Genomic DNA, 288358 nt, shown 5'->3' with positions numbered 1-288358 from the left:
TAGGGTGATGTCAAAGCCAACTTAATACCCAATTGAGCAAAGAAGTTGTGTGCCTCATCGGCATCCAACTCTCCTCTATCTGTGATTACTTTGCCAACACTTCTTCAAGCAAAAAGTGACACACAGCTTGAGTGGTCTTGGTTGTTAAAGCTTTACTTTCAACTTGATTGGTTAGATCTTCTCTTGCAAGCACTAAATACTACACATTCCATATCCATGTAGGCATGGTTATAAGATCAATAACCCATCTATAATGTATAGACAAGGGATAAGTTGGTTGTAACCCATCTCAATGCTTAACCATAGAGTACATCTGACACACATAACAGGTTTCAAAAAAATGCTCTATGTCTTGATACATGTTCTACCACTAGTATTTTTCTTTGACATTAATAAAGGTTCCCCATATGCCTCTATGGCTAGGCCACAAACTTTCATGAAATTCCTTCATTACCTGTTGCTACAATCTTTTGCTACCTAAAACTTGGACATGCGCTCCTTTCTTGTCCTTTGTGTGCTTCCATAGATACCCATCTTTAAGAAAAAAACCATAAGATTTTCTCTTGATATGCTTGAATTCCTCATCAGCCCGGCCTCCTTTTTCTTCATTGTGCTCAAATATTGGCCAATCTTCAGCCAAACTTCTTCATAATCTTGTTCAAGGAAAGGAGCTAGAAATTGGATAATACAATGAGCATGCTCGCTTCTAGCTAACCACCCTTCTTTCATAGGAAAATCTTTAATATTTGTTGTTGTTACCTTCAATATCTTCTTGGCCAACAGCCCATCCTATCCCAATGGGGCTTGTACCCATTATCAGCAATCATGGAATGAGATTCAACAAGTATAGATTCTTCAACTTCATCTTCTTCCATCAACTCCTCTTCATTCTCATATATTGCGTGTGACAACATGTTAGCAACTGGATTCTCCTTTCCTACAATATGCTTCAATTTGGGGTTGAGAGATTTAATATATGCAATCCATCTTAGCATAGCAATGTGTCCGGTGTAGAGCAGTTGGCAATCATGCCCAAGAGTGAAAGATAATCAATTTCTACCACTATGGAAGCACCTATAAAGTATTCACAATTACACTTTAATGTTGTTACAACTCCCCCAAATTCCCTTTTTACTTGTGCATACCTTCTTTGTTGTTCATTAAGAACCTTTTCTCCAAAACGAATTTCATACCTATTACCTTTAAGATCTTCTTGGCTAATAGCCCAAATCCTTTCCCAATGGGACTTGTATCCACAGTAAGGATGATGGGTTGTCCATTTGAATAATCAACCCTTTTAAGAGTGGGGGATGAAAGTAACAGCTTCTTTAATTTGTGTATAGTGAGAGTATGCTATTTACCCCAAAATTAACTTCGGAATTTTCTTAGTAAATGATAAAGACTTTCAACTATATGATTAAAATGTGGTATCCATATGTGATAGAATACACAGGTGCCAATAAATCTTCTCACCTTTGAAATATTTGTACATTTTTCTTGTATTATTCTAATGGCATCTATCTTGATTAGTGAAGGTTTACGTCCGTAGGGGCCACACAGATGTCGACCACTAGGAGTTATTCAACTCCAAAAATCGATTTAGCTCAAGGAAGGATAAGATGAAGCTCTTCTAGCCTTGTTAAAATCCTATCACAATCATAAATATGGTTAACTACAAATTTCATGCAGCCATGTTTGTCAAGCTTCTCATTCCTTTCATAGACTTCACATCCCTTGATAGGTACATCATCAAGAAAAGGGAGAGTAAGTTGTGGAATGAAGTCCCTCAAGACTTTGTGCATGACATTCATCATATGTGCCATGGAATTTGTTGCACCTTGTGGTAGAGTACACATGCAGGCCAATCCAAGAAGTGTCTTAGTTGTGGTAATGTCTTGGCTCTCTAATGAAAGTTGAAATTTGTCATATCTTGAATATAGGTCTCCCATGGAATAAATTGCTCTACGTGCAAAAGCTTCAGTAAACTCGTCAAATATTGGACCCGAACCAAGATTTTGGATTGTGACTCGATTAACAGGCTATAGATCTTGAATGAATCATAAAGATCCAATTTTCTTAGGCATAGTAAACCATCGATTTGAGTAAGGTGTTGAAGAAGGTTCTAAAATCTTCATTTTGATCTTTTCATTCAGAAGTTCCAGTAATTTGGGCAAATGCGACCTTTGGAAGAGGAATAGGCTTGAGGTTCCAAGGCACATGTGGAACCGTAAAAATGACCATAGGAGCCACAATATTTGGATCCACACAGCATATTCACTTGGCTGAAATGCAAAATCTTTGCCATAATTCATTTGCATTTGTATAAAAGAGTGTTTTTAGCTAATAAAAGGAAATAATTATCACCTATTTTGAGTTCTTTTATAATTTCAAATGTAAACTTGTGACCAATGTTGGTAGGGTCACAAAGACTTGGCTAATTTGTTGCCCTATCAACCTGCCCTTCAATTTTAAGAGGTAGTGGGACTACCACATGCTTGACTTTCTTATCCACCATCTTGTATTTTGTTTCCACTTGCACTTCAGCCTTGTTGAGAAAACCAATATCTACCCGTTCGACAAATTCTTGAATTGCTTGATAAAAATCCAATGTACATACTTCTATGGACTGATTTTTAGCTTGATTTTCTACATGAACAACTGCATATATTTTACCCAATGTGCCAGTAGTAATTAACCCAAAACAAATGCCTGAAATATCTTCATTTTTAGCCACCTTGTCATAAGTTTTCAGCTCTCTTTTTACATGACATAAATATTTTCTTTCAACTTTAGTCATGGTTGAAAGAGACTTATAAAAACCCATACTATTGGTTGTACATACATGTAGATTTGCTAGAGGCATAGCTTTTGTAGCATGAGGGGGCACAATATTTTTAGATGAAGCACTACCATAGCCTCCTTTTACAATAGTGCAGCCCGAAAACCCTTGAATTCTCGAGCATTAGAAGATGCAAGATAATCTCGCAATGTTTCGATGATGGTTAACACACATAGTAAGAAATTGGACAGATCATGCATTATCCTTGCTTCAGATTCAAGCATAGGAAGAACCATCATAAAGAGATTTTGTTTCCAAGTGGGCTTTAGAAATGAAAGGTCGCCCAAGAATGATAGGGTAACTATAAGAGTCTTTAACAAAGAAGTGAAAATTATTTTTTATGTCTCCAAAAGTTACCTACACATTAGGACATGTAGCATATAACTCTCCAGAAGAATTGTTTGTGGCTCTCATTTGCCAGCATGGATCAACATCTATGGGCCATCCGCCACTTTCATAGAGACTCCTAGCCATGGCATTTATCTCAGAACCATGGTCTAGAGTGCAATACATGGTGTTTCTTTTTCTCCAATTTTTACAATTGTCTCTGTTGTTGCTCTAGCCCAATGCGTACGGGAGTAGTGACTGCTTGGAATGAGTCGAGCTTCTTCGTCATCATGCAGGGGTGGTGTAGACGACCTTTTTTTTTAGAGATAGGCTACCTAACTAGCTTGGACTAGCTGACCGTTATGTTTTTAGCCTTTACTTCTTCAATTTCTGCATCCATGCTTTCTTTATCTTCAGCTTCAATTGCTGCAATTAATTCTTTAACCACTTCAAGCTGAATCCCTTGTGCATTTAGCTTCTCTTCATACTACACAAATACTCAAAGAACTTGCAAAAAAGCATGTACTGTTTCTTCAGCATCATCACCAACATATTGTCTTTTTCTTTTGATTACATTAATAATTACATCATGAAATTCACGTTTGGCAATTCCAAGAATTTTTCCTAGGGTAGACTCAATTTTACTTCCGAGAATTTATTCTTCTAGGACTCGTTTGATATCCGTTTGCAGTTTCTATGTCAGACTGCAATTTGAAGCCTAGCTACTTGCCTTTTTGCTTTCTTTCATTCTTCTTAATTTCTGGCACATCATCTTCCATCTCTTGATCTGGGGTTGAATTTTTAGCAGGATTTGGTTGTTCAGGCATTCTTCTAGTTACCCATTTTGAAAGGCTAGAAGGGAAAGAATGAGGATCATCTTCTCTTCTTCTCTTTTCTTCAACCAATACTTCTTTATGATTGACTTTAGCCAAATGTGCAAAGGTGGGGAAAGAATCTATCAGTTGTTCCCAACCAGTTATTCCTCGAATGCACTAACTAAAATTAGTTAAATAATCTTTGGCTACTTTTCCATGTTCCATTTGATCTAATGCCTACATCCATACTTTAGATTGCATATCAGCTTTACATACTTTCAATTTAGATTTAGTTGGTTCAATTTGTAGCCCATATGTAGCTACATCAATTGATGTGTAGGCATTCCTTATAACTAAATATTCAAATCTTTTCTTCATTCAACCATTGCCAAAAAAATTTCATCTTTCCAAAATATGAGCTTTTATGTTTTAGTCTCATGGAAGGTAGTACACTTCCTCTTGTCATGTTGTTGGCTGTCATACCAAATACAACGCCTCTTATAGCCTTCTCTCATGGGTCTTTAAGTTGATGTTCATCCTCGGTCTTCAACTTTGACATTGAGCTTCTCTACTTTGAAACTAATTTTTGTAAGATTAAGATGAAGATCTCGCATGCTTTTAATGAGTTCATCCATGACATCATTTTTAAGAGGTGGAATAGAAAGAATAGAAGAAGAAAGAGTTGGTTGATATATTAGTCAAAGGGATAGGGGTTTTTGGAGGTGGAACAGGCTCCATCAATGGAGTTGTTGAAGTTGAAGGAGATCCCAATCTTAGTCGCATCCGCTCTCTTGGAGAAATCATGTTAACTGCATTAGTAACATCTGCCCATGCAGTTTCGACTCCTCTTTCGGAGGTAGCATCCTCTAGGCGATCAACAAGCTTCTCTTGTAGAATAGGATCTATAGCCTTAAGGAATAATTCAATCTTCTGACCTTCTATACTTTGTTGGTTTTCAACATCAAGTTGTCCAAATTTACTTTCAAATTCATGGTAAAGAGTTGTTAAGTTAAACCTTTGTTGGGTTTCTCCACCCAATTAGTGAAACTTTTCTTCGTCAAAAAGGCCAGGGTCTTCTAAGAAGAATTCTTCACGAAGGGATTTTTTGAATGTAGCCTAATCCGCATCTTGCTGAAAAATACCAAATATTCTCTCTTGAAGATCGTGCTTGGATAGTCTGGCAAAATATCGACTCCATGCATGTTGCGGTACACCAAAGAAGAGCATTTTTTCAACATATAAGTGAATGAAAATAGAGACATTTTGACCGTTAAATTTTTTTAATTATTGCCCGACTTCTTCTAGGGCCTTGAGATCTGTGGAATGAATCTTCTCTTTGTCTTGCCTTTTTTGTTGTTGTGGTTGTAACATTTGAATTAGTTGTTGCTCAGTTTGTTGCAGTATGTGCACCAACTGTTGTAGAGTATCTCCTAAAGAATCCCCCATCTTGGGGTTTTCTTGCAACTGACCTTCACGTCCAATTCACCAATGTCGGAGCATGTAGGTTTGAAGGTCATCACAGGGGTTTGGCAAGAAAATTGGACAAGGTAGATGGAGATGTGTCAAGAGATAAGTAGATTCCAATGAATGTTTAAAGGTTCAAGAGATACTTCATGATCAACCATAGGGGTTTAAGAGAGAGAAGAATGTATGAGGGTTCAAGGGCTTAGACTCCGGAGATGGTAGAAATAAGAGAAGGGTTGAAGGTTTCAAGCCAAGTTCTCAAAGATGGTAATCGAGATTCCAACTGCATGTTCTTAGCAAAGAACACAATAGTATTACCTTATATGATCTAACTCAAATCAAGCTTGTTTTATGGACTGTAAAAGCAATCACAAGGTATGTATTCAAGTACAATATGTTGTCATATATCATAAAAAACTCTGCATCCCATCAATCATACATGATGCCAAAACATGAATCAACTTTGCATGATTACATTTAATGTAGACTGATAGGAAAAAAATATTATGAGTCAAATACAAGCTTGTAGAGCAAAAGATACTTGCTTCAAGAAAGCTTCAAATATATTTCCTGATAAGAATAGGTTACTATAGCCAAGAAATAAAGAGAAAAAGCTCCCCTAAATCTAGCTCAAAGCATCTATCAATGATCTACAAATATTGCCCTGCCATAGAGGCAGATAAGACTTGCATTTTTTGTCAATAAGTCTTCTGTAGAGTAGGAAATGAATCAAAAGAACACTAATGTAGCTATATCTCTAATTATGGATGAAGATATCAGCCCATATATCTTTTGAGATTCACCTCTCATGATAGCACAATCTTCCCGTATCACGGAGTGCATAGATTAGCCAAATGCAGGTGTCTATCACACCATATGAAGTAATAGAGATGAAAAAGAACTTGTTTTCCACAAAATCACTGTGTGGGCTGCCTGTTTCAGCCCATTACATGGCATTAACCTTCCAAAATGACTCTTTGATAAAGTACAAAACAACCCCTATATTCAAGATCATGTAACAAGCAATAGGTAGCTTGCAATAAGCATGTAGAAACAGGATAGAAGAAGGAAATCCAGTTGCCCTTGTCTGCCCTATTATTGGCTACCTGTTTCAGCCCCAAGCATGTACATACAGAAATCAAGATGCTCTCTTGATACCCCTTCCACAATGCTTATGAAATGTCAACTTGCATCAAGCATATCAATGTCAAGTAAGCCAATGATTGATCATGAATCTTCAAGAGCAGAAGGATATGTGCTACTTCCCACACCACTTTGTTTGGGCTACCTATTTCAGCCTACTTTCATCACATAATTAAGTCAAGAAGGCTTCTTGATACTCCTCTCTTCAAGCTTCTACAATGGTAGCTTGCAATTAGCTTCCAATAGCAAGAAATGAACTTCTGAATGGGCGCTGCTACGCTCGTCTTTATAAATTTTTACCTTGTTTCTCATAGCCAAGATTGGCCTTCCATTTTCGTCAATGCATGGGAAGAGAGGTACTTCCATGTCAAGTAGATTCCTCTTAAATTGCTTGTGGTTGCATGGCTTGACCTCCTCCTTTGTGTGGTATCTTGGACTCCTCTCTCCCTTCTCCATCCACGGCACGATGAACTGCCTAAAATTTGTAGCAAAAAAAATGGGCTACTCCTAGTCTACCACAAGCTTAATGCACAAAGGTTTTGAAGTCTAATAAGTCATGCCAAGTCACTTTCTCAATGTCATGTGTACACTAGGTTGACCATATACATTTTGGAGAGTTATAAGAAGCTTAAGAGAGCATTTTTCCTATTCAATCATAGTGGCAAAGAAGCTTACAAGGTAGAATCAAGGGCTAGAGTTCCAACAACACACTCTTGCATCATGTTTAATGCTTGGTAATTTACACGACTTATATACAACTTGTGGTCAAAGAAGCAAAGTAGGGTGGGTTTTAACTTCAAGATAGTCATGACATTGTCTTTATTCAAGGTGGGAACATTTGACTTAAGGCACGAAACCAAAGGATGGAACATTATGTTGGAATGGAAATAGAAGTGAAGGACAAGAGTAACTGAAGTACGAAGAACAACTTATTTTGTGAACTCTCTAGAAAGATCATCCATCGGGGCAAACATTCCCATGACAACGATAACCACCACCTTCACCAATTAAGCAAGATATCCTTGAGCCTCCCTCTATGGGGCCAACCTAGAGTCTCAATTTTACCTAATAGAAATCGTGGCATGCTCTAAGCTTGTTGATCACCTAGAGGATGCTACCTCCGAAAGAGGAGTCGAAACTGCATGGGCAGATGTTAGTAATGCAGTTAACATGATTGCTCCAAGAGAGCGGATGCGACTAAGATTGGGATCTCCTTCAACTTCAACAACTCCATTGATGGATCCTGTTCCACCATTACAACAAAAGGCCTCATACACGCACATTTAGACGCGATTTTTGAATGTAGAGAAAAACTTACGGGCGCGTCTATCTACCCGTCTATTTGCGCGTCTATCATTCTGCGTCTATAATCACATGTATTGACGAATTTATATGCACAAATAGATGTGCAATAGACGCACATATACACGCACATATAGACACACTTTTAGACGCGCTTTTACAAGCACTGATAGACACGAACGAAAAACAAAAAATGTCATTTTAAAAAAAGATATTTCTTTTCTTTTTTTAATTTGAATTATGCAGCGGGTGTATGAGCGCGTGTAGTTTGCATTATAGACACGCGAATAAACGCGAATTACTTGCAATTTAGACGCGCTGATAGACGTGCAAAACAGAACTTGAAAAAAAAAACCAGAGAGCATGTATCAGATTGTGTATTTGGGAAAAAGACAATGTATTTTACGGGCACGAGAATTGAAAGTAAAAGTCCAGGTATTCATTATATATCAAAGCATTTACAAGGGAAGTTTTGAGTGCTTGCGACCTAAAGCGTGGCCACAAGCAGTAGGCTCAAAGAGATATCATACATATACAAGAAAATAAGGCCTCATGAGGAGGTATGGTGCTCCTCTACGAATCTGAAGAGGAAACATCCTCGCTAGTACCACCATGGCTACTAGCATTGCTATCCCCCTCCTCGCTGTGCTCCACATCCGGGTTCACCTACACACACAAAATATCAGGGTTGCTTACATAGACAAGGTGGAGAAAAAGTTATAATTAGTTATACTTTTAATAGGAAAGTAAGAAAAACATACCTCCTCTGGCTGTCGAATCCTCATGGCCCGGTTGTATTGGTCCTCAGTGATGAGACCCTCCTCATAAAAGTGAAGCCATGTCGCTGTGCGGTTATGGCCTCGATGGTAACCTACCTCTCTAGGGGTAGGTGTCCTACCAACGATGGTAGTCTGTAAAACATTTAGAGATATACAAACAATTAGACATCACAATATATTAGACTAAAATATATAAAGAATTTAAAGAAATATAAATTTAAAAAAACTAGAAATCAAAATATACTTACAAACTCTGCCTCCCACGACTCTTTGCCGCCCGATTCGTAATGCGACGATCCCATTGTTTCCATTTGGATCCGTCGGGCCTCTGCATGCTGGCGACTCTTTACTTTCTCAGCTGCTTTCTTCTTGGCTTTCTTTCACTCACTTTTGTTGTGAAGCATATCCCTCACTTTTGTACGTCCCTGGCCCATGTCATGAGGTGGGATCTTTTGTTGTGAAGCATATCCCTTACTTTTGTACGTCCCCAATCATTCGAGAATCGCTAACCCTCAGGATTTGGGTACCTCCTATGGACTGCCCTCAACACCTCCTGCCACAAGCCGCTTTTCTGATTTTTGAAGGCAATGAAACAATCTTTATACGTCGCATGCATGACGCTCCTCATGTACGCCATTACATCCCTTCCCTCATCATCATGAAAGATGCCACCGGCATCTGTAACTCTATAGTAATGGCGTACAACCTCCTCTACATGATCTACTGGTGAGGGTGATCGCTCGGCACCTCCTAGGCAACCCCCACACAACCCTCGTCCTCCCCCTCGACTCTCCCTCCTCCCTCTCTATCGACTGCCCTCTGCCTCGCTGGACGCACGAGCTTCTGCAGATGCACGTGCTTCTGCAAATGCTTGTGCTTCAATCGATGCACGTGGAGCACGTGGAGTACCTGCAAATGGAGTACCTACATATGGAGTACTTGCATATGGAGTACCTGCATATGGAGTACCTACATGTGGAATCTGGGAAGTAGTGCCAGGCAAAGACGCCAGAGGTGTCCCAGACATGACACTAAACACCTCGTCCGCTGTGGGAGAGCGGCCAAGGTGTCTGGTCATTTCTCCCATGAAGTCTTCCCTACTAGGAAAACCTCCAAAAAATGCATTGACCCCCCTGCCAAAGGAGGCCAATGTATCATTCATGCGATCCACATCTGGGTCATTGCTAGATGAACCAGGATACGACATCTGCAAAAAAAACACAGGAAAAAGATAAATTTATTTGCATACAAAAAATCATATATTACCTACATTTTCAAAGGGCTTTCTTTAGACATTGAGCAGAACACTTAAGTGCTAATGCTTCTCTTAAACAAGAAAACTGATAAACACTTAAGTGACTATCCATAGACTAGAGGGCACATTGAGGTCTATATGCCTAGGTGAGGGCTCTAATTCACAAGATCCACATGTAGAACACATAAGTTTCAATCTCACTTTATGTAAAGAATGTAATGTTTGTATAAATGTGTATAAAAATATGCCATTTCCTAATTTGTCACATTTAGATCTAACTAGACTTCTATTTAGGAGTTAATCAATACCACGTAACAAGATTCTGCTCTAGGTGATGTCACACAATAGGACCTTGCTCAAAAGTATTTATTATTGATTGTAGCCTTATAAACTTGAATATAGGAAAATTTATAAAAGACTATGACTAGGATGTCCTAAATTGTAGCATAGCTTTCCTATTGCATACAAAAACACTACATTGCAGTTTTTAATCCTTTGATATAACATTGCAGTTCATCTTCTGTCCAGCACGTCTATTTGCACATCTAACGTGCAGCACAGACGTGCTGCAAGACACGCTTCCCAGGTCAATGCACGTCTACAATCGTGTGTAGACTGCAGGTCAACCTTCTGTGTAGCTGTATCATCGCGTGTATATTGCAGAGTACACGCGCCAGCACACGCGCTCTCAAACGCTCTGAGAGGAGACATTTTTGCGCGTCTATGTTCGCATCTACACTGAGATGTAGACGCGCTAGCAGAAGCGCTAGGTCGGCCGATTTTAGGTCGACGATAGCCATTGACGATTTACATAATGCAATACATAATGGAATCACAAATAAATCCTAAATACACAGACAGAGCAGAGAGAGGAAGAGAGAAACAAAGAGAGAGAGAGAGAGAGAGAGAGACTCACCTTGGGTGTTTGGTGTGGCGGGTGGTGGCGCTTCTCCTTCTCCTTCTTCCTCTCCTTGGTAAGTTACCCTCCCTTGATGCTTGTTTGCTTGCTTGCTGCTTCTTCTTGTTCTCTCTTTCTTCCTCTCCTTGGCTTTCCTTTTTCCCTTCTTGTGTATTCGAAATGAAAGAAGAGGTGAGTCATGAGGAGGTGAGGCATGAAGAGACTAGGTGAGGCATGAAGAGACTGCATGTCGGCTTAACTCAAGCTTCAGAACTGCAAAAAACGCAGGAAAGGAAAGGCGCAGTTTGAAAAGAAATGATTTAAGTATGGTTTGAATTTTGACGTGTGCGTCTATTTTCGCGTGTATATGTGCATCTATTTTTCAGATAGACACGATTATAGACGCGAAAATAGACGCATAGGTAGATACGGATTTAGACGCGCATTTGGGATTTATCATAATTTTTTGTTTTTAAGATAAGTTTTGATAGTGATTTCTTCTTAAGTTTTGATAAGTTAAGATAAGTTTTAAGATGATGATTTTTGTGTATTTAAAATTAAGATCTTATGTAAACATATGAATGACAAATATTTTGATGTTGTCATGAATTAGGTTTAATCATGTCGACGTCGTCATCACCTAGTGCGGTGCAAGCTGGTGAGTCAATGAGCACATCCTCAAGTGAGGATGAAACATTACATCTTCATAATCGAGATGCATAGCTACAAAAAAAAATTAAATGCATGTGTGATCGTTGTCGAGGGTGTATTTTTTGAGCACGTCGAATTGCAATGTCACACCTCAGCTTGTATGGAGAATGGGACCAAGAAAAATCACTGGTATTCATTGTTTTTTTTACCACTAAGATTGCTAGTCCATGTTACGGGAATTATATATCAACGTACATGAAACTCCCTTTTGTGGTTGAGCAGGATGTAGTGCCACATCCTCAGATGCTCCCTCTCGGGCGTCGAGAGGCTGCAAAACGTCGACGCGAGGAGGCAGAGTCTTCAAGAAGAGTAGAGACTGACGACCATGATAGTAGCCCTCATGAAATGCCCCATCAAGTCGTAGAGGATGAGATTTTGGACAACATGGTACACCATCTATTTTCACAAACGGTTCAGGGAGAAGGTCACTCTACGAAGCCAGATGATCTACTATATGTAGCATCATCTACTCCATTGTATGAAGGTTGTACGTACTCCGTTCTTCGTGTGTCCCTCGAGATACTTAACTTGCAAACAATTTATGGATTGAGTAATGTCAGTTTGGATGCGTTATTGAAGTAGGTATCAATTCAGTTTGGCTTATATATGAATCATAATATTAACTATTAATTCTATTTTGAAATCAGACATAAATATATGTTGGTGGTTTTTTAACTCACTTTTAAAATATATGTAGGTTATTATCACAAATGCTTCCAAAAGGAAACAAATTGCCAACTAAGAGAGAGTAAGCAAGACATTACTTGACATCTCTGGGAGGCCTCAATTATGTCAAGATCCATGCATGTGTCAATGATTGTGTCTTATTTCGTGGGATTCATGAGTTCGCACGAGAGTGTCCTATTTGTGGCGAATCAAGATACGAAGTGGAGATGAAGTCAATGGATGTGCCTCGTAAGGTTTTGCGACATTTTTCGATTGTTCCATGTATAAAACTTATGTTCAAGTGTAAGCCTATTGGAAAGCTCATGTCATGGCATGCTAGTCATCGTTCAAGTGATGGAAAATGGAGGATCCCTGCAGACACACCGCCATGGCAACATATAGATAATTTGTGGCCCGTTTTCAAAGAAGAGCCAAGAAATTTGAGATTTGGTTTAGGTATGGATGGAATCAATCCATTTGGCATCAAAAGCACATCATACAGTGTATGGCCAGTGGTATTGGTGAACTATAATACTCCTCCATCCATGGCAATTAAAAAGGGACATGTGATGTTGTCCCTTCTGATTCCTGGAAAGCACAAGGTAAAAAACATGGACATTTACTTAGAGCCTTTGATTGCAGAGTTAGAAATGTTATGGGAAGGTATTGAGGTGCAAGATACAAGTGCATCTGCATCCTCTAGAGATTTCACATTGAAGGCCATGTTGTTGTGGACCATGCACGACTTTCCAAGATACGAAGAGTGTTCATGTACATGTATATAACTCTATATTTAAAATTAAATACTTGAATCGATTGCATTTTATTAATTCACTTATTTTTTAAGGTTTAACCACGTCAGGATATCATGCATGTCCTATTTGCGGTCCCTCTCTAGTTTCCTCTAGACCGGCACGTTTAAAGAAGGTTATCTACGACAATCATCATCGATTTCTTCCTATTGACAATCCCAAATATGTTCTCCCTACTAATGGAATGACTCCACAATCTCTAACCATTCGAGATTGGAAGGAGAGATGGATTAATGCCGACAACCACCCTTCACATGGCATGAGTCGATAAGAAGTGCATTTCTCTCGATTGACTTTAAAGTATTTAGCATGATGAAATGTTTACATAATATATTATTTGTTTGTTAGGTTCTCTATATTCTTTCGTCTTCCGTATTGGACTGAACTCAAGATCAATCACCTGTTGGACCCCATACACATATTCAAAAATGTTGTATCTACATTATGGGATCACTTGATAGGGGCTCGCGATTGAGTTAATGTAAGGGAGGATTTACGTAACATTGGTCGCATGAGATGAGCCTGGCCACGAATTGGACCCAGAGCAAAGATTGAGCTACCCCATGCACCTTGGATATTGTCAAAGAACGAGGAAAAAATAGTGAAGGAACAAATATATAGCTTTCGAACACCCACACGATGTATGAGATGTCTCAAGGGAGCCTTCATAAACAAAAAGAAAAGAGATGTGGAGCAACTATCTGGTTTGAAGTCCCACGATTGGCACAAAATGATTCAAGTAAGGGTATCTCTAACCATGAATATAGTAATTAGTGGCGTAACTATGTGTAAACTTTGGGGTATGATGACTTTTTCCTCAACTAATCATTTGCATCTATGAATATTGTTTACATTCAGTTCGTACTTCCTACTAGCATATCCCATTGTGCCTCCAAAGATGTACGTGATATCATTTACAAGATGGGAGAGCTTGTGAGGTGTGTATACATTGTATTTTTTCATTATATATCTTTGAATTTCTACAAAAAAATAAACAATTATCAAATACATCTTGACAGATATGTGAGCTCGAAGGAAATTGATCCAAACACATTGCAAGATGCTCGAGTATTATCTATTGAGGTGGTTTGTTTGGTGGAGGAAAGATTTCCTCGATCCATTTTGACTACTCAATTACATTTACTCGTACATTTGATTGATGAGATCGCGCTTTGTGGGGAAGCTCATGTAAGGTGGATGTTTTTTCTTGAGCGATTCATGAAAACCTTGAAACATTTTGTGAGGAAAAAAGCATGGCCTGAGGGAAGCATGGCTGAGGGTTGGTTAGTGCAATCATCCCTTGTTTATATCTATGAATATCTTGCTGAAGTGGATCCCTCTCAACCACGACTATGGAAAGATGATGAAGACTTTAGGATGACCTGTATAGTACCTCAAGGAAAAGGAATGAGTAAAGTGCTAATAAAAGAAGAACTTCGTAAGTTAAATAGTTTTTGTGTGCTCAATAGTGATGTTATGAGCAAATGGGTGACACTATATAATGAAGCAAGGGCAAGAAGAAAAAGTGAAAGACAAGAATTTCGCACTAGATATGGACGTAATGTCTCATTTCCAGATCATCTAAATGCGCTCCCACGTCATATTGACATAGATTGGTTACATGAGGAAATGGAGAGAATGGAAAAAGAGGAGGAAATTAATATATCTCAAGAAGAGTGGGAATACACACGAGGTTGCTTTTATCAAAGGTGAGACATACTAGCAATTAATTTGTTTCTATAAGTTTTATTTTATATAAATAATTGACATGTTTGATCTTTTATCTTTTACTACTAGTGCACATTATTCAATTCACTTTGGTGTGAGGGTAAACATCTTCGAACTCAACGTATAGATGAAAAGAGAAATACCCAAGATTGTGGTGTCCTTGCTCACTTCGAGGCTGCCAATGGTACCATGGAAGGTTATTGTGGCTTGATCCAAGATATTCTGAAGCTTGACTTCAGACAATTCTTTATATATGTACTGGATGTGAAGTGGTTTAAAGAAGTGGTAATAAATGGTGAGCATTGCACAATCAGACGTCATCCAAGTGGTTTTGTAATCATTGACTCTACAAAATTTCACCAAAACAAGAATGACACATTAGTACTACCTCAACAATGCGAGCAGGTCTATATGCAAAGGCTAAATTTTTTATATGTATACATGTGATATATATACACAATATAATAAGTACTTAAGTTTTTTACTTTTGTTTTTCAAATACAGGTTGTGTATCATCCAATGGTAAACAATAACCGATGGTGGTATGTCATCCCTATATCTAATCGTTCAAAACCAATATATGGTAATATTACGGACATGGAGATAGCAGATGACAATCCAACAAATAATGATGATGTGCATGATGACACCATAATGGATGATATGCCTGATATAGTACAAGATGAACCTTGCGATGATGTTCAAGGAAAAGCAGAAGAAGACAATAATGTGATTGTCGATGATATTGATGAAGTTATTGAGCAATATAGCAACACATCTGATAGTGGGATAGACTTATTTGTTTCGTTACCTCTTGGTAACATAGACCTAGAAGTAGATAGTTTAGCAAGGGCTGATCTCATTGAAGATGAGATGGATCATTCACTATAACATACTTAATTTGCTTATTGATTCAATATATGTGTATTCCTAATTCTATGCTTTTTATCATGCACACACGTGCATACTCAATAATCAATAGTCAATTTTAAAGCAAGCATTGAATTTTCCATAATAAAAAGGAAGTATCGATCTTTTATCATCTTCAAGTATATAGAGAAATTACGAGATACATATTGCAATGCTTGCTACTAATTGTAAGGTTTCTGTCGCTTGCCGCTAATTACTTATATCAAGCTTGTCAACTGGAGGAATTGCCATTCATTAGAGAGTAATGAAAAAGAAACTATTAACTCTATTTTTTTAATTCAATGATTCAATGTGTATTCTTAATTCTATGGTTTTTATCATGTGCACATGTGCATGCTCAAGAATCAATTTCAGGTGGTTAAATAATTATTAACTTTGGTTTTTCAATTATGTGAATTACTAATTTTAGGTGGTTAAATAATTGTGCATCTGATAGTGTGTCTATATTAGCGTCTATTTACGCGGATATATAGACGCAAATTCCCGTCTATTTACATGCACATTTACACGCATTTATAGACGCTCTGATAGACGCGCCTGACTTTGTGCATCTAACGTGCACATCTATGCCTCGTTTTTGTTGTAGTGCACCTCCAAAAACCCCTATCCCTTTGACTAATCAACCAACTCTTTCTTCTTCTGTTCTTTCTGTTCCACCTCTAAAAAATGATGTCATGGATAAACTCATTAAAAGCATGCAAGAACTTCATCTGAGTCTTACAAAAATTAGTTTCAAAGTAGAGAAGCTCGATGTCAAAGTTGAAGGACGAGGATGCACATCAACTTAAAGACCCATGAGAGAAGGCTATAAGAGGCGTTGTATTTGGTATGACAGCCAACAACATCACAAGAGGAAGTGTACTACCTTTCACGAGACTAAAACACAAAAGCTCATATTTTGGAAAGATGAAATTTTTTTGGTAATGGTTGAATGAAGAAAAGATTTGAAGATTTAGTTATAAGGAATGCCTATGCATAAATTGATGTAGCTACATATGGGCTACAAATTGAACCAACTAAATCTAATTTGAAAGTATGTAAAGCTGATATGCAATCTACAGTATGGATGTAGGCATTAGATTAAATGGAACGTGGAAAAGTAGCCAAAGATTATTTAACTAATTTCAGTCAGTGCATTCGAGGAATAACTGGTTGAGAACAACTGATAGATTCTTTCCCCGCCTTTGCACATTTGGCTAAAGTCAATCATAAAGAAGTATTTGTTGAAGAAAAGAGAAGAAGAGAATATTATCCTCATTCTTTCCCTTCTAACCCTTCAAAATGGGTAACTAGAAGAATGCCCGAACAACCAAATCCTGCTAAACATTCAACCCCAGATCAAGAGATGGAAGATGATGTGCCACAAATTAAGAAGAATGAAGGAAAGAAAAAAGGCAAGCAGCTAGGCTACAAATTGCAGGCTGACATAGAAACTACAAACCGATCTCAAATGAGTCCTAGAAAAACGAATTCTCGGAAGTAAAATTGAGTTTACCCTAGGAAAAATTCTTGGAATTGCCAAATGTGAATTTCATGATGTAATTATTAATGTAATCAAAAGAAAAAGACAATATGTTGGTGATGATGCTGAAGAAACAGTGCATGATTTTTTGCAAGTTCTTTGAGTATTTGTGTAGGATGAAGAGAAGCTAAATGCACAAGGGATTCAGCTTGAAGTGGTTAAAGAATTAATTGCTGGAATTGAAGCTGAAGATAAAGAAAGCATGGATGCAGAAATTAAAGAAGTAAAGGCTAAAAACATAATGGTCGGCTAGTCCAAGCCAGTTAGGCAGCCTATCTCTCAAAAAAAGGTGGTCTACACCACCCCTGCATGATGACGAAGAAGCTTGACTCATTCCAAGCAGTCGCTACTCCCGTACGCATTGGGCTAGAGCAACAACAGAGACAATTGTAAAAATTGGAGAAAAAGAAACACCATGTATTGCACTCTAGACCATGGTTTTGAGATAAATTCCATGGCTAGGAGTCTCTATGAAAGTGGCGGATGGTCCATAGATGTTGATCCATGCTGGCAAATGAGAGCCACAAACAATTCTTCTGGAGAGTTATATGCTACATGTCCTAATGTGTAGGTAACTTTTGGAGACATAAAAGACAATTTTCACTTCTTTGTTCAAGACTCTTATAGTTACCCTATCATTCTTGGGCGACCTTTCATTTCTAAAGCCTACTTGGAAACAAAATCTCTTTATGATGGTTCTTCCTATGCTTGAATCTGAAGCAAGGATAATGCATGATCTGTCCAATTTCTTACTGTGTGTGTTAACCATCATCGAAACAGAGATTGATTGCGAGATTATCTTGCGTCTTCTAATGCTCGAGAATTCAAGGGTTTTTGGGCTGCACTGTTGGTGCACAGATCAGATGCCGTAAGTGCGCGTAGTGAGAATCAGAAGGTCCCCAAGAACAAAAGAACTCTAGTTTTTGCACAAAAATCAATATAGAAAGCTTGCACGACATGAACAAGAGACCAATTGGGTGCAATTTCCCCCATGCCTTGTGTGTGCGCTCCACAAAGCATGTATTTCATATATTATTCATCTTCAAGCTCAAATAATAGCCCAAATTACAAAATAGCATGCTTTAGCTTTTGAGTTTGCTTTTGTGCCAATAAAGAATTAAATCTAATGGGCGCCCAAGAAGTCATGCGTATCCAAATATAATGTCCAATACAAATATGTAAATCCTGCGCCCATGCGCATACAAAAATAATAAATAAATATCAAGCGCTTTGATAAATAAGTGCGACAAAATATAGGCGCCATACCTAAGATACGCGCCCATCAAAATATTGACGATAATTTGAATATACGCTATCCTCCAATGCTTTCCACTCCCACCTCTGCTATCTCTACACATCAACTGAAGCATTCACAATTGTTAGTAAAATAATATAATTAAACCGACAAAAGTGAATACCGAGCAGTCTTCAGCTACATAAATAAATTGGTTAGAAATTGATCCTAACCTTAATTTATCACGAGTGCACACTCTAAACTCATAAATGTTTATTAGTTTAAATATGTATTTTGCGGAATCATCCGCTATCGAATCACCCATGCACACATAAAATTAACAAAATTCCCGAGAAGGATAGGCGTCCCCAGTGACTTCTCGCAAAAAGAATCCACTTTGTGTATGAGCCCCGGTAATAAAATCTTATGGAATCCATCATAAAACCTCATGGAATCCACCATGGCACGGAATCCACCGTTAAATATGCCTCATAGCATCATATCCTCGGGGTGGGATAGCAATTGTCCTCAATTGCTATTAGCTCAACGTGGAGCTAATAGAGTGGGAAAAGCATTTAAGTCTCTAGTGTGCATCCATTGGGCCTCTTCAACAGGATGGTTTTTAAACTTGACCAAATATCTAGAATATGTACGGCCAGTTCTAGTGGTCATAAAGTCAGTATCTATAATAGTTTCAGGCTCAAGGATTTCAGTTTCCTCATCTAGTAAAGGAGGGTTTTCATAGACAGGGTGCATAGGTAATTGGCCTCTAAAGGGTCGTAATAAACTAATATGGAAGGTGTTGTGGATTTTTCCAATGTTGTGGTAGTTCTAGTTTAAATGCATTGTCATTGATTTTGTGTATGATCTTGAACGGTTCATAGAATCTAGGTGCTAATTTCACAATTGGATGTTTATCTACACTTTGTAATCTTCGTTTTTCTATTCGTAACCAAACATAATCATCAACTTTAAAATTCATAGCCTGTCTTTTCTTATTTGCTTGTTTTGTATATGATTGTTGGGCTTTGGCAATCATATCTTTAACTTCATCAAAAATAGTAGCATGCATGTTAGCAATATCATCAGCAGTCTAAATTTTGTTTGATAATGTTGCAACGGGTGTAGGCAATCTATATCCATAAATAAATTCAAATGGTGCTTTCTTTGTAGCTGTATGTGGTGTATTATTATATGCAAACTGAAGTAAATGTAGATGTGTATTCCATGTGTGTGGTTTTGAAATGGTGTAAGCACGCAAAATATCTAAAATAGTACTATTAGTAGCTTCTATTTGACTGTTTGTTTCAGGATGAAATGCAGATGAAAAATCAATCTTTGTTCCTAAGTTAGCAAACAAAGTAATCCAAAAATTATTATAGATCTAAAATCATGATTAAAAATAATAACTTTTGGTAAACCATGGTTAGTAAAAACAGTTTTCAAAAACAATTGAGCAACTTGAGATGCAGTTAAAGTTTTCTTGCATGGAATAAAATATGCTTGTTTGCTAAACCTGTCTACAACAGTCCAAATCATATCATGGTTAGCTTTAGTGTTAGGTAAACCAATTATAAAATCCATTGAAATCTGTTCCCATGGTCATGATGGAATATGTAAGGGCATTAGTAAACCATATTGTTTACCATGGTGTCTTTTAACTCGTTGACAAACTAAATATTCAGATACAAAGTTAGATACATCAGTGTCCATATGTGGCCAATAAAAATCTTCAATCAATGTACGCAAAGTAGATATAATTCCTCTATGACCTTGATATGGAGGACAATGAATCTCATTCAAAACAAATGATATAAATGGAACTGTCACACATAATCTCTTTTCATAAAACATGAATCCATTATTGTAAGACAATGAATCAATAGGAATCCAATTATTTGCAACTTGTTTATTCCAATCAGCTTGAAAAGTAAGATCTTGATGATAAGTATCTTTCATAGGGATAAGGGAATCAAATGATATCACAGAAATATTATGAATTGTCAGTCTTCTACTCAAAGCATCAGCTACAACATTTTCTTTTCTTGGTTGATATTGTATAAGGGGATGAAAATTTTGAATGAAAGTGGCCCATTTAATGTGTCGGTCAGATATTTGTGGTTGACTAAGGAGATGTCTAATGCTTTGTTGGTCAGTTTTGATCATAAATTGAGATCCCATTAAATAATGTTTTCATTGACGTAAGGCTTATACTACGGCTAGCAATTCCTTATCATAGGTAGAATATTTAAGTTCAAATGGTTTCAGTTTACAGCTAGAATAGGCTATGGGATGATTATCTTGCATAAAGGTGGCTCCTATTTCAGATCCACTAGCGTCAGTAACTACTAAGAAGAATGGTCTATTGAAATCAGGTAGTTGTAATACAGGAGCATGTTTTAATGCATGTTTGAATAAATCAAAATATTTTTGTTGATTATCAAATCAGTTATAAACAATACCCTTCTTTAAAAGTTTTGTCAAAGGTAATGCAAGTAATGAGAAATTCCTTACAAACTTTCTGTAAAAGCTAGCAAGTCCTAGAAAAGAACGTAACTCATGCACATTTTTGGGTATGGGCCAATTTAAAATTGCTTCTATCTTTTTAGGGTCGACTTGAATACCTTCTGATGAAACAATATGTCCTAGATATTCAATTTCTATCTGGAAGAATTCACTCTTTTCTGGATTAGCATACAATTGATTGTCTTTTAACAACTTGAAAACTAAAGACAAATGTTCATAATGCTCATTCTCATTTTTACTGAATACTAATATATCATCAAAGATACAATGCTCATGATTCAAAAATATGCGATTCATCATTCGACTAAATGTAGCTGGTGCATTTGTCAAACCAAAAGGCATAACCAGAAATTCATAGTGTCCAAATTGTGTTCTAAATGCAGTTTTGAATATATCAGATTTATCCAATCTTACTTGATGATAACCAGATTTAAGATCTATCTTACTGAATATGGTAGATCCTTGTAGTTTATCCATAAGATCATCTACCCTAGGAATGGGATATCTATTCTTAACAGTAATTTTATTTAGGACACGATAATCAATGCACATGCGATAAGTATTATTATTTTTCTTTACTAATAAAACAGGTGCACCAAATGGAGAACTACTAGGTCTAATTAATCCTCTGTTAAGCAATTCTTCTATTTGATTTTGAATTTATTTCTGTTCAATTTGGTTATGTCTATATGGTGCTTTATATGGTGGTTGTGTACCAGGAATTAAATCTATTTTGTGATCTTCAGGACGTGAAGGTGGTAGTCCAGGTGGTAAATCATCAGCAAAACAATCTTGAAATTGGGCAAAAAATTGTGTATGTGTTACTGTGTTTTCCGCAGTTACCGTGTTTTCCACAGCATAGAGGAGCGGAAAACGGAAAAAAGGAAATAGCAAAAAAGGCACAGGATAAAATGCAAACAAGGCGCCTTGACCGGTAACCAGACCCTGAAAATTTTAAATGATTCGGGCACGACCCTCAAAAAGTCTTAGTGTCGCCCCGAGGCAACAAAAGAGTAAAAGGTGCACCATTAAATATGGAAGCACTCCCCAAATCCTTGTAAAAGAGTGCCAGGCTCGCTCCTCTGCAAAGTGTATGCATTAGTTGGGAATATGAAAATTAGAATGGTGAAAAAAGGGAAAAATGGCCTAGGCTACGGCCGGCCATGTAAAAAAGGGAAAAAGGGGATGACCGCCGAAAAGGGATTTAGGGTTTTGTATATAAAGTTGAAAAGTGAATGAGAAGATCATTCTTTGGTGTGTGGAAAAAAGAGTCTTCTTCTTCCTCTCTTCTTCTCTCCTTCTTGCTTGTATGTGCTCTTGAGAGAGGGAGTGTGAGAGTGTGAGGGAGTGAGTGCATGTAGGAGTGAGGAATCAAGAGGGTGAAGCTCTTCACCATCTCCTCTTCTCTTATTCTCTTCTCTTCTCTTGCGCGCGAGGCTATGGAGGATGGAGCTTGGAGATGGAGGAGGCTTGAGGATGCTTGAGCTAGCATCAAGAATCGTGGAGCTATCGGAGTGCAAGAGAGAGGAGGGTACTCGATCAAGCATCAAGGTAAGCTCACTACACTCGTAGGATCGACGGCACATCAGCTAGGTGAGAGATAGCCATTAGAGCTTACTTGGAACGCTTGAAACAATAAGCGGTCCGTGGGTCTTGGCGGTTGAGCAAAAGCTCCCACATTTTGGTTCCGTTGCCAGGACCAACGGATTCAAGCTTGAGCACTTGCGCGCCTCATATTGAGCATCAAAGTAGGGTATTCATCCCTAAAATGGAGCTTGAGATAGGTAGGAAGTTTGGGTGTTTTTAATCTTTAAAAAAAGTAAGTATTTTGGGATATTTTGGTTGTTTGATGATTGGAAATCATGGAGAATCTATTTCAATTTTTTGCCTTCGATCTTGGTTGCATTTGGCGTAGGTTAGAGTTAGGAAATCGAACCGGAAAAGGGTAGGGTTTACTATTTCAAAATAGGGCAAAACAGGGCAAAAATCGTGCAAAATGGGTAAAATGCTCACTAGTGATGCCTAAGATTGGCAAGTGAGTGATTGGGGGCATCAACGCCACATTTGGGAAGGCATATAAGAGCCAGGAGGCCAAGGGAGAGCTCATTTGTGCTATTTCAGTGAGAGAGAGAGAGAGAGAGAGATAGAGAGCACCAGCTTGTATCGATTTGATCGCATCACCGACGCACTTACCGGCCCGTTCAGATATATGAATCTCTCCCTCTACTTCCCTAGATAGGATCTGGAAGTGCATGACCATGGCACCGGCCTACATTTGGTGAAATGATCGAGATCGCGTTTGCGCGGGTTACGCATGCCGCGTTCGGCCCGTCCGAGTGGCCTCTCCTGGGCCGAGTCCCAGAATCGGCCCTCGGCCTTTGTCATTTGGTCCACTTGGCCAAACCCTAGTCAGCCCTTGGGCCCTCGGACCATCCGAGGCAATTGTTTGAGTTAACCCATTCGACCATTCGAGTCAAAGCCTTTTGCCACATGGCACATCCGACCTCGGCCCATCCGAGTGACCCGTCTGAGTGGCCCGTCTGAGTCTCAAATTCGGCCCTCGGCCAAGCGCTGTTCGGCTTGTCCGAATCACCCTGTCTGAATTTGCCATTCGGCCCATCCGAATCAACATTGTCCGAGGCAAACCCGAAAATTCGGCCCTCGACCCTGTACCTCGGCCCGTCCGAGTGACCTACTCGGACCCTGCGATTCAGACCAGTTGGTCCGAGTGCAACTTTTTGTCAAATTTTTTAGAAATTTGACCTGACCCGGCAAATACGCAGCAGCGCAAAGTGTCGAAAACCCTTCGGGTGCTCAGAACTTGATTCTGGCACACGAGATAAGAGAAATTGTAGTGTGCAGCCGCTTAGTGGCTAGAAGTGAACAGTTGCAAGACCCAAGGACTTAGACGCGAGCCGTGGAGCCGTAAAATCTGATCGACCAAAAACGAACAAGGCAACATACGAGAAAACCCTAAACCCTGACAAAACGGCCAAAAAATGGACCTACAAGCCTATCAGGCCCGAAACAAGCGAGAGTGTGTAAGACACTGAGGAATTGCTTACTGCACTCACATGGAATTTCCACACTTAAAGTATACTTAAGAAAGTTGAAAGACTGATTGGGCACAAGTGCACGAGAAACGACACACGCACCGAGTGACCATAAATTGAGGGTTGTACTCAATAACCAAAGGAACTCACTGAGATAAACCACTCAAGAAACCCATCGATAGGAGAGGACCCAAGATATAGAAAAACCATCAAAGCATAGAATAGGACCAAGCAGGGAGCGCCAACGACGAGGATCTGTCAAGTCCATTCAACCTGATTGACAGCGTAGTGAAGCTCGAGAACTCGAACATGACGGAAGAGATCTCAAACCATTGGTCTAATGAGGAGCTCGATTTGAACGTATTCCCAAATGCTATTTAGTAGTTGATGAGCAGTTACGATGCGCACGCCCGATATGAGCACCGCAATAGGACATCAGACGCAATCATTGCAGATCTAAAGGAGGAGAGAAGGCTGGCCCGCAAGGCATTGCAGGGCATAGGCGAGTACAATAGGGATCAGCAGGCTAGGAGCCAAAGGCAAAGCATGGAGCTGCACAAGGTGCAGCTAGTGCTGAACTTGGCTGGCCGAAACCGAACTGACCATGAGAGAGCACTAGAGGGAGACTTGAAGTTGAGCGAGCTGCTCATGAAACGACTGCTCGATAATACAACAGTAGAGCAGAGTGCCACCGCACTAGCGACATCATTGCTTGCAGGATTAGAGGCGAACCAACGCTCAAAAAGCCAGGCCAAAATACCCATTGTTGCCAAGCAACTCGATAAGTAGCAACCTCAGGACAACCCATACAGCTTTGTTGAGCACTTTGAGCAAGTATGCGAAGCCAACTACCTCAACGACCAAACTCAATGTTTGCAAGCATTCGGGCTTTGCCTAGGCGACAAGGGTAGGACGTGGTATACAAGCGTGGATGCTGTAGAGCGAGCCAACTTCAATAATCTCAAGGATCTCTTTGTTAAGAGATTCGCTGAGCCCGGATACTCCGATAACCTGCTTGTACGCTTGATGAACATCAAGCAGAAAGAGAAGGAGGACATTTGCGACTACATGACCCATGTGAGGAGTCTCTTTAAGAGAATTTCTCTAGGCGAGCGACTGACTGACAAAGCAGTTTCGACTGTATTCATCAGCAAAATTTGAGACGAGGAGTTATATAAGGCTTTGGCAGACAATTCAAGCTTGCAGCGGGACGTGGTGGCTAGAGTGTTTGAGGAAGCCATCAAAGTCGATGACCAGCTGAAAGAGCAGAGCTCTAGGAGCTCAAAGCTAGAAGAACCCAACTTGCAAAGCTTAGAGAGAACGTTAGCCTCTAGTGAGCAGTCAATCCCATCATCCCAAGATAAGGGGAAGGCAACCGAGACAGACCAAGGCTTGGCTGAGGTCAAGATGGAATTAGCCAAGTTACAAGACATGTTAAGATGACCAACGCGCCCGCACGTCCAATGCGTGTACTGTGGCGAAAACCACTTGCCGGCCGAGTGTCAAGACCCTAGGTCAAGACCTTGCGCTAACTACGATAGGTTCGGCCATGATGTCGCGCATAGTAGATTACCAAGAAGGCTTCCATACTCGCAACCCTACGGCCAGCCTTATTTGGCGAACAGGCTGCAGCCATTCTTCGAAAGGGGAGCCCCATTGGCTCTTCCCACGCCTAACAATATGAAACTAGCCGTCCCTAGAATGGACATAAATCCTACAGGCATTCCTAGACCGCCTGGTCCTTACGTGACCCACCCACCGAGCGATGCTCCAGTACACTACGTGGAGGAGCCGAATGCTGAAGAGACCTATATATACCCTTACGTCTCACACGACGACGAGGGCAATGCGGTCCTCATGGATTATCGATCCGTGCCGGTGATGGCATTGGGACGAGGATGAGGTAGAGGCCTAGGAGGGTAGCCTGCAGGATCCAGTCACTTGTTGGACTTGTGGTCACCCCGGTCATGTTTCATTGTGCTGCCCTGAAAGAGAGCAGCAAAACAAAGATAAGGCTGACCAAAGGTGCGTAGAGTGCGGAATCACCCATGTTTTTGTAGATTTCCTAAAGCGAAAGCCATCCTCTAGCTTAGTCAACTTGCCATCTGTCCCATTGGGGTTGTTTGGTGTCGAAAACCTCGATGGGGAGGCCACACCTATTCCATTGCGGGTCATGACCCGAGCCCAAACGAAGCAAACCCGCATCTCTCTACCAGGACCCAACAATCTTGATGCAACCTCCATAGGGAAGAAAAGCTGCAGGCAAAAAAAGAAGAGATCGAAAGTGCTAAGGTAGGGGAATACCCGCATCCGAAGGGACAATTAGAGGCCATAGAAAAGGGGAAGGAATGGGTGAAGGAGGCTCAAGAGCATCTCAAAGACACTGAACCCATCATAGAGGACGAGATTGATGACCTCTCTAGTGTAAGAACGCCGATATCACCACCTCAACTTAAGTTGCAGAAGAAACCGCGCCACAAGTAGTGCCGCTAAGACCAAGCCTAGACGCAATAGAGCCACAGATCAACCGCGGCCATTGGCCCAAAAAATCTAGGTTAGGGGAAGGATGAGTATCTAACGATCTCGTGACCACGCTAGTGACCACCCTTGTAACACTTAGCCTGGGAGATATGCTTAAGCAGCATCCTACCCTATGGCAAGATCTTAAGTAGTGGGTCGAAGGATCACAAGAGCAGGTCACGGCAGACCCTCAAGACCATGGTGTAGAAATGCAATTGCCAAGTTTGACGCTGCACTCCGTGCCTAAATCCTTGCATGTCAACGCCTTTTGGGAAGGCTCTGAGATGCACGCGGTCTTGTTGGTCCTAGCCCTGGGTGACACAACAAGAAAGAGAATCATAGACACGGGAGCTAGGGTTAGTGTGCTTAGCCACGCAGTGCTTCAGACTTGGGGAAACCCGCCTGTCGAAGATGCTAGGTTTAATGTCACGCTAGCAAATGGTATGAGAGTGAAGCCATTCAGGGTACTAAATAATTGGCCAATGAAGATCCAGGTGTCCAGTTCTTTGTCGACTTTATAGTCATGGTGCACATTAAATTAATCTAATGCCTAAAAAGGACAGCGTCCCCATTAACTTCTCGCACAAGGAATCCACCTTGTGTATGAGCCTCGGCAAAAACATATAGTTTTACGGAATCCACCGAAAAACCTCACAAAATCCACCGTGGAATATGACTCTAGCTTTATGGAATCCACAGAAAAACCTCACAAAATCCATCGCGGAATATGCCTCCTGGCATCATGGCTTAACCCAAGTGCCTATGGGTTGAGATAGGCCTCAATAGGAAAGCCTATTACTAAGGCCCACGGCCATAGATTCATGCATGCAAGGTACTCCTCTCAATACTTCACCTTTAAGTGTTCACACACACATACTCTCTCTCTCTATGTCTCTCTCTCTCTCTCTCTCTCTCAATAGCACTAGAGAAGTAAGGAATGAAGAAAGCTAGGATCTCATAAATTGGCATACATAAGGATGAGCTCTTCTATTCACTTTTTGGCTTTTAAATATTAGGATTAGAATTATGGTTTCTAGCAAAAGTTGGATACCCTATCTACTTTTTAAATATTTTGAACACTCCTTTTTAATAGTATATGTCTATTGCTAAGGTTTATTTTACCTAATCCTAAACTAGAGTGAATGGAGTTATCTAATTATCATCAAGGGGTAACGGCTTGATCTTCCTTGTCAATAGAACAGACGCCTTAAGAATAGAGATGGACATTTGGAAGACCTCACCAGTTGACCTAGACGCCATCTTTGCTATACTCAAGGGGAACACTCAGGTTAAGAAGCCCTATGGGTCCTTGACCAAGTATATCCCATGCCCAGAGGATGAGCGGGATTGGATGCACATTCTTGCTACAATCGACCTGCCATTCTTAGATCATGAGGCATATGAGCAGGCCATCAAAATGATCGGCAAGTCTAACGAAGCACTCTCTGCACTAGTTTGCATGATGGTAGGGAGCTGTTGGGGAAATCCTGAGCTTGTCACCTTCCAAGTGCCATCCAACAAAAGGGAACTCCAAGGGGTACTGGAATACCTAATGGACCAACTAGCTGGCAACCCAGCTGCAAATTTCAAACCACTCCAGAATCTCTTAGAGGATCCGAAGTGGCGATGGACGAGGGTGCACAATTTGAACCTCATGTATAATTGGGCCCTAGTTCCTGACTAACGACACGAGGCATACCAAGCCCTAGGAGACGACGAGCAGTCGGATGACAAAGATTATAGCGACAAATACGAAGATTGCCAATCCTTCAGTGATGAGAGCAAGGGTGAAGTAGATACCATAGAATACGACACTGAAGGATGAGAAATTGAGCAGATACGAGCAGATGCCAAGCCACAGAAAAGGCAGGCCCTTAGAGTAGAGCGAGGAGTCATGCGCATGGAGTGTGATCGAGCTTGGTTGGAATGCATAGGAGCCATAGACCTTGAGCAAGCAGACCTAGCCCAGCCAGGAACAATGTCAATACTTAGGACTGAATCACCATCTGAATTGCGGCCACCAGGGGAGACCACCTCTTCTAGCAAAGATGGAGGGTTTGACTCTGAATCGGAAGCTAGTTTGGATAGCGATCCAAAGATCCCTAGGCCACCCATGATCAGACGCACCAAGGGGGACCTACCCGTCCACCTGAGGCGCAGATGGTTAAGGCAAGAAAAGGCAAAGCAACCCAGGGATACACGATCAGAAGAACAACGAAAGCCGCAGGACCTTCCTATACGCTTCACAAAATTCAAAAAAGGGGATAGGGTAGTAGTTCTGCTAGGTGCCAAATGTCAAGGCCAGACGAGCGAACCAATCAAGGGACCAGCCAAAGTCAAGGAGGTAGACTTAGCCTAGGAAGGGGAAACACCCCGACCAGTGTTCATTGCCGACGACTTGACCAGTGAAGAAGAAATGAGTCTTGTCGCTCTCTTGCGAGAGTATGTAGACATGTTTGCCTGGTCCTTAGAGGAGCTACAGGGGGTAGATCTGAGTGTTGTGACTCACAACATACCCATGACATCGGACACCATGCCGATCAAGCAGCAACCGTACCATATGAATCCAAAACACGCTCATGTTGTCAAAGAGGAAATTGACAAGCTGATGAGAGGTGGATTCATTTACAAAATTGAGCACACAGACTAGTATCACCCATAGTCATTGTGATGAAGAAGAACGGAAAAATCTGAGTATGTGTGAATTACAAGAAAGTGAACGCTGCTACAAAGAGAGACAACTATCCATTGCTGTACACTGAGCACATGCTTGAGAGGGTGGCAGGCAAAGAAGCCTATAGTTTTCTGGATGGCTTCTCAGGGTACAACCAGGTGCAAGTGTATCCTGCAGACAGGCACAAGACCGCCTTTGCCACTGAGTGGGGCATCTTCACATACATAGTCATGCCCTTCGGGTTGACCAATGCCCTCGCCACTTTTCAACATCTCATGTGCACTATCTTTAAGGACATGCTTCGCAAGGAGTTAGAGGTCTTTGTCGACGACCTCTGTGTCCATTTGACCTGGATTGAACACTTAGACAAACTCCACGCAGTCTTTGAACGGTGTCGCTTATACCGCCTCTCCTTGAACCCCTTGAAGTGTCAGTTTTGGGTAAAGCACAGATGCATCTTAGGACACCTGGGGTCGAAGAACGACATTGCCACTGACTTCTCAAAGGTCATGGTTATTGTTGACCTTCCACGCCCAGTTAATTACAAGGGAGTTCAATGCTTCTTAGGCCATATAGGATACTATTGGAGGTTTGTACTAAAGTATGCGCTGATTTCCAGACCATTGTACAAGCTGCTGATTGTCTTCGAGTGAACCGAGGCATGCCAACGAGCATACGAAGAATTGAAAAGGGCTCTAACAATAGCACCAATTTTACGAGCCCCAGATTGGACCATTACCTTCCATGTGCACATCGATGCTTCTAAGTTTGCCGTGGGGGCAGTATTGTGCCAACCTGGTGAGCAAAACTTAGATTATCTAGTGAGCTTTGCTAGCAGAAAACCCACTGAGACGGAGATGAATTACTCGACAACAGAGAGGGAGGGGTTAGCCATGGTGTTCGCTGTGAAGAAATTCCAACATTATCTATTGGCCACGCCCTTCATCTTTTTCGTGGACCATCAAGCCTTGCTCTATTTAGTAAACAAACCTTCTGCTATAGGGCGCATAACTCAATGGCCCTCCTGCTCCTAGAGTTTGATTTCTCCGTGGTGGTACGAAAGGGAAAACAACATTACATGGCTGATCACATGTCACGCATGCCCACAGGAGAAGCTACTGGACAAGGCATCGTTGACGAATTACTTGATGCCCACTTATTCCACCTGTCCAGCGAGAGAGATTTATTTAAGGCTGACCTAACGCCATAGTGGGCGGACGACATAGTCCAAGTGCTCGAGCACGGACTACCTGAGCGACCAATAGAAAAAGCCCGACTTGGGAACTTGATCCTGAAAATCTAGCCCTACCAACTGATTGCAGGCCAACTCTATAGGCTAGGGCAAGACGAATTGCTGCGTAGGTGTGTGTGTGAGCATGAGATGCAGGATGTGCTCTCGGAGGTGTAGAGCGGCATTGCGGGAGGACACTTTAGTGGAGACACGACAGCACGGATTGTGTTGCAGTCTCAACTATGGTGGCCTACACTTTTCCACGATGCCAAGCGATTCGTCAAGCATTGTGACGAGTGCCAATGGACAAAAGTCCCGATTCATAAAGATCAAATAGAGTTGACCCCAATTATTGCTCGCCAACCCTTCGAAAAATGGGAAATTGACTTCATAGGACCCATCAATCGTGCGGCACAGTACTCACATGTTAAGTATATCGTGGTGGCCACAGATTACCTCACAAAATGGGTAGAGGCAAGAGCCACACGAAAAAAGGACGCTAGGACGACTTCCAAGTTCTTATGGGAGCAAGTGATCTCGCGCTTCGGTTGCCCCATCGAATTGGTTAGCGACTAAGGCATACACTTCATCAACGAAGTGATAGCACACCTCCTATCCACCTTTCTCATCATCCATCGCAAATCCTCACCATACTACCCTCAGGCTAATGGCCAGGAAGAATCAACTAACAAGATTCTTGTCAATGTCCTGACTAAAGTAGTCTCAGCCTCACGCAACGACTGGGACAACAAGCTGATGGCAGCCTTATGGGCCTATCGCATAGCTTATAAAACGACTGTCGGCCAAACCACCTTTAGGCTGACCTATGGAACTGAGGAAATTCTACCATTAGAATTCTTTGCTCCTAGCCTGAGAATAGCACTTCAAGAACGATGGGAAGGAAAGGAGGCATGGACACAATGCCTGGTCCAACTTGAACGCCTATCAGAGACTCCTCTTCTGGCCACCCACGCGCTTATCTGTGACAAAGCCCAACGCAGACAAAGAAGAAGGATGACGAAGGCAGAAAGAAGGAGAGAGAAGACTTGGAAAGGGCAAAGAAAGAGTCCCTAAAAGAGGCCAAGGAGAGAGAGAGGGCGAAGAGACAGGAGGAGGAGAAGGAAAAAGAAGAATTCCAAAAAGCAAAGAAGGCGTCGAAACAAGAAGGAGAGGAGAAGAAAAGGAAGGAAAAAGAAGAAAAAGGGAAGAAGAAGGAAGAGCAGAGAAAAGCGGAGGAGGAAAGGAAAAGAAAGGCGGATGAGGAAGAGGAAGAGCTATGAAGGAAGGAGGAGGAGGACCTGGCGGAAGCCACACGCCGGTCCATCGAGCAACATAGCTGAGCAAATGAACTGAGGAGCTTGAGCCCGCATAGAGAAGAGGGGCCAGGGTCTAGCACACAGATGCCGGAGTTTGTGCCACCTCCAGTCCCTGAGGGTAAGGGCAAGGCCCCGATTCATCCAATTCCTACCCTCCTAGTGCCTTCCACTCAACCCACCACCATCACCCCTAGCATCCCGACTAGTGCCGACATGTCAAACTTCGTGGCGTGGATGCATTACTTCATCAACAAAGAGATGGGCCACAGACAGAGCACAGAAACCACGGCCACAGGACAAAAGAGGCTAGCTACGGATGCGGAATCCAGGCAAGAGCCCAAAAGGCAGAAGGTAGAAGCCTCAGCCTCGCCCATCCACACAACGATGACATCATCGGCTAATTATGACGAATACGTCACCAAGCTGCTCTCCCAATTGGAGAAAGCTAAGGAGGAACACAAGATAGTCGTGGCTGAGTTGGCAGCCGAGAAGGAAGCAGTGGTCGCCTTCCAGTTGGATAAAACAAGAATGATAGCCATGCAGTAGAGGAAGATCGCAGATCTCAAACAAGAAATGAAGGCTAAGGATGAGAGAGAGGAGCACTGGAGACAATAGCTCGAAAATGAGACACAGGAGCTAGTAAAAATGCAAAGAGAGCACAAGCTCCTGATAGTGTAATACCAAGAGCTTGATGCGAAATCTGCTCAGGTTGATGCACTTGTGGCTGAGCTGAATGCCAGGGACAAAGAGAGAAAACAAGGCATAAAAGAATAGCAAGAGGAAATCAAGCGCCTGACAGATTAGCTAAACTCTAAAAAAGAAGAGCAAGAGAGGCTAGTCAGGGAGTTGGAAGACCACGAGCAGAAACTTATGATACTAACCCTAAAGCAAGGAGAGGGCTTGGAAGAAATGAACAAAAGAGTAGAGGAGTGGGTTGCGCACAATGAAAAGAGGGTGAAGACACTGGCGCGGAGCCTTGCTCTGGCAGAGAAGGAGAAAATCATCGCAAAGAGCAAGGCAGAAGCGGCCCAAGTGGCCTTCAACACTCAACAGAAGGCCTTCCTCAACACCATCCTCACACCACCCATGCAGCACAAGGAGAGTCATTGGAGGTGACATAGAGAAAGCTCAGCAAGGCGTGGAGAGCCCTACACACTGGATTGCAGATGCCACCCTTACCTGCGGAGGTTAGGTTGAGCTTGGATGAGCAACGAAAATACCTATTGCTGGCTGACCTAACCCCCCAGGAAATCGACGCCCTCGGATTCTAGGAAGAAGCAGCACATGTAGAACGGCAGGGGGAGGAAGCAGAACTGGAAATCAACATGAACCGATGCAAGGAGGATGTAGTTTCACAACCCCCCTCGCCGCAGACAGAGCCACCATAAGAGGACCCATCCGCGGAAAGAAAAGCCACCTTTAGGGAAAGACCTAAAAAGCTGGTAGAGGAAGCCAGGCAACAGCTGAGAGCCAAACCAGCAGTGCTACCTTCCGCACCTCTCCCACCGTGCCCTGATTATCTTCCCGCAGGATTCCACACAGAACTGGTATTGTGAGAGATACAAGAACAAGGAAAGGATCCATTCACCTTTAGTTTCCTCCTACCCAACAGTCTGCGGAGGGTCCTGCCGCTCAAGGTGATGGACGAGGTAATCGCGGTCGGTGGCCGGTTGGGGCAAAGATGGCTAGAAGAGCGAGAAAATACCCCGATCTCTTGGGGCACAGAAGCGGCTCACTACTGGCAGAATAAAGTTTTTGAAGTCCCACACACTGTACAGGGCTACAAAAGCCAACCCCTGTGGAGGAGGCAAGTATGCGACATCAGCATTCTCGCCTGGATGGAGTTTTGTAACACCCTGCCATTCGAGCGGAACAACCCTACCTACATGGCATGCCCTCGAAGGGTAGGGGTGGATTTTGATGCCACCCTCCACGGGCAATACGACTTCCCTATTATTTATAACTCCACTGTAGTATCCTTCGAGCATGCCCTTCTCTTTACCGCCGAAAGCCAAGGTGCGTCTGTGACGTGCTTTCTTGTGGATTTCTCCTCATGTTCTGACCCCTCTTTTGTAACAACTTGTAATTATCTTAGGTTACTTAGGCTACTCCTTAAGCAGGACCCAACTCCACAAGAGCACGGTCTACCTCCCCTATTCTTTGACCCTAACGCTATAGACAACTCCGCCATGGCTCGTCTTATGATGAGGGCTAGTCTCCTTCCCTCTTTTTGCCTAGCCCTCCTAGAAGATATGAATGATATCCAATTCACTAGGTGCAATCACCCTTTCCTCTCCACCACTTCTATCCATGTCCGCATGAATCTGAAAGATTACATGCAAAGTCGCCAGTTTTTGAGAAAATCTATCCAACCTCCCTCCCCTTCTCATTACGATGAAGACAATTAGGCTTGGTTATCATTTCAAAAAAGAAGAAGAAGAAGAAGAAGAAGAAGAAGAAGAAGAAGAAGAAGAAGAGAAAAAGAAAAAAAAAGAGAAATGCACCACAGTCACTACACCTAGGGTTTTCCCTAGCCCCCTCCCCACTTCACACTTAGGGCACATCAAGGGCAGGACTTTCATACCTATCACCCTAAGACTTGCACCGCACCTCAAACAACGCATGAACTGGGTCCTCAAGTGTGGGACATTACCAAGGGCTTGCCCAAGGTTAGACCCATCTCCCAGTTCCACTGCCACGGGCACCACACACTACACGGAGAGGCAGACACACCCCTTAGGGAGTGCACAACTTTTCTTGCAGGTTATGTTTGAGTTTCAAGAAATGGCTACTCCACTGAAGAGGATTACCCACGGAATCCTTTAATGACCAAAACTTTTTTCCATGTGCCGGTGCCTAGCTATCTGCCTGTTGATGGCTACCATGATTGAACTAAGTCAAGATAGATCTGCCATTGGCATAAATCTTGGCACCTCCTCTTCCAAAGATGCATGCCCAACACCTCAAGACCTATGGGTCACTTATTGATTCCACAACCTTGAAGAATTTCAATGCAGAGTTGAAGATCTTCAATGCAGTACTGAAGACCTTCAACTCAAAGACAAAGACCTTCAACTCAAAGACAAAGACCTTCAAATCAAAGACACGGATTTTCAATGCGAAGACAAACCATATCTTTGTCAAGACAGAGTTCGGGGGGGGGGGGGCTTCTCCAAAATAAATCCCTCCAATACCATCCTCCTAAGGGATTGCTTATTGCTTCAAGCGTTTCTGATGCTCAAGGGATGACCGGCTACATAACGGATGCCACAACTGTGTGAAAGATGCCGAGCATCTTCATGGAGCCTACAGCACACCGGAATCTCTCCTGGTCATCGTCACTAAACTCCATCAACTCTCATTCACACAACCACCTTGGAAGCGGTATCATCCACCCACCAGTTCCGCCTCGCAGTAGACCTAACTAGCCACTACTTCCCATCGCAGTGCCATGGGACTAGCACTTGGCTAGGAGGGGAGTAATGTTACCGTGTTTCCTGCACACAAAGGAGCGAAAAATGGGGAAAAAAAAAAGCAAAAAAGGCGCATGATAAAAGCAGAAAAAGGCGCCTTGACCGGTAACAAACCCTAAAAAATTTAAATGATTCGGGCACGACCCTCAGAAAGTCTCACTGTTGCCCCGAGGCAACAAAAGAGTAAAAGGCGCACCATTAAATATGGACGCGCTCCCGAATCCTTGTAAAAGAGCGCTAGGCTCGCTCCTGTGCAAAGTGTACGTATTAGTTGGGAATAGGATAAATTAGAATGGTGGAAAAAGGGAAAAAGAGCCTAGGCTACGGCCCGCCATGTAAAAAAGGGAAAAAGGGGATGACCGCCCAAAAGGAATTTAGGGTCTTGTATATAAAGTTGAAAAGTGAATGAGAAGCTCATTCTTTGGTGTGTGGCAAAAAGAGTCTTCTTCTTCCTCTCTTCTTTTCTCCTTCTTGCTTGTGTGTGCTCTTGAGAGAGGGAGTGTGAGAGTGTGAGGGAGTGAGTGTATGTAGGAGTGAGGGATCAAGAGGGTGAAGCTCTTCACCATCTTCTCTTCTCTTCTTCTCTTCTCTTCTCTTCTCTTCTCTTCTCTTCTCTTCTCTTGCGCATGAACCTATGGAGGATGGACCTTGGAGATGGAGTAGGCTTGAGGATGCTTGAGCTAGCATCAAGAATCATGGAGCTACCGGAGTGCAAGAGAGAGGAGGGTACTTGATCAAGCATCAAGGTAAGCTCACTATACTCGTAGGATTGACAGCGGATCGGCTAGGTGACAGATAGCCATTAGAGCTCGCTTGGAACGCTTGAAACAATAAGGGGTCCGTGGGTCTTGGTGGTTGAGCGAAAGCTCCCACAGTATGCCTAGGATGCATTTGTTTTTCTTTAGCTTGAAGTTCATTCACCCATATTAAATAAGATTTGCTACTTTTACGCAATGCACATTTAGCGTGAGTATGAGTAAGTAGTTGAGTAAGCAGTTGAAAATTATTAAAAGCGTACATACCATGCAATGTAATTGAATGTGTAGAATAATCTATGTCAGGATTATATTGATGATGCCAAGGCATTCCTAAGATAATGTCACTAGACTGCAAAGGTACAACTAAGAAATTTCTTCGTTCAGTATATTCACCAATTTTAATTTCTAAATTATGTACTTCTTGTGTTCCATTATATCTTGTTCCTAGGAATGCAGCTTTCATGCGATAATGTGTATAAACAGTTTGTAAATTAAATTCTTTAACTAACTTTGTAGAAATAAAGTCATGTGTGCTCCCATCATAATGTAAAATAGTCTTTTCTTTACCATGCACAAAACATTTCATTGTCAATAAAGAATGAGGAGTTGGCATACCTGGCAAAGTATCCGAAGTAGTACCAATGTCGTCATCATCTTCCATAAAATCAGGCATTTCTTCACGTTCCTCTTCTTTGATTGCTCCAAGATAATTGATATGGATAGGTGGCTTTTTAGATTGGCAATTGGCTGCTAGATGTCTAGGTTGATGGCATTTGTAGCAAACTATAGGTTTGGCTTTAGATACATTATTGGTAATGGCAGGAAGTTTAGGAATGTTGGGATTTGACTGTGAGGATGACTTAGGGTTTGGATTGGTATTTGATAGCAAAGCAGGTGGTCATGCCCAAGACTTACGGAATGAAGATGGAAGAAAACGACTTTGATTGAATATTCGAAAATTTGAATTGAATTGTTTGGAACCATAATTACCATTAGTTGGAAATTGTTGTGGTCGCTTGTTTCTTTCGCGAATCTTGTCTTTAGTGTCATGAGCCAAGGAAATTGCATCTTCAAGGGTTGTTGGCTTGAACATATTGACTTCTGCATAGTAATGTCCAAGTAGGTCGGACATAAACTTGCGTTTGTGAGTTGCTTCAGGTATATCTTCGAGCATGTGTAGTTGCAGTAGGGCATTCCAGAAACGTTCAGTGTATTGGGAAATAGGTCCACGTTCTCTTTGTTGTAGAAGATCCCATTGCTTGATGGCTTTTTCATGGAACTGAGGAGGAAGGAAATTCTGCAAAAATTTCTTTTGGAAAGTCTCTTAGGTAGTAGGGCAATCAGCGCTCTTGCGGACCACAGTCCACCATAAGGATGCTCGATCAACTAAATGGTTAGTGACACATTTAATTTTGTCTTTCTGAGCATATGTTTCTTCATGGAAGTAATCATTAAATTGTTTGATAAATGCAAGTACAGTCTTTCCATCTCGTGATCCATTGAAAGTACGAAATTTGAAGTTTCTTTTACTTATCTTTGTTTCTTTGCGGATGGATTGGGCTTCAAGCGTCGCATCGATGGTACGCTGTATAAGATCTTCGGGTTGCGATCCATCTTGGTCGGTGGTAGATCATTGCAAATTGGCCAATTGAACTTGTAAAGCTTGTCAGGCTCTTCGTTCTTCATTGAGCTACATCATAATCAAATCCAACTTTTGCTCCACCGTTGGTTCGGGTAAATCACCTTCAGCCATAAAATTGTCCATGTGTTGTTCAGCCATCGTGTAAAATACAAAAGACCTCACAGTCTCGAAATCTGATTAGCGGGATGAGCATAGCTCAAAGGCAGGTATACAAGGCTTGTATATTTTGTTTGGCTTTTGTAGTCTTTCTCTTTTGCGATTGTGGTATTCGTTGTCTTCGTAGAAATTGCGTATAATCTTCGTATGATCTGCATATGACCTTCTGCGTTTGCTGAAACAGGTATGAACAGAGTCTACCACAGATCAATAAACTGATTCTGTGCTTCTGCGTGTCAACTGTCTTTATGGGAGTTGTTGAATAAGTCTTTTATGGACCTCTGTGACTTAGGTGACTTGCAGGAATAAGGAGGCTTAGTGGACTTGGGGGAATTAAGAGCTTAAGGCTCTTATTAATCAAGCATGAATTTCGTGGACTTCAGGACGTCCTCAACAGATTCGGCGGCCGTCAGTTCATACTGACACCGCTGATGAAAAAAATTGTGGGGCTAAGCTTTTTGTTAAGCTTACTATTAAGATTTCTTAACCTTTGAGATAAAGCTTTTAAGCTTTTAAGGTATGGAGCTTACTGTTTACAGATGACTTGATGTAGGAGATATCCACGTGGTCCTCCGCCTATATAGGCTTGTCCTTCGCGATCAGAGAGTGCAGAAGGGGGTTCTTGATCGCCAAGAACACACTGGTATCGACCATTTGCGACGAAAATGACTATAGAGCTCGATCATTCCAGGAGCTCCACCTTCACGCAAGATGGTAAGCGATTGGAAGCTCTCGATCTCAGCTTCTGTGACATTCCCGATTTCTAAGCACGTGTTCTTCACATGAACCACCTCTTAATAGGAGGTCATGAGAACAATAAATTGAAAATAAGGGATTTTTTTAAATTTTCCCCCTTTTTCCCCCAGTGACTGTCGTGCTGGAGGGGAGGGGATTTAAACATAAAATCCTAAAGCTTAGTAGCATGAATCTTGTTTGCATGTTATAGGATGATCAATTGGAATTATGCTATAACTTAACCTATGCTTTGATCTTAACTCAAAAAGTTAGGGTTTGTAAATCAACTTATACGTAGGTAATGAATCATATGGTTACCGAAATGGTAGCGTAATTATCTTCAAGAATAGACAAGTTAAATTGGTTTAAACCTAAACACCTAAAAAACCGTGATAGACTCGTTTAGAAAGGGTTTATTCAATGCAACATATCCCAAAGAGCTAACTAGGATTTAACACGTTGTGAACGTGACCTAGTCGCTTGTATTGCCAAAGCTGAAGCTCCTATACCCTAAAGACTTGCCCACATTCACAGAATGTAGGGACAGTAGGACATACTTGCGAGAAATGATCTAGGGTTTTTACCCTAAGAATGTCTCGCTAAAAAGATGAAACTCGGTTTGAACTTGGAACCCTAGGACCGACAATGTCGGCCTAATGCAATCAGGAACGGATTATTATATCTAATCTTGATTTCGTGACTCCATTCGATGGGTAAATAGTCCTATAGTTGATGCGACACTTGTGCAACAAGTTTTAGAGTCGCACGATCTTGTGATTTGATCACAAGAAAATGGCCAATTCCTCAAAATGAGATTGGCAGATTCTTACGCAAGTTTATATTGCAAGAGGATGAATAATTGTCTTGATATAGTACCTTTCTTGGGTAAAGTAACCAAGATACGGGGATTAGATATTTGCTTGGAAGCAAAAGACCAATCAGTGAATTTAAATACCATATTCACTACTAATAGAACTTAAGATTTTGATTAAGTCGGGTTAATAGGGTACGGCCCTAACCTAAGGATATAGGGTTAATTAACAAACCATTGGAGATCTTGCCAAGTCGCAGTTGATCCCGGATCGAGTGTTGGATGCATTCGGAAAGAAGGATTCACTCCTTAGCAGTTGGCCAAATGACAACCAATGGAAATGATTGTGCTTGTAACAATTTTAAGAGCACTATTTTGCTTTTTTTTCTCAAAAAATTAAAGGATAAATGGATATCTAATGCTTCAGGTTGAAGGCCTAAAGGGAGAGGCAGTTTCAGTTACCCTCAACTGCCTGCCTGACCCTAACCAAGGGGGTTGTTAACCGCGTTGGGAAGGTGGACCAAACCTATCGCGAGAGGTCTCTCCGTTGAGTGCTACTTGGAGCAAGAGGAAGCTTGGGTGCTAGAGGGGGCTGTGGCCGTAAATCCCTCACCTTTCGGGCCCTGCACAAGAGGCCAACGTGACTCGAGATTGGATCTGGAGGCCCGCATACTAGTCTAGGGGTGAATTCTTGGATTAGTAATCCCTGTGGATTGTTGGATAGCCTTCGGTCAGATTATGGATAAGCCTACGGGCTGGACTTTGTATATTTCAAAGATAAATATGATAACCTTTTGAGAAGGAACTTGTTTGACATTGCTTTCTATGTCAAGTGCTATGAATATGTGAAGGAACCAGGGCCTAATGGGATAATTAAGGAAGCCGATTGATACATGTCCAACTAAATGTGTTAGGTAATTAAATAACTAAAACAACCTAAGGAAAGTGCAGAGGATATGGCCATAGGTCCGTCCTACGGAATGGTGGTCCCAGTTGGCCAGGAACTTTTCACAATCATGATGGACAACAAGAAGATTTTTTCAAGGACACAAACAACAAGGGCGTTGACTTAGAATCTAAGCTATAATAATCCCGGTTTACACTATTTTAGGGGAATGAAATGGGACTATGCCTTATGGTAGAGAAGTTAAGCCTTGCATCCCTCTCGTTTTCCATTCTCCTTGAACCAAGTGCAACGTGAATCCGCTTTGACCCTGGCGTTTCTACGTAAAGTAGTTCCCTTGGGGTTCGACGCTAGTTGCTGTTTAGGAAATGAGCATTAGAGAAGAACCCTAATTCAGGTTGGTCGTAAGTGGGAATGGCTAGAATACTTTCGCTACATGGCACATGTGGAAAGTCCTAGATCGCAAACTCTATCTGTGACATTCCATGGGAGTGCCGGGTGAACCTTTCTAGACATTGGACTGCTAAGACATGACTTGAAGATTACAAGTGGACACGTTACAGTTGGTATCAGAGCCAATCCAACAAAGGATTTGTTTTAAAAAAATATTAATAAGATGAAGTAAATGTTGTTGTTCGAAACATTTCCTTACTTTCGATGATGTCTTGCAAAAGTATGAAGCATGAAACAAGTTCTTAGTGTTCCGAGTCATATTTATGACTGCGATGCATTCCCCGAATTATCGACAAAGGGTTGAGATGATGAACATCCTAGAGCGTATCTATAATCCATCGCCTTTGTACATGGAATGAAGATGGATGGGTGCTTCATGAATCTACTATATAGCTACCCACCAGTTTGCATACCTTCAGACCAACCTAAAGAGGATCAAGTGGTTGGAGGACCTGAAAGTCGTGAAGCTAGTCATTTTTGTGGAGGCTCACGTAAACTCGACTTTACATATTGGAGGTCGGAGGGTTGAGTTGAACTCATATGTATGTGAGGAAGTGACCCGCGTAATTCCCGCCGACATGATTAAAGTGTTGGGGCATCATGAGAAGAATGGGTTCCAAAGAAAAGAATACCCTGATCTTCCAATGACTTACAGATTCTTGAAGATCCATGACCCGAAACCATACTATTATCTAGTCCTCATAGATAAATGTAATACAAAATTATTCTCCCCAAACTAAATGTAAACAACTGCCATATCATCCCAATAAATGTTGTATTCTGAAAGGGCTATGCCCATATAAATACAATAAGACTTCTTTTTATCAATGTCTGTTTGTGCATGAGAATTGATAAGAAGTTAAGTAGTTAGATTGCTTGGTTGATAGCTGAAATGAGGAGGAAATATAAATCATAACATTTAATGAGTAATAATGTTAAGAAACCTTTATCCAGGCACAACCCTAGGTACAAAATCCCAGTTCACCTCCTACATCAAGTACTGTTGTAATCCAAGAGAAAAAGTTCTTCTCAAAGCAGATTAAGCCGCCCGAATTTGATGGGAGAGGCAGATTCATCCAAGCAGATGCTAAAATTTGGATTGAATCCATGGAGGATTACTTTGAAGCAGCTGGTACTGCACCCGCCAACCAGTCTATGCTCGCCAAGCTAAAGCTCACTGGCGAAGCCAGGCTTTGGTGGAAGCAATGGTGCAGAGATCAAGGGATCGCGGAAGGATCCGTTACCTGGGAGAAGCTGAAGAAAGCCATGCAGGGAATATACTTACCACCTGCATATCGCACACAAAAAATGAATGAGTTCTATGAGCTAAAACAGCTGGGACTCACGCTTGATACATACTACTCTCAATTTGTCTCACTTTTTAAGTATGCGCCACAGATGGACATGACACAGCAGGTGTCAAAATTTTGTGCTGGTTTAAATCAACCAGTGAATACCCATCTTAAATCTATGCGCCCATCAGATCTTCGGGAGGCACTCATTCGAGTTGCCCCTATAATTCAAGAGGTGCAGGTTTGACCAAGAGGTAACAAAACTTGGTCTTATAATGACCTGAATAGAGGATCATTTAGGCCTCAAATGAAGAGAGTTCAAGGTCAGAATCAGGGACAAAGAAAGAAAGCAAAGACTAATAATGTCAACAACTTTGTCCCTACTCAAAGCAATGGCCAAAACCTCCATTGTTTCCACTGCAACGAGCCCGGTCATTTCAAGAGGCAATGTCCCAAGCTTGGATGAGGACATCACCAAGCACCTTTCCAAGGAATTGGCCATGGACAGGGAGTCGCTACTCGAGGCAGAGGGAAGAACCGCCTGTGTTTCCAATAGGGAAATGTGAGAAGAAGAAGAAGATCCGACCATGGAAGCAGAATTTGAAAGGGCGACAGTCGATGCCGCTCTTCACAAGAAAGGGCCAAATCACCAGTTCTCGGTGATTCAGACACTATCAAGGTAAAGGTTTCAAGACCTTGATTGATTGTGCCAGTACACATTCCTTTATCTCACCAGCTGGTGTAAAAAGATTAGGAATAGCCACAGTAGAAGCACCTATCTTGCTTGTGGAATTGGCAAATGGTCGTGAGGTTACTTTTACCAGGCAAACTGCTAAGGTGGAATTCTTTCTGGGAGGAAAGACGACTTTGGTCAAATTCAAAGTCATGAATTTAGGCATCCATGAGTGTCTACTCAGAATGGATTAGCTTAAACCTAATGATGGCCACATTCATTGTGGAAAGGGCCAAATTTCCTTTCGGAACTTTGAAGGGAATTTAGTCTTAACTCAAGGTGAGGCTGGAGTGCCAAAAATTCAATTGGCCAAGGCATCTCGAATTATAAAGGGAGTTAGAAAGGGGCTACCTGTCTACTTGATTAAGCTCAATAAGTTAGATCAGAAGTAGGAGTGTAGTGAAGGACCTTCTTGGCTAAAGGAATATGCAGACGTATTTCATGAAGAGTTAACAGAACTCCCGCCTCAAAGAGAAGTGGATCATGAGATCAAGCTAGTGCTAGGAGCTGTGCCAATTTTGAAGAGACCTTATAGAATGTCCATCCCATAAGCAATTGAGCTAAAGGAACAACTTAACAACTACTAGATCAGGGCTACATTCGTCCTAGCAGTTCACCATGGGGAGCTCCAGTACTGTTCCAGAAAAAGAAAGATGGAACACTTCGACTGTGTATTGATTACAAAGGGTTGAATCAATCAACTGTCAAGAACAAGTACCCTATTCCTAGAATAGATGAGCTTCTTGATCATCTTCAAGGTGTGAAGATCTTCTCCAAGATTGATCTCAGGTCTGGTTACTATCAGATAAGGATCAAGGAAGAAGATATCCCAAAGATGGCCTTTAACACAAGATATGGGCACTTTGAGTTTCTAATTATATCATTCGGGCTTAGGAATGCACCTGCCACCTTCAACAGGTTAATGCAGGATATTTTTAGGCCATATCTTGATGACTTCATACTCGTCTTCTTCAACGATACTTTAGTATATTCCAAACAGGAGGAAGATCATGAACCCCAACTTCGGATTGTCCTTGAGACAATGAGGTCACACAAGCTGTATGCTAAGATAAAGAAATGTGCATTCTTCAAGCATTAGATTGAATATCTGGGATTCATCTTATCAGTGGAATGAATCTCAGTGGACCCAGCCAAGGTCAGAGACGTGTTAGAATGGCCAATACCAACAATTGTCAAAGAAATATGTAGTTTTCTTGGATTGATAGGATGGTATAGGGTCTTCATAAAAAACTATGCTTTGATTGCAGCACCTCTGACGGACTTACTGAAGATGCAAACATCCATTGCATGGTCAACTATCAAACAATCTAGCTTTGATAGATTTAAGCAAAGTTTGGTATCAACACCTATCCTAAAACTTCCAAACCTCAGTAAGGAGTTCGAGGTAGTAATTGGTGCTAGCGCACTTGCCTTAGAATGTGTGCTCATGAAGGAAGGTCATCCTATAGTATACTCTTCAAGGAAACTGAAGAGTCATGAGAAGAATTATGCTACCCGTGATCTAGAATTGCTAGTTGTCATCCATGCTCTAAAGCTTTGGAGACACTACCTATTGGGTAACAAGTTTACTCTAGTGACTGATCATAAGAGTCTCAAGTGGATCTTTACCCAGAACAAACTCAACATGAGGCAACGTCGGTGGATTGAAGTGCTGGAAGAGTATGATTTTGAAATCAAATATTGAACAGGAAAAGAGAATGTAGTTGCCGATGCACTCAGTTGTCGCAAGGCATTCCTTAATTCTCTAATCTTGCAAAATCCATCAACGGCTAGATCTCTAGCTACAAAGGTGTCCATGCCAAACAACCCAATACTTGAGTTAGCTAGAGAGGAAGCATGTCATGATCCAACCTATCAAAATATGCTAAGGGAGATCTCTATCAAGGATCAGGACCAAAAGCTGCAAGCTAAGTATCATGAATTCTCTATCAATAGTGGACTCGTCTACTATAGAACGAGGCTATGTATGCCGCAAGCCAGTCACTTAAGCAGAAGATATTGTGGGAAGCTCATGATTGCCCTTTCTCAGGACATCGTGGCTATGCTAAGACTCTCAATGCAGTTAGGAAGAGCTACTATTAGGAAAGGCTTAAAGGTGACGTTCTTAAATATGTCACTGAATGTTTGTCTTGTCAACGTATCAAAGCCAAACATGTCAAGATGCCAGGGAAGTTACAACCACTTGACATTCCCCAAATGAAATGGAAATTCCTCAGTATGGACTTTGTTGTTGGCCTACCCCAAGTTCAGGGAGGATACAAATCCATCATGGTTGTGTTTGACATGCTGACTAAGGTTGCACACCTAATTCCAGTAAAGACAAAGTATAAAGCCTCAGACATTGCAAGATTGTTTATCAAGGAGATATTCAAGCTACATGGGCTACCCAAAAGAATCGTTAGTGATCATGATTCTCTCTTCACATCACACTTCTGGAGAGCCATCTTTGAAGCCATTGGGACTCAACTCTATTTTAGCACAACTTACCATCCCCAAACGGAATGCCAAACAAAGTGAGTCAATCAAGTCATCAAGGATATGCTTAGGGCACACTACTGTCGTGAGCCAAAAAGGTGGATTCAATACTTGCCTTTGGTTGAATTTGCCTACAATGCTTCTTACCAACAAAGCATTAAAATGACCCCTTTTCAAGCATTGTATGGTCATGATTGTCGAAGTCCTCAAAACTTCTTAGATCCAACTTTGAGGGTTGAAGCTTTAAGGCAGATGTTGGAAGAGATAGATGACCAAATAAAGTCAATAAGACAGGACATCCAAGCCGCCAAGGATAGACAGAAGGCATACGCGGATTTGAAGCAACAAGATAGAATCTTCGAGGAAGGAGATATAGTCTTCATTTGCGTATGCCCAAAGAAGAGTTCTCTATCCTTAGGGAATTGAAAAAAGCTAAGTCCAAGGTATTGTGGACCATACAAGATCATTAAGTGCCTAGGACCTAATGCTTATAGAATGCAACTCCCTGAGAACCTAAAGGTTCATAATGTATTCCATATCAGCATATTGAAGAAGTATGTACCTAATCCTAACCATGTACTTGATGACCAACAAGTTGTAATGCCTAGTCAAGGAGTCCTTGAACTACGGCCTGACAGGATTTTAGATGTTAGGGAGAGACAACTAAGATCCAGAACCTTGAGAGAATGCCTCGTCCAGTGGAAAGATGAAAGCACTCTCAACCATCAATATCCCTAGTTTATCTCAAGATGCCACTTGGGTAGATGAAAGCACTCTCAACCATCAATATCCCTAGTTTATCTCAAGATGAGGACATCTCGATTCCTCCAAGAGGGAGAGAATGTAACAATTCCGATCTCTAAACTGCACTCCTCATGAGAACCTCCTCTTATTAAAAATCCAAAAGAATAATTGTTAGAATTATGGTGTTTTTTTAAATTCCCCCTTTCGCCGAGCCGACTGTCATGCTAGAGGAGAGGGGAATAGCAAGGGTGAGCAAGCTCCTTGCTGGAGCTTGTGGGTTTAAAAGCCCATTTACTCCAAGAAATAATCCTTTTTTCCCTTAGGTTCCCCACAAGTTCCCATTAGCTGAGTTTAAGGAGGAAACCTATAAAGGCTTCTAAAGCCGACTCTGAAAGATGGTGCAAGCGGTCACAAAGGGAGTTTCGCATTTGAAGAAGATCGGCCAAGATCATAAATCTATGTCCAAGACGAAAATATCGAAGTCGCAATGGCTCCTAAGAAGGCACAAGGTCCAACTGCAGGAGGATCGTCTCCTCACATCCATGTGGACATTTCACCACAAGTCCAGGTCCTTCTTCCTAAATTTGATTAACGTCATAATATTTCAATTATGTATGGATCATTTGAGGAATGAGGATGCATGTTTTTGCGATTGAAAATACTTTGGCTAATAACTCACATTTGAGGGATTCGGTCATTAGTATTTTTCAATAAAACGAACAAAATAAAGTGAGCATAAGATTTCTATGCATTTCTAGTAAGTGGTTTTTATGAATTGCAAAGTAATGAAATTAGATTAATAAATGCCCATCTTTACAAAACACAATTATGATAGTACACTTCAATTAAGCATGGAAGGAATAAACCGCATATCGCATTATTGAACATTTTTTTCAAGATGATTCTTAGAGAAAGTTGCTAGCAACCGTAGGAAATTGCTAGGCCTGCATGAAGAAGATTTAACTCTAGGCAAGTGGCCTAGAAAACTCAAATCAACAAAAGGTTGTGTAAGTTGAGCATACAACAAATTCATTCGAAAATGAAAGTAGAAAAAGGCTACATGTTTAAATATAAAATCCTAACGCTTAGTAGCATGAAACTTGTTTTCATGTTATAGGATGATCAATTGGAATTATGCTATAACTTAACCTATGCTTTGTTCTTAACCCAAAAAGTTAGGGTTTTTAAATCAACTTATACGTAGGCAATGAATCATGTGGTTACAGAAATGGTAGCATAATTATCTTCAAGAATAGACAAGTTAAATTGGTTTAAACCTAAACACCTAAAAAAACCGCGAGGGACTCATTTAGAAAGGGTTAATTCCCAAAGAGCTAACTAGGATTTAACACATTGTGGATGTGACCTAGTCGCTCGTATTGCCAAAGGTGAAACTCCTATACCCTAAAGACTTGCCCACATTCACGAAATGTAGGGACAGTAGGACATACTTGTGAGAAATGATCTAGGGTTTTTACCCTAATAATCTCTCACTAAAAAGATGAAACTGGGTTTGAACTTGGAACCCTAGGACTGACAATGTCAGCCTAATGCAATCAGGAATGGATTGTTATATCTAATCATGATTTCATGACTCCATTCGATGGGTAAATAGTCCCATAGTTGATGCGATATTTGTGCAACAAGTTGTAGATTCGCACGATCTTGTGATTTGATCACAAGGGAATGGCCAATTCCTTGGAATGAGATTGGTAGATTCTTACACAAGTTTATCTTGCAAGAGGATGAATAATTGTCCTGATTTAGTACCTTTCTTGGGTAAAGTAACCAAGATATGGGGATTAGATATTTGCTTGGAAGCAAAAGATCAATCAGTGAATTGGAATACCATATTCACTGCTAATAGAACTTAAGATTTTGATTAAGTCGGGTTAATAGGGTACGGCCCTAACCCAAGGATATAGGGTTAACAAAAAAACCCTTGGGGATCTTGCCAAGTCCCAATTGATCTCAGATTGAGTGCTGGATGCATTCGGAAAGAAGGATTCACTCCTTACTAGTTCGCCAAATAATGACCAATGGAAATGATTGTGCTTGTAATAGTTTTAAGAGCACTATTTTGCTTTTTTTGCTCAAAGAATTAAAGGATAAATGGATATTTAATGCTTCAGGTTGAAGGCCTGAAGGGAGAGGCAATTTCATTTACCCCCGACTGCCTACCGGACCCTAACCAAGGGGGTTGTTAACTATGCCGGGAAGGTGGACCAAACCCGCTGCGAGAGGTATCTCCGTTGAGTGCTACTTGGAGCAGGAGGAGGCTTGGATGCCAGAGGGGGCTTTGGCCATAAATCCCTCACCTTTCGGGCCCTACACAAGAGGCCAACGTGACTCGGGATTGGATCTCGAGGCCCGCATACTAGTCTATGAGTGGAATATTGGATTAGTAATCCCTATGGATTGTTGGATAGCCTTCGGGTGGATTATGGATAAGCCTACAGGCTGGACTTTATGTATTTCAAAGATAAATATGATAACCTGTTGAAAATGAACTTGTTTGACATTGCTTTCTATGTCAAGTGCTATGATTATGTGAAGGAACCAGTGTCTAACAGGCTAATTAAGGAAGCTGATTGATACATGCCCAACTAAATGTCTTAGGTAATTAAATAACTAAAACAACTTGAGGAAAGTGTGGAGGATGTGGCCATAGGTCCGTCCTACGGATGGGTGGTCCCGGATGGCCGAGAACTTTTCTCAATCATGATGGACAGCAAGAAGATCGTTCAAAGGACACGAAAAACAAGGGCGTTGACCTAGAATCTAAGTCATAATAATCTCGGTTTACACTGTTTTAGGGGAACGGAATGGGACTATGCCTTATGGCAGAGAGGTCAAGCCTTGCATCCCTCTCATTTCCCAGTCTCTTTGAACCAAGTGCAGCGTGAATCTACTTCGACCCTGGCATTTCTGCGTATAGTTTGCTTGGGGTTCGACACTAGTTGCCATTTAGGAAATGACCATTAGAGAAGAACCCTGATTTAAGTCGGTCCTAAGTGGGAATGACCAGAATACTTCTGCTACATGGCAGAGGCGGAAAGTCCTAGATCGCAAACCCCATGACATTCCATGGGAGTGCCGGGCGAAGCTTTCTAGACATCCTTTTCCGATGGACTGCTAAGACGTGTCCTGAAGATTACAGGTGGAAACTTTACATATATTTTCATACATGTTGTCCTTACGAGAGCTTGGAATCACACTTAGATCAATATTGTGCAACCGTGGCACCTTCTGCCAGTATCAATATATCTCAACAAAATTTGCTTCATACATCCTCCCATGTCTTGGCCAATATGCAATCTTTCCAATTCAAATGTCATCCCGATTTGACAAATCACAATACATATTTTGCTACTTCATGGGTGTAGACACTCTTTTCCCACCCCCATGTACAAGCATGTATGTTTACATAAAAGGCATGCTTCACACCTTCTCTTTTTCTTCAAGTCATCAAGTCAAGCATAACAGCTATTTGCAAGAATGTGTGCATATAATCTTGTAACATGCTGATGCCAGGAGGCATATTCCACGGTGGATTCCGTGAGGTTTTACGGTGGATTCCGTAAACTTAGATGACCGGGGCTCATACGCAAAGAGGATTCTTTGTGCGAGAAGTTGATGGGGACGCCTGTCCTTTTCGGGCGTTTCATTAATTTAGTGTGTACATGGGTGATTCCATAGCGGGTGATTCCGCAAAATGCATATTAAATTAATAAACGTTTATGAGTTTAGAGTGCGCACTCGTAATAAATTAAGGTTAGGATTTATTTCTTTATGTAGCTGAAGACTGCTAGGTATTCACTTTTGTCGGTTTAATTGTGTTATTTTACTAACGATTGTGAATGCTTCAATTGATGTGTAGAGATAGCAGCAGTGGCGGAGGAAAGCATTGGAGTCTAGCGGGTTTTCGATCTTTGGACTATATTTTGATAGGCGCCACGCCTATATTTTGATTATGTCTATAGAGACATCAATTATTTATTATTATTTTGTATGCACTTATGCGCCTGGATATGTTATTTTTATTTGGACATTGAGATTGGGCGTGCCAGACTCTTTGGGCACCGTCCATTAGCTTTATTTTCCTATTTTTGGTAGAAAGCAAACTCAAAAGCTAAAAGCTTGTCATATTTTTGTAATTGGGCTATTTTTTAGCAAAAAGATTGGAAATATACATTAAATACATGCTTTGTGAAGCGTTCACACAAGGCATGGGGGAGATTCAACCCAATTTGTCTCTTGTCTCATGTCGTGCTTGCTTTTACATTGGTGTTTGTGCTAAAAAGTAGAGTACTTTGTTCTTGGGGACCTTTGGGAATTCACTACGTGAGCTACCTGCGTCCGATCTGCGCACCAGTGGTATCAGAGCGGAGCAGAGATCAAGAGCTTTCAATCGCTACCAATCTTGGGCGAAGGCGGAGCTCCACGAACAAACGGCCTCTACAGTCAATCTCGTCGCGAACCGTCGATACAGGCAGACTTCTGGCGATCAAGAACCCCTATTTCCACTGTCAGATCGCGAAGGACCACTCTCTGTCGGCGGAGGACCACTCATCAATTCTCTTCATCAAGTCGTGGGAAACAGAGATAAGATTTCTTCATAATCAAGTTTGTTATTATCTTAAAGCTTAGTCTTAAGCTTAAGAAGCTTTATAAGCTTCAAAACTTCGAAACGATTGGCAAGAAGATCATCCCGAAAATTCCGCGCTGTGAAAAAAATGGCCCCCCCCCTCACGATTAGAAAACGACGCCTTCTTTTTTTCTTCTTAAGCTTATTAAGCTTAAGCTTAACTAATTAAGCTTAAGTTACTTCAAACTCTGCAAGTCAGTGAAGGCAAACAAGTCTGCAAACTTCGGGTCCTGCGCACCAGAAGTCAAGTTTCGCAAGTCGACTCTAAACAAGTCCTGCTAGTTCTGCAAATCGGCTAAGTTCAACAAGTCAACAACCCTGCAAGTCTGTTAAGTCTGCAACTCTGCAAGTCAGACTAAATCAGAACTGACTAACGCTCGAAACTCATAGAAGACTTGTTCGTTTGCAAAAACTCAGAACTGGAAAGTTGTTCGCAGCAAGCTGTTTTACCTATCTACAAGTTTGTTGAAGTACTTTCAGCAAACCGAGACAGAAATATTTCAGAATTTTTGAAAATTGAAGAAGAAAATACCCAAAAATACATAGCCTTGTAACCCCAAATTTGAGCTACGCTCATCCCGCTAACTGATTTTGAGTGAGAAAGGTTTGTTGAGTTTTACAGGATGACTACCCCACATATGGATGATCCTATGGTTGAAGACGACCTACCCGAGCCTACCATGGAACAAAAGCTGGATCTTATCATGCTACAATTGGACGAAGAGCGAAGAGCTAGGCAAGCCTTGCAAGCGCAATTGACAAAGCTACAAGGAGCGTCCGCTGATAAAGAAGAACCCCAAGCTGAAGATCTGATTCGCCGTACCATCGACGCCACTCTTGAAGCACAAACCATTCGCAAGGAATCCAAGATAAGTAAACGAAGTTTCAAGTTTCGCACTTTCAATGGCATAAGAGAAGGAAAGACTGTTTTATCATTCATTAGCCAGTTTGATGACTATTTCCATGAGGAAACTTATCCTGAGAAAGATAAAATCAAGTGTGTTACTAATCATCTGATAGATAGAGCATCACTTTGGTGGACTGTCGTCCGCAAGAGTATAGAATGTCCTGCTACATGGGAAGATTTCAAGAAGAAGTTCATGCAAAATTTTCTACCACCGCAATTTCATGAGAAGGCAATCAAGCAATGGGATTTACTCCAACAGCGCGACCGTGAGCCTATACCACAGTATACAGAGCGTTTTTGGAATGCACTCTTACAGCTACGCATGCTTGAAGACGTACCAGAGACGACCCATAAGCGGAAGTACATGTTTGGACTTCTTGGACATTACTACGCTGAGGTGAATATGTTCAAGCCTGCTACCCTTGAAGACGCCATCTCCTTAGCTCACGACACTGAAGATAAGTTACGTGGAAGAGATCGACGACCACAGTCATTCCAAGCAAACGGTAATTATGGATCTAAACAATTCAATTCAAATTTCAGAAGGTTTAATCCAGGTCGTTTTTCATCACCATCTTTCCGCAAGAATTGGCCTAAACCACCTGCATTACCATCCACTATCAATCCAAATCCTAAGCCTATCCAACAAGCAAATCCAAATATACCCAGACTCCCAGCCATTGCAAATAATGTGACCAAAGCCAAGCCCATCGTATGCTACAAGTGTCACCAGCCAGGCCATCTCGCAGCAAATTGTCATTCAAAGAAGCCATCAGCACATATCAACTACCTTGGAGCTATGGACGAAGAAGAGCATGAGGATATGCCAGATTTCACTGAAGAAGAGGATGATATTACTACTACTTCCGACACTTTACCAGGTATGCCTACTTCACATTCATTGTTGACTATGAAATGTATGGTGCATGGAAAAGAAAGAACTATATTGCATGATGACGGTAGTACCCATGACTTTATTTCAGCAAAATTGGTAAAGGAATTGAAATTGCATACTGTACCTACGCATTATCGCATAAAAGCTGCATTTTTAGGTACTAGGTACAATGGCACACAAGAAGTACAAGATTTAGAAATTCAAATTGGTCCATACATTGAAAGAAGAAATTTCTTAGTTGTCCCATTACAGTCAAGTGACATTATTCTAGGAATGCCATGGAGACACCAACATAATCCCAATATAGATTATTCCACACACACAATGAATATTAATTTTCAAGGAAAATCTATTACATTATTTGGTATGCATGCATCTCATATGTTTCCACTGCTTTCGCATACTCAAGCAAAACGTGCACTACGTAAGAATACTAAATCATATCTCATTTGGGTGAATGAAGTGCATGCAAAGGAAAATAATATGCACCCTAGGCATAAGGAATTTCTTGCATATTTTAAGGATTGTTTTGCAAAAGACCTACCACCAGGTTTACCTCCATCACATCCAGAAGACCATAAGATTGACCTAATACCTGGCACACAACCACCTTGCAAAGCCCCATATAGGCACAATCAAATAGAGCAAAAAGAAATCCAAAGTCAAGTAGAAGAATTACTAAATAGAGGTTTAATTCGACCTAGCAGTTCCCCATTCGGTGCACCTGTGCTCCTAGTCAAGAAAAAGAATAATACTTATCGTATGTGTATTGACTACCAAGCATTAAATAAGATCACTGTAAAGAATAGGTATCCTATACCTAGAGTTGATGACCTTATGGACAAACTGCAAGGATCTTCTATATTTAGTAAAATTGACCTTAAGTCTGGATATCATCAGGTGAGGCTAGATAGATCCGACATATTTAAGACTGCATTCAGGACACAGTTTGGCCATTACGAATTCTTAGTTATGCCATTCGGATTAACTAATGCACCTGCTACTTTCAGTAGAATGATGAACCGTATTTTCCTAAAATATCAATATTGTGTGATTGTTTTCTTTGATGATATTTTAGTGTTCAGTCAAAGTGAAAAAGAGCATTATGAGCATTTATCATTAGTTTTTCAATTACTGAAAGAAAATCAATTGTTTGCAAATCCTGACAAGAGTGAATTCTTTAAGACAGAAATAGAATATCTAGGTCATATTGTATCAAAAGAAGGAATTAAAGTTGATCCTAAGAAAATTGATGCAATATTGCATTGGCCTGTTCCTAAAAATGTACATGAATTACGCTCATTCCTTGGTCTTGCTAGTTTCTATAGGAAGTTTGTACGTAATTTCTCATTACTTGCTTTACCATTAACAAAACTTCTTAAGAAAGGAATTGTTTATCAATGGACTGGAAATCAGCAGAAATCCTTTGATTTACTCAAACGTGCATTAACTAATGCCCCTGTTCTACAATTGCCTGACTTTAATAGACCATTCTTTCTAGTTGTGACCGATGCTAGCGGATCAGGAATAGGAGCCGTATTAATGCAAGACAACCATCCAATAGCATATTCTAGTTCTAAGCTGAAACCCTCTGAGCTCAAATATTCCACTTATGACAAGGAACTCTTAGCAGTTGTACAAGCATTAAAACAATGGAAGCATTATTTAATGGGTTCAGAATTCATGATTAAGACCGACCAGCAAAGCATTAGACATCTACTTAGCCAACCCCAAATTTCTGACCGCCATATCAAATGGGCTTCATTCATTCAAAGTTTCCATCCTATCATTCAATACCAACCTGGAAAAGAAAATGTAGTTGCCGATGCATTGAGTAGAAGACCTGCAATTCATAACATTTCTATCATATCTTTTGATTCTTTGATTGCTATGAAAGACACATATCACCAGGATATTACTTTTTATTCTGATTGGCAAAAATTAGTTCAAAATAATTTCATTCCTATTGATTCATTGTCATATAATGATGGATTCATGTTCTTTGAAAAGAGACTGTGTGTTACTATTCCATTCCGATCTTTTGTTTTGAATGAAATTCATTGTCCCCCATATCAAGGTCATAGAGGTATCATTTCTACATTACGCATGTTAACTGAAGATTTTTATTGGCCGCATATGGATGCAGATGTGTCTAATTTTGTTTCTGAATGTCTGATTTGTCAAAGAATAAAAAGACATCATGGTAAAAAATATGGATTATTAATGCCTTTATCTATTCCATCTAAACCTTGGGAACATATATCTATGGATTTCATTACTGGCTTACCAAATACTAAATCTAACCATGACATGATTTGGACAATTGTAGATAGATTTAGTAAGCAAGCATATTTCATTGCATGTAAGAAAACTTTAACAGCATCACAAGCAGCACAGTTATTTTTGAAAACTATTTTTACTAACCATGGATTGCCGAAAGTGATTATTTCAGATAGAGATTCTAGATTTTGTAATAATTTCTGGATTACAGTGTTTGCAAATCTAGGCACAAAGATTGATTTTTCATCTGCATTTCATCCAGAAACAAATGGACAAACAGAAGCCACAAATAGCACTATTTTAGATCTTTTACGTGCATACACTATCTCTAAACCTCAGACATGGGATACTCATTTACATTTATTACAGTTTGCATATAACAATACACCGCACACATCTACAAAGAAAGCACCTTTTGAAGTTATGTATGGATATAGATTATCTATACCTGTTGCATCTTTGTCTAATAGAATACAAAGTGCCGATGATATTGCTGTTATGCATAACACTATTTTTGATGAGGTCAAGGATATGATTGCTAAAGCCCAACAATCATATACCAAACAAGCCAACAAGAAAAGACAAGCCATGAATTTCAAAGTTGATGATTATGTTTGGCTTAGAATAGAAAAGCGTAGACTGCAAAGTGTAGATAGACATCCAGTTGTCAAATTAGCCCCTAGATTCTACGGACCATTTAGAATCATTCATAAGATTAATGACAATGCATTCAAGTTAGAACTGCCATCTCATTGGAAAATTCATAATACATTTCATATTAGTTTATTGAGACCATTTCGAGGACAATTACCTATCCACCCTGTCTATGAAAACCCACCTTTACTAGAAGAAGAGACTGAAATACTTGAACCAGAAGCCATTATAGACACTGACTACATGACCACTAGAACTGGCCGAAGGTATTCTAGATATCTAGTGAAATTTAAGAACCATCCTGTAGAGGAAGCACAATGGATGCACGCTAGAGACCTAAATGCTTTCCCCACTCTGTTAGCTCCACATTGAGCTAATAGCAATTGAGGTCAATTGCTATCCCACCCCGGGGGTATGATGCCAGGAGGCATATTCCACGGTGGATTCCGTGCCACGGTGGATTCCGTGAGGTTTTACGGTGGATTCCGTAAACTTAGATGACCGGGGCTCATACGCAAAGAGGATTCTTTGTGCGAGAAGTTGATGGGGACGCCTGTCCTTTTCGGGCGTTTCATTAATTTAGTGTGTACATGGGTGATTCCATAGCGGGTGATTCCGCAAAATGCATATTAAATTAATAAACGTTTATGAGTTTAGAGTGCGCACTCGTAATAAATTAAGGTTAGGATTTATTTCTAACCAGTTGATTTATTTATGTAGCTGAAGACTGCTAGGTATTCACTTTTGTCGGTTTAATTGTGTTATTTTACTAACGATTGTGAATGCTTCAGTTGATGTGTAGAGATAGCAGCAGTGGCGGAGGAAAGCATTGGAGTCTAGCGGGTTTTCGATCTTTGGACTATATTTTGATAGGCGCCACGCCTATATTTTGATTATGTCTATAGAGACATCGATTATTTATTATTATTTTGTATGCGCTTATGCGCCTGGATATGTTATTTTTATTTGGACATTGAGATTGGGCGTGCCAGACTCTTTGGGCACCGTCCATTAGCTTTATTTTCCTATTTTTGGTAGAAAGCAAACTCAAAAGCTAAAAGCTTGTCATATTTTTGTAATTGGGCTATTTTTGAGCAAAAAGATTGGAAATATACATTAAATACATGCTTTGTGAAGCGCTCACACAAGGCATGGGGGAGATTCAACCCAATTTGTCTCTTGTCTCATGTCGTGCTTGCTTTTACATTGGTGTTTGTGCTAAAAAGTAGAGTACTTTGTTCTTGGGGACCTTTGGGAATTCACTACATGAGCTACCTGCGTCCGATCTGCGCACCACATGCCTGTCAATTAGATGGTGCACTTTGAAGATATGGTAGACAAGGAGTTGTCTGGATCATCATTTAGGTGTTCAACACATTCTGCCTTGGCATGCTCTGATGCAAGGATCTCTATTAGGTAAAATTGAGACTCTAGGTTGACCCCACAGAGGGAGGCTCAAGGATATCTTGCTTAATTGGTGAAGGTGGTGGTTATCGTTTTCATGGGAATGTTTGTCCCGATGGATGACCTTTCTAGAGAGTTCACAAAATAAGTTGTTCTTCCTACTTCAATTACTCTTGTCCTTCACTTCTATTTCCATTCCAACATAATGTTCCATCCTTTGGTTTCCTACCTTAAGTCAAATGTTCCCACCTTGAATAAAGACAATGTCATGACTACCTTGAAGTTAAAACCCACCCTACTTTGCTTCTTTGACCACAAGTTGTATATAAGTCATGTAACTTACCAAGCATTAAACATGATGCAAGAGTGTGTTGTTGGAACTCTAGCCCTTGATTCTACCTTGTAAGCTTCTTTGCCACTATGATTGAATAGGAAAACTACTCTCTTAAGCTTCTTATAACTCTCCAAAATGTATATGGTCAACCTAGTGTACGCATGACATTGAGAAAGTGACTTGGCATGACTTATTAGATTTCAAAACCTTTGTGCATTAAGCTTGGGGTAGACTAGGATCAGCCCATTTTTTTCGCTGCAAATTTTAGGTAGTTCATGGTGCAATGGATGGAGAAGGGAGAGAGGATTCCAAGATACCACACAAAGGAGGAGGTCAAGCCATGCAACCACAAGAAATTGAAGAGGAATCTACTTGACATGTAAGTACCTCTCTTCCCATGCATTGATGATAATGGAAGGGCAATCTTGGCTATGAGAAATAGGGTAAAAATGTATAAAGATGAGGGCAGCAACACCCATTCAGAAGGGGCTCATTTCTTGCTATTGGAAGCTAATTGCAAGCTACCATTGTAGAAGCTTGAAGAGAGGAGTATCAAGAAGCCTTCTTGACTTAATTATGTGATGAAAGTAGGCTGAAATAGGCAGCCCAAACAAAGTGGTGTGGGAAGCAGCACATATCCTTCTGTTCTTGAAGATTCATGATCAATCATTGGCTTCCTTGACATTGATATGCTTGATGCAAGTTGGCATTGCATAAGCATTGTGGAAGGGGTATCAAGAGAGCATCTTGATTGCTCTATGTACATGCTTGGGGCTGAAACATGTAGCCAATAATAGGGCAGACAAGGGCAACAGGATTTCCTTCTTCTCTCCTATTTCTACATGCTTATTGCAAGCTACCTATTGCTTGTTACATGCTCTTGAATATAGGGGTTGTTTTGTACTTTATCAAAGAGTCAACTTGGAAGGTTAATGCCGTGTATATGAGCTGAAATAGGAAGCCCACACAATGATTTTGTGGATAACAAGTTCTTTTTCATCTCTATTGCTTCATATGGTGTGATAGACACCTGCATTTGGCTAATCTATGCACTCCGTGATACTGGAAGATTGTGCTATCATGAGAGGTGAATCTCAAAAGATATATGGGCTGATATCTTCATCCATAATTAGAGATATAGCTACATTAGTGTTCTTTTGATTCATTTCCTACTCTACAGAAGACATATTGACAAAATATGCAAGTCTTATGTGCCCCTATGGCAGGGCAATGTTTGTAGATCATTGATAGATGCTTTGAGCTAGATTGAGGGGAGCTTTTTCTCTTTATTTCTTGGTTATAGTAACCTATTCTTATCAGGAAATATATTTAAAGATTTCTTGAAGCAAGTCTCTTTTGCTCTACAAGCTTGTATTTGACTCATAATCTTTTATTTCTATCAGTCTACAATAAATGTAATCATGCAAAGTTTATTCATGTTTTGGCATCATGTATGATTGATGGGATGCAGAGTTTTCTATGATATATGACAGCATATTGTACTTGAATACATACCTTGTGATTGCTTTTACAGTCCATAAAACAAGCTTGATTTGAGTTAGATCATATAAGGTAATACTATTGTGTTCTTTGCTAAGAACATGCAGTTGGAATCTCGATTAACATCTTTGAGAACTTGGCTTGAAACCTTCAACCCTTCTCTTATTTCTACCATCTCCGGAGTCTAAGCCCTTGAACCCTCATACATTCTTCTCTCTCTTAAACCCCTGTGGTTGACCGTGAAGTACCTCTTGAACCTTTAAACATTCATTGGAATCTACTTATCTCTTGAAGACACATCTCCATCTACCTTGTCCAATTTTCTTGCCAAACCCCTGTGATGACCTTCAAACCTACATGCTCCAACATTGGTGAACTGGACGTGAAGGTCAGTTGCAAGAAAACTCAAAGATGGGGGATTCTTCAGGAGATACTATACAATAGTTAGTGCACATACTGCAGCAAACTAAGCAACAACTAATTCAAATGTTACAACCACAACAACAAAAAAGGCAAGACAAAGAGAAGATTCATTCCACAGATCTCAAGGCCCTAGAAGAAGTCGGGCAATATTTAAAAAAAATTAATGGTCAAAATGTCTCTATTTTCATTCACTTATATTTTGAAAAAATGCTCTTCTTTGGTGTACCACAACATGCATGGAGTCAATATTTTGCCAGACTATCCAAGCACAGTCTTCAAGAGAGAATATATGGTCTTTTTCAACAAGATGTGGATTGGGCTACATTCAAAAAATCCCTACGTGAAGAATTCTTCTTAGAAGACCCTAGCCTTATGACGAAGAAAAGTTTCACTAATTGGGTTGAGAAGCCCAACAAAGGTTTAGCTACAACAACTCTATACCATGAATTTGAAAGTAAATTTGGACAACTTGATGTTGAAAACCAACAAAGTATAGAAGGTCAGAAGATTGAATTATTCCTTAAGGCTATAGATCCTATTCTACAAGAGAAGCTTGTTGATCTCCTAGAGGATGCTACCTCTGAAAGAGGAGTCGAAACTGCATGGGCAGATGTTACTAATGCAGTTAACATGATTGCTCCAAGAGAGCGGATGTGACTAAGATTGGGATCTCCTTCAACTTCAACAACTCCATTGATGGAGCCTGTTCCACCTCCAAAAACCCCTATCTCTTTGACTAATCAACCAACTCTTTCTTCTTCTGTTCTTTCTGTTCCACCTCTTAAAAATGATGTCATGGATGAACTCATTAAAAGCATGCAAGATCTTCATCTGAATCTTACAAAAATTATTTTCAAAGTAGAGAAGCTCAATGTCAAAGTTGAAGAACGAGGATGCACATCAACTTAAAGGCCCATGAGAGAAGGCTATAAGAGGCGTTGTATTTGGTATGACAGCCAACAACATGACAAGAGGAAGTGTACTACATTCCGCGAGACTAAAACACAATTTTGGAAAGATGGAAAATTTTTGGCAATGGTTGAATGAAGAAAAGATTTGAAGATTTAGTTATAAGAAATGCCTATGCATCAATTGATGTAGCTACATATGGGCTACAAATTGAACCAACTAAATCTAATTTGAAAGTATGTAAAGCTTATATGCAATCTAAAGTATGGATGTAGGCATTACATCAAATGGAACGTGGAAAAGTAGCCAAAGATTATTTAGTTGATTTCAATCAGTGCATTCGAGGAATAACTGGTTGGGGACAACGGGTGGATTCTTTCCCTGCCTTTGCACATTTGGCTAAAGTCAATCATAAAGAAGTATTGGTTGAAGAAAAGAGAAGAAGAGAAGATGATCCTCATTCTTTCCCTTCTAGCCCTTCGAAAATGGGTAACTAGAAGAACACCTAAACAACCAAATCCTGCTAAAAATTCAACCCCAGATCAAGAGATGGAAGATGATGTGCCACAAATTAAGAAGAATGAAGGAAAGCAAAAAGGCAAGCAGCTAGGCTATAAATTGTAGTCTACCATAGAAACTACATACCGATCTCAAACGAGTCCTAGAAGAACGAATTCTCAAAAGTAAAATTGAGTTTACCCTAGGAAAATTTCTTGGAATTGCCAAACGTGAATTTCATGATGTAATTATTAATGTAATCAAAAGAAAAAGACAATATGTTGGTGATGATGTTGAAGAAATAGTGCATGCTTTTTTGCAAGTTCTTTGAGTATTTGTGTAGGATGAAGAAAAGCTGAATGCACAAGGGATTCAGCTTGAAGTGGTTAAAGAATTAATTGCAGCAATTGAAGCTGAAGATAAAGAAAGCATGGATGCAGAAATTGAAGAAGTAAAGGCTAAAAACATAATGGTCGGCTAGTCCAAGCTGGTTAGGCAGCCTATCTCTAAAAAAAAGGTCTTCTACACTACCCCTACATGATGACAAAGAAGCTCGACTCATTCCAAGCAGTCGCTACTCTCGTACGCATTGGGCTAGAGAAACAATGGAGACAATTGTAAAAATTGGAGAAAAAGAAACACCGTGTATTGCACTCTAGACCATGGTTCTGAGATAAATGGCAGGGCTAGGAGTCTCTATGAAAGTGGCGGATGGCCCATAGATGTTGATCTATGCTGGCAAATGAGAGCCACAAACAATTCTTCTAGAGAGTTATATGCTACATGTCCTAATGTGTATGTAACTTTTGGAGACATAAAATACAATTTCCACTTCTTTGTTCAAGACTCTTATAGTTACCCTATCATTCTTGGGCGACCTTTCATTTCTAAAGCCCACTTGGAAACAAAATCTCTTTATGATGGTTCTTCCTATGCTTGAATCAGAAACAAGGATAATGCATGATCTGTCCAATTTCTTACTGTGTGTGTTAACCATCATCGAAATAGAGATCAATTGTGAGATTATCTTGCATCTTCTAATGCTTGAGAATTAAAGGGTTTTTGGGCTACACTGTTGTAAAAGGAGGCTATTGTAGTGCTTCATGTAAAAATATTGTGCCTCCTCATGCTACAAAAGCTATATCTCTAGCATGTATGTACAACCAATAGTATGGGTTGTTATAAGTCTCTTTCAACCATGAATAAAGCTGAAAAAAAATATTTATTTCATGTAAAAAGAGAGCTAAAAACTTATGACAAGGTGGCTAAAAATGAAGATATTTCAGGCATCTATTTTGGGTTAATTAACACTGGCACATTGGGTGAAATATATGCAGTTGTTCATGTAGAAAATCAGGCTAAAAATTAGTCCATAGAAGTATGTACATTGGATTTTTATCAAGCAATTCAAGAATTTGTTGAATGGGTAGATATTGGTTTTCTCAGCAAGGCTGAAGTGCAAGTGGAAACAAAATACAAGATGGTGGATAAGAAAGTCAAGCGTGTGGTAGTCCCACTACCTCTTAAAATTGAAGGGATGGCTGATAGGGCAACAAATTAGCCAAGTCTTTGTGACCCTACCAACATTGGTCACAAGTTTACATTTGAAATTATAAAAGAACTCAAAATAGGTGATAATTATTTCCTTTTATTAGCTAAAAAACACTCTTTTATACAAATGCAAATGAATTATGGCAAAGATTTTGCATTTCAGCCAAGTGAATATGCTGTGTGGATCCAAATATTGTGGCTCCTATGGTCATTTTTACGGTTCCACATGTGCCTTGGAACCTCAAGCCCATTCCTCTTCCAAAGGTTGCATTTGCCCAAATTACTGGAACTTCTAAATGAAAAGATCAGAATGAAGATTTTAGAACCTTCTTCAGCACCTTACTCAAATCAATGGTTTACTATGCCTAAGAAAATTGGATCTTTATGATTCATTCAATATCTATAGCCTGTTAATTGAGTCACAATCCAGAATCTTGGTTCAGGTCCAATAGTTGACGAGTTTATTGAAGCTTTTGCACATAGAGCAATTTATTCCATGGGAGACCTATATTCAAGATATGACAAATTTTAGCTTTCATTAGAGAGCCAAGACATTACCACAACTAAGACACTTCTTGGATTGGTCCGCATGTGTACTCCACCACAAGGTGCAACAAATTCCATGGCACATATTATGAATGCCATGCAAAAAGTCTTGAGGGACTTCATTCCACAACTTACTCTCCCTTTTCTTGATGATGTACCTATCAAGGGATGTGAAGTCTATGAAAGGAATGAGAAGCTTGACGAACATGGCTGCATGACATTTGTAGTTAACAATATTTATGATTGTGACAGGATTTTAACAAGGCTAGAAGAGCTTCATCTTACCCTTCCTCGAGTTAAATCGATTTTTGGAGTTGAAGAACTCCTAGTGGTCAACATATGTGTGGCCCCTACTACGGACATAAACCTTCACTAATCAAGATAGATGCCATTAGAATAATACAAGAAAAATGTACAAATATTTCAAAGGTGAGAAGATTTCTTGGTGCTTGTGTATTCTATCACATATGGATACCACATTTTAATCATATAGTTGAAAATCTTTATCATTTACTAAGAAAATGTCAAAGTTAATTTTGGGGTAAAGAGCATACTCTCACTATACACAAATTAAAGAAGTTGTTACTTTCATCCCCCAATCTTAAAAGGGTTGATTATTCAAATGGACAACCCATCATCCTTACTGTGGATACAAGTCCCATTGGGAAATGATTTGGGCTATTAGGCAAGAAGATCTTAAAGGTAATAGGTATGAAATTCGTTTTGGAGCAAAGGTTCTCAATGAACAACAAAGAAGGTATGCACAAGTAAAAAGGGAATTGGGGGGAGTTGTAACAGCATTAAAGTGTGATTGTGAATACTTTATAGGTGCTTCCATAGTGGTAGAAATTGATTGTCTTTCACTCTTGGGCATGATTGCCAACTACTCTACACCCGACACATTGCTATGCTAAGATGGATTGCATATATTAAATCTCTCAACCACAAATTGAAGCATATTGTAGGAAAGGAGAATCCAGTTGTGCTGACATGTTGTCACACGCAAGATATGACAATGAAGAGGAGCTGATGGAAGAAGATGAAGTTGAAGAGTCTATACTTGTTGAATCTCATTCCATGACTACTGATAATGGGTGCAAGCCCCATTGGGATAAGATGGGCTGTTGGCCAAGAAGATCTTGAAGGTAACAACAACAAAGATTAAAGATTTTCCTATGAAAGAAGGGTGGTTAGCTAGAAGCGAGCATGCTCATTGTATTACCCAATTTCTAGCTCCTTTCCTTGAAGAAGATTATGAAGAAGATTGGCTAAAGATTGGCCAATATTTGAGCACAATAAAGAAAAAGGAGACTTGCGCTGATGAGGAATTCAAGCATATCAAGAGAAAATCTTATGGTTTTTTTCTTAAATATGGGTATCTATGGAAGCACACAAAGAAGAAGAAAGGAGTGCATGTCCAATTTTTAGGTAACAAAAGACTATAGCAACAGGTAATGAAGGAATTTCATGAAAGTTTGCCATAGAGGCATATGGGGAACCTTTATTAATGTCAAAGAAAAATACTGGTGGTAGAACATGTATCAAGACATAGAGCATTTTGTTGAAACCTATTATGTGCGTCAGATGTACTCTATGGTTAAGCATTGAGATGGGTTACAACCAACTTTTCCCTTGTCTATACATTATAGATGGGTTATTGATCTTGTAATCATGCCTACATGGATATGGAATGTGTAGTATTTAGTGCTTGCAAGAGAAGATCTAACCAATCAAGTTGAAGGTAAATCTTTAACAACCAAGTCCACTCAAGCTGTTTGTCACTTTTTGCTTGAAGAAGTGTTATGCAGTTATGGCAGTGTTGGCAAAGTAATTGCAAATAGAGGAGAGTTGGATGCTGATGAGGAACACAACTTCTTTGCTCAATTGGGTATTAAGTTGGCTTTGACATCACCCTACAATCCTGAAGGCAATGGGAAAAGTGAGAGAGGGCATGAACCTATTTGCAAAGCTCTAGCAAAGTCTTGTAGAGGAAAGATCAAAGAATGGCCTAAAATGTTGCCTTTCGCATTATGGGCTCATCGGACTACTCACAATATCATAACTCACTATATGCCAGATGAACCTTTGCATGGCCAACAACCAATTATGTCAATTGAAGAATCTATTCTCACATGGAGTTTTCTACCCTGGGAGGAAGATATCAGTAGAGAAGAGTTAATGACTTTGCACATATGGTAGCTAGAAAGAAGGCTTGAAGATGTTCAAGCAGCTGTTGAGAAGCTAAAAACAACAAGACTAGGAATAAAAAAAGATTTGATAGGCAACATCAACTTCGGCCAAGAGCTATTCAAGAAAATGACTAGGTGCTTGTCTATGAGAGAATCCTAGACAATCAATACAAAGCTTCTAGGAAGATGGTAAAGTGTTGGTTTGGCCCATATGTGGTAAAGGTCGTTCATGACAATGCCATATATTCATTGGCTGAGTTGGATGGGACAAGCATGAAGATACCCATAGCTGGAAAAAGAATCAAGCTCTTCAAATGAAGAGAAAGTTCAACATATGAGTTAGAAGAATTGGATATAATCCAAGAGCATGAAGACATAGAAGAAGAAGAAGGATTAGAAGATGAAGATGAAGACATGACAATTGAAGATCTCTCTTAATACTGCAAATCCAAAGAAGTGGCGCATGATGAAGGATGTGCAGATTTGGAGGGGGTGAATGTCATGGGAATGTTTGCCCATGGATGAAAAATAACACTTTCTGTTGTTTTTCAACTACTCTAAAACTTTCTAGAGAGTTCACAAAATAAGTTATTCTTCCTACTTCAATTACTCTTGTCCTTCACTTCTATTTCCATTCCAACATAATGTTCAATTCTTTGGTTTCTTGCCTTAAGTCAAATGTTTCCACCTTGAATAAAGACAATGTCATGACTACCTTGAAGTTAAAACCCACCCTACTTTGCTTCTTTGACCACAAGTTGTAATAAGTCATGTAAATCACCAAGCATTAAACATGATGTAAGACTAGGTTGTTGGAACTCTAGCCTTTGATTCTGCCTTGTAAGCTTATTTTCCATTATGCTTGAATAGGAAAACTACTCTCTTAAGCTTCTTATAACTCTCCAAAATGTATATGGTCAACCTAGTGTACACATGATCAGCCTGTTTTTTTTGCCACAAATTTTGGGCAATTCATGGCGCCATGGATGGAGAAGTGAGAGAGGAGTCCAAGCTACCACACAAAGGAGGAGGTCAAGCCATGCAACCACAAGCAATTTAAGAGGACTCTACTTGACAGGTAAGTACATCTCTTACCATGCATTGACAAAAATGGAAGGCCACTCTTGGTTGTGAGAAACAGGGTAAAAATGTACAAAGAGGAGGGCAGTAGCCTATTCATAAGGGGGTTCATTTCTTCCTCTTCGAAGCTAACTACAAGCTACCATTGTAGAAGCTCGAAGAGAGGAGTATCAAAAAGCCTCCTTGACTATGAAAGTAGATTGAAATAGGGAGCCCAAACAAAGTATTGTGGATAGCAGCATATATACTTCTCTTCTTTAAGATTCACGATTAATCATTGGTCTTACTTGACATTGATATGATTGATGCGAGTTGACATTGCATAAGCATTATGGAAGGGGTATCAAGAGAGCATTTTGATTTCTCTATGTACATGCTTCGGGCTGAAATAGGTAGTCAATAAAAGGGCAGACAAGGGTAGCACGATTTCCTTCTTCTCTCCTGCTTCTATATGCTTATTGGAAGCTACCTATTTCTTGTTACATTCTCTTGAATATAGGGACTGCTTTGTACTTTATCAAAGAGTCTTCTCGGAAGGTTAATGCCATGTATATGGTCTGAAATAGGCATCCATCTCTATTGCTTCATACGGTGTGATAGACACTTGCATTTGACTGATCTATGCACTCCATGAAAGGGGAAGATTATGCTATCATAAAAGGTGAATCCCGAAAGATATTTTAGCTAATTTGGGGCTGATATCTTCAGCCATAATCAGAGAATTAGCTACAACAGTGTTCTTTTGATTTATTTCTTGCTCTATAGAAGACATCTTGACAAAATATGCAAGTCTTATGTTCCCCTATGGCAAGGCAATGTTTTTAGATCATTGATAGATGCTTTGAGTTGGATTAAGAGGAGCTTTTTCTCTTTATTTCTTGGTTGTAGTAACCTATCCTTATCAGGAACTCTATTTGAAGCTTTCTTGAAGCCAGTCTCTTTTGCTCTACAAGCTTGTATTTGACTCATAATCTTTTATCCCTATCAGTCTACATTAAATGTAATCATGCAAAGCTTTGGCATCATGTATGATTGATGGGATGCAGAGGTGTTTATGATATATGGCAGCCTATTGTAATTGAATACATATCTTGTGATTGCTAATCAATATAACAAGCTTGATTTGAATTAGATCTTATGAGGTAATACTCTTGTGTTCTTTGCTAAGAACATGCAGTTGGAAGCTCTATTAACATCTTTGAGAACTTGACTTGAAACCTTCAACCCTTATCTTATCTCTACCATCTCCGGAGTCTAAGCTCTTGAACCCTCATACATTCTTCTCTCTCAAACCCCTTTGGTTGACCGTGAAGTACCTCTTGAACCTTTAAACATTCACTGGTATCTACTTATCTCTTGAAGAAACTTCTCCATCTATCTTGTCCATTTTCCTTGCCAAACCTCTATGGTGACCTTCAAACCTACGTGCTCCGACATCGTAGAATCTATTGATTCAAATGGAGTATTACTAGATGGCATTTAGAAAAATCTTGATGCATATGAGTAATGTTACATCAATTCCATCTTGGGTGTACTTGAACTTCCAAAATAAATTCCTTCTTCTTTTGCTAGTTGTTTGATGTTTTCCTTGGTTGATAGCACTTCCAACACTCAATCTCTCTTGGATGTTAGAAGCTAAAAATAGCATCTAGGAGGCCAAGTCAATAGAAAATGGCTCCAAGAACAAAGTTATGTTTTTAGATCTTGAATCCAAGTTCATTTTGGCCTTCGATTTTAGCCGCAAACACAAAGTAGATGAACTATGTATTTGGCTAATTAAGATTAACAAATATTACAACTTAAAAAATTCAACGAAGGAAAGGGGGTATAACGTGTCCACTTGTATTTTCAGGACACGTCTTACCAGTCCATCGAAAAGGATGTCTTGAAAGCTTTGCCCCACACTCCCATGGAATGTTACGGGGTTTGCGATCTAGGGCTTTCCGCGTCTGCCACGTAGTGGAAGTATTCCGGCCGTTCCCACTTAGGATCGACCTGAATTAGGGTTTTCCTGATTGGTCATTTCCTAACAACAACTAGCGTAAGACCCAAGTGAACTACTTTATGCACAAACGCCAGGTCCCAAGCTGATTCATGCTGCACTTCGTTCAAGGAGAATGGAAAACGAGAGGGATGCAAAGCTCAACCTCTCTGCCATAACGCATAGTCCCATTCTATTCCCCTAAAACAGTGTAAATCGGGTTCAATCATAACTCTAGGTCAATGCTTTTGTTGTTCGTGTTCTTTGACGATCTTCCTGCTATCCATCGATTTGAGAAAAGTTTCCGGCCAACCGGGACCACCCATCCGTAGGACGGACCTATGGCCCATCCTCGTACTTTCCTCGAGTTGTTTTAGTTATTTAATTACCTAACACATTAGTTGGACATGTAACAACCAGCTTCTTTAATTAACCCGTTACGCACTAGTTTATTCACATAATCTTATCACTTGACATAGAAAAACAATATCAAACAAGTTTCTTATTAACATGTTATCATATTTATCTTTGAAATACAAAGAGTCCAGCCTGTAGGCTTATCCACAATCCGCCCGAAGGCTATCCAGCAATCCACAGGGATCATTAATCCAAGTTTCCACCCATAGACTAGTATGCGGGCCTCGAGATCCAATCTCGAGTCACGTTAGCCTCTTGTGCAGGACCCGAAAGGCGAGGGATTTACGGCCAGAGCCCCCCCTGGCACCCAAGCGTCCTCCTACTCCAAGTAGTGCTCAACGGAGAGACCTCTTGCGGCAGGTTCGGTCCACTTTCCCAGCGCGGTCAACAACCCCCTTGGTTAGGGTTAGGCAGGCAGTCGGGGGTAACTAAAGCTGCCTCTCCCTTCAGGCCTTTAACTTGAAGTATAGATATTCATTTATCTTTTAATTCATTGGTCAAACAAAGCCAAATAGTGCTCTAAAATCTGTAGCAAGCACAAACATTTCCATTGATCATTTTTTGTTAGGAAACTACTAAGGAATGAATCCTTCTTTTCGAATGCGTCCAGCACTCGATCCGGGATAACTTAAAACTTGGCAAAATCCCCTATATCCTGGGTTAGGGCATACCCTATTAACCTGACTTGGTCAAACCTTAAGTTTATCGGTTGGTCTTTAGTTTCCAAACAATCTTCCTTACTCAAGAAGGATACTAAATTAGGATGATTATTCATCCTCTTGCAAGATAACTTGCGTAAGGACATGCCAACTTCATTGCAAGAACTTGGCCATTCCCTTGTGATCCAATCACAAGATCATATGACTCCACACTTGTTGTGCAAGTGCTGCATCAAACTATGAGACTATGGAGTCACGAAACAATCTGTTTTAGGTTCTTCAAGCCGACATCGTTAGACCTAGGGTTTCCAAGCTTCATGTTTATAAGATTCTCAGGGACAAACCCTAGTTCCTTTTATGATTACAATTCACTGTCCCTACATTCAGTGAATGTGGGCAAGTATTTAAGGTATAGGCATTTCTTGGAATTTAACTCATTCCCAACGAGTATTTCGCAGCTTAGGTGTTTTAAGTTTATGTCAATTTGGTTAACTCTAGAAGATAATTTTGAGATTACTTCCACATGATTCGTTGTCTATGCGTAAATTGATTTTTAAATCCTAAACTTTATCAATTTGAGGTTAGGTTAATTCCAAATAATCTTCCTACACTTTGCGAACAAAATTCATACTAAACAAGCAACCTTTTACTTGATAATTCATGATGTTGACAAATGATATCTTCCTAGAGTTTATGCATCGTAAGAATCATTTCATGCTTGCACTTTCCATGATGATTCATTGCAAAGAGGATATGGATTAATAGTATGAGATGCAGTTTATACTTCTAGGCTTAATCGAAGTATACTATTTCAATAGATAATAATCTAATCTTATAATTCATTTCAATGCATAAGCCATTTGCTAGAAATACTTTTATGCTTTCTTTATTTTGCATGTTTCATTAAAAGTATTAATGACTAAGTTCCTTCGTCGTGAGCATCTAGGACAAAAATATATCCTATTTCTAACAATTAACCTTGCAAGATTGAATTATAACAATATCAAATAATAATTAGGAAGGAAAACCTAGGCTTGGGGTGAGATATCCACGTGGATGTTGGGAGATGACCCTCCCACGGCTGTGCCTTGGACTTTCTTAGGAGGCATTTCCGCCGTGGAAGAAACTTAACAACTTTTTTTGATATTCCACCGTGGCTCTCTTTCGCAATAACTTGCACCATCCGTCGAAAGCAGTTTTAGAAGGCTTCCTCCTTGGAGTCAGGCATTCAAAAGGGGGTGTTTCAGAATCCTTCATGACTAAGACCCATTGAAGCCATGGGGAAGGCTTAATGACCTTTGAAATCTAGCACGAACGGGAAATAGAAAGGTGTGGGAAAGAAACAAGAGGCGGGAGAGTTCCAAGGGGTATTTTTGCACGGCCTTCAAAGCCCAAGGAAAGGGCTTAAGAGAGATTAAAAGCATGAGGGGAGAGTAATAATAGGACCTCTAAGCCCACTCTTATTGGGGGAAAAGGGGGCTTATAGATCTTTAAACACAAGGGGGGGTAATATTAGGCACAAGTAGGACCCTTGGAGGGTTTTACGATATGGAGGTGAAAGGGGTTTCAAGGGATAAAACAGGGGGGGCATGGTTCCAAGGGAAAGGGGCTTAAGGTTTTAGGCACGGCAGGGGAAAAGGGGCTTATAAAGCCCAAGACAAAGGCCTAATGAGTTTAACACTGGGGGCTAGGGGGGGGGGGGGATGGTGGTTTTGAGGCAAAGGAAATGGAGACTAAAAAGGCTCAAGCACGGGGGGGTAAATTCCAAGCCAAGGAAAAGGGGCTTAAGGGTTTTTAAAACACGGGGGTGTGTGCGGGGTATCAAGAGCACAAAAAGGGGGGCTTGGAAATCCCAACCTTGGAAGCTTCCAAGAAGCTTCCAAGGTCTCTTGAGCAGCACGTGGTAGGTGTGGAAGGCGTCGATGATGGCGTCAAACATCAAATGTGGCGTGCGGACTGACGGCAGAGGTGATGCCGTCCTGGCTCAGTGCCAATCAGCGCCTTAGCCCCTCCCTCTCATAGCATTGACTGCACAGAAAGGTGTTGGGGTGGCCCTCCTCAACTCCTAAGTGGCAGCAGCACAGGGTATTTGGTAGCCCTCATTCAACTCTCCCTCCACTTCACAGCAGCGCAAGTCGGTTAAATAGGGGGGAGGGGAGGGATCCTCCCTCACCTGCGTGGCCTCACCCATGAGCCCCCTCTCTCCAAAGCATCCAACAAGGATGATTAGTCATCCAGCATTCCCTCCCTCTCCCCTAACATGATAATCGGTTGGGGGAAGGAGGGAATAATAAATTTTTTTACATAATTTAAAAGAGAAAATAGTGTCCCTACTAAGAGGGTATTCATGCGAAATGTGTATTTCTACTACGGAGCTGTTACATTCTCTCCCTCTTAGAGGAATCAAGATGCCCTCATCTCAAGATAAACTGGGGATATTGATGGTTGAGAGTGCCTTCATCTATCCAAGTGGCATCCTCTTCGGAATAATCTTTCCACTGGACGAGGCATTCTCTCAAGGTTTTGGATCTTAATTGTCTCTCCCTAACATCTAAGATCCTATCAGGCCTTAGTTCAAGGACTCCTTGACTAGGCATTACAACTTGTTGGTCATCAAGTACATGGTTAGGATTAGGTACATATTTCTTCAATAGGCTGATATGAAATACATTGTGAACCTTTAGGTTCTCAGGGAGTTACACTCTGTAAGCATTGGGTCCTAGGCATTTGAGGATCTTGTATGGTCCGCAATACCTTGGACTTAGCTTCTTGTAATCTCCTAAGGATAGGGAACTCTTCTTTGGGCATACGCGAATGAAGACCATGTCTCCTTCTTCGAAGACTCTATCTTGACGCTTCAAATCCGTGTATGCCTTTTGTCTATCCTTGGCCGCTTGGATGTCCTGTCTTATTGACTTTATTTGGTCATCCATCTCTTCCAACATTTGCCTTGAAGCTTCGACCCTTAAAGTTGGGTCTGAGAAGTTTAGGGGACTTCGACAGTCATGACCATACAATGCTTGGAAAGGGGTCATCTGAATGCTTTGTTGGTAAGAAGCATTGTAGGCAAATTTGACCAAAGGCAAGTATTAAATCCACCTCTTCGGCTCATGACAGCAGTATGCCCTTAGCATGTCCTCCATGACTTGATTTACTCGCTTTGTTTGTACATCCGTTTGGGAATGGCAAGCGGTGCTAAAGCAGATTTGAGTCCCAACGGTTTCAAAGATAGCTCTCTAGAAGTGTGATGTGAAGAGAGAATCACGATCACTAATGATTCTTCTGGGTAACCCATGTAGCTTGAATATCTCCTTGATAAACAATCTTGCGATGTCCAAGGCTTTATAGTTTGTCTTTACTGGAATAAGGTGTGTAGCCTTAGTAAGCATGTCAACCACAACCATGATGGAGTTGTATCCTCCCTAGACTTGGGGTAGGCCTACAACAAAATCCATACTGATGAATTCCCATTTCATTTGGGGAATGTCAAGCGGTTGCAGTTTCCCTGGCATCATGACATGTTCGACTTTGATACGTTGGCAAGACAAACACTCGGTGACATATTTGAGAGCGTCGCCTTTGAGCCTCTCCCAATGGTAGCTCTTCTTGGCTGCATTAAGAGTCTTGGCATAGCTAGGATGTCCTGCGAAAGGGGAATCATGAGCTTCTCACAATATCTTCTGCTTAAGCGACTAGCTTGCTGGTATACACAGCCTTGTTCTATAGCAAACAAGTCCACTATTAATAGAGAATTCGTGATACTTTGCGTGTAACTTTTGGTTCTGATCCTTGATAGAGATCTCCCTTAGCATTGTTTGGTAGGTCGGATCATGGCATGCATCCTCTCTAGCTAACTCAAGTATTGGATTGTTTGGCATAGATACTTTTGTAGCTAGAGATCTAGCTATTGATGGATTCTGCAGGATTAGAGAATTAAGGAATGCCTTGCGACTGAGTGCATTGGCAACTACATTCTCTTTTCCTGGTCGTTGCTTGATTTCAAAGTCATGCTCCTCCAACACTTCAATCCATCGACGTTGCCTCATGTTGAGCTCATTCTGGGTAAAGATCCATTTGAGACTCTTATGGTCAATTACTAGAGTAAACTTGTTACCCAATAGGTAGTGTCTCCAAAGCTTTAGAGCATGGATGATAGCTAGCAATTCCAGATCATGTGTAGCACAATTCTTTTCATGACTCTTCAATTTCCTTGAAGAGTATGCTACTGGATGACCTTCTTGCATGAGTACACACCCCAAGGCAAGTATGCTAACATCAGTTACTACATCAAACTCTTTATTGAGGTTTGGAAGTTTTAGAATAAGTGTTGATACCAAACTTTGCTTCAAGTTGTCGAAGCTATTTTGTTCGGGAGTTGACCATGCAATGGAAGTTTGCTTCATTAGTAAGTCTGTTAGGGGTGTTGCAATCAAAGCATAGTTTTTTTATGAAGACCCTATACCATCCTCTCAATCCAAGAAAGTTGTGTATTTCCTTGACAGATGTTGGTATTGGCCATTCAAGCACATCTTTGACCTTGGCTAGGTCCACTGAGATTCCTTCCGCTGATACTATGAATCCCAGATATTCAACTTGGCGTTTGAAGAATGCACACTTCTTCATCTTAGCATACAACTTATGCGACCTCATTGTCTCAAGGACAATCCAAAGTTGGGGTTCATGAACTTCTTCCTGTTTGGAATAGATTAAAGTGTCGTCAAAGAAGACAAGCATGAAATCATCAAGATATGGCCTAAATATATCCTGCATTAACCTGTTGAAGGTGGCAGGTGCATTCATAAGCCCGAATGACATAACTAGCAACTCAAAGTGCCCATACCTTGTATTGAAGGCCGCCTTTGGGATATCTTCTTCCTTGGTCCTTATCTGATAGTAACCTGACCTAAGATCAATCTTGGAGAAGATCTTCACACCCTGAAGACGATCAAGAAGCTCATCTATTCTAGGAATAGGGTACTTGTCCTTGACCGTTGATTGATTCAACCCTCGATAATCAATACATAGTCGAAGTGTCCCATCTTTCTTTTTCTGGAATAGTACTGGATCTCCCTACGGTAAACTGTTAGGACGGATATAGCCTTGTTCTAGCAATTGCTTGAGTTGTTCCTTCAGCTCAATTGCTTCTGGTATGGACATTCTATACGGTCTCTTTGCAATTGGTGCAGCTCCTGGTACTGACTTAATCTCATGATCCACTTCTCTTTGAGGCAGAAGTTCTGTCAACTCTTCAGGGAATACATCCATGTATTCCTTTAGCCAAGAAGGTCCTTCATTAGACTCTTGCTTCTGATCTAACTTGTTGAGTTTGATCAAGTAGATAGGTAATCCTTTTCTGACTCCTTTTATGATTCGAGATACTTTGGCCAATTGGATTCTTGGCACTCCAGCCTCACCTTGAGTTGTGACTAATTCCCTTTCAGAGTTTTGAAAGGAAACTTGACCCTTCCCACAATGAATGTGGACATCATTCGGCTTAAGCCAATCCATTCCAACTAGACACTCATGGATACCTAAATTCATGACTCTGAATTTGACCGAAGTCTTCTTTCCTCCCAGAAAGAATTCCATATTAGCAGTTTTCGTGGTACAAGTAACCTCACAACCATTTGCCAATTCCACAAGCAGGGTAGGTGCTGCTACTGTGGCTATTCCTAATCTTTTTGCACAAGCTGGTGAGATAAAGGAATGTGTACTACCACAATCAATCAAGGTCTTGAAACTTTTACCTTGATAGTCCGACCATGTCTGAATCACCGAGAACTGGCGATTCGGCCCTTTCTTGTGTAGAGTGGTATGGACTGTTGCTCGTTCAAACTCTGCTTCCATGATTAGATATTCTTCTTCTTCATCTTCTTCGCACATTTGCCTATTGGTAACGCAGGAAGTTCTTCCTCTACCTAAAATAGCAGCTCCTTGACCACGGCCCCGTTCCTTGGAAAGGTACTTGGCGGTTTCCCCCACCAAGCTTGGGACACTGCCTCTTGAAGTGACCGGGTTCGTTGCAGTGGAAACAATGAAGGTTTCGGCCATTACTTTGAGTAGGAACAAAGTTGTTGATGTTGTTAGTCCTTACTTTCTTTCTTTGTCCTTGATTATGACCTTGAACTCTCTTTATCTGAGGTCCGAATGCTCCTCTGTTCAGATCATTATAAGACCAAGTTTTGTTACCCCTTGGTCTAGACTGTACTTCCTGAATTATAGGCGCAGCTCGAATGAGTGCGTCCTGAAGATCTGATGGATGCATAGATTCGAGACGGGTATTGACTGGTGGATTTCAACCCGCACAAAATTTGGACACTTGCTGTGTCATGTCCATTTGCGGTGTATACTTAAGAAGTGAGACAAATTGTGAATAGTATGCGTCAAGTGTGAGCCCTAGCTATTTTAGCTCGTAGAACTCATTCATTTTCTACGTGCGATATGCAGATGGCAAGTATCTTCCTTGCACGGCTTTCTTCAGGTTTTCCCAGGTAACGGATCCCTCTGCGATCCCTTGATCCATGCACCATTGCTTCCACCAAAGCCTGGCTTCGCCTATGAGCTTTAGCTTGGCGAGCATAGCCTAATTGGCGGGTGCAGTACCAGCTGCTTTGAAGTAATCCTCCATGGATTCGATCCAAATTTCAGCATCTACTTGGACGGACCTCCCTCTCCCGTCAAACTCGGGTGGCTTAATCTGCTTGATAAGGAACTTCTTCTCCCGAATTACAGCAGTACTTGATGTAGGAGGCGAACTAGGAACCTGTACCTGGGTTTGTGCCTGGATAAAGGTTTCTTAACGTTATTATACGATAATCATTATTGATTTATATTACATCTTCAATTCTGCTATCACGTAAGCAATGTAGCTACTTAACTTTTTATCAATTCTCATGCACAATCAGATATTGATAAAAAGAAGTCTTATTTGTATTTATATGGGCATAGCCCCTTCGAAATACAACATTTCTTGCGATGATAAGCCAACTGTTACATTTAGTTTGGGGAGAACAACGTTGTATTACATTTATCTACAGGAACTATATAATAGTATGGTTTCGGATCATGGATCTTTAGGAATCGGTAAGTCATTGGAAGTTTAGGATATCCTTTCTGTTGGAATCCATTCTTCTCATGGCGGCCCAACACTTTAATCCTGTTGGCGGGGATTACACAGGTTACTTCCTCATATACATATGAGTTCATCTCAACCCTCCGACCTCGAATATGTAAAGTTGAGTTTACATGAGCTTCCACAAAAATGAACAGCTTCATGACTTTCATGTCTTCCAACCACTTGATCCTCTTTAGGTTGGTTTGTAGATAAGCAACCTGATGGGCAGCTATATAGTAGATTCCTGAAGCACCCGTATATCTTCATTCCATGTACAAGGGTGATGGATTATAGATCTATTCTAGGATGTTCATCATCTCAACCTTTTGTCGGTAATGTGGAGAATGCATTGCAGTCAAAAACATGATTCGAAATACTAAGAACTTGTTCCAAGCTTCGTAATTTTGCAAGACAGCATTGGAAGTATGGAAATGTTTGGAATATCAAAATTTGCTTTACTTCATCTTATTAAGATTTCATAAAAACAATTCCGTTGTTGGTCGGCTTTGATACTAACTATAACGTGTCCACTTGTATTTTCAGGACACGTCTTAGCAGTCCATCGAAAATGATGTCTAGAAAGCTTCGCCTGGCACTCCCATGGAATGTTACGAGGTTTGCGATCTAGGGCTTTCTGTGTCTACCACGTAGCGAAAGTATCTCGGCCATTCCCACTTAGGATCGACCTGAACTAGGGTTTTCCTGATTGGTCATTTCCTAACAACAACTAGCGTGAGACCCAAGTGAACTACTTTACGCAGAAATACCAGGTCCCGAGTTGATTCACGCTGCACTTGGTTCAAGGAGAATGGGAAACGAGAGGAATGCAAAGCTCAACCTCTTTGCCATCAGGCATAGTCCCATTCCATTCCCCTAAAATAACATAAATCGGGTTCAATCATAACTCTAGGTCTACGCTTTTGTTGTTCTGTTCTTTGACGATCTTCCTGTTGTCCATCGTGATTTGAGAAAAGTTCCCAGCCAACCGGGACCACCCATCTGTAGGATGGACCTATGGCCCATCCTCCGCACTTTTCTCGGGTTGTTTTAGTTATTTAATTACCTAACACGTTAGTTGGACATGTAACAACCAGCTTCTTTAATTAACCCATTAGGCACTAGTTCATTCACATAATCCTATCACTTGACATAGAAAAACAATATCAGACAAGTTCCTTATTAATAGCTTATCATATTTATCTTTGAAATACAAAGAGTCCAGCGTGTAAGCTTATCCACAATCCGCCCGAAGGCTATCCAGCAATCCACAGGGATCACTAATCCAAGTTTCCGCCCGTAGACTAGTATGTGGGCCTCGAGATCCAATCCTGAGTTACGTTAGCCTCTTATGCAGGACCCGAAAGGCGATGGATTTACTGCAGAGCCCCCCCTGGCACCCAAGCATCCTCCTGCTCCAAGTAGCGCTCAATGAAGAGATCTCTCGCAGCGGGTTCGGTCCACTTTCCCAGAGCGGTCAAAAACCCCCTTGGTTAGGGTTAGGCAGGCAGTCGGGGGTAACTGAAGCTGCCTCTCCCTTCAGGCCTTCAACCTGAAGTATAGATATTTATTTATCTTTTAATTCATTGGTCAAAGAAAGCCAAACAATGCTCTAAAATCTGTAGCAAGCACAAACATTTCCATTGATTGTTTTTTGTTGGCAAACTGCTAAGGAATTAATCCTTCCTTTCGAATGCGTCCAGCACTCGATCAGGGATAACTTGCAACTTGGCAAAATCCCCTATATCCTGGGTTAGGGTGTTGTCGAAGGATTTCGAAAGCAAAGTCACGACCACAGAGGTTCTTAAGAAATTCCAAGACAGAAGATTCCTCAATTCCGAAGGTCTTCAAATGCAGGTGCTTACTTCCTTAGGTGTTAGAAGAGATTAGGATGATGACAATAAAATTCATGTCACAGTTATACCTATCTCAATTTGCAAAATTCTCATAGCTGAAGACTTTTCGCAACTATCAGAATTGACATTATAGCTCTAGCAACAGTCAAAGTCACTCAGAAATATAGCAGTTATATCTTGTTGTAAAACTCCTTAATAACAAAGATGCTCCAGGCCCATTACAGCCAAATCTTGGCAATCCTTATTTTCGCATCAAAGAGGTGAATTCAATATATCACTCTATTTGGTTAAAACTTGCAACATCTTCTTAAAAACAGTCTGCACATAGACCATAGCAAATGTGCTTGAATCCCAAAAACTGGTTGAAAGCCTCCAACAAATGCATTTCCTGCTCAGAACTTCAAACTCTTCTCATTTTCTTTATGAAATCTTTGGCTCTCGATATTTGCAGCCAATTCCTGCATTATCACACTGGCAACATAGTGTCCAGCTCTTACACACTCTAGTATGGTCTTTCTCTACACCCCTGTTATGTTTCAGAAAATTTTCTGTTGTAATGATGATTATCCTCCACGCATAGATGCATGTATGTGAGTACCATAGAGACAAGAGCCATGAAGGGTATTTCTGTTTCAGAATATCCCTTGAAATCCGATTAGTGTGTACAGGGTACTGAATATGCTCTATTCTTGTGCCAATAAAGCCTCCAAGTAAAGTAAAAAGGATTGAGATACAAAATCAAAGGGCTTCCCTTTGTGTGGCGCACACCCCTGGCATGATTTAGAGATTGGACCTGGAGCTCCATCCGTCTTCAATTGTGCTGTTGAGATTAGTAAGGAGAGCTAGTCGGCTGAACCATTGTTTGTGAAGGCAAGATGAAGATCCGAGATTTGAAGACACCTTACGGGCAGAGAATTTGGTGAAGAAAAGGGAACAAAAACAGGGAAATTATGGTGGAAGGAAACTCTGCCTAGGGAGAAAAAGTAGCGCAAACAAAAGAGGGGAACAGAACATCATGGCTTCTTCAATCGCTGGTGCAGTGGCAAGGCGTATGGTATCCCTAGGGGCTTCATCATCTTGGTCCTCATCCTCTAAGATCTAATCATGCTGCTCTCATTGATTCAAAAAGAAGTTTTTCATCTCCCTCCAATTGATGAGTCGACCTATGCCATGACAATTGTAGGAATCTGTATGAAATTCACCAAACCCCTGACGAAGCTGACTTGTTTTTTTTAAAAGCTTTTTTTTAATGTAATAATGCATCGGACAGACTCCCTCAAACCGCCAAATTCCCATTGCTTGTAATCATCGTCGACACTCTCCTTCTACCACTCCACCTTTCGTCACGGCTTCCTCTTCAATGCACATTGTCGCTACAATGGTTTCAATCGTCTTCATCTTCTTCTCGGCTCTTCCTTTAGCATCCTCCTATGTCATGTTACAGTCCTCTTTTTCTCTTCACGTTCTGTTGCCTTTTTCTCCCCCCCAGGCCTCCATACAAAGCAGGTCCTTCTTTTTATTTCGAGCCCTTTTTTCCCCTCCAGAAAAGTGGCCCCTCAGAAAAGCAATGGTCTTCTTCTTGTCCAACTGCTTCTCTTTCCAATGCAAGAGTTTGGTGCTTCATTTCTTGCCTGTCAACAATCTCTCTTCCCTCTTCTTCTTTGAAATCTTTAGCTCCTGCCAGGATTTCACCATTTGCAAGAACATTTCTAACTTCCACAAAAGAGTTAGCATCAACTGTAGCTGAAGGTAGCACTTTTGACACAGCAACAGTATGCAAGTCAATCACTGGCTGTTGGGTTTCTTAAATATGTGTATCATTTTCCCTTGCCTCTTTACAATCATGAGTTAGCATAGCACCATTATCAGGATATGAGATATTTCTCTCACTGCACAAAAGACTTGTTGAATCTTCTATTTCTTGTTTAGAAGGACTTCCAAGTGGAGAATCTGATAAAAGCCCAATTTATTTAAAGCCCTTACGACAGCCTCATCCTCATAGTCCACAGCTTCAAGTGGTAGCATCTCTGTTGCCTGTGTTAAAATAACCTCAATCTTCCCTTTGGCTTCATTTTGCTGGCTCAATATGGTGAAAAGTGCTTGTACACATAGATTCATGTAAACATCTTTGGTACTAGCTCTACTATAGATTTCTTTCTCGTTCTGTAGAGTCTGTGCAATGGCAGCTCTGCATTCTACATTATCTTCCATGGCCCTTGTATTTGATTTTTGAAGATAGCATTCAACTAGATGATCAAGGTATACCTTCCTAGTTGTAGTTGAAACTTTGCTTTCCCCATTTTGTTGATTCAATGTGTAACTGTTGGCCAATTGGAATGGAGACTATACTGGCACAAGATTTCAAACTGCACAAAAAAGTGCCAGCATCCAAGGATAGCCCTTCTTCTTGCATCTCCCTGAAACAGTTGAGCACTTCCTCACTGAGCCCATATTTGGAGTATCCAGCAATCATTGCCTTCCATGAGATTGCATCCTAAACTTGCAATCCATTGAATACATTTTGTGCTTCTGGAAGCAAGCCATCTTTGCCATACATGTCCACTAGTGTACTGCCTACATGCAGCTCCATTTCCAAACCTCTTTTAGTTATGTCAACATGGACATCTTGACCTACTTCTAGAACCCCATAGTGCCACAAGCTTTCAGACAGAGAAAAAGACAATCCTGTTGAGAAACACACCTTCCTGTTCCATCCATCCATAAAGTTCAATACTGGGATCATAACCTTGTAGAAAAACACCAGCAATCATTGCACCCCATGATCCTACATCTGAATTTGCCAGCTCATTGAACACTTCATAAGCTTCAACAGGTTCTCCATGTTTGGAGTACATACCAATGAGTGCATTTCCTACTTCTACATCAAAATCGGATTCTGTCCTGATTATCTGATCACATATCATTCTACCATGCCTTACAGCCCCAATGCTATTACAATCTTTTAGAACACATGTCGATATGAACTTATTTGGCACAGAGCCCTCATGTTGCATAATATCATACTAATGGAGAGCCTTCTCTCCCTATACTGCCCATGCAGAACAAAAATGTAAACATAACGACTAAGTATGTACAAAGTATCAAATCCCACACACACAACTTTTGGGTGGATTTCACACCTCGGATGTGCAGCAATACGACAGCGTACCCTATTAACCCGACTTGGTCAAACCTTAAGTTTATCGGTTGGTCTTTAGTTTCCAAACAATCTTCCTTACTCAAGAAGGATACTAAATTAGGATGATTATTCATCCTCTTGCAAGATAAATTGCATAAGGACATGCCAACTTCATTGCAAGAACTTGGCCATTCCCTTGTGATCCAATCACAAGATTATATGACTCCGCACTTGTTGCGCATGTGCTGCATCAAACTATGAGACTATGGATTCACGAAACAATCTGTTTCAAGTTCTTTAAGCTGATGTCGTTAGACCTAGGGTTTCCAAGCTTCATCTTTGTAAGATTCTCAGGGACAAACCCTAGTTCCTTTTACGATTACAATTCACTGTCCCTACATTCAGTGAATGTGGGCAAGTATTTACGGTATAGGCGTTTCTTGGAATTTAACTCATTCCCAACGAGTATTTCGTAGCTTAGGTGTTTTAAGTTTATGTCAATTTGGTTAACTCTAGAAGATAATTTCGAGATTACTTCCACATGATTCATTGTCTATGCGTAAATTGATTTTTCAATCCTAAACTTTATCGATTTGAGGTTAGGTTAATTCCAAATAATCTTCCTACACTTTGCAAACAAAATTCATGCTAAACAAGCAACCTTTTACTTGATAATTTATGTTGTTGACAAACGATATTTTCCTAGAGTTTATACATCGTAAGAATCATTTCATGCTTGCACTTTCCATGATGATTCATTGCAAAGAGGATATGGATTAATAGTACGAGATGCAGTTTATACTTCTAGGCTTAATCGAAGTATACTATTTCAATAGATAATAATCTAATCTTATAATTCATTTCAATGCATAAGCTATTTGCTAGAAATGCTTTTATGCTTTCTTTATTTTGCATGTTTCATTAAAAGTATTAACGACTAAGTTCCTTTGTCGTGAGCATCTAGGACAAAAATATATCCTATTTCTAAGAATTAACCTTGTAAGATTGAATTATAACAATATCAAATAATAATTAGGAAGGAAAACCTGGGCTTGGGGTGAGATATCCACGTGGATGCTGGGAGACGACCCTCCCGCGGCGGCGCCTTGGACTTTCTTAGGAGGCATTTCCGCCGTGGAAGCAGCTTAACAACTTCTTTTTTTGATATTCCACCATGGCTCTCTTTCACAATAACTTGCACCGTCCGTCGAAAGTAGTTTTAGAAGGCTTCCTCCTTGGAGTCAGGAGTTTGAAAGGGGTGTTTCAGAATCCTTCACGACCAAGACCCGTTGAAGCCATGGGGAAGGCTTAATGGCCTTTGAAAACTAGCATGAACGGGAAATAGAAAGATGTGGGAAAGAAGCAAGGTGTGGGAGAGTTCCAAGGGGTATTTTTGCACGGCCTTCAAAGCCCAAGAAAAGGGCTTAAGAGAGATTAAAAGCACGAGGGGAGAGTAATAATAGGACCTCTAAGCCCACTCTTATTGGGGAAAAAGGGGGCTTATGGACCTTTAAACACGAGAGGGGGGTAATAATAGGCACAAGTAGGGCCCTTGGAGGGTTTTACGACACGGGGGTGAAAGGGGTTTCAAGGGATAAGACAGGGGGGTGTGGTTCCAAGGGAAAGGGGCTTAAGGTTTTAAGCACGGTGGGGGAAAAGGGGCTTATAAAGCCCAAGACAAAGGCCTAATGAGTTTAACACCAGGGGGGGGGGGGGGGGGGAAGAAATGGTGGTTTTGAGGCCAAGGGAATGGAGAGTAAAAAGGCTTAAGCACGGGGGGGTAAATTCCAAGCCAAGGGAAAGGGGCTTAAGGGTTTTTAAAACACGGGGGTGTGTGCAGGGTATCAAGAGCACAAAAAGGGGGGCTTGGAAAGCCCAACCTTGGAAGCTTCCAAGGTCTCTTGAGGAGCACGTGCCAGGTGTGGAAGGCGTCGATGATGGCGTCGAACAGCAGCTGTGGCGCGCGGACTGACGGCAGAGGTGATGCCGTCCTGGCTCAGTGCCAATCAGCACCTTAGCCCCTCCCTCTCATAGCATCGACTGCACAGAAAGGTGTTGGGGCGGCCCTCCTCAACTCCTAAGTGGCAGCAGCACAGGGTATTTGGCAGCCCTCATTCAACTCTCCCTCCACTTCATGGCAGCGCAAGTCAGTTAAATAGGGGGGAGGGGAGAGATCCTCCCTCACCTGCGTGGCCTCACGCATGAGCCCCCTCTCTCCAAAGCATCCAACAAGGATGATTAGTCATCCGCCATTCCCTCCCTCTCCCCTAACATGACAGTCGGTTGGGGGAAGGAGGGAATAATAATTTTTTTTGCATAATTTAAAAGACAAAATAGTGTCCCTACTAAGAGGGTATTCATGCGAAATGCGTATTTCTAGAACAATGACTAATTCAATCATAACTTCATTTTACATGTACCCATGACACTCCCATGACACAAGTGTTCACCTTGGTCTAATCATCATATTGACCCTGAGATCAATCAATTGATTATGCTCTACAATTGTCCACTTAATACACCTTGTTGCAAGCCCATGGAGAGCCACACATATCATGCATGGACTATGTGGCAAGTCATAAATAGGAAATGTCTATAATAAAATATGGATTCAATATCCTTGCATGGGTAAAATAGACTGTGGTATGAACCGAAGGTAATTCATGCAGAGTAGTCTTACCAAACTACAATAAAAGATCTTGAGGATAAGGTTGTACATTATAAGATATACATATATGTAATGCATGGAGAGTATTCTAGCCAAATTGCAAAAAAAGAGCTTGAGAAATACATTGTATGCTATAAAATATAGTTTTAAATCTCTTTGATGAAGTGCAGATATTTTTGTAAGAACTAGATTCCCTGTAAAAGTTTACACATGCACTTGCCATCACAACTAGAATTATGATTAGTTCAATCGCAACTTGATTTTACATTTATCCATGATATAAGCTTGCACCCTTATTTAATCATCATATTGACCTTGAGCTTAATCAATTGATTGTGCTCCACAATTTTTTGGCACAAGGCAAATCATAAAGTGCTACAAAAGGACATTGGTTTTCAAGAAAGTGATGTGGTTACAAAATATTTTAAAGGTAAGAGAAATGGTGAGATTCGAAATCTTTCTTAAGAAATAAAACTCACAAAATACCAAACTCAAAGAAAAGTAGAGTATATAGAGGGACATTTCATGGAGTAAAGAATTAAAGGTATAGAATGGATGACCAATCCACTACAAGATATAGGCCTTATATCGATGTTAAAAGCAATGAAAATACAAATAACAAAATTTTCCCCCGTCGTCGCAAAAAACATTGTTATTGGCGATGCCATAGAACAATCGGTATTAGCGTCGCTATCAACGTCGGTATTGGCTTCGGTACCAGCATTGTGACACTGATACTGACGCCAATACCGACACTGATATCGATGGTTTGCGATGAAAATAACGATGCCAATAATGATGCAAGCAGTAAAATTTGCGATGCTAATAGCGATGGTAACAGGGAAAAAAATTTGTGGCAAGGTAGCATATAGCACTGTGTATTTTATTAGAGTCATACAAAATAGTTTTTGCACTATGTACAATACGCTTGTAAACAAAAATAATATATACTAAAATCATAACATTGATACATGAAATAAATACATGATTGCATAATAAGCAATTGGTACAATCATGACAAGATATCACTAATACATAGAAAATATCTACATAGATCAAGCGACCCAAAAATAAAGGTGTGTGAGCTCCAGAGATCCAAGGGCAAGCTACATATCCTCGCCCTTCAAAAGCTCGTTCTACCACAAAGGAGCATCGAACAGACTTTGCAAAAAAAGAAACAACACATCAGTCCACCATACAATAATGCATTCTAATTAAACATGGTAACTACGGACAAGAAAGATAAGTGACTTACAGGGCCACCACGTCTATACAATTGGTCGATCAATGAAGTGAGACCGTGCCTCTCTGCATATCGAGTCTCAAGGCCAGTCGGATCGCGATTTGTAATAGATTGCTGCAAAGAAAACAAAATGCTAACTGTTAGAAACATGATTGTCAGTACAAATGATATCCTAAAAAAATAAATAAGCAAAATTAAAAAAAAACTTACAAAGTCCTCCAAATATATCTTGTGGCTGCCACTCCCAAGATGATGGACCACTCCGGCCTCGAGTCCTGCCTTCGCCTCCTCATGTTGCTAACTCCAATGTCCTGGAGAATCTGTAGCCTCCTCCCTCAGTCGGCTCCAGTCATCTGCATCTAACCACTTAGGCTTTGCAGCCCCACTCTTGATTGCCTTGCATGTGTCGGATCATCTGTGTGACATATATGCACGCATGCAATCCATCATCCAGCTCGCAGAAAATCTATTTGCTGAGGCTGGAATCGGAAAATCCTTATGCAAGGATGCTATTATGTAGTCCTTGCTCCCCTCTAGTATGTTCTTCCAATGATCTAAGACATTATGCCGAAAAACTTGTTGGCACAACTCTCTTATGTGAGCCATCAACCTCCTCCCCTCCTCATTCATAATGATGGCTCCTGACCTATCATCGACTAGATATCCATATCCCCCTAGAGTTTGCCTAAGATAGGTCCTCTCCCATCTACGTCCACGCTCGTGGGCATATCCAGGAGACCCCTATGCATCCGGTGTACCGACCAAGGTAATATCTCTCGGAGTGGCACTTGTTGACGACAAAGCAAAAACTGGAGTAACTGGAGTAGACGTCCCCACAGGTGTGACAAATCGTTGAGGTGAGGCAACTCCAGCTGAATGATGAGATGGAGACACCGCATTCGTGCCTCCACAGCATCCACGTGATCCTGAGCCATGCTCCCTGGAAGGGCCACGAGAGCGAGGAGTCACACCTGTATCCTGTGTCGACCGCGGGCTCACTGCATCAATATCTCTACAGCATCCCCCTGACCCCAAAGTACTCCCTCCCTCTAGCCCAATTCTGGAGCGTCGAGCTCGTTTTCTTGAAGCTAAAGCATCCAATCACGCTGAAGTAGATCTAGCAAAGCGCCCTGACGAAGACCAAGACAGTTCCTGGTCTACCATATCTCTGAATCTCGCGATCTAATCTGGAGACATGGGTGTGAAGATATCTTGTGACTCCTCATCGCTCATCCCTCGACTCATCCTGAAAATGTCACCTGCACAGACAAAAAATTATGCTGGGAATAATTAATTTAAATCATACAAAGCACACTAATATAAATCCTTAAAAAAAAGATCTCACTTAAAATGCATATCTTATGTATCCTTATAAGCGATTGGTAAACGAATTGAGTAAGTGGATGCTCCAAGTATGAAGTATCCGATGGTCCCATGTCAATCTTTTGACACAACTCCGCATACATTGGAAGGTCGATAGACATGTCACCACAAAAGGATGAGTCCACCTCGTTCTCAAAGAATTCTTGGACTCCTGTATTTTCATCATTGTTAGCCAATGTTGGCTCCAAGCTTTTGATGGCCTCCACTCCTTGCAATATCGACCCCTCTATTTGCATATTATCTTCATCTATGCTCGGAACATCGCTTTGATCATATACTCTCATACTTCGGGGAGTTGAAGGTATAACATACCACCATCGAGGTTGTCGGGGGTTTAGATAGAAGATTACCTATTCACAAACACATACAAGAGGGTTCAAACCATTGTGAGATAAACCATGTCATAATACAATTAGCAAACAAATGAGTTCATGCACCTGTTCACAATGGGCCGGCAACACAAAGGTGTCGCACAAATCTGTCCATTTTTTTTCAAAATCTATTTCGAGAAATCCAGATGGACCTCGTCGAATTGTTGCTCTAGCTCCTCCAAGTACCACTTTGAACCATTGCACATCGAATAGTATCATGGAGAAGCTACAGTAATCCACCGTAACAATACTTTGCAAGTTCCCAAAATACTCCATCTCATCCACAACCGTGTTTGGATCCATTGCTTGTCGCCGACTCTCTTACTCGAACCTTGCCATGATACCACAGTCCATTGTGGAGCACATTTTGTCAATACGCTCCACGCAAAAATGCCGTCCACGCAACCACGCTGCACTATATATTTTGTACTATACATTGAAACACTCAAATTAGATGTCGCATATAAAATTTAGATACGACAGATTCTAAACCCCTCATCACCTTTGGACTACATCCCCTCAAGAATTCCCACTCCTCCATTGAGACCTCTGTCCCTTCGCGAGACACTGGGGTCAAAGCTCCATGCAACCATCGCGTTGACATGAACCGTGGCATCTCCTCCATGCCCTTGGGATATTGAATCAATCAAGGACATGTACTACGTCAGAATTCAGCTCGCGCTTGCTCTAGATCTTGCCTAGCGATCTGGTACTTGGCGAGCCACGTCTCCATAGAGGCATGGTGCAACATACAAAAGCGATTCACCTTCTCCTCCATTGAGGAATCCATTATTTTTTCTACCCCATTTCCAACCACCACATCTCCAGTCAGTCTATCATCATCCTTCAGCGACCATAACATTTCGTTGTCTGGATCCACCTATAATATTTCCGCGCACTGCGTACTGTAAATATTAACTTCCCGCACGCCGTGCAAATCGTGTGCAAGGTTATCCCCTACATCGTATTATTGATAGCTTAATCCATACCATGCACGCTCAAAAAAAATGAGGCCTCCGCATTGTAAATAAGAGGCTGAGGTTGAGGACCGTAAAAAAAACCGCGTGGGAACACCCTTTTTGAAGGGGCAATTGGATAAATTCAAGGCAAATTTTTTTATTATTATCCCTTCCCCCAGCCGATGCATGGCTGGAGGAGAGGGAGTGTGGTGGGGGGATGGCCAAGGAAGAGTGAAGTCGGACTGCATGAGGGGGAGTCCTCCATGTGTGTGGAGGCCCTCTTCCCCACCCCTCCCAAGACCTATATAAACACCCCCTAGCTAGAGGGTGCTGGGGGGTGCCGGACGTGAAGGGACAGGAGGACGGGCTGTGAGAAGGGGTGAGGTCGCCGTGGAGAGGAGGTCGACGTGCAGGAGCTGCCGCGCTCCCGCCTAGTCCACCAGTCACCAGCCGCCCAGTCCGCTAGCCGCCATAGCTGCCGCCAGGCCACCTCAGTCCGCCACCGCCGTTGAATTTCGACTCCCCCCCCCTCGACATTACTGCAGGAGTCCAGAAGCTTCTTAAGAAGCTTCTAAGAGGGGGGGCTTCCTTAAGCCCCCTTCCCACTACATTTCCCATAGACCCATTCATACCCCCCTCCCCGGGACTTTGAAGAGGAGAAGGTGAAGCCCATAAAGACCTCCCACAAGACCCTTCGAAAAAGGCTTTTCACAAAAAGACTTCAAATCCCACAAGCCATACGTGAATCAATTCCGTGCCAAAAGAACTCATAAAGCCCTCTTCCGCAAGCACCATTTATCCAAATCCCGTGAAGGAATCTCCTACATACAAGGGAAGAAGGCAAAGGTCGGGAGGTTGCATGCCAAGGCAAGTTAATTCGTAGACCAAAGGCTACCCAGAAGCCAAGACCACGTCCACGATGGCCCCAAAAAGATCACAAGGTGCGACTGCGGGAGGTTCATCTCCGAGTATACAAGTGGATATCTCCCCGAGCCCACAAGTCCAGGTTCTTTCGAGTTATTTTCGCATAAAGAAATGATTAGGCGTGCTTAGTCATAAGGGAGATTGCATTTTTCGCTTATTTTAATGCATGTGGTAGCGTTTAAAAAAATACATTCGATAAATTATCTCTTTAGACATTAGACAAGGTTGTTGCATGTCAAGAAATGGAAACGGTTACGAGTCCAGAGTTGTCCGCCTTAGAAAACTAGTTGCATGTTGCTATTTTGGTACATTGTCAAAGTAGTGAGTCTAAACACATATTCTTAGGGCAAAAGAAATGAAATTGATGAGTGCAATTGGTTTCTAGACATGGTAGGAATAAGCGTGTGCCACATATTAGGCAACATCTTCCTTGTAATGATCCACGAGGAAAAGTTAGCATCCATAAGATAGTATCCGAAAAGAAATAGAGGAATACGAAAATGATCTTATGGACTTGCAAGTGGCATGTAAAATGGAATAAGTTAACGCTAGCTTTAGTTTTGTATGAGCTTCATTGACTACATTGTAGCTAGGAGAATGTTGCGTATTGCATAGTCATCATGCAAAAATGTCATTCATTAGGAGCCGCATTTAGGAGTCAAAGCATAAGATTCTAAGTATAGACAATAAGGTTGTAGGCATGACTATTTAATGTAAGTCCTAGTAGGACCTAGGAAAGTTAGTGTCCAGGTTATCAGGCATTTTCTTTACCTTACCAAGGAAGGATAGGGTTATTGTGAACCATGTGATGCGTAGAAGCAGTGAATCGCATGTTTACACGTATTGGTGTAATTGTAACTATTAATCTCCACTAGATCTAGTTTATTACCTTTAGGAAAGGTTCATCCGTGACGCAAGACAAGTATATTGAGTTGACTAAGTCACCTAAACCACAAGGATTCTTATGGACATGGTTGGGTCGATATGATAGGTATCTCAAGTGCTAACTAGGGTTTAGTGCAATAAGAAATTCGACCTAGTTTTACACTGGTTGCCAAGTCAAAACCCGCAAACCCAAAGATCTTACACACATTCACGAGATGTCGAATCAATTGGATGCTCATGCATAAAATGATCTAAGGTTTATCCTAAGGATCATTTGTTCAAATGATGAAACTCCGACTGGGTTGGAAATTCCTAGGACCGTGGACCAATATAATTAGGAATGGGTTGGGTAAGAAGACACCCTAAACCCTGCTACTCGCCTGAAGTTAATTCTGTAACCTGAATACGCCATTCAATGGGTGAAATGATCCCGTGGAATAGATACAACACATGTACAAAAAGTTGCAACATCGCATAGACTTGAGATTTGTCCACGAGAGAGTTTTGTCATTTCTTGGAAATGATGTTGGAAAGTTTATTGCGCTAAGTTAACCTACAAAAGGATGAGTAATCATCCTGTTACATCACCTTTCCTGGGAAATAGTTGCTAAGGAAAAGGAAAGTTAGGTATTTGCCTGGAAGCGATTGACCAATCAATAGATTGAAGCGACATGGTCGCTGGAATCTATCATAACAAAACCTAAAGTATTGGTAGGGTATGACCCTAACCCAAGAATGATAGGAATCTTGCCAAGTTGCAATTGATTCCGGATCGAATGCGGGTTGCATTCGGAGAAAAGGAGTCACTCCTTAACAGTTTGCCAGCTAAACGACCATTGGAATTGATTGTGCTTGTAATAGTTTAGAAAGCACTGTTTGCATTGTTTGCTCAATGAACTAAAGGATGAAAAGATATCTAAATACTTCAGGTTGAAGGCCTGAAGGGAGAGGCAGCCTCAGTTACCCCCGACTGCCTGCCTGACCCTAACCAAGGGGGTTGTTAACCGCGCCGGGAACGTGGACCGAACCCGCCGTGAGAGGTCTCTCCGTTGAGTTCTACTTGGAGCAGGAGGACGCTTGGGTGCCAGAGGGGGCTTTGGCCGTAAATCCCTCACCTTCCCGGCCCTACACAAGAGGCTAACGTGACTCGAGATTGGATCTCGAGGCCCGCATACTAGTCTACGGGCGGAAACTTGGATTAGTGATCCCTGGTGGATTACTGGATAGCCTTCGGGCGGATTATGAACAAGCCTACGGGCGGAACTCCTTGTATTTCAAAGATAAAAGGATAAAATGATAACAAAGAAGTTGTTTGACATTGTTTTCTTTATGTCATGTGATAAGATTACGTGAAGGAACCAGTGCTTAACAGGGTTAATCAAGGAAGCTGTTTGTTATATGTCAAATTAATGTGGTAGGTAATTACATAACTAAAACAAACCGAGGAAAGTGCGGAGGACGGACCATGGGTCTGACCTATGGATGGGTGGTCCCGGTTAGCCGGGAACTTTTCTCAAAGTCTTCAACGAACAGAGGATGATCGTCATCACCAAAACAAGTAACGAGAACAATGACTTACAATTAACTATTACCCGATTCACGTTGTTTTAGGGGAACGGAATGGGACTATGCCTTATGGCAGAGAGGTCGAGCCTTGCATCCCTCTCGTTTCCCATTCTCCTTGAACCAAGTGCAGCGTGAATCCGCTTCAGACCTGGCGTTTCTGCGTAAAGTAGTTCGCTCGGGTCTGACGCTAGTTGCCGCTAGCTAATGATCAAACTAGAAAACCTTAATTCCGGTCGATCCTAAGTGGGAAACGGCCAGGACACTTCCGCTACGTGGCAGACGCGGAAAGACCTAGATTACAAAACCCGTAACATTCCATGGGAGTGCCGGGCGGAGTTCTCTAGACAGCCTTCCGATGGACTGCCAAGACGTGTCCTAGAGGATTCTAGTGGACATGTTACAGTTGGTATCAGAGCCGACCAACAATGGAATTTTTTTTTTCATGAGATTTCATTAATAATGAAGTAAAGAAATTGTTCCTGTCCAAACATTTTCTCATCTTGAATACTGTATTGCAGAATTACGAGGCATGGAACAAGTTTTTGGTGTTCCGGATCATGTTCATGACTTGAATGCATTCTCCGCATTATAGGCAGAGAATTGAAATGATGAACATCTTGGAGCATATTTATAATCCATCACCTCTATATATAGAGCGAAGATGGACGGGGTCTTCAGGAATCTATTACATAGCTGCCCACCAGTTCGCTTATCTACAGACCAACCTGAAGAGGATCAAGTGGTTGGAAGATTTGAAAATCGTGAAGCTGTTCATTTTTGTGGAAGCTCACGTAAATTCGACTTTGCATATTCAAGGTCGGAGAGTTGAATTGAACTCATATGTATATGAGGAAGTAACCCGTGTAATTCCAGCTGATAGGATTAAGGTATTGGGCCGCCATGGGAAGTATGGATTCCAGCGGAAAGGATATCCTGAACTTCCGATGAATTATCGATTCTTAAAGATTCATGACCCAAAACCCTACTATTACACAATTCCTGTAGACAAATCCAATACAATGTTGTTCTCCCCAAACTAAATGTAATGATTGGATTATCATCACTCGAGATGTTGTATGAGGCTACGCCATATAAATATAAATAAGGACTTCTTTTTATCACTATCCGATTGTGCATCAGGATTGTTGCAAAAAGTTAAGCTGCTTCATGAGTTACGAATTAGCTGAACTAAAGATAAGCTAATGTCAATTATCATATAATAATGTTAAGAAAACTTTTACTCCAGGCACAACCCCAGGTACAGGTTCCAAATTCACCCCCTACATCAAGTACTACTGTGATCTAGGAGAAGAAGTTCCTCCTCAAACAGATAAAGCCACCCGAGTTTGACGGGAGAGGCAGATTCGTCCAGTCGAACGCTGAGATTTGGATTGAATCTATGGAGGACTACTTCGAAGCAGCTGGTACTGCACCTACCAATCAGGCCATGCTCGCCAAATTAAAACTCACCGGTGAAGCCAGACTATGGTGGAAACAATGGTGCAGGGATCAAGGGATTTCAGAGGGGTCCGTTACCTGGGAGAAGTTAAAGCAAGCCGTGCAAGGGAGATATTTGCTGCCTGCATATCGTACACAGAAAATGAATGAGTTCTATGAGCTAAAACAGTTAGGACTCACCCTTGACGCATACTACTCTAAGTTTGTCTCACTGTTAAAGTATGCGCCACAAATGGACACGACACAGCAGGTGTCCAAATTTTGCGCAGGCTTAAATCCACCTGTAAATACCCGTCTCGAATCTATGCGTCCATCAGATCTTCAGGATGCACTCATTCGAGCGGCACCTATAATTTAGGAAGTGCAAGCTAAACCAAGGGGTATTAAGAATTGGTCTTATAGCGACCCGAACAGAGGAGCATTCAGACTCCAGGTTAAGAGAGTTCAAGGCCACAATCAGGGACAAAGGAAGAAAGCAAGGACAAATAACGTCAACAACTTTGTTCCTACTCACGGTAATGGCCGAAACATCCGATGTTTCCACTGCAATGAACTCGGTCACTTCAAAAGGCAATGTCCCAAGCTTAGCGAAGGACTCCGTCAAGGTGCAGGGCACGGTCAAGGAGCCGCCACCCGTGGTAGAGGAAGAGCTGCCTGCATTATCAATAGGCAAAGATGTGAAGCAGAGGAAGAGGAAGATCCGACTATGGAAGCGGAATTCGAAAGAGCGACGGTCCATGCTGCTTTACACAAGAAGGGGCCGAATCACCAGTTCTCGGTAATTCAAACACCGTCGGACTATCAAGGTAAAGGTTTCAAAACCTTGATTGATTGTGGCAGTACACATTCCTTTATCTCACCAGCGTGTGCTAAGAGATTAGGAATAGCCACAGTAGAAGCACCTACCCTACTTGTGGAATTGGCAAACAGTCGTGAGGTAACTTGTACCAGGCAAACTGCTAAGGAGGAGTTCTATCTGGGAGGAAAGAAAACCTCAGTCAAATTTAGAGTCATGAATTTAGGTATCCATGAGTGCCTACTCGGGATGGATTGGCTTAAGCCTAATGACGCTCACATCCACTGTGGAAAGGGCCAAGTTTCCTTTCGAAACTCTGAAAGAGAGTTTGTTACAACTCAAGGTGAGGCAGGAGTGCCAAGGATCCAGTTAGCCAAAGTATCGCGGATCATAAAAGGGGTTAGGAAAGGATTACCTGTTTACTTGATCAAACTCAACAAGTTAGATCAAAAGCAAGAGTCTCATGAGGGTCCCTCTTGGCTAAAAGAATACGCTGACGTATTCCCTGAGGAATTAACTGAACTTTCACCTCCAAGAGAAGTTGATCATGAAATAAGGCTAATACCTGGAGCTGCGCCAATTGCAAAGAGACCTTATAGAATGTCTATTCCGGAAGCTATTGAGTTGAAGGAACAACTCAAGCAACTGTTAGATCAGGGCTACATCCGGCCTAGCAACTCACCATGGGGAGCTCCAGTTCTATTTTAGAAGAAGAAAGATGGGACACTTCGACTATGTATTGATTACCGTGGGCTGAATCAATCAACAGTCAAGAACAAGTATCCTATTCCTAGAATAGATGAGCTTCTCGATCGCCTTCAAGGTGCAAAGATCTTCTCCAAAATTGATCTCAGGTCAGGTTACTATCAAATCAGGATCAAGGATGAGGATATTCCAAAAACAGCCTTCAATACAAGATATGGGCACTTTGAATTCTTGGTTATGTCATTCGGGCTTACAAATGCACCTGCCACCTTCAATAGATTAATGCAGGATATTTTTAGACCATATCTTGATGATTTCGTGCTTGTCTTCTTCGACGACATTTTAGTCTATTCTAAACAGGAAGAAGATCATGAACCTCAACTACGGATTGTTTTGGAGACAATGAGGTCTCATAAGCTGTATGCAAATATGAAGAAGTGTGCATTCTTCAAGTGTCAGATTGAATATCTAGGATTCATAGTATCATCAGAAGGAATATCAGTAGATCCAGCTAAAGTCAGAGATGTGCTTGAATGGCCAATACCATTATCCGTCAAAGAGATACGTAGTTTTCTTGGCTTGACAGGATGGTATATGGTCTTTATCAAAAACTATGCTTTGATTGCAGCACCTCTTACCGACTTACTAAAGAAGCAGACTTCCATTACATGGTCAACTCCTGAGCAAAATAGCTTCGACCAGTTGAAGCAATGTTTGGTATCGGCACCTATTCTGAAACTTTTTGACCTCAATAAGGAGTTCAAGGTAGTAACTGATGCCAGCATTCTTGCCTTGGGGTGTGTTCTTATGCAGGAAGGTCATCCCGTAGCATATTCTTCAAGGAAATTGAAGAGTCATGAAAAGAATTATGCCACGCACGATCTGGAGTTATTAGCTGTCATCCATGCTCTAAAGCTTTGGAGACACTACCTGATGGGTAACAAGTTTACTCTAGTAACAGATCATAAGAGTCTCAAATGGATTTTTACCCAGAACGAGCTCAACATGAGGCAACGTCGATGGATTGAAGTATTGGAGGAATATGATTTTGAAATCAAGTATCGACCGGGGAAAGAGAATGTGGTTGCCGATGCACTTAATCGCAAGGCATTTCTAAATTCCCTAATCTTGCAGAATCCATCAACGGCCAGATCTCTGGCTACAAAGGTATCCATGCCAAGCAACCCTATACTCAAACTAGCTAAAGAGGAAGCAAGCCATGACTTAGCTTACCAAGCAATGATAAAAGAAATAGCTACCAAAGAGCAGAATCTGAAGTCACAAGCTAAGTATCGGGAATTTTCCACTGATAATGGACTTGTTTATTACAGAACAAGACTATGTATTCCAACAAGCCAGTCACTTAAGCAGAAGATATTATGGGAAGCTCATGATTCCCCTTTCGCAGGACATCCTGGCTATGCAAAAACTCTTAATGCAGTTAGGAAGAGCTATCATTGGGAGAGGCTCAAGGGTGACGTTCTCAAATATGTCACTGAATGTTTGTCTTGCCAACGTATCAAGGCTGAACATGTCTTGATGCCAGGAAAATTGCAACCACTTGACATTCCCCAAATGAAATGGGAATTCATCAGTATGGATTTTGTGGTGGGCTTACCCCAAGTCCAAGGAGGGTACAACTCCATTATGGTTGTAGTTGACATGCTTACTAAGGTTGCACACCTGATTCCAGTAAAGACAAACTATAAAGCCTCCGACATTGCTAGAGTGTTTATCAAAGAAATATTCAAGCTACATGGGCTACCTAGAAGGATCGTTAGCGATCGAGACTCTCTCTTCACTTCACACTTCTGGAGAGCTATCTTTGAAGCTATTGGAACTCAGCTCTGTTTTAGCACTGCCTACCATCCCCAAACGGATGGACAAACAGAACGAGTAAATCAAATCATTGAGGATATGCTTAGGGCTTACTGCTGTCGAGAGCCGAAGAGGTGGATTCAATACTTGCCGTTGGTAGAATTTGCTTACAATGCTTCTTACCAGCAGAGCATTCAAATGACGCCTTTCCAGGCATTGTATGGTCATGATTGTCGAAGTCCCCTAAATTTTTCTGATCCTACCCTGAGAGTGGAAGCTTCAAGACAAATGTTGGAGGACATGGATGACCAAATAAGGTCAATAAGACAAGACATACAAGCAGCCAAAGATAGACAAAAGGCATATGCGGATTTGAAACGCCAAGAGAGGGTCTTCGGAGAAGGAGGCATGGTCTTCATTCGTCTACGGCCGAAAAAGAGTTCTTTATCTCTAGGTGAATGCAAGAAGCTAAGTCCAAGGTATTGTGGACCGTATAAAATCCTCAAATGCCTAGGACCCAATGCTTATAAATTGCAACTTCCTGATAACCTAAAAGTTCACAATGTATTCCATATCAGTCTCTTAAAAAAATATGTACCCAACCCAAATCATGTACTTGATGACCAACAAATTGTAATGCCTAGTCAAGGAGTCCTTGAACTAAGACCGGATAAGATCTTAGATGTTAGGGAGAGACAGCTAAGATCTAGAACCTTGAAGGAATACCTCGTCCAGTGGAAAGATTATCCCGAAGAGGATGCTACATGGATGGATGAAAGCTCTCTCAATATTCAATATCCCCAGTTTATCTCGAGATGAGGACATCTCGATTCTTCTAAGGGGGAGAGAATGTAATATTTCCGCGCACTGCGTACCGTAAATATTAACTTCGCGCACGCCGTGCAAATCGTGTGCAAGGTTATCCCCTACATCGTATTATTGATAGCTTAATCCATACCATGCACGCTAAAAAAAAATGAGGCCTCCGCATTGTAAATAAGAGGCTGAGGTTGAGGACCGTAAAAAAAACCGCGTGGGAACACCCTTTTTGAAGGGGCAATTAGATAAATTCAAGGCAAATTTTTTTATTATTATCCCTTCCCCCAGCCGATGCATGGCTGGAGGAGAGGGAGTGTGGGGGGGGGATGGCCAAGGAGGAGTGAAGTCGGACTGCATGAGGGGGAGTCCTCCACGTGTGTGGAGGCCCTCTTCCCCACCCCTCCCAAGACCTATATAAACACCCCCTAGCTAGAGGGTGCTGGGGGGTGCCGGACGTGAAGGGAGAGGAGGACGGGCTGTGAGAAGGGGTGAGGTCGCCGTGGAGAGGAGGTCGACGTGCAGGAGCTGCCGCGCTCCCGCCCAGTCCACCAGTCACCAGCCGCCCAGTCCGCTAGCCGCCATAGCTGCCGCCAGGCCACCTCAGTCCGCCGCCGCCGCTGAATTTCGACTCCCCCCCCCCCCTCGACGTTACTGCAGGAGTCCAGAAGCTTCTTAAGAAGCTTCTAAGAGGGGGGGCTTCCTTAAGCCCCCTTCCCACTACATTTCCCATAGACCCATTCATACCCCCCTCCCCGGGACTTTGAAGAGGAGAAGGTGAAGCCCATAAAGACCTCCCACAAGACCCTTCGAAAAAGGCTTTTCGCAAAAAGACTTCAAAGCCCACAAGCCATACGTGAATCAATTCCGTGCCAAAAGAACTCATAAAGCCCTCTTCCGCAAGCACCATTTATTCAAATCCCGTGAAGGAATCTCCTACGTACAAGGGAAGAAGGCAAAGGTCGGGAGGTTGCATGCCAAGGCAAGTTAATTCGTAGACCAAAGGTTACCCAGAAGCCAAGACCACGTCCACGATGGCCCCAAAAAGATCACAAGGTGCGACTGCGGGAGGTTCATCTCCGAGTATACAAGTGGATATCTCCCCGAGCCCACAAGTCCAGGTTCTTTCGAGTTATTTTCGCATAAAGAAATGATTAGGCGCGCTTAGTCATAAGGGAGATTGCATTTTTCGCTTATTTTAATGCATGTGGTAGCGTTAAAAAAATACATTCGATAAATTATCTCTTTAGACATTAGACAAGGTTGTTGCATGTCAAGAAATGGAAACGGTTACGAGTCCAGAGTTGTCCGCCTTAGAAAACTAGTTGCATGTTGCTATTTTGGTACATTGTCAAAGTAGTGAGTCTAAACACATATTCTTAGGGCAAAAGAAATGAAATTGATGAGTGCAATTGGTTTCTAGACATGGTAGGAATAAGCGTGTGCCACATATTAGGCAACATCTTCCTTGTAATGATCCACGAGGAAAAGTTAGCATCCATAAGATAGTATCCGAAAAGAAATAGAGGAATACGAAAATGATCTTATGGACTTGCAAGTGGCATGTAGAATGGAATAAGTTAACGCTAGCTTTAGTTTTGTATGAGCTTCATTGACTACATTGTAGCTAGGAGAATGTTGCGTATTGCATAGTCATCATGCAAAAATGTCATTCATTAGGAGCCGCATTTAGGAGTCAAAGCATAAGATTCTAAGTATAGAAAATAAGGTTGTAGGCATGACTATTTAATGTAAGTCCTAGTAGGACCTAGAAAAGTTAGTGTCCAGGTTATCAGGCATTTTCTTTACCTTACCAAGGAAGGATAGGGTTATTGTGAACCATGTGATGCGTAGAAGCAGTGAATCGCATGTTTACACGTATTGGTGTAATTGTAACTATTAATCTCCACTAGATCTAGTTTATTACCTTTAGGAAAGGTTCATCCGTGACGCAAGACAAGTATATTGAGTTGACTAAGTCACCTAAACCACAAGGATTCTTATGGACATGGTTGGGTCGATATGATAGGTATCTCAAGTGCTAACTAGGGTTTAGTGCAATAAGAAATTCGACCTAGTTTTACACTGGTTGCCAAGTCAAAACCCGCAAACCCAAAGATCTTACACACATTCACGAGATGTCGAATCAATTGGATGCTCATGCATAAAATGATCTAAGGTTTATCCTAAGGATCATTCGTTCAAATGATGAAACTCCGACTGGGTTGGAAATTCCTAGGACCGTGGACCAATATAATTAGGAATGGGTTGGGTAAGAAGACACCCTAAACCCTGCTACTCGCCTGAAGTTAATTCTGTAACCTGAATACGCCATTCAATGGGTGAAATGATCCCGTGGAATAGATACAACACATGTACAAAAAGTTGCAACATCGCATAGACTTGAGATTTGTCCACGAGAGAGTTTTGTCATTTCTTGGAAATGATGTTGGCAAGTTTATTGCGCTAAGTTAACCTACAAAAGGATGAGTAATCATCCTGTTACATCACCTTTCCTGGGAAATAGTTGCTAAGGAAAAGGAAAGTTAGGTATTTGCCTGGAAGCGATTGACCAATCAATAGATTGAAGCGACATGGTCGCTGGAATCTATCATAACAAAACCTAAAGTATTGGTAGGGTATGACCCTAACCCAAGAATGATAGGAATCTTGCCAAGTTGCAATTAATTCCGGATCGAATGCGGGTTGCATTCGGAGAAAAGGAGTCACTCCTTAACAGTTTGCCAGCTAAACGACCATTGGAATTGATTGTGCTTGTAACAGTTTAGAAAGCACTGTTTGCATTGTTTGCTCAATGAACTAAAGGATGAAAAGATATCTAAATACTTCAGGTTGAAGGCCTGAAGGGAGAGGCAGCCTCAGTTACCCCCGACTGCCTGCCTGTCCCTAACCAAGGGGGTTGTTAACCGCACCGGGAACGTGGACCGAACCCGCCGTGAGAGGTCTCTCCGTTGAGTTCTACTTGGAGCAGGAGGACGCTTGGGTGCCAGAGGGGGCTCTGGCCGTAAATCCCTCGCCTTCCGAGCCCTGCACAAGAGGCTAACGTGACTCGGGATTGGATCTCGAGGCCCGCATACTAGTCTACGGGCGGAAACTTGGATTAGTGATCCCTGGTGGATTACTGGATAGCCTTCGGGCGGATTATGAACAAGCCTACGGGCGGAACTCCTTGTATTTCAAAGATAAAAGGATAAAATGATAACAAAGAAGTTGTTTGACATTGTTTTCTTTATGTCATGTGATAAGATTACGTGAAGGAACCAGTGCTTAACAGGGTTAATCAAGGAAGCTGTTTGTTATATGTCAAATTAATGTGGTAGGTAATTACATAACTAAAACAAACCGAGGAAAGTGCGGAGGACGGACCATGGGTCTGACCTATGGATGGGTGGTCCCGGTTAGCCGGGAACTTTTCTCAAAGTCTTCAATGAACAGAGGATGATCGTCATCACCAAAACAAGTAACGAGAACAATGACTTACAATTAACTATTACCCGATTCACGTTGTTTTAGGGGAACGGAATGGGACTATGCCTTATGGCAGAGAGGTCGAGCCTTGCATCCCTCTCGTTTCCCATTCTCCTTGAACCAAGTGCAGCGTGAATCCGCTTCAGACCTGGCGTTTCTGCGTAAAGTAGTTCGCTCGGGTCTGACGCTAGTTGCCGCTAGCTAATGACCAAACTAGAAAACCTTAATTCCGGTCGATCCTAAGTGGGAAACGGCCAGGACACTTCCGCTACGTGGCAGACGCGGAAAGACCTAGATTACAAAACCCGTAACATTCCATGGGAGTGCCGGGCGGAGTTCTCTAGACAGCCTTCCGATGGACTACCAAGACGTGTCCTAGAGGATTCTAGTGGACACGTTACACCACCGTTGGTAGCCATTGTGAAATATGCACTAGCACCTCAGACACCAACCAACCTTTAGCCATGCTACCGTCTGGCCAAGCTCGTTGTCGCACAAAGCCTTTCAGGGTTTTCATGAAGCGCTTCAAGAAGAACATCCATCGTGTATAGACAGGTCCAGCAATCTCCACTTCATCTACAAGATGCACAAGAAGGTGGATTTGTATCGTGAGCATGATGGTGGGCAGGTATTTCTCAAAGAGACAGACCATCTGCACTGCTCCCCGCCTCGCGGATTCAATAGAGGACGTCTTAATCTCCTTCTGTGAGATCCATTGCACCAAACTCGACAACCTATAAATGGCCCCACGTATTTCTGGAGTAAGACATCATGCGATCACGATCGGTAGTACAAACTGCCATAAATGAGAAAGCATTATGAATAATGGCTACACTCCAAATAGCAAAATGCACACACCAATTACAATCCATTCGTAGTACAAACCTGACATATCTTATGCCAGTCATGGGATTTAAGCCCTGATAATTGGTCGTCTTTAGAAAATGCAGACCTGAGAGAATGCATCATACCCGCGTCGAAGTGTGGATAGATTTGACTACTTGCTTCGCAATGCGCTCTTCTTTAGTGGACAAAACCCAAGGAGCATGAGGAAGCTACATGCGACCATCAGCACTCGACTATGGCCAAAGCGCCTCCATCTTACCTACCTCCTTCAAATCCATTTGTGCCCCTATAGTGTCTCTCTTTCCTGTGATGTGGTCCCATAGCAAGCTGCCCACATTCTTGAAAATATGCATGGGATCCAACAAGTGGTTGACCTATAAGTGGGTCCAATATGGCAACTTGTAGAAAACTGAGAACCGCCGCATTCCGTTTGGATGTGATTCCGCGTGGACTATTTTCAGCTTGTACCAGCTTGCGGCATTCATACGTGTTGGAGGTCGTCCAAGGAAACCTTCCCTGAGTTCATGCTCCTCTGGCAAGAAAGCAGCGTGTCCTTGATATACCATCTTCTTCATGGTTTGTGACCTTCGGGAGTCTAACTGTGGCCTACACAATGGACATGCATGATGACTTGAGGAAACCAAACCTATTCCAACACCATGACCCAATGAATACTTGCTTGAACGAGATAAAATATAGATATTACCAACGAGAATGGAGGCCTGTTCACTTGAGCACTCTTCGAATCCCAGAAAGACATGCATCCTCCACATGAGAATGGCTCGAATATTGGCTGACCACCGACCATCGCGCGTACTCAAATCTTGCATGGTGACCTCCTCCTCCCACAAAATCTTAAGCTCATCGACTAATGGACGATGATACACGTCCATATTTTTGACTTTGTAGCAGTCGGGGATGAGTAAGCTAAGGATGAGATGTCCTTTCTTCGTAGAAAGCCATGGAGGGATATTGTAGTTGACAAGGACTATAGGCCACACACTGTAAGAAGTTGAGTGCAGACCGAATGGGTTCACTCCATCCATTGCAAGATAGAGCCAAAGATTCCTTGGCTCTCAGGCAAAGCCTGAGAAGGTAGAGTCAATGTGGCTCCATGTGCATGAATCCAATGATATTTATGGAACACCATCCATGGACCTATTCTACGCATGCCACGTTGTCAAGCTCGCTATGCCGGACGTAAGACACATGTGGTTTATGCAGGCGATAAGCGAAAAGTGTCTGAGAACTTTTTGAGGGATGTTTTGCCCTTGCAAGTCTTGTCGATACATGTGAGCACCACACTTTGGACATGTCTCCATAGTCTCGTATTCTCCTCGAAACAGTATACAATCATGGATACATGCATGGATGTTATTGTAGTCCATGCTAAGCTTTCGTAAAACATGTTGTGCATCATCACGAGACTCAGGCATGGTATTTGCAGGTGGTAATATATGATATTTCAATAACTTGAAAAAAATCACAAACATCTTGAAAAAGCACAAATATTTGTAATAATACTGCAAAAAAAAAAATCAACGAAGTGTATGTACAAGGTACTTGAACAACTCGGTCACACTCGTATCGCTCCACCTGTATTTTGCTTACACACTTAAGAGTGCAAGTAGTGTCTTCAGGTGAGATACTCGGCACCCATCATATAATGGTATGGATGCTTCCTCTCTAAGTGGATCAGAAGTCTCGACATCCATGGGAATCAATGTATCGATCATTGCCTCCATCTCAGGCTCCAAGATTGTAGGTAGGTTTGGAAGGTTGCATGTCTCCTCTGGCACTGACGGTATAGATTGGCCTTGCAAGTGGTGGATTGGCTCTTGCACTCCATCCAACGCACGCCCACGAACTCTTCTAATTGGCTGCAAAGGGTGCACTCCTCCTTGGGACGAGACATCACCTCCTTGGATAGAAAATTTTCCAGTGAGACCCAATCTTATTATATATGGTATTCAATTAGCTTGCGAGTACAATACATAATTGATATTAACTTTTCTTACCGTTTGTTAAAAATCAGCAATCGCCTGGTCAATAATCTCAGATTAAAACTCGCCAAATCATCGTACATGTTTTATAAACAATCGGTGTTTTCGTCTAATTGCCATCTTGCATTGAGAGCAAGGACATGGGACACGTTGATTAAGATACACCTCGCGATCTTGAACAACAGGATCTTCATCGTTTTCCATTTTGTCTATGTTACAACAAACAATTTGTTTTTATTATCATTCTTTTTTTTCTTAGATTGTTATCCTCTCCTTCCATCTCTCTCTTTTTCTACGACCACGACTATGACTACGACCACGACCACGACCACGACCATGACCATAACCATGACCACGACTACGACCACGACTACGTGGTACCTAGCATATAGTACCTAGTACCTAGCATATAGTATCATAGAACACTAGTATTTAGTACCTCGTACTTAGTACCTAGCACATAATATCATAGCATCTTAGTATCTAGCACATAGTACTCTAGTATCATAGTGCCAATTACCTAGTACTATGATACTATGTAGCATGTGCTAGGGTACCTTAAGCATTATGCAGTAGATGTGAGGTTCTAGGATACTATGATAGTATGTAATACGTACAAGGTAGTACATACTAGGGTACTATGATACTATATAATAGATAGTAAATACTTGGTTAGCATGATATAATGCAATAGATAGTAAATACTTTGCTAGCATGATAATATTGAATAGATAGTAAATATTAGGATTCCATGATATTATGTAATAGTGTAACGTGCCCTACTAGTATCATCCAGGACACATCTTAGCAGTCCATTGGAAAGGATATCTAGAAAACTCCGCCCGACACTCCCATGGAATGTTACGGATTTTGGGTTCTAGGTCTTCCCACGTCTGCCACGTAGCGGAAGTATCCTGGCCGTTCCCACTTAGGATCGACCGGAATTAGGGTTTTCCTGATTGGTCATTAGCTAACAGCGACTAGCGTCAGACCCGAGCGAACTACTTTACGCAAAAACGCCAGGTCCGAAGCGGATTCACGCTGCACTTGATTCAAGGAGAATGGGAAATGAGAGGGATCCAAGGCTCAACCTCTCTGCCATAAGGCATAGTCCCATTCCATTCCCCTAAAACAGCATAAATCGGGTAAGACGTAACTTTAGGTCATCGTTCTCGTTATTCATTTTGATGATGATCATCATCCCGCTGTTCTTCGAGATTTTTGAGAAAAGTTCCCGGCTAACCGGGGCCACCCAACCGTAGGACGGACCCATGACCCATCCTCCGCACTTTCCTCGGTTTTTTTTAGTTATGTAATTATCTAACACATTAATTTGACATATAACAATCAGCTTCTTTAATTAATCCCGTTAAGCACTGGTTCCTTCACGTAATCTTATCACATAACATAGAAAAATAATATCAAGCAAGTTCTTTCTTTACATTTCATCATTTTATCTTTGAAATACAAGGAGTTCCGCCCGTAGGCTTGTCCATAATCCGCCCGAAGGCTATCCAGTAATCCCCAGGGATCACTATTCCAAGCTTCCACCCGTAAACTAGTATGCGGGCCTCGAGATCCAATCCCGAGTCATGTTAGCCTCTTGTACAGGACCCGGAAGGTGAGGCATTTACGGCCAGAGCCCCCCCTAGCACCGAAGCGTCGTCCTGCTCCAAGTAGAACTCAACGGAGAGACCTCTCGCGGCGGGTTCGGTCCACATTCCCCGCGCGGTCAACAACCCCCTTGGTTAGGGTTAGGCAGGTAGTCAGGGGTAACTGAAACTGCCTCTTCCTTCAGGCCTTTAACCTGAAGTATAGGTATTCATTTAATTTGTAATTCATAATTCAAACAGAGCCCTAAAATCTCTAGCAAGCACAAACATTTCTATTAATCAACCTAGTTGTTTGGCAAACTGCTAAGGAAGTGTTCTTTCCTTTTTGAGTGTATCAGCACTCGTTCCCAAGGTGTCTTGTAAATTGGCAAGATCTTTTACATTCTGGTGTAGGGCATACCCAACTTGGTTAACATTAAAGTTCCTTAGATATGCTAGTTTCCGGTTTACAACTTTTCTTATTTAGAAGGATATCCAAAAATATGTATTTTTGCAAGATAACTTGCGTAGGGATCTGCCATCCTTGATGAGGGTTTTTACCCTTTCTCCTTGTGAATCAATCACAAGACTAAATGATTTCGTACTTGTTGCGCATGTCCTGCGATGGAATAATCTGTTTAGATCCTTTAAGCTGACGTATGTCAGGCCTAGGGTTTCTTCTTTTAAGAACCTTAGGGACAAACCCTAGTTCCTTATCTTTACGAATTTATTGTCCCTACAGTAAGGAAAAGTAGTCAAGTGCTTAGGGTATGAATGTTTCTATGTTTAGATTGGTTTACTTATCTTTTGGAATGTAATATTAATCGTCTTGTCACGGTTCTGCTATCCTTGTGACAATTTACTTTCCAGTCAATACAACTTAATTTTAACTTTCGTTTTCCTTACAGATGAACTCATGCCAAATAACAACATTTGCCTTGCTAAGATGTGCAATTAGCAAAGATAACTTCCTAGTAATTTGAGCATCGAAAGAAACCTTTCATGAATTTAACCATTTACAATGATTCGTTGCGAAAGGAATAAGACTAATGGTGCAAGATATAATTTCTACACCTTAGGATTTAACTAAAATATACTACTATAGTAAATGGATTATCTTGCTCGTAATTTATAATGCTTGATGCAATTTGAAGAAAACTAAGTTCTATACATTGTCATTCATAAGCTAAACTCCTTCGTTACAAATAACTCGAACAAATATATCCTATCCTTAACAATTTTTCTTTGCATGATCGACTTAAAACTGAATTAAAGCCAAGAAGAAAAACCTGGTTTTGGGGTGAGATATCCACATGGATACCAGGAGATGATTCCCGCAGCTACACCTTGGACTTTCTTAGGCGGCATTGTAGTTCGAATGTGAGATAGCCTTTTTCACTTTCTTCTAGAATTCCACCGTCTCTTTGGAAAAAAAAAGTTTATGGGTGAGTGTGGTTTTGCAACCACAAGAACCCTTGGAGGACTTTGACTTGGGGTAAAAGGAATAGAAAGTACTTATTCTCCTTCCTTCCCTTTCTTTTATCTTTTTCCAACTCTTCCTCCTTCACTCCTTCTTTTCACTCCCTCTACTTTCCCTCCCTATGTTTTATCTCATGGCTACTTTTCCCTTATAGGATATCATCCGAGGCCATGATGATGATTTGGATTTTCAAGGGGGGAAAAATAATAATGGGGATACGGGGGATTAAGAAGAAAGCTTAGGGAGTTGTGGGAAGAAAAAAAAGAGTTATGAGGGGGGTGAAAAGGGTTAAAAAGGGTTATAAGGGGGTAAAAAGGGGCTTAGGGGAATAAAACACGGGGGGGGTTAGTTCCCAAAGTCAAGAAAGGCTTAAGGGGGAAAGGGAATTTAAAACATGGGGGAAGGGGGGTTCCAGAAAAAAACCATGGGAAGGGGCTAAGGGGATTTTAAAAACCCGAGGGGGGGGTGTGTTGGTTCCCAAGGCCAAGGAAGGGCTTAAGGGGGAAAGGGGGCTTAAGAGGCCCCTTAGAAGCTTCCCCCAGGAAGCTTCTAAGGTTTCAACACCACGTGGGGGGGGGGGGGGGGGAAAGAAGGAACGATGACTGGCGGCTATCAGCCTAGCCTGCGGCTATCAGGGAGATGGCGGCGGCTCATGACGGCGGCTTCGACCTTCTTTCTCTTCCTAGGCCTGGCAGCATCTCAATGATGGCATCGTGTCCTCTTTCTTTCCCTCTACCTCATGGCCACAAGCGCAGATTATCTCCTCCCTTCTCTCCTTTACGGAATCAAAGTAACATCTCTCTTCTCTCCCTCCGGCTTTCAACGGCATCTCCTGGCGGCCCCTCTCTAGCCTGCGACCCCTCATTTAAATAGTGGAGGGGAGGGGGATCTCCCCTCCCCTACGTGTCATCATGCATGCTTCCCCCCCTCATTCCGAGATCCACCAAGGAGCTTAATTGCTCCTTCTATTTCCCTCCCCCTCTAGCTCATTAGTCGGCTGGAGGGATAAGGGGGAATTTTAAAAAAATTCATTTATCCAATTTTCATTTTCATTTGAGGCAGTTCACGCGTGTGTTTCTTTTAGCGAATCGGAATATTACATTCTCTCCCCCTTGGAGGAATCGAGATGTCCTCATCTCAAGATAAACTGGGGATATTGATGGTTGAGAGAGCTTTCATCTATCCAAGTGGCATCCTCTTCGGGATAGTGTTTCCACTGGACGAGGCATTCTCTCAAGGTTCTAGATCTTAACTGTCTTTCCCTAACATCTAAGATCCTATCCGGCCTTAGTTCAAGGACTCCTTGACTAGGCATTACAACTTCTTGGTCATGAAGTACATGATTAGGGTTGGGTACATATTTTTTCAAGAGGCTGATATGGAATACATTGTGAACCTTTAGATTCTCAGGGAGTTGCAATCTATAAGCATTGGGTCCTAGGCATTTGAGGATTTTGTACGGCCCATAATACCTTGGATTTAGTCTTGCATTCTCCTAGGGATAGGGAACTCTTTTTAGGGCGTACACGAATGAAGACCATGTCTCCTTCGAAGACTCTCTCTTGACGCTTCAAATTTGCGTATGCCTTTTGTCTATCCTTGGCCGCTTGTATGTCTTGTCTTATTGACTTTATTTGATCATCCATGTCTTCCAACATCTGTCTTGACACTTCAAATCTTAGGGTTGGATCAGAAAAGTTTAGGGGACTTCGACAATCATGACCATATAATGCCTGGAAAAGAGTCATCTGAATGCTCTACTGGTAAGAAGCATTGTAGGCAAATTCAACCAAAGGCAAGAATTGAATCCACCTCTTCGGCTCTCGACAGCAGTATGCCCTAAGCATATCCTCGATGACTTGATTTACTCGCTCTGTTTGGCCATCCGTTTGGGGATGGTAGGCGATGCTAAAACAGAGTTGAGTCCCAATAGCTTCAAAGATAGCTCTCCAGAAGTGTGATGTGAAGAGAGAATCTCGATCACTAATGATTCTTCTAGGTAACCCATGTAGCTTGAATATCTCCTTGATAAACAATCTTGCAATGTCAGAGGCTTTATAATTTGTCTTTACTGGAATCAGGTGTGCAACCTTGGTAAGCATGTCAACCACAACCATAATGGAATTGTATCCTCCTTGGACTTGGGGTAGGCCCACAACAAAATCCATACTGATGAATTTCCATTTCATTTGGGGAATGTCAAGTGTTTGCAGTTTCCCTGGCATCATGACATGTTCGGCTTTGATACGTTGGCAAGACAAACACTCAGTGACATACTTGAGAACATCACCTTTAAGCGTCTCCCAATGATAGCTCTTCCTAATTGCATTAAGAGTCTTAGCATAGCCTGGATGTCCTGCGAAAGGAGAATCGTGAGCTTCCCATAATATCTTCTACTTAAGTGACTGGCTTGTTGGTATACACAGCCTTGTTCTATAGTAGACAAGTCTATTATCAATGGAAAATTCCTGATACTTAGCTTGCAACTTCTCATTCTGCTCCTTGGTAGATATTTCCTTTATCATTGTTTGGTAGGCCAAATCATGGCATGCTTCCTCTCTAGCTAGTTCAAGTATAGGGTTGTTTGGCATAGATACCTTTGTAGCCAGAGATCTGGCCGTTGATGGATTCTGCAAGATTAGGGAATTTAGGAATGCCTTGCGACTGAGTGCATCGGCAACTACATTCTCCTTCCCTGGTCGGTACTTGATTTCAAAATCATATTCCTCCAATACTTCAATCCACCGACGTTGCCTCATGTTGAGCTCGTTCTGGGTAAAAATCCATTTGAGACTCTTATGATCGGTTACTAGCGTAAACTTGTTACCCAACAGGTAGTGTCTCCAAGAAGAGTATGCTACCGGATGACCTTCCTGCATAAGTGCACACCCCAAGGCCAGAATGCTAGCATCAGTTACTACCTCGAACTCCTTATTGAGGTCAGGAAGTTTTAGAATAGGTGCTGACACCAAACTTTGCTTCAATTTGTCGAAGCTATTTTGTTCGGAAGTTGACCATGTAATGGAAGTCTGCTTCTTTAGTAAATCTGTAAGAGGTGCTGCAATCAAAGCATAGTTTTTGATGAAGACCCTATACCATCCTGTCAATCCAAGAAAGCTACGTATCTCTTTGACAGATACGGGTATTGGCCATTCAAGCACATCTCTGACCTTGGCTGGGTCTACTGATATTCCTTCTGATTATACTATGAATCCCATATATTCAATCTGATGCTTGAAGAATGCACACTTCTTCATTTTTGCATACAGCTTATGAGACCTCATTGTCTCAAGGACAATCCGAAGTTGAGGTTCATGATCTTCTTCCTGTTTAGAATAGACTAAAGTTTCATCGAAAAAGACAAGCACGAAATCATCAAGATATGGTCTAAAGATATCTTGCATTAATCTATTGAAGGTGGCAGGTGCATTTGTAAGCCCGAATGACATAACCAAGAACTCAAAGTGCCCATATCTTGTATTGAAGGTAGTCTTTGGAATATCTTCTTCCTTGATCCTTATCTGATAGAAACCTGACGTGAGATCAATCTTGGAGAAGATCTTTGCACCTTGAAGACGATCAAGAAGCTCATCTATTCTAGGAATAGGATACTTGTTCTTGACTGTTGATTGATTCAGCCCCCTCGGTAATCAATACATAGTCGAAGTGTCCCATCTTTCTTTTTCTTGAATAGTACTGGAGCTCCCCACGGTGAGTTGCTAGGGCGGATGTAACCCTGATCTAACAGTTGCTTGAGTTGTTCCTTCAACTCAATTGTCTCCAGTATGGACATTCTATAAGGTCTCTTTGCAATTGGTGCAGCTCCAGGCACTAGCCTAATCTTATGATCTACTTCTCTTGGAGGCAGAAGTCCAATCAATTCCTCAGGGAATACGTGAGCGTATTCCTTTAGCCAAGAAGGTCCTTCATGAGACTCTTGCTTTTGATCTAATGTGTTGAGTTTGATCAGGTAAACGGGTAATCCTTTTCTGACTCCTTTTATGATCCAAGATACTTTGGCTATTTGGATTCTTGGCACTCCTGCCTCACCTTGAGTTGTGACAAATTCCCTTTCTGAGTTTCGAAAGGAAACTTGACCCTTTCCACAATGAATGTGGGCGTCATTAGGCTTAAGTCAATCCATCCCGAGTAGACACTCATGGATACCTAAATTCATGACTCTGAATTTGACTAAAGTCTTCTTTCCTCCCAGAAATAATTCCACCTTAGCAGTTTGCCTGGTACAAGTTACCTCACGATCGTTTGCCAATTCCACAAGCAGGGTAGGTGCTTCTAGTGTGGCTATTCCTAATCTTTTTGCACATGCTGGTGAGATAAAGGAATGTGTACTGCCACAATCAATCAAGGTTTTGAAACCTTTACCTTGATAGTCCGACGGTGGCTGAATTATTGAGAACTGGCGATTCGGCCCTTTCTTGTGTAAAGTGGCATGGATTGTCGCTCTTTCAAATTTTGCTTCCATAGTCGGATCTTCCTCTTCTTCTTCTTCGCATCTTTGCCTATTGGCAATGCAAGCGGTTCTTTCTCTTCCACGGGTAACGGCTCCTTGACCGCGGCCTACTCCTTGGAAAGGTGTTTGGCGATGTCCTCCGCTGAGCTTGGGACATTGCCTCTTGAAGTGACCAGGTTTGTTGCAGTGGAAACAACGGAGGTTTTGGCCATTACTTTGAGTAGGAACAAAGTTGTTGACGTTATTTGTCCTTGCTTTCTTCCTTTGTCCCTGATTGTGACCTTGAACTCTCTTTATTTGAGGTCTGAATGTTTCTCTGTTTGGGTCATTATAGGACCAAGTTTTGTTACCCCTTGGTCTAGCTTGCACCTCCTGAATTATAGGCGCCGCTCGAATAAGTGCATCCTGAAGATCTGATGGATGCATAGATTCGAGACGGGTATTTACGGGTGGATTTAAGCCCGCACAAAATTTGGACACCTGCTGCGTCATGTCCACCTGTGGCGCATACTTTAAAAGTGAGACGAATTTAGAGTAGTATGTGTCAAGAGTGAGTCCTAGCTGTTTTAGCTCGTAGAACTCATTCATTTTCTGCGTACGATATGCAGGTGGTAAATATATTCCCTACACGTCTTTCTTCAACTTCTCTCAGGTAAAGGACTCCTCTGAAGTCCCTTGATCCCTGCACCATTGCTTCCACCAAAGTCTGGCTTCGCGGGTGAGTTTTAACTTGGCGAGCATGGCCTGATTGGTAGGTGCAATACCAGCTGCTTCAAAGTAATCCTCCATGGATTCAATCCAAATTTGAGCATGAGCCTGGACGAATCTGCCTCTCCCGTCGAACTCGGGTGGCTTTATCTGTTTGAAGAGGAACTTCTTCTCCTGGGTCACCGCAGTACTTGATGTAGGAGGCGAATTTGGAGCCTGTACCTAGGGTTATGTCTGGATAAAAGTTTTCTGAACGTTATTATATGATAATCGATGATAGCTTATCTTTCATTTTTAGTTCAGCTATCTCGTAAATAATGAAGCTACTTAACTTTTTTACAACTCTTATGCACAGCCAGATATTGATAAAAAGAAGTCTTTATTTGTATTTACATGGGCATAGCCTTATACAACGTTTTGTGTGATGATAATCCAATCATTACATTCAGTTTGGGGAGAACAATGTTGTATTGCATTTATCTACAGGAACTGTGTAATAGTAGGGTTTTGGGTCATGGATCTTTAGGAATCGATAATTCATTGGAAGTTCAGGATACCCTTTCCGTTGGAATCCATACTTCTCATGGCAGCCCAATACTTTAATCCTATCGACTGGGATTACACAGGTTACTTCCTCATATACATATGAGTTCATTTCAACCCTCCAACCTTGAATATGTAAAGTCAAATTTACGTGAGCTTCCACAAAAATGAACAGCTTCATGACTTTCAAGTCTTCCAACCACTTGATCCTCTTTAGGTTGGTCTGTGGATAAGCAAATCGGTGGGCGGCTATATAGTAGCTTCCTGAAGATCCCGTCCATCTTCGTTCTATGTATAAAGGTGATGGATTATAAATCTGCTCCAGGATGTTCATCATCCCAATTCTTTGTCTATAAAGGGGAGAATGCATTGCAGTCATAAACATAACCCGAAATACCAAAAACTTGTTCCACGCTTCATAGTTCTGCAAGACAGCATTGAAGATGAGAAAATGTTTGGACAACAACAATTTCTTTACTTCATTTTATTGAGATCTCATAAAAACAATTCCATTGTTGGTCGGCTCTGATACCAACTGTAACGTGCCCTACTAGTATCATCCAGGAAACGTCTTCGTAGTCCATCGGAAAGGATGTCTAGAAAACTCCGCCCGAAACTCCCATGCAATGTTTCGGGTTTTGCGTTCTAGGTCTTCCCGCGTCTGCCGCGTAGCGGAAGTATCCTGGCCATTCCCACTTAGGATCGACCGGAATTAGGGTTTTCCTAATTGGTCATTAGCTAACAGCGACTAGCGTCAGACCCGAGCGAACTACTTTACGCAGAAACGCCAGGTCCGAAGCGGATTCACGCTGCACTTGGTTCAAGGAGAATGGGAAACGAGAGGGATGCAAGGCTCAACCTCTCTGCCATAAGGCATAGTCCCATTCCGTTCCCCTAAAACAGTGTAAATCGGGTAAGACGTAACTTTAGGTCATCGTTCTCGTTATTCATTTTGATGATTATCATCATCCCGCTGTTCTTCGAGATTTTTGAGAAAAGTTCTCGGCAAACCGGAACCACCCAACCGTAGGACGGACCCATGACCCATCCTCCGCACTTTCCTCGGTTTGTTTTAGTTATGTAATTATCTAACACATTAATTTGACATATAACAATCAGCTTCTTTAATTACTCCCGTTAAGCACTGATTCCTTCACGTAATCTTATCACGTGACATAGAAAAACAATATCAAGCAAGTTCTTTCTTTACATTTCATCATTTTATCTTTGAAATACAAGGAGTTCCGCCCGTAGGCTTGTCCATAATCCGCCCGAAGGCTATCCAGTAATCCCCAGGGATTACTATTCCAAGCTTCCACCCGTAAACTAGTATGCGGGCCTTGAGATCCAATCCCGAGTCACGTTAGCCTCTTATGCAGGACCCGGAAGGTGAGGGATTTACGGCCAGAGCCCCCCTGGCACCCAAGCATCCTCCTGCTCCAAGTAGAACTCAACGGAGAGATCTCTCATGGCGGGTTCGGTCCACGTTCCCGGCGCGGTCAACAACCCCCTTGGTTAGGGTTAGGCAGGTAGTTGAGGGTAACTGAAACTGCCTCTTCCTTCAGGCCTTTAACCTGAAGTATAGGTACTCATTTAATTTGTAATTCATAATTCAAACAGAGCCCTAAAATCTCTACCAAGCACAAACATTTCCATTAATCAACCCAGTTGTTTGGCAAACTACTAAGGAAGTGTTCTTTCCTTTTTGAGTGTATCAGCCACTCGTTCCCAAGGTGTCTTGTAAATTGGCAAGATCTTTTACATTCCGATGTAGGGCATACTCAACTTGGTTAACCCTAAAGTTCCTTAGATATGCTAGTTTCTGGTTTACAACTTTCCTTATTTAGAAGGATATCCAAAAATACGTCTTTTTGCAAGATAACTTGTGTAGGGATCTGCCATCCTTGATGAGGGTTTTTACCCTTTCTCCTTGTGAATCAATCACAAGACTAAATGATTTCGTACTTGTTGTGCAAGTCCTGTGATGGAATAATCTGTTTAGATCCTTTAAACTGACGTATGTTAGGCCTAGGGTTTCTTCTTTTAAGAACCTTAGGGACAAACCCTAGTTCCTTATCTTTACGAATTTATTGTCCCTACAGTAAGGAAAAGTAGTCAAGTGCTTAGGGTATGAATGTTTCTATGTTTAGATTGGTTTAGTTATCTTTTGGAATGTAATATTAATCGTCTTGTCACAGTTTTGCTATCCTTGTGACAATTTACTTTCCAGTCAATACAACTTAATTTTAACTTTCGTTTTCCTTACAGATGAACTCATGCCAAATAACAACATTTGCCTTGCTAAGATGTGCAATTAGCAAAGATAACTTCCTAGTAATTTGAGCATCGAAAGAAACCTTTCATGAATTTAACCATTTACAATGATTCGTTGCAAAAGGAATAAGACTAATGGTGCAAGATATAATTTCTACACCTTAGGATTTAACTAAAATATACTACTATAGTAAATGGATAATCTTGCTCGTAATTTATAATGCTTGATGCAATTTGAAGAAAACTAAGTTCTATACATTGTCATTCATAAGCTAAACTCCTTCGTTACAAATAACTCGAACAAATATATCCTATCCTTAACAATTTTTCTTTGCATGATCGACTTAAAACCGAATTAAAGCCAAGAAGAAAAACCTAGTTTTGGGGTGAGATATCCACATGGATAGCGGGAGATGACCCTCCCGAAGCTACACCTTGGACTTTCTTAGGCGGCATCGTAGTTCGAATGTGAGATAGCCTTTTTTACTTTCTTCTAGAATTCCACCGTCTCTTTGGAAAAAAAAAGTTTATTGATGAGTGTGGTTTTGCAACCACAAGAACCCTTGGAGGACTTTGACTTGGGGTAAAAGGAATAGAAAGCACTTATTCTCCTTCCTTCCCTTTCTTTTATCTTTTTCCCACTCTTCCTCCTTCACTCCTTCTTTTCACTCCCTCTACTTTCCCTCCCTATCTTTTATCTCACGGCCTTTTCCCTTACGGGATATCATCCGAGGCCATGATGATGATTTGGATTTTTCAAAATAATAATGGGGATACGGGGGATTAAGAAGAAAGCTTAGGGAGCTGTGGGAAGAAAAAAAAGAGTTATGAGGGGGGTGAAAAGGGTTAAAAAGGGTTATAAGGGGGTAAAAAGGGGCTTAGGGGAATAAAACACGGGGGGGGTTAGTTCCCAAAGTCAAGAAAGGCTTAAGGGGGAAAGGGAATTTAAAACATGGGGGAAGGGGGGTTCCAGAAAAAAACCATGGGAAGGGGCTAAGGGGATTTTAAAAACCCGAGAGGGGGGTGTGTTGGTTCCCAAGGCCAAGGAAGGGCTTAAGGGGGAAAGGGGGCTTAAGAGGCCCCTTAGAAGCTTCCCCCAGGAAGCTTCTAAGGTTTCAACACCACATGGGGGGGGGGGAGAAGGAACGACGACTGGCGGTTGTCGGCCCAGCCTGGCAGCTGCCAGGGAGATGGTGGCGGCTCACGACGGCGGCTTCGACATTCTTTCTCTTCCCAGGCCTGGCAGCATCTCGATGACGGCTTCGTGTCCTCTTTCTTTCCCTCTACCTCACGGCCACCAACGCAGATTATCTCCTCCCTTCTCTCCTTTACAAAATCTGAGTAACATCTCTCTTCTCTCCCTCCCGCGTTCAATGGCATCTCCTGGCGGCCCCTCTCCAGCCTACGGCCCCTCATTTAAATAGTGGAGGGGAGGGGGATCTTCCCTCCCCTACGTGTCATCACGCATGCTTCCCCCCCTCATTCCGAGCTCCACCAAGGAGCTTAATTGCTCCTTCTATTTCCCTTCCCCTCCAGCTCGTCAGTCGGCTGGAGGGATAAGGGGGAATTAAAAAATTTTTCATTTATCCAATTTTCATTTTCATTTGAGGCAGTTCACGCGTGTGTTTCTATTAGCGAATCGAAATATTACAAATAGGTAGAAGATACTATATCTATCTATGTAACCATGTTTCTATGTCTCTATCTATGTCTTTATCTATCTATCCATCTATCTATTAATCTATCTATCTACCTATCTATCTATTTTTCTATCTATCTATCTACCTTCATAATACTTGGGTACAATAGTAAATATGGGTAGTAAAGAAGAAGAGAAGTTGTAAAACTAACTATTATACCCACATGTTGTTACATTTGTCTATTTGGCTTCTCTTCTGTCTATTTTTATTTGTATCCTTTGTACGTAGATGCATACACAAATATAGAGAGGGGGAGGGTGAAATATGATGGTACCCTTGTGCCAACACAAGTGTAAGCTTGTATAATGTAGTTTCTAGGATAATGTATTTGTACCCTTTGTACCTAGATGCATAACAAATATAGAGAGCAAGAGCGTAAAATATGATGGTACCCTTGTGCTGACACAAGTGGAAGCTTGATTCTAGGATACCATGAGGCTATGTGGATGATGCTAAGAGGGTACTATGATGGTATGTGCTAGGTACATGGACTCATCCTTAGTGAGGTGAATCGCCAATCCTATTCTTAGTGAGGTGGACTCATTCTTAGTACACACTATCATAGTACCCTAAGCTTATTGTAAGGTCCTATTTACTTTTCTCTCTTTCTCTCCCTCTCTCATTTCCTCTCCCTTTTTCTTTCTCTCCCTCTCTCATTTCCTCTCCCTTCCTCACCCTGACCCTCTCTTTCTCTGTTTCCCTATTAGGTTTAACAATTTTTATCTCTTTTTCTCTCTCCTCTCTCTCTCTCTCATATTTCTATTTCTCTCTCCTCTCCATCCCTCATTTCCCTTTGTCTCTTTCTCCCTCTCTCATTTCCTCTCCCTTTCTCACCCTCACCCTCTCTTTCTCTCTTTCTCTATTAGGTTTAATGATTTTTTCTCTTTTTCTCTCTCCTCTCCCTCTCTCATTTTTTCTCTCTCCTCTCACTCTCTCATTTCCCTTTCTCTCTTTCTCCCCCTCTCTCATTTCCTCTCCCTCCCTCACCTTGACCCTCTCTTTCTCTCTTTCCCTATTAGGTTTAAAGATTTTTCTCATTTTCTCTCTCCTCTCTCTCTCATTTCTTTTTCTCTCTCCTCTCCCTCTCTCATTTCCCTTTCTCTCCCTCTCTCATTTTCTCTCTCTCCCTCTTCCTCACCCTCTCTTTATCTCTTTCTCTATTAGGTTTAATGATTTTTCTCTCTCCTCTCTCTCTCTCTCTCTCATTTTTGTCTCTCTCCTCTCCCTCTCTCATTTCCCTTTCTTTCTTTCTCTCCCTCTCTCATTTCCTCTCCCTCCCTCACCCTGACCCTCTCTTTCTCTCTTTTCCCATTAGGTTTAATGATCTTTCTTTCTTTTTCTCTCTCCTCTCTCTCTCATTTCCTTTTCTCTCTTCCTTTCCCTCTCTCATTTCCTCTCCCTCCCTCGCCCTCACCCTCACCCACACCCTCTCTTTCTCTCTTTTCCTATTCTATTTAACATCTTATCTCTTTTTCTCTCTCCTCTCATTCTCTCCTTTTTTCTCTCTCCTCTCCCTCTCTCATTTCCTTTTGCTCTCTTCCTCTCCTTCTCTCATTTCTTCTCCCTCCCTCTCCCTCTCTCATTTCCCTATTATGTTTGTGTCTCCCCCCCTCTCCCTCTCCCCCTCCCTCTCTCATTTCCTCTCCCTCTCCCATTTTCCTATTATGTTTAATGTCTCCCTCCCTCTCTCTCTCCCTCTCCCTCTCTCATTTCCTCTCCCTCCCCCTCTCTTTCTCTCTCCCTCCCTCTCCCTCTCCCTCTCTTTTTCTCTCTCTCCCTCCCTCTCCCTCTCTCATTTCCTCCCTTTCCCTCTCTCTCTCCCTCTCTCATTTCCTCTCCCTCCCGCTCTCTTTCTCTCTTTCTCCCTCCCTCTTCCTTTCCCATTTCCTCCCCCTCTTCCTCTCTTTCTCTCTCTCTTCCTCCCTCTCCCTCTCTCATTTCCTCCTCGTCCCTCTCCCATTTCCTCCCTCTCCCTCTCTTTAATTTCCCTCTCTTTCTATCTCTCCCTCTCCCTCTCTCTCTCCCTCTCTCTCATTTCCTCTCCCTCTCCCATTATACACAAATTATACAAAAAATTAAGTAAAAGAGAGAGAGAATACACTCTCCCTCCCTCTCGTTCTCTCATTTCATCCCCCTCCCTCTTCCATTTTCTCCCTCTCCCTCTCCCTCTCTTTCTCTCTCTCTCCCTCCCTCTCTCTCCCTCCCTCTCCCTCCCTCATTTCCTCCCTCTTTCTCTCTCTCTCCCTCCCTCCCCCTCCCTCTCCCATTTCCTCCCTCTCCCTCTCTTTCTCTCATTTCTTCTCCCTCTCTCAATATATATACACAAATTATATTAAAAAAGTAAAAGAGAGAGAGAATGCACTCTCCCTCCCTCTCCCTCTCTCATTTCCTCCCCTTCCCCTCCCTCTCCCTCTCTTGCTCTTTCTCTCCCCCTCTCATTCTCTTTCTCTCCCTCCCTCTCCCTCTTCCTCTCTCATTTCCTCTCCCTCTCTCAATATACACAAATTAAACCCTAAACAAGTAAAAGAGAGAGAGAGAATGGACTCACCGTAAAGATTTGGTGAGGGTTTGGTGGCTCCTTCACAACGGTGGCTCCTCCTCTCCTTCGTGAATAGCGACGGCGGCGGCAACCCTTCTTCCTCTCCCTCTCTCACGCTCTATGCAAAACGGTTGCTCTCTCTCTCACTCTCCCTCTTGAAATGTCTCACGAATGCATGAAATGAAACGCAATCGGGTTTTGGCCCTCTTTTTTTTTCCCTGAGTCATAGCGACGCCGCTATTCCTGCGTTGCTACCCGTCGTCGCTATACATGCATTTTTCTTTAGTGGATTGTGCTTCATAAATTTTTGGCACAAGGAAAATCATAAAGTGCTACAAAAGAATGTTGATTTTAAAGAAAATAATGTGATTACAAAATATTTTGAAGGTAAGAGAAATGGTGAGATTTGAAATCTTTCTTAAGAAATGAAACTCACAAAATACCAAACTTAAAGGAAAGTAGAGTATATAGAGAGACATTTCATGGAGTAAAGAATTAAAGGTATAGAATGGATGACCAATCGACTGTGCTCCACAAATTTTTGGCACAGGGAAAATCATAAAGTGGGACAAAATGATGTTGGTTTTAAAAAAAGTGATGTGATTACAAAATATTTTGAAGATAAGAGCAATGGTGAGATTTGAAATCTTTCTTAAGAAATGAAACTCACAAAATACCTAACTTAAAGGAAAGTAGAGTATATAAAGGGACATTTCATAGAGTCATGAATAATAGGTATAGAATCCCTAACCATGAGCTCGATGAATCGATCGTGATCCATAATTTTTTGGCACAAGGAAAATCATAAAGTGCTACAAAAGGACATTAGTTTTAAAGAAAGTGATGTGATTACAAAATATTTTGAAGGTAAGAGGAGTGGTGAGATTCAAAATCTTTCTTAAGGAATAACACTCACAAAACACCTAACTTAAAGGAAAGTAGAGTATGTAGAGGGACATTTCATAGAGTAAAGAATTAAAGGTATAGAATGGCTAACCATGAGCTCGATCAATCGATTGTGCTCCACAATTTTTTGGCAAAAGGCACATCATAAAGTGCTACAAGAGGACATTGGTTTTAAAGAAAGTGATTCGATGGAAAAATATTTTAAAGGTAAGAGAAATGGTAAGATTCAAAAGCTTTTTTAAGGATTAAAACTCACAAAATAACTAACTTAAAGGAAAGTAGAGTATATAGAGAGACATTTCACAAAGTAAAGAATTGGAGGTATAGAATGGCTAGCATAATAGTTTAATTCCCTCACATCCCTTGTATCTACATATATATAAAGAACTATAAAAACATCTCGCTCGATTTGAGGATGGGCTCTTTCTCAATTCACTCCATTAGGTTAAATTTTGTAGCAAGTGTATTTATGTGTGCATGTATGTGGCTTTTGACAATTCCTTTCCATAAAAAATTGAGCCAAATAGGATAATTCAAAAAATAATAAAGTGTATAAAATCTAATATCCAATTCAAGAAATGTTCCATAGTTTAGGATATGGAAATAAAATATTACTTTCAGGAAAAAATGAACCATATAGGATACCTAGAAATTTCAAAACCACCTTTAAGTTAACCTGAACATCTTATTCCCAATAGTTAATCCTTTGAACAAAATTAAAAAATAGAACTTATACTTTTAAAAGTATATGTTTAAAAAAAAAACCTTGAAATAGGAATATTATCGAAGAAGGTCATTTTACTTCTTTTAGTACCACAATCTAATAGTCCATGAAAAATAATATCCTTCCATGCTATATAGTACATTGTTTAAACATTTGTTTGAGTGTATGTAAGAGTGGTGTGCTCTTTGTATGCAAATCTAATATGAAATAGTCTTTAGAGTGTGGAAGAATGAGGATGATAAGTTGGAAGGATGAGGATTTGAGGTGGCAAGTCAAAGAGGACTAAGTTGGAAGGATGAGCATCTGAGATGGCAAGTCAAAGAGGACTAAATCCAATGTATCCAAATTATGTACTCATGTGCTTATTTAAGAGGCAATCACAATGCAAGGGATTGTGGCCTTTTTTATTTCATTTTGCTCAAGTTACACTACAACAAAAACGAGGCATAGACGCGCATGTTAGACGCGCAAAGTCGGGCGCATCTATCATTGCGTCTATAAGTGCGTGTAAAAGTGCGTGTAAATAGACGCGAATTTTGCGTCTATATATCCACACAAATAGACGCCAATATAGACATGCCAGCAGACGCACAATTATTTAACCACCTAAAATTGGAATTCACATAATTAAAAAACCAAAGTTAATAATTATTTAACCACCTAAAATTGATTATTGAGCATGCACGTATGCGCATGATAAAAACCATAGAATTAAGAATACACATTGAATCATTGAATTAAAAAAATAGAGTTAATAATTACTTTTTCATTGCTCTCTAATGAATGGCAGTTCCTCTAGTTGACAAGCCTGATATAAGTAATTAGCGACAAGCGACAGAGACCTTACAATTAGTAGCAAGCATTGCAATATGTATCTCGTAATTTCTCTACTTGAAGATGATAAAAAATACTTCCTTTTTATTATGGAAAATTCAATTTAGCTTTAAAATTGACTATTGATTCTTGAGTATGCACGTGTGCGCATGATAAAAACCATAGAATTAGGAATACACATTGAATCATTAAGCAATTTAAGTATGTTACAGTGAATGATCCATCTCATCTTCAATGAGATCAGCCCTTGCTAAATTATCTACTTCTAGGTCTATGTTACCAAGAGGTAACGAAACAAATAAGTCTATCCCACTATCAGATGTGTTGCTATACTGCTCAATAACTTCATCAATATCATCGACAATCACATTATTGTCTTCTTCTGCGTTTCCTTGAACATCCTCGCGAGGTTCATCTTGTACTATATCACGCATATCATCCATTATGGTGTCATCATGCACATCATCATTAATTGTTGGATTGCCATATGCTATCTCCATGTCGGTAATATTACCATATATTGGTTTTGAATGATTAGATATAGGGATGACATACCACCATCGGTTATTGTTTACCATTGGATGATACACAACCTGTATTTGAAAAACAAAAGCAAGAAACTTAAAGACTTATTATATTTTGTATATGTATCACATGTATACATATTAAAAAATTAGCCTTTGCATATATATCTGCTCACATTGTTCAGGTAGTACTAATGTGTCATTCTTGTTTTGGTGAAATTTTGTAGAGTCAATGATTACAAAACCACTTGGACAACGTCTGATTGTGCAATGCTCACCATTTGTTACCACTTCTTTAAACCACTTCACATCCAATACATATATAAAGAATCGTCTGAAGTCAAGCTTCAGAATATCTTGGATCAAGCCACAATAACCTTCCATGGTACCATTGGCATCCTTGAAGTGAGCAAGGACACCACAATCTTGGGTATTTCTCTTTTCATCTATACGTTGAGTTCGAAGATGTTTACCCTCACACCAAAGTGCATTGAATAATGTGCACTAGTAGTAAAAGATAAAAGATCAAACATGTCAATTATTTATATGAAATAAAACTTATAGAAACAAATTAATTGATAGTATGTCTCACCTTTGATAAGCAACCTTGTGCGTATTCCCACTCTTCTTGAGATATATTAATTTTCTCCTCTTTTTCCATTCTCTCAATTTCCTCATGTAACCAATCTATATCAATATGACATGGGAGCGCATTTAGATGATATGGAAATGAGAGATTACGTCCATATCTAGTGCGAAATTCTTGTCTTTCACTTTTTCTTCTTGCCCTTGCTTCATTATATAGTGTCACCCATTTGCTCATTACATCACTATTGAGCACACAAAAACTATTTAACTTACAAAGTTCTTCTTTTATTAGCACTTTACTCATTCCTTTTCCTTGAGGTACTATAGAGGTCATCCTCAAGTCTTCATCATCTTTCCATAGTCGTGGTTGAGAGGGATCCACTTCAGCAAGATATTCAGAGATATAAACAAGGGATGATTGTACTAACCAGCCCTCAGCCATGCTTCCCTCAGGCCGTGCTTTTTGCCTCACAAAATCTTTCAAGGTTTTCATGAAGCACTCAAGAAAAAACATCCACCTTACATGAACTGCCCCACAAAGTGTGATCTCATCAATCAAATGTACGAGTAAATGTAATTGAGTAGTCAAAATGGATCAAGGAAAAATTTACTCCACCAAACAAACCACCTCAACAGATAATACTCGAGCATCTTGCAATGTGTTTGGATCAATTTCCTTCGAGCTCACGTATCTGTCAAGATGTATTTGAGAATTGTTTATTTTTGTGTAGAAATTCAAAGATATATAATGAAAAAATACAATGTATACACACCTCACGAGCTCTCCCATCTTGTAAATGATATCACGTACATCTTTGGATACACAATGGGATATGCTAGTAGGAAGTACGAACTGAATGTAAACAATATTCATAGATCAAATGATTAGTTGAGGAAAAAGTCATCATACCCCAAAGTTTACACATAGTTACTCCACTAATTACTATATTCATGGTTAGAGATACCCTTACTTGAATCGTTTTGTGCCAATCATGGGACTTCAAACTAGATAGTTGCTCCACACCTCTTTTCTTTTTCTTTATGAAGGCTTCCTTGAGACATCTCATACATCCTGTGGGTGTTCGAAAGCTATATATTTGTTCCTACACTATTTTTTCCTCGTTCTTTGACAATATCCAAGGTGCATGGGGTAGCTCAATCTTTCCTCTGGGTCCAATGCATGGCTAGGCTCGTCTCATGCAACCAATGTTACGTAAATCCTCCCTTACATTAACTGAATCACGAGCCCCTATCAAGTGATCCCATAATATAGATACAACATTTTTGAATATGTGCATGGGGTCCAATAGGTGATTGATCTTGAGTTCAGTCCAGTATGGAAGATGAAAAAACATAGAGAACCTAACAAACAAACAATATATTATGTAAACAATTCATCATGCGAAATACTTTAAAGTCAATCGAGAGAAATGCATTTCTTAGCGACTCATGCCGAGTGGAGGGTGGCTGTCGGCATTAATCCATCTCTCCTTCCAATCTCGAATGGTTAGAGATTGTGGAGTCATTCCATTAGTAGGGAGAACATATTTGGGATGGTCAATAGGAAGAAATCGATGATGATTGTCATAGATAACCTTCTTTAAATGTGCCAGCCTAGAGGAAACTAGAGAGGGACCGCAAATAGGACGTGCATGATATCCTGATGTGGTTAAACCTGAAAAAATAAGTGAATTAATAAAATGCAATTGATTCAAGTCTTGAATTTCAAATATAGAGTTATATACATGTACCTGAACACCCTCTGTATCCTGGAAAGTCATGCATGGTCCACAACAACATGGCCTTCAATGTGAAATCTCTAGAGGATGCAGATGCACTTGTATCTTGCACCTCAATACCTTTCCATAATATTTCTAACTCTTCAATCAAAGGCTCTAAGTAAATGTCCATGTTTTTTACCTTGTGCTTTCCAGGAATCAGAAGGGACAACATTACATGTCCCTTTTTTAATTGTCATGGATGGAGGAATATTATAGTTCACCAATACCACTGGCCATACACTATATGATGTGCTTTTGATGACAAATGGATTGATTCCATCCATACCTAAACCAAATCTCAAATTTCTTGGCTCTTCTTTGAAAACGGGCCACAAATTATCTATATGTTGCCATGCCGGTGTGTCTGCAGGGATCCTCCATTTTCCATCACTTGAATGATGACTAGCATGCCATGACATGAGCTTTCCAATACACTTACACTTGAACATAAGTTTTATACGTGGAACAATCAGAAAATGTCGCAAAACCTTACGAGGCACATCCATTGACTTCATCTCCACTTCGTATCTTGATTCGCCACAAATAGGATACTCTCGTGCGAACTCATGAATCCCACAAAATAAGATACAATCATTGACACATGCGTGGATCTTGACATAATCGAGGCCTCCTAGAGATGTCAAGTAATGTCTTGCTTGCTCTCTCTTAGTTGGCAATTTGTTTCCTTTTGGAAGATTTTGTGATAATAATCTATATATATTTTTAAAAGTGAGTTAAAAAACCACCAATATATATTTCTGTCTGATTTCAAAATAGAACAATTAATATTATGATTCATAAGCCAAACTGAATTGATACCTACTTCAATAATGCATCCAAACTGACATTACTCCATCCATAAATTGTTTGCAAGTTAAGTACCTCGAGGGATGCACGAAGAACGGAGTACGTACAACCTTCATACAACGGAGTAGATGATGCTACATATAGTGGATCATCTGGCTTCGTTGAGTGACCTTCTCCCTAAACCGATTGCGAAAATAGATGGTGTACCATGTTGTCCAAAATCTCATCCTCTACGAATTGATGGGGCATTTCATGAGGGCTACTATCATGGTTGTTAATCTCTACTCTTCTTGAAGACTCTGCCTCCTCGCATCGACGTTTTGCAGCCTCTCGACACCTGGGAGGGAGCATCTGAGGATGTGGCACTGCTTCTATCTCATGAACCACAAAAGGGAGTTTCACGTACGTTGATATATAATTCCTGTAACATAGACTAGCAATCTTAGTGGTAAAAAAAACAATGAATACCGGTGATTTTTCTCGGTCCCATTCTCCATACAAGGTGAGGTGTGACATTGCAATTCGACATGCTCGAAAAATACACCCTCGACAATGATCACACATGCATTTAATTTTTCGTCGTAGCCATGCATCTCGATTATGAAGACGCAATGTTTCATCCTCACTTGAGTATGTGCTCATTGACTCATCAGCATGCACCACACTAGGTGATGACAATGACATGATTAAACCTAATTCATGACAACATCAAAATATTAGTCATTCATATATTTACATAAAAACTTAAAGCTAGCGTATTAATTATTCTAAGATCTTAATTTTAAATACACAAAAATCATCATAAATACATTAAAACTTATGATAAGAATTCACTATCAAAACTTATCTTAAAAACAAAAAATTATGATAAAGCCTAAATGCGCGTCTATATTCGCGTTTACGTACGCGTCTACATTAGGGTCTATTTCCGCGTCTATGTTCGTGTCTATACTCTCGTCTACCTGAACAATAGATGCGTATATACATGCCAAAATAGACGCACACGTCAAAATTCAAACCATACTTAAATCATTTCTTTTCAAACTGCGCATTTCCTTTCCTACGTTTTTTGCGGTTCTGAAGCTTGAGTTTAGCCAACATGTAGTCTCTTCATGCCTCACCTAGTCTCTTCATGCCTCACCTCCTCATGACTCACCTCTTCTTTCATTTCAAACACACAAGAAGGGAAAAAGGAAGGCTTATTATAAGTGAAGAGATGGTGAAGGACTTGTGTAGTGGCCATCAATTCTTTATCTCTAGTTTTTTCAAGAGCACTCCCTTCAGTGTCACCACATATGGGTCCTTCCAACTCTTGGATACCATCACCACTTTTATCATCTTGTTGTATCTTCCTATTTTTCTTTTCAAGCCTAGTGTTAGCACAAATGCATAGTTGGGGGAAGGGCAAGAAGCAAGCTTTTCTGGGCAACATCCATTTCTTGTTCCACATATTCCACTTATTCCTCCTATTCTCTTGTGCACATATCAAGCACCACTACTGCCCCTACTGCCACCATCACCACTACCACCACTACTGCCACCTCTACCACCACCGTCGCCGCCACCGCCATCGCCGCCGCTGCCACTGTCATTACCACCTCCACTGCTTCCACCACTACCGTCCCCTCCCATGTTTCTCCCCCCATGTCAATTAAGCTCTCTCTCTCTCTCTCTCTCTCTCTCTCTCTCTCTCTCTCTCTCTCTCTCCCCCTATCTTCCACCAATTATTCTCTCTATTTTCTCTCCTCCCTCTCTCTCTCTCTCTCTCTCTCTCTCTCTATTGGCAACTTCTCGCTTCTCCCTCTCTTACACTCACCTTCTCTCTCGCTTGCTCTCTCTCTCCTTGTGTTGCTCACAAATATATATACACCCACTCTTTCTCTATCCCTCTTTTCTTTCCTTCTCTCTCTCTCTCTCTCTCTTTCTCTCTCTCTCTCTCTCTCTCTCTCTCTCTCTCTCTCTCTCCCCCCTATCTTCCACCAATTATTCTCTCTCTATTTTCTCTCCTTCCCATCTCCCCCCTCTCTCTCTCTCTCTATCTCTCTCTCTCTCTCTCTTTGTTTCTCTCTTTCTCTCTCTGCTCTATCTGTGTATTTAGGATTTCTGATTCCATTATGTATTGCATTTTGTAAATCATCAATGGCGGTCTCGTCAGGCTAAAATGAGCCGACTGAGCGTGTCTGACAGCGCGTCTACATTTCAGTGTAGACGCAAGTATAGACGTGAAAAAATGTTTCCTCTCATTGCGTCTAAGGGCATGTCTTAGAGCGCGTGTGCTGGCGCGTGTGCAGGTCAATCTACACGCGATGATACACGCGCGCGCAGATTGACTTGGAATTTGCATCTGACAACACGTCTATATTGCATCTCAGATGCGAATATAGATGCACTAAACAAAAGGTTGACGTTGGGAGCGCGTCTGAGAGCGCGTCTAACCTGCAATTTAGACGCGGTTATACATGCGCCAGCTCTCCCAGCTCTAATAAAAAACAATATATTTTTGTAATGATGAATGTGACCAATCCCATGTTTGTGTTTATCAGTTTTCTTGTTTATGAGAAGCATTAGCACTTAAGTTTTATGCTCAATGTCTAAAGAAATCTCTTTGAAAATGTATGTAATATATGATTTTTTGTATGTAAACAAATTTGTCTTTTTCCTGTGTTTTTTTTGCAGATGTCATATCTTGGTTCATCTAGCAATGACCCAGATTTGGATCGCATGAATGATACATTGGCCTCGTTTGGCAGGGGGGTCAATGCATTTTTTGGAGGTTTTCCTAGTAGGGAAGACTTCATGGGAGAGATGACTAGACACCTTGGTCGCTCTCCCACAGCAAACGAGGTGTTCAGTGTCATGTCTGGAATGCCTCTGATGTCTTTGCCTGGTACTACTTTCCAAAATCCAATTGTAGGTACTCCACATACAAGTACTCCACATGCAAGTACTCCATATGCAGGTACTCCACGTGCAACACCTATACATGCATCGGCTGAAGCACAAGGATCTGCAAAAGCACGTGCATCCAGCAAGGCAGAGGGTAGTCGACAGAGAGGGAGGAGGGAGAGTCGAGGGGGAGGACGAGGCTTGTGTGGGGGTTGCCTAGGAGGTGGCAAGTGATCACCCTCACCAGTAGATCACGTAGAGGAGGTTGTACGCGAGTACTATAGAGTTACAGATACTGGTGGCATCTTCCATGATGATGAAGGAAGGGATGTAATGGCATACATGAGGAGCGCCGTGCATGCGACGTATAAAGATTGTTTCATTGCCTTCAAAAATCAGAAAAGCGGCTTATGGCAGAAGGTGTTGAGGGCGGTCCATAAGAGGTACCCAAATCCTGAGGGTCAGCGATTCTCGGATGATTGGGGATGCACAAAAGTGAGGGATATGCTTCACAACAAAAGATCCCACCTCATGATATGCGCCAGGGACTCACTGCGGAGGCAGGAGGAGGGGCGTGGAGCCTATAGCCAACCACCTATGTGCCACCGCATAGAGTGGAAAAAAGCCAAGAAGAAAGCAGCAAAGAAAGTGAAGAGTTGCCAACACGCAGATGGGCGATGGATCCAAATGCAAATAATGGGATCGTCGCATTACGGATCGGGCGGCAGAGAGTCGTGGGAGGCAGAGTTTGTAAGTATATTTTGATTTCTAGTTTTTTAATTTATATTTCTTTCAATTATTTATATAATTTGTTCTAATATATTGTGTCTCATAATTGTTTGTATATATCATAATTGTTTTGCAGACTACCATCGTTGGTAGGATACCTAATCCTAGAGAGGTAGGTTACCATCGAGACCATAACTGCACAGCCACATGGCTTCACTTCTATGAGGAGGGTCTCATCACTGAGGACCAATACAACCGGGCTACGAGGATTCGATAGCCAGAGGAGGTATGTTTTTCTTATTTTCCTATTAAAAGTATAGCTAATTATAACTTTTGCTCCACCATGTCTACGTAAGCAACCTTGATCTTTTGTGTGTGTAGGCGAACCTGGATGTGGAGCATAGTGAGGAGGGGAATAGCGATGCTAGTAGCCATGGTGGTACTAGCGAAGATGTTTCTTTTTCAGATTCGTAGAGGAGCACCATACCTCCTCATGAGGCCTTGTTTTCTTGTATATGTACGATCCATGTTTAAGCCTACTGCTTGCGGCCACGCTTTAGGTCGCAAGCACTTAAACTTCCCATGTAAATGCTTTTGATCTATAATGAATACATGGACTTTTATTTTCAATTCTCGTGCCTGTAAGATACATTTTCTTTTTCCCAAATGCACAATCTGATGTATGGAAGGGGGAAAGAAAAAACCAGAGAACATGTTTTTGTTTTCCATTCGCGTCTACCGGTGCTTGTAAAAGTGTCTATAAGCGTGTCTATATGCCTGTCTAACTGCAAAATAGATGCGCTAATAGATGCAAAAAATGAATTAAATAAATAGCAATTTTTGTTTATTATGCGCATGTATTCACACGTGTATATGTGCATCTATTGCACGTCTATTTTTGCGTGTAACATTGTTCATACATGCGATTATAGACACGGCATGGTAGATACACAAATAGACGGGCAGATAGACGTGCCCGTAAGATTTTCTCTATATTAAAAAATCGCGTCTAAAAGTGCGTCTATGAGGTCTTTTTGTTGTAGTGTTATGGCTTTTATTATCTACAATCCACCTTGATTCCTATCTCCTTCAATTAGTATGATAGCCACTCATGTCCTCCTCGATCTCTCAAACATCAACTTTTGAATCCTTCAAATACTATCCAACCAAATCTATAGCACTCTTCATTGAAAATCTTGTAAATCCTTCTTAAGGCTTTGTTTTTTAGCAAGTAGCTCAGCCCACAAGCTATCATTCTCTAAAACTTGTCATTAAGCCTATTTTCACACTTCTAGGGGATCCCATATTGCTTTCGATATCGAGTGATCGGGAGAGACATTAATAGCTTCACTATTGTTGATGGGTGCCATGAAGCAAGGAAAAATGAAGCATGGGTAGTGCCATAGAGAGACTAGTTTCTACAATTTCGAGAGTGGAGGCTCAACATCAAGTATCTAAGTTGCATTCACATTATAAGTGTATTAAACGTGCTTATCTTTAATGGGCTACTCACATCCTCTTACCATCAAATCCAAGAGGCTATCATTTGCAAGGTTTCTATTTCCGAAAAGAAAGGAAAAAAAAAAGGAAGGAAAAGTCAGATCTTATCAATCCCACAAAACACATTATAAGGAGTTAGGCTCTACCACATTATGGCTTTGCTTGTCTACACTCCACCTTGACTCCTATCTACTTCATACATAAGGTGTAGTCGCATTGGATCTTAACATACATGTTTACATCATTCCATATTGATGAAGAAATGTGTATAGTAACCTTAAGGAGAGTAATAATGAGGTGGTTGAAAACTATTTGGAGGCATTGATGACATGATTAAATCATGAAAACATGTAAGTAGTAATCCATGAAGCTCATGACTACTAATTGAACTAAAAAAACAGTTATTTTAGCTAGGTACAACATGTCTACCAAAATAATTTGGTTTTAGAGCATTCTAAGCTTTATATCGATGCTTATTAATCAAAACATTGTAAGAATGTAGGGTAAAGTGACATGATCTAGCCTCTTGACATATCTTAACATTGTATTTTCACATTGATTCTAGCATTTTTATAATTAGAAGGTGTATATTCATTAGAATAAGGCACAAAGTAACATAACACCTTCTTGCATGTACATGAGAGTTATAAAAATATTGGTACTAAAAAGACATTAACATGTAGATAATGTTTAAACGCTAAACAAGAAGGTCAAATATCATGTATATGCTCTCTTTATCAACCTTTGCTAGAGGCACCCAAGACCAAATATAAGGTTTCTCAATCTCTAGGATTACACCCAAGCATTGTCAAAGGGTTTTCAAAAACAAAGTTGCAACCACAAAGGTCCTTGAGAAATTCCAAGACGAAAGATCAGATCGAGACAGTTACAAGACGAGACTTTAATGACAAGGTTTAAGTGTATTACAATTTTGGTTCAAGTATAAGCAGCTAGACGGATTAAAAATATAATGATCAATCAAGAGAGTCAATCCTCTCAAGAAGACCACATCAAGATCTATATCAGAATACAAGAGCTTCAAATATGTCACCGAGTCTTCAAGAGAATGTCTTCAACTCCAATAAATGATCAAGGCAAGATAATCTGCTAATCCAACTGCTAGTATCTACCAACAAGAGTATCCTCTTTGAACTTGCTTTGCAGATTTTTCCAAGAGTCTTCAAGGTTTAATACACTACTTCAAACTCAAGAGTATTCCCCTTTGTTCAAAGCTCTGATTTTTATGAGTAATGAATGAGTGCATATCGATGTAGATCCCCTCCTCTAATTGAGTCCAGGCCTATTACTTTAGTCCTGACAACCCTCATAAGTTGCACTGTAGCTAACCACCATAGTTATGCTTTCTGACCAGCCATAGTTATGCTTTCTGCACTCGGTCTCTCCTGCTTCCTGAAGCTGATGTTTGATTTGCATCAATGTTTCTGTCCAGCAACTCTGTCTTCATGTTGGACTGTTCTTGCTGCCACTTTGTAGAAAATAGAATAGAGCGTCCTCAAGTTACATTTTACAATTCCCTAATTTGTGAATAGATTTTCTAATTATCCTACAGTATCCACTCTCCTTAATCATCAATCCCTAAACAACTGGATGAGTGCTATCAATCAGTCTTGTATTCTCCCCAAAAGCTCTTCATCACGATACAATACATATTCTTCTTCCCCTAACTTTAGCCGATTTCCATCATATTCTAGAAGAAGCACTATGTCCCTTTCCTTCACAAGTATTGGGATAAGTGATCCATCTTTTGCTCGGCCACCTGGACCAACAGCAAAAACCTTCCCTGCATTCACCTTGGAAGCGAAGGCTGTCTCTGCACTTGGCATTCATGGCGAGGAAGCTGATCCCTCTTCTCAACCCGGTGCTCGTAGAGAAGCTCGTGCCTCCGACTAAGTCCATGGGAGGATGTAAACTTCGTCTCTGTAATTTTCTGAGAGTTCTGAAGCGGCAAGTTCAACTCTGAGAGTTCTCCCTTTGAAGACCTGTCTATCCATACTCTTTACTGCCATATCTACTTCCTTAGCTGTTTGGTATTGTATAAACCCAAACCCCTTACAATGCCTTGATTTGCTGTGAATAGCCAGCTTTGCTTGACAAATTTTGCCATGTTTCTCCAAAAAGCTTTGATAAAGTTTTCCTCCCTTGTATAACTTGATATGCCTCCCACAAAGATAGTTCAGGTAGCAAAACCATGAAGAATGTTATAGGTGCCAGGGTTTTTGCTACTCGTGTGGCATTGCCACGGTATACTTGCAACCTTGTTGGCCCCGCATCTTCAACTCTTCCTAGAGTATATCTGAGTACGCAATCCCTATTCCTGCCAAAGGTGACTCAGACCCCTTCATACCATCTATCCAGCTTTTTCAAGCGACCCCCCGATAGCTTTCCTCAGTTATGCTTTTTGTAGCCTCCAAATTTCCTTCCTCCGTTTCTTTATGCCAGGTGGATCAGGAAGAGATGATGCGAAGGCATCTCCTTGAAATCATAATGCCAATAATTGTATGTCTTCCTCCAGAAATGTCTGGCTAGTGGCAATAGCTTCATAAGCTATATCAGACAGTGACACGTTAGAGAATGGTTTTCCATACAAATAAAGGATGTCAATATATGTTTACAGTTGTTGGGCCTCTTTAGCTTCTTTGCCATAGTCTTCTTTAGCACTCTGAAGGTTGGTTTACATTGCACTTTAGGCTGCTCACTTGGTGGCTTGTGGCTGGGTGGACCTAATTCCTCAAGAGTTGAGGGTGTAGAATCTGTCTTTTTTGTCTTCTGGCTTTTCTCTTTCTGGGGCTTTACAATACCAAAGAGCCCAGCATCAATCTCAGCATCAATGTCCAAGTCCTTGTCTTTCAAGAGTCTTCTCTAGGCTCGATGTTGAACTCCAACACATGAAGCATGTATGTCTCCAAACTGTGAGCTTGAGGTCTATTCCAGATGTGTCCTCTAGCAATCCCTAGTCGTCCACTTGTAGGGCATTCTTGTATTTCTTTTTATCTTAGATCCGGGTTTTCTTGTACCGCTTTGACAGCTTCAATAATCTTCCTTGGCATCAGTTTTGTTTAAAAAATATTTTTGACACGCACACACATAGAGATAAATACACACAGATAATATTATTTACAATGGAACAAAGTCCCAGCACACACATGGGTTTGAGACGATAACTGGAAACACACTTACGGGAAAGCTAAGGTTCATACACACACAAACATGCAAGCCACACGCAGAACAAAATGCAAACACAATGACTAGGTATACACAAAATACGAATGTCACATACACAAATTTTTTGGTGGATTCCACACCTCAGATGCATAGCAACAGGACATCCACCCCCTCTGATCCTGCGCATCCTCCGGATGGGCCAATAACCCATGATCATTGTCATCAAGATCCATGAACAGATCAATCTCTTCGTTGTCTATTTCCGGTATATCAACAAGGTTATCTGACATATCATTTGTCTCTTCTATTGGAGTTTCTTATGGTTGCTCTTCTCTTGCAAATTCTGCCAATACATAATCCTCCTCATCTCTTTTCTTGAAAATCTTGATTCTTTTTCCTACAATGGGCACTCTAAGCACTGTTCCATCCAATTCTATCAATTCATATGTTGCATTGTCAAAGACATGTCTGAGTATGTACGGCCCAAACCATCTTTTCACCATCTTCTGAAGTGCATTATGCTAATTTTCAAGGCTGCTATCAAAGACTAATACCCAGTCTCCCTCTTCTATTGCTCTAGGCCATAAGCGATGCCTCCTGTCAAACCTATCTTTATTTCTAAGTCTAGCAACCTTCAACCTGTCAATAGCTAGTTGAATATCCTCTAGTCTTCTCTCCAACTATTGGATCCAGAGAGCTAAGAGCTCCTCTCTTGTCAAATCCTCCTGCCAAGGTAAAACTGACCAAGTTAAAGCACAAGTCTTAGTTGGCATAATTGGTTTCTGGCCATACATCAACTCTGTGAGCATATATCCTGTGGTAACACTGTGAGTCTACGATTGGTCCACAAAGAAAATGGTAGAAGTCTCGACCATTCTCCAATCCGTCCTCTACATGCTTTGGCTAATGCTTTCACTATTGGCGGGTGCCCTCTTTCACTCTTTCCATTTCCCTCTGGATTGTATGTTGTGGTTAGAGCCAACTTGATTCCTAGTTGAGAGAAAAACTCCCTAGCTTCATCTGCATCTAATTCACCGCGATCTGCAGTGATCTTACCCACACAACCATACCTGCAGAAAGTTTCTTCCAATAAGAACTTACACACTCCACTAGTGGTCTTCGTTCTCAAAGATCTGCCCTCAACATGATTGGTAAGATCCTCTCTAGCCAGTACAATATATCTCATCTGCCATAGACCCATGGGCATAGTAACCAAGTCAACTACCCACTTATAATGAATGCATAGCGGATAGGTCAGGTGAAGCTCGTCTCGATGATGTAATACGAAATACATTTGACAGTCTCTACAAAGCGAGAAACATCTCTGTACATGCCTTTCCACCAATATTTTTCCTTGATATTCTCATAAGCACCCACACTCCTCTATGACCAACCCAAGGACTCTCATGAAACTCTCTCATCACCTGTAACTAGGTCTCTTTATCACAGATAACCCAGAAGGGTAATCCACCTCTTTTCTTCGGGTGCTTCCAAAGAAATCCATCCTTGAGAAAATAACCATAGGCTTTTCTTCTGATCTTCTTGAAATCTTCATCTATCCATTCATCTCTTTTGCTTAGTGTACTAAGGTACTTGCCAATCTGCAACCAATCTCTAGCATAGAGTTCTTCTATGAAAGCCGCAATACCATAGACATGGCAAACATGATCAACCATAGCGGCTGAAATTTTTGCATCATCCTCTTCTACAAATAGTGTTTCCTCATCATCATATCTGGCTCTAGACAGCATATTCGCCACTGGATTATGCTTCCCTGCTATGTGATTAAATTTTGGATCTAATGACTTGATGTATGCGATCCATCTCAGCATAGCTATGTCCGAAGTAGAGCAACTCGTAATCATACCTATCAATGGCAAGAAATCTGTCTCTACCACAATAACTGGGGCTCCAATAAAATACTCCTTGTTGCATTTGAGAGCTATAAAAATCCCCAGTAATTCCCTCTTGATATGCGGATACCTCTCTATCTCTCATTTAGGACTTTCGTCCCAAACCGAGTAGTGTACCTATTTCCATCTACATCATCTTGACCCACAGCCCAACCTATGCCAATTGGACTAGTGTCAACTATCAATACAATAGGCTTTCTGCAATTATAATCCGCTTTCTTGAGAGTAGGAGAAGTCTGCAATAACTTCTTTAATTTTTACATGGCTCTAGTGTGGCTCTCATCCTTATAAAATTTCTGTCCCTTTTGAAGCAGCTGATATAAACAATCTGCTATGTGTGCAAAATGGGGTATCCAAATCATGTAAAACACACAGGCTCCAATGAATCTCCGTACCTCTGAAGTGGTAGAACAATACTCTGTGATCTTTCCTATAGCATCCACCTTCACAGGTGAATGTTTCTTGCCATAATACCCACACATATGTCCAACAATGACGACCTCATTTACTCCACAAATAGATTTCCGTCCTGATAGTGTCAAGTTCACTTCTTTTAACCTGGCCAAAATCTTTTCACAAGCTGCAATATGATCAACCACAAAGTATTTGCATCACTCCTCATTTAGACTCTCATTCTTCTCTTCTTCTGCACACCCCTTAATGGGCACATCATCCAAGAAAGACATGGTAAGCTGAGGTATGTACTTGCGATGGAACTTATGCATGGCATTCATCATATGCACGATAGAATTAGTGGCACCTTGAGGCAAGGTACACATCCTGACAAGCCCAATAAGAGTTCTCATAGTGGTTAGGTCCCTGCTTTCCAAGGCCAGCTGAAACTGATCATATCCCGAATACAAGTCACCTAAAGAATAGATGGCATGTCCAGCAAATGCTTCTGCAAACTCATCCGCAACTGGACCTATACCAACAATCATGATAATAACTTTGTTTACTGGCTGCATGTCCTGTATAAATCGAAGAGTACCATTCTTCTTTGGAATCGTAAACCACCTATTTGAGTATGGCACAGATGACGGCTCTAGGATTCCCATCCTGATTTTCTCATTCAGCAAGTCAACTAGCTTTGGCAGGTGTGCCCTAGGCACTCGAATAGGTCAGAGGTTCCAGGGAATATGAGGGATAGTAAAGATCACCATAGGGCAACAATATCCGGATTCACAAATCCAATCTCATGCGAGAAGAAAGCAAACCCCCTTCCATGTCGCTCAAGCATATCCTGAAAGCACTACTTCTCTGAGGGTAGCAAGAAATCACCATTTCCAATTTTTAATTCAGCAAGATTCTTTGCTAAAAATTTATGGCCTATATGCTCTGGGTTCCTCAAAATTGGATGCTTGGCAGCCCTCTCTATTTGTTGATCACTGTCAGGTGGAAGCAGTAGCTACCGGCTTCACCTTCTTATCCACAGTCTTGTATTTTGTGTCAACCCTGGCTTCATTATGATCCTCTCCACTACTAAAATCTTGATGTAAAACAACAATTCTGCCCTCTGGTGGGGCTGAATATCCTCAGCCCTCTGCTCGATGGACTGCATAGGAACAGCCCTAAACTTTGGATGATGAAATATTTCAGTAGTAAACTCTTTTTGCTGAAAGTTTTCGGCCCTGTGTGTCTCTATAGGCTGATCATAATCAACCGAAAACTCTATTTACTGAATTTCTTAAGCACTCAACACTTTTTGCTGAGTCACCTCAGCCTCTGACTCTATCTGTAACACAAAAATCTGAAATTTCATGAAACATGTCCAGGGACTGCACTAATACATTACTGGGATAACTCTGCATATCAGATTTCAGCATATTTTCCATCTCTGTCATTGAATTGCACAAACCATACTATCATACATCACGTCTATATGCTCATCATCCTCTAAAATACCTACATTTTTCAAATCTTTCTCCTTCCTACATATGTATTGCTTGTAGCTCTAGGAAACTCAGAAATCTTTTGATAACTCATCGAACTATTTGCTGAAATTTCAACAAAATTGGAGGAGAAAACACTGCTGTCAGGAGGTGAGAACTCCAATCTCCTCTGCTCTGTACCACCGTCGTCTCGTGGGATAGCAATACCTAATGAAAATCCGAATCCCTTGCAGTGGGCAAAGACGCATCTCGAAGAGTATCCCTGTTTCTAGCATGATTTACACACACAGTCATAAAGTGGACTGCTCTCATACCATCTTTACTGCCAATCTCTGCATAAGCAGACCCGTCATCCATTACTTTCATCTCCATGCACATCTCTATGATGAATGGCTTTCCTAGAATTATGGGGTAGGAGCATGAATCCTGCATAAAGAAATGGAAATCCTCCTCTAAGATGTCGAAGGGTTTTCACACAGCAATTGATGCAGCTACCTATGGGCTGAAAATTGAACCAACTAAATTTAATTTGAAAGTATGTAAAGATGATGTGCAATCTAAAGTATGGATGCATGCATTAGATCAAATGGAACGTGGCAAAGCAGCCAAAAATGATTTGACTAACGCTAGTCAATGCATTCGAGGAATAATTGGTTGGGAAGAACCGGTAGATTCTTTATTTGCATTTGCACATTTTGCCGAAGTCAATCATAAAGAAGTCTTGGTTGAAGAAAAGAGAAGAAGAGAAGATGATCCTGGTCATTCCCCTTTTGGCCCTCCAAAACGAGTAACTAGATGCCTGAACAACCAAAGCCTGTTGAAAATTCAACCCCAAATCAAGAGATGGAAGGTAATGCATCACAAATTAAGAAGACTGAATGAAAGAAGAAAGGCAAGTAGCTAGGCTACAAATCGCAAAGTCTAATGATAAAGAAACAGCGACTGATCTCAAATGAGTCCTAGAAGAATGAATTCTAGGAAGTAAAATTGAGTTTACCTTAGGAAAAATTCTTGGAATTGCCAAACATGAATTTCATGATGTAATTATTAAAGTAATCAAAAGAAAAAGACAATATGTTAGTGATGATGCTGAAGAAACAATGCATGTTTTTTTGCAAGCTCTTCAAGTATTTGTGTAGGATGAAGAGAAGCTGAATGCACAAGGGATTCAGCTTGAAGTAGTTAAAGAATTAATTGCAACAATTGAAGCTGAAGATAAAGAAAGCATAGATGTAGAAATTGAGGAAGTAAAGGCTGAAAATATAATGGTTGCCTGGTCCAAGCCAATTGGGCAGCCTGCCTCTCAAAAAAAAGGTCATCTACAACACATGCATAATGAGGAAGAAGCTCGATTCATTCCAAGCAGTCACTAATCCCATATGCATTGGGCAAGAGCAACAACGGAGACAATTGTCAAAATTGGAGAAAAAGAAACACCATGTTTTTCACTCTTAGACCATGGCTTTGAGATAAGCATCATTGCTAGGAGTCTCTATGAAAGCAACGGTTGGCCCACAGATGTTGATCCAGGCTGGCAAATGAGAGCCGCAAACAATTCTTCTGGAGAGTTATATGTTGCATGTCCTAATGTGCGGGTAACTATTGGGGACATAAAAGACAAATTTCACTTCTTTGTTCAAGACTCTTGTAGTTACCCTATCATTATCGGGCCACCTTACATTTCTGAAGCCCACTTGGAAACAAAAGCTCTTGATGATGGTTCTTCCTATGCTCGAATCTCAAGCAAGAATGATGCACGAGCTGTCTAATTTCTCACTATGTATGTTAACCATCATCGAAATAGAGATCAATTGCAAGGTTATCCTGTGCCTCCTAATGCTCGAGAATTCAAGGGTTTTCAGGCTGCAGTGCTGTAAAAGTAGGCTATGGAAATGCTTCATGTAAAAACATTGTGCCTCCTCATGCTATAGAAGTTGTGTCTCTAGCAAATGTACATGTATGTACAGCCAACAACATGGATTGATATAAGTCTCTTTTAGCCATGACTAAAGTTGAAAGAAAATATTTATGTCATGTAAAAAGGGAGCTGAAAACTTACGACATGATGGCTAAAAATGAAGTCTATATTTCAAACATCTTTTTTGGGATAATTACTACTGACACATTGATTGAAATATGTGCAGTGTTCATGCTGAAAATCAGTCCATAGAAGTATGTAAATTGGATTTTTATCAAGCAATTCAAGAATTTGTTGAACATGAAGATATTGGTTTTCTCAAAAATACTGAAGCATAAGTGGAAACAAAATAGAAGAGTAAATCAAAATTTAGTGATGCACTATTGGGTGCAATTTTCCCTTGCACATGAAGTTGTCATCTCCTCCATTGCATACTTATAATATTAAAATGAATCTTTCTTTTCCCAAAGGTAGACCCTTTAGAATCACTCTTCTGATAAAAGAGTTTGAGTTAACTGAATAAATGGTTGCAATCAATTGCACAACTCACAATTGTTGAGAGCCATAAATTATTTCTAAAATATCTTCAATATATCTTCTAAAATTTCAAGTATCAATAAATATTTACAAAGAGAATGTACGCATGCCTTAGAATAAACAACGGTGTGCCTATTTAAATAATTCAATGAAGAAATATTTGGTATAAATTACGCTTTGTCGCATATATCCAACTCATCTGGCTCTACACATTAGCTATTAAAACTTCAAAAAATCATGTTAGAAAAATAATTAACTAAATAAATACAACTCGTCATAATAAATCAAATAATATTTGGAAATTCATTAAATAATAAAATCACCTGGTGATGGACCTAAAAACGGGCCGGCACTGGCTCATGCACTAGCCGGACCTCGTCACTATGCGCAAGACAACCCCTCGGCCTCGCGGCCAGGAGCGTCTATCAAAATCTCTACCTTCCTAAACATTGCGTTTGTAATACGTTGTAGTCCAACTGATCCTAACCCAATATTGCTCCTCAGAGGGGGTCCCTTTCACATAGCCAAAAGGCTCGAATCACATACACATGGGGTTCCTCCTACGGCTGGATGCCGTCAACCCTCTGCGACTCTCCTACACCTTGGGGATTGGCCCCTCAATGCGCCGCTCGACATTTAGACATTTCGCACAAACGTCGCTCAAGGTACCAAATAAACGTATCCAGGAATGTACCATTGTCCTTACTTGACTTCCCCTTTATGATCCCACGACTAGCCTACAGCATAGGAACCTCACGCTCTCAACGGTGGGTCAAGGGCCTACTGAAGACAATTGCTATGCGTATCCAGGAGCTGACTCTGATACTTTTAATTTCCTCTAAATGATCATGCAAAGAGGTGGATGCCTAGTGCTCAAACATTTTAAAAACCAGCAGCGTGCAAGTGCAAAACATCTCTTTCATGCTTTTCTTTCTAACCGCTTTGTGCTTCGCTGCAACACCTAGCACCGAAGTGATCTTCGTGCTACTAGTTTTAATTTTTATCATTATTATTCCGTCCTAGATGCGATGCATATAAAATCAGCAAATTATCCCTCATGCTCAGCGGCATTTAACCATTTTTTCCACAACTCTACCCTTCCCCGTTGATAGTGCATCATTGCATTCATTTCTTTTAGGGTTTCCTTGTCATTTTATGTGGAGAAAGGAAGGAAACGCGCACTAAAACATATAAACAAGGCTGAACTGAAGCATAACTTCATGCCCCAGCCTTGTTATACATCAACAAACATAAATCCTATTTTTCTATATTTTTCGTAGCCCCAAATGTATTTTTCCCCTATTTTTCATGGTTTTTTTATCATTTTCCCGCCATTTTCTTCATTTTCTTGTATTTTTTAAATTGCTGAAAATGAAAACCAGTTTGTGGGCTGTGGCCCTTAGTTCATTTGCAACAAAATTGAAAGATTAGTTGATGTGTATTGACGATTTTCCCCATTTATATGCCCAAAACCCTTGTTTTTCCCCATTTTTCATACGTTTTCGGGTTTCTTGACATTATTTCGAGCCATGAAATGCATGTTTTTCATAATTTCTGGTTATAAGCAGTAAGAACTCAGAAGAATCAGCAGCATAATCAAATCTTAGTCCATATGAACGGCATTTCATCAATCAAAAGCATAAAACACTAAATTTGCTTTGTAATTTTTTAGTTTACCGCTTAAACGCGTGTTTCGGGTTTTTTTTTTTCCATGCTGCAAATCAAGAAATCCAGCAGCCTTCAATGCTTCTGACGGTCACACACCATTGTCTTCAGCCCGTGGAACGATCCGATCCGTGTCGGACAAGCCTTCATCGTCCTTTCTTCATTGCTCCTTCCCACACATGAACTGCCTCTTAGGAGAGAGAGAGGGAGGAGAGAGAAAGACTGAAATTTTATCTCTCTGATCAGTCCACCGTTTTGCGCGCGAGGAGTGGCGATTTGATGCCGAGAAGTTATGCAGTCTGGCCCTGCTATCACCTACATCAAGTCTTCATCGCCCACATCCGTCATTTCAAGGGGGGGGGCCGTTTTTTTTCCGCGCGTGCAGGTCGACAACCTCCTCTCGTCCTCACGCGAAGTTTTGTGGGGGGGGAGCCCCCAAAGGGCACCCCCCACTTACTATGTCTTTTCATTCCACAAATTTTGGCCTTTCTTGCGGGCGGTCGGCCGGTTTTGGGCAATCTTGAGCATCCGGCATCGAAACTGAGTTCTGGAAATTTCTGTGAGTTCGTCTCGGACCCTCGGACAGGCCTGCGGCTTTACTGACTGGCACGGGCGCACGGAAAAATTATGAAAATTCACAGAGTGTCGCATGGGCGCCCGTCAAGCACTTAATGCTTAAAATCGTCCTAGGTCGAGCTGCCGCCTTCGTGGTTGAGCATTTTCCCCCACATTTCCATATTTTTCTCCTATTTTTAGGCATGTTCCGGGGCCTAAAATCCATCCTTCATTGGCGACCACGGGATAGGACGACTCAGTCCGTCGAACCCACAAACATATCTGCACATAAACAACCAAAGAAGCATCAAATTGATACAAAACAAATATATATTAAAACTCAGCACAATGCTCCCCCTACCCCTGGACAGAACCAAGGCATAACATCCACAAGGAGTAGGCCTAGCATCATCTAATAGAAGATCCGAAGTGAGTCACTAACCAGCTGCTCCAACACAGCCAAACTAAAAAGAACTGTCAAAGAGGTTGCCCTAAGTGGTAGTCTGAACTACTGACCAACTAAAGACAACACAATAGGAGCTCCTACAAGGCGAGGACTCCTATAGCCTGAGCAAAGGATATTTTCTTTCAGTACATGTCTTCTTTTAGGATTTTTATTGGATGGACATACTTGGGCATGTAAAAAGGAGGGAGCTGAGCGTAGTGACCCAAGGAGAACAGGGCATCGGTCTCAGGACCTGTCTCGGCACCCAAGAACCTACCAAGCCCTCGCAAGGCGACACTTAATCATTCTCTAACGCTCACTTTTATTTTCGCTCCAACCTTCCTTGTTGTGATATTATTTTTCCAGCAAGAAGCCACCCCTAGGAAGACAAGGTATCGGCCCCGGGTCTGACTCGTCCCCAGGAACCTACCAGGCCTTCGCAAGGCAATGAGCAACTGCTTATATATTTTTTTATTTCATTTCTTTTCTTTGATAGGGGTTAGAACCCCTTTTTACACACCTTCGCATTTATATTCATCTTTTAGGATATTCAGGATTTCTTGACATCATTATTATTATCTTCTAGCAGGCTTCTCTAACTGCCTCACTACTAACAGGAACTCCTAGAACGGCTGCCTAGCAGGCTAGCAGAACAGAGCCACTAGGGCTTCCTTCTAAAACAGGTCTTTCAATGTCTAACAATGTCTTTACAGGAGGCAATGACTACTCCGACCTCCCTCAAACATACTTAGCCTAAACCTGGGACTTCATGCCTTGGTTGCCGGTCCCCAAAAAAAATAGATCCCCTCGACAAGTACAAATACACATATAACAGGAAAGAAAGGTACTCGTAAAGGAGAAATATCACCTGGAGTGGCCACAAGAAGCTTCCATCGCAGCAAAGGCTCCTCCAGGCTCCTCAAAATTCCACAACCCGCGAAACCTATCCAGCACAACACTAAACAAAAACCCAATTAAACGCACCCGCACTAGACAGGGAAATGGCCCTCTTGGCCTAATGAATTCAGACATGACTTTGCTACAAAACTGAATCGGCCCTCTTGGCCTAATGAAATCAAACAATACTATGCAGAACATCCACCTGGAAACAACCATGATAGACATCAAAGCATACTATTCCCAGGGGAACAAAGGCGCATAGCCCTAAACTAGGTGCATTAAATTATGACCTATCCCTCCTGCGTATATCGCAAGAGGTGTTCGCATCACATGGCGTCGAATCAGTCTATGGGTCCCCGATAATAAAGGTAGATGAGTCTCGCTTACCCTCTGCATCACCCAAATCAACCATCGTCTGCCAAAGAGGGCATGTTCAGAAAGCATACCCCACAAACGACCAGGTCCTGTCTCACCATCAATAGATATATCGGGACAAGGGCCACAATTAAAGAAGAGGTCCTCTTCATACGCAAGATTAGCCAATGAATCGGCAAACTGATTCCAATTGCGTGGAATCAGCTGAAAAGACACTCTATCGAATTCGTCTAGCAGGGCTATAGCAGTGTGATGGTACATACAAAGGATCGGGTTCCGCACCATGTACGTTCCATTGAGTTGATTTAAAACCAACTGAGAGTCCCCTTTCACCAACAACTGGCGGATACCACCCTTTTTTGCAATATTCAAACCCATGATCAGGGCTTTGTATTCGGCCATATTATTAGTAAAATTCGCCCCGAGATAAGCAGCTAACTTCATGACAATGCGTCGTCGGGGGTCGTGGATGACAACTCCTACACTTCCTTTTTTGCATGCACCCCTGGACGCCCCATCAAAGTACAAGGTGTACGTCCATAAAGGGTTTACATATCCTTCCATCCTGAACTCTACTCGTAATTATGGTAATCGAAATTCAGCATATTCAACGGGTGGACTGTAGGCTCCATCCCTCCATCATCATTGAATTCGATAGGGATGCTCGTCAAAATTTGTAGGCAGTGATGGCAGAAGACCTTGATTTCCCAAATAAATGTCCTGCCTTCTTGCTCAATCACCTTGTATCCTTTGCTCCACCAAATGAGCTTTCCCTGATGATACCTCTGTTCCAAATATGGGTGTTCTAAATAAGGGATCAGACGACCCATCAACCTCTATCACGATTTCCTTGCAGATGTTTGATCAATCTTGCCTAGACCTACAAGGCAGTCATAGCATTAGTACAATCAGAAGTAATAAGGTTTAATCTTATTAAGATTAACCTTATTTTTAAATTCTATCCCCTCAAGGTCAGCTAACAGCACTGTAGATTTATTCTTTCCTATTCTAACGATCTTATAGGGCCCATCCCATTTGGGTTCTAATTTGCCTGGAAATAATTCTCGTCGTGCGTCATAATACAGAACAAGCTGTCCTTTCTTGAAGGTGTATTTCTTGGCTTTGAGGTCATGTAGCTTCTTCATTCAGCGCTTTGCCACTTCTTGGTGCAATAAGCTCTGCAACTTAAGCTCGTCTAAACGGGCCAATGTCGTCAAGCGCTCAAAAAGAGCGTCTTCATCGCTCGAAGAATGATTGATGGCAAACCGAATGGTCGGCAGCTCAATTTCTAAAGGCAAGACACACTCCTCCCCATATACTAACTTAAACGGGGTATGGCCAGTGGCTCGTTTGAAAGTCGTATTATAGGCCCACACTGCCACGTATAACTTTTTATCCCAATCCCGTTTCTTTTCTGACACAGTTTTGGACAGGATGCCCACAAGCTGCTTGTTGGTGCTTTCAACTTGCCCATTGGCTTGCGGATTATATGGGGTTGTCTTGTTATGCTTGATGTTCCACAACTCTGTCAAACCTTTGATCACCTTATTCAGGAAATGGGTTCCGCGGTCCGACACTAATTCTTTCGGCGGACCAAACCGGCATATTATCTGCTCTAAAAGGAAACTAGCAGTTTCTTTAGCATCATCTTTCCTTGTTGCTCGTGCTTCTGACCACTTTGTGAAGTAGTCAGTTGCTACAATGATGTATCGCTTTTGCGTAGTTGATGACGGAGTAATAGGACCCACAAAGTCTATTCCCCACTTCTCAAATGGAAGTATCGCCATAATAGGGGTGAGTGGTCGTTTCCTATTCTCTCGACTATCATGTCGTTGGCAAATATCGCATCGCTTAACATACGCAAACGCATCCTGGAAGATGGCAGGCCACCAATAACCTGCTCTTAAAGCCTTTTGTGCTGTAAGCCGTCCAGCAAAATGGCCACCGCAAGCAGAATCATGGCACTCCTCCAAAATGAATGGCACCTCGTCAGGCATCACACATCGGCGATAGATATCATCAACCCCTTGCCGATATAATGTACCTGCGATCAAGGCAAACTTTAACGCTTGCTGCTTAATTTTCCTTTTCTCAGCCTTAGATAGTTCGGATCCCGCCTCTCCCGTTGATAAATAATGCGGTATTGCATCATACCAGGAGGGAATAGATGCCGTATCTATTTTAAATATCATCTCCATGTCACTACCTTCAGCCACAGATTCTTTCGGCTCCCCAAAGTCCACTAGACATTCCATGATGCCTTGCAACCTTGGTGGCTTACTCTTGATTTCATAATCAAATTCCTGCAAAGTGATCAACCACTTCGCTAAACGATCAGGCGGCTGTAACTTATTCATCAATAGTCGAAGTCCCTCCGCCTTCGTATAAAGCACGACTTTCTCATAGAGAATGTAATGCCTGAACTTCTTGGTTCCAAAGACCATCGCTAGACACAGCTTCTCCATGTAGGTGTAATTGATTTCGGATACCCCCAGCTTCCGACTAGCAAAAGCAATCGGGTGGTACCACTTCTCTTCCCAAAATTGGGCTAAACAGCAGCTGATACTATACATGGTGGCTGCTGAAAATATATAGAACACCTCACCTCTTTTAGGTGCTTTTAAAACGGGCGCTCTTGCTAGCTCTTGTTTCACATCCTCGAATGCTACCTTGCAAGGGTCACCCCATACAAACGAACAGCTAAAGGACAATAAATTTGTAAGTGGCAACGTTCTTTCTGCTAAGGCGTTAATGAATCTACGGTAGTAACCAATCGAAGACAGAAAGCTATGAACTTCTTTCGGAGTGCGTGGTGGACCCATGGCAACTATAACTTTGACCTTCTCGGGGTCTGTCGCAATTCCTACCGAACTGACCACATGGCCCAGCAATAGCCCATAAGGTACTCCAAAAGCACACTTCCGTGGGTTTAGGGCGATGCAAAATTGTCTACAGTGCTCAAAGCATTTTCTCAAAATGATCAACTGCCTTTCTCTCACGGTGGCGGCCCCTAAGTCATCAATAAACACCCTCAACTCTTCAGGGGATATGTCACCGAATGTCTTATCGGCTGTTCGTTGCCACGAACCAGGCGCATTGCATAAACCAAAAGCCATCACGTGGTAAGCAAAAGTGCCAAATACAGTAATAAAAGTTGTTTTCAACTTGTCCTCTTTTGCAATTGCCATTTGGTTGTATCCTGCAAAGCAATCCATAAACGAATATATCTCCCTACCCACTAATTGATCCAAAATCTGGTCAATAAATGGCAATGGGTAGTAGTCCTTAACTGTCTGCTTATTCAGCTCCCTAAAGTCTACACATAAACGGATCTGATTATTCTTCTTCTTTCTAATCACAACTGGCGAACACCATTCCGTGTGTTGCACAGGAAAAATCAAACCCGCTTTTCGAAGCTTTTGTAACTCTTCAAACAGCCCGTCCCTCAATTCGAAAGGCATACGCCTTACTTTCTGCCGTACAGGACGACTGCCCTCTTTCAACGGAATTGTATGAACAGCAAGACTAGGAGGAATGCCTCTCAACTCATCATAACTCCGGGCAAAAATATCACGGAATTCCTGGATCAAGGCCACATAGTCCTCCCTTTCTGCTGTGCTGAGCATAGAGCCTAATTTGATTGGCCGCGAATCACCAAGCGTACCAAGGTCTAGCTCGATAACATCTGCATCTCTTATACGCTCTTGGCCCTCTATCGGCTCGTTCAAAGTGATCTGATAGATGTCCTCCGTGGTGGATCCCTCTTTAGACTCATCACTCGATGATGTCTCACTAGCAGATAAATCTTCTAATGTCTCCAATTCTATAGAAGATAGAGGAGCTCTCTCACTCTGTGGGGACTCAGGATAAGCATCAACCACCACACGCTGGGCACCTCTGCCGAATATCAATCGACCGGCGGGTATATCCACTTGGCAATCCGCTTGCAAGATCCAAGGTCGTCCAAGTAATACTTGGTAACTTGGCCGCCCTGCAAAATGAATCACCCTAAAATCCAACATGCATTCTACATTTGCAACAGTGACATGGACCTTAATAATGCAGCCTTCCGGCTGTCTCAAACTGTCATCTGCCATTCTGAGAATTGTGGAGGTATCTTTCTGAATCGCAAGACCTAACCTTTCCATCAGTTCAGAACTCATAATGTTAATAGATGATCCCGTGTCGACAATGGCATAATCTACTAATATCCCATCGACATAGGCTGCAACCCTTGGGCAATGCTTCTCAGCATGCTCAAACTAGTCATCACCAACTCGTGCAATACCCAAAGGTTCTACGATGTACCCGGTACGTAGGATCTTTCTAAATTCCTTGCGTACTCCTGGGGAAAGCTTAATAAGCTGTAAAAGATTTACATCCGGCTTGACTTCGCAAAGAGAGCCCGCCAAATCGAATTCATGATAGTTTGATAGAGCTCGCTTTTCACGCCAAACCATCCGCTCTTTAGGTCGCTGAACTGGCTTTATTGCCTCTTTCTTAACTTTCACCTTCTTCTTTGGTGGTTCCTTATCGGCTTTACTTTCTACGGGCTTCAAAGGTCCCCCTTCTAGGGCAGGATCCAAAACTTGTGTTCCTTTGTCGCCTTGTTTAGGGTTTCCGTCGACAGGCTTATCCATGTCGGCTTCTCTACCCTTTTTACCTCTTGTAAGGACAGCTCGTAGATTAGAGGTTTCAGCATCATTAACGCGTACAGCCTCAATCAAACTAACCCCACTACCACTTGGTAGCTCCTCCACTGTAGTCTTTGGTCGTTGAAGTATTTGTTTAGGCCCGTTTTCTGGCTGGGAGTCATTTCCTTGGGCACGATGATTGACAGGCCCTGGTTGCCGACTACCACGCTGGAGAGAACTGATCTTACTCCAGCAAGTAGCTGCTAGATGGCCGGATTTTCCACAAATGTCGCACTTAACATTTGGGCAATTTCGTGGATAGTGCTGCCCACCACACCATTTGCAACTAAACCTCGATGGTGCACCCTCCTCTGGGTATCTACTTCCTATCAAATTTTGTTGTTTTTTAAGGAAGTTGACATCAACGGCTATTTGCCGATACTGCTCCGTAATCATGTCGGTATAATGCTTCATCATGTCCTTAACCTCGCCAAGAACATTGGAAGAACTCGACTCATAGCCTTGGTCATTACCATGTCGTTCAATCGGGCTAACAATTCGATTAGGCACAGGCTGTTGAGCTGCAGGCATGGTGTTAGAATTGACCGCCTGGCCTCCACTACTTGGAGCCATTTGACTGCCCGTAGGCATCGACATGCTAGGGGGAGCTGGTAGTAAAGGGACATTCTGCATCATGTTCCCTCTCCCATTAGGGTTAGCCATCGCTATCCCTTGGCCACTACTGCCATTGGCTATTGCCATATTGTTTCCCAATACTAAACCCATATTCGAATTGCCTCGAGAAGCATAGGCTGCTTGTAGTCGGGATTCCACCTCTTGTGCTCGTGTAACGGCAGTATCTATATCCCCCAAGGGGACACTACTCAACTGCAATTGGATATTAAAGTCCAAACCATGTAGGAAATATTGCAATTGGGCAGCTGCGGGGATAGGGATAGAGGTGTCCAACTTACGGAAGACCTCTTTTATCTTCTTCGCATAAGCACGAATATCCTCGTGTGGATCTTGGCGGGTCACGTTGAGTACACGCAACCAATATTGCCCACCCCTTTCAGGGGCAAACTCCCTTCGAAAAGCTCCATAAAATGCATCAATGTTCAATATAGTTCCGGCTTCTAAACCATGATACCATATAGCGGCTCTTCCTTTGAGAGTCATGTTGAAGAACATCATTAAATGCCCTTCTTCTTGAATGCAACAGTTAAACATCAGCTTTTGAAACTCCCTAATGTGGAGTTTCGCATCTTCCTCAACTAGCCCATTAAAAATGGGTAGCGGGTAACCTAGAGCCGGCAAATCCGTCGTTCCTGCTGGAATTGCAATAGGCTACGCCATGACGAGGATTGGATTTACACTAGGAATAGGGACCGGTGGGGTTACACCTCCCGTACTTGACGTGGACTGGCTTATAGAAGGAAGGGGAGCACTAGAGCTTCCACCTTCTCCTAACTTATTGCTCGTGGTACTAAGACCACTAGATCCACTCCCTCGTAAGGGTTCAGCACCGCTACGCTTAGGGGAATATCTCCTAAAAATTTCAGCACGTCGCCTAGCTCTTTCGTCTCCTTCTTGCTTTTGGATTTCTACTAGACGATGCTTATCAATAAATAACGGATCAATCTCAGTATCCTTTGGCATACACTACCAGTTGGTCCTTAAACAACCAGGATTCGAGAACCGCCACTTTTAAGCGGCTCCCGGCAGACGCACCACTGATGGACCTAAAAACGGGCCGGCACTGGCTCATGCACTAGCCGGACCTCGTCACTATGCGCAAGACAACCCCTCGGCCTCGCGGCCAGGAGCGTCTATCAAAATCTCTGCCTTCCTAAACATTGCGTTTGTAATACGTTGTAGTCCAACTGATCCTAACCCAATATTGCTCCTCAGAGGGGGTCCCTTTCACATAGCCAAAAGGCTCGAATCACATACACATGGGTTTCCACCTACGGCTGGATGCCGTCAACCCTCTGCGACTCTCCTACACCTTGGGGATTGGCCCCTCGATGCGCCGCTCGACATTTAGACATTTCGCACAAACGTCGCTCAAGGTACCAAATAAACGTATCCAGGAATGTACCATTGTCCTTACTTGACTTCTCCTTTATGATCCCACGACTAGCCTACAGCATAGGAACCTCACGCTCTCAACGGTGGGTCAAGGGCCTACTGAAGACAATTGCTACGCGTATCCAGGAGCTGACTCTGATACTTTTAATTTCCTCTAAATGATCATGCAAAGAGGTGGATGCCTAGTGCTCAAACATTTTAAAAACTAGCAGCGTGCAAGTGCAAAACATCTCTTTCATGCTTTTCTTTCTAACCGCTTTGTGCTTCGCTGCAACACCTAGCACCGAAGTGATCTTCGTGCTACTAGGTTTTAATTTTTATCATTATTATTCCGTCCTAGATGCGATGCATATAAAATCAGCAAATTATCCCTCATGCTCAGCGGCATTTAACCATTTTTTCCACAACTCTACCCTTCCCCGTTGATAGTGCATCATTGCATTCATTTCTTTTAGGGTTTCCTTGTCATTTTATGTGGAGAAAGGAAGGAAACGCGCACTAAAACATATAAACAAGGCTGAACTGAAGCATAACTTCATGCCCCAGCCTTGTTATACATCAACAAAAATAAATCCTATTTTTCTATATTTTTCGTAGCCCCAAATGTATTTTTCCCCTATTTTTCATGGTTTTTTTATCATTTTCCCACCATTTTCTTCATTTTCTTGTATTTTTTAAATTGCTGAAAATGAAAACCAGTTTGTGGGCTGTGGCCCTTAGTTCATTTGCAACAAAATTGAAAGATTAGTTGATGTGTATCGACGATTTTCCCCATTTATATGCCCAAAACCCTTGTTTTTCCCCATTTTTCATACGTTTTCGGGTTTCTTGACATTATTTCGAGCCATGAAATGCATGTTTTTCATAATTTCTGGTTATAAGCAGTAAGAACTCAGAAGAATCAGCAGCATAATCAAATCTTAGTCCATATGAACGGCATTTCATCAATCAAAAGCATAAAACACTAAATTTGCTTTGTAATTTTTTAGTTTACCGCTTAAACGCGTGTTTCGGGTTTTTTTTTTTCCATGCTGCAAATCAAGAAATCCAGCAGCCTTCAATGCTTCTGACGGTCACACACCATTGTCTTCAGCCCGTGGAACGATCCGATCCGTGTCGGACAAGCCTTCATCGTCCTTTCTTCATTGCTCCTTCCCACACATGAACTGCCTCTTAGGAGAGAGAGAGGGAGGAGAGAGAAAGACTGAAATTTTATCTCTCTGATCAGTCCACCGTTTTGCGCGCGAGGAGTGGCGATTTGATGCCGAGAAGTTATGCAGTCTGGCCCTGCTATCACCTACATCAAGTCTTCATCGCCCACATCCGTCATTTCAAGGGGGGGGGCCGTTTTTTTTCCGCGCGTGCAGGTCGACAACCTCCTCTCGTCCTCACGCGAAGTTTTGTGGGGGGGGAGCCCCCAAAGGGCACCCCCCACTTACTATGTCTTTTCATTCCACAAATTTTGGCCTTTCTTGCGGGCGGTCGGCCGGTTTTGGGCAATCTTGAGCATCCGGCATCGAAACTGAGTTCTGGAAATTTCTGTGAGTTCGTCTCGGACCCTCCGACAGGCCTGCGGCTTTACTGACTGGCACGGGCGCATGGAAAAATTATGAAAATTCACGGAGTGTCGCATGGGCGCCCGTCAAGCACTTAATGCTTAAAATCGTCCTAGGTCGAGCTGCCGCCTTCGTGGTTGAGCATTTTCCCCCGCATTTCCATATTTTTCTCCTATTTTTAAGCATGTTCCGGGGCCTAAAATCCATCCTTCACCTGGATGTTAGCATTTGAGATATGAATATTGTGGCATCACCTAGGTACAACATTATCCCTGTTCACACATATAAGTCTCACATCCGGAAAGGATAGTCATCTCCATCAACCTTCCACCCAAGAGAAAAAGTAGCTTTCTCTTAGGAACCTACCCCACTGTAATGGAGAACCATTCAAGACACTCATCCTATTAATGTGCAGACAAGGAAGAACCATTGAAGATGCTCATCCCCTCATGTACACAAGGAAGAACCATTTAAGGCATTCATCCCATTCATGTAAACACAAGGGAGAAACATTGAAGGTGCTCATCCCCTCGTGTAGGTGCCACCTAGCAACACACCCCTAGGGTGGGATAGCAATTGTCCTCAGTTACTATTGGTTGGATGTGGAGTCAATAAATGTGGAGAACCACACAAATCGTGTGCATTCATCCATTGAGCTTCCTCAATAGGATAGTTTTGAAATTTTACAAGATAACAAGGATAAGTATTGCATGTGTGGGTGGTCATATAATCAATATCAATAATAGATTTGGGAATTAAAAGTGTATGATCATCTTCAAGAAATGGCAAAGAATCATACACAGGATGGATAGATAATGAACCTTTAAAGGAACGAAGAAGACTAATATGAAAGGTATTATGAATTTTCCAATGGGAAGGCAATTCTCTAATTTAAAAGCATTAGCATTGATACAATGAGAAATTTTGAATGGGCAATAAAATTGAGGTGCAAGTTTATAATTAGAATTCCTCTCAACACGATGCAATCTACGTTTCTCAATTTGCAACCAAACATAATCACCTTCTTTAAAATGCATAGCTTGGCATTTCTTATTAGCTTGCTTAACATAGGATTGTTGGGCCTTAGCAATCAATTATTTAAGTTACTAAAAAATAGTGGAATGAGTATGGATCCAATCATTATCAGAAAGCACTTTCTAACTTAAATGAAAGGTTGATATTGGTATTTTGTAACCATAGATAATTTTGAAAGGTGCTTTATTGGTGGTCTATTGAAATCAGGGAGTTGTAAAATAAGTGCATGAGTTAATGCATGCTCTAGTAAATCAAAGGATCACTGCTGATGGTCGCCTCAATAGAATACAAAACCTTTCTTTAATACCAAGAAGTATGATTTATTAATGCCTTTACCTATTCTTAACTCACCTTGAGATTAAATCTCAATGGATTTTATTACTACTTTACCATTGACCTCTTCCAAAAATAATATGCTTTGGACTATTATCTATAGACTTAGTAAGTAAGCATATTGTATTCCATACAAGAAAACTCTAACTGCTTCACAAGTTGCTAAGCTTTTCTTAAACATATCTTTGTATATCATGGTTTGTCACACATTATTGTATCTAATCACAATCCCCATTTTTGCAATACCTTTTGGATAACCCTATTCTCTAACCTTGGTACTAAAATAGTTAAACCTTTCATCTTGAAACTAATGGCAAAGCTTAAACTATTAATAACACCATTCTTGATTTAATTCATGCCTACACCATCTCTTCAGTCGCCACATGGGATCAATATTTACATCTTTTACAATTTTCCTACAACAATACACCTCACTCTACCACTAATAAAGCACCTTTTGAAATAATCTATGCTCACAAAATACCAATACCAACCTTTTATTTAAGTCAGAAAGTGCATTTTGCTAATGATTGGATCCATACTCATTTCACTATTTTTGAGCGAATTAAATAAGTGATTGCTAAGGCCTAGCAATCCTATGTTAAGCAAGCTGATAATAAATGCCAAGCTATGGATCTTAAAGAAGGTGATTATGTTTGGTTGCAAATTGAGAAATGTATGTTGCATCGTGTTGAGAAGAATCCTAATGCTAAACTTGCACCTCAATTTTATTGCCCATTCAAATTCTCATTGTATCAATGCTAATGCTTTCAAATTAGAGTTTCCTTCCCATTCCAAAATTCATAATACCATTCATATTAGTCTTCTCCGTCCCTTTAAAGGTTCATTATACATCCATCCTATGTATGATTCTCTACCATTTCTTGCAGATGATCATAAACTTTTAATTCTTGAATCTATTATTGATACTCATTATATGACCACACGCACCGGCAATACTTATCCTTGCTATCTTGTAAAATTTCAAAACTATCCTATTGAGGAAGCTCAATGGATGAATGCATGCGATTTGTGTGGTTCTCCACATTTATTGACTCCACATCCAACCAATAGCCATTGAGGACAATTGCTATCCCACCCCAGGGATATGTTGCTAGGTGGCACCTACACAAGGGGATGAGCACCTTCAATGTTTCTTCCTTGTGTGCACATCAATGGGATGAATTCCTCGAATGGTTCTCCCTTGTGTACATGAGGGGATGTGTGTCTTCAATGCTTCTCCCTTGTGTGCACATTAACAGGATGAGTGCCTCGAATGGTGCTCCATTAGCGTGGGGTAGGTTCTTAAGAGCAAATTACTTTTTGTCTTGGGCGAAAGATGGAGACAGCTATCCCTTTTGGACATGAGACTTGTAGGTGTGAACAAGAATGAAATATCTCAATTGCTAACATCCACATGATTTTAATATTTAATGAAATTCCAATGATTATTTGATTTATTATGGCTAGCTATATTTATTTAGTTAATTATTTTTGTAACATGATTTTTGAATTTTTTACAACTGATATGTAGAGCAAGATGAGTTGGATACAGGGACAAAGTGCAATTTATTCCAAATATTTTTTCATTGAATTATTTAAATAGATACACTGTTATTTGTTCTAAGGCATGCGAACATTATCTTTGTTAATATTTATTGATACTTGAGATTTTAGAAGATATATAGAAGATATTTTAGAAATAATTTATGGCTCTTAGCAATTGTGAGTTGTGCAATGGATTGCAACCATTTATTCAATTAACTCAAACTCTTTCATCAAAAGAGTGATTGTAAAGGGCCTAGCTTTGGGCAAAGAAAGATTCATTTCAATATTTTAAATATGCAATAGAGGAGATGCCAACTCCATGTACATGGGAAAATTGCACCCAATAGTGCATCACTCAATTTTTCTTTACTTGTTTTTAAGTCTATTTTGAGTTTTATGAGTTCATCTTCGGAGTTTATAAGAAAAAAGAGTGAGCGAGAGCTTGTTCTGCTCGCTACATGCAAGTCTCAGATTTGATCTGTGCAACTGTTGATGGCTTTGATGATAAAATCCTAAACTAAGGATAGCAAATACAAAGCATGGCTACAACACCATTGTATAAAGCTAAAAATCAGACATATAATATATGGCTTTTGCTCCTCTTAAGTTTTCACTACAACTCACATTTTACAATTACATCATCAATTATGTAAAGTAAATCATTGATTTGAGTGCCTAGTTTTGAATTATTTATAAAAGCTAAAGAGCAACATCCCTATGTCCCATATGCTCTTTTAGCAAGATCTAGCTTTCTTATAAAACCATGAACCCCTTTGGGCTCATATTTAGAGAGAAATAACCTAGCTTGAGGACTTGTCGAGCGAAACCTTGCCCTCAAAGCCTTTTAGAGATGAGAGTTTAAGTATGTGTGTGGATGCAATGGTGTAACAATTAAGTTGGATTTTTTTGATGATGAGCTATTTGATTTATAATAGTCATGTTGTTGTGTTTGGTTCTTGTGATGTTATCAAGTGCTTGCATTGTGGCTCATTGGTTCTCTATGGTGTTTAAGTGTTTGACTAAGCTACAATAGGCAAGTATTCATATTTTTTTCACTCAAAATAATGACAAGTTCTTGAATGTACACAAAGGATCAAGAAGGTGCTTATTAATAATGAGGTGGCTCCCTTACAGTAATCAACACAATATTAGTGATTTTGGGAATCTCACAATTCCCATTTTTTGAATACTAAAAAGGTGGCACCTGGATAACATGCCCATAAGTTTCTCAAAACCATATGATGTGACCTATCATTCGAAATCACTTGAAAAATGGAATCTATTGAGCTATAGTGCACTTGATTTGGAGTTATAGTGTTCAAGTTATAACAAATCCAAATATTTGACCACGTGTCCCAAACTTATGGGAAATTCCCATATTGCCCAATATGGTGTTAATCAAAAGAAAATGCACTTCAAGTATGTAGATAAACTATTATACTTACACATTATACAATCTAATGAGAATAACAAGAGAATGGGTATGCAGGAATTGGACATGCATTCACTACAATATATCAAGGGTATGTTGGTGATATGTACGATGGACATATGTACAAAATTATTTAAAAATATCATCCCCCACCATAAGAATACATGATGTTCTAAGATATGGTCTCTATGCATTAGTATTATAGGCATCTGAATAAGCAAGAGAAACATCATAAAAAAAATCATTACCAACAACTTATTGACATAGATTCCAACATGTTTAGAAATTAATGCTAGCAATATACTCATAACTACATAGAGAAATAAGTTTTAATAGAGATTTTGTGACTTGAAGGGCTGAATCTAAGAATTACTCCCTTGATCCTTAAGATTCCTATGCTATGCACCACTACATCAAGAAGTTAGGCTACTTAGGCCCCTAAAACTAATTGCATGACGTAAATCATTTTATACTAACTTAGTATCTAACAACTAGGAATTACTCCCTTGGTCCTTCAGATTCGCATGCTATGCACCACTAGATGAAGAAGTTAGGCCACTTAGGCCCCTAACTAATGGCACTTACTTTTAAAGATGGTCTCTTCCACCTTGTGGACACTAACCAAACCAAGACTTACTATTGTCATAGCACTAACTGACCCCACTAATTCTTTGGTAGTGTCACAACAACTCAGAGTGGGATCATTGGGGATTGTTTTTCTAATGATCTCTCCTTCTTTTTGATTACCTTTCTTCAACACCCTAGGAGCACACTAGTAGAATCTCCATTCTGGATGTAGGTCCCCCAACATCTTCCCTTTATTTGACTTATTTGGTCTAATGTCCTCATTATCTAGCATTAGCACTTTACCTAGTGAGCTATTATCATCATTCTATGGTTTGGGCTTCCAAACCATACAATTATTTGTGCTAGTGAGCTATTATTTGGTCTACTGTCCTCATTATCTAGCATTAGCACTTTACCTAGTGAGCTATTATCATCATTGTATGGTTTGGGCTTCCAAATCCATCAACTTTTAATATTTGAATGGCATGATTTGATATCACAACTCCTTGTAATTTTATATTCTTTCATGATTGATGTATGTCGGCTCACTTGCTATCTATTAGTATCTCTAAGTCAGCTCCTTTTACTATCACCCAAGCTTCTAGTAATTGAGATAGCCTCCACACAATAGCATGCATCAGCTATGTTTCGAAGAGTCATCCCATTGACATAATCTTTCTTCAAATTTGGACCATTCAATGGTTACTCAACCATTATGCTTCCCCCATTCAGGTCTAAATGAATTTCCATTTAGCTCATAGCTTTGGAACATAGGATTGGTTGAACTAGGAACATGCAAGGGATCCTTGACCTTGAAATCTTCATACTTAATGCTCTGATTCCCCTTAGTATGCATGCCATTTGCACCTACAACATTGTAAACATTAAAAATGCTACCAATCCTTATAGATTTCAAGGGTTCAGGGAAAAATCCAATAGTTATCTAAACACCTCTGAATATATATAGCTCTCATAATCACCTACTTGAATCTTTGCCTCCTTTAATGACTTGAGGTTTCTCATCCTAGCTTGAAACTGCATGTGTATTTCCAAGCCACTAACAAAGAGGTCACAAAGCACATCTTCTAGAAATTCACTGACTTTTATTAGCCAAAGCTTCAAAAAGTCATCAAAGGCTCTTATGTACTCTTCGATGGAGATATGTGACTCTTACTGAATCTCTACAAGTTGTCCCAAGACTTGAGTCATGGAAACCTTCTTTTCATACTCATCTACGAGTTTGTCATATAGTTCCTCAAAGTTTCTAATTGACCCTCTTGGGAGGCTCCAATACTATTTCTTGGTCTCTTCCTTTATGGTACTTGAAAATGAAAGCATCTAATGTATATCTTCAAGCCCACTCACAAGGCAAGTTAGATCGTATTCTTTCAAATGCAACATCGGATCCTCATCTAATAACCCATAAAACATTGGGACATCTATATAGGGACGAGGTTATTTAGTCGTCTTCTTTGGGATCAACACTGGGTCATCTAGATCTTCATACTCATCTTGACTTGGTTCCAACATCTTAGAGATTCCACTCTTTCATTTCCACCTCAAAACAATGTGGAAAAGTTACTTATTTCAAAGTGACTTAAGGAGTCCAATAGTATGAAATAGGGAATCTACCCCATAAATTACTAGTGGTGCTTTAGCAAGTATATTCTCATTTGCCACCACTTTACTAGAACCAAGGATAATTCCCAATAGAACCTTCTTTTCTAGCAATGGTTTTCCACACACATAAACATCATCCAGTGCTTTATGGATCTTAGTAATTTCACTACGGTACTAATTTAGGCACTAGCATTGAATGTATCCTTGGGTCATAATCATTAGGATAAATATGGACTCTCTTTTTTTCACCTTAAGGGGTTTTTCTCACCTCTCTCTCTCTTTCTCTCTCTCAAAAGAGATTCCAAAATAATATTAGAATAAGAGATCTTTATAATCAAGAAAATCTCATATTTGTATTTTCTATAGGTTTCACCTATTATTTTATTCTCAAACTGTAGGATAAGGCCACTTTTTCTCAAAATCCTCATAACTTAAAAAATACAATCTATTTTCTGTAAAAATAGAGCCAATAGTTAATATATGACTCTTTAATGCCCTCATGACTTTTCAACATGAAAATATATTAGAATCATTCTCATTCTTGCTTCTTAAAAGGTCCAAGTTAAAAAATAATATAAAATGGCGTACACATCATATTTTAAGATTATTTTTTACCCAGAGATGCCTTTTTGACTCGAGCGTTTCCTTGTAAAATTTTATCGTTTTTTTGGACAAGTATATGCCTATTTCTAGGCATTTCTTCATCCTCTCTCAAAGCTTTAGTTTTGTCCAAAATTTTGTGTACTCTTTTCCTTCCCTCAAGAATATGGTTTTTTGCATACAAATTCTTGTGAATCAATACTCAGTACTATCTACAACACACTCTACCCTACAAGAAATCTGAGGAGTGATTTTAATAACATTTGCTAAAATCATATAATCTCTATCTACAACACTCTCTACCCCACAACAAGCAATTTTCCTCTTTAGTATTGTGCTATAAGATATATTCCTCTTCAACACTCTATACTATAAGCAATCAAGTGATAATGGAGATATCCTTATTTTTTTAATCTCTGTGATGTTATCATTCTTCATAGTTGTTGTTTAATCCTTAAGTGTCAATTCATAGAGAGAGAGAGAGAGAGAGAGAGAGAGAGAGAGAGAGAGAGAGAGAGAGAGAGAGAGAGAGAGAGAGAGAGAGAGAGAGAGAGAGAGAAAGAGAGAGAGAGTCTTCATAGTTGTTGTTTAATCCTTAAGTGTCAATTCATAGAGAGAGAGAGAGAGAGAGAGAGAGAGAGAGAGAGAGAGAGAGAGAGAGAGAGAGAGAGAGAGAGAGAGAGAGAGAGAGAGAAAGAGAGAGAGAGAGAGAGAAAGAGGGAGAAGGGAGGGGGGGAAGGGAGAGGAATGTGTGAGATGAACTAAGAAAATAAGTGATAAAGTGACAGAGAGTAAATTAGGGTAGAAGATAAAATGATGTTATTGTTCTCCACTAGCCAAGCTTCTGTATAAATGTATTCAAATATCTTTGATCAATTCTTCTTGTGAGAGAGAGAGAGAGAGAGAGAGAGAGAGAGAGAGAGAGAGAGAGAGAGAGAGAGAGAGAGAGAGAGAGAGAGAGAGAGAGAGAGAGAGAGAGAGAACTGTGGATAGAACAGAAGATAAGATTGGATGTTGATTAGAGGTAGATTAAAAGCTAAGATTAAAGGCAAGTTAGGGGTTGATTAGGGTCTATCATGATTGAAATCAAGAGAAAGAGACAAGATCGAATTGGGTAAAAAAGAACACAGATATAGTGAATCAAAGGGGTGTAATTGTGTGATTTGAGCCAATCCAGAATTACCTGCATGCTCCTGGATTGATGCTGACATGCAACTCCCAGATATTTAAACTTTCTTGCTATTGATTAGGAAATTAGCATCAACTCCTTAGCTTACTATTAATCAAAGGGTTGTAATTGTGTAATGTTAAAATTGGTATAATTTTTTATTTACAGGATGCAGGTGCAGGAGGTACCAAGAGAAAGAGATATTCACTTTCAATTGGAGGATCAATATGCACCAATTTTCAAAAGAACTATAGAAAGAGATGATGCAATAAGATACATTATGCAACAAGAAAGAAATGTAGGGAAAGAAAATGTGGAACTTTGGGTTGATGGGTGCATTTATCCACCCAATCCAGGCACTCAAAGGCCACCATAGTTTGAAGGGCTTACATCATTTGTATAGTTCGTTTGTAAAGGCAATGAAGGATTGTCTAGATATACATGGAGACTTATCACACAAGGATTAGCAGGGGTTCATCAATCCTTGACAAATTTGTAGAAGGGAATATGCGGTCTTTCATGGAAAATGATAGATTATTGGCTGAGAAGGATAGGGAGAACCAAAGCTTACAACAAGCAATATCTGTCATTTAAGATGCTATTCAGGCTACAGACGTGCAAAATATAAAGTTACAGTCTAAAGCTAAGGACTTGGAGAAGGAGAATCGAAACATAAAGAGAAAGCTTGCAAAAACTTTGGAAATTGGGCCCACTTTAAAAACCAAAGAAGACTCGAAAAGGAGTTGCAAGTAGAAAGTGAGACCCTAAGAATAAGGTGGGACCTTAAAAGAGAAACCCTAGATTTTGGTGGGACTATTTTCCATGCTAAAAACACTTGCTATTGTTTCTTTTTTATTTGTGCACGCATTTAGTTAAAACCAATTCACTAATTAACCAAAGGAACTGGACAATATCATAGACGGATATATGCTCAATGTGCTACAATGAGAAATGTGTTCCCTCATGCAAAGAATGATACTATTGCCAAAGTCCTAAGCAAGGATATGCTAAAAATGCATTGGAAAATCATAAATTTACGGACATTGTAGATGGTGTTGCAAGTGAACATCTTAGGGATGTGAGCAACTTGTTTAATACTGTAGATGCTCACGGATTATGTGACAAGGTAAAAATGAGTTTTGAATCATATAGTATGCTCTATCAACAATTGGATACATGGTTTAAGCAAGTCTTGAAAACTAAGTAAGTAATGCCTCTGCCAAAACCATTTCACATAAAGAAGGCTCAAAAATAACTAAATGAGAAAGTTTTAGAACTAATTGGTAAGCCAACATATCTGGAAAATACACACATATTGAAGTATGGTTCCAAAGAAGTTGCATTTGTATTTAATGCATCCAACAACATTGTATTGGATATATGTAGGGTTATGATTGCTATGGTCAAATTCTAGAATATGTCTATGGGAGAATATAGAGATCTTAAGCTTAAGTTTGTCCTCAAACTTGATGAGAGTCAAATTGTTAAGGAAAAAACACTTGAACACCTGAGTATAACACTTATGAATCGAGCATTGGATCCCAACATTAATGAAAACCATCATTTATACTTCAATGTACAGGTAGAGAATAAAATATGATAGCTTGCAGCATTTGAAGTACCAACAAAGGAAGGCCATAAAGTGCTTAAAGTTTTTTAACCCCACTAATATACCCATTGTTATTCAACAGCAAAATAATGGAGGAATTTTACACATTGAGGGGTTTGGGGACTATCAAGTTGAATTGCATCTTGCATGTGATTTAAAAACATTGAAGTGTATGTTTGGTTTATCAAATGCAGTGAATGCAAAATTTCCGTACATATACTGCATGCAAACTAAGAAGAAAGGAAAAGATGGAAAGAAAGAATGGCTTGCTAAGCTAGGACAACAAGGTGCTCCAAAATATGATCAAAAAGTCATGAGAAATGGAATGCTAGTTCAACTGGATCTAAACTAGCGCCCTATTTTGAAAATACCACTAAATATATATGCTTTGCATACAAGATGCAGCTGATCCGAGAAAATCACAAAAAAATATTTGTCAAACACTTTGTTAATTTTTTGTACATTTGGAGCTTTGAAATAAAGAAGAGAGTGGGAACAACCTCTTGGAAAATCCAAGAAATCACTGGATGGAAATATTTCATGGACCGATTTACCAAGGGGGGGTGAAGGATAAAGACCAATGGAGGAAGGTGAAGGAAAAATGTATAATGTGAAAAGAAAAGACATGAAATGGATTTAAAGCCATCCAAAGGGCATGTGAGGCTCATAATGTCATGCCTTTGAAGCCTTATGCTAATTCAACCAAATGGAACCCTTCTTGGAAGTATTAGTGGAAGAAAAATCAGGCACATGATTTTGTAATATTTTTTAAAAATACTTTCACTGTGATAAAAAAAACTTTTCAACATGAAAGTTGTAGCGCGTGAGCTGAAGTTTTGGCTGGTATTTTTTTATAATTTTTTGGAGCTACGAGTCGGGAGATATGGCCAAAATGGTGGATATCAACTTTTTCCAATTGCAGTGGAGACCACCTCCCAAATTTATACACACCCACACTTTCTTCCCCATGCTTAACACTTCCATAAAACATCATTCATTAGACTCCCAACCCTTTCCCCTCTCTTCTCCTCTCTCTCAAGCTAATAAACCATTAGAATTCTCCTCCTAAATCACCCTCAAATCATCCTTAATTGTAGTAGTAATGTATGAATTCTCACTACTCTCTCTCTATTATTGCTAGATATGATCTTATTTTATGAAGATTCTCCATATTTTTTTATAGGAGAGCTCTTGGATTCAAGCTATGGGGGGGGATAATGGAGACAACTCACCTATGATGGAGCTTGATTAAGTACAAATTGGTCAACGAAACATCTAGATGGAGCTTCCACATTGGTGGAACCGCCTTAATGCAGCTTTGGTAGTGTTAATTCCTATTCTATCTTAACCTCCTCCCTAAAAACCCTCAAGGCCTATATAAAGAGGCCTTCTCCTTTGTAATTTGCAAGAAGAGAGAGAGCCAAGAGGCCTTCTTCATCCCTATTAAGCCTTTCCCATTCTCTCTCATGAGCTTATGCAGTTCATTCCCTTACTATAGCTCATGCATGCTCTATAGTGTAATAAGCCCATGCTTTTTGTGTCCATATTGTGTATATTGGTTATGTCTTGAGGGTTCTCCATCTCTTGTGCCCTCTTGAGTTTTATTGATTCATCTATCTTTTGTACCTCTCTCTCTCTCTCTCTCTCTCTCAGTTTTCCTCTCTTCTCCCTCACAAGCTCCTCTTCCTCTTGCGTAGCGTCCTAGTCCACTTTTCCATGACTAGGTGGTGCCCTTACCTCATTCACTTTGTGGCAGAAGGGAGTTTGGCATAGTAAACAAGCTGCCATACCGAATTTTCTTTGTCATAAATTGGTGCCCCTGCTGAAAGACATTCTCATTCACAATTCTCTACCTCCTTATGCGGGATGATACAACACATAGTGGTGTATCCTCTACAACAAGTGCTCCAAGTGGCTCTTCTCCAACGCCTTCACCAACTCTTTTTGAAGCTGGTCGAAGTCCACGACTCCCACAATGGTCTCCCAAGGAAGCCCAAGAAAGGAAGTATACCTATCGGATGATGGCATGTATGTGGGTAAAAGGGGTTTACCTTAGAAATTTCATTCTCTCACAATGGAAAAAATCATGTTGCCATCAATTTCTAGGTTCTCATAATTGTGGTGAGTGTTTTGCAAACAAAGTGAAGGCCCTTTTGGGAGGTCCTCGTCTCCAAATCATCAAATCCCTCTCTCTCTCTGGCCTAATCCACATCAAAGGAGGACAACTACGCATGAATGGTGTGGAGTTTTGTAGAGGTACAAAGTATGGAGACTACCTTCAACTGTTGCTCGCTCGAAGGTTGGGTGTGGTTGAAAAGGTGGCCATCACAACTTATGAAATATATGTTGCCGAGGATGGACACACTAAGGCAAGAACAATCACTGGTGAGCAAATTCTCTATATAGCAAAGTTGGTGGGCTCCAGAAAGAAACACTCTGGGAAAAATCCTTTATAATTCAAGAAAGTGTATTCCCTCTACTCCCTTAAGTAGTCTCCACTCATGAATAATAATAATGGCCTTAATTTCTAAACCTTCCACTATGTACAAAATATCCGAGTTAATGTATGCATCAATAGGAAGATTTTCTTCCAGTAGCATCTTGTCATGTACTTTGGGGCTGAAAGATTAAGGAAGATTCTTATATCACCAGAACCTATAATCTTCCCAATGCTAGACTACAATGCATCCTTCAATGTACATGTCTTTATTTTATTATAATATTTTCTCATGAATCACCGCGAGTTTTATGGACCAATCCAACCTCTTGCTATGCAAACTGTGCATATTATAGCCATCACAAAGCTTAGATTCCAAGGTATTATTAGAAGCATACTGGGGCCTAGACGTCTAACTAAAATCAATGCATCTGTGAACCCATTCATCCTTCCCCTCATAAAATACAACTTAAGTCTAGACGTGTTCATCTTTGTACTCTACTAAGGCAATATGACATTTCCAAGCTTCTTTGGGCGTAATGGGGAAAATGTAGTGGACTTTTTGGACAACCTAGAGATGGCATTCCTTGTCTCTAGGAGGGATGATGAAGCATTAAAGTTGACGGCTCTTCCTTTAGCACGGGTTGCGATCACAATTGACAGGCTGAAAATAACACTTTGAACTGGAAGAAGGAGTGAACTGGGAAGGAAGAAGCTAGAATGTGGTTCCAAACTCTAAATCCAGCCCAAAGAGCTTAATGGGAGGGATTGAAGGCAACTTTCTTGCAGAGATTTCAACAAACTAACTCAGCTGGAGAGTTATGGCAACAACTTTTGTCCCTCCATCAAAGTGATCCTTATGGTTATGCAACTTATGAGGATGAATTTTTGAAGCTTTGGGGGCAGTGGTTAGACTCACTGAATCCTGGAGAGAGAGCTCCAAACTGCATTCAAAAGGATTGATTTATTTCAAGTTTGTACCCCTTGGAGAAGGTAAAGGTGAAATTTCCAAACACTTTTGAAGATGCTTTGAGAATCACTAGGGAAAGGAATCGAAAGATTCTCTACCAAGCCCAAGCTAGCCAAGCAGTTTGCGAAAACAACATCACAACTATGGAGGCCTCTTAAGTTCCCCCAAATGTATCTAATGCACCAGGCCTTGTTAGAGGTCAAGAAGACACGATCCAACAAATAAACAATGTTACTAATCAACTAGAGGGTTTGAGAGTGAATCTTGTACAAGGTGCAAGAAGACCTATCGAGGGGAATGGTGGGAATCGACCACAAATGCGACGAGAAGCAAGGGAGATATTGTGTTACAACTGTGGAGAAAATGGACATGGCATGTATAATTGTCCTCATCCTAGAAGATATGATCACCCTACCAGAGGTCCTCGACAACAAGTAAGCCCTCCTCGTGCTAGGACTCAAGAGCAAGAGTAGTCGCAACCTGAAATTTTACAACCACCTTATGTTCAAGCTGAAACCCCTGCTGTTCAACCAAATGTTAATGTCATAAAAATAGAGGAGGTGGTCAGGGATAGAAGGCTTAAAGAAGAAATAGCAAGAGGTAAGATGAAGGTAGATGTAGTAGAGACCATTCCTATCAAGCGGGTATGTGTCCAAACTGATGCAAGCAAGGAAGCAATGAGGCAAGTACATCACGGGTATCTAGAGATGAAGGGAAGAAGAGAAAGACTCAAACTAGGTTTAAAATTGATATCTCCGACTTCCCTTTGGGTTCTCGAACACAACCTTATGATCTGATAGTAGATGTGAGCTCTCAAGAGCCCAAAATTACATTGGCCACAACTACTTCATGCCTCTCCAAAGCTACGACGACAATGGTAAAAAATGGTAAGCACAAGGGCAAGGCAAGGTAAAATGGTTAGTGCAATCAAGGCATATGGCCTCAAAGATATAGTGCCTTTAGTGGAGGCTCAAATCAAAGGTCAACGGATTCGAAAAACATACATTGATAGTGGTGCAGAGGTTTGTGTCATGACAGAAAAGCTTATGCATCAATTAAGCTTAAAAGTAATGGAATCCTCAACCTTTAGGGCAAAGATGGCCAACAATGATGCGGTAACATGTATGGGTGTAGTGAAAGCTTTGAGAGTTTCTGTTTTTGGAATCACTGTAGCAGTGGATGTTTATGTTATGCCATTAAAGGGAGAAGGATATCCCCTCATCCTAGGGAGACCTTGGCTTATGGGCATCAGAGGTAGGCAAGATTAGGCAATAGGAGATCTGGAGTTGAGGCCACGTGAGGTGGGTGGCCACGATCAAAAGGTGGTTTACAACTTGAAGAGTGGGCGTTAAGAGAACCTCGAACTAGAAACATCTACCGATGAGTGGATCTCAAGTGGATGTTTCTCATCGGTAGAAGAAGAAGAGAGTTGAAGTGGAGAGAGTGATAGTGCTCTCAAAGTTATGGGCGTCACCTTAAAGGAACCTACCTCATCACAAAACCCAAGAATCCAAGGAGAAGATGTGTGGGATAATAGCCTAGAGAAGATGATATTCAAGGATATAAAGGATGAAGAAAGGGAGGGTTATGTGAATGTTCTCAAGAAGCATGCCTCGTTTATTTCTAATCATACTCACATTACAGGTGTCATTGCAGTGAAGCATCACATCCAACTCAAAGAAGGAAGCAAACCTATAGTACAAAGATTGAGAAGACTAGGATTTGTGCAACAAGATGCACTGTTGACAGAGGTGAAGAGACTCTTGAATGCAGGATTCATATACCCAGTGGAAGATTCAGAATGGGTCTCCCCAATAGTAGTGAGGCCAAAGAAAAATGGTAAGTGGTAAGTATGCATAGATTACAAGCCACTAAATGGTGCAACAAAGAGGGACCAATTCCCTCTCCCATTTCAGGATGAAATCTTGAATGAAGTAGCAAGACATGAGTGGTATACGGTGTGTGATGGCTACTCTGGCTACGTCCAGATTTGCATTGCAAAGGAGGATCAAAACAAGACCACTTTCATCACACCATGGGGCTGTTTTGCCTTTCGGGTCATGCCCTTTGGTCTCACAAATGCCCCAACAACCTTTCAATGATTCATAAATATGGTCTTCCAACCTTACTTTGGTAAGTCCATAAGGGTTTTCATAGACGACTTTTGTATTTATAGCTCAAGGAATATACATCTACGCAAGGTTGATGAAGGATTTACACGCTTAGCTAGGTTGGGTGGACAACTAAATAAGGATAAATGTCACATTGGGGAAAGTAAGGTAACACTACTAGGGCATGGAGTGTCAATTGAAGGAATTGAGGTAGATCCAAATAAGGTAGAAACATTGCTAGCTCTACCTTCCCCAACCTCCATCAAACAATTAGTCTCCTTCTTGCAAAAGCTAAGATATTTGGGTAGATTTATACACTTACTCTCTCAGGCCATATATCCCCTATAGCAATTGTCACGCCAAGAAACACTTGTATGGAGTGAACAAAGTGAATGATATTTTAAGGAGGTAAAGAAAATGTTGGGGTCACTTCCTATAATCCTCCAGCCTTGTTGGGAAGAAACATTCTTTGTAAACCCTAGTGTGGGAGAAGAGGCCATTGGTGCTGCTCTCCTACAAAAAGATCCAAAAACATCCTTCATGAGGCCTGTGTATTTTTCCAGCCGCTTCATGAAAGCCTCAGAGAAGGCTTACACCTCCATGGAACAACTAGTGTTGGCCCTCATGTTTGTAGTAACCAAATTTCGGTCATATTTGCTTCCAAAGAGGTTTGTGATCATCACTGTGGAGGATATGTTTTCCTATGCACTACAACATATGGAAATCTCTGACAAAATAGCAAAGTGGGTGGTGCGACTTCAAAAGTTTGATTATACATTGCAGGTTGAAAAAACAACTCGGGCATGCTTAGTTGATATTTTGACAAACAGGTGCTATGAGAAAAATCGCAAGGTGAAAAGAAAGGACCTTCCACCACCCCCATCCATAAAGACTCTTATAGATGCTTGGTGCATACAAGAGAACTAAGGATAAGGCAGCCGTAGGCATTGTTATTTTCTCTCCTTTAGGAGATAAAATCTATGGTGAAGGAATCATCTTGAAAGGTGTCCACTCTAACAATGAGGCAGAATATCAAGCTTTAATTCATGGTCTTTGTTGGTGTCTTAGTAATTCAATCGAGAGGTTGAATGCTTTTGGAGACTCCATGCTATTGGTAAGGCAGATGCAAGGTACATGGGCATGCAAAAATAAAAATATCTCTCGGAAAATGAGAGAGGCCAAATCTCTTATGAGAAGATTTAGGGAGGCATAAGTACATCATGTGCCAAGAGACCAGAACAAGGATGCCGACCATCTAGCATCATCAAAGCTTAATGAGTCAATGGTGGGAGCAGTAGCTATCAAACCCCCACTTCGGTCAAGGAAGACTTAGAAGATATTCTACACCTCTTAGAGCAAGGAGAAGCTCCCAAACACCTGACTAAGGGAGAAAGACAGTGGCTAGCTCGGAAGGCTACAAGATATCGCATGGTAAATGATAGTTTGTATTGTCTTGGTAAGGATGGTGTGCTTAGGAAAGTTCCTTCAAAATGGAAAATTGAAGAAATATTAAAAGCTTGCCATAATTATGTGTGTGGAGGTCACTTTGCACACAACATCACAAGTAGAAAGGTTCTACAAGCCGGCTCTACTTGGCCCAGTCTACACCAAGATGCCAAATATTGGTGTCAAACATGTGAAGAATGTTAGAAATTAGGACCATGACAGCTCATAGCAGAACCCCAAACTCCAATCAAGGTATATGGACCCTTTGAGAAGTGGGGAATTGATGCCATAGGGCCTCTACCACGCACTCCATTAGGAAAAGAGTATATTATCATGGGGGTAGATTACATGACTAGATGGGCCGAGGCTATGCCAACTAGAAGAATCACTGCTAAGGAAGTGATTAAATTCATCTTTGACCACATTTGTTGTAGGTTTGGTACCCCTCTTGAAATACTATCAGATAGAGGACTAGGGTTTAGAGCCAATGTGGTGGGTGAACTCATGCAAAAGCTAAATATTCAACAACGACACTCTACCCCTTACTACCCTCAATGCAATAGATTGGTGGAAAATGTAAATGGAATGATTTGTAAAATCATCAGCAAACAGGTACATTCAAGGCCCCGGGATTGGGACAAAAGCACCTTAGTGGAGCTCTATAGGCTTACAAAACCTCCTTCAAAACCATGTTAGGGTTCACACCTTTTCATCTAGTTTATGGACAAGAGGCTCTTTTGCCTATTGAGGTGAAATTAGCTAGCCTTCAAGTATTAGGTGGCAGAGTAGGCTCTCAAAAGGAGAAGTTACATCAAAGATTATTGGACCTAGAGAGGCTAAAATCAGATCGCGAAGAAGCCATCAACCACTACTCCCAGGAAGCTGAGAAGCGTAGAGAAAAGTTCAACAAGAAGCTAACAGATGAAAACATCAAGGAGGGATCTTTAGTGCTTCGATATGACAATCACTTTGATAAAAGAAAGGATGGCAAGTTTCTCTACTGGTGGGAGGGACCATTTTGGGTCACAAAAAAATTCAACAATAGCTCCTACAAACTTCAAGAAATTGAGGGAAAAGTGCACAAGACCAGAATAAATGGATGGCACTTAAAACCCTATCACATCAGGGTGGGGTTAGCTCAAGATACCAAAGAGTGTCTAGAGGCATAAATACCTCTAGCCAGATTTGGGGGGGCTATATGATCCAAGAAAATCACAAAAAAATATTTGTCTAACACTTTGTTGATTTTTTGTGCATTTGAAGCTTTGAAATAAAGAAGAGGGTGGGAACGACCTCTTGGGAAATCCAAGAAATCATTGGATGGAAATATTTCATGGACCGGTTTACCAAGGGGGGGTGAAGAGTAAAGATCAATGGAGGAAGGTGAAGGCAAAATGTATAATGTGAAAAGAAAAGACATGAAATGGATTTGGAGCCATCCAAAGAGCATGTGAGGCTCATAATTTCATGACTTTGGAGCCTTATGATAATTCAATCAAATGGGACCCTTCTTGAAAGCATTAGTGGATGAAAAATCAGGCACATGGTTTTGTAATATTTTTTAAAAATACTTCCACTTTGATTCAAAAAAAAAATCAACATGAGAATTGCGGCGCGTGAGCTGAAGTTTTAACTGGTATTTTTTCATCATTTTTTGGAGCTACGAGTCGGGAGATATGGCCAAAATGGTGGATGCCAACTTTTTCCAACTGCGGTGGAGACCACATTCCAATTTTATACACACCCACACTTTCTTCCCCACACTTAACACTTCCATAAAACATCATTCATTAGAATCCCAACCCTTTCCCCTCTCTTCTCCTCTCTCTCAAGCTAATAAACCATTAGAATTCTCCTCCTAAATCACCCTCAAATCATCCTTAGTTGTAGTAGTAATGTATGAATTCTCACTACTCTCTCTCTATTATTACTAGATATGATCTTATTTTATGAAGATTCTCTATATTTTTTTATAGGAGAGCTCTTGGATTCAAGCTATGGAGGGGAGAATGGAGACAACTCACCTATGATGGATCTTGATTAAGTACAAATTGGTCAACAAAACATCTAGATGGAGCTTCCACATTGGTGGAACCGCCTTAATGCAGCTTTGGTAGTGTTAATTCCTATTCTATCTTAACCTCCTCCCTAAACACCCTCAAGGCCTATATAAAGAGGCCTTCTCCTTTGTAATTTGCAAGAAGAGAGAGAGCCAAGAGGCCTTCTTCAGCCCTATTGAGCCTTTCCCATTCTCTGTCATGAGCTTATGCAGTTCATTCCCTTACTATAGCTCATGCATGCTCTACAGTGTAATAAGCCCATGCTTTCGGTGTCCATATTGTGTATATATTGGTTATGTCTTGAGGGTTCTCCATCTCTTGTGCCCTCTTGAGTTTTATTGATTCATCTATCTTTTGTAGTTCTCTCTCTCTCTCTCTCTCTCTCTCTCTCTCTCTCTCTCTCTTAGTTTTCCTCTCTTCTCCCTCACAAGCTCCTCTCCCTCTTGCATAGCATCCTAGTTCACTCTTCCATGACTAGGTGGTGCCCTTACCTCATTCACTTTGTGGCAGAAGGGAGTTTGGCATAGTATAGAGGCTACCATACCGAATTTCCTTCATCAACAGCGTGTCTTAGAAGCTGATACTACATGCAAGAAGGTAGAACGAGTCCACTCTGAAGTTGGATTTCATGAGGGTCAAGTTGAAATAAAAAAGGATGATAAAAAATCGGGAAAGAGTGGAAATATCCCTTGTAAACCATGCTTTGGTGGACCCAAGGCTAGGAAGTTTATATCTCCACCTCGAGATGAGGAAGGCAATATACTTGTAAAATGACCAGAGAAGTATGAAGCATGGAAAAAGTTGCACCTTGTTGTTCCGGATTCAAGCAATGGGGGACAAACGAGGATTGCAAAGGCAAAAGTGTGGATACACCTAGATAGATTAGGAGCTCTTTACAAAATTCGAGGTTTAGGGATGTTGATGGAAATACATTTAAAGAGACAATTGCTAAATTTCAAAAGTCCATGGTGGAGGCATGGACTACAAACAATATAACACACTACATGGTCAGTGTTGTCACCATTACAAAAAAATATCATCATTTCAAATTAGTTTGTGTTTCTAATATCTCTTCTTTTGCAGCATATACTTGAAGCATATGGTTCATACTTTGCCGATCAAGGAAGTTCAACAATATGGTCAACTCAAGGCATGGGATGATCTCATTGGAAAGCTCGTTCACTACAAGGGATTGGGCTCATACCCGCGCTCCTAGCCGCACAAAATGACTTGGGAAAAAAAGTGTCGGGCCCGTGTAATAGCGCGTGTATCATCGCGGCCAGAGACATGCGTGTAAAAGCGCGTGTACAGTGACAGCCAGTCGCGCAAATACACGACCCCATACACGCGTTCTGGACAGTTTTGCTGCGAATTTACACGCGAATCTAACAGACTATCCGCGTAAATATACACGATTTTGACAGATGACACGCGCTTATACACGCGATCACAGAGGGAAAAAAAAAATCCAGAGAGTGCTTTTGGGTGGCTGGATGCTGTTCCAGCATCCAGGCACCCAAAGGCACTCTCTGGATTTTTTTTTTGATGCATTGCACCACAAAAAAAGAGCGATTTAGATTTCAAGACACGAGACTCACTCTCTATGAATACACGATTCAATATTACTATCTAAAACTTAATACACGACTCAAGACTCACGATTCAATACATTGTCAATACATGATACATTTGTGTACAAGGGAGTCCATATGTCAAAATAGCCCATGGCTTTAATTAGGAACAAATATATACAAAGTCAAATAGGGAGCTAGGTGCAAAAAATCCCATGGCTTCAGTTACAAATTTTTTTTGTACAACCACATCCTACAGTATTCTGAAAGCTAATCAGAGGATGATGAGGACCCTGTGCTCTCTCCATGATCAGAGGAGCTCGCATTGGTATATTCCGATGAGTGGTGCTCGCCTCCACCAGGAGCAGTGGCACGAACATCAGCAGTGGCAGCTGGATCATCAGGGGCAGGAGCATCAGCAGCTTGTGCCTGTTCAAGAAATATACCGTATGTAAGTATACATATATATGCAATTAAATAAACCAAAATCATTCATTTAGAGTTTTCAAGTACCTGTCGACCGTATGGTCTCATGGCCGCGTCAAACTGCGCATCCGTAATACGTCCCTCGTTTCTGAAGATGGCCCACGTGTCACGTCTGCTATTGCGGCGAGCATACCCAGTCTCATGGGCTGTGGGCCTCCTCCCCATAACCCGTCGCTGTAACATAATCAAGATAGTTTGTAAGATCAAAACAATCATAGAATCAATGAATTTGGCAAACAATCAAATAAAGAGGCAAGTTACTTACGAACTCTGCCTCCCACGACTCGACGCCGCCAGATCCGAAATGCGACGATCCAATGGTCTCCATCTGGATCCGTCGTGCCTCCACATGCTGCCTGCTCTTCACGCCTCCCTCTGCGCGCTTCTTTGCCTCCTTCCACTCGCGTTTGTGGGCAGTGGCAGGTTTCTCACAAGGATAGCCACCCGCAGCTACATTCACCCCATCATCGTACGCGAGTTTCTTAAGGTGAGATCTTTTATTACTTAAGATCTCCCTTATTCGCGTCCTTCCCCATACATCCGAGAACGTTGTGCTTTTCAAAAGGCAATTGATCATGGAGGTGGCATCAATGATTCCAATTCTATGACTCAATTATTACAATGGTGGTATAGGAGATTAGAGATACGATACGAGGAAAAAGAAAAGAAGTCCAAAACCTCTCAAGCAGAATTTATAAGTAGGGCAATATATGAAGTGAGAAAAGCAAGATATGAAAACAACACAGTCAAACAATGCCATGCAGAATGGTTGGCAACCGAAGAGAGAGATGGCAAGAAATGGAGACCTAGATAAAGATAATACTTTTGATGCATTTAGAGTCCACGAGAGAGCATAGGTACCCAGGATATGACAGATCAATACTCTTATCTTTAACATGATATGTCTTGCAAATTTTGTTTAAAATTTCGAAGGTTTGTCACTATGTTTTTCAAAGTCAATTTCGAACTATGTTTTTTAATTTTAAAGTTCATTTACACCACCACAATAAGTTTAAAAGTTCCGTACTTAAGTCAAGTCTCTCATTTCATTTTTTCCCATTCCTCTTCACTCTACCATCCAACTTTCTATCCTTCATTATCACAACCATGGCACACTCCAAGCTTCCTATCAAGAAGATGCCTGTAAGAGCAAGAGCTCAGCACTCTTCCAAATATAGTGAGCATACTGTGAGTGAAAAAGGTCCCTTGGTGGTTGACAACGGCGGCCCTACTGTAGCTAATAATGGTGGTGCTATTTTGTCCAAAAATGGTGGCCCTAGTGTGGTCAATAATGATGGTTTGCAATTGTCCAGAAATGGTGGTTCACATGCTCCAGTTGCTCCACCTCCCACTACTACTCCAGCTGGTAATACACGTCCTCCAACACATAAGAAGTGAAGATGGAGACCAGGTATAATTGCGCTATCGTGCTGCTGTGCATCCGAGCCGTAAACACCTCCATTTTTGTTGTGCGTTTGTGATATCTTTTCACGTGTATTTCATTGCGTGTGATTGATGCATTAAGATAATTCGTCCTTTTTAGTACCTGCATCCAATGTATATATTCCACTAGTGTGTGTGTGTGTTTGTGTGTGTCGAAAAAATATGAAAAACTGATGCCAAAGGCCATTATCAAGCTGTTAATTTCAATGATGATCTCCAAGAAAAGTGCAGGAAATTGTGGAATCAAAGGAGGCAGAGTAGAAGCTGACATTTGAGCTATGAAGATAAAGGTTGCATGTGAACAAGGTCAACGTAACATGCGGGATAAAGCAGTTTACTATCTACCATAGAGAAGGGTTCATATGCCTTTGCCGAACACTTTTTGAATGGAGGAATAAAGATTGATTCTTCCCTCCTGAATATGCTAGAATTTGCCATGCCAATGAAGTCAAGACTGCAAAGAAAGGAGGGGAACCTCAATTCAATGGACTCATGGATGTCTATAAGAAGACTCTTAGAAAGTTTTTTATAAATTTGGGTTTGTGATGGTATTGACACCCACAGAGAATCTTTAGATTATCGAATTAAAGGTGCCCGACCGGATGGATCTAAAAGAAAAGCCTATAGAGCCTATTGTTTTGTGAGAAGGCTTTCCGTTTCAAAAATTGGAGAGAAAGATAAAAAGGTTTGCATCCTCAAAATAGCTTTATTAACGCTAAATTGAGATGGGGGCACTCAAAATTCAAAAGGGGCGCATTGCTATGAATTTAGGGGGGGGATTTTGAAGGCGCTATCAATGGCGGGCTTCCATTCAAGATGGTGCAGGGCAACCAAACCACCAATTCTAGGGTAGCTTCGGCAGCTTATCGAGATCATTCAACATCGACAAAATTTGTGGACTTCAAAATCAATTATAAGAAGAAGAAGCGACTGAATCTTCTACTGGCCTTCCTCCTCAAAGCAATATGAAAGGGGGGGAATCAGAGGGATCAAAAAAAACTCTGACGCGAAGGAGAAGGAGAGGGGAATCAAAGGCTCTGTGTGCAATAGATGAACGAGCTTCAGATTGGAGAAAAGGGAGCACAGAGCTAAGATAGAATAGAGGATTATAAACAACTTGTCAGGGAGAACATCATGATTGGCTTTCATCTTCCTCTTCTTGTTCTACGCTAGCCATGGTTGATGTGGGTGAACTAAACAGGGAGGTCTTTCTCTCTCGAGCTATTTAGGGGAAATTGAACCTCTGGGGGAAAAGGACCAATACTCCATCTTTCATGGATGCCACCAGCTAATGCCATAGTTTTCGTGTTTGACTTCTGCTTCCTGGCTAACTAGCATGTATACAGATGTCATGTAGTTTCAAAAGGCAACATTGATAAGTGTGACATAGAAGTGGATTGCTGCAACACATGTCTCTTCCACGGCCAGTGATCATATGTTATCTGGAGGCAGACATAATATGACACCATTCCATATGGACATTTGAAGTGCTGCGACACCTTCGACAGAGTTTCTATTGCGTCTATTAAGAAGAACTGTTAGTCCTAACAGCAACGGAGAGGAGATGAGGAGGATAACGAAGTTCAATTGAAGCTCGAAGCGAGAGAAGGAGTCAACATAAAGCAGTAGACGCATGCAGCTGCTGTCTATGGCATCAAGGGTTTCCCCAGCCTCTACTTCTTTGTCAATGGCACCAGCAGCGATATACCGGTGGCTTCACAAGGAACCACACTATGAGGCATTCATTGGTGCATCCAAGGAGGAGTTAGAGACAGAGTTTGTTCAGGTAAAGGATACAGAAGTCATAAAGGTATTGATTGGAAGAGTGCGGAAAGTGGAACCTTTTGTGTGCATATTGAAGAGTAAACCTGAAACATATGTACCTTATGATAGCCAGTTTGACAAATATAGCATTCTCTGGTTTGTTGAGGTGAATAAACATCCACTTCTCACAGAGATTGATCGGCATAATTACATGAAGCTTTATGCAAGCCCCTGAAAGTGCAAGTGACTCTCTTTAGGGATGTTCAAACTTCAAAAGAGGTTATACAATTGGCCATTCTGCAAGCTACCTTATGGCACTTGATGCATAATTAAATGCACCTGAAAGAATAGCTGCTATTGTGATGGTGGCTCCTGCAGTGATGGCTCCTCTTTTGTTGCCAAGCAAAGCTCAATTATCAAATGATCAGGATTAGAAATAGCATCAGTATCTTAAGCAGGCCAGTACTACTAGCACTGTGAGCAGTGCTGCCCACCACAGAACTCCATTGTTTTGACATTGTATGGATTTCTGAAAATTGTTTAACCCAACAGATTTTAACAAGTCTATGTGCCAATGGCAAAACTGATCTCGAACACCTGAATGCAAAGCAGGTTATGAGATACTACAGCTTTTTCCAGAACATGGACTTCATGTATTTTACTTGACAAACAATATAGAGTACTTTGGCATCAAAAATTTGAGTTCTTCTTGTTAGCCTCTTTCCTTGCTATTTCTTGAACCCCGTGTTTTGCAGCTCTTGCATGAACTCTACGACAGCGCTACATGAGATAAGGAAATTCTAGAAGAGTGCCAACTTGATTATTCCTAAGGCACCATTCTCTAGGTTGGTGCGAGAAATACTACAAGATCTGCAGTCAGGGCATCATCACAAGTTCTTTTCAAGGAACCAGAAAATGAATGTGGGGCGATGGTCAATGCTTGCTTGCTCTCCAAGAAGTAGCTCAAAGTTACTTGATTGATCTAATGGGTGATTCTCAAGTTTTAGCCATTCATGCCTGACATATCACTATTAAGCCCATAGATACAGTTCTTATTCGTAGGAAACACAACAACAAGGATGAATTTAATCTTAATGCCAACAATATGCTTTGAGAAGCTACCTTGTAATTGGATCTATGTTTTTAGCTCAAGTTTGGTTGTAGATTGTAAGGAGCTTAGTTTTGGTTTATCTTTCCAGTAGACCTTCAAGTATTTGATATCAGTGGTCTATAAAATGGAGCTAGATTTTGCCTAGCTCTAGTTGTACTTGGTCCAATGCACCATCTACTGTGTATTTCATAGTTTCGTAATGCCAAATCTGATATTTGATATTCTATTTTGCCAATGATTTGTATTGTGCATATTTCAAAGTTTTTAATTTTGAAAGTAGTCTTGTTAAGGATAAATTCAATGCGCAATCATGCACACATCATTGATCAATTCTACATGGGCTGATGCACTATTTCTTTACTCTATTTAGTGATTTGGCAACATTATATCCAATATCTGATATTCCATTTGACATATAACTTATTTTTTGTAAATTTCTAAGTTTCCAATATTTCATGTAGTTTGGTTGACAACATATTTAATATGTAGTTGCGCACATGCAATGTGGTTGCGAGTTTTTCTGTTATCAGTGAAGTATAATCCGATTAATGAATTTTTAAAAAATGATTGACTCGTCAATTTAATAAATCAAAATCTAGTGAAACTTCACCCACATGTATGCATCATAAAAACCTCATGGATCACTTGTCATTTTTTTCAAAGCCTGGATACATTATTTCAAGTTTAAGGGTTTTTGGAAAGTTTTGCTATAAGTTTAAAGTTTCACCTCATTTTACACATTTCACTTTTGAGTTTTGGGTTTTCTCTCCGAGAAGACATGGCATGCACCAAGCAAGCAGCCCGGAGACACCCCCTAGAAATCCTTTGTAGAGGCCACATCCCCCAGCTGCACTATCACCACCACCTCCACCACCACACTAGCATTGCAAGCATCAATGGAAGCCAGTCACAATGGTTCTTCATGAGATCCACCATTACCAGAAGACCAAGCACCTCCTGATACCAAAGGCTTCATTTTCGAAGCTAGTGTGTGAGATTATGGATGGCATACCTATGTAAAATATTATGAATATAAATACAAATTTTTTGGCACGTCTTATTTTTGTTTATTCATTTGTTATTTATTTTATTTATGTCTTTGAGTTATCGTTACATGTGTTCGAACAAATACATGTTGCGCACGAACTCGATAAAGCACTATGTATTAAATTTAGGGTATGAATCCTATTGCATATAAATTTGATAAATAAATATAATATTCAAGTAAAAAACAATAGTAAACGACGCGTATGACAAACTACATTGCACACAAGTCCAACAAATATTGGTTTTCATTACTTCAAGAGAAAATTACAAATTACATTACATTGCTGATGAGATATCATTTGGCACTAAGTACATCTACTCTCTCCTAGGTTTCTTTGAGCTAGACTTCCCATGGTCAGAGCTATTATTTATCATAGGCAGAAACACATTTTTCTCTAGTAGCCTAATGATGTTGGGGTCTTCCACACCAGCAACCATGCCATGGGCCACCATGGAAAAAAGTGGCCCAAACCTAGTACTAGAGAATAAGTAGGGGAGCTTTGAATGTCGAGCAACACTATTTTCTCCAAGATAGAGTTTGTTGGGATGGTCTTAAAGGGCCCAACCTTTATTAGTATCCTCAACTTCAAGAAGTTCTTTAAAAAAAACTGAAGAGCATGTCTTATGGAATGCAAAAATATCACCCACAAGAGCTGGTGGATATACTCCTTCAATGCCCAGTCTTGCACCCTTCCTTGGCTACCAGATTGACCACCTTGTCTAGATGAAAATTCATCTATATAGACAATGTTGTGCATCACACAAGTTCAGTGTGTCAAACTACTCATTTTGTTAAACTCACTATTCATGGAGTGTGGTATAGATATATACATCGCATTTGTGTCAAAATTTACCAGTAAGGCCTTTAGGGCATCAGGAGTATGCACATCAAATTTTTCCAGGATTGGGCCCCCAGAGCTGCCCTGACGAGAGGATCGCATCTAGAGGCCAAATTCAAGCTCGCATCTGGGGGCCAGATTTAGGCCCCTAGATGCGAGCCTCCGGCCAGGGCAGCTCTGGGGCCCAAGCTTGACAAAATTTGATGTGCATACTCATGATGCCCTAGAGGCCCTACTAGTAAATTTTAACACAAATCTGATAATACTAATCCTATAACATTACCTTCTCTACATCATCTATCTGTTGCTATAATGGAACATCTAGGTCTGCTCCTGCAATTGGGCCACCCTCTTCTCTCTCTTGGGAAGCTAATTCGTAGTCGGGTCAAGGTCCAAAATGTTTTCTTGCAACTGCTCAAACTCCTCATCTAAGGTCTCATAGTGTGGCACCGCATTCTCAATCTACTCTTGGATGCTCACAATGGTAGAGATGTCATCAACACTCGTGCCATCATATCGAGCCACCTCATCATCATGTGCTAGTGCATCTTGTATATCAAAATCTATAAAGTTTTGAGGTGCATCATGCACCATGATACAATATAGCACTTCTTTCCTTAGCTCCAAAATTTCTAGTACATCCTGCATAAGTAAATATTCCACCCCCTTAATGACGATAGCATGGAGAGAAAAGAGGGGCACTACACAAATTAGTGGCATCGCTATTGGCATCAAAAATGCATTTGCGACACAAATAACGAGAGTACCCAGGCGAAAAAAAGCAGGCCAAAACTCGAGCGCGTCATTTTGCACAAACGAATGAAAGAGGGAGCGAAAGGGAGAGTAAGCTGCATCTTGCGTTTGAGAGGGAGAGGGAGAGAAAGAGAGAAAGAGGGAGAAGGAGTCATGTGCATATTGACCATTGTCATCATAAACTTTTCTTCTATGAATATCATCATTAGTGGTCATAGATGGTTGTACCATCTTAACATTACTTTTACTTTCTCTTTTCATTAAGCGGGCTATTAATCTCATAGGCACCTACATGAGTACCTTTCCATAGTGGCCTAAGCTCAAGCATGGTATCACTTATGGGGCAAATGATGAAATAATTAATCACATGACTATCCAAAGATCCCACTAAACCATTTAGGATTGAAAGATTATCTTTTGTGTTATGGGGATTCTTCAAACTAATTTTCATCTAATGACAAAGGCTTTAATTATTTCCAATTTAAAATCCATAGCTTCAAGGTAGCTCACAAGTAGAAACTAAAAAAAATAGGTCCCTTATAGCCAAGGTTTTGAAATTACCACTTATTAGTAACTTTCGGTAAACATACCACGTGTTGGGACCTAAAATATGCCTAGTACTAGCTCTAATAGCTCTAGCCAACGGCTCCTAAACATACCAAATGATCCCACACACCCTTGCAGCTAGGAGTGTCTGGGTACTATAAAACTTTCTTCTAATCATTGTATTTGTATATATAATTTTTAATATAGTCCAACTAATTACTCCTATTAACTCCAAGCAAAGGAGTGTTCCACATGTAGATCACTATCTCACTTGAATCATATACATAAAGGGCACCCCTTAGCCAAAAGATGTAGCCCCTATGGCTCTCATACACCCCAAGGATTGGTCCCAAGATGCACTATTTGAAACATATAGAATATCATACAATACTCCTATCTTGATATTTATTGTTCAAGGAGATTATTTATAATCTAACATAATCTTTTGTCCAAGAATAAACAATGTAACCTATAGCTAGGGATCATCTTCCACTCCATGTAGGTCAATGAGTTTGCAAACAATTGTTATTCATCCAATAGATTTATTTTGATATCATGCTTATATGCATATGCAAGGTGTCCTGCCACATGGTGCTCAAACGATTCTAACTAATAAAACAACCACGTGATATGTGAAACCATTCTTTTCATGATTTATTCTAGCATAATGCAGTGTTGAAATGATGGAACCACGCTAACCCATGCCTCCACTCCTTTAGATATTCGCTAAAACCCTAAATGCCTTATTGCGATACACAAACATTTATTTTTTCATTGAAAAGATGTAAGATTTCAATATCCATTTCATATTTCTGCCTTATATATATTCATTTTTATATTTTATATGTCATTTTACATAGAGGCTACCCTTATCTAGCCACTTTTACAAAAAAGCAAGTGTACACTAAGACTAAGACTCTGAGGCTAACACCCAAGCCCTACTATTCACTACACATTCATAAATGTTTTCTTAATTTTCTCTACTTTTTAGCCTCAAAAATCATTTTTTTCTATTTTTCTTAATTTTGGATATATTTTATAATAATTATTATTATCATAATTACTAATAGTCCTACAATTTTCCAAATATAGTTATGGTAACTAGGATGCATTATTTTTTCCTATATGCATCATTACTTTAATCAATTTTATCAACCATCATTATATTTCTTAATTTTAGGAGTTTTGCATGACTTGAATAATTAAATTTTACATTACAATAACCAAACATTTTGAAATTTTGAAATTACAGCACTTCAACAAAATACATATTACTTCAATATCAAATTTCACCCCTTATGCACCCCAATTCCATGATGAAAATAGAAATAGAATCGAGCCACCTCATCATCATATGCTAGCACATCTTGTATATCAAAATCTATAAAATCATCAGGTGCATCATGCACCATGATACAATATAGCTCTTCTTTCCTTAGCTCCAAAATTTCTAGTACGTCCTGAATAAGTACATATTCCATCCCCTTGTGATGATAGCATGGAGAGAACCGAGGGGCACTACACAAATTAGCGGCATCGCTATTGGCATCGAAATGCATTTGCAACACAAATAGTGATAATATCTAGGAGAAAAAAAGCGGGCTGAAACTTGAGCGTGTCATTTTGCGCGAACAAATGAAAGATGGAGAGAAAGGGAGAGCGAACTGCATCTTGTGTTTGAGAGGGAGAGGGAGAAGGAGTCATGTGCATATTGACCATTGTCATCATAAACTTTTTTTCTATGAAATTATCATCATTAGTGGTCATAGATGGTTGTGCCATCTTAACATTACTTTTACTTTCTCTTTTCATTAAGTCTCATGGGCTATTAATCTCATAGGCAGCTACATGAGTACCTTTCCATAGTGGCCTAAGCTCAAGCATGGTATCACTTACGGGGCAAATGATGAAATAATTAACCACATGACTATCCAAATATCCCACTAAACCATTTAGGATTGAAAGATTATCTTTTGGGTTATGGAGATTCTTCAAACTAATTTTCATGCTAATGACAAAGTCTTTAATTATTTCCAATTTAAAATCCATAGCTTAAAGGTAGCTCACAAGTAGAAACTAAAAAAAATAGGTCCCTTATAGCCAAGGTTTTGAAATTGCCACTTATTGGCAACTTTCGGTAAACATACCACGTGTTGGGACCTAAAATAGGCCTAGTACTAGCTCTAATAGCTCTAGCCAATGGCTCCTAAACACACCAGATAATCCCACACACCCTTGCAGCTGGGAGTGTCTAGGTACTATAAAAATTTCTTCTAACCATTCTATTTGTATATATAAGTTTTTATTATAGTCCAACTAATTACTCCTCTTAACTCCAAGCAAAGGTGTTTTCCACATGTAGGTCACTATCTCACTCGAATCATATACATAAAGGGCACCCCTCTAGCCAAAATATGTAGCCCCTATGGCTCTCGTACACCCCAGGGATTGGCCCCAAGATGCACTATTTGAAACATATAGAATATCATACAATACTTCTATCTTGATATTTATTGTTCAAGGAGATTGTTTATAATCTAACATAATCTTTTGTCCAAGGATAAACAATGTAACCTATAGCTAGGGATCATCTTCCACTCCATGTAGGTCAATGCGTTTGCAAACAATTGTTATTCATCCAATAGATTTATTATGATATCATGCTTATATGCATATGCAAGGTGTCCTGCCACATGGCGCTCAAACAATTCCAACTAATAAAACAACCATGTGATATGTGAAACCATTCTTTTCATGATTTATTCTAGCATAATGTGGTGTTGAAATGATGGAACCACGGTAACCCATGCCTCCACCCCTTTAGATATTTGCTAAAACCCTAAATGCCTTATTGCGATACACAAACATTTAGTTTTTCATTGAAAAGATGGAAGATTTCAATACCCATTTCATATTTTTGCCTTATATATATTCATTTTTATATATTATATGTCATTTTACATAGAGGCTACCCTTACCTAGACACTTTAACACAAAAGCAAGTGTACATTAAGACTAAGACTCTGAGGCTAACACCCAAGCCCTACTATTCACTACACATTCATAAATGTTTTCTTAATTTTCTCTATTTTCTAGCCTCAAATTTTTTTTTTAATTTTTCTTAATTTTTGGTTCTATTTTATAATAATAATAATTATTATCATAATTATAATAGTCCTACAATTTTCCAAACATAAAAATGGTAACTAGGATGCATTATTTTGCCCTATATGCATCATTACTTGAATCAATTTTATGAACCATCATCATATTTCTTAATTTTACGAGTTTTACATGACTTGAATAATTAAATTTTTTCATTACAATAACCAAACATTTTGAAATTTTGAAATTATAGCACTTCAACAAAATACATATTACTTCAATATCAAATTTCACCCCATATGCACCCCAATTCCATGATGGAAATAGAAATAGAATCAAGCCATCATATCGAGCCACCTCATCATCACATGCTAGCACATCTTATATATCAAAATCTATAAAATCATCAGGTGCATCACGCACCATGATACAATATAGCTCTTCTTTCCTTAGCTCCAAAATTTCTAGTACATCATGCATAAGTGAATATTCCACCCCCTGATGATGATAGCATGGAGAGAAGCGAGGGGTACTACACAAATAAGCGGACCTAAAATTGGCATCGACAATGCATTTGCGACAGAAAAAGTGACAATACCCAGGCGAAAAAAAGCGGTCCGAAACTCGAGCGTATCATTTTGCGCAAAAACGAACGAAAGAGGGAGCAAAAGGGAGATCGAACTGCATCTTGCATTTGAGAGGGAGAGGGAGAGAAAGAGAGAAAGAGGGAGAAGGAGTCATGTGCATATTGACCATTGTCGTCATAAACTTTTCTTCTATGAAATTATCATCATTAATGGTCATAGATGGCTGTGCCATCTTAACATTACTTTTACTTTCTCTTTTCATTAAGTCCCATGGGCTATTAATCTCATAGGCAGCTACATGAGTACCTTTCCATAGTTTCCTAAGCTCAAGCATGGTATCACTTACGGGGCAAATGATGAAATAATTAACCACATGACTATCCAAAAATCCCACTAAACCATTTAGGATTGAAAGATTATCTGTTGGGTTATGGGGATTCTTCAAACTAATTTTCATGCTAATGACAAAGGCTTTAATTAGTTCCAATTTAAAATCCATATCTTCAAGGTAGCTCACAAGTAGAAACTTAAAAAATAGGTCCCTTATAGCCAAGGTTTTGAAATTACCACTTATTAGCAACTTTCGGTAAACATACCATGTGTTGGAACCTAAAATAGGCCTAGTACTAGCTCTAATAGCTCTAACCAATGGCTCCTAAACACACCAAATGATGCCACACACCCTTGCGGCTAGGAGTGTCTGGGTACTATAAAATTTTCTTCTAACTATCGTATTTGTATATATAATTTTTTATTATAGTCCAACTAATTACTCCTCTTAACTCCAAGCAAAGGAGTTTTCCACAGGTAGGTCACTATCTCACTCGAATCATACACATAAAGGGCACCCCCCCAAACCAAAAGATGTAGCCCCTATGGCTCTCGTACACCCTAGGCATTGGCCCCAAGATGCACTATTTGAATCATATAGAATATCATACAATACTCCTATATTCTTGATATTTATTGTTCAAGGAGATTGTTGATAATCTAACATAATCTTTTGTCCAAGGATTAACAATGTAACCTATAGCTAGGGATCATCTTCAACTCCATGTAGGTTAATGAGTTTGCAAACAATTGTTATTCATCCAATAGATTTATTATGATATCATGCTTATATGCATATGCAAGGTGTATCCAATAGATTTATTATGATATCATGCTTATATGCATATGCAAGGTGTCCTGCCACATGGCGCTCAAACAATTCTAACTAATAAAACAACCACGTGATATGTGAAACCATTCTTTTCATGATTTATTCTAGCATAATGCGGTGTTGAAATGATGGAACCACGCTAACCCATGCCTCCACTCCTTTAGATATTCGCTAAATTCCTAAATGCCTTATTGCGATACACAAACATTTAGTTTTTCATTGAAAAGATGTAAGATATCAATATCCATTTCATATTTCTGCCTTATATATATTCATTTTTATATTTTATATGTCATTTTACATAGAGGCTACCCTTACCTAGCCACTTTAACACAAAAGCAAGTGTACACTAAGACTAAGACTCTGAGGCTAACACCCAAGCCCTACTATTCACTACACATTCATAGATGTTTTCTTAATTTTCTCTATTTTATGGCCTCAAAAATCATTTTTTTATATTTTTCTTAATTTATGGTTATATTTTATAATTATAATTATTATCATAATTACTAATAATCCTACAAGTTCCTAAACATAGTTATGGTAACTAGGATGCATTATTTTGCCTTATATGCATCATTACTTTAATCAATTTTATCAACCATCATCATATTTCTTAATTTTAGGAGTTTTGCATGAATTGAATAATTAAATTTTACATTACAATAACCAAACATTTTGAAATTTTGAAATTATAGCACTTCAACAAAATACATATTACTTCAATATCAAATTTCACCCCATATGCACCCCAATTCCATGATGAAAATAGAAATAGAATCAAATTTCCTGTGAATTTCAAATTGCTATAAAATATTCTTAGAAATGCTTTGTTTTTTATGATTTCATAGTTGCTTCAATAGCCCACTGATGTTCCACAAAGTTGCTAATAACTACCTTCGTGTTTCTTTGCTCCATTTCTTACATTGTAATATGTTTCAGCACCCATTCCCCCTCATCCTTTTAGCCCATATGAACAATAATTATAGCATGAGAGAGACTAAAAACTAAAGTTTTGATAGAATACATCATTCTCAACAATTTTTGTGGCAATATTTAATCAAATAATTTGAGGAATCCATGGCCAAAAATGCTCTTTTGATCTTTGTCATTTGTGAAATACCATTTTATGGGGATTGAGGGAGTGTGCCAAAACAATGCCCCCTCCGCGCCCCCCCCCCCCCCCCCCCCTTTCCCTTCGTTGAATTTTTTAAGTTGTAATATTTGTTAATGTTAATTAGCCGAATAGATAGTTCATCTACTTTATGTTTGCGGCTAAAATCGAGGGCCAAAATGAACTTGGATTCAAGATCTAAAAACACAACTTTGTTCTTGGAGCCATTTTCTACTGACTTGGCCTCCTGGATGCTATTTTTAGCTTCTAGCATCCAAGAGAAATTGAGTGTTGGAATTGCTTTCAACCAAGGAAAACATAAAACAACTAGCGAAAGAAGAAGGAATTTATTTTGGAAGATAAGGTACACCCAAGATGTAATTAATGTAACATTACTCATATGCATCAAGATTTTTCTAAATGCCATCTAGTAATACTCTATTTGAATCAATAGATTCTACGATGTCGGAGCACATAGGTTTGAAGGTCACCACAGAGGTTTGGCAAGATAGATGGAGAAGTGTCTTCAAGAGATAAGTAGATACCAGTGAATGTTTAAAGGTTCAAGAGGTACTTCACGGTCAACCAAAGGGGTTTGAGAGAGAAGAATGTATGAGGGTTCAAGAGCTTAGACTTCGGAGATGGTAGAGATAAGATAAGGGTTGAAGGTTTAAAGTTGAGTTCTCAAAGATGTTAATAGAGCTTCCAACTGCATGTTCTTAGCAAAGAACACAAGAGTATTACCTCATAAGATCTAACTCAAATCAAGCTTGTTATATTGATTGTAAAAGCAATCACAAGATATGTATTCAAGTACAATAAGCTGTCATATATCATAAACACCTCTACATCCCATCAATCATACATGATGCCAAAGCTTTCCATGATTACATTTAATGTAGACTGATAGGGATAAAAGATTATGAGTCAAATACAAGCTTGTAGAGCAAAAGAGACTTGCTTCAAGAAAGCTTCAAATAGAGTTCCTGATAAGGATAGGTTACTACAATCAAGAAATAAAGAGAAAAAGCTCCTCTATCAATGATCTACAAACATTGCCCTGCCATAGGGGAACATAATACTTGCATATTTTGTCAAGATGTCTTCTATAGAGCAAGAAATGAATCAAAAGAACACTACTGTAGCTAATTCTCTGATTATGGCTAAAGATATGAGCCCCAAATCAGCTGAAATATCTTTCGGGATTCACCTTTTATGATAGCATGAGATTCCCCTTTCATGGAGTGCATAGATCAGCCAAATGCAAGTGTCTATCACACCGTATGAAGCAATAGAGATGGATGCCTATTTCAGACCATATGCATGGCATTAACCTTCCGAGAAGACTCTTTGATAAAGTACAAAGTAGCCCCTATATTCAAGAGCATGTAACAAGAAATAGGTAGCTTCCAATAACCATGTAGGAACATGAGAGAAGAAGGAAATGCTGTTACCCTTGTCTGCCCTTTTATTGGCTATCTATTTCAGCCCAAAGCATGTACATAGAGAAATCAAGATGCTCTCTTGATACCCCTTCCATAATGCTTATGCAATGTCAACTTGCATCAATCATATCAATGTCAAGTAAGATCAATAATCATGAATCTTAAAGAAGAGAAGGATATATGCTTTTGTCCACAATACTTTGTTTGGGTTGCCTATTTCAGTCTACTTTCATCACATAATTAAGTCAAGAAGGCTTTTTGATACTCCTCTCTTCGAGCTTCTACAATGGTACCTTGCAGTTAGCTTTCAAGAGCAAGAAATGAACCCCCTTCTGAATGGCTGTTGCCCTCCTCTTTATACATTTTTACCATGTTTCTCACAACCAAGAGTGGCCTTCCATTTTCGTCAATGCATGGGAAGAGAGGTACTTGCATGTCAAGTAGAGTCCTCTTAAATTGCTTGTGGTTGCATGGCTTGACCTCCTCCTTTGTGTGGTAGCTTGGACTCCTCTCTCCCTTCTCCATGCATGGTGCTATGAATTGCCCAAAATTTGAGGCAAAAAAAATGGGTTGATCTGCCTCTACCACAAGCTTAATGCACAAAGATTTTGAAGTCTCATTATTCATGCCAAGTCACTTACTCAATGTCATGTGTACACTAGGTTGACCATATACATTTTGGAGAGTTATAAGAAGCTTAAGAGAGTAGTCTTCCTATTCAAGCATAATGGAAAATAAGCTTGCAACCAAATAATTGAACATTATGTTGGAATGGAAATAGAAGTGAAGGATAAGAGTAATTGAAGTAGGAAGAATAACTTATTTTATGAACTCTCTAGAAAGTTTTAGAGTAGTTGAAAAACAACAGAAAGTGTTACTTTTCATCCATGGGCAAACATTCCCATGACATTCACCCCCTCCAAATCTGCACATCCTTCAGCATGCGCCACTTCTTTGGATTTGCAGTATTAAGAGAGATCTTCGTTTGTCATGTCTTCATCTTCATCTTCTAATCCTTCTTCTTCTTCTATGTCTTCATGCTCTTGGATTATATCCAATTCTTCTAACTCATATGTTGAACTTTCTCTTCATTTGAAGAGCTTGATTCTTTTTCCAACTATGGGTATCTTCATGCTTGTCCCATCCAATTCAGCCAATGAATATATGGCATTGTCATGAATGACCTTTACCACATACAGGCCAAACCAATGCTTTACCATCTTCCTAGAAGCTTTGTATTGATTGTCTAGGATGCTCTCATAGACAAGCACATAGTCATTTTCTTGAATAGCTCTTGGCCAAAGTTGATGTTGCCTATCAAATCTTCTTTTGTTCTTTAGTCTTGTTGTTTTTAGCTTCTCAATAGCTGCTTGAACATCTTCAAGCCTTCTTTCTAGTTACCATATGTGCAAAGTCAATAACTCATCTCTACTGATGTCTTCCTCCCAGGGTAGAAGACTCCATGTGAGAATAGATTCTTCAATTGGCATAATTGATTGCTGGCCATGCAGAAGTTCATTTGGCATATAGTGAGTTATGGTATTGTGAGTAGTCCGATGAGCCCATAATGCGAAAGGCAACATTTTAGGCCATTCTTTGATCTTTCCTCTATAAGACTTTGCTAGAGCTTTGAGAATAGGTTGATGCTCTCTCACACTTTTCCCATTGCCTTCAGGATTCTAGGGTGATGTCAAATCCAACTTAATACCCAATTGAGCAAAGAAGTTGTGTGCCTCATCGGCATCCAACTGTGCTCTGTCTGCGATTACTTTGCCAACACTGCCATAACTGAAAAACACTTCTTCAAGCAAAAAGTGGCAAACAGCTTGAGTGGTCTTGGTTGTTAAAGCTTTACCTTCAACTTGATTGGTTAGAACTTCTCTTGCAAGCACTAAATACTACATATTCCATATCCATGTAGGCATGGTTACAAGATCAATAACCCATCTATAATGTATAGACAAGGGATAAGTTGGTTGTAACCCATCTCAACGCAACCATAGAGTACATCTGACACACATAATAGGTTTCAACAAAATGCTCTATGTCTTGATACCTGTTCTACCACTAGTATTTTTCTTTGACATTAATAAAGTTTCCCCATATGCCTCTATGGCTGGGCCACAAACTTTCATGAAATTCCTTCATTACCTGTTGCTACAATCTTTTGTTACCTAAAACTTGGACATGCGCTCCTTTCTTCTTCTTTGTGTGCTTCCATACATATCCATCTTTAAGAAAAAAACCATAAGATTTTCGCTTGATATGCTTGAATTCCTCATCAGCCCAAGTCTCCTTTTTCTTCATTGTGCTCAAATATTGGCCAATCTTCTTCATAATCTTCTTCAAGGAAAGGAGCTAGAAATTGGGTAATACAATGAGCATGCTTTCTTCTAGCTAACCACCCTTTTTTCATAGGCAAATCTTTAATCTTTATTGTTGTTACCTTCAAGATCTTCTTGGCCAACAGCCCATCCTATCCCAATGGGACTTGTACCCATTATCAACAGTCATGGAATGAGATTCAACAAGTATAGACTCTTCAACTTCATCTTCTTCCATCAGCTCCTCTTCATTGTCATATCTTGCGTGTGACAACATGTCAGCAAAACTAGATTCTCCTTTCCTACAATATGCTTGAATTCGGGGTTGAGAGATTTAATATATGCAATCCATCTTAGCATAGCAATGTGTCGCTGGGTGTAGAGCAGTTGACAATCATGCCCAAGAGTGAAAGACAATCAATTTCTACCACTATGGAAGCACCTATAAAGTATTCACAATCACACTTTAATGCTGTTACAACTCCCCCAAATTCCCTTTTTACTTGTGCATACCTTCTTTGTTGTTCATTGAGAACCTTTGCTCCAAAACGAATTGCATACCGATTACCTTTAAGATCTTCTTAGCTAATAACCCAAATCCTTTCCCAATGGGACTTGTATCCACAATAAGGATGATGGGTTGTCCATTTGAATAATTAACCCTTTTAAGAGTGGGGGCTGAAAGTAACAGCTTCTTTAATTTGTGTATAGTGAGAGTGTGCTCTTTACCCCAAAATTAACTTTGGCATTTTCTTAGTAAATAATAAAGATTTTCAGCTATATGATTAAAATGTGGTATCCATATGTGATAGAATACACATGCGCCAAGAAATCTTCTCACCTTTGAAATATTTGTACATTTTTCTTGTATTATTCTAATGGCATCTATCTTGATTAGTGAAGGTTTACGTCCGTAGGGGCCACACAGATGTCGACCACTAGGAGTTCTTCAACTCCAGAAATCGATTTAGCTCGAGGATGGGTAAGATGAAGCTCTTCTAGCCTTGTTAAAATCATGTCACAATTATAAATATAGTCAACTACAAATCTCATGCAACCATGTTTGTCAATCTTCTCATTCCTTTCATAGACTTCACATCCCTTGATAGGTACATCATCAAGAAAAGGGAGAGTAAGTTGTGGAATGAAGTCCCTCAAGACTTTTTGCATGACATTCATCATATATGCCATGGAATTTGTTGCACCTTGTGGTAGAGTACACATGCGGGCCAATCCAAGAATTATCTTAATTGTAGTAATGTCTTGGCTCTCTAATGAAAGCTAAAATTTTTCATATCTTGAATATAGGTCTCCCATGGAATAAATTGCTCTACGTGCAAATGCTTCAGTAAACTCCTCAACTATTGGACCCGCACCAAGATTTTGGATTGTGACTCGATTAGTAGGCTATAGATCTTGAACGAATCATAAAGATCCAATTTTCTTGGGCATAGTAAACCATCGATTTTAGTAAGGTACTGAAGAAGGTTCTAAAATCTTCATTCTGATCTTTTCATTTAGAAGTTCCAGTAATTTGGGCAAATGCGACCTTTGGAAGAGGAATAGGCTTGAGGTTTCAAGGCACATGTGGAACCGTAAAAATGACCATAGGAGCCACAATATTTGGATCCACACAGCATATTCACTTGGCTGAAATGCAAAATCTTTGCCATAATTCATTTTCATTTGTATAAAAGAGTGTTTTTTAGCTAATAAAAGGAAATAATTATCACCTATTTTGAGTTCTTTTATAATGTCAAATGTAACTTGTGATCAATGTTGGTAGGGTCACAAAGACTTGGCTAATTTCAAATGTAAACTTGTGACCAATGTTGGTAGGGTCACAAAGACTTGGCTAATTTCAAATGTAAACTTGTGACCAATGTTGGTAGGGTCACAAAGACTTGGCTAATTTGTTGCCCTATCAGCTAGTCCTTCAATTTTAAGAGGTAGTGGGACTACCACATGCTTGACTTTCTTATCCACCATCTTGTATTTTGTTTCCACTTGCACTTCAACCTTGCTGAGAAAACCAATATCTACCCTTTCAACAAATTCTTGAATTGCTTGATAAAAATCCAATGTACATACTTCTATGGACTGATTTTTTGCCTAATTTTCTACATGAACAACTGCTTATATTTCACCCAATGTGCCAATAGTAATTAGCCCAGAATAGATGCCTAAAATATCTTCATTTTTAGCCACCTTGTCGTAAGTTTTCAGCTCTCTTTTTACATGACATAAATATTTTCTTTCAGCTTTAGTCATGGTTGAAAGAGACTTATAACAACCCATACTATTGGTTGTACATACATGTAGATTTGCTAGAGACATAGCTTTTGTAGCATGAGGAGGCACAATATTTTTACATGAAGCACTATCATAGCCTCCTTTTACAACAGTGCAGGCCGAAAACCCTTGAATTCTCGAGCATTAGGAGATGCAAGATAATCTCACAATCGATCTCTATTTGGATGATGGTTAACACACACAGTTAGAAATTGGACAAATCATGTATTATCCTTGCTTCAGATTCAAGCATAGGAAGAATCATCATAAAGAGATTTTGTTTCTAAGTGGGCTTTAGAAATGAAAGGTCACCCAAGAATGATAGGGTAACTATAAGAGTCTTGAACAAAGAAGTGAAATTTTTCTTTTATGTCTCCAATAGTTACCTACACATTAGGACATGACATAGCATATAACTCTCCAGAAGAATTGTTTGTAACTATCATTTGCCAGCATGGATCATTATCTATGGGCCATCCGCCACTTTCATAGAGACTCCTAGCCATGGCATTTATCTCAGAACCATGGTCTAGAGTGCAATACATGGTGTTTCTTTTTCTCCAATTTTTACAATTGTCTCCGTTGTTGCTCTAGCCCAATGTGTACGGGAGTAGCGACTGCTTGGAATGAATTGAGCTTCTTCGTCATCATGCAGGGGTGGTGTAGACGACCTTTTTCCTGAGAGATAGGCTGCCTAACTGGCTTGGACTAGCCGACCATTATGTTTTTAGCCTTTACTTCTTCAATTTCTGCATCCATGCTTTCTTTATCTTATGCTTCAATTGCTGCAATTATTTCTTTAACAGCTTCAAGCTAAATCCCTTGTGCATTCAGCTTCTCTTCATCCTACACAAATACTCAAAGAACTTGCAAAAAAGCATGCATTGTTTCTTCAGCATCATCACCAACATATTGTCCTTTTTTTAATTACATTAATAATTACATCATGAAATTCACGTTTGGAAATTCTAAGAAATTTTCCTAGGGTAAAATCAATTTTACTTCCGAGAATTCGTTCTTCTAGGACTCTTTTGAGATCAGTTTGTAGTTTCTATGTCACAGTACAATTTGTAGCCTAGCTGCTTGCCTTTTTGCTTTCCTTCATTCTTCTTAATTTGTGGCACATCATCTTCCATCTCTTGATCTGGGGTTGAATTTTTAGTAGGATTTGGTTGTTCAGGCGTTCTTCTAGTTACCCATTTCGAAGGGCTAGAAGGAAAAGAATGAGGATCATCTTCTATTCTTCTCTTTTCTTCAACCAATACTTCTTTATGATTGACTTTAGCCAAATGTGCAAAGGCGGGGAAAGAATCTACCAGTTGTTCCCAACCAGTTATTCCTCGAATGCACTGACTGACATTGTCAAATCATATTTGGCTACTTTTCCACGTTCCATTTGATCTAATGCCTACATCCATACTTTAGATTGCACATCAGCTTTACATACTTTCAAATTAGATTTAGTTGGTTCGATTTGTAGCCCATATGTAGCTATATCAATTGATGCGTAGGCATTCCTTACAACTAAATCTTCAAATCTTTTCTTCATTCAACCATTACCAAAATTTTCCCATCTTTCCAAAATATGAGCTTTTGTGTTTTAGTCTCGTGGAAGGTAGTACACTTCCTCTTGTCATGTTATTGGTTGTCATACCAAATACAATGCCTCTTATAGCCTTCTCTCATGGATCTTTAAGTTGATGTGCATCCTCGTTCTTCAACTTTGACATCGAGCTTCTCTACTTTGAAACTAATTTTTGTAAGATTCAAATGAAGATCTCGCATGCTTTTAATGAGTTCATCCATGACATCATTTTTAAGAGGTGGAATAGAAAGAATAGAAGAAGAAAGAGTTAGTTGATTAGTCAAAGGGATAGGGGTTTTTGGAGGTGGAACAAGCTCCATCAATGGAGTTGTTGAAGTTTAAGGAGATCCCAATCTTAGTCGCATCCGCTCTCTTGGAGAAATCATGTTAATTGTATTAGTAACATCTGCCCATGCGGTTTCAACTCCTCTTTCAGAGATAGCATCCTCTAGGAGATCAACAAGCTTCTCTTGTAGAATAGGATCTACAATCTTAAGGAATAATTCAATCTTCTGACCTTCCATACTTTGTTGGTTTTCAACATCAAGTTGTCCAAATTTACTTTCAAATTCATGGTATAGAGCTGTTGTAGCTAAACCTTTGATGGGTTTCTCAACCCAATCAGTGAAACTTTTCTTCGTCATAAGGACAGGGTCTTCTAAGAAGAATTCTTCACGTAGGGATTTTTTGAATGTAGCCCAATCCACATCTTGCTAAAAAAGACCATATATTCTCTCTTGAAGTCCATGCTTGGATAGTCTGGCAAAATATCGACTCCATGCATGTTGCGGTACACCAAAGAAGAGCATTTTTTCAACATATAAGTGAATGAAAATAGAGACATTTTGACCATTAAATTGTTTTAATTATTGCCCAACTTCTTATAGGGCCTTGAGATCGATGGAATGAATCTTCTCTTTGTCTTGCCTTTTTTGTTGTTCTGGTTGTAACATTTGAATTAGTTATTGCTCAGTTTGCTACAGTATGCGCACCAACTGTTGTAGAGTATCTCCTGAAGAATCCCCCATCTTGGAATTTTCTTGCAACCGACCTTCACGTCCAGTTCAACAATGTCAGAGCATGTAGGTTTGAAGGTCATCGCAGGGGTTTGGCAAGAAAATTGGACAAGGTTGATGGATATGTGTCTTCAAGAGATAAGTAGATTCCAATGAATGTTTAAAGGTTCAAGAGGTACTTCACGGTCAACCACAGGGGTTTAAGAGAGAGAAGAATGTATGAGGGTTCAAGGGCGTAGACTCCGAAAATGGTAGAGATAAGAGAAGGTTTGAAGGTTTCAAGCCAAGTTCTCAAAGATGTTAATCGAGATTCCAACTGCATGTTCTTAGCAAAGAACATAATAGTATTACCTTATATGTTTTATGGACTTGCATATTTTGTCAATATGTCTTTTGTAGAGTAGGAAATGAATCAAAAGAACACTAATGTAGCTAATTCTCTGATTATGGATGAAGATATCAGCCCATATATCTTTTGAGATTCACCTCTCATGATAGCACAATCTTTCCGTATCACGGAGTGCATAGATTAGCCAAATGCAGGTGTCTATCACACCATATGAAGCAATAGAGATGAAAAAGGACTTGTTGTCCACAAAATCACTATTTGGGCTACCTATTTCAGCCCATATACATGGCATTAACCTTCCAAGATGGCTCTTTGATAAAGTACAAAACAACCCCTATATTCAAGAGCATGTAACAAGCAATAGGTAGCTTGCAATAAGCATGTAGAAATAGGAGAGAAGAAGGAAATCCTGCTGCCCTTGTCTGCCCTATTATTGGATACCTGTTTCAGCCCCAAGCATGTACATAGAGCAATCAAGATGCTCTCTTGATACCCCTTCCACAATGCTTATGCAATGTCAACTTGTATCAAGCATATCAATGTCAAGTAAGCCAATGATTGATCATGAATCTTCAAGAACAGAAGGATATGTGTTGCTTCCCACACCACTTTGTTTGGGCTACCTATTTCAACCTACTTTCATCACATAATGAAGTCAAGAAGGCTTCTTGATACTCCTCTCTTCAAGCTTCTGCAATGGTAGCTTGTAATTAGCTTCCAATAGCAAGAAATGAACCCCTTCTAAATGGGCGCTGCTACCCTCATCTTTATACATTTTTACCCTATTTCTCATAGCTAAGAGTGGCCTTCCATTTTCGTCAATGCATGGGAAGAGAGGTACTTACATGTCAAGTAGATTCCTCTTAAATTTCTTGTGGTTGCATGGCTTGACCTCCTCCTTTGTGTGGTATCTTCGACTCCTCTCTCCCTTCTCCATCCATGGCACCATGAACTGCCTAAAATTTGTAGCAAAAAAAATGGGTTGATCCTAGTCTACCACAAGCTTAATGCACAAAGGTTTTGAAGTCTAATAAGTCATGCCAAGTAACTTTCTCAATGTCAGTAGTTTTCCTATTCAAGCATTGTGGCAAAGAAGCTTACAAGGTAGAATCAAGGGTTAGAGTTCCAACAACACACTCTTGCATCATGTTTAATGCTTGGTAATTTACATGGCTTATATACAACTTGTGGTGAAAGAAGCAAAGTAGGGTGGGTTTTAACTTCAAGGTAGTCATGGCATTGTCTTTATTCAAGGTGGGAACATTTGACTTAAGGCAGGAAACCAAAGGATGGAACATTATGTTGCAATGGAAATAGAAGTGAAGGACAAGAGTAATTGAAGTAGGAAGAACAACTTATTTTGTGAAATCTCTAAAAAGTTCATCCATCAGGGCAAACATTCCCATGACAATGATAAGCACCACCTTCACCAATTAAGCAAGATATCATTGAGCCTCCCTCTGTGGGGCCAACCTGGAGTCTCAATTTTACCTAAGAGAGATCCTTGCATCAGAGCATGCCAAGGCAGAATGTGTTGAACACCTAAATGATGATCAAGACAACTCCTTGTCTACCATATCTTCAAAGTGCACCATCTAATTCAAAGGCATGTTATGAGATTATATGCACAGATTCTTGCAAATAGCAGTTATGCTTGACTTGATGACTTGAAGAAAAAGGGAAGGTGTAAAGCATGCCTTTTATGTAAACATGCATGCTTGTACATGGGGGTGGGAAAAGAGTGTCTACACCCATGAAGTAGCAAAATATGTATTGTGATTTGTCAAATCGGGATGACATTTCAATTTTAAAGATTGCATATTGGCCAAGACATGGGAGGATGTATGAAGCAAATTTTGTTGAGATGTATTGATACTGGCAGAAGGTGCCACGATTGCACAATATTGATCTAAGTGTGATTCCAAGCTCTCGTAAGGGCAACATGTATGAAAATATACATTTAACAATCATGTTTTTGGGGAAAATCATAAACATAACGGGTAGAAAGAGAAAAAGTGAAGCTTTTTTTAAGGCTCCATTGGCTAATTTTGTGTGGGGTCTGTAGCAATCTTTGCGAAGAAGCTCTCAATGACATGGCCTAATTATATGGGCAACTGCATGTTGTAAGATGGTTTCTTAATGGAGTACATGATGAAAATTGAATAGTTGATGAGGAGACAAATACACTTCAACTTTTTCTTCCTAACTAGGTGTGATGATTCATGCATTGATGTGATCAAGAGAGCTTGTTAGGAGGCATAAGGTATTGAGGATGATAGCTTGAAAATAATGCATCTTTTGTGCAATTGTGGGAGATATACATATGGGCTAGCTCAATTAGGATTAGGCAAGGCCATTTCCGATGGAGGCCATATTTGCACCAATTCTAGTGGGAGAAGGACTAAAGGAGGAGGCAATCTTCAACGGAGCCACCTGCTACTGGAGGAGAGAAAATATTCTAGGATGATTACTTTAGGAGGAGCTAGAAAGGAATTGTAGTTGCTGCTGGGAGGCAGCTTCTCTTTCTTTTTGGGAGATTCAAGATGTATGTGCGGAAAAGTATAGAGTTTTTGTAGATAGAGAAGATAGCCAAGGGGCATCAAGGAGAGAGTTGACCTATTACAAAATGAGAAAAGAGAGACCAATTACTAGTTGTACAAGTAGTGTGATTGTGGACCAAGGACATACTTAGTATAGGAGATTAATAGATTGAAGAAGATGAGAGTGCAATAATTAGAAAGAACTGTAGCTATGTTAGCAAGAGATCAAATTAGGGAGGTAATTCTGGCAAAATATCATGACATGATTATCTTTAGGAGGGAGGTTACTGATTCAAGGGTCCCCTTCTTTGCATGTTGGAGATGAGGATAATGTAATCATGAAGATGGAGGAGTGACTCACATGTTTGCATTTGAGCACTGATCAAGAACAATCATTGGCTCTGTGATTATGGAGATCTGTTTGCATGCAATATGGAAGATGACTAATTTCTTTTTGAAAGCTTAAACTGATGTTTTATAGCTTAGAAACTCTTAAGGTCTCATGAAGATCTTGTGATGAATGTATCCTTTCTGGAGATTATTTTATACCTCGTCCCCATCATCAAAATTGACCCCAAAATATTCTTGCCAACTCTCACTTGATGCTATCTCTCCTTTTCTTCCACCATACCTAACTATTACCACCACCATTACAAGAGAATCTAAAAAGAGGGGAATCCATCTATTAGGGGTTGCAATAATCATATCCTTGAGAAAAGTTACTTGAAGTCAATTTCACTTGAGATTTTGTACTATAGGTTATGAGATTATAGACTCACAAAAAGCCCAAACATAGTGCAAGGATATATGATTTTGGGTTTCTCTCTTGATCTTGAAAATTTCGAAGGGAATTCTTACTTGGAGATGATTGCTCTCGTACTTCAATCATGCTTTACTATTTTCCCTTAGCAGATTGTGGCTAGATACAAAGATCCCCAACAATACTCGTCATCATCGCTAGTCCATTAGTAATCCCTGGCTAACTACTCAATTTGGTTCCAAAGTTTTCTCTCAAAGTGCAAGGGTATTATGAAGGCTATTGCAAACTATACTTGCCAAATTATCCACAACTATGAGCATAGCTATACAAAACTCACAAACAACTCCAATGATATCCCATGAATCCAATGAACTAGTTGCTAACACAATGACTACTAACCAGGTCCCCATTCATGCAACACTTCTACTCAAGAGAAAGGTTCTTCAATTCCTTCTACCCCTTGGTTGCTCCTTCTCCACCTAATATAGCATCTGTAGTCAACATAATCTCACAATCATCTAGCTTGGATACTCCTGTTTTTGGCACAACCTTGTTTGTTTTGAATTTTCCTCTGCAAGAGGATATCCTTTTTGACATGTACCATGTTCCTCCATATATTGAGTGAATGAATACTGATACTCTCGGCTAAGAAAGTTGAATCAATCTATAAAATTAATAAAGACTTATCTACCCAAGTAGAAAGATCCCCATTGCTATGCTTTTTGTAGCTCGACTCCACGTTTGGCACCTTTGCCAAATTATTTGCTATAATTGATCTTGGACTAATTGATGTTGATATGATCATGCTATAACAACATACACTATGACCTACTTGTAAAAAATTACATAGCGCAGCAAACAAAATCTGAGAAAGAGATAGAGATAGAGAGTACACAACAAATAAGAGGAGAATTAGAAAATTTCTTTAGCTCCAAGAAACTCATACAAAGATGGCTCTGTCCACTCGTGCGCTTCCACTGTGAAGCTCATATGGCGATCTAGATAAAAGATAGGTGAAGAGCTTAAGGCTAGCTGGAATAACTCTTACTGGGTGAAAGATAGATGATCGATGACTGTGAAGGGGTTTAGCTTTTATAGCCTGCGAAGGCGGTTAGGTCGGCCCCTTTTAACTCCCTTACCCCGCAACTCAATGCAATGTGCCTCGAGTTGCTACCAGCTTAACTACTCAGTCCAACCCAAAGATTAGACCCACAATGGTCACATTTTTGCCATCCGGTCACTATAGACCTCATCTGATATACAAGTCAGGACTCAACCAATATCCGGGCTCACATTTCGCTTCTCCTCGTAATGGGGGCCTTACAACTTTGAGCACCTTGGATCATTGGTGACACCTTATGAGGGTGGGGCATTGAGCATATCTAACACTACTCTCCCAAGTTAAGAAGCTTGAGAAAAATTTGCACAAGAGAGGAAGGCAAGACCAAATTGCCAAGATTAGACCAAGAAATTAACTCTAACTTGATCCCTTCCTTTTATAAGACAATTCACTAATTACTCCTTATTTATAGTATATTCACAATTACAACTACTCTCATAATTGTTTGTGTACATCTTGGTACTTCTACATTTGGGTGTAATCCTAGAGATTGAGAAACCTTATATTTGGTCTTTGGTGCCTGATACCAAGAGGCATATTCCACGGTGGATTCCGTGAGGTTTTATAGTGGATTTTGTAAAATTATATTTGTTTACCGGGGCTCATACACAAGGTGGATTCCTTGTGTGAAAAGTTGATGGGGACGGCTATCCTTTTCGGGCGTCACGTTAATTTAATATGCAAGTGGGTGATTCCATAGCGAGTGATTCCACAAAATACATATTTAAATTAATGGACGTTTATGAGTTTAGAGTGCGCACTCATATGAAATTAAGGTTAGGACAGAGTTCCAACCTATTTATTTATTTTGTAGTTGAAGACTGCTAGGTATTCAGTTTTGTCGGTTTAATTTTATTATTTTCTAACATCTATGAATGCTTCAATTGATGTGTAGAGTAGACGGCGATGGTGCTGGGTAGCATTGGGCGATAGCATGTATACAAGTTATTTATAAAAAATTATCATTTTTCATGGGTGGGCGTCTTAGGCATGGCGCCAATATTTATTTTGATGCACTTATTTATTGAAACATTGACATATATTTATTATTTTATATGCGCATGTACGCATGATTTAAATATTCATTATTGGTCATTATATTTGGGCATAACTCCACTCGTAGGGCACCCAACCACTTTATTATTTATTTGGATAAAAGCAAACACAAAAGCTAAAGCATGCTAATTGTAAATTTGGGCTATTTTTTAGCTTGGAGATGAGTAAAATATTAAATGCATGCTTTGTGGAGTGCTCACACAAGGCATGGGGGGAGATGTTACCCAATTGGTCTTTTTGCTTCATGTTGTGCCAGTATATTCTCTTGGATTTTGAGCAAAAAGTAGAGTTCTTTGTTCTTGGGGACCTTCTGGCACTCGCTACATATGCAGATGACATCCGATTTGCACACCAGTAGTATCAGAGCGAAGTTGAGATCGAGGGCTTCCAATCGCTTACCAACTCGCGTGAAAGTGAAGCTCTTGGAACAAACGGGCACTACAGTCAATCTCATGATAATCCATCAATACCAGCGCATTCCTGGCGATGAAGAACCCCCCTGCTACGTAGTCGAATTGCGAGGGACCACTCTCTGGAGGCGAAGGACCTCCTAGGAAGCTCGCTTATGAACATGTTTTTTTTTCTCAGTTAGCAAACAGAAAGAAGAAGCTTCATTGAGTTTAAAATTAGTTAAGCTTAAAAAGCTTAAAAGAAAGCTTTAGCTCCATAAATCGGTCGACTGCGGCGGCAGCATGCACTGACCGCCGCCAAATCCGTCAACGACACACTCTTGTCTTGGTTGACAGCAAATGATTTATTAAAGCTTTTTAATTAAATCTTAACTCCTTTCTAAGCTATTAAGGTCTAAAACCTTCAAATTTCGATCTCCTCTTAGCGGGCATTCACACTCAGACTAAATTGAATTCGTTTCAACCTCCATGCTAGCCCCTGTCTACACTTGCGTTGTGACAGAGACGAATTCCAGCAATTAGAGAATCACACTCAGACTGTACAAAATACGTATCAGCTTGGAAGAAGGCCAACATCAATTTCTGTAACCATGAAGAAGAAAGATTGCTAAAAATCCACAAAAAAAAAGCAACCCTTGTAAACCCGACCTTGAGCTATGCTCATTCCGCTAATAGGATTTCGAGTGTGTAAGGTTGTTTGAAATTCTGTAGGATGACCGATCAAAATATGGAAGATTTTATGGCTGAAGGTGATTTACGAAACCAATGATTTAAAAAAAACCAGAACTAATTATGATGCAGCTTCAAGAGGAACGAAGAGTATGTCAAACTTTGCAAGCTCAGTTGGCCAATCTTCAACAATCTACTGCCGATCAAGATGGACCGCAATCTAAAGATGTTATACGATGTACGATGGATGTGACACTTGAAGCACAATCTATTTGGAAAGAAGCCAAGATAAGTAATAGAAATGTCAAACTTCGTACTTTCAATGGGTTACGCAATGGAAAGACTGTACTTGCTTTTATCAGTCAATTTGAAGATTATTTCCATGAAGAACAGTATGTCAAAAAAGACAAAATTAAGTGTGTCACTAATCAATGTGGACAGAGCATCACTATGGTGGATTGTTGTCCGCAAAATCATTGATTGTCCTACTACTTGGGAGACTTTCCAAAAGAAATTTTTGCAAAATTTTCTTCCACCCCAATTCCACGAAAAAGCAATCAAACAGTGGGATCTTCTGCAACAAAGAGATCACGAGCCTATTTCACAATATATCGAGCATTTTTGGAATGCTTTATTACAACTTTGAATGCTCAAAGATGTACCTGAGGCGACCCATAAGCGCAAGTTTATGTCTCGTTTGCTGGGTCACTTCTATGCGGAAGTGAACATGTTCAAGCCAACGACTCTCGAGGATGCAATTTCCTTGGCCCATGATGCTGAAGATAAAATTCGAGGACGAGAGAAGCGACCACAACAATTCTCAAAAAATGGTAACTTTGGTACAAATAAATTCAATTCTAACTTGCGAAGATTCAATCAAAACCGCTTTGTTCCATCTTCATTCTATAAATCTTGGACACGATGTCGTAGAGTTCACGCAAAGGCTGCTGAACACCGGGTTCAAGATATAGCAAGGAAAGAGGCTAACAAGAAGATCTCAATATTTGATGCCAAAGATCACTATATTGCTTGTCAAGTACTTTATGAGAGAAGAGTCAAAATAAATGACAAAGCATAACAATTTGTCCACTGCTTCACAATAAAGCATAAGAGCTTGCTTTTCAGGGCACCAAGTAATTCTCTCATATTCAAGACTTAATCATAAACAGCTTACTACTTTCAGTCTAAAGGGTACTTTAAATGAAAGACTGTTTGGATCTGTAAGTAGCTGAGATCACAAGGTACCAAGTCAAGGCCATACTTCACAATGTAGGCTTGCAAATTATTACCATCAACAAGATCCTTCTTGCTGCAACTTACAGGAAGAATGTTGAGAAATGTTATAATATCTGGAGCTTTCAGCGAGAGCATTTATCAAAAAGCCTCAATGTCTCTTTACCACAGCCCTGCTATACATAAGCTTCATTCATGATGTTCCATTTAGAGACATTATTCAGTTAGATGCACTTCAGAATATTGAACATAGAAACTGCATTGTTCACATTGTGAACTCCACGTCAATGGTAGAATCGGACTCCAAATAGAACCAAGACAGAAAATTCAAATTGCCTACTCCCGAGTTACTGATGAGGACATAAGAGGCATGAATGGTGCACACAAGCTTTTTCTCTCTGTTTAAATTCCTCAACAGCAGGCGCACTAAGGAACAGCCTCTCAAGCAACTCTGTTGTCATCATTATTGCTCCTCCAATGCTAGATTCATCAATGGTTCGAAAGAACCTCTTCCATCCGACATACACTCCTTCAATGATGAGGGCAGTCAAGTCCTCAAGGAAGTCCAGCGTGCATACTGTAGCTTCTTTTGTGAAGAGAGGATGCCCATCCTTTTTAATCTTGAACTTTTGCTGCGACTGCATAGTTTCAAAGCAATCATAGTAGAAGATTGGGTTCACAAAAGGCGGACAGTCGGGCTCATGGTTGGGGGAATCCACGAAGAGGACGTTGGGAAAAGGGTTAACATTCTGTAGCAAATAACTGATACAGCCAGTGAGGGAGACAATTCTCATCCAAAAGACTTCCTTCTATAGCAGATCAATCGGAATCAAGGCGAATGTGTTTGTACAATGAAATTGATCCTTAATGGAAGGCGCGCTGAAGCAGGGAACTGCTCTTTTTCTCTCTCTCAGAATGGAGAATTGTAGAGAATCTCTAATGGCACAGAGGAAAGGAAAATATCTGAGAATGTGTGCATATATCTGTGTGTCAGTGTGTCACAGAGAGAGATACTGTTTCCCTTCCCTTATCATCGTACTGGAACAGGAGCTCTCCCTGGCACAATGGTTCCAGGTGCACGGGCCCTGGCCCTTAGAGCTGTAACTCGCCCAGGACCAACACCAATACCTACTGATCCTTTTCCCCAAATTTTGGTATCAAATCTCTTAAACATGGGTGCATTCTTTAGCTTGTCAGGGGAATTCGCTTCCCCGTATAAAAACATGCTCCGATTGCGAGACTGTCATCCTTTGCGGTGTAAGTGATGTTCTCAGCTGGCAATTCCAGTTATCCTCGGATTCGATAAGGAATCCCTGATAAAGTTCCCTGCTCTTGAGCTCGTGGAGATGATATGGCCTTCAGCTTCGTGCAGCAGCTTCATGGGTATACCCAGAGTCTTGATCCTGATACCGAATGCTGCTGAGAGTATAGATTTCAGTCCATCACGTTTTTCCGCTCGTTGTTTTTTTTTTCCCCCTTTCGAGCTTCCTTCCACCATAATCCCCCAAAAAGCATTGCCCCCCCCTTCCTTTTCGTCACACACTCCTCTTTTCCCTCCCTTCTTAGCATTTGAAATCCCTCATTAGCAACACTGTCGTCAAGTCTCTTTGCCAATAATGGCATGAAAATCTCTCACCAGCATTGGATAAGGGTGAGATCCAGTTACGGACCCTAAAATATAGTGTGTAGTCTCTTCATTTGTAACCCAGAACAAGCACACACTGTAACAGTGATAACTCCATGCTTCTCATAGCACATTTCAATGCTTAGCCTCCTTCTTTCCAACTCCTGGATGTGGAGGGTTGTTATCATTAGGTATTTTTGATGTAGCTGGAGAAGGAGAAGACAAAGTCCTAACATGTTCACCAGCATTAGTTGTGCTTTCCACTCAACCTTGCTCAACATAGGCTGAAAGCATCTCATCATATTCGCCACTTTTGTCTCCAACTCCTCCCCACTATACTCATACGCATTAAATAAATGTAATCACAACAACTAAATATGTACAAAGTACCAAATCCCATGCACAACTTTTGGGTGGTTTACACACCTCAAATGCGCAGCAATACGACATCCACCCCTCTAAACATGCGCATCCTCCGGATGTGCCAACTATCCAGGATCATTCAACTCCGCAAACAGGTCAAGTCCATTTACTGATTCTAGTAAACCTGTTTCTCCATCAGCTTCATCATCTATGTCTTCTGTCTCATCTGCTTGTCTTTCTCCTATCTGCTCTTCTTCTGTCAATGCTTCAAGTGCATATTCTTCATCTTCTCTTCTCTTGAAAATCTTGACTCGTTTTCCAGCAATAGGCACCCTCAATGTTGTTCCATCTAACTCAGCCAGCTCATAAGTACCATTGTCAAAAACCTTTTTCACTTCATACGGCCCAAACCATCTTTGAACCATTTTTCTCATGCTACTATGCTGATTTTCTAGACTACTGTCATAGACTAGAACCCAATCTCCTTCTTTTATGGCTCTAGGCCTCAAGCGATGCCTTAAATCAAACCTGTCCTTATTTCTAAGACGGGCTGCCTTCAAACGGTCAACGGCTAGCTGCACATCTTCTGTCCTTCTCTCTAGTTGACGAATCCGAAGGGCTAATAGCTCTTCCCTTGATAAATTCTCATGCCACGGAAGAACACTCCAAGTGAGAGCACAAATTTCAGTAGGCATGACAGGTTTTTGCCCATACATCAACTCCGCAGGCATGTATCCAGTAGTCACACTATGTGTAGAGCGATCAGCCCACAATGCAAAAGGTAGTAATCTCGGCCAATCTCCAATCCGACCTCTACAAGCTTTTGCCAATGCTTTAACTATTGGCGGATGTCCTCTTTCACTTTTTCCATTTCCCTCTGGATTATAGGCAGTAGTAAGAGCAAATTTAATCCCAAGCCGTGAGAAGAATTCTCTAGCTTCATCAGCATCTAGCTCTCCACGATCAGCTGTAATCTTGCCTATACATCCATACCTGCAAAATATTTCTTCCAACAAGAATTTACATACTGTAGTGGTGGTCTTTGTCCGCAACGGTTTACCTTCAACATAGTTTGTAAGATCCTCCCTAGCCAAGACAAGATATCTCATCTGCCAAAGTCCCACTGGCAAAGTAACCAAGTCTACCACCCACTTGTAATGCATACATAGTGGATATGTCGGATGCAGCTCATCACGATGTCGCACTAAAGAGTAAAGCTGGCAATCCCTGCAAGTCTCCACAAAGTGGGAAACATCTCTATACATGCCTTTCCACCAATATTTCTCCTTGATTTTCTCATAAGTGGCCCATACTCCTCTATGACCAGCCCAAGGACTCTCATGAAACTCTCTCATCACCTGTAACTGTGTCTCTCTATCGCAGACAACCCGCAAAGGTAATCCGCCTCTTTTCTTTGGTTGCTTCCAAAGAAATCCATCCTTGAGAAAATAACCATAGGCTTTCCTTCTGATCTTCTTAAACTCTTCATCTGTCCATTCATCTCTTTTGCTTAGTGTGCTAAGGTACCTGCCAATCTGCAACCAATCTCCAACATAAAGTTCTTCTGTAAAAGCCATAATATCAAAGACATGACAAACATGATCAACCATAGTGGCTGAAATTTCTGCATCATCCTCTTCTGCAAGTAGAGTCTCCTCATCATCATACCTGGCTCTAGACAACATATCTGCCACTGGATTATCCTTCCCTGCTATGTGTTTAAATTCCGGATTTAATGACTTGATGTATGCAATCCATCTCAACATAGCTATATCTGGAGTAGAGCAACTCGTGATCATACCAATCAACGGCAAGCAATCTATCTCTACCACAACTAAAGCTCCAATAAAGTACTCCTTGTCACATTTGAGAGCCGTGACAATCCCCAATAACTCCCTCTTGATTTGCGGATATCTCCTCTGTCTCTCGTTTAGGACTTTCCCCCCAAACCGAATAACATACCTATTTCCATCTGCATCATCCTGTCCCACAGCCCAACCTATGCCAATAGGGCTAGTATCAACTGTCAACTTGATCGGCCGTCCACACTGATAGTCCGCCTTGCGTAGAGTAGGAGCTGATTGCAACAGCTTCTTGAGCTTACGCATGGCTTTTGAATGCTTCTCATCCCAATGAAATTTCTGCCCCTTTCGAAGCAGCTGATAGAGAACATCTGCAATATGAGTAAAATGAGGAATCCAAATCATGTAAAATACACAAGCTCCCACAAATCTTCGCACCTCTGAAGTAGTCGAGCAATACTCTGCAATCCTGTTTATGGCATCCACCTTTGTAGGAGAAGGTTTTCTGCCATAATATCCAACCATATGCCCAACTATGATGACTTCATTAACAGCAAAGACAGATTTCAGCCCTGAAAGTGTCAAATTTACCTCCTCTAATCATGTCAATATTTGCTCACAAGCAATCAAGTGGTCAGCCACAAACTGTCTACATCCACGCAAATCAAGACTTTCATTCTTTTCTTCTTCTGCACAACCCTTAATAGGCACATCATCTAGAAAAGGCATGGTATACTGCGGAATATAGTCTCGAAGAACTCTATGCATAGCATTCATCATATGAGCAACTGAGTTTGTAGCACCTTGAGGCAAGGTACACATCCTCACAAGACCAATAGGTGTCCGCATAGTAGTAATATCCCTGCTTTCCAAGGCAAGCTGAAACTGATCATAACCTGAATACAAGTCACCTAGTGAATAGATGGCTCGTCCTGCAAAAGCCTCAGCAAATTCATCCACAACTGGACCTGTTCCCACATTCCTGATTGTCACTTTGTTCACGGGCTGCATATCCTGAATAAATCTCAAAGTACCATTCTTCTTTGGTACAGTAAACCACCTGTTAGAATAAGGTGCAGAAGAGGGTTCCAAAATCCCCATTTTAATCTTCTCATTCAGCAACTCTATCAGCTTTGGCAAGTGTGCTTTAGGCACAGGTATAGGACGTATATTCCATGGTACATGAGGAACAGTGAAGATGACCATAGGTGCAACCAATTCGGGACTAATGCAGCCAATTTCATGTGGAAAGAAAGCAAATGCCTTACCATGACGTCCAAGCATCTCTCTAAAACATTCTTTTTCCACTGGAAGCAAAAAATCCTCATTTCCAATCTTCAATTCTGCAAGAGTTTCAGCTGTAAACTTATGTCCAATATTTGCAGGGTCTCTCAACATAGGCTGCTTCATAGCTTTTTCAATCTGTTCATCACTATCAGAAGGAAGCAGGCCTGCAACTGGCTTAACCCTCTTATCAATTGTTTTATATTTTGTGTCAACCTTGGCATCATTCAAGCACTCTTTCCTTTGCTGTAATTTCTGCAAATTTTCAACATCTTTCAACTCTGTTGGCTGAAAAATTTCAGCCTTTAGCTCTATGGACTGCATGGGTGCAGTCTGAAACTCTGTATGCATAATTTTTCTGCATTCAACTCTGTTGGCTGAATGAATTCAGCCCTCGGCTCTATGGACTGCATAGATGCATCCTGAAACTCTGTATGCAGAAATTTTTCTGCATTCAACTCTGTTGGCTGAATGGATTCAGCCCTCCGCAATTCTATTAGCTGATCAAGATCAGCCATAAATTCAGTTTGCTGAGTTTTCTCAGCCTCTAACTTTGTTTGCAGCATAAAACCAGAAATTTCCTGAAACATATCCAAGGTTTGCACAGGTATGATCTTTGAACCCTTGCATACATCAGTTTTCAGCATTGCTCTTATCTCAAACAATGTATCTGCATAAGACATCCCTTCATACAATCCATCCACATGCTCTTCTGCTTGCAAAATACCTACTTTCTTCAACTCTTTCTCCTTACGACCAATGTACTGCCTGGCAGCTCTAGGCAAATCTGAAATTTTTTGATAACTTACTGAACTATCTGAAGAAAAACCAACAAAATTATTGGAGAAAGACTGGCTGCCAGGAGGCGAGATCTCCTCTTTTCTCCGCTCCGTACCACTAGCGTCTCGCAAGACAGCGGTACCTAATGAAAATCCAACTCCTTCGTAGGTAGTGGCGCCTCACGCAAGGAGTCCCTGTTTCTCGGATGATTTACCCCAACAGTCATAAACTGAACAGCTCGCATACCATCTTTACTGCGTATCCGCGCATAAGCTGATCCGTCATCCATCACTTTTGTTTCCATTCTTGCTTCTGTAATGAAAGGCTGTCCAAGAATAATCGGATAGGAGCATGAATCCTGAACAAAGCAATGATAATCCTCTTCAACATTACCAATAGAAATTCTGATACTCGGACAAGCAGTTAACATATCACCAGAAGTATTGTTGGCGGCTCTCATGCGCCAGCCATGCTCTGCATCCATAGGCCACTTGCCACTCTCATAAACACCTCGAGCAATAAGATTAATCTCAGAACCATGATCAACTAAAGCAATCAAGGGAATTTGTTTCTCTCCAATCCTTACCACTGTCTCAGTGGTTGCTCTAGCCCAATGACTTCGTGAAAAATGGCTACGAGGAATGAGAATAGGGGTCTCATCATCTTCATACTGCATAGGCTGCACTATTTTCTCCAATTGCGGATTAATAGAAGCATTCTCAACCATCACTGCATCATCATGCTCTTCCCCAAGAGCTCCATGCCACAATCCCTGTAAAGCAGGTCCTTCCATCGCATATCGTTTCCTCCGCAAAAGATCCTGCATCTGATCCTGTATTTCTCTTCTAGCAATCCCAAGAGCCTCTCCAATAGTAAAAGTGACTTCACTATTCAAAATTCTTTCATGAAAAATCTTACTCATATCCGTTTGCATATCAAGGTCTGACAAGAGCTTGAATCCTGGCTCTTTTCTTGGTTGCTTCTTTTCCTTCTGCTTGTCTCCCATTGGTTGATCGGAACCTGTTTGAGTTGGAGAATTTGACATAGGTGGAGCTGTAACAGGTGGTGAAACAAAGTCACCCCCTCTAGTCTTTTTGGAGGAGCTAGGACCCTCCTCATCTCTTCTTCTCTTTTCCTCAACCATGGCATCAAAACCCTGTGTTTTAGCCATATAAGCAAAAATAGAATACCTGTCAACAGGAGAATCCCATCCTGTTTCTCCTCGGATGCTAGAGCCCACACAAGTCATAGTAGAAGTTTGAACTTTCCCTCTTCTCGCTATCTCCAAGGCAGAAGACCATAAAGCAGAGTCTCCATCAGATTTCTGCTCAAGCTGGACTCCAAAAGCTGAAGCATCTCCTCTAACACTCACATAAGCTGATCGCGCAGCCATATCATCAACAAGCTTCTTCATACCTCCCTTACCAAAGTTCGTGTCAAGAGGAGCGCCAGTCTCTGTCAGCCATATCTTCCCATCTTGTCCCCAGAACACTACATTCTTCTTACGTGCTTCTTGAAAAGCATCACAATCTCTGCAGTGTTGGTGCTCTGTACTATCACACCAAATACATCGTCGCCCTTTTCTTTGACCAGCTGGAAAAGCTGTCACTGGAGCAGGTGCTACAGCAGGTACTGACATAAGTTGCTCCTTTAACTTACCAACTTCAGCTTTGACTGCTTCAATTGTCAAATCCGCCAAGCCTTTAATAACATCATCCACAAATAAGGGCACTGGAGCAGCAGGAACTGGTGGATTCACAACAGGAGGAGTAGGCTTAGGCAAAGAAGCAGCAGGGGTAGAAGAAGAAGTCTCCAAGGATTTTTCAGGAATTGATCCTGTATTTCGATGCAATCTTACTCTCCTGCGCTGCTTCTTGACAAGAGCATTCACAGCATCAATGACATGTCTCCACTCAGTCTTTAAACCTGAATCAGTAGCTTGATCTTCCAAAAGATCATCCAACTTTTCCTGTAAATCAGCATCTGCAGCTTGCAAAAATAACTCCACTTTCTGCATCTCCAAAGCTTGATGTTCAGTCCCATCCAACTGATCATAACGGCTTTCAAACTCTCGCAGAAGAGCGGTAACAGAAAGTCCCTTATTAGGCATAGAAACCCATGCTAAAAAATTCCTGCGATTCATAAGACCTGTATCCTCCAGGAAATATTCATCTTTTAATGCCTTTTTAAATTCAGCCCAACCTGCATGTGCTTCTTGAATTTCTGCAATTCGACCTTCAAGAGCTCGAACCACGATCCGCAAGAAGTAGCGGCTCCAAACATCTTGAGAAACCCCAAAAAACTTCATCTTTTCTTCATACAAATGCAGGCAAGTTGACACTTGCTGGCCATTAAACTGCTTCATCTCCTGTTGGACAGCTTTCAAAGCATCCATAGCATCACTGTCACGTTTTGCATGAGCTTGCTGCTGCATATACATGGTAAATGACTGAAACAGGTTCTTCATGACATTATCATCTGTCATCTCTTCTTGCGAGTCTCCCATCTTGCTGATGACGCAGCACTTTCACGTCGGGTTCACCAGAAATGTCGTAGAGTTCACGCAAAGGCTGTTGAACACGGGGTTCAAGATACAGCAAGGAAAGAGGCTAACAAGAAGATCTCAATATTTGATGCCAAAGATCACTATATTGCTTGTCAAGTACTTTATGAGAGAAGAGTCAAAATAAATGAAAAAGCATAACAATTTGTCCACTGCTTCACAATAAAGCATAAGAGCTTGCTTTTCAGGGCACCAAGTAATTCTCTCAGATTCAAGACTTAATCATAAACAGCTTACTACTTTCAGTCTAAAGGGTACTTTAAATGAAAGACTGTTTGGATCTCTAAGTAGTTGAGATCACAAGGTACCAAGTCAAGGCCATACTTCACAATGTAGGCATGCAAATTATTACCATCAACAAGATCCTTCTTGCTGCAACTTACAGGAAGAATGTTGAGAAATGTTATAATATCTGGAGCTTTCAGCGAGAGCATTTATCAAAAAGCCTCAATGTCTCTTTACCACAGCCCTGCTATACATAAGCTTCATTCATGATGTTCCATGTAGAGACATTATTCAGTCAGATGCACTTCAGAATATTGAACATAGAAACTGCATTGTTCACATTGTGAACTCCACATCAATGGTAGAATCAGACTCCAAATAGAACCAAGACAGAAAATTCAAATTGCCTACTCCCGAGTTACTGATGAGGACATAAGAGGCATGAATGGTGCACACGAGCTTTTTCTCTCTGTTTAAATTCCTCAACAGCAGGCGCACTAAGGAACAGCCTCTCAAGCAACTCTGTTGTCATCATTATTGCTCCTCCAATGCTGGATTCATCAATGGTTCGAAAGAACCTCTTCCATCCGACATACACTCCTTCAATGATGAGGGCAGTCAAGTCCTCAAGGAAGTCCAGCGTGCATACTGTAGCTTCTTTTGTGAAGAGAGGATGCCCATCCTTTTTAATCTTGAACTTTTGCTGCGACTGCATAGTTTCAAAGCAATCATAGTATAAGATTGGGTTCACAAAAGGCAGACAGTCGGGCTCATGGTTGGGGGAATCCACGAAGAGGACGTTGGGAAAAGGGTTAACATTCTGTAGCAAATAACTGATACAGCCAGTGAGGGAGACAATTCTCATCCAAAAGACTTCTTTCTATAGCAGATCAATCGGAATCAAGGCGAGTGTGTTTGTACAGTGAAATTGATCCTTAATGGAAGGCGCGCTGAAGCAGGGAACTGCTCTTTTTCTCTCTCTCAGAATGGAGAATTGTAGAGAATCTCTAATGGCACAGAGGAAAGGAAAATATCTGAGAATGTGTGCATATATCTGTGTGTCAGTGTGTCACAGAGAGAGATACTGTTTCCCTTCCCTTATCATCGTACTGGAACAGGAGCTCTCCCTGGCACAATGGTTCCAGGTGCACGGGCCTTGGCCCTTAGAGCTACAACTCGCCCAGGACCAACACCAATACCTACTGATCCTTTTCCCCAAATTTTGGTATCAAATCTCTTAAACATGGGTGCATTCTTTAGCTTGTCAGGGGAATTCACTTCCCCGTATAAAAACATGCTCCGATTGCGAGACTGTCATCCTTTGCGGTGTAAGTGATGTTCTCAGCTGGCAATTCCAGTTATCCTCGGATTCGATAAGGAATCCCTGATAAAGCTCCCTGCTCTTGAGCTCGTGGAGATGATATGGCCTTCAGCTTCGTGCAGCAGCTTCATGGGTATACCCAGAGTCTTGATCCTGATACCGAATGCTGCTGAGAGTATAGATTTCAGTCCATCACGTTTTTCCGCTCGTTGTTTTTTTTTTCCCCCTTTCGAGCTTCCTTCCACCATAATCCCCCAAAAAGCATTGCCCCCCCCTTCCTTTTCGTCACACACTCCTCTTTTCCCTCCCTTCTTAGCATTTGAAATCCCTCATTAGCAACACTGTCGTCAAGTCTCTTTGCCAATAATGGCATGAAAATCTCTCACCAGCATTGGATAAGGGTGAGATCCAGTTACGGACCCTAAAATATAGTGTGTAGTCTCTTCATTTGTAACCCAGAACAAGCACACACTGTAACAGTGATAACTCCATGCTTCTCATAGCACATTTCAATGCTTAGCCTCCTTCTTTCCAACTCCTGGATGTGGAGGGTTGTTATCATTAGGTATTTTTGATGTAGCTGGAGAAGGAGAAGACAAAGTCCTAACATGTTCACCAGCATCAGTTGTGCTTTCCACTCAACCTTGCTCAACATAGGCTGAAAGCATCTCATCATATTCGCCACTTTTGTCTCCAACTCCTCCCCACTATACTCATACGCATTAAATAAATGTAATCACAACAACTAAATATGTACAAAGTACCAAATCCCATGCACAACTTTTGGGTGGTTTACACACCTCAAATGCGCAGCAATACGACAACGACCCCCTGCTTTACTATCAAATAGAAATTCAAATCCTAAGCCATCTCTCCAGCCAAATCCCAACATTCTTAAACTTCCTGCTAATACCAATAATGTTTCTAATGCCAAATCCATAGTCTGTTATAAATGCCATCAACCTGGACATCTAGTGGTGAATTGTCAATCCAAAAAGCTAACTATTCACATCAACTATTTCAGAGCAAGTGAAGATGAAGACCATGAAGAAATGCTAGATTTCACGGAAGACGATGATGATAACGGCACTACTTCTTCAGATAATTTACCAGGTATACGAAATCCGCATTCTTTATTAACGATGAAATGTATGGTGCATGGTAAAAAAAAAACTGTTTTACATGCGGATGGGAGTACACACCATTTTATTTCTGCAAAATTGGTCAAAGAATTGAATTTACATATTGTTTCCACTCATTATCGCATCAAGGCTGCATTCTTAGGCACTAGATATAATGGAACACAAGAAGTACATAGACTTAAAAATTAAAATTGGTGATTATGTTGAACGTAGAAATTTCTTAGTTGTGCCTCTACAATCTAGTGACATTATCTTAGGAATGCCTTGGCGTCATCAGTATAATCCCAATATCGATTTTTCCACACATTCAATGAAGATTCATTCTCATGGAAAATAAATCACATTGCATGGTATGCACACTTTTGATAATTTTCCATTGCTTAGTCATACACAGTCTAAACGCGCGTTAAGAAAAGATAGCAAATCCTACTTAATCTGGGTGAATGAAATTGAAGTTAAGAAAAATAAGATACATCCTAGGTACACACAATTTCTTTCAGAATTTGAAGATTGTTTTGATGCTGACTTACCACCTAGTTTACCACCCACACATCATGAAGATCATAAAATAGACTTAATTCCAGGTTCTCACCCACCATGTAGAGCACCTTATCGACATAATCAAATTGAACAGAAAGAAATTCAAACTCAAGTTGAAGATTTGTTAACCCGAGTACTCATTAGGCCTAGTAGTTCTCCATTTGGTACACCTGTCTTGTTAGTTAAAAAGAAAAACAACACCTATAGGATTTGCATTCATTATCATGCCCTAAATAAGATCACTTTCAAGAATAGATATTCGATCCCTATGGTAGACGATCTCATGGATAAACTACAAGGGGCTGCAATATTTAGCAAAATAGATCTTAAATCTCGATACAATCAAGTACGACTGGACACATCTAATATTTTCAAAACTACATTTAGAACTCAGTTTAGACACTATGAATTCATTGTTATGCCTTTTGGTTTAACTAATGCACCAGCCACATTCAGTCGTATGATGAATCACATATTTTTGAAACATCAGCATTGTGTCATTGTTTTCTTTGATGACATATTGGTTTTTAGTAAGAATGAGAACGAGCATTATGAACATTTATCCTTGGTTTTCAAATTATTGAAAGAGAATCAATTATATTCCAACCCTGAAAAGAGTGAAATTTTCCAAACCCAAATTGAATACTCAGGATATATTGTTTCATCTGAAGGTATTAAAGTTGACCCTCAAAAGATAGAAGCAATTTTGAATTGGCTAATACCTAAAAATATGCATGAATTACGTTCTTTCTTAGGTCTTGCTAGCTTTTATAGAAAATTTCTAAGAAATTTTTCATTGCTTGCATTACCTTTGACAAAATTATTAAAGAAATGTATTGTATATCATTGGTCTGAAGATCAGTAAAAGTCTTTTGATTTACTAAAACATACCTTAACACATGCTCCTATATTGCAACTCCCTGAATTTAATAGACCATTTTTCCTAGTAGTCATTGACGCTAGTGGATCTAGAATAGGAGATGTCCTTATACAAGATTCCCATCCCTTAGCCTACTCTAAGTGCAAGCTTAAACCCTCTAAACTTAAATACTCTACATATGATAAGAAATTGCTAGCTGTAGTACAAGCTTTATATCAATGGAAGCACTATTTAATGGGATCTGAATTCATGATTAAAACTAACCAACAAAGTATCAAACATCTCCTTAGTTAGCCACAAATATCTGACCGATATATTAAATGGACTGCTTTTATTCAAAGTTTTCATCCACTTATCCAATATTAACCTGGAAAAGAAAATGTTGTTGCTGATGCCTTGAGTAGAAGACTAATTGTTCATAATATCTCTATGATATATTTTGATTCCCTTGCCCTATGAAAGATACCTATGATCAAGACCCCATTTTTCAAGCTGATTGGAATAAATTAATTACCAATAACTGGATTCCAATTGATTCATTGTCTTATGATGATGGATTTATGTTTTATGAGAAAAGGTTATGTGTAACTGTTACATTTAGATAATTTGTGTTGCACGAAATTCATTGTCCCCCATATCAAGGCCATAGATGTATTATTTTCAATTTACGTACATTGATTGAAGATTTTTGCCAACCGTAGATGGAAGCTGATGTTTTTAACTTTGTATCTGAGTGTTTAATTTGTCAAAGAGTTAAGCAACACCATGGTAAGTAGTATGGTTTGTTAATGTCTTTACCAATTCCTCAAAGACCATGGGAACATATTTCAATGGATTTTATTACTGGTTTTCCTAACACTCAAGCTAATCACGATATGATTTGAACTATTGTAGATCAGTTTAGCAAACATGCATATTTCAGTCCATGCAAGAAAATATTAAGTGCATCTCAAGCTGCTCAATTGTTTCTGAAAACTTTTTTTCACTAACCATGGTTTACCAAAAGTCATTATTTCTAATTGTGATTCTAGATTCTGCAATAATTTTTGGACTACTTTGTTTGCAAACTTAGGAACAAAGATTGATTTTTCATCTGCATTTTATCCTGAAACAAATGGACAAACAAAAGCTACAAACAATACAATCTTGGATCTTTTATGTGCATACACAATTTCAAAACCACAAACGTGGGATACACACTTGCATTTACTTTAGTTTGCATACAATAACACTCCACATACAGCTACACGAAAAGCACCATTTGAAATCATTTATGGATATAGATGGCCTACACCTATTACTTCATTGTTAAACAAAGTTAAAGCTGCTGATGATATTGCCAATATGCATGCTACTATTTTTGATGAAGTTAAAGATATGATTGTGAAAGCCCAGCAATCATATAAACTAAACAAACAAACAAGAAAAGAAAAGCTATGAATTTCACAGTTGATGATTAGGTTTGGTTACGAATTGAAAAGTGAAGACTACAAAGTGTTGAGAAACACCATGTTGTAAAGTTAGCTACTAGATTTTATGGACCTTTCAAAATCATTCACAAAATCAATGACAATACCTTCAAATTAGAACTACCCCAACATTGGAAAATCCACAACACTTTTCATATCAGTTTATTACGACCTTTCAAAGGCCAATTACCTGTCCACCTTATCTATGAAAATCCTCCTTTGTTAGAAGAAGAAACTGAAATCCTTGAACGTGAGACTATTTTAGATACCAACTTTATGACCACTAGAACTGGCTGTAGATATTCTAGATATTTGGTGAAATTTAAAAATCATCCTATTGAAGAGGCCCAATGGATGGATGCTCACGACCTAAATGCTTACCCCTCGCTGCTCGCTCCACATTGAGCTAATAGCAATTGAGGACAATTGCTATCCCACCCCGAGGGTATGATGCCAGGAGGCATATTCCACGGTGGATTTTGTGAGTTTTTGCGGTGGATTTCATAAAATTATATTTATTTATCGGGGCTCGTACACAAGGTGGATTCCTTGTGTGAAAAGTTGATAGGGACGCCTATCCCTTTCGAGCGTCATGTTAATTAAATGTGCAAGTGGGTGATTCCATAGCAGGTGATTCTGCAAACTACATATTTAAATTAGTGGAAATTTATGAGTTTAGAGTGCACACTCATATTAAATTAAGGTTAGAATAGAGTTCCAACCTATTTATTTATTTTGTAGGTCAAGACTGCTAGGTAGTCTACCAAAATAATTTGGTTTTAGAGCATTCTAAGCTTTATACCGATGCTTATTAATCAAAACATTGTAAGAATGTAAGGTAAAGTGACATGATCTAGCCTCTTGACATATCTTAACATTGTATTTTGATGTTGATTCTAACATGTTTATAATTAGAAGGTGTATATTCATTAGAATAAGGCACATAGTAACATAACACCTTCCTACATATACATGAGAGTTGTAACAATATTGGTACTAAAAAGACATTGACATGTAGATAATGTTTAAATGTTAAATAAGAAGGTCAAATATCATGTATATGCTCTCTTTATCAACCTTTACTAGAGGCACTAGTGCGCAAATCGGATGTTGTATGCGTATGTAGCGAGCATCAGAAGATCCCCAAGAACAAAAAACTCTACTTTTTGCTCAAAATCCAAGAGAATAGGCTTGCATGACATGAAGCAAAAAGACCAATTCGGTACAATCTCCCCCCATGCCTTGTGTGAGCGCTCCACAAAGCATGTACTTAATATTATATTCATCTCTGAGCTAAAAAATAGCCCAAATTTACAATTAGCATGCTGTAGCTTTTGTGTTTGCTTTTGTCCAAATAAAGAATAAAGCGGTTGGGCGCCCTGAGAGTTCAGTTGTGCCCAAATACAATGACCAATATGAATATTTAAATCGTGTGCCCATGCGCATACAAAATAATAAATACATGTCAAGTGCTTCAATAAATAAGAGCGTCAAAATAAATATTGTTGCCACGCCTAAGACACGCGCCCATCAAAAATGATAATATCTTCAAAATAACTTGAATACACACTATTACCTAGTGCTTCCTAGCGCCACCGCTGCCTACTCATCTACACATCAATTGAAGCATTCACAATTGTTAGAAAATAATAAAATTAAACCGAAAAAAGTGATAAGCTTCCTGGCTTACTAGTTACATGCTTTCATGATTTACTCATGTCATCAGTACCTCCAAATAGTTTTCAGCCACCTCATTATTACTCTCCTTAAGGTTACCATACACATTTCTTCGTCAATATGGAATGATGTAAACATGTATGTTAAGATCCAATGGGACTACACCTTATGTATGAAGTAGATAGGAGTCAAGGTGGAGTGTAGACAAGCAAAGCCATAACATGGCAGAGTCTAACTCCTTACAATGTGTTTTGTGGGATCAATAAGATCTGACTTTTCCTTCCTTTTTTTTGTCCTTTCTCTTTGGAAATAGAAACCTTGCAAATGATAGCCTCTTAGATTTGATGGCAAGAGGATGTGAGTAGCCCATTAAAGATAAGGCCATTTAATGCACTTATAATTTGAATGCAACTTAGATACTTGATGTTGAGCCTCCACTCTCGAAATTGCAGAAACTAGTCTCTTTCTTTCTAAATGATAGCCTCTTGGATTTGATGGTAAGAGGATGTGAGTAGCCCATTAAAGATAAGGCCGTTTAATGCACTCATAATGTGAATGCAACTTAGATACTTGATGTTGAGCCTCCACTCTCAAAATTGCAAAAACTAGTCTCTTTCTTTCTAAAGATAAGGCCGTTTAATGCACTTATAATGTGAATGCAACTTAGGTCCTTGATGTTGAGCCTCCACTCTCAAAATTGCAGAAACTAGTCTCTTTCTTTCTAAATGGCTATGGCACTACCCATGCTTCATTTTTCCTTGCTTCATGGCACGCATCAACAATAGCGAAGCTATTAATGTCTCTCTCGATCACTCAATATCAAAAGCAACTATAGGATCCCCTAGAAGTGTGAAAATAGGCTTAATGACAAGTTTTAGAGAATGATAGCTTATGGGCTGAGCTACTTGCTGAAAAACAAAGCCTTAAGAAGGATTTACAAGATTTTCAATGAAGAATGCTAGAGATTTAGTTGGACAGTATATAGAAGATGAAGGATTGAAATTTTGATGTTTGAGAGATAAAGGAGAACATGAGTGGCTCTCATACTAATTCAAGGTAGCATGGAAGGATATTATTTTTCATGTACTATTAGATTCTGGTACTAAAAGAAGTAAAATGATCTTCTTCTATAATATTCCTATTTCAAGGTAATGTTTTTAAACATATACTCTTAAAAGTATAAGTTTTATTTTTTAATTGTGTTCAAAGGATTAAGTATTGGGAATAAGATATTCATGTTAATTCAAAGGTGGTTTTGAAATTTCTCGCTATCCTATATGTTTCAGTTTTTGCTGAAAGTAATATTTTATTTCCATATCCTCAATTATGAAAAAAAAAATTGAATCAGATATTAGATTTAATACACATTATTATTTTTTCAATTATCCTATTTGATTCAACATTTTATGGAAAGGAATTGTCAACAACCACATACACACACGCATAAATACACTTGCTACAAAATTTAACCTATTGGAGTGAATTGAGAAAGTTCCGATCCTCAAATAGAGCAAGTTATTTTTATATTTCTTTATATATATGTAGATACAAGGGATGTGAGGGAATTAAACTATTATGCTAGCCATTCTATACCTTCAATTCTTTACTCTATGAAATGTCTCTCTATATACTCTACTTTCCTTTAAGTTAGGTATTTTGTGAGTTTTGATTCTTAAAAGAGCTTTTGAATCTCACCATTGCTCTTACTTCAAAATCTTTTGCCAGATTCAAATCACTCTCTTTAAAACCAATGTCCTCTTATAGCACTTTATGATGTGCCTTTTACCAAAAAATTGTGGGCACAACCGATTGATCGAGCTCATGGTTAGCCATTCTATACCTTTAATTCTTTACTCTATGAAATGTCCCTCTATATACTCTACTTTCCTTTAAGTTAGGTATTTTGTGAGTGTCATTCCTTAAGAAAGATTTTCAATCTCACCACTGCTATTACCTTCAAAATATTTTCTAATCACATCACTTTCTTTAAAACTAGTGTCCTTTTGTAGCACTTTATGATTTTCCTTGTGCCAAAAATTTGTGGATCACAATCAATTCATCCAGCTCATGGTTAGGGACTCTATACCTATTATTCATGACTCTATGAAATATCCCTCTATATACTCTACTTTCTTTTGAGTTAGGCATTTTGTGAGTTTCATTTCTTAAGAAAGATTTCAAATCTCACCATTGCTCTTACCTTCAAAATATTTTGTAATCACATCACTTTCTTTAAAACCAACATCCTTTTGTAGCACTTTATGATTTTCCTTGTGCCAAAAATTTGTGGGGCACAATTGATTGGTCATCCATTCTCTATACCTTTACTTCTTTACTCCATGAAATGTCCCTCTATATAGTCTGCTTTCCTTTAAGTTTGGTATTTTGTGAGTTTCATTTCTTAAGAAAGATTTCAAATCTCACCATGATTACTCTTACCTTAGATTCCATTCTATACCTTTAATTCTTTACTCCATGAAAAGTCCCTCTATGTACTCTACTTTCCTTTAAGTTTGGTATTTTGTGAGTTTCATTTCTTAAGAAAGATTTCGAATCTCACCACTGCCCTTACCTTTAAAATATTTTGTAACCGCATCGCTTTCTTGAAAACCAATGTCCCTTTGTAGCACTTTATGATTTTCCTTGTGCCAAAAATTTGTGGAGCACAATCAATTGATTAAGCTCAAGGTCAATATGATGATTAAATAAGGGTGCAATCTTGTGTCATGGATAAATGTAAAATCAAGCTGTGATTGAACTAATCATAATTCTAGTTGTGATGGCAAGTGCATGAGTAAACTTTTATAGGGAATCTAGCTCTTACAAAAATATATGCACTTTATCAAAGAGATTTAAAACTATCTTTTATAGCATACAATGTATTTCTGAAGCTATTTTTTTTTGCAATTTGGCTAGAATACTCTCCATGCATTACATATAGGTATATCTTATAATGTGCAACCTTGTCCTCAAGCTCTTTTATGGTAGTTTGGTAAGACTACTCTGCACAAATTACCTTGGGTTCGTACCACGGTCTATTTTATCTATGTAAGGATATTGAATCCATATTTCCTATTTATGACTTGGCACATAGTCCATGCATGATATGTGTGGCTCTCCATGGGTTTGCTACAAGGTGTATTAAGTGGACAATTGTAGAGCACAGTCGATTGATTGATCTCAAGTTCAATATGATGATTAGACCAAGGTGAACACTTGTGTCATGGGTACATGTAAAATGAAGTTATGATTGAATTAGTCATTATTCTAGTTAGATAGTAGGTGCATGAGAGGCAATATTGTTAGGCCATGTTTGTAATAGATATAAAGAGAGGCATACTTAACAGGTAAATACTTTTGTATAAGAGCATATATTGATAGGCCATGGTCCTGCTGTATATAAAGAGTCTAGAAATATTTGAAAGGTAGAGCCTTGCATATAAGAGAAATCATTACTATTCTAATAAATTTTTGATATAGCAATTTGAGAATACTAGAAAGCATTAGGAAACTAGTGACTATAGTTGATCACATGAGCTCAAGTTTAATAAGATTATTCCACCAAAGTGTGAGCTTGTGTCATGGCAATGTATAGTAAAATGAGGTCAGGATCAAAGCCGGTATTCCACTTAGATGGGTACGTGTAAGTATGGCAAGAGTCCATTGAGAGGCCACGGTCCTACTACATATAAGGAGTGACACAAACAAACTATAGACAACATCCTATGAATAATCTTATGGCCCTTCCAAAATTGAAGAGTAATAAGTACATGAAAAGGAGAAATTTACTAAAAAGGCAAAGTGATTGAAAAAAGAGAACAAAGAAGCCACGGCGACAACTCTACATGTACGAGCATGTACTGGTAAGCCTTACATATAAGCATATGCAATGATTACCATTCAATTAAATATTTGGTAAATGATAAGAAAATTTTAATATTTTTTTAATAAGAAGATCAAGAAAATGAACTGAAGAACAATGAATGACAAAGGAGGTAAACAACGAAGATGGCACCCTTTTTGGCAAGACCAAAGACCAAAATGTTGCGCAAAACTCGGATGCTTTGAAAGATTTGATACGATCAAAGCCCGAAACTCAAAAGCCTAAAACTCGAAAGCTTTGGAAACATTTTTTACGCTGGGGCCCGGACCCTCACACAGCACCGTAGTCACTTTCAGCTAGGCAGGTATGTGCAACCTCACGTGTGAAATATCGACCCTGATTCCTCAGCTCTGGGGCTCTTGGGAGTCGGGACTTCATTGGCGATGGTCGATAGCTAAATAGTTTGCATCCACTTCATTTTTGCCTCCCTTTCTATAAATGTTTCTTTATCTCCTTCATCTTCCCTCCCCACTCTCACTTCTCTCTTTTCCTTTCCTTCCCTTCTTTTCTCGATGTCTTTCTCTCGTTTCCTCTCCACTCCCACTTGACGCATCTCCGTAAAATTAAAATCAAATATATTTAAAAAACTCATAAGATAAGACATTGAAAGACTCTCTTCCCACCCCTCTTCGTGCATCTCTTCCCCCTTTGCCATTCTCTTTCTATCATTTTGTTCTCTCTAATTCTCTTATTGTTTCCGTTTTTCTCTCTCACTCTCTATTGGTTGTTTTCTCTTTCTTTTTCTCCCTCTTTTTCTCCCTTTTTGTTCCCTTTTCTTTCTAGCTCTCTCTTTTATTTCAACTCTCCTTCCTCTCTTTACTACCCTTTTATCCGTCTCTCCCTTTACTCCTCGTTTCTTTTTCTATACCCCCTCTCTTTTTTTCTCTCTTTCTCTCTCTTTGTTGCCTATCTCTTTGTTTCTCTCCACCCCCTCATTGTTTCTCTCACTCATTCTCCTCTATCCCTCCCTCTCTCTCTCTCTCTCTCTCTCTCTCTCTCTCTCTCTCTCTCTCTCTCTTCTCTCTCTATTCCTTTTTCCTTCCTTCTTCTGCCTCTCTCCTTTCAACTCTTTCTCTCTCAATGCATGTCATCCTTGAGAAAAACAAACAAAAGAAAAGAAGAAAGCACAATAACAAAGCAAGAATATGCAATGTACCTACCGCAAAGGCCCGAGGATGGATTCTTTGTATCCTCTTCCCGACATCCCCTCTTTCTCCCTTGTGCACTTCTCCCTCTGCTTTGCGTATGGTGGTGGCAGTGATAAGCTCTCCTTCTCTCTCTTTCTCTCTTTGGTTTCTAGTGCTTTTTTTTTATCAAAGGGGCATCGCTATTGGCATCGTTACTTGCATCCCGATGCCGCTATTTTTTGTCATTAATATTTGCCCATTCCCTTGTAGTGTCTATTGATGATAGAGCTTTCTGCAAGTTTCTATGAAGCTATAGGTGGAAGCTTACATGGATTAAACGTGTTATTGGAAATCATCGATACAATCCATATGGGTTATGGGAGAAGCAAATTATGGCAGTCTTTTCTATCAATGTTTCAACATGAGATCATAGAATTGATGTCAATCTACATGACTATGGTGACCCATTTAGATATGGATTTCATTAGGTGAATTGAATAGACTATCAAAATTCAAATTTTATCATGGAAAATATGACATGAGCCATCGTGGTAGATTGTATTGGATACACAACTTCAATATAGAAAATGATCATATAAGTGTAAATAGTATTGATATATCAAGCTCAATGCTAAGTAATAACTTGTTAAAGGATCATAACAATGGGCTGTTCAAGATGGCATGATTTGATGGGACTAAATGGTAGCTAGACTATAGGCTAGTTGCATTATATTTATCATTGATTATACCATTGAGGGATTTGAAGGTGGAAAATGTGATTGGAGAGGAGTAGAATGGATAAGAAGCCAATGATTTGGTGTTCTTGGACTCGTGCACATTAAATTACAGGACGAGTGCTGTGAAGGAAGTGCTAATGGGAGTAGAATTGTGTAGTAAGAACACTAGGACAAACATGGTCAACTCTAGCCAATGGTAGATTATTTGGATGAGAGAGAGTTGGTGTATTGGCCTCGGACATGGTTTCATGGGTGCAACAACCAATTTATCATTGCAAAAGGTTGATGTTTCTAGGTGGCACCTACATGAGGGGATGAGTGACTTCAATGGTTCTCCCTTCTATGTACATTAATGGGATGAGTGCCTTGAATGGTTCTCCCTACATGATGGGATGAGCGACTTCAATGGTTCTCCCTTCTATGTACATTAATAGGATGAGTGCCTTGAATGGTTCTCCATTAGCATGAGGCACATTCCTAAGAGTGAACTACTTTTTGTCTTGGGCGGAAGGTTGATGGGGACACCTATCCTTTTGAGTGTGAGACTTGCAAGTGTCAACGCGGGTGAACCTATATATGGGTGATGCCACAATATTCATATCTCGAGTGCTAACATCTACGTGATTTTATTATTTAATAAAATTTCAATGATTATTTGATTTATAGGACTAGATGCATTTATTCAATTAATTATTTTTCTAACATGATTTTTGGAATTTTGATCGTGTAGAGCAAGATGAATTGAATACACACGCAAGAAGCGTAATTTATTCCAAATACCTCTTCATTGAATTATTTAAATAGACACACTGTTTTTATTCTAAGGCGTGCATACATCCTCTTTATAAATATTTATTGATACTTGGTATTTTAGAAGATATATTGAACATATTCTAGAAATATTTTATGGCTCTCAGCAATAATGAGTTGTGTAACTTATTGCAACCATTTATTCAATTAACTAGAGCTCTTTTATCAAAAGAGTAATTGTAAAGGGTCTATCTTTAGGCAAAGCAAGATTCATTTTAGTATTATAAATACAACATGGAGGAGATGCTCACTCCATATATGGGAAAAAATTATACCCAATGGTGTGTCACTCAATTTTTCTTTACTCTTCTTTAAGTCTATTTTGATTTTTATGAGTCGTGCTTTCAATTTTATAAGAAAAGAGAGTAAGGGAGCACTTCTTATGTTTGCTACATGCACAAGTATCACATTTGATCTACACATTATTGGTATCAAAGCTTAGCTTACATGTAGGGTCTCTGGAGCAATCCAGCGCTACATTCCATCTAAGCTCAAACTGACTTCATGGTGGCTAGATTCCTAGGGCTTCGAAACCCCAAACCCCTCCATATGAAATTTTTTTATTCAGTCCAACATTGAGAAATCCAACCCCCTTATCATGGTGCCATCATTTTGTGAGTTGTGCACAAGTCAAAAGAAGATTTAGACAAGGTTACTTAAGCTTAATCAACTGAATAAAAAAATTTCATATGGAGGGGTTTGGGGTTTCGAAGCCCTAAATATCACCACCATGAAGTCAGTTTGAGCTTAGATGGAATGTAGCGCTGGATTGCTCCAGAGACTACATGTAAGCTAAGCTTTGTTCTTTAACTACTTAATCTACTTTAGTCTCTTTTATATCAAGTTACTTGCTAACATCTCTTATTAGTTCAAATCACTATTGACTTCTAGTTTTTAAGAGGGGATTCCAAAACGATGACTCTGGGGCGATGAAATTTCAATAAAATACCGTAAATTTTTTTGACTTTTCTTGCATGTTCCATCTCATCATTTTGTCAAGAAGCTACTCTTTACTTTGGAATCTACACGCCAAAATTTTATTACCATGGGTGAAGTGTCTTTTAATTACAAGGCATCTTATTATTCGGATATCTTCATCAAGCCATAAGCAATATCATGTCTCATGAAGGACCATCCAACATTGCAAATTTTAATTCTACATTGCTACTTCTTGAACCAACCATAGAGAAATGCATGGATTTATTGGTCATGCATCTAGAAATAGAGTGCCAACATCCAAGCCAACTACAGCAAGAGCTAGGACTTCTCAAGCATCCATCATCTCATATTTCCTCTACTGATGACACTATGATATATGTATCATCAATGCCATCCTTGAAGCACAATCCAACCACAAAGAGACAAAGATAAGCAAACATATATTTAAATTTAATACTTAAAATGATATTAAAGATGGTCATAAGGTTTTCTCTTCATTAAATCAATTCCACTCATATTTTGATAATGAAAGTTATGCTGAAAATGATAAAATCAAGTGTACTTTATATTATTTGATTGACAAAGCTTCTTTATGGTGGGATATCATATGCAAGAGCACTAATCCTCCTCTTATGTGGGAAGCATTCTGTAAGAAGGTTCTCACTAATTTTCTTCTTGCCCAATTTGAGCTTCGCATGCAACAACAATGGGATATCTTTATGCAGTGAGAGCGAGAGACCATTCCTTAGCACACCAAAAGATTCTAGAATACTTTGCTGTAACTTCAAATGGTTGAGCCTGTAGATGAATCTACTTTAAAAGGAAGTATATGTCCGGCCTGAACTCAACATGTTTAAACCCAACGCATTGGATGAAGCTATCTCTTTGATGCATGGTGCCAAAAAGAAACAAACTAAATATCAAGATCGACAACAACTTTCAACTTTCACGGGAAATAATATGGGTAACGACAATTCTCATTTGAATTCTTCTCATGCCTTCAACTTTCAATTTGGAAAGAATTGTCCCAATTACCAACCTTGGATGAGAAATTTTTATAATAATGTAAGTGAGCCTACTTCAAATTCTAATTCCAAGATATCTCATATACCTTCTAATCTACCTAAGTAATCTAAAACTAAAAACATTAATCCAAGTGTTTCAAATATCAATTCCAACAATGTAATTTGTTGTAAATGCAATCACTCTGGCCATATTGCAAGTCGTTGTCCAACGTGTAACACTCGTGATTGAAAAAAGCTTACATTTTGAAGGACTAATATACATTGAGTTATACCAATTAATTAGTTATGCTCAAGGGAAGTGTGCCATTTGAAAACATTGTAAAGCTTTTCTCATATTAATTAATGAATTCCAAGCTCCCAAGTCCAAGTTAACCATAAGACACTAAAATTTTAATAACAAAATTTCTAATTGTTTTCTTCTGACTTGCCTCTTCAGCTTCCTCCATCACGACCCAGGGATCATCCAATTAATCTTCTATTTGGCAATCAACCTCCCTATAAAGCTCTCTATTGTCATAGTTAGGTAATACAAAAAGAAATTCAAAAGCAAGTTGAAAATTTATTAAATAGAAAATTAATAGGACCCGGTAGTTTAGATTTTGGAGCTTTTGTTCTTTTAGTAAAGAAAAAGAATCAAACATATCGTTTGTGTATAGACTGCATAGCTCTAAATAAAATTAATGTTAAAAACTGATATTCAATTCCTCCTATGGATGATTTGTTAGAAAAATTACAATGTGCTAGTATGTTTAGCAAAATTGACCTTAAGTCTGACTATCATCAAGTTCACATGGATAGTTCTAATAGAATGGTGAATTGAATATTTCTAAATTTTTAGCATTCACTACAAGGGAATAGAGAGCTAGCAACCGTAATTAGCAATGCAAAATAGCCATGTCACTATTAGTAGTGATGCTAATAATTTAGCAGCATCACTATTAGTGTCGCTAATTTAATTTAGTGATACTATTTGCAATGCAAATAGTGATGCCTTGTCTGAGAAAAAAAAGGGCCGAAAACCCTAGTGTGGCACTTGCCGCAAACATTTTAAACAGAGAGTGAAAGAGAGAGCAAGAGAGATTGTCGCCTTGAGAGGGAGAGGGAAAGGAAGAGTAAACAAGAGAGAAGGAGAGCTTCTCACTGCCACCGCCACCGCCACCACCATACACGAAGAGGAGGGAGAAGTGTACAAGGGAAAAAAAGGGATGTTGCAAAGAGGAGGCAAAAAAAAAATCATCATCGAGCATTTGTGGTAGGTACATTGTCTCTTCTTGCTTTGTTTTTGTATTTTCTTCTTTTTTTGTTTTTCTTTGTAATGCGACGCATTTAAAGAGAGAGAAAAAGAGAGGAAAGGAGAGACGGAGAATAAGAAAGGAAGAGAATGAGAGAATGAGAGAGAGAAAAGGAGGAAAGGTAACAAATAAATAAAGGAAGCGAGAAATGAGACATGAAGGAAGGGAGAGAGAGAGAGAGAGAGAGAGCGAGAGAGAGAAAGAGAGAGAGAAATGATGAAGGGTAACAAAGAGAAAGAGGGAAAAAGAAATGAAATGTGAAGGGAGAGAGAGAGGGGAATGAGTAAGAGAAACAACAGAGGCAGAGAAACAAAGAGAGAGTCAACAAAGAAAGAGAAAGAGAGAAAGAAAGAGAGGGGAAGAAAAAGGAATGAAAATAGGGAGAAAAAGAGAGAATTAAAAATAGAGAGAGAGAGAGAGAGAGAGAGAGAGAGAGAGAGAGAGATTTGGAAACAATGAGAGATTTAGAGAGAATGGAATGATAGAAATATAAAGGGAGAGAGGAAAGAGAGACACAAAGAGAGGTGGGGAGAGAGGGTATTTCAATGTCCTTATTTTATAAGTTTTTCATTTTCTATCTTTGATTTTGATTGTAATGAGATGCGTTGAGAGAGAGTGGAGAGGAAAATAGAGAAAGAAATAGAGAGAAGAGAGGGAAAGGAAAAGAGAGAAGAAGTGAGAGTGGGGAGGGAAGATAGAGGAGAAAAAAAAACATTGAGAGAGAGAGAGAGAGAGGCGGGAGAGATAAACAAAGAAGGTTGAAGGGAGGCAAATAAAAAAAGGAAAAGAAAGAGAGAAAGAGGGATGGGGAGAGAAATATAGAGGGAGATATATAAAGATAGAGAGATATGGATAGTAAAGGAATGGATAAAGAGAGATGGAGGGAGGCAAACAAATAAATGGAAAGGGAGAGAATGAGGAGTACAAATTAAATTGGAGGAAGATCATCAATGAGGAGAACTAAAACATATTGTTTGCGATAACATAGATCAAATGGGGAATGATGATGGTCGTGATGTTCAATATCCCGAGGGTATCTTAATAAGTGTATCCCATATCCTTGCACTCAATGCAAGTTGATAATCGGATGAACAATGCGACACTTTAGTGTGTTTCAATCAGAGATGATTGATCAGGCAATCTCAAACTTTGAGCAAACACTAAGAAAAGTGTGTATCAATCGTGCTTTACATACACAAAGTAATTGAATATCATATACAAAAATATTAGACATGTCCATGAAATTTGTACAAAGAGATAATGCTTTGTCCCAAGGAATGCACTTATTGTGGCCTATTATGAGAGTTCATGGGCATGCGATGGATGGAGTGCCTGAGCCGATACACCATTTAGAGGGCACACCATTGACTACACCCTTGAAAATAAAGGAGAAAGTGGGCCTTTTAGACCTTCCTCCAATGTTGGAGCCTGAGATGGAGGTAGTGATCGATGCATTCATGCCTGTGGATGCCAAGTCATTTGATCCACTATGAGAGGAAGTGTTCATACCATTATATGATGAATGATGAGTATCTTGCATGAAGATGTTGCTTGTGCTTCTAAGTCTGCAAGAAAAGTACATGTGGAGTGATGCAAGTGCTACCAAGTTGTTCAGGTACATTCTATGCTCCGTTGAATTTTTTGACTCTACTATAAAAACACTTCTTGTCCCTTTCAAGGCCGCTTCTGATTTTTTTTCAAGTTGCTAAAGTATTATATATTACCATCTGGAAATACAATTTTTGAGTCTCGTAATGAGACAGGATTGGTGTTATGAAAGCTTGGTATAGACTACAATAGCATCCATGCATGTGTCAATGAGTCCATGCTATTTCCAAGAGACAACAGGACTATGGAGACATGTTTGAAGTGTGGTGCTCATAGGTATCGACAGGACTTGCAAGGCCAAATATCACGTATGGTGAGATTGACAACGTGGCATGTGCAGAATAGATACACAAATGGAGTCCAATGAATATCAATATATTCATCTGCATGGAGCCATATTGGCTTTACCTTTCAAGGCTTTGCATGAGAGCCAAGAAATCTTTAGCTTGGTCTTGCTCTGGATGGTGTAAATCCATGTTGGTTTTTGCTTAACTTTTTATACTATGTGGCCTATAGTCCTTGTTAACTACAACATCCCGCCATGGCTTTCCATGAAGAAAGGACACCTGATCCTTAGCATGCTTATTCTTGGGTGCTACAAAGTCAAGAACATAGATGTCTACCTCCGTCCATTAGTTAATGAGCTCAAGATTTTGTGGGTGGAGGGGGCCGCTCTATTGAAGACATGAGCAAGCAAGATGGTCAACGGTCCACTAATATACGAGTCATTCTCATGTGAATCCAAGATGACTTTTTGAGATTTGGAGAGTGCTCATGTAAGTGGGCTTTCATTTTTGTTTGTGATATCTAACATAGCTTATTCAAGTTTGTGTTGACTAGCTAGGGCTCTTGTGATAGATGTGGTTACCTCTGGTTATCATGCATGTCCATTGTGTGGGCCACAGTTAGATTAACAAAGGTCACAGGCCATGAAGAAGACAGTATATCAAGGACATGACACTTTCTTGCAGGAGGGTCATGAACTGAGGAAAGATTTTCTGAGATCCAAGCAAAATGGTCCACAAGCAGTCATATTCAAGCAAAATGTGAAGGTTCTCAATTTTCTACAAGTTGTTGTATTGGATCCACTTATAGATCAACCATTTGTTGGATCCCATGCATATTTTCAACCATTTGTTGAATCCCATGCACAAGGATTCATATTCAAGAAAAATGTGAAGGTTCTCAATTTTCTACAAGTTGTCTATTGGATCCACTTATAGATAAACCGGATCAACCATTTGTTGGATCCCATGCATATTTTCAAGAATGTGGGTAGCTTATTATGGGACCTTATCACAAGAAAGAGAGACAATATATGGGTGCGAATAGATTTGAAGAAGGTAGGCAAGTTGAAGGCGCTCTTGCAACAATCAAAAGCAATGATGGTCACTTATATCTACCTCGCACTCTTTCGGTCCTGACCACTAAAGAAGAGTGCATTGTGAAGCAAATTATCATGTTTATTTGCACCCCGATGGGTATGATGAGTTCCCTCAGGTGGTTTGCTCTTTCTAAAGACAATCACCTAACTATCAGGGCTAAAATCCCATGATTGGTAAAGGGTATGTGAAGCTTTTCTTGACCTTGATTGCAAGGAGCCTCAATATTTTGCTATTTAGTGTTTACTCAATGTTCGTAATGCTTCTTCATTTATGATAGTTTGTACTAGGGATCACAATGTCTACATGGTAGTGGTCACATGGAGCTTTGATCGCAGCTTCTCGTTAAGGGATGGATAGAGGTATCTACTGAGGAGTGGGAATTCTCGAGGAGATGTAATCCCAAGGTGACCACATGCTTAATTTGCTATCGTATCTAAATTTTATGTGCAATAACTAATCTAACCATTTTAGTGTATAGTACAAAATCTATAGTTTAGTGTGGTCACGCGGGTGACATTTTCATATTGAATGCATCGACAAAATGCGCTCCACAACAATGGATTGTCATGGCATAGTTCGAAGAGAGCCGACTAAGGCCATGGATCTAAATACCATAGTAGATGGGATGGAGTATTTTGGAAACTTGCAAAGTGTTATCTCAGTGGATTGCCATAGCTTCTCCATGATCATATTTTATGTATAGTGGTTTAAAGTGGTGTTGGAAGGAGCCGAGGCAACCATTTGATGAGGTCTATCTGGATTATTGAAAATAGATTCTAAGAAAATATGGATGGATCTATGCAACACATTTATCCTTCTGGATCATTGTGAACATGTGCATGACTTATTTTTTTAAAAAAATCATGACACAAAACTGTCACAAATGTTGATCCACTCTTACATGTGATGTTGAATAATGTAATCTTCTATCCAAATCCCCAACAACCTTGATGGTGGTATGTTGTGCCGTCGACTTATTAGAGTATACGAGTGTTTGATGAAAGCAATGTTTCTAGTGTAGATAACGAGAGTATGCAAGGTGGAGGGGTTGATATTGTGAAGGGTGGGGGGCTAAGAGGGCTTGGAGCATGTAGAGGAGACAGACACATGTTACATAGATGAAGAGACAAGAGGCCATGAATTTTTTGAGAATGAAGTGGATTCCTCTTTCTATGGTGATCTATCTATAGACCTTCTAGTATATGCCAGGTTGTGCTAGGAGATTGACATGGGGCCATACGCTAGGTTGTATTTGCATCTACTTACTCAATTTGTTGATGATTTGCTTTTAAGGATACTTTAGTATATGTGTTTTAATTAGTATCCTTTTTTTCATAATTATATTTTCATGCTTTATCTAAATCCTTATATTGATTATACTAATATCATTTTCAATCTGTGAAGGATGAGTCGAGGGAGGGATGACCAATGAGGGGTTACAAGAGATATTCACACATATGTCTCCAGATCAGATGGCCCAATTTAGAGATATGGCAGACCAAGAGTTTTCACGCACATCATTAGGCCATTCTGTGATATTTGCTTTGGCACACTTTGATGCTTCAATTTCTAGTAAATGAGGTCGATGCTCTAGACTGGCCCTAGATGGAGAGAGTGGTTCTGGGGGGTACTGGGGAGATGTGGATGTTATGAGCATGCGATGGATTCTAGAGATAGAATTACTACTCCTTGCTCTCATATCGATTCTAGAGAGCGTGGCTCATGTAGATGTTTTGGAGGCACCAATGCAGTATCTTTGTCTTGTTGATCTGGTGCATACTTATCACCTCCCAAATTTGCAACACTTGTATGGACATCTACCCCCATGACTCTGGATTTCTCTCATCCGTCTCTAGGTGTGGCATCCCTATGAGTGCTAATCCAAGAGATACTACCCTCGCATGTATGCTAGATGTACAGGGGTCTCCTCTTTATACCTAGAAGTGTGGTCACACGTAGGAGAGGACAAACCTTAGAAATACCCTAGTAGGGTATAGATACCTCGGAGATTACAAGACAAGTGCTACGATCATGAATGATGAGAGGAGAAGGGTGATATCTCACATGACAGAGTTGTGCCAAAAAGTATCTAGACACAACGTCTTGGACTGTTAGAAGAATATACTCGAGGGGAGCAAGGACTATATAGTGGCAACTTTGAATGAGGAGTTTCTGGTACCTACAATGTCGTGCTGCTATGCGCACATAGTGTGAAAAACTCTAGAGTGCATCATCATTTGTCTTTCTTATTGATCTAGAGAGCCAATGCCAAATTAGTCATTAATGTTAGTATTCATAGTATGGATGGTCCAAAAATTATAGATTTTTAAAGAAGTTTATCCAATTGTTTATATTTTAGATATTTTCTCTTGTAAATATCCAAAAACTATAGACAACTTCTAGAATAGAATGACATGTAAAAAAAAAGCAAGTGGCTTTCAACCATTTTTGGAAAAATTAATGCAAAAATAAGGATTGGCAAAATCACGCGATGTGTGATCCCTCTATAACCATTGCTATTTGTGTTGCTAATTTACTACACGCTTGGTTATCTACATCACTATTTGGATTGCTATTTTGCAACATTGATAGTGACCCTATCTATGAGGAATTTGTAGAGATGCCTATATCGACACTTTTAGCGATGACGGGTCAAATTGTTTATGAACATTTTTGTCGATTTGAACTTGATATGTGGCCTATATCTTGTAGTGATTGTGTTATTGTCTTTTTCGGTGATACCCTTGTTTTTAGTAAAACTGAAAGAGAACATGAAATTCATTTATCTTTAGTCTTTAGGTAACTAACAAAAAATCATATTTTTGCTAATCCAAAAAATGGTACTTTCTTTCAAACAAAAATTGAATATTAGGGTCATATTGTATCCGTTAAAGGGATACAAGTTGATCCATTGCAAAATCGAGACTACTAATGCATGGCCTATACTAAAAAATGTGCATAAAGTCCACTCATTTTTAGGTCTAGACAATTTCTTTCATAAATTTGTTTGAAACTTTTCATTACTTGCTTTACTATTCACTTTATTATTAAAGAAATGTTTTTTATTTTATTTAGGCAACCATCAATAGTGATCCTTTGATTTTCTAAAGCATGCATTAACTAATGCACTTGCTTTATAACTCTCTGATTTCGATAGACCATACTTTTTAGCCCTTACTAATGCTAGTGGTTTTGGCATTGGTACTGTATTGATGCAAGATGATCGTCCAATTTCATACTTTAGTTGTAAATTAAAGCCTTCTGAACTTAACTATGGTACATATGACAGGGAACTTTTAGCTATAGTATATTATGCATTATGAATATGGAGACGTTATTTAATGGTCTCAAAATTTATGATTAAGATAGATCAACAAAGTATCAAAAACCTTATTTCCCAACCACAAATTTTGGATAGGCATATACAATTGGCATCTTTCATTCAGTCTTTCCATCCTCTAATCCAATATCATCCCGATAAAGAAAATATTATAGCTGATGCATTAAATCATACACCATCTGTAAATAATATTTTTGTGCTTTCTACATCTTCATTAGATACTATGAAAAATACTTATTTGTATGACTCTAATTTTCATAATGTTTAGTTGAATTTATGTCAAAACCAATGGATGCTTGTAAATAAATTTTATGTCTCTAATGATTTCCTCTTTTATGAGAAAGGTTTGTGTGTTACTCACCCCTTTCGTCATTTTTTCCTCCAAGAAGTTCACGATCCACCTTATATGGGTCATCATGGCATCATTTCTACTCTCTATAATTTGCAAGAATATTTTTATTGGCCTCATATGAATCAAGATGTTTATGCGCTTGTTTTTAAATGTCTTGTTTTCCAATGAATTAAAAGGCATCATGGCAAGAAGTATGGTTTATTAATGCATTTACCTATTCTTAACTCACCTTGGGAACAAATCTCAATGGATCTTATTACTAGTTTACCACTAACTTCTTCGCAAAATAATATGCTTTGGACTATTTTTCGATATATTTAGTAAGCAAGAATATTTTATTCCATACAAGAAAACTCTAATTGCTTCACAAGTTTCTAATCTTTTCTTAAATATATCTTTGTATATCATGGTTTGCCACACATGATTATATCTAATTGCGATCCCCATTTTTGCAATACCTTTTGGATAACTCTATTCTCTAACCTTGGTACTAAAATTGATTTTAGTGAAACCTTTCATCTTGAAACTAATGGCAAAGCTTAAACTATTAATAGCACCATTCTTGATTTATTTCATGCCTATACTATCTCTTCACTCGCCGCATGGGATCAACATTTAGATCCTTTACAATTTTCCTACAATAATACACCTCACTCTTCTACCACCAATAAAGCACCTTTCAAAATTATCTATCATTACAAAATACCAATATCAACCTTTCATTTAAGTTAGAAAGTGTTTTCTGCTAATGATTGGATCCATACTCATTCCACTATTTTTAAGTAACTTAAATAATTGATTGCTAAGGCCCAACAATCCTATGTTAAGCAAGCTAATAAGAAATGCCAAGCTATGCATTTTAAAGAAGGTGAGTATGTTTGGTTGCAAATTGAGAAACGTAGATTGCGTCGTGTTGAGAGGAATTCTAATGCTAAACTTGCACCTCAATTTTATTGCCCATTCAAAATTTCTCATTGTATCAATGCTAATGCTTTTAAAGTAGAGAATTGGCTTCCCATTGGAAAATTCATAATACCTTTCATATTAGTCTTCTTCATTCCTTTAAAGGCTCATTATCTATCCATCCTATGTATGATTCTCTTCCATTGCTTGAAGATGATCATAAACTTTTAATTCTCGAATCTATTATTGATACTGATTATATGACCACCCGCACATGCAATACTTATCCTTCACTACAAGATATAGACCTTATAGCGACGTTTAAAGCGACGAAAATACAAACAACAAAATTTTCCCCTGTCGTCGCAAAAAGCATCGTTATTGACGACGCTATAGAATCGTCGCTATATGCATCGCTATATGCGTCGCTATATGCATCGGTTACAGAGAATTTGCGACGCTGATAGCGATGACAATAGCGACACGTGCAGTAAATTTGCGACGCAAATAGCGATGGTAACAGAGAAAAAAAAATTTGTGGCAGGGCAGCAAGCTGCCCTGCCACATATAGCACTGTGTGCTGTATGAGAGCCATACAAAATAGTTTCTGCACTACTGCATACAAAGCGTTTGCAAACAAAAAGAATGTATACTGAAATCATAAAACTGATAGATGAAATAAATACATGATATCGCATAAAATGCGATTGGTACAATCATAAAACAATGTCACTAATACATAGAAAATGTCTACATAGATCGGGCGACTAAAAACTAAAGGTATGTGAGCTCTAAGGATCTAAGGGCGAGCTACAAATCCTTGTCCCCCGAAAGCTCTTCCCACTGCAAAGGAGCATCAAACGGATTCTGTAGAAAAAGAAACAACATATCAATCCACCATACAATAATGAATTCAAATATCTCATGGTAACTACGGACAAGAAAGATGAGTGACTTACTGGGCCGCCGCGTCTATACAATCGGTCGATCAATGATCTAAGACCGTGCCTCTCTGCATATCGAGTCTCATGGCCTTGCGGATCGCGATTTGTAATGGAGTGCTGCAAAGAAAACAAAATGCTAACTGTTAGAAACATGATTATCAGTACAAAGAATATCTCAAAAAAACAAATAAGCAAAACAAAAGAGAAACTTACAAAGTCCTCCAAATATGTCCTGTGGCCGCCACTCCCAAGATGATGTACCGATCCGGCCTCGATTCGTGCCCTCGCCGCCTCCCGCTGCTGACTCCAACGTCTTGGCGAATTTTTAGCCTCCTCCCTCAGTCGGCTCCAGTCGTCTGCATCTAACCACTCGGGCTTTGGAGCCCCACTCTTGATTGCCTTGCGTGCGTCGGATCGTCTATGTGACATGTATGCACGCATGCAATCCATCATCCAGCCCATAGAGAATCTATCCACTGCGGCTGGCACCGGGAACTCCTCGTGCAAGGATGCTACTATGTACTCCTTGCTCCCCTCCGGTATGTTCCTCCAATGATCCAAGACGTTGTGCCGAAAAACTTGTTGGCACAACTCCCTCATGCGAGCCATCACCCTCCTCCCCTCATCATTCATGATGATGGCTCCTGACCTGCCATCCACTAGGTATCCATAATCCCTAGGAGTGTGCCTTGTATGGGCCCTCTCCCATCTCCGTCCACGCTCCTGGGCATATCCAAGTGACCCCTGTACATCCGGTGTACCGACGGGGGTACCCTCTCCCGGAGTGCCACTCAAAGGGGTGCCACCAAAGGGGGTGCCACCAAAAGGCGTGACATCTGCCGACGGCTGCGCAAAAGCCGGAGTAACTGGAGTGGACGTCCCCACAGGTGTGACAAATCCTGGAGGTGACTGAGCTCCAGCTGAACGACGAGACGGAGACACCGCATCCGTGTCTCCACAGCAGCACCCCCCTGATCCTCCTGCAGTCGCAGTCCCTCCCTCTGGCCCAAGTCGCGAGCGTCGAGATCGTCTGCTCGAAGCTGAAGCATGTGATTGCACTGAAGCTGATCTAGCAAAGCGCCCTGACGAAGAACGAGACAGCTCCTGATCTGCCATCTCTTTGAATCTCGCGAGCTGATCTGGAGACATACGTGCCATCATCTCCTGAAACTCCTCATCGCTCATCCCTCGACTCATCCTGAAAATGTCGATACCTGCACAGATAAAAAATGATGTTAGAATAATCAATTTAAACTATACAAAGCACATTAATATAAATCATTTTTGAAAAATCCCTCTTAAAATGCATATCTTATCTACCTTTATGGAAGATCTAAACAACGAATTGAGTAATACAATTCTCCAAGAATGAAGTATTCTATGGTCCCATGTTAATCTCCTGACACAACTCTGCATACATTGGAAGGTCGATAGACATGTCACCACAAAAGAACAAGTCTGCCTCATTCTCAAAAAATTCTACGACTTCTGTATTTCCATCATTGTTAGCCGATGTGGGCTCCAAGCTTGCGGTGGCCTCCACCCCTTGTAATTTCGATCCCTCTATTTGCATATTTTCTTCATCTATGCCTGGAACATCGCTTTGATCGTATACTCTCGCACCTCGAGGAGTTGAAGGTATAACATACCACCATCGAGGTTGTCGGGGATTTGGATAGAAGTTTACTTGTTCACAAACACTTACAAAGTGGCTTCAAACCATTGTGACATAAACCATGTCGTATTACAATTAGCAAGCAAATGACTAGTTGTACCTGTTCACAACGGGCCGGCAACACAAAGGTGTCGCGCAAATCCATCCATTTTTTTTTGGAATCTATTTTGAGAAATCCAGATGGACCTCATCGAACTGTTGCGCCAGCTCCTCCAAGCACCACTTTGAACCACTGCACATCGAATATTATCATGGAGAAGCTACGGTAATCCACCGTAATAATACTTTGCAAGTTCCCAAAATACTCCATCTCATCCACAACCGTGTTCGGATCTGTTGCTCGTCGCCGGCTCTCTTGCTCAAACCTTGCCATGACACCACAGTCCATTGTGGAGCGCATTTTGTCAATACGCTCCACCCAAAAATGCCCTCCCTGCGACCACGCTGCACTATATATTTTGTACTGCACATTGAAACACTCAAATTAGATGTAGCAAGCAAATTTAGATACGATACATTCTAAACCCCTCATTACCTTTGGACTACATCCCCTCGAGAACTCCCACTCCTCCATTGAGACCTTTGTCCCTTCGCTGGATGCTGCGGTCAAGGCTCCATGCAACCATCGTGTTGACATAAACCACGGCATCTCCTCCATGCCTTCGGGATATCAAATCAGTCGGTGACGCGTATTGCATCGGAATTCAGCTCGCGCTTCCTCTCGATCTTGCCTTGCAATCTGGTACTTGGCGAGCCACGTCTCCATGGAGGCATGGTGCAACATACAAAAGCAATTCACATTCTCTTCCATTGAGGCATCCATTCTTTTTTCTACCCCATTTCCAACCACCACATCTCCAGTCAGCCTGTCATCGTCCTTTAGCGTCCATAGCATTTCATTGTCTGGTTCCACCGTTGGTAGCCATTGTGAGATATGCACTAACGCCTCTGACACCAACCAACCTTCCGCCATGCTACCTTCCGGACGAGCTCGTTGTTGCACAAAGCATTTCAGGTTTTTCATGAAGTGCTCCAGGAAGAACATCCATCGCATATGGACAGGTCCAGCAATCTCCACTTCGTCCACAAGATGCACAAGAAGGTGAACTTGTATCGTGAGCATGCTAGTGGGCAGGTATTTCTCAAAGAGACAGATCGTCTCAATTGCTCCCCGCCTTGCGGATTCAATAGAGGACATCTTAATCTCTTTCTGTGAGATCCATTGCACCAAAGTCGACAGCTTGTAAATGGCCCCGCGAATTTCTGAAGTTAGGCATCCTGCGATCGCGATCGGTAGGACAAACTGCCACAAATGAGAAAGCATTAAGAATAATGGTCACTTTTCAAATTTCAAAATGTCCACGCTAATTAAAATCCATTCTGTTCACAAACCTGACATATCTTATGCCAATCATGGGATTTTAGCCCAGACATTTGGTCATCTTTAGAAAATGCGGACCTGAGAGAACGCATCATACCTGTCGGAGTGCGGATAGACTTGATTACTTGCTTCACAATGCGCTCTTCTTTGGTAGACAAAACCCAGGGAGCGCAAGGAAGCTGCACTCCCCCTTCAGCACTCGACTGCGGCCAAAGCGCCTCCATCTTATCTATCTCCTTTAAATCCATTCATGACCCTATAGTGTCTCTCTTTCCTGTGATGTGGTCCCATGGCAAGCTGCCCAGATTTTTGAAAATATGCATGGGATCCAACAAGTGGTTGACCTGTAAGTGGGTCCAATATGGCAACTCGTAGAAAACTGAGAACCGTTGCATTCCATTTGGATGTGATTCCGGGTTTACCATTTTCAGCTTGTACCAGCTTGCAGCGTTCATACGTGCTGGAGGTTGTCCAAGAAAACCTTCCTTGAGTTCATGATCCTCTGGCAAGAAAGCGGCGTGTCCTTGATATACCATCTTCTTCATGGTTTGTGACCTTTGGGAGTCTAACTGTGGCCCACACAATGGACATGCATGATAACTTGAGGTAACGAGACCTGCAAGGTGATCCACGACCTAGTGAATACTTGATTGAATGAAATAAAATATAGATATTACCGGCGAGAACAAAGGTCTGCTCACCTGAGCACTCTCCCAATCCCGGAAAGTCATGCATCGTCCACATGAGAATGGCTCGAATGTTGGCTGACCGCCGACCATCGCGCCTGCTCATATCTTGCACCGTGACCCCCTCCTCCCACAAAATCTTAAGCTCATCGACTAATGGACAAAGATGCACGTCCATATTTTTTACTTTGTAGCGGCCTGGGACGAGCAAGCTAAGGATGAGATATCCTTTCTTTGTAGAAAGCCATGGAGGAATGTTGTAGTTGACAAGCACTATAGGCCACAGACTGTAAGAAGTCGAGCGCAGACCGAATGGGTTCACACCATCCATGGCGAGACCGAGCCGAAGATTCCTTTGCTCTCGCGCAAAGCGTGGGAAGGTAGAGTCAATGTGGCTCCATGCACGCGAATCTGCTGATATTCGTTGCACTCCATCTGTGGACCTATTCTGTACATGCCACGTTGTCAAGCTTGCCATGGCAGACGTGCGAAACATGTGATTTATGCGGGGGATGAGCGGAAAGTGTCTGAGGACTTTTTGAGGGATGGTCTGCCCTTGCAAGTCCTGTCGATACCTGTGAGCACCACACTTTGTACATGTCTCCAAGTCTCGTATTCATCTCGAAACAATATGCAGTCGTTGATACATGCATGGATGTTATTGTAGTCCATGCCAAGCTTTCGTAAAACATGTCGTGCATCATCACGAGACTCAGGCATGGTGTTTGCAGGTGTTAATATATGATATTTCAATAACCTGAAAAAATCATAAAACACCTTGAAAAATCCATCCATGTTTGCAATAATACTTTTTTTTAAAAAAACAATGAAGTCTGTGTGCAAGGTACCCGAATAACTCAGTCACACTCGTATCGCTCCAACCGTATTTTGCTTGCGCACTTAAGAGAGCAAGCAATGTCTTCAACCGAGATACTCGTCATCCATCATATAATGGTATGGATGCTTCCTCTCTAAGCGGGTCAGATGTCTCAACATCCATGGGAATCAATGCATCGATCATTGCCTCCATCTCAGGCTCCAAGATTGTAGGCAAGTCGGGAAGGTTGTCTGTCTCCTCTGGCATTGACGGTATAGATGGGCCTTGCGAGTGGTCGATTGGCTCCTGTAATCCATCCATCGCACATCCACGAACTCTTCTAATTGGCTGCAAAGGATGCACTCCCCCTTGGGTCGAGACATCACCCCCCTGGATACAAAATTTGCCAACAAGACCCAATCTTATTGTGTATGGTTTTCAATTAGCTTGAGAGTACAATGCATGAAAAATGCTAACTTCAAATTACCGTTTGCTGAAAATCTGCAATCGCCTGATCAATGATCTCAGATTGAAACTCACCAAATCGTCGTACATGTTCTATAGACAATCGGTGTTTTCGTCTAATTGCCAACTTGCATTGAGAGCAAGGACATGGGACACGCTGATTAAGATACGACTCGCGGTCTTGAACAATAAGACCTTCTTTGTTTGCCATATTATCTACATTACAGCAAACGAGACTTAAATGGATAGCTTTATGGAGATGTACGTCAAGTTGCAAGTTGACCATAAACCTTGCATTGTATATAGTAGTCGAGAGATTTTCCGATGTTATATCTTGACCTTGTATCATGCTCAACGATTTGTTTGTCCCGGTAGATAATTTTTTGTTATATCTCGGCTTTGAGTATAAGTAATCCATTTTAAAATTAATGCGCGCCATCTATGAAATTTTATAACTATAGTAATAAAATTTATTTCAATCAATTCTACTCATAGTCATAAGACCTGAGAGAAATTATCCTATACTCAATTTAAGGGTTTCTTCTTCTATAACAATAATTTTGGGTTCATTTTGATGAAGTACATGGCCGTATGCAAAGCACATTGCATACCATTATCAATATGTATATTATCTTAAATTTCCTTCCCCTTCCTCTCCCTCTCTTTCTCTCCCTCTCCCTCTCTTCCTCTCTTTCTCTCACCCTCTCCCTCTCCCTCTCGTTCTCTTTCTCTCCCTCTCTCATTTCCTCCCTCCCTCTCCCTCTCCCTCTCCCTCCCTCTTTCTCCCTCTCCCTCTCCCTCCCCTCCCCCTCCCTCTTTCTCTCCCTCTCTCATTTCCTTCCCCTCCCCCCCTCTCCCTCTCCCTCTCTTTCTCTTTTTCTCCCTCTCCCTCTCTATCTCTCTTTCTCTCTCATTTCCTAAACAAGCAAAAAATAAAGTGATTTAAACATCCTCCAAGCAAAAGGGAGAGGGAGAGATACTCTCCCTCCTTCTCCCTCTCTTTCTCTTTCTCTCCCTCTCCTATTTCCTCCCCCTCCCTCTCCCTCTCCCTCTATTTCTCTTTCTCTTTCTTTCTCTCTCCCTCTCCCTCTCCCTCTCTTTCTCTCTTACTCTCTCGTTTCCTCTCCTAAACAAGCAAAAAAGAAAGTAATTTAAACATTAAACAAGCAAAAGGGAGAGAGAGAGAGAGAATGCACTCTCCCTCTCTTTCTCTCCCTCTCCCTCTCCCTCTCCCTCTCCCTCTCCCTCTCTTTCTCTCCCTCTCTCTCCCTCTCCCTCTCCTTCTCTTTCATTTTCTCTCCTAAACAAACAAAAGAGAACGATTTAAACCTTCAACAAGTAAAAGAAAGAGAGAGGGAGACTCACCAATGAGATATGGCGAGCGTGGGCGGCTTCTCTTTGCAACGAGGGCTCCTCCTCTCCTTTGCGAACAACGGCGGTGGCGGTGGCGGCAGTAAGTCTCTTCCTCCTCTTCTCTCACAAAGCCTTGGCTCTCTCCCTCGCTCTCTCCCTCGCTCTCGCTCTCAAAAGGCGAAGAAAAGAAAATGAAAACGGCGCTCTGGTTTCGGCCGCGCTTTTTTTCCCTAAGGCGTCGCTATATGCATCGCTATTTGCGTCGCATTTAATAAGCGATGCCAATTGCGACGCCAATAGCGACGCCTATAGCGACGCCGATATCCGCCGTCACTAATCGGCGTCGCTATTGCCCCATTCCCTTGTAGTGCTTTTATCTTATAAAATTTCAAAACTATCCTGTTGAGAAAGCTCAATGGATGAATGTACATGATTTGTATGGTTCTCCACATTTATTGACTCCACATCAAAAACAATAGTAATCGAGGATAATTGCTATCCCACCCTAGGGGTGTGTTACTAGGTGGCACCTACACGAGGGGATGAGCACCTTCAATGTTTCTCCCTTGTGTTCACATTAATGGGATGAATGCCTTAAATGGTTCTTCCTTATGTACATGAGGGGATGAGAGTCTTCAATGGTTCTTCCTTGTCTGCACATTAATAGGATGAGTGTCTTGAATGGTTCTCCATTAGAGTGGGGTAGGTTCCTAAGAGTAAACTACTTTTTCTCTTGGGTGGAAGGTTGATGGAGACGACTATTCTTTCCGGACGTGAGACTTATATGTGTGAACAGGGATAATGTTGTACCTAAGTGATGCCACAATATTCATATCTCAAATGCTAACGTCTAGGTGATTTTATTATTTAATGAATTTCCAAATATTATTTGATTTATTATGACTAGTTGTATTTATTTAGTTAATTATTTTTCTAACATGATTTTTTGAAGTTTTAATAGCTGATGTGTAGAGCCAGATGAGTTGGATACATGCGACAAAGTGCAATTTATGCCAAATATTTCTTCATTGAATTATTTAAATAAACACACTGTTGTTTATTCTAAGGCATGTGTACATTCTCTTTGTAAATATTTATTGATATTTGAAATTTTAGAAGATATATTGAAGATATTTTAGAAATAATTTATGGCTCTCAACAATTTTGAGTTGTGCAATTGATTGCAACCATTTATTCAGTTAACTCAAACTCTTTTATCAAAAGAGTGATTCTAAAGAGTCTACCTTTGGGCAAAGAAATATTCATTTTAATATTATAAATATGCAATGGAGGAGATGACAACTTCATGTGCAAGGGAAAATTGCACCCAATAGTGCATCACTAAATTTTGCTTTACTCTTCTATTTTGTTTCCACTTACGCTTTAGTCTTGTTGAGAAAACCAATATCTTCATGTTCAACAAATTCTTGAGTTGCTTGATAAAAATCCAAGGTACATACTTCTATGGACTGATTTTCAGCATGAACAGCTGCATATATTTCAATCAATGTGTCAGTAGTAATTATCCCAAAAAAATGTTGAGATGACAAGCTCAACACATGTGGACATTGATGATGGACCGCCTGGTTAGATGGGTCCACATATCTACACTTAGCATGTCGGTGGTCATTATGACTCTCACATGGCCACTGACTCATTACTTATTATATTCAGGTTGTTACACCTATTTACAGCTGGCATAGTTATAGCGCTAGTCGACTAGTGTAGTCGGTTATGCATTGTTTCACTTAGTAGGCCACTTTCCTTTATGTTGTATCTTATCTATGCTTTGTGTACATTGTAAAAAAGTGTGGAAGAAGAAGAAGAAATCAGCAAGAAAACGTTTTGGCCTCCATCTCTCTTCTTGTCTCTTGAGTGAGCTTCTCCTTGTGCATTTTGTGTGTGTTCGGCGCAGCATCTTGAGCAAGTCCCCCCACCACGCGATTTTTGACATGGTATCAGAGCCGCACCACTAAGAGAGGCTGATTTCGAAGGCTGAAGTGAAGGAGAAGAAGCAAGGTTCGAGCAAGCAAGCCACGGGTAAGAAGCTCTCCCATTCTTCCACTCTCTCTCTTGGATAGTGCCTGTGGAGGCACCGGAAGTAGGGCATAGCAAAAATCTCATATTGCAGTGAGATTTGGTGTGCGCGAAAAGCGCTGTATATTTTGCAATGAGATTTGTTATGCGTGAAGAGTCGCAGTTATTTTGGGCATTTGAGGCCGTTTCAGGGCCCGTTTTAGAGCCGCAAGGTTGCGGATAGCAGTTTCAAGGTATACTTTGACTTCAACTGTATTGACCGAAAGTGGGTGCCCAGGTTACAGATTTCAGATTTGTAAGTTCAAAGGTGTTTACCAGTGAGTAAACACAAGGTTTATCTGCAAACAGGTTACAGATTGCATGTATTGTTGAGCAGACAATGAAAAATGCTGTCTGGTGTATTGCTGTGCACTACAGGTCGAGGGTTGCAGAAGATTTGCTTGCTATTTGGTATTAATTTTGTGATAATGGCAGAGAACAGTGGACCCCATCATTGAGAAGCTCGACAAGAACAACTACCCTTCATGGAATTTCCATGTCACGAACTTTCTTATTGGAAAAGGCCTCTACGAGTTTGTTTCAGGTGAAGAAAAGGATCCGGAGGTGAGTGATCCTCCAACTGCAGAAGAGACAAAGGCAAGGAAAGAATGGAATGCAAAAGATAAAAAGGTCATGTATTGGTTGTCTGCAGTAATTGACAATAATATGCTGGGACATAGTAGAAATGCAGAGAATTCATATGCAGCTTCGACCATACTTGAAAGTATGTTTTCTGTAAATACAAAGGCACGAAAGATTCAACTCAAGCAAGAGTAGAATACATTAAAGAAAGGGAAGATGTCTATCAATGAGTATGCACTGAAGGTAAGAAGCATTGCAGATGCATTGGCAGCGATTGATGCAATGCTCGATGATGATGATTTGATATCGTCTACCTTGGGTGGACTTAACAATGAAAAGGCTTGGAAGTATTTTGTAACTTCCGTATATGTTAGAAAGCCATTTCCAGATTTCGATGAGTTGGTCTCCCTTATGATCACTGGAAAGATCAACATGCAGAGTGAGACATTTGAAAAAGGTGGTGAACAGGTCTAAGCTTTCTACTCCAGTTCAGGAAGGGGACGTGGCAGGTTCTCTTCAAGAGGCCATGGTACAGGACGTGGTAGTGATAACCAGCAAAACAAATTGAATCAGCAATTTGGCGATATGCAGGTTTCAGGAGGTCGTGGTAACTTTAGAGGCAGGGGGAGCTTTAGAGGAAGAGGTGGATGGCAGAACAGAGGTTCTAACAACTCTGGTATTGTGTGTCACTACTATGGCAAAACAGGTCATATTGACGCCCAATGTTATGCTAAGAAAGATGATATTCGGAGTGGTAAGTTGCAGCAACGAAACTATTCATCGTCTTCACGACAGAATGAAGACAAAAATGAACGTTTGTTTGTTATGCAGCATATGCTGAATGCTGTTATAGGAAAGGGAACACATGAAGTTGTTTGGTATGTTGATTCAGGTGCATCCAATCATATGACCAGCCATGCAAAATGGTTTGGAGAGATGCAGGATTTGCAGAATGCAGGTTATGTGTAGACGGGTGATGATTCATGCCACCCAATTTCACACATTGGAAAAGTTCCCTTGTCCTTGCATGATGGTAAGACAAAGAGTCTTTCAGATGTATTACATGTGCCATCTATTACAAAGAACTTGGTGTCAGTTAGTAAAATGGTAGAGCAAGGGCTGCAAGTCAGATTTAATGCAAAGGGCTGCTTTGTAGAAGACTTCAATGACAAGTGCAAGTTGGTAGCAAAGGGAAGTAGAGTTGGACGTATGTTTACTCTGGATGCTGGAATTCCTTCTATAAATGCTGCTATGTATGCTAAAGGAAAAGGTGTTGTTATAGATATTGAAATTTTGCACAAACGCATTGGACATGAAAATGTACAAAGACTGAAATTAATGCAGTCCAAAAGGGTAGGGTTGCTTGCCTACATTTAGAGTTGCACAATTTCATAAGGTATGTGAAGCATGTCAGTTTGTAAGCAGGCAAGACAACCCTTTTCAAATAATAGAGATGTAAGCAGAAATATCCTTGATGTTGTGCATACAGACATTTGGGGGCCTACACAAAATGTATCTCTTGGAGGCAGTTCATACTTTGTCACATTCATTGATTATTATTCTAGAAAGCTGTGGGTATATTTTATGAAGGAAAAGAGTGAAGCGTTTGAGCACTTTAGAACTTTCAAGGCTGCAGTTGAAAGAGAAACAGACTTGAAAGTAAAGTGCTTGAGGTTAGATGGAGGGGGAGAGTACCTCTCAAATGAGTTCAGTGATTTTCTGAGGTCTCATGGGATAAAGAGACAGTTCACATGCAGGTATAACCCACAGCAAAATGGGGTTGCAGAAAGGAAAAACAAGCATATTGTAGAAGTTGCACGTGCCTTGATGTCTGAAAAGAATATGCCTAAGCATTTCTGGTCTGAGGCTGTTCATACTGCTGTTTATATTATGAATAGAACTCCTACAGGTGCAGTTCATGATATGACCCCTGAAGAATGTTTTACAGGTAAGAAGCCTGATGTTTCACACTTGAAAGTGTTTGGCTGCATTGAGTATGTTCATGTGCCAGATGAGTTGCGGAAGAAACTGGATCCAAAGGCTGAAAAGTGTGTCTTTATTGGATACTCTTTAGAGCAAAAAGGATATCGCTGTTATAACCCTGTCACATGTAAGTTCAGAGTGAGCAGGGATGTCATCTTTGATGAAATGAGCAGTTGGTATGCATCTAGTGGTGATGCATTGGATGATGATGATGATCATGACACTCATGTGCAAGCTGAAAAGCAAGAATCATGGACTCTTAGTGGACTAGAGACATTATTTGGTAGTCCTTGGTCTAGGAGACTAAGGAGTAGCTCTACATCTTCAAGTGCATCTAGCAGCACTCCAGGTAAAGACAAAGGAAAGAGTAAAGTGTCAGAAGGCATTGATGCAATTCTTGATGGAGACTCCAGTGGCTCAGAGAGCTTGGATGATGAGCTTGGTATTCCTTTAGTGAGGACTCCAGGTGTGCAGAGAGCACACGTTAATGCAAAGACTCCATTGAGTGATCCAGTGGTATGCAGGTCTAGCAGGATGAGATACCCTGTTAAAAGATTCGGTTTTAAAGGTTATGCAGCTCACCATTATGCTTATATGGTGAAACTAGTTGAGGATGTTGAGCCTACATGTTTTGAGGAGGCTGTTGGTCATACTCATTAGGATGCAGCAATGGATGAGGAGATGGCTGCATTAGAGGCCAATAATACTTGGGATCTAGTATCATTGCCAAAGGGAAAGAAAGCTATTGGATGTAAGTGGGTTTATAAGATTAAGCACAATGCAGATGGTTCTATTAGTAGGTACAAAGCTAGGCTGGTTGCAAAAGGCTATGCCTAGACATATGGCATAGATTATGATGAAACCTTCAGTCTAGTTGCTAGGATGGCAACTGTCAGATTTGTGATTGCTTTGACAATAGCCAAAGGTTGGAGGTTGCAGTAAATGGATGTGAAGAATGCCTTCTTGCATGGTGATTTGCAGGAAGAAGTGTATATGGATCGGCCAGAAGGTTATGAAGATTTAGAGCATCCCACGTATGTGTGCAGGTTGAAGAAGGCGCTCTATGGGCTCAAGCAAGCACCTAGAGCATGGTCTGACAAGATCAGAGAGTATCTTGTCAATATTGGCTTTTATGTTTTTGATGGTGATCACTCACTTTATGTGAGAAAGGGAGATGCAGGTTTGGTCATCATAGTCATCTATGTGGATGACTTGATTATTACAGGTGATAGTGATAGTGGGATTGCTGAAGTCAAGGATTCTTTGAAGAAGAAGTTTGAGATGAAGGATTTAGGTGAGCTAAGATACTTCCTTGGCATTGAGGTGATTAGATGTGATGATGGTATATGGCTGTCCCAAAGACAGTATGGCTTGGATATATTGTCCAAGTATGGTATGATAGCATGCAAACCACTTTCAGTTTCGTTGGAGCAGAATGTAAAGTTGAGTGCTAATGTTGGGGATGAGATAGAAGACCCTACTATGTTCAGGAGTATAGTGGGGAGTTTGATCTACATGACCATTACAAGGCAAGACTTGAGCTACACTGTTGGTCTTGTGAGTCAGTTTATGCAAGTACCTAGAAAGCCACACTTGGATGCAGTCAGACGCATATTGAGATATGTGAAGTCCACATTACATTATGGACTTTTCTATGAGGCACGTACAGATGTACAGGTGTTTGGATACACAGATGCAGATTGGGCTGGTAGTATGCCTGATAGAAGATCTACCAGCGGATACATGTTCTCTCTTGGTAATGCAGCAGTTGCTTGGAGCAGCAAAAATAAATCTACAGTTGCTTTGTCGAGTACAGAGGCTGAGTATAGAGGTGCTGCTGTTGCAGCATGTGAGGTAGTATGGCTGCAAAAGTTATTGGCTGATTTGGATGTGCAGGTGGAAGGTCCAGTTGTCATTTATTGTGACAACATGAGCAGTATACAATTGTCTAGGAACCTTGTGTTTCATGCCAGGACAAAACATATTGAGGTACACTACCACTTTGTGAGAGAGAATGTACTAGCAGGTGAGATTGACTTGGTGTATGTCAGCATACAGGATCAGATAGCTGACATTTTCACAAAGGCATTGGGTACAGAGAAGCTTCAAAAGTTTCGAAGCTTACTTGGAGTTGCAGAGATGCAGTTGAGCTTGAGGGGGAGTGTTGAGATGACAAGCTCAACACATGTGGACATTGATGATGGACCGCTTGGTTAGATGGGCCCACACGTCTACACTTAGCATGTCGATGGTCATTATGACTCTCACATGGCCACTGACTCATTACTTATTATATTCAGGTTGTTACACCTATTTACAGCTGGCATAGTTATAGCGCCAATCGACCAGTGTAGTCGGTTATGCATTGTTTGACTTAGTAGGCCACTTTCCTTTATGTTGTGTCTTATCTATACTTTGTGTACATTGTAAAAAAGTGTGGAAGAAGAAGAAGAAATCAACAAGAAAACGTTTTGGCCTCCATCTCTCTTCTTATCTCTTGAGTGAGCTTCTCCTTGTGCATTTTGTGTGTGTTCAGCATAGCATCTTGAGCAAGTCCCCCCACCACGCGATTTTTGACAAAAAAGATACCTGAAATATAGACTTCATTTTTAGCCATCATGTCATAAGTTTTCAGCTCCCTTTTTACATGACATAAATATTTTCTTTCAACTTTAGTCATGGCTAAAAGAGACTTATATCAGCCCATGTTGTTAGTTGTACATACATGTAGATTTGCTAGAGACACAACTTCTATAGCATGAGGAGGCACAATGTTTTTACATGAAGCATTTCCATAGCCTACTTTTACAGCACTGCAGCCCAAAAACCCTTGAATTCTTGAGCATTAGGAGGCACAGGATAACCTTGCAATCGATCTCTATTTCAATGATTGTTAACATACATAGTGAGAAATTAGACAGCTCGTGCATTATTCTTGCTTGAGATTCGAGCATAGGAAGAACCATCATCAAGAGCTTTTGCGGGCTTCAGAAATGTAAGGTGGACGAAGAATGATAGGGTAACTACAAGAGTCTTGAACAAATAAGTAAAATTTGTCTTTTATGTCTCCAATAGTTACCTGCACATTAGGACATGCAACATATAACTCTCCAGAAGAATTGTTTGCGGCTCTCATTTGCCAGCCTCAATCAACATCTGTGGGCCAGCCGTCGCTTTCATAGAGACTCCTAGCAATGACGTTTATCTCAAAGCCATGGTCTAAGAGTGCAAAACATGGTGTTTCTTTTTCTCCAATTTCGACAATTGTCTCCGTTGTTGCTCTTGCCCAATGCATACGGGATTAATGATGACTACTCAGAATGAATCGAGCTTCTTCCTCATCATGCATGTGTTGTAGATGACCTTCTTTTTGAGAGGCAGGCTGCTCAATTGGCTTGGACCAGGTGACCATTATATTTTCAGCCTTTACTTCTTCAATTTCTACATCTATGATTTCTTTATCTTTAGCTTCAATTGATGCAATTAATTCTTTAACTGATTCAAGTTGAATCCCATGTGCATTCAGCTTCTCTTCATCCTACACAAATACTCGAAGAGCTTGCAAAAAAACATGCACTCTTTCTTCAGCATCAACACAAACATATTGTCTTTTTCTTTTGATTACTTTAATAATTACATCATGAAATTCATGTTTGGCAATTCCAAGAATTTTTCCTAAGGTAAACTCAATTTTACTTCCCAGAATTCGTTCTTCTAGGACTCATTTGAGATCAGTTGTAGTTTCTATGTCATTAGACTTTGCGATTTGTAGCCTATTTACTTGCCTTTCTTCTTTCCTTCAGTCTTCTTAATTTGTGATGCATCATCTTCCATCTCTTGATTTGGGGTTGAATTTTCAGCAGGCTTTGGTTGTTCAGGCGTCTAGTTACTCGTTTTGGAGGGCCAGAAGGGGAATGACTAGGATCATCTTCTCTTTTTCTCTTTTCTTCAACCAAGACTTCTTTATGATTGACTTCAGCAAAATGTGCAAAGGCAAATAAAGAATCTATTGGTTCTTCCCAACCAATTATTCCTCGAATGCATTGACTAGCATTAGTCAAATTATTTTTGGCTGCTTTGCCACATTCCATTTGATCTAATGCATGCATCCATACTTTAGAGTGCACATCATCTTTACATACTTTCAAATTAGATTTAGTTGGTTCAATTTGCAGCCCATAGGTAGCTCCATCAATTGCTGTGTAGTCATTCTTTATAGCTAAATCTTCTAATCTTTTCTTCATTCCACCATTGCAAAAATTTGGCTCTAGTGGAAGACTAGTTTCAGCTACATGAAATTTTCCATCTTTCCAAAAGATGAGCTTCTATATTTCAGCCTCATGGAAGGCAGTACACTCCCTCTTGTCATGTTGTTGGTTGTCACACCAAATACAATGCCTCTTATAGCCTTCTCTCATGGGTCTTTGAGTTGATGTACACCCTCGTTCTTCAACTTTGATATCGAGCTTCTCTACTTTGGAACTAATTTCTGTAAGATTCAGATGAAGATATCGCATGCTTTTAATGAGTTCATCCATGATATCATTTTTAAGAGGTGGAACAGAGAAGGAATAGAAGAAGAAAGAGTTGGTTGATTAGTCAAAGGGATAGGGTTTTTTGGAGGTGAAACAGGCTCCATCAATGGAGTTGTTGAAGTTGAAGGAGAGTCCAATCTTAGTTGCATCCGCTCTCTTCGAGGAATCATGTTAACTACATTAGTAACATCTGTCCATGCAATTTTAACTCCTGTCTCGGAGAGGTAGCATCCTCTAGAGCTTCTTTTGTAGAATAGGATCTGAAGCCTTAAGGAATAATTCATTCTTCTGACCTTCCATAATTTATTGGTCTTCAGCATCAAGTTGTCCAATTTTACTTTCAAATTAATGGTATATAGATGTTGCAGCTAAACCTTTATCCGGTTTCTCAACCCAATCAGTGAAACTTTTCTTCGTCATAAGGCCAGAATCTTCTAAGAAGAATTCTTGGTTGAAAAAGACCATAGATTCTCTCTTGAAGACTCTGCTTGGCTAGTCTGGGAAAATAGCGACTCCATGCATGTTGCGGTACACCAAAGAAGAGCATTTTTTCAACATACTAGTCAATGAAAACAGAGACATTTTGACCATTAAATTTTTTTAATTCTCACCCAACTTCTTCTAGGGCCTTGATAGCTCTGGAATTGATCTTCTCTTTGTCTTGCCTTTGTTGTTGTTGTTGTTGTTGTAACATTTGAATTTGTTGTTGCTCAGTTTGCTACAATATGCTCACCAACTGTTGTAGAGTATCTCCTGAAGAATCCCCCATATTGGAGTTTTCTTGCAACTGACCTTCATGTCTGGTTCACCAATGTCAGAGCGCGTAGGTTTGAAGGTCACCACAGGGGTTTGGCAAGAAAAATGGACAAGATAGATGGCGATGTGTCTTCAAGAGATCAGTAGATTCCAATCAGTGTTTAAAGGTTCAAGAGGTACTTCACGATCAACCACAGGGGTTTGAGAGAAAGAATGTATGAGAGTTCAAGAGCTTAGACTCCGGAGATGCTAGAGATAAGAGAAGGATTGAAGGTTTCAATCCAAGTTCTCAAAGATATTAATAGAGCTTCCAACTGCATGTTCTTAGCAAAAAACACAAGAGTATTACCTCATAAGATCTAACTCAAATCAAGCTTGTTTTATTGACTGCAAAAGCAATCATAAGATATGTATTCAAGTATAATATGTTGTCATATATCATAAACAACTCTACATCCCATCAATCATACATGATGCCAAAGCATGAATCAACTTTGCATGATTACATTTAATGTGGGCTAATATTGACAAAAGATTATGAGTCAAATACAAGCTTGTAGAGCAAAAGAGACTTGCTTCAAGAAAGCTTCAAATAGAGTTCTTGATAAGGATAGGTTACTACAGCTAAGAAATAAAGAGAAAAATCTCCTCTTAATCCAACTCAAAGCATCTATGAATGATCAACCAGCATTGCCCTGCCATAGGGGCACATAAGACTTGCATATATTTTGTCAAGATGTATTCTGTAGAGCAAGAAATGAATCAAAAGATATAGTCTCCTCTCTTGTCAAGATGTATTCTGTAGAGCTTATCCTTTGTGTGGTAGCTTAGACTCCTATCTCCCTTCTCCATCCATGGCGCTATGAACTACCTGAAACTTGTGGTAGAAGAAAGGGGCTGATCCTCGCCTACCACATGCTTAATTCACAAAGGTTTTGAAGTCTCATAAGTCATGCCAAGTCACTTACTCAATGTCATGTGTACACTAGGTTGACAATATACATTTTGGAGAGTTTTAAGAAACTTAAGAGAGTAGTTTTTCTATTAAAGCATAGTGGCAAAGAAGCTTACAAGGCAGAATCAAGGGCTAGAGTTCCAACAACCCAAACTTGCACCATGTTTTAAAATGCTTGGTGACTTACATGACTTATTACAACTTGTGGTCAAAGAAGAAAAGTAGGGTGAGTTTTAACTTCAAGGTAATCATGACATTGTCTTTATTCAAGGTGGGAACATTTGACTTAAGGCAAGAAACCAAAGGATGGAACATTATGTTGGAATGGAAATAGAAGTGAAGGACAAGAGTAGTTGATGTAGGAAGAATAACTTTTTTTGTGAACTCTCTAGAAAGTTCTAGAGTGGTTGAGAAACAAAATAAAGTGCTATTTTTCATCCATGGGCAAACATTCCCATGACAATGATAACAAGATTCTATGCACTGATTCTTGCAACTAGCTTTTATGCTTGACTTGATGAGTTGAAGAAAAAGAGAAGGTGTAAAGCATGTGTTTTATGTAAACATACATGCTTGTACATGGGGGTGGGAAAATAGTGTCTACACCCATGAAGTAGAAAAATATGTATTGTGGTTTGTCAAATCAGGATGACATTCAAATTGGAAAGATTGCATATTGGCCAAGACATGGAAGGATGTATGAAGAAAATTTTGTTGAGATGTATTGAAAGTGGCAAAAGGTGCCAAGGTTGCACAATATTGATCTAAGTGTGAACCCAAGCTCTCGTAAGGACAATATGTATGAAAATATCCCTTTAACAATCATGATTTTGGGGAAAACCATAAACATGAAGGGTAGAAAGAGAAAAAGTGAAGATTTTTTAAAGGTTCCATTGGCTAATTTTGAGTGGGGTCTGTAGCAATCTTTGCCAAGAAGCTCTCATGACCTAATTATATGGGCAACTGCATGTTGTAAAATGGTTTTTTAATGGAGTGTAAGATGAAAATTTAATAGTTGATGAGGAGAAAAATACACTTCAACTTTTTATTCCTATCTAGGTGTGATGATTCATGCATTGATGTGATCAAGAGAGCTTTTTAGGAGGCATAAGGTATAGAGAATGATAGCTTGAAAGCAGTGCATCTTTTGTGCAATTGTGGGAGATATACAGATGGGCTGGCTCAATTAGGATCAGGCAAGGCCATTTCTCATGGAGGCCATCTTTGCACCAATTGTAGTGGGGGGAGGACTAAAGGAGGAGTCAATCTTGAACGAAGCCGCCTGCTGCTGGAGGAGAGCAACTATTCTAGGATGACGGCTTTAGGAGAAGCTAGAGAGGTATTGCACTTGCTGCTAGGAGGCATCTTCTCTTTCTTTTCAGGAGCTTCAAGATGTATGTGGGGAGGAAAAGTATAGAGTTTTTGTAGATAGAGAAGGTAGCCAAGGGGCATGAAGGAGAGAGTTGACCTATTCCAAAATGAGAAAAGAGAGTTGACTTATTCCAAAATGAGAAAAGAGAGGCCAATTACTAGTTGTACAAGTAGTGTGGTTGTGGACCAAGGACATACTTAGTATAGGAGATTAATAGATTGAAGAGGAGGAGAGCACAATATTAAAGAAAAACTATATGTTAGCAAGAGACCAAGCTAGGGAGGGAATTATGGAAAAATATTATGACATGATTATCTTTAGGAGGGAGGTTATTGATTTAGGGGTCCCCTTCTTTGCATGTTGGAGATGAGGATAATGTAATCATGAAGATGGAGGATCGACTCACATGTTTGCATTTGAGCATTGATCAAGAACAATCATTGGTTGTGTGATTATGGAGATCTATTTGCATGCAATATGGAAGATGACTAATTTCTTTTCGAAAGCTTATACTGATGTTTTATAGCTTAGAAACTATTAAAGTCTCATGAATGTCTTGTAATGAATGTATCCTTTTTGGAGATTATTTTATACCTCGTGCCCATCTGATTCATCAAAATTGACCCCAAAATCTTATTGCCAACTCTCACTTGATGCCACGCCTCCTTTTCTTCCACCATACCTAGCTATTACCACTACCATTACAAGAGAAACCAAAAAGAGGGGACTCCATCTATTAGGGGTTGCAATAATCATATCCTTGAGCAAAGTTATTTGAAGTCAATTTCACATGAGATTTTGTCCTATAGGTTATGAGACTGTAGAGTCACAGAAAGCCCAAACATAGCACAAGGATATATGATTTTGGGTTTCTCTCTTGATCTTGAAAATTCTAGAGAGAATTTTTACTTGGAGATGATTTCTTTCATACTTCCATTGTGCTTTACAATTTGCCCTTAGCAAATTGTTGCTAGATACAAAGATCCTCAACAGTACTCGTCATCATCGCCAGCAGTCCAGTAGTAATCCTTGGCTAACTACTCAATTTCAAAGGTTTCTCTCAAAGTGCAAGGGTATTATGAAGGCTATTGCAAACTCTACTTGCCAAATTATCCACAACTATGAGCATAGCTATACAAAACTCGGTAACAACTCCAATGATATCCCATGAATCCAATAAACTAGTTGCTAACACTCTGACTACTAACTAGGTCCCCATTGAGCCTTCATCCAACACTTCTACTCAAGAGAAAGGTTCATCAATTCCTTCTACCACTTGACTGCTCCTTCTCCACCTACTATAGCATCCCTAGTCAGCATAAGTAATGCCAGGAGGCATATTTCACGGTGGATTCCGTGCCACGGTAAATTCCGTGAGGTTTTATGATGGATTCCGAAACTTTGATGACCGGGGCTCATACACAAAGTGGATTCTTTGTGCGAGAAGTTGATGGGGACGCCTATCCTTTTCGGGCATTTCATTAATTTAGTGGGTACATGGGTGATTCCATAGCGGGTGATTCCGCAAAATGCATATTAAATTAATAAATGTTTATGAGTTTAGAGTGCACACTCGTAATAAATTAAGGGTAGGATTGATTTCCCCCCCAGTTGATTTATTTATGTAGCTGAAGACTGCTAGGTATTCACTTTTGTCGGTTTAATTGTATTATTTTACTAACGATTGTGAATGCTTCAATTGATGTGTAGAGATAGTAGTAGTGGCGGAGGAAAGCATTGGAGGATAGCGAGTATTCGATTTATCATTTATATTTTGATGAGCGCATACCTTAGGCATGGTGCCTATATTTTGTTGTGCCTATTTATTGAGGCATTGGATATTTATTTATTATTTTGTATGCGCATGGGCGCATGATTATGTTATTTGTACTTGGACATTGTATTGGGCATGCTAGACTCTTTGGGCACCGCCCGTTAGCTTTATTCCTATTTTGTGCTAAAGCAAAATCAAAAGCTAAAAGCTTGCTATTTTGTAATTTGGGCTATTATTTGAGCTTGAAGATGATTAATACATAAAATACATGTTTTGTGGAGCGCTCACACAAGGCATGGGGGAGATTGCACCCAATTGGTCTCTTGTTCATGTCGTTCATGCTTTTTACCTTGAATTTTGTGCAAAAAGTAAAGTTCTATTGTTCTTGGGGACCCTTCGGCATTCACTATGCGAGCGTATAGTATCCGATCTGTGCACCAGTGGTATCAGAGCGAAGCTGAGATCAAGAGCTTCCAATCACTACTCATTTTGTGCGAAGGCAGAGCTCCTGGAACGATCGAGCTCTACGGTCAATCTTGTCGCGAACCGTCGATACAAGTGGATTCCTAGCGATCAAGAACCTCTGTTTCCATCATCAGACTACGAAGGACCAGCTTGCAGAGGCAGAGAACCACGTGGATATCTCCTACATCAAGTCGTCAAGAAACAGAGATAAGCCATATTTCTTGCCAAGCTTAAAAGCTTCAATCTTTAAGTTACAAAGCTTAGTTAATTAGAAGCTTTACTTAAGCTTCAAAAATGACTGATCACCAGGATGTGAGGACGTTCTCGGCGCCGATTTTTCCGCCGAGGACATATTCATGTTCTCAAAATTGACGACGGACCAAGAAGCATAAAGCTTCTTAATCCCCTAAGTCACCTAAAGTCATTCAACCATTCAAGTCTTCATAGTTCTTTCAAGTCAAGTTCTGCAAGTCAGATAAAGCAACTAAGTTCTGCAAGTTTGGAACTCTACAAGTCACATAAGTCTACAACTCTGCAAGTCAGACAAGTCACTTGAAGTCAAAACTGACTTCTGTTCAAAACTCATAGAAGGGTTGATCCTGCGCAGAAACTCCGAACTGCAAAGTTGTTCATTGGAAGGTACTCTTCGCATACGCAGGTTTCCTGAAGCATTTTCAGCATATGAAGAAGGATAAAATGCAAAATTTTCAAAGATTACAAATCCCGCAATAGTCAAAGACGAAGATTGTGAAAGCCACACCCAAAAATATATAAGCCTTGTATACCCGATCTTGAGCTGCGCTCATCCCGCTAACTTGATTTTGAGAGTGAGAGGTCTTTTGAGTTTTGCAGGATGACGGAACCACATATGGATGATTTAATGGCTGAAGGCGACCTACCTGAACCTATGATGGAGCAAAAGTTGGACTTAATTATGATGCAGTTGGATGAATAACGACGAGCTACGCAAGCATTACAAGTTCAATTGGCTAATTTACAAAGATCGACTACCGACAAAGAGGAACCTCAATCTGAAGACCTTATTTGACATACCATTGATGCAACTCTCGAAGCTCAATCCATCCGCAAGGAATCAAAGATAAGTAAAAGAAATTTCAAATTTCGTACTTTCAATGGCACTCGAGAGGGAAAAACTATTCTTGCATTCATTAGTCAGTTTGATGACTACTTTCATGAGGAAACCTATGCAGAAAAAGATAAAATCAAGTGTGTCACTAATCATTTAGTGGATAGAGCATCTCTTTGGTGGACCGTGGTTCGCAAGAGTATAGATTGTCCCACTACCTGGGAGAATTTCAAGAAGAAGTTTATGCAGAATTTCGTTCCTCCACAATTCCATGAAAAAGCCATAAAGCAATGGGATCTTCTTCAGCAATGGGATCGTGAGCCTATTCCTCAGTACACCGAATGCTTTTGGAATGCATTACTCCAGTTACGCATGCTTGAAGACATACCTGAAGCGACACACAAGCGCAAGTATATGTCTAGATTACTGGGCATTACTACACTGAAGTTAATATATTCAAGCCTGCAACTCTTGAAGATGCAATTTCATTAGCTCATGATACTGAAGACAAGCTGCGAGGAAGAGATAAGCATCCACAGCAATTCCAAGCCAATGGTAACTATGGATCTAAGCAATTCAACTCAAATTTTAGAAGATTTAATCAAGGTCGTTTTCCTTCATCATCTTTCCGTAAAAATTGTGCAAAACCACCTACTTTACCATCCAATACCAACCAAAACCCCAAGCCTATTCCACAGCCAAATCCTAATATCCCTAGACTTCCCGCCATTGCAAACAATGTAACCAAAGCCAAACCTATAGTATGTTATAAATGCCACCAGCCTGGACATCTAGCAGCAAATTGCCATTTGAAGAAGCCACCTGTCCATATCAACTACCTTGGAGCAATGGAAGATGACGAACATGAAGAAATGCTTGATTTCACGGAAGATGAGGATGACATTACTACTCCTTCGGATACTTTACCAGGTATGCCAACTCCACATTCTTTATTGACAATGAAATGTTTAATGCATGGAAAGGAAAAGATTATTTTGCATGATGATGGTAGTACTCATGATTTTATTTCTGCAAAGCTAGTAAAAGAATTGAAGTTATAGACTGTACCTTCGCATTATCGCATTAAAGGAGCATTCTTAGGCACTAGGTATAATGGTACACAAGAAGTGCATGACTTAGAAATTCAAATTGGTGAATATATTGAAAGAAGAAATTTTCTAGTTGTACCACTACAGTCCAGTGTCATTATTTTAGGTATGCCTTGGCGTCATCAGCATAACCAAGATATAGATTATTCCACACATTCAATTAATATTAAATTTCAAGGAAAACATATTACATTGTATGGTATGCATGCATCTAATGCTTTTCCACTGCTTTCGCATACTCAAGCTAAACGTGCATTACGCAAAAGTAGTAAATCTTATCTCATTTGGGTGAATGAACTGCAAGTTAAAGAAAACCATATGCATCCTAGGCATAAAGAATTTCTTGCACATTTTAAAGACTATTTTGCCGAAGATCTACCACCTGGTTTACCTCCTTCACGTCCAGAAGACCATAAAATAGATTTGATTCCTGGTACCCAACCACCTTGTAAAGCACCATATAGGCATAACCAGATAGAGCAAAAAGAAATTCAGAGTCAAGTTGAGGAATTACTAAATAGAGGATTGATTAGACCTAGTAGTTCTCCATTTGGTGCACCTGTTCTGTTAATAAAGAAAAAGGATAATACCTATCGTATGTACATTAACTATCGAGCTTTAAATAAGATCACAGTAAAGAATAGGTATCCAATTCCTAGAGTCGATGACCTTATGGATAAACTACAAGGTTCTGCCATATTTAGCAAAATAGACCTTAAGTCTGGTTATCATCAGGTGAGACTAGATAAGTCAGACATATTCAAGATTGCATCTAGGACACAGTTTGGTCATTATGAATTTTTAGTGATGCCTTTCGGATTGACTAATGCACCTGCTACATTTAGTAGAATGATGAACCGTATATTTTTGAAATATCAGTATTGTGTAATAGTCTTCTTTAATGATATTTTGGTGTTTAGTCAAAATGAGAAAGAACTTTATGAACATTTATCATTGGTTTTCCAGTTATTAAAAGATAATCAACTATATGCAAATCCGGAAAAGAGTGAGTTCTGTAAAACAGAAATTGAGTATTTAAGTCATATTGTATCATCTGATGGAATTAAGGTTGACCCTAAGAAAATAGAAGCAATATTGAATTGGCCTATACCTAAAAATGTGCATGAGTTACAATCTCTCCTAGGTCTTGCTAGTTTCTATAGGAAGTTTGTGCGTAATTTTTCATTACTTGCTTTGCCTTTGACCAAACTTCTGAAAAAAGGTATTGTTTATCATTGGTCCGATAATCAACAGAAATCCTTTGACTTATTGAAACATGCATTAACCCATGCTCCTGTCTTACAATTGCCTGATTTTAATAGACCATTCTTTTTAGTAGTGACTGATGCTAGCGGATCAGGAATAGGAGCCGTACTTATGCAGGATAATCATCCCATACCCTATTCTAGTTGTAAGTTGAAACCCTCCGAACTGAAATATTCCACATATGACAAAGAATTATTAGCTGTGGTAAAAGCCTTAAGACAATGGAAACACTACTTAATGGGCTCTGAATTTATGATTAAGACCGATCAACAAAGTATTAGACATTTACTTAGCCAACCTCAAATATCTGACCGACATATCAAATGGGCATCCTTTATTCAGAGTTTTCATCCTATCATTCAATATCAACTCGGTAAAGAAAATCTAGTGGCTAATGCATTAAGTAGAAGACCTGCCATTCATAATATTTCTGTTATATCTTTTGATTCTTTGATTGCTATGAAAGATACTTATCATCAAGACATCACTTTTCATGCTGATTGGAATAAATTAGTTCAAAATAACTTGATTCCTATTGATTCACTATCTTATAATGATGGATTTATGTTTTATGAAAAGAGATTATGTATTACAGTTCCATTCAGATCTTTTGTTTTGAATGAGATTCATTGTCCTCCATATCAAGGTCATAGAGGTATCATATCTACTTTACGTACATTAACTGAAGATTTTTATTGGCCGCATATGGACACTGATGTATCTAACTTTGTTTCTGAATGTTTGATTTGTCAAAGAGTTAAGAGACATCATGGTAAACAGTATGGATTACTTATGCCTTTGTCTATTCCGTCAAGACCATGGGAACAAATTTCTATGGATTTTATTACTGGTTTACCTAATACTAAATTAACCATGATATGATTTCGATAATAGTAGATAGGTTTAGTAAACAATCATATTTCATTCCATGTAAGAAAACTTTAACAGCATCACAAGCAGCACAATTGTTTTTGAAAACTATTTTCACTAACCATGGATTACCAAAAGTTATTATTTCTGATCGTGATTCTAGATTTTGTAACAACTTTTGGATTACTTTGTTTGCCAACCTAGGCACAAAAATTGATTTCTCATTTGCATTTCATCCTGAAACTAATGGGCAAACAAAAGCCACTAACAATACTATACTAGATCTTTTACGTGCTTATACTATTTCTAAACTACAGACATGGGATACACATTTGCATTTATTACAGTTTGCATATAACAATACACCACACACATCTACAAAGAAAGCACTGTTTGAAGTGATTTATGGTTATAGATTATCTACACATGTTGCATCTTTGTCAAATAGAATTCATAGTGCTGATGATATTGCTAGTATGCACAATACTATTTTTGATGAGGTTAAAGACATGATTTTCAAAGCCCAGCAATCATATACCAAGCAAGCCAATAAGAAAAGACAAGCAATGAATTTCAAAGTTGATGACTATGTTTGGTTGAGAATAGAAAAACGTAGACTACAAAGTGTAGATAGACACCCAGTTGTGAAATTAGCACCTAGATTTTATGGACCATTTAGGATCATTCATAAAATTAATGACAATGCATTCAAGTTAGAATTACCACCTCACTAGAAAATTCACAACACATTTCATATTAGTTTATTAAGACCCTTTAGAGGCCAATTACCTGTACACCCTGTTTATGAAAACCCACCTTTGTTAGAGGAAGATACTGAAATACTTGAACCTAAGCTATCATAGATACTGATTTTATGACCACTAGAACTGGCCGAAGATATTCTATATATCTAGTCAAATTTAAGAACCATCCTGTAGAAGAAGCCCAATGGATGCACACTAGAGACTTAAATGCTTTCCCCACGCTGTTAGCTCCACATTGAGCTAATAGCAATTGAGGTCAATTGCTATCCCACCCCAGGGGTATGATGCCAAGAGGCATATTTCACGGTGGATTCCGTGAGGTTTTACTGTGGATTCCGTAAACTTTGATGACTGGGGCTCATACACAAAGTGGATTCTTTGTACAGCATCTGATATGCGCACCAATAATCTCACAATCATCTAGCTTGGATACTACTGTTATTGGCACAACCTTGTTTGTTGTCAATTTTCCTCCACAAGAGGATATCCTTCTAGACATGTACCAAGTTCCTCCATATATTTAGTGAATGAATACCAACCCTCTTGGCCAAGCAAGTTGAAAAAATCCCATCAATACTGATCAATCTATAAAATGACTAAAGACTTATCTACCCAAGTAGAAAGATCCCCATTGCAATGCTTTTTGTAGCTCGACTCTACGTTTGGCACCCTTGCCAATTTATTTGCTATGATTGATCTTGGACTAATTGATGCCGATATGATCATGCTATAATAGCATACACTATGACCTATTCTCCCAAGTTAGGAAGCTTGAGACAATTTCACACAAGAGAGAAAGGCAACACCAAATTGCCAAGACTAGACCAAGAAATTAACTCCAATGTGATCCCTTCCTTTCATAAGAGAATTCACTAAGTACTCCCCCTTATTTCTAGTATATTCACAATTACGACTACTCTCATAATTGTTTGTGTACATTTTGGTACTTCTACACTGTCGTGCTACTGTGCATCCGAGGTGTGGAATCCACCAAAAAGTTTGTGTGTGTCACATTCGTGTTTTGTGTATACCTAGTCATTGTGTTTGCATTTTGTTCTGTGTGAAGCTTGCGTGTTTGTGTGTGTATGAACCTTAGCTTTCCCGTAAGTGTGTTTCCAGTTATTGTCTCAAACCTGCGTGTGTGCTGGGACTTCATTCCATTGTAAATAATATTATCTGTGTGTATCTATCTGTGTGTGTGTGTGTGTGTGTCAAAAATATTTTTTTTAAAAATAGATGCCAAGGAAGATTGTTGAAGATGTCAAAGCGGTACAAGAAAACCCGGATCTAAGATAAGAAAAAATACAAAAATGCCCTACAAGTGGACGACTAGGGACTGCTAGAGGACACATCTGGAATAGACCTGAAGCTCACAGTTTGGAGACAAACATGCTTCATGTGTTGGAGTTCAACATCGAGCCTAGAGAAGACTCTTGAAAAACAAGGACTTGGACATTGATGCTGAGATTGATGCTGGGCTCTTTGGTATTGTAAAGTCCCAGAAAGAAAAAATCCAGATAGAAAAGATGGATTCTACACCCTCAACTCTTGAGGAATTAGGTCCATCCAGCCACAAGCCACCAAGTGAGCAGCCTAAAGTGCAATGTAAACCAACCTTCAGAGTGCTAAAGAAGACTATGGCAAAGAAGCCAAAGAGTCCCAAGAGCTGTAAAAATATCTTGACATACTTTAGTTGTATGGAAAACTAAGGAAAGCTATTGGGAGGGTCGTTGGAAAAAGCTGGAGAGATGGTATGTAGGGGTCTGAGTCACCTTTGGCAGGAATAGGGATTGCATGCTCAGATATACTCCAGGAAGAGTTGAAGATGCGGGGCCAGCAAGGTTGCAAGTATATTGTGGCAATGCCACATGAGTAGCAAAAACCCTGGCACCTATATCATTCTTCGTGGTTTTGCTACCCGAACTATCTTTGTGGGAGGCATGTCAAGTTATACAAGGGAGGAAAACTTTATCAAAGCTTTTTGGAGAAACATGGAAAATTTTGTCAAGCAAAGCTGGCTATTCACAACAAATCAAGGCATTGCAAGGGGTTTGGGTTTATACAATACCAAACAACTAAGGAAGTAGATATGGTAGCAAAGAGTATGGATAGACAAGTCTTCAAAGGGAGAACTCTCAAAGTTGAACTTGCCACTTCAGAACTCTCAGAAATTACAGAGAGGAAGTTTACATCCCCCCACGGACTTAGTTAGAGGCACGAGCTTCTCTACCAGCACCCCGTTGAGAAGAGAGATCAGCTTCCTCGCCATGAATGCCAAGTGTAGAGATGGCCTTCGCTTCCAAGGTGAATGCAGGGAAGGTTGTTGCTGTTGGTCCAGGTGGCCGAGCAAAAGATGGATCACTTATCCCAATACTTGTGAAGAAAAGGGACACAGTGCTTCTTCCAGAATATGATGGGAATCAGCTAAAGTTAGGGGAAGAAGAATATGTACTATATCTTGATGAAGAGCTTTTGGGGATAATACAAGACTGATTGATAGCAATCATCCAGCTGTTCAGGGATTGATGATTAAGGAGAGTGGATACTGCAGGATGATTAGAAAATCTGTTCACAAATTAGGAAACTGTAGAATGTAACTTGAGGATGCTCTACTCTATTTTCTACAAAGCGGCAACAAGAACAATCCAACATGAAGACAGAGTTGCTGGACAGAACATTGCTGCAAATCAAACATCAACTTCAGGAAGCAAGAGAGACCGAGTGCATAAAGCATAACTATGGCTGGTCAGAAAGTATAACTATGGTGGTCAGTGACAGTGCAACTTACGAGAGTTGTCAGGACTAAAGCAATAGGCTTGGACTCGATTAGAGGAGGGGATCTACATTGATATTCACTTATTCATTACTCATAAAAATCAGAGCTTTGAGCAAAGGGGAATACTCTTGATTTTGAAGCAGTGTATTAAACCTTGAAGAATCTTGGAAAACTCTGCAAAGCGAGTTCAAAGAGGATACTCTTGTTGGAAGATACTAGCAGTTGGATTAGCAGATTATCTTGCCATGTTCATTTATTGGAGTTGAAGACATTCTCTTGAAGAGTGGGTGACATATTTGAAGCTCTTGTATTCTGATATAGATCTTGATGTGATTTTCTTGAGAGGATTGACTCTCTTGATTGATCATTATATTTGTAATCTGTCTAGCCACTTGTACTTGAACCAAAATTGTAATACACTTAAACCTTGTCATCAAAGTCTCGTCTTGTAACCGTCTTGATTTGATCTTGCATCTTGGAATTTCTCAAGGACCTTTGCGGTCGCGACTTTGTTTTTGAAAACCCTTTGACATCTTAGAGGAGGATTTCCATTTCTTTGTGCAGGATTCATGCTCTTATCCCATAATTCTAGGACAGCCATTCATCATAGAGATGCGCATGGAGATGAAAGTAATGGATGACGGGTCTGCTTATGTACGGATTCGTAGTAAAGATGGTATGAGAGCAGTCCAGTTTATGACTTTGTGTGTAAATCATGCTAGAAACAAGGATACTCTTCGAGATGCGCCTTTGCCCACTGCAAGGGATTCGGATTTTCATTAGTACCGCTGTCCTGCGAGACTACGGTGGTACAGAGCAGAGGAGATTGGAGTTCTCGCCTCTTGGCAGTAGTGTTTTCTCCTCCAATTTTGTTGGAATCCAGCAAACAGTTCGATGAGTTATCATAAGATTTCTGAGTTGCCTAGAGCTACCAGGTAGTATATATGCAGGAAGGAGAAAGATTTGAAAAATGCAAGTATTTTAGAGGATGATAAGCATATAGACGGGATGTATAATAGTATGGTTTGTGCAGATATGATGACAGAGATGGAAAATATACTGAAAACTAATATGCAGAGTTGTCCCAGTAATGTATCAGTGCAGTCCTTGGACATGTTTCATGAAATTTCAGATTTTTGTGGTACAGATAGAGTCAGAGGCTGAGGTGACGCAGCAAAAAGTGTTGAGTGCTGAAGAAATTCAGCAAACAGAGGTTCCGGTTGATTATGATTAGCCTACAAAGACACAGAGGGCTGAAAACTTTCAGCCAACAGAGTTTAGTGCTAAAATATTTCAGCATCTAGAGTTTAGGGTTGTTCCTATGCAGTCCATAGAGCAGAGGGCTGAGGATATTCAGCCACCACCAGAGGGCAGAATTGTTGTTTTACAGCAAGATTTGAGTAGTGTAGAGGATCATAATGAAGCCAGGGTTGACACAAAATACAAGACTGGATAAGAAGGTGAAGCCGGCTTCCACCTTACAGTGATCAACAAATAGAGAGGGCTACCAAGCAGCCAATTTTGAGGAACCTAGAGCATATAGGCCATAAATTTTCAGCAAAGACTCTTTCTGAATTAAAAATTGGAAATGGTGATTTCTTGCTACCCTCAGAGAAGTAGTGCTTTCAAGATATGCTTGAGCGACATGGAAGGGGGTTTGGTTTCTTCTCGCATGAGATTGGATGTGTGAATCTGGATATTGTTGCCCCTATGGTGATGTTTACTATCCCTCATATTCCTTGGAACCTCTGACCTATTCCAATGCCTAGGGCACACCTGCCAAAGCTAGTTGACTTACTGAATGAGAAAATCAGGATGGGAATCCTAGAGCCATCATCTGCGCCATACTCAAATAGGTGGTTTACGATTCCAAAGAAGAATGGTACTCTTCGATTTATATAGGACATGTAGTCAGTAAACAAAGTTACTATCAGGAATGTTGGTATAGGTCCAGTTGTGGATGAGTTTGTAGAAGCATTTGCTCGACATGCCATCTATTATTTAGGTGACTTGTATTTGAGATATGATCAGTTTCAGCTGGCCTTGGAAAGCAGGGACCTAACCACTATGAGAACTCCTATTCGGCTTGTCAAGATGTGTACCTTGCCTTAAAGTTCCACTAATTCTGTCGCGCATATGATGAATGCCATGCATAAGGTCCATCGCGAGTACATACCTCAGCTTACCATGCCTTTCCTAGATGATGTGCCCATTAAGGAGTGTGTAGAAAAAGAGAAGAATGAGAGTTTAAATGAGCAGGGATGTAGATACTTTGTGAAAAGATTTTGGTCAGGTTAAAAGAAGTGAACTTGACACTATTAGGACAGAAATCTATTTTTGGAGTAAATGAGGTCGTCATTGTTGGACATATGTGTGGGTATTATGGTAGAAAACCTTCACCTGCGTAGGTGGATGCTATAGGAAAGATCACAGAGTATTGTTCTACCACTTCAGAGGTATAGAGATTCATTGGAGTTGTGTGTTTTACATGATTTGGATACCCCATTTTGCACACATAGCAGATTTTTTATATCAGCTGCTTCAAAAGGAGCAAAAAATTTATTGGGATGAGAGCCACACTAGAGCCATGCGGAAATTAAAGAAGTTATTGCAAACTGCTCCTACTCTCAGGAAAGCGGATTATAATTGCGGAAAGCCTATTGTATTGATAGTTGACACTAGTCCAATTATCATGCGTTGGGCCGTGGGTCAATATGATGCAGATGGAAATAGGTACGCTACTCGGTTTGGGGCGAAAGTCCTATACGAGAGACAGAGGAGGTATCCGCAAATTAAGAGGGAATTATTGGGGATTGTTACAGCTCTCAAATGCAACAAGGAGTATTTTATTGGAGCCCCAATTGTGGTAGAGATAGATTGCTTGCCATTGATAGGTAGAATTACGAGTTGCTCTACTCCGAACATAGCTATGTTGAGATGGATCGCACACATCAAGTCATTAAATCCACAATTTAAACACATAGTAGGGAAGGATAATCCAGTGGCAGATATGCTGTCTAGAGCCATATATGATAATGAGGAGACACTATTTGCAGAAGAGGATGATGCAAAAATTTCAGCCGCTATGGTTGATCATGTTTGCCATATGTATGATATTGTGGCTTTCATAGAAGAACTCTATGCTAGAGATTGGTTGCAGATTGGCAAGTGCCTTAGTACACTAAGCAAAAGAGATGAATGGATAGATGAAGAGTTCAAGAAGATCAAAAGAAAAGCCTATGGTTATTTTCTCAGGGATGGATTTCTTTGGAAGCACCCGAAGAAAAGAGGTGGATTACCCTTACGGGTTATCTGCGATAAAGAGACCCAGTTACAAGTGATGAGAGAGTTTCATGAGAGTCCTTGGGCTGGTCATAGAGGAGTGTGGGCTACTTATGAGAAAATCAAGGAAAAATATTGGTGGAAAGGCATGTACAGAGATGTTTCTCTCTTTGTAGAGACTTGCAGAGACTGTCAGATGTATTCTATAGTACGTCATCGAGACGAGCTTCACCCGGCCTATCCGCTATGCATTCATTATAAGTGGGTAGTTGACTTGGTTACTCTGCCGATGGGTCTATGGCAGATGAGATATATTGTATTGGCTAGAGAGGATCTTACTAATCATGTTGAGGGTAGACCTTTGAGAACGAAGACCACTAGTGTAGTGTGTAAGTTCTTATTGGAAGAAATTTTCTACAGGTATGGCTGTGTGGGTAAGATCACTACAGATCGCACTGAATTAGATGCAGATGAAGCTAGGTAGTTTTTCTCTCAACTAGGAATCAAGTTGGCTCTAACCACAGCATACAATCCATAGGGAAATGGAAAGAGTGAAAGAGGGCATCCCCCGCCGATAGTGAAAGCATTAGTTAGCCAAAGCATGCAGAGGATGGGTTGGAGAATGGCCGAGACTTCTACCATTTGCTTTGTGGGCTGATCATATGACTCACAGTGTTACCACAGGATATATGCCCGCAGAGTTGATGTATGGCCAGAAACCGATTATGCCGACTGAGACTTGTGCTTTAACTTGGTCAGTTTTACCTTGGCAGGAGGATTTGACAAGAGAGGAGCTCTTAGCTCTTCGGATCCGTCAATTGAAGAGAAGACCAAAGGATATTCAGCTAGCTATTGACAAGTTGAAGGTTGCTAGACTTAGAAATAAGGACACGTTTGACAGCACGCATTGCTTGCGGCCTAGAGCAATAGAAGAGGAAGAATGGATATTAGTCTTTGATAGCAGCCTTTAAAATTAGCATACAGCACTTTGAAAGATGGTGAAAAGATGGTTTGGATTGTACAGACATGGCTTTGACAATGCAACATATGAATTGACAGAATTGGATAGAACAGTGCTTAGAGTGCCCATTGCAAGAAAAAGAATCAAGATTTTCAAGAAAAGAGATGAGGAGGATTATGCATTGGTAGAATTTGAAAGAGAAGAGGAACAAGAAGAAACTCCAGTAGAAGAGACAGATGATATGTCAGATAACCTTGCTGATATACCGAAAATAGACATCTGTTCGTGGATCTTGACGAAAATGATCATGGGTAGTTGGCCCATCCGGAGGATGCACAGGATCAGAGGGGGTGGATGTTGTGCTGTTGTGCATCCAAGGTGTGGAATCCACCAAAAAGTTTGTATGTGTCACATTCCTGTTTTGTGTATACCTAGTCGTTGTGTTTGCATTTTGTTATGTGTGTAGCTTGCGTGTTTGTATGTGTATGAACCTTAGCTTTCCCATAAGTGTGTTTCCAGTTATCGTCTCAAACCCGTGTGTGTGCTGGGACTTCATTCCATTGTAAATAATATTATCTGTGTGTATTTATCTCTGTGTGTGCGTGTCAAAAATATTTATAAAAAAAACCGATGCCAAGGAAGATTGTTGAAGCTGTCAAAGCGGTACAAGAAAACCCGGATCTAAGATAAGAAGAAATACAAGAATGCCCTACAAGTGGACGATTAGGGACTGCTAGAGGACACATGTCCTGAAGCTCACAGTTTGGAGACATACATGCTTCATGTGTTGGAGTTCAACATCGAGCCTAGAGAAGACTCTTGAAAGACAAGGACTTGAACATTGATGCTGAGATTGATTTTGGGCTCTTTGGTATTGTAAAGTCCCAGAAAGAGAAAAGCCAAATAGAAAAGACGCATTCTACACCCTCAACTCTTGAGGAATTAGGTCCATCCAGCCACAAGCCACCAAGTGAGCAGCCTAAAGTGCAATGTAAAACAACCTTCAGAGTGCTAAAGAAGACTATGGCAAAGAAGCCAAAGAGGCCCGACAGCTGTAAAAATATCTTGACATCCTTTAGTTGTATGGAAAACCATTCTCTAGTGTGTCACTGTTCGATATAACTTATGAAGCTATTGCCACTAGCCAAACATTTTTGGAGAAAGACATACAATTATTGGCATTATGATTTCAAGGAGATGGCCTTTCCATCATCTCTTCCTGATCCGCCTGGCATAAAGAAATGGAGGAAGGAAATTTGGAGGCTACAAAAAGCTTAACTAAGGAAAGCTATTCGGGGGGTCGTTGGAAAAAGCTGGACAGATGGTATGCAGGGGTCTGAGTCACCTTTGGTAGGAATAGGGATTGCGTGCTCAGATATACTCCAGGAAGAGTTGAAGATGCGGGGCCAGCAAGGTTGCAAGTATAGTGTGGCAATGCCACACGAGTAGCAAAAACCCTAGCACCTATATCATTCTTCGTGGTCTTGCTACCTGAATTATCTTTGTGGGAGGCATGTCAAGTTATACAAGGGAGGAAAACTTTATCAAAGCTTTTTGGAGAAACATGGCAAAATCTATCAAGCAAAGGTGGCTATTCACAGCAAATCAAGGCATTGTAAGGGGTTTGGGTTTATACAATATCAAACAGCTAAGGAAGCAGATATGGCAATAAAGAGTATGGATAGACATGTCTTCAAAGGGGGAAACTCTCAGAGTTGAACTTGCCGCTTCAGAACTCTCAGAAAATTTCAGAGAGGAAGTTTATATCCTCCCACGGACTTAGTCGGAGGTAGAAGCCTCTCTACCAACACCCAGTTGAGAAGAGGGATCAGCTTCCTCGCCATGAATGCGAAGTGCAGAGACGGCCTTCGCTTCTAAGGTGAATGCAGGGAAGGTTGTTGCTGTTGGTCCAGGTGGACGAGAAAAAGATGGATCACTTAACCCAATACTTGTGAAGGAAAGGGACATAGTGCTTCTTCCACAATATGATGGGAATCAGCTAAAGTTAGGGGAAGAAGAATATGTACTGTATCGTGATGAAGAGCTTTTGGGGATAATACAAGACTGATTGATAGCAGTCATCCAGCTGTTCAGGGATTGATGATTAAGGAGAGTGGATACTGCAGGATGATTAGAAAATCTGTTCACAAATTAGGGAACCGTAAAATGTAACTTGAGGATGCTCTACTCTATTTTCTACAAAGCGGCAGCAAGAACAATCCAACATGAAGACAGAGTTACTGGACAGAAACATTGCTGCAAATCAAACATCAGCTTCAGGAAAAAGGAAAGACCAAGTGCAAAAAGTATAACTATGGCTGGTCAGAAAGCATAACTATGGTGGCCAGCCACAGTGCAACTTACGAGAGTTGTCAGGACTAAAGCAATAGGCCTGGACTCGATTAGAGGAGGGGATCTACATTGATATTCACTTATTCATTACTCATAAAAATCAGAGCTTTGAGCAAAGGGGAATTCACTTGAGTTTGAATAAGTGAATATCAATGTAGATCCCCTCCTCTAATCGAGTCCAGGCCTATTGCTTTAGTCCTGACAACTCTCGTAAGTTGAGCACTGTGGGCTGGGATTATCTTGCCTTGATCATTTATTGGAGTTGAAGACATTCTCTTGAAGACTGGGTGACATATTTGAAGCTCTTGTATTTTGATATAGATCTTGATGTGGTTTTCTTGAGAGGATTGACTCTCTTGATTGATCATTATAGTTGTAATTCATCTAGCCACTTGTACTTGAACCAAAATTGTAATACACTTAAACCTTGTCATCAAAGTCTCATCTTGTAATTGTCTCGATCTGATCTTCTGTCTTGGAATTTCTCAAGGACCTTTGTGGTCACGACTTTGTTTTCAAAAACCCTTCAACAACGCTTGGGTGTAATACTAGAGATTGAGAAACCTTATATTTGGTCTTGGGTGCCTCTAACAAAGGTTGATAAGGAGAGCATATACATGATATTTGACCTTCTTGTTTAGCATTTAAACATTATCTACATGTAAATGTCTTTTTAGTACCAATATTGTTATAACTCTCATGTACATGCAGGAAGGTGTCATGTTACTATGTGCCTTCTTCTAATGAATATACACCTTCTAATTATAAAAATGCTAGAATCAATGCCAAAATACAATGTTAAGATATGTCAAGAGGCTAGATCATGTCACTTTACCTTACATTCTTACAATGTTTTGATTAATAAGCATCGATATAAAGCTTAGAATGCTCTAAAACCAAATTATTTTGGTAGACATGTTGTACCTAGCTAAAATAAGTGTTTTTTTAGTTCAATAGTAGTCATGAGCTTCATGGATTACTAGTTACATGTTTTCATGATTTGCTCATGTCATCAATGCCTCCAAATAGTTTTCAACCACCTCATTATTACTCTCCTTAAGGTTACCATACACATTTCTTCATCAATATGGAATGATGTAAACATGTAGGTTAAGATCCAATGGGACTACACCTTATGTATGAAGTAGATAGGAGTCAAGGTGGAGTGTAGACAAGCAAAGCCATAACGTGGTAGAGCCTAACTCCTTATAATGTGTTTTGTGGGATCGATAAGATCAGACTTTTCCTTCCTTTTTTTTTTTCCCTTTCTTTTCAAAAATAGAAACCTTGCAAATGATAGCCTCTTGGATTTGATGGTAAGAGGATGTGAGTATCCCATTAAAGATAAGCACGTTCAATACACTTATAATGTGAATGCAACTTAGATACTTGATGTTGAGCCTCCACTCTTGAAATTGTAGAAACTAGTCTCTCTCTTTCTAAATGACTATGGCACTACCCATGCTTCATTTTTCCTTGCTTCATGGCACCCATCAACAATAGTGAAGCTATTAATGTCTCTCCCGATCACTTGATATCGAAAGCAACTATGGGATCCCCTAGAAGTGTGAAAATAGGCTTAATGACAAGTTTTAGAGAATGATAGCTTGTGGGCTGAGCTACTTGCTAAAAAACAAAGCCTTAAGAAGGATTTACAAGATTTTCAATGAAGAGTGCTAGAGATTTGGTTGGATAGAATATGAAGGATTCAAAAGTTGATGTTTGAGAGATGGAGGAGGACATGAGTGGCTATCATACTAATTGAAGGAGATAGGAATCAAGGTGGATTGTAGATAATAAAAGCCATAACTTCAGCAAAATGAAACAAAAAAGGCCACAATCCCTTGCATAGTGATTGCCTCTTAAATAAGCACATGAGTACATAATTTGGATACATTGGATTTAGTCCTCTTTGACTTGCCATCTCAGATGCTCATCCTTCCAACTCGGTCCTCTTTGACTTGCCACCTCAAATCCTCATCCTTCCAACTTATCATCCTCATTCTTCCACACTCTAAAGACTATTTCATATTAGATTTGCATACAAAGAGCACATCACTCTTATATACACTCAAACAAATGTTTCAACAATGTACTATATAGCATGGAAGGATATTATTTTTCATGGACTATTAGATTGTGGTACTAAAAGAAGTAAAATGACCTTCTTCGATAATATTCCTATTTCAATGTTTTTTTAAAACATATAATTTTAAAAGTATAAGTTCTATTTTCTAATTGTGTTCAAAGGATTAACTATTGGGAATAAGATATTCAGGTTAATTTAAAGGTGGTTTTGAAATTTCTAGGTATCCTATATGGTTCAGTTTTTTCTGAAAGTAATATTTTATTTCCATATCCTAAACTATGGAACATTTCTTGAATTGGATATTAGATTTTATACACTTTATTATTTTTTCAATTATCCTATTTGGTTCAATTTTTTATGGAAAGGAATTGTCAAAAGCCACATACACGCACACATAAATACACTTGCTACAAAATTTAACCTAATGGAGTGAATTGAGAAAGAGCCCAGCCTCAAATCGAGCGAGATATTTTTATAGTTCTTTATATATATGTAGATATAAGGGATATGAGGGAATTAAACTATTATGCTAGCCATTCTATACCTCCAATTCTTTACTCTATGAAATGCCTCTCTATATACTCTACTTTCCTTTAAGTTAGTTATTTTGTGAGTTTTAATCCTTAAAAAAGCTTTTGAATCTTACCGTTGCTCTTATCTTTAAAATATTTTGCCATCGAATCACTTTCTTTAAAACCAATGTCCACTTGTAGCACTTTATGATGTGCCTTTTGCCAAAAAATTGTGAAGCACAATCGATTGATCAAGCTCATGGTTAGCCATTCTATACCTTTAATTCTTTACTCTATGAAATGTCCCTCTATATACTCTACTTTCCTTTTAAGTTAGGTATTTTGTGAGTGTCATTTCTTAAGAAAGATTTTGAATCTCACCACTCCTCTTACCTTCAAAATATTTTGTAATCACATCACTTTCTTTAAAACTAATGTCCTTTTGTAGCACTTTATGATTTTCCTTGTGCCAAAAAAGTATGGATCACGATCGATTCATCGAGCTCATGGTTAGGGATTCTATACCTATTATTCATGACTCTATGAAATGTCCCTTTATATACTCTACTTTCCTTTAAGTTAGGTATTTTGTGAGTTTCATTTCTTAAGAAAGATTTCAAATCTCACCATTGCTCTTACCTTCAAAATATTTTGTAATCACATCACTTTCTTTAAAACCAACACCCTTTTGTCACACTTTATGATTTTCCTTGTGCCAAAAAATTTGCGGAGCACAGTCTATTGGTCATCCATTCTATACCTTTTATTCTTTACTCCATGAAATGTCCCTCTATATACTCTACTTTCCTTTAAGTTTGGTATTTTGTGAGTTTCATTTCTTAAGAAAGATTTCAAATCTAACCATTGCTCTTACCTTCAAAATATTTTATAATCACATCATTTTCTTTAAAATCAACATTCTTTTGTAGCACTTTACGATTTTCCTTGTGCCAAAAATTTGTGAAGCACAATCGATTGGTCATCCATTCTATACCTTTAATTCTTTAGTCCATGAAATGTCCCTCTATATACTCTACTTTCCTTTGAGTTTGGCATTTTGTGAGTTTCATTTCTTAAGAAAGATTTAGAATCTCACCATTGCTCTTACCTTTAAAATATTTTGTAACCAGATCACTTTCTTGAAAACCAATGCCCTTTTGTAGCACTTTATGATTTGCCTTGTGCCGAAAAATTATGGAGCACAATCAATTGATTAAGCTCAAGGTCAATATGATGATTAAATAAGGGTGCAAGCTTGTGTCATGGATAAATGTAAAATCAAGTTGCGATTGAACTAATCATAATTCTAGTTGCGATGGCAAGTGCATGTGTAAACTTTTACAGGGAATCTAGTTCTCACAAAAATATATGCACTTCATCAAAGAGATTTAAAACTATATTTTATAGCATACAATGTATTTCTCAAGCTCTTTTTTTGCAATTCGGCTAGAATACTCTCCATGCATTACATATATGTATATCTTATAATGTGCAACCTTATCCTCAAGATCTTTTATGGTAGTTAATTGGTAAGACTATTCTGCACGAATTACCTTCGGTTCGTACCACAGTCTATTTTACCCATGCAAGGATATTGAATCCATATTTTATTATCGACATTTCGTATTTATGACTTGCCACATAGTCCATGCATGATATGTGTGGCTCTCCATGGGCCTGCAACAAGGTGTACTAAGTGGACAAATGTAGAGCATAATCAATTGATTGATCTCAGGGTCAATATGATGATTAGACCAAGGTGAATACTTGTGTCATGGGAGTGTCATGGGTACATGTAAAATGAAGTTATGATTGAATTAGTCATTGTTCTAGTTAGATAGTAGGTGCATGTGCAATAAGAGGCAATATTGTTAGGCCATGGTTCTAATAGATATAAAGAGAGACATACTTTACAGGTAAATACTTTTGTATAAGAGCATATATTGATAGGCCATAGTCCTACTGTATATAAAGAGTCTAGAAATATTTGAAAGGTAGAGCCTTGCATATAAGAGCAATCATTACTATTTTAATAAATTTTTGATATAGCAATTTGAGAATACCAGAAGCATTGGGAAACTAGTGACTATTGTTGATCAAATGAGCTCAAGTTTAATACGATTATTCCACCAAAGTGTGAGCTTGTGTCATGGCAATGTATAGTAAAATGAGGTCAGGATCAAAGCCGGTATTCCACTTAGATGGGTACGTTTAAGTATGACAAGAGTCCATTGAGAGGCCACGGTCCTACCACATATAAGGAGCGACACAAACAAACAATGGAGAACATCCTATGAATAAGCTTATGGCCCTTCCAAAATTGAAGAGTAATAAGTACATGTAAAGGAGAAATTTATTAAAAGGGCAGAGTGATTGAAGAAAGAGAACAAAGAAGCCAATGCGACACCTCTACATGAAGGATATAAGCATATGCAATGATTACCATTCAATTAAATATTTGATAAATGATAAGAAAATTCAAATAATTTTTTAATGAGAAGATGGACCCTGGAGAAAATGAACTCAAGAACAATGAATGACAAAGAAGATGGCAATGCGTTCCTTTTTGGCAAGACCAATGACCAAAATTTGCGCACATGGTCCTTTGGTACCATCAAAGCCCAAAACTCGGACGCTTTGGAAGCATTGATACGATCAAAGGCCAAAACTCGGACGCTTTGGAAACGTCTGTGACTTCATCTACAGCACCATAGTCACTTTCAGCTAGGCAGGTACGTGCAACCTCACGTGTGAAATATCGACCCTGATTCCTCACAACGCCACATCAGCTCTGGGGCTCTTGGGAGTCGGGACTTCATTGGCGATGGTCGACAGCTAAATAGTTTGCGTCCACTTCATTTTTGCCTAACTTTTTCATGTCATTATTGGCCCATGGGATTTTTTTGGCGAGCGTTGGTCTCCGGGCGTATAAATACGGTGCTCGCGTGAAGCGCCGTCAAAGAATTGATCCGCCACCAGCGCACTCAATTATGGAGCAGCAAAAGACCTCCACACTATTGCAATCTGAGCTCCGATATCCTGCCAACTACTTCTGCTCCTTCGATGTCAAGTGCCATCCCAAGCAGGCCTCTCTAGAGGAGCGGAGCCGCGTGTGGCTGACGGGGCTTTTCAAGGCTCATCGTGGGCTCCCGCCCGCGCAGCTGCAGAGGCTTCTCGACTTCCAATACGCCCGCCTCTCTTGCATGATGTACCCCAGCGCCACCTCCGAGGCCCGCTCCTTCATCCTAGTGAAGCTCCTGCACTGGATATTCCTGGTGGATGACCTGCTCGACGACCCTCGCGGCCACCTGGGTCGCAACCTCCCGGCTGCTCGCGCCTTCTGCTCTCGCATGCTCCAGTCCATGTTTGGGCCGTCTGCCGTCGCGAGGGCGGGCCTGACTGGTACTCTAGGCAACATTAGCGCCGATTTGAAAGGTAATTATGTGCCACTTCGTTGCTATACCCAAGCAGCATTCACGAGACATCGAGCTAGGGCTTGGTGCCAAGCAAAATATTAAATTTAAAGAAGAGACCTTAAGGTTCTTGGAGAGAGAGTTTTTGTTTTAAAAATATTTAAGATGTAGGATTGTTCTAGTTGTAATGTGATTTAAAAGCCCGCAATCGCCAAAAATTTCAAAAAAGAATCGTGAACGTTGTTGCTATTTCTTTTTGGAGAGTGAAAAGAGCTATCCTTGCATGTAGATGCGTTATGTTGTCATCTAGTATTCCCACGCTGATCTCGTTGAAAACATTGTTTTAACTTCAAACATGTATCATTTAATTGTAGGTACTCCGAATGAACAACTATTGCAACAAGAGTTGGTGATCAAGGTGGGAGCAGAGTGGTCCTCTCAGATGCAAGCTCAAGGCATGTCACCCAAGCAATGTGGGCGTGTGCAAGAAGTCATCGTGAACTACCTCACCGGAGTTCTTATTCTTCTAGACTTGAGAGAGCAAAACAAACTCCCCAACCTCAAGGATTATGCACTCCTCCGTCGCATGGATGGGGCTTTTGACATTGGCCTCCTTGGGTGTGAATTTGGCCTTGATATGGAGCTTCACGATGAGACTTTGGCCCACCCACTCATCCAAGAACTACATCAAGCTAGTTCCGACCACTTGAATTGGATGAACGATGTTCTCTCATTTGACTCTGAGTACATTAAAGGGGACTACATCAACTTACTTACAATATTGCACCAGCAAAACAATCATGCACTCCCTGACCTCACTAGTCACAAACACATTGACTTCCAAGAAGCTCTCTCTCAAGCTTGCATGATGATCAAGGCCAAAGATAGAGATGGCCTCCGCCTTACAAGTGACATTAGGGTGTGGAATCCTTCATTGCAATGCTATGTTGAGGCTGTTCACCACCTCATATCTGGGATCACAACCTGGACCCTTGGAAACCCACGCTATAGAGAAGGAATAGGCATGATCTCTACAAATAAACATGATTACAAGAACCATCAAAACCATTTCAAGTATAATGCTTCTTTAGGCATTCATATGTGCCTACACTAGAACAAATGCCTATCCACTATCCTCAACTATACAATGCACCCTCTCATAATTGCTTCGATATTGTGTATTTCTTGTTGAATATATACACTACATGATGCCTTTGGAGGACTTGAAATTGTGCATAATTTGTACATTTCAAACAAGGTTTTTATTTTTAAAAAAATTAAACCATATTTCAAATCAAACTCTAATCTTATACATAAGGGATTCCATCTAAATGAGTAGAAAAAATGGAAAACGCATATTGATAGAGCACATCCCCTATGACATAAGCTCAATAAGAGAACCTTTACTACACTATTATGAATCCAACCTAAAGAATCATGCAAAGCATGTGGGATAGACTTTAGTTCAGATTCTTATAAAGTGCCTTTCAAGCTCACACATCTGATAAATAGCCCCTCGTGCTTTCATCGATGCCCAATAAGAAATGGTAGTAGGAAGTAATGAGCTCTAGATAGAATACATACTTGTTTAGTTTCTCCTAAGAAACATGAATTTAAAAATAAAATGCACGTATATTGGCTATGAGTATTAACTTACCTTGAGCATTGTGTACCAATCATGGGACTTCAAGCCAAATAACTCCTCCATATGTCTTCTTTTGGCAATCGTGAAAGCTCCCTTCAAACATCTTATGCATCCTTATAAGAGTATGCCAAGATGCTATGAAGGATTGTTTAAGAAAAGTTTATTCCTTTACCGACAATATCTTTATTATGCAAGGTAGAATGATCTTCCTATTTCGCACAACTCATTGGGAAGGCCCTACCATCTTGCATACATTACATGGATCCTCTCTTGCATGTAGAGAATCTAGCACCCTAATTAAGGGATCCCAAATACTAGATGCTTTGAAGTAGTTTTTGGTAACCTAAAAAGAAGCTAGTAAAGATAGGATGATACTTATTCTAGCCATGATGGATGCAAGAAAAATGTGTTATTTGAAACGTGATGGGAGAGATCAAGATGGTTTTAGTAGCTAGAGCTTTATGTTTTCTGTAGGGGAGAGTTACATGGTTTTCCCCTAGTTAGCAAGGTTTTACTTCAAACTACATGCGTTTATTAAATGTAATCTTGTGGTTTTGGCTTAGGGGAAAGGCTAATATGGTTATTGTTAAGGTTTGAGATTCAATATTTTGACATTTGGAGCAAGTGTATCGTGATTGGATGATGGCTATGTGGTCAGTATCAAGCTTAGTTTGCTTTGTGACATGTATGCCTAAGGTCATCTTACACTTTCAACTAAGATGGACTCTCTAAATGAAGCATCAATTATTGTTATGAAGGTGGTACTCTATTGTGACATGAGTGTGATGAAGTCACAGAGCCTCCTTGAAGATACATAGATTTCTGTCCATTTCTATAGCATCCCATATGGCATCCTTTCTCACTACAAGATACAAGCCTCATATCAACATTCAAAGTGACACAAATGTTTATCAATTAAATTGCCCTCGTTGTTGCTAAAAGCGTCTCGACAAAATCGTCGCTATATGCATCGCTATTTTTGTCGCTTTTGTGATGCAAATAGCGATGCATATAGTGATTGTTTGCGAAGTAAATTGCAATGCCAATAGTGACCATACAAAGAAATTAGCAATGCTAATAGCGACAGTTATAGAGAAAAAAAATTGTGGCAGCTGCCACATATAGCACCATGTGTTATATAATGTTCTACAAATTAATAAAATACTGGGTACACAATGGTCGTCAAGATGAGCACAAAATGTACTTGAAACCACAAGATTGATATATAGAATAAGTACAAGACCACTGATGAAAACTCATGACATTACATGGAATCATGGAGAGAGAGGAGAGCCAAAACTAACATGAAATTATATATGTAATTATTGTAAGATATAAAGGATGATAAGTACATTTAAGAAATAGTACATGGAAGATGCCTACAAAGATTACAGGACCAAAAAAGAAGAGGGTGTGTGCTCTACGAATCCAAGCACAAGCTACAAATCCTCACCATTAGAAATCTCATGTCGACGCAAAGGGGCATCGATTGGAATTTGAAAAATGAACAACTATACATCAATCCACTATACATAATGCATTTTAAAGAAAATAATAACTATGTACAAGAAATATAATGGACTTACTATGTCGTTGCATGTGTATAGTCTATCGATGAGTGTAGTTAGACTCTGTCTCTCTGTATATTGAGTCTCCAAGCCGGTGGGATCGTAGTTTGTGATGGAGTGCCGCAACAAAGAAAACAAAATACAATTGTTAGAAACATGGTTGTTGGTACAAGTGATATTGCAAATAAAAAAGCGATCAGAATAAAAGAAAAACTTACAAAGTCCTCTAGATAAGTCTTATGGCCGCCACTCCCCAGATGATGCATGACCTCTGCCTCCAATCGTTCCCTCGTTGCCTCTTGATGTTGTCACTAATGTCCTAGAGAATCTATAGCCTCCTCTTTGAGTCTCCGCCAATTATCTATGTCTACCCACACTCGGGCTTTGAGGTGCCACTCTTGAGTGCCTTGCATACATCCGATCCTCTATGTGACATGTATGCAGATATACAGTCCATCATCCACCCACTGGAAAACCTCTCTGCCATGGTAGGTACATGAAACTCCTCGTGCAAGGATGCCAATGTATAGTCCTTGCTCCTCTCAGGTATATTCTTCCAATGGTCCAAGACATTGTGCCAAAAAACTTGTTGGCACAACTCTCTCATGCAAGACATCACCCTCCTTCCCTCATCATTAATGATCACAATACCTAGCCTGTCATCTATGAGGTATCCATACCCCTCTGGGGGGCTACATCTAAGGAGTATCCTCTCCCACCTACAATCATACTCCCAGGCATAATTAGGAGACCTCTATACATTTGATGTTTCCACGAGGGTAGTATCTCTTAGAGTAGCATCCATAGGGGTGCCAACTCTAGGGATGGCTAAGCAAAAGCCAAAGTCACTAGAGTAGATATCTTTACAGGTGTGATAAATCCTAGAGGTGACACATATCCACCAAAACGATGAGACGGAGACAGTGCATCGGTGCCTCCACAACACCCATCTGAACCACCCTCTCCCGAACCTATACAAGAGCAAGGAGTGGCACCCCTATATGGAGTTGATTGTGCACTCACAACATCCACATTTCCGTAGTACCCTCAGAACCACTCCCTCCGTCTAGGCAAGTCTAAGCATCCATCTCATCTATAGAAACCAAAGCATCAAAGCATGCCAAAGTAGATCTCATGGATTGGCCCGATGATATCCGAGAGACCTCCTAGTCCATCATATCTCTAAATCAGGCCATTTGATCTAGAGACATACATGCGAATATCTCCTATAACTCCTCGTCACTCATCCCTTGACTTATCCTACTCTCCAAATATCGTCAAAGGTAACCTGCACAGATAGAAAAAGATGTTAGCATAATCAATTTAAAAAATTAAGTAATGCACAGTAATATAACTTTTAAAAAATGATGCTACTTCACATGCATATTCTACGATACCCTTAAAAGTAATTCATTGATACCCTTAAAAGTGATTCATCAATGAATTGAGTAGGCGGATGTAGCAAGTATGACCTAGCCCATGGTCTCATGCAAATCTCGTGGCACAACTATGCATACATTAGAAGGTCTATAGATAGGTTACCACAAAAGGAGGAGTCCACTTCGTTCTAAAATAATTCTTGTTCTCCTATCTTTCCATCATCGTTACCGGAGTCTACCTCCTCTATACACTCTAAGCCTTTTTTGACCTCCATCCTCCATAATATCGACCCCTCCACTTGCATACTCTTCTTATTTATGTTGGAAGCATTGCTTTCATCATACACTCTCGCACTCTAAGGAGCTGATGGCACAACATACCACCATCGAGATTGTCGGGGGTTTGGATAGAAAATTACATGTTCAAAATCACATATAAGAGTGATTCAACATTTGTGATTGTTCTGTGTTATGAAAAAAAAAAGGTTCATGCACCTGTTTATAATGGGTCGACAAGTCCCAGTCCCTTAATACCACTTTGAACCAGTGTACATCAAATATGATCATGCAGAAGCTACGATAATCCACTAAGTAACACTTTGCAAGTTCCCAAAATACTCAATCTCATCTATAAGAGTATTTGGATCTATGGCTCTTTGCTATCGACTCTCTTGCTCAAACTTTGCCATGACATCACAATCCGTTGTGGAGCACATTTTGTCGATGCACTCAATGTGAAAATGTTTCCTGTGTGACCATGCTGCATTGTAGATTTTATATTGTACATTGAAAAGGTTAGATTACTTGTCACATATAAAATCTAGATACAATAGCTTATAAAACATGCGATCACCTTCAGACTATATCCCCTCGAGAATTTCCACTTCTCATTAGTAGAGACCTCCATCCCTTCGTGAGAAGCTACGATCAAAGCTCCATATAACCATTGCATGGACATAAACCGTGGCATCTCTTCCATGCCTTGATAATATCTAATCTAACGATGACACATACTGTATCTAAATTTCAATCGCGCTTCTTCACAATCTTTCTTGACTTGCTCATACTCAACGAGCCATGTCTCCTTGGATGCATGATGAAACATAAAAAATGATTCACTTTCTCCTCCATTTTGCAACATCCATCCTTTTTTCTATCCCATTTCAAACCACCACATCTCTGGTAAGTCTATCATCATGCTTCAATGACCATAGCATACTATTGTCTGATTCCACCATTGATAGCCATTGTGAAATATGTACTAATGCCTCCACACCAGCCAACCTTCAACCATGCTACCTTCTGGCTGAGCTCATTGTCGCATAAATCCTTTTAAGATTTTCATGAAGTGCTCCAAGAAGAACATCCTTCACATATGGATGGGTCCCGCAATCTCCACTATATCTACAAGATGCGCCAGGAGGGGGGTTTGTATTGTGAGCATGCTAGTGGGTAGATACTTCTCAAAGAGACAAACCGTCTCCACCGCCCCTCTCCATGTGGATTCAATAGAGGATATCTTGATCTTCTTTTGTGAGATCCATTGTACTAAATTCAACAACTTGTAAATTGCCCTATGTATTTTTGGAGTGAGGTATTTTGCAATCGTGATCACTAGTACAATCTACCATAAATGAGGAAGCATTATGAACACCAACTAGACATAAATAGCAGAATACGAAGGCCATTTACAATCAAGGCCAATACAAACCTAACATATCTTATGCCAATCATGGGGTCCTCTTTAGAAAAAGTGGAACTAAGGGAACTCATCATACCCATTGAGGTGCGGATAGACCTAATAATTTGCTTCACGATAATGTACTTTTCTTTAGTGGAAAAAATGCAAAGAGCGAGGTACTTGCAAGCGACCATCAATGCTCCAAAGCACCTTCATCTTGCCTAGCTCCCTCAAATCCATTTGTGCCCTTATAGTGTCTCTCTTTTCTGTGATGTGGTCCCACAATAAGATGCCCACATTCTTTAAAATATGCATGGGATCCAACAATTTATTGATGCATAAGTGGATCAAATATGGCAAATCATAGAAAATTGAGAACTGTCGCATTCCATTAGGATGTGACTTTGTGTGGACCACTTTCAACTCATACCAGCTTTGGGCGTTCATTCATACTAGAGGTTGTCCAAGAAAACCTTCCCTTGGTTCATGATCCTCAGGCAAGAAAGTGGCATATCCCTTCATGTACCATCTTCTTCATGGTTTGTGACCTTCGAGAGTCTAATAATTGTGGCTCACACAATGGACATGCATTATAACCTGAGGTTACGAGACCTGTCCCAACACCCCTATTTTATCAACACAAACTTGAATAAGCTATGTTAGATATCACCAACAAGAATGGAAAGCTACTTACCTGAGCACTCCCTGAATCCTAGAAATTCATGCATGGTCCACATGAGAATGGCTCATATATTGGCTGATCGTCAACCATCGCACTTACTCATATCTTTCACAGTGACCTCCTCCTCTCACAAAATCTTGAGCTTATCAACTAGTGGACGGAGATAGACGCCCATATTCTTGACTTTGTAGTACCTAGGAAAAAGCAAGCTAAGGATAAGATGTCCTTTCTTCTTAGAAATCCATGGCAAGATGTTGTAGTTAACAAGAACTACATGCCACATACTGTAAGAAGTTGAGTGGAGACCAAATGGGTTACGCCATCCATAGCAAGATTGAACAAAAGATTCTTTGGCTCTTGTGAAAAGCCTAGAAAGGTAGATTCAATGTGGCTCCATGCATGTGAAGCTGCTAATATTCATTGGACTCCATCTGTGGATCTATTCTGTGCATGCCATGTTGTCAAGCTTTCCATGCCTGATGCATGAAAAATGTGACATATATGTGCTATAAGTAGAAAGCTTCTAAGAGCTTTCTAATGGATGATTTTTCCTTACGAGCCCTGTTGATACCTCTGAGAACCACACTTTGGACATGTCTCCATAGTCCCGTAGTCTCCCCGAAACAACACGCAATCATTAACATATTCATGGATGCTCTTGTATCCATGCAAAGCTTTTGTAAAATGTATTGCACATCATCACCAGGCTTAGGCATCATATTTCCATGTGGTAATATATGATACTTTAGCAACCTGAAAATTTTTCATAAAACACCTTGAAAAAGTAGAAGTGTTTTTAATAATGGAGTCAAAAAGTTCAACAAAGCGTACGTAGTATGTACCTGAACAACTCAATCACACTCGCATCGCTCCATCCATATTTTTCCTACACACTTAGGAGTGCAAGAAATATCTTCAGGTGAGATACTCAGTACCCATCATATAATGGTATGGATGCTTCCTCTCTCAGTGGATTAGATGACTTGACATCCATGGGCATCAATGCATCGATCATTGCCTCCAACTCAGGCCCCAAGATGGGAGGAATGTCCAAAAGGTTTATTGTCTCCTCTGGTATCGAGGGTGTAGACTTAGTTGTGCCTTCCAACTAGTGGATTGGCTCATGCACTCCATCCATCGCTAGCCCATGAAATCTTTTAACTAGCTGTAATAGGTGCATTCCTCCTTGGGATGAGGCGTCACCTTCATGTATAAATTTCATGGGCATGTCTAATGTTTTTGTATATGATATTTAATTAGTTTGCGAATGTAAGGCATAATTGATATACACTTTTCTTATGGTTTACTCAAAGTCTAAGATTGCACGATCAATGATCTCCGATTGGAACTCATCAAAGCATTGTACATGTTTTATAGATAGGCGACACTTTCGACTGATTACCAGCTTGCATTGAGAGCAAGGACATGGGACACACTGATTAAGATACACCTCACAATCTTGGACCTCAGGACCATCATCATTTTTCATTTGGTCTATGTTACAACAAACAACATGTTTTTGTTCCCCTCATTTATGATCTTCCTTTGTTTTAATCTCTAATCCTTTTTCTCACTTTCCCTATATTTGTTTTCCTCCCTCCATATCTCTTTATCCGTTCATTTTCTCTCCATGTCCAACTGTCTTTATTTGTACCCCTTTTTATTTCTCTCTGCATCCCTCTTTCTCTCTCTTTTTTCTCCTTTTCTATTTACCTTGCTTTCTCCTTATTTATTTCTCTTTCCTCCTTTCACATTATCTTTCTCTTTTTCTTTTTTTATTTACCTTCATTCATCCTTCTTTGCTCTCTCTCCCCATCTCTTTCTATAAATGTTTCTTTATCTCCCTCATCTTCCCTCTCCACTCTCACTTCTTCTCTCTTTTCCTTTCCTTCCCTTCTTTTTCTATGTTTCTCTCGTTTCCTCTCCACAACCACTCAACACATCTCGGTAAAATCAAAATCAAATATATTTAAAAAAACTCATAAAACAAGACTTTGAAAGGCTCTCTTCCCACCCCTCTTCGTGCATCTCGTCCCCCTCTGCCATTCTCTTTCTATCATTTTGTTCTCTCTAATTCTCTTATCGTTTCCGTTTTTTTCTCTCTTTCTCTTGCTCTCTATTGGTTTTTTTTCTATATCTTTCTTTTTCTCCCTCTTTTTGTCCATTTTTCTCTTCTTCTCTTTCTAGCTCTCTCTTTTTTTTCCACTCTCTTTCCTCTCTTTGCTTCACCCTTTTATCCACCTATCCCTTTACTCTATGTTTCTTTTTCTGTACCCCCTCTCTTTCTTTCTCTCTTTCTCTCTCTTTGTTTCTCTCTGCCCCCTCATTGTTTCCCTCACTCATTCTCCTCCCTCCCTTTCTCTCTCTCTCTTTCTCTCTTTCTTTGTTATATTTCATCTTCTCTCTCTCTCTCTTTTCCCTTCCTTCTTCTCCCTCTCTCCTTTCATCTCTTTCTCTCTCAATGCATGTCATCCTTGAGAAAAACAAACAAAAGAAAATAAGAAAGCACAAGAACAAAGCAAGAATATGCAATGTGCCTATGGCAAAGGCCGGAGGATGGATTCTTCATGTTCTCTTTGCGACATCCCCTCTTTCTTCCTTGTGCACTTCTCCCTCTTCTTTGTGTATGGTGGCGGTGGTGAGAAGCTTTCCTTCTCTCTCTCTCTCTCTCTCTCTCTCTCTCTCTCTCTCTCTCCCCCCCCAAAGCCACAATCTTTCTCTCTCTCTCTATTTTGCTCTCTCTCAAACTGTTTGCGGCAAAATGCTACACTTTGGTTTTCGGTGCTTTTTTTTTCTCAAAGTGGCATTGCTTTTGCCATCGCTATTTGCATTGTGATGTTGTTTTTGTCATCACTATTTTTCCATTTTCTTGTAGTGTCTATTGATGATAAAGCTTTATGCGAGTTTTCTATGAAGTTATAGGTAGAAGCTTACATGAATTAAACGTTTTATTGGAAATCATCGATACAATCCATATGGGTTATGGGAGAAGCAAATTATGGTAGTCTTTTTTATCGATGTTACAACATGAGATCATAGAGTCAATGTTAATCTACACGACCATGGTGACTCGTTTAGATTTGGATGCCATGTGATAGTGATGGCATGAATCTCATTAGGTGGATTAAATAGACTATCAGATTTGGAAGCCATGTGATAGTGGTAGTCATGCCACTATGTGGGCACAGTGTGAAAAACTCTAGAGTGCATGCAAATTTTTTATTGATGTAGAAAGTCAATGTGATCTAAGTGATTAGTGCTAGTGTCGATAGAATAGATGGTCCAAAAATACTAGATTTTTTGACAAATTTAGCCTATTATTTATTTTAAATATGCAAAAAAGCTAGGAAAACTTTTAGATTAGGATTGCATGCAAAAAGCAAGTAACTTTTTCAGCGAGCTTTACATTTTTCATAAAAAAGATTGATGGGCAAAATCGTGCAAGTCGCGATCATAGTTGACAGCTAGAAATCAACACTTTGAACTGGAAGAAGAAGAAGAAGTGACCTAGGAGATCCCTGATTAGGTGTCCTTTGGTTTTACCCCCCTTTCCAAGCCAATGGAAACATCAAATTTGGGTTCTGAGTAGTATAGAGAAAGCTATTGTATTGATATACATTTTCGGTCTATGAAGAAGCTCCAGGAGATCTAATGCCTGGAGATTGC

At 40.1% G+C, this 288358-nt stretch overlaps 4 protein-coding genes across 4 annotated transcripts; 2 read left to right on the top strand and 2 right to left on the bottom strand.

Annotated features, from left to right (window-relative positions):
• Positions 1 to 131061: 131061 nt before the first annotated feature.
• LOC148033415 (10 kDa chaperonin, mitochondrial-like) lies at positions 131062 to 271215 on the bottom strand. The gene is made up of 3 exons (XM_087682295.1): positions 271147 to 271215; positions 209410 to 209431; positions 131062 to 131270 (listed from the first exon to the last, which is right to left on the bottom strand). The coding sequence occupies exons 1-3, from the start codon at positions 271213 to 271215 to the stop codon at positions 131062 to 131064; spliced, it is 300 nt and encodes a 99-aa protein (XP_087538421.1).
• Positions 131286 to 264927, top strand: LOC148033416 (10 kDa chaperonin, mitochondrial-like). The gene is made up of 3 exons (XM_087682294.1): positions 131286 to 131364; positions 214043 to 214054; positions 264637 to 264927. Exons 1-3 carry the CDS (start codon positions 131286 to 131288, stop codon positions 264843 to 264845), a joined length of 300 nt encoding a protein of 99 aa, XP_087538420.1. The 3' UTR covers positions 264846 to 264927.
• LOC148033417 (uncharacterized) lies at positions 171881 to 172424 on the bottom strand. Its single transcript, XM_087682293.1, has 3 exons — positions 172362 to 172424; positions 172124 to 172270; positions 171881 to 172039 (listed from the first exon to the last, which is right to left on the bottom strand). The coding sequence occupies exons 1-3, from the start codon at positions 172422 to 172424 to the stop codon at positions 171881 to 171883; spliced, it is 369 nt and encodes a 122-aa protein (XP_087538419.1).
• A 5859-nt stretch (positions 271216 to 277074) lies between the features above and the next one.
• LOC148033414 (microbial Terpene synthase-like protein 13) lies at positions 277075 to 278894 on the top strand. The gene is made up of 2 exons (XM_087682292.1): positions 277075 to 277759; positions 278112 to 278894. Exons 1-2 carry the CDS (start codon positions 277201 to 277203, stop codon positions 278849 to 278851), a joined length of 1299 nt encoding a protein of 432 aa, XP_087538418.1. The 5' UTR covers positions 277075 to 277200; the 3' UTR covers positions 278852 to 278894.
• The last annotated feature ends 9464 nt before the right edge of the window (positions 278895 to 288358 follow it).

Source organism: Lygodium microphyllum, chromosome 7 (assembly GCF_053477565.2).
Source record: "Lygodium microphyllum isolate KBCC chromosome 7, Lygodium_microphyllum_v1.1.10, whole genome shotgun sequence".
NCBI classification, from domain to species: Eukaryota; Viridiplantae; Streptophyta; class Polypodiopsida; order Schizaeales; family Lygodiaceae; genus Lygodium; species Lygodium microphyllum.
The sequence above is the reverse complement of the archived record's forward strand: the minus strand, read 5'-3'. Positions and strand labels throughout refer to the sequence as shown.

Excerpts from the sequence above, each read along its gene's own strand:
- LOC148033416 (XM_087682294.1), top strand. The coding sequence starts at position 131,286 with ATGGCGAGGAAGCTGATCCCTCTTCTCAACCCGGTGCTCGTAGAGAAG.
- LOC148033417 (XM_087682293.1), bottom strand. The coding sequence starts at position 172,424 with ATGGAGACCATTGGATCGTCGCATTTCGGATCTGGCGGCGTCGAGTCG. Across the intron at positions 172,271-172,361 it reads AGTCGTGGGAGGCAGAGTTC|CGACGGGTTATGGGGAGGAG; the intron begins GTAAGTAACTTG and ends ATTATGTTACAG. Across the intron at positions 172,040-172,123 it reads TGAGACCATACGGTCGACAG|GCACAAGCTGCTGATGCTCC; the intron begins GTACTTGAAAAC and ends TTTCTTGAACAG.
- LOC148033415 (XM_087682295.1), bottom strand. The coding sequence starts at position 271,215 with ATGGCGAGGAAGCTGATCCCTCTTCTCAACTGGGTGTTGGTAGAGAGG. Across the intron at positions 209,432-271,146 it reads TTCTACCTCCGACTAAGTCC|GATGGGATTCTCCTGTTGAC; the intron begins GTGGGAGGATAT and ends GAGGAGAAACAG. Across the intron at positions 131,271-209,409 it reads TGGGATTCTCCTGTTGACAG|AGACAGCCTTCGCTTCCAAG; the intron begins GTATTCTATTTT and ends TGCCAAGTGCAG.
- LOC148033414 (XM_087682292.1), top strand. The coding sequence starts at position 277,201 with ATGTCATTATTGGCCCATGGGATTTTTTTGGCGAGCGTTGGTCTCCGG. Across the intron at positions 277,760-278,111 it reads CATTAGCGCCGATTTGAAAG|GTACTCCGAATGAACAACTA; the intron begins GTAATTATGTGC and ends ATTTAATTGTAG.